Genomic DNA, 243793 nt, shown 5'->3' on the forward strand with positions numbered 1-243793 from the left:
TATGTGCTCTAAATTTTGAGTGAAGAGAATTGTGAAAGCAGCTAGAAATCCTGAGAAGCAGCTTTTCATGCTGAGGTGCTGGGATTGCACTGGTGAGATTTGTGGTCATGGCCAGAAGGAAGGATCTGGTTTATTGTAGACTGAGTTTGGGCTTCTGGTCTCTGACTTTTACATAGGTATAATCAGGAATGGTTCTGATGAAGCTTGTGGGTTGAGCTGCTGTGCAGTTGAGGTAAGGGAAGCTCTGAGCATCCATGCAGGTGAGAAAGGACTTGTAGCTTCATTCCCATCCTAGTTCTGAATTCTGCAAATCTTCTTATCCAGGAACCTGACCTGAAGCAAACCTTCTATTACAGCAGCATGGCTTGGACTAGGGTTTGGGAAGGTTAATCTAAGGTTGATTCACATGGGCTAGAAGGTTAGTGAAGGAACCTGCCTTCTTAGAAAATATCCTGTCTTGTTAATAGAAGACTTTGTGGCTGCAAACAGGGAGCTGAAGAAGAAGAACTGGTCAAGAACATGTGATCTTCTTGCCATATACGAGTTGGGGGCTTTTCAAACAGGTTGCAGACACAACTGAAAATATCTGGCTTGATCTGTAGGTATGAAGAAAGGAGATCCTGCCTTATGTGAGTGAAAGGGTACTCCTCAGTCCTCACCCTCTTTTTTTGCCTGAGGTTGAAAAACCTGATCCTGCAAAACTTTCTCAACAAACTTTCACTTTTCCACATCAGTAGCTTCTGAGCTGCTGCTTCTCAGGTACTAGTGCAGTTTTTGTCTTTACAGACAGAAGGAATTTGCTAGGAGGGAATTAAGGGAAACCTCAAACATTTCCCTCACCTTTCAGTGAGAAGATGAAGGAATTTGCAGTTTCTTTATGCAGAGCACCAAATAAACCATGTTCCAGATCTATGAAACAGGTTTTGGGGTGCCAAAATGTTGAAACCTGAAGAATCAGTCACCTTGGGGTTCTCCTGATTTTTTTCTGACTCACAATAGCTCTGGATTTTTATTCCTTTGAAAATTTCAAATTTCCACTCAACTCTAAAAATTATTAAATCCAGACACTGATGGAGTTACTGTCCTACTTGTTACTGCCTGTCCAAAAGCTCAGGAGAGCATGTGATGGTTGCCATTATTTTCATGTTATTTACATGACAGAGCCTCTCTAGCCTCTGACCTTGATGGGGATCTCATTCTTCATGCTATGTACATGAAGCAAATATTCCTCCTTGCCTACCAAAATTTCCAGTCAATGTAGGTGAAGCAAAGAGAGTCTTATATCACATCCTTGCTTAACAGCAAATTCAGACTATTCAATTTTAACACCACTTATCCTACAACTCAGTTCAGTGCTGTATCTACTGCTCTCCTTATTTTCAATTAATGTAGACCCATCTTTACTGAACAGAGGTTTTGTCAGAAATTTTGAAACTTAGAAAAATTCTTTAAATTTCCACCCTTGGGATTCCCATTTCTCCCTTGGTCATTGGTTAGCAGATCCTGTATAAGAAACTCTTTGCTTTCCTGTTTGTCATGAAGGGTTAAAAAATAAACAGCAGCATGTGTTCCAGGGTGCCAAACTTTTTCTTCTGCTCCATCTCCTTTTGATTTAAAAGCTTTGTTTATCTCTCTCTAAAGTCACTGGCAGGCCATTAAGAGATATATTGCCTTGGTGCAGACAGCACAGACTCTGCTCCTGGGAAAGCAATGGACTGTGAAGTTGAGTGTGTGCGTGTGTGGGCCTGCTCATAACTCAGGAAGGTTCTCTCTTTTGGGAAGCTCCCAATGGACACTGCCTGCAGTCACTTGTGGCTCCTTGTAGGAGCGTGCATGGATCTAGGAGGGCTGGTCAGGCTCAGTGCTTTTGATGTTCTCATAAAACCATCACTCCAAAGCTTGGAATGGCAAAGCTATTGAACTCAGTCATAACAGTGGATAAAGTACTCCCAATGGCTTTGTTTTGTTTTAGTTTTATTTTTTTGATAGAGAAATAATGTCATGTTAGAGCCCGGCTTGCTCGGGCACTCCCCGTCAGGCTCGCAGTGAGCAGCGAGGTTCAGCAGCAGGGCTGCTGCTTTGCTTGGCAGGCACTGCCATCAGCTGAGGCTGGGAGTGGCTGTTTCTTTCCAGGAGCTGTACTTGGTCATACCTTTGCAAATTGTTCCCCCTGCTCATCCCCAGCTGCTCCCATGGGTGTTGTGGGCTGGGATGAAAAGTAGGGCTTGGTATTAGGAGAGATGGAATAGGCGAATTATTTCTCTTTGTCATTTAGACTGCAGAAACCCCTTATTTAGCTGAGCAGAGAACACTGGGGCTTAATCTTCAATGGAATTGACTTGTAATCTTTTTGCTTATCACCAGAGGAAGGATCTACTGAAAAAGAAGGCAGCTGAACCACTGCCAGCAGAAAGGTTATTGATTCCCTGCTGGAGGAGGTGGGAAGCTGCCTCCTTTAACAGCAAGTCATGCTTTGTGGGAATCCCCCGTCTGGAATCACAGAATGCCAAAGATCTGAGTTTAACCCTTGAGAAAGGGAGTTGGGAAGAAGCAGACCCCTTTCTTGGAGAATTTTCTCCTCATGCAGGATTAGCATGAGAACCACAGATCATTTCAATCCCACTGCCTTTCTCAACACAGTAAGTGACACGTAGCCTAGAGGAGGCCCCTGAAGATTAATGTTCTCCATAGATTCAGTTTGTCTTTGAAAACTCTACCAAGACATACAGAACATGGGCCCTCAGCCTGCCACCTCCTTGTCCCCACAGGCCATACCCACCTAGATTTTCCTTGTGGATGACACAAAAAAGGTTTCCAAACCCACTGTGTCTTTTGCACCTCTGAGCTGCAGGACTTAATAGGCTGTTAATCGCAGTCTTCCTGTAAGCTTGTTTGCCTGAGGAGGAATCATTAGTACTTTTTTTACAGTGAGAATAAATCTGAGAATCGCCTGAAAATCTGGAGGAAAATTACTTTCCAAGTGACCAATGATATGACCTCTAATTTCCTAATGGTCTAGGAAAAGTTCAAGCCCAAGTGCTTGTATATGCAGAATGCCAAATTTATGTATACAAAACATCATAATTACTGTCATGGAGATTTATACTGCTTTGCAAATCATTAATAACAATAATAATATTTATTATAACTCTTTCTGGCAGATTAATTGCAATTCTCTTTGACCATCCTCGAACTACTTTTCTTACATCTTTCCTATTGACATGAAAACGAAATACAAAACCATAATTTATTGACATAAAGGGTGGCTTTATTTGCATGTGTTTATTTGAGACAAACCCAGATATTTGCTATTGAAGTGAAAGAAGAAGCATCAATGAATCAGCAAACCCTGAAGACAGTGCTGCACATAGTTACATTTCAGTATGGCATTAGCAGGTGATGTGCTCTGAAATATTTGTGACAAGCAAGTGTGATTCCTACTGCTCAGTTAAGGTACCATTTGCAGTAATAAGTGTCTATAAGACACAAAGACCTTTTAGGGTTTTCATACCTCTTTTGGAGTGGGATATCCACAGTTGATAAATGTCAACTTTAGGCTACACAGACTGACATGTGATTGATGGGCTGTGAGGATAGAAATTTCTTATTTTTCTAAATAACATCAAAATTATGAGATCTAGAGAAAGGAAAATTGCAGGAAAATGCTTTTCTATTTCCTCTGTTTTCGTCCTTGTCAGTATACAAAGTTTGTAAGCAATTTCAGATAGGATAGAAAATAAATGTTGGCACACAATGGCATTTTTTAGTTTGCAATTTTCTATGTTAGCATATTTTCTTTATTTCTTTATATTTTTGTAAGATGAAAGTCTTTAGAAGCTATTTTATTGTTGTGGCTTTATGAATTTTTGCTGCAGTTTTTTGCAACATGTACTATTCCTGCCAGTGTTGTGGGGTTTCTTACTCTTCTATAAATTATTCTATTGAGAACTGGTTTTATCTGTTACTAGAAGTCTGGTGTTAACAGAATTTTGTTCTACAGCTGATATATTAGACTTGAAAATGCAGTCAAAATGCAGGCAAATTATTGTTTGTGCTTTTTTTTTTTGCCTTTTTTTTCTTTTTTTTTTACATTATTCTGTTATCTATTTGTGCTTCTCTTTGTTTATTCATCCAAAGCACGTTGTGGGTATTAAATGATCATTCTACTTGCTGTGGTAGCACAGCTGTGGGGTAGAAAAAATCATCTGCTTAATGCTGCCATATATTATACAGTAATTTAATCGTTTGTCAGACCAACACAATTTTTAACTGCATCCAGTGTTGCAGCATCAGACTCCCCAGAGAGGTACAACAACCTGGATGTTAGGAAAACTTCCACAGGATGACAGACAGAAATCAAAGGTACCCCTAACCTGAGCTCTGTCTCATGAAACTTTCTTCTTTGTCAGCCAATTACAAAAGCTCATGTGTTATAGTGAAAAAATGTTGAACTATTAGTGCCAGCAGACATGGAGAAAAATGGCAGCAGTATTTCTCTTCCACCTGCCTGTCCTTCAAGATAATTTTCTAGTGAGTGTCTTGTAATTTTTTAACTTTCTAAAAAAAAAAAAAGAGAATATTTTCTAAAAGAAAGTGCCAAGCAAGTTGAATGTAGAGGTTGCTGCCAATTCTGCCTTTGATACTTTAAAAACAAATACAAATTTACAGGCACACACATACCAAAGCTGTGTGCCAAAGACCAGAAGAACTAAACCCGTGTTTTAGAGTACAGACGTATAAGGTGGGTCAGATGATTCACATAATTGATGCCTGGAGGCAGAACATATTTACATTATGTTCTTTAATCTATTTCTAATTTATATGATGTTCCTTGGTCTAATCTGCTGGTTCTCCATTTGTTGTATCCAGCAATAGCTGGGATGTGTTTGTGTGAGACACTATGGCTCGCCTAACCAGGACCATTCTATGTTTATTCATATATTCTCCATTCAGTGTAATTCCAGAGAGATAATTACCCATGAACTCCTCTCTCAAGTAAATTAAAGGGTTTCCATATGGTACATTCTCTTAAGACCACAAGGAGTTTTCTGAGAATCTGTGATGGTTCAGGTACAAGGAGACTGCCAGCTTAGCTGTAACCTTTGAGGTCCTTCCTATTTTCATACCGACACCTACGTCATCAATCCCATTACAGTAAAATTCCTCTAATTGGAAAACCCTGCTGGTGGAAAACCTGTCCTCATCCTACGAAAAGCAAGAGGTACCATGGGGATGTTTTTGTTGTTAGTGAATCATATCTGGTAGGAGTTGTGTCTTTTTCTTGTGCCCCACCTCCAGCCCCCTCCAACCCATCCAGCCAATAGCTTTGGCTGAAGCAGCCCGTGGAAGGGCAGTGTACAGTAATTGCTTCATTGTGTTGCTTTAAGAGGAAAGGAAAATAGCTATTACTGTGAGCAAGTGCTTCTGTTTTGGTTTTTTTCCCCATTGCTGTTGTGTGTTTTGGTTATGAAACATCTTATTCTGAAACTGTTTTTATGAGACTTTCTGTAGTTCAGGTGGGAGGCTGAGAATGGGCATCTGTTGGTAGCATGGCCATTGGTAAAGAGAGAAAACACTGGTTTAGAGAAGTGTTCTTCATTTATAAAAGGAGAGTGGAGCTATCACTGATTAATTTTTGTCCTAATCTCTTTATGGAACATAACAAAGCAGCAGTTTTATTCCTGGAAAGCATGCCGAGGCTAGGCTTGGTGCCTATGTACTTTCATCTCAGCTTCAGTTACATAAAAATTAATGGAGATTTGTCTTTTAAAATTACTGTACTTACTTGTTTACCCATTTGGCTCTAGATGTAAATATGGAATTTAATGGGTGGTCAGTGGCTGAGATAAAGCTCCATAAATTCGGGGTACTGCCTGTAAAGGAGCTGTTCTTCCATAAGGCTATTCTGAGAAAAACAACAACAAAAAAAAGCCCAGCTCCAGTAAACTGAGATCAGGCCTATTACTGGAGATATATGGAAATTTATGACTGGAAAAGGTATTAGGTTGTGACCTGATGGTCTCCTGCTGCTGAGGCTCCAGTGGTGATTAGGAAGTGATTTCATTGCCATATGAAAGCTACTGCCTTCATCCCTCGTTTGTTTTGTTGGTTGGGTTTTTTTTCCCCTTCATTGAGAAGCTGAACATGGTATTCAGGACTAAGAGGAAAAAATGCCTCCCCACACATACACACAAAGTGTTATCACTGCCAGCTCCTCATCTTCAAAGACCCCTGACTGAAACTCTGTGTGACTAAGTCCACTTAATTCCCCACCTAAGAGAAAAAAAGAAGAGTTCAGAAGTTCAAGGAAGTCCTTTGCTAACCACACGCTTGTGGTTGTCTGGGCTGCGGGGTGGCGGGTGAGGCTGAATCGCTCAGTGTTTCGTACTGGGTCACAGTCATGGAATGTCATCTTTGATGATGATGAGGCAATGAATGGCCGAAGAGGTGGAGGGCTTCAAAGGCTGCTGGTCAGACCTGAGAGCTCTTGGAAATGTTGCCTTAGATGTCACCTTGGGAGCTGTTTGACATGAAGTGTCTGGAAGTCTCATCCCCAGTTCTGGGAATGTTTAGCACAAGGTTGGGTATTCATGGCCTTGAGAGGTTCATACATTACCCTGGATTACATCCCCCATTCCTTCCAACTTGTATAACTGTTAATAGTAGTAGCCTCCTATGAAACTTGAAGTACATAGAACATTTGAAGCTTGTAACATTTATAGATTGCTACAGTAGAAGGAGAATCAAGCTAATGAAAGGATTGGGTGTGTGCCCTGAATTAATATGACCATAATCTAATACTTTAACTTGCTTTTTGCTGTGTATAAAACCTGCCTCTCTCCTCCAGCACTGCACTTAATGCCCAGTTCACAGGCTCAGAGTAGATAACGGGAAGGTTCCCGCACAGTGGGTCTGAGAGTCAGGTTTTGAACTGGAGGTCCTTGGCAAGGGCAGAGCAGTGATGGTAAGGATGGCTGAAGTCTTCTGTGCAGGGCAACAAGAGGTCTAGGAAAGGGAGATTCAGAGTCTGAGGTATGAATAGGAGAATCAGAGCCAGGAGGTGTAGATGAAGCAGCGGGTTTTGAAGCAGGCTCTCTGCTGTCATTTGAAATAGAGATACTTCTTTGTTCTTAAAAATTCAGGTAGTATAAAACCTGCTTGCACCCAGACATTGTCTTACAGGTTGCTGCTTTCCATTTATGACCATACAGCATTTTACCTTTCCTTCTTTGCCTTTTCCCTGGAGAGATTTTGTTTGGAGAATGCTTCTTATAACTCTAAGCTCAGTGAAACATATTTGATTGTCCTGTCTAGTTTTGTTCTTTGTTTCATCTCCATCTCCCGCCTGTTTTGTTTGTTTCAGCCAAAACCAACGGATTATTGAGTGCTCTGTAGATCATCCCTTGGAAGCTTGGAGGGTGGGAAGGGAACTTGGGACCTGCAGTCAGGTTGAGGAACCGGAGGGGAAAACAGGGATTTTGAGAGGGAGCAAAGCACTGTGGATTCTTCTGACAGGTTCTGTTGAACTGTGTTACTGGATCACTGTGTCCAAGAAAATATTACAACACAAGTTCGTGTAACAGCCAGCTTACACTTCTGACCTTTTCATATTCTTCTCAGAAACTGTGTGACACTGCTTTCCATGCAACAAGCTTTAACTGCCCTTTCTGTCTACTAGAGAGCTATGGAAAATAATGATACTATGATAGCATAAGAATGGACTATAACATTTTTTTAAAAAAAACTGAATGCATGTATATTGTGCAAAGGTTTCAGTAGCTTATGAATGCTCATAAGCTAAGGGATAGGCCTGTTCTAGGATGTGGAAAATTAAGTGAAAAACAAGGCCTTAAAGAAAGTAATAGCTGGACACGATTGAATGGGGAGCACTGTTCTTCATGGACGTGTCCTGAACTCGTGCCCCAGCACAGTCTGAGGACGGGTGTTGTGCTTGGAGTAAACCTGAAACCAAAGCTGAAGCCACTTGCACTAGTTAAAGAACCCATGGCAGCTTTTGCTGTGCTGGATGAGCAACACCTTGCCCTGGTCAGACACTTACTCGAGTGAGTCTCCTCTATGTGTTGCTTGCAGCTATTTATAACACCTTGTTTGGGAGACTCTCTTCCCTTTCTTTCTCCATTGAGTCAAAGAATGAAGAGTGTATCTAAACTTTCTTCTCTTACTTGCCTACTGGAAGTATGTTTCTTTTCCCCTCACAAAGTATATAAGATGTCTATAGAGAATAGTCTCAAAAAGTAGACTGAGATAAGTATCTAAAATAAGTGTTATTTACACCCTCATTCTCTAAGTGTGTCCTGCATCCTCATTCAGATAAGACATGCCTTGTCCCTCCCTCCTAAATTGCTATACCATGTTAAAGCATTTCCAAAGTGGCTGCACAACCATCATGATCCCACATGCTTCTGTCAATACCCAGATGTGGATGGGGTTGACAAAATCTCTTTTATCTGAAGGGACTTTCAGACAATAAAATATAAAGAGAGAAAAAAAAGAAATGTTTTTGAGGATTTGCACATACTAAGGGATGAAGAAATAACAGTTGAAGAAAATAATGGGGGGGGGTGTCCCCCAAAGACCATACAATTAGCAACCACTACCAGTAGGCTTTGGGCTGGGTTAAAGTTGAAGTAGGGGAAGGCAGAATTGTGCTGCCCAGAGCTCTTGCTCCTGAGAAGGTGAGGTCTGGATGATGGGCACTGCAGGGCTGGAGGTATTTCCCTGCAAGCAAGGACACTACAGGCATGCACTTCTCCACAGCTTCTCCATAGCCAGGTTCCATCTACTCTGTCCTGGCTCCTGCCATGAGGCACATGACAGAGAGCACTGGCGTTTCTCAGGGGACTCTGTGCTGCCTCGGGTGCTGGTTGTTCTGTCAGCCACCCTGCAGAGCTGTGATGCTCACACACACATCTTCACTCCAGCTGGTTGAAAGGCATGTGGTGCTGTTCTTTGAGTCTAGGATGCAAGCAGTGCATCCCAATGCTTGCTTTGTTAATCCCCTGTGTAATCCTGCAGATAATGCAGGAACCTGACTTGGTGTTTGCTGGGGAGAAGAAACCACAGCTCTCAAACAGGCAGTGTCAAGAGTCACGAGACAGTCACCAAAAAAACATAACATGGAATGGTGAGATATGCTCATACAAGGCTGAAACCTGCTCCTGTTCCTTCTGGGAGATCCATATCACAGAGTCTTCCCTTAAACAAAATATCTGCAAGCAAAGCCCGTGAGATTCTACTCCAGAGGAGCACCTGCAGGGCCAGGCTTGTATTCTCCAAGCCATATCAGGATGCATGGTGAAGCAAAGCTGGTCAACATCTGAATGCAATTGTTTGCTTGTTTGCACAAACCATGTTCCTTGCAAAGGCCTGAAGCCTCCCATCAGGGAGAGTGTGTACTGGTGTGGGGAAGAACCACGGCATGGGGGGCACCCGACCTGCTTGAAAGACAGCTCCTCTGACTCATCAGCTGAAAGCAAAATGAGCTGTATATATTTAAAGCAAAGCTCTATTTTAAAAATTAATGATCTGCAAGGGAGAGAGGAGAAACTGCTTCTCTATAATGCAGAAAAAGGCCCTGATGACCACAGCCTGGGTCCCTTTCCAGATGATGTCATCATCAGTCTAAATAATAAATTTTTAACGATGTGGAAAAAAAAAAAAAAGAGAGAAGGAAATAAAAAAGAGGGGGACTCTGTTTCAATGAGGAGTAAAAGTAGCTGGTGGCAACAGGGTCTAAGGAAAATATATGGTTGGGTGAGGTTTCTGCCCTGTGTAATTAGATTATCCCAAGTGTAGGAGTGTGCTGCAAAAGGCACATTGAAATGTCAGTAATTGACTGCTCTGTGTCTTCCCCTGCCACATACCCATGCAGAGTGGAAAACTGGGGTACTTGGGATATATAAGGCAGAGGGGCATTCTATAAATGGGGTTGCTAATAATAAGCATTTAAGATTAGAAGGGGGAAAGTACGGGCTCTCATCAGCCCAGAGACTAGGGGATATTTTCCCCTCATAAATAGCAGGCCACAAGAAATGTATTCAAACGGATTTGTGTTTGGTTGACAAATGTATGCAGTGTATTACCAACAGAGTACTCACACTGGCTCTTTAATGCAGCTTAAATTACTAGCAACACAGTCATTTTTAAAGGTGCCCAGTTTTGTTTCATGGTGCCCCCCTGGAAATGTGTTGCCCGTTGCTGTGAGCGTGTTGTGCAGGCCAGGAGGGAGATCCAGCTTTTGGGGACAGAGGACACACACCAGCAGTTTGGCTTTGAGGGTGGCTGTGGCCCCAGGGTGGACTAAATGATGTTGTTTTTTCACTTCATGCTGACTCTCCATCGTGGGGAGCCCTCAGGCATTTTCCATGGAATTCCAGCCAGAATTTTCACAAAAATACCTTAAATCAAACTTTAGCTAATGCTGGAATATTGTGGGATATCAGAATGAGTCTGACGTCATTTGAAGCTGGATTTTGAGTGATCTGACTTCCAGATCCTATCCAGGGCCTGAGCTCCAGTGTGCTGTGTATTCCTGTAGAGATGACCCCCTCCATGTAGAACTGAGAAGCTAAGGAGACAAGACGGCAGCTATTCCAGCCTGGCAGGCAAAGGGGCTCTGTTATCCAAGAGCAACAAAAAATTCATGTCAAAGCTATGGACCAAAACTACATTTCTTGAATCTCAGTCTTGTATCTTCCCAACTGAATGTATTAACCCCAGTCAAAGACTTCATGGATCTCAGCTATTGGAATGTCAGGCCCTGAAAGGAGCACGTGTATTTCATGAGGTCCAGGGGTTTGTAATGGGAAATTTCAATGGGTTTAATAGCCAAATCTACACCTTCTTCTCGAACTACAAGGGACAGATTTATGTCATGTTTTGTAGTGGGCTGATCTTAATGCTCTTGTCTTGAGACAGATTTACTGTAGTTGTCAAGACAGATTTGCTGTAGAAGTCAATACCTCAGCTCACCGGTGCCTGCAGGAAAAAGGGGCTTGGTGTTTAATGCTGTAAATATTTTATTCTTGCTCTGCCATACAAACCTGGCATGGCCTTTCAAAAACAACTTACTTTTATTATGCCCCAGTTTCTCATGAGTTAAATGAGGATAACAACATTTCTGAGAGTGGAATGAATAAGGCAGTTGAAACAAGGAAACTTCTCACCAGAAAGAGGAGGTGGGGGGGAAGTATTTGCTAGGTCCTATTATTTCTAGGCCTTATTATTTTGTTTAAATGATTTCTTCCCTGTTTGCTGTTTTCATTGCTCCTTAAATAGTCATTTTAATTTCCTTTCACTTTCATTCTGGTACTCAAAGGCACAACATTTAGTAGATGCCCTTCAGCTTCATGGGTGATTTGATGTCTCTCCCTGTTGCTGCTACTAATCCCTTAGTGAGGGAAAAAGACATCTTGGAAAGCAGGTTATGGGTTTGAGGGTGACACATGCAGAGCCCAACAGAGATGCTCAAGTCAGCAAATTTGACATGGGTCTTCCTGCAGTTAGCTGGTGGTAATGCAGAGCAACACAACCGGTGATCAAGCTTGACTGTCAAGTACTTTGCTCTGGGTCTCCCATGAGAAGTGGAGATGCTGCTGCCACCACAGCTGGGTTTTTCTTCTGTGCTGACCAGGCAGGAGGGGACCAAGCAGCACTTAAATGCTCAAGTCACTGATAGCTTCTTTGTTTTCCTATATTTCTTGCACAACTGTGAAGGGTACGTTGAGCTTTAGGCCAGCTTTATGCTGGCCTAAAGAATCTCCTCTCTCTGTGTCTGCTGCAACCTAAACCACAACTCAAGTTTCACTGGTCTAATGCAGACACTTACAGGCTCTTTTTTGTTATTAGCTTGCCCAGAGTTTGCCATGGATGGGTACCTTGTTACATGTTGGCTCAGCTTGCGTGTGCTGTGTCTTTCTTTTGTCTATTTGAATAGAGCTGGGTGCTCTCCCAGTGAGGACCACACAGTTTGAACATGTCTCTCTTTCTAAAGGGCAGCAGAGTCAGTTGGTGAAGAAGATGAGCCATTTGGCTAGCAAAAGGACACCGGGTTGGCAGTGAAAACTGACATTACAAGCTGACTCTGTTTGGTGGAAAGAAGTAATGCTGGTGGGAGGACTGGAGTCACCTTGCCGTTCCTTGTGTGCATTGCACTGGCTGCAGTGGAGTTTCTTTGCCAGCATGTTGGATGCAGAGCTGGGAGAAAAAGCAAAGGAGATGCCAGGGGCTGTCTGGATGGGATATGTGTGCAGAGGAAGCGTGAGCCATCACCCCAGCTATTTGGCAGTGGAGGAACCCTTCTGCAGAAACCAGGACTTCTCTGACATGTGAGTTATACCATTTCTCAAAACTGTATGTAGCAAGAAATGACTGGGAGGCCAGTGATTCATTCTGGGTTAATGTAAAGGTACCAGAGGGGATAGTATAAAGGAAGAAAACTGCTATGGCTTTGCAGTGCTTGTGGTGCAGAAATATGTACAAATGTTTTCCAGGGAAAGAGTGGAATCATCCAATGCAATACTTAAAAAATACCCACCCAACAACAACCAACCAACCAGCCATGGGGACATAGGGGCTGGTAACAGTGTTTGGATATCTGTAAATCAGGGCAGACTGCACAGGTATTTGTTTGCTGCTGTACATTTCATTGCAGCTGAAAGGAATGGGCTCTTGTGTGTTGGAGGAAACTTTGTTTGAACTGTAGCACTGTGATGATTATGTCAAATACACTTTGGTGTGTATCCATGGGAGTTGCATGAGGGACAGATTTGACCCTTTGGGATGAATACTCTGCGGAAATTAAAACTAGCCATAAAAGCTATACATAGTTGAAAAGGCTGTGGTAACATTTTGTATGGTATGAGCCATGTTCTATTCTTTACAGAAACCCATATCTGTAAAAAAGCAATTAGAAGTGCTTCCCTGAAAAAAAGGCAATTGAACACAGTGAATGAACTGCAGGATTTGTACAGTTTCCAGAAAATGGTGGTAGTGAAGCATTTGTGGGATCCATAAAGTCACCATAAATTCCTAACTGAATATGGATTCACTCTCCAGCTCTAAAACCACAAGATTTATTTCCTGCTGGCAGAGGAGGTGAAGTTTTCAGAGCTAGATATGTCTCAAGCATGCCAGCAGGTGGGGAAAGCACTGGTGTGTTCCCAAGTGTGTAATGTTCCCAACATCACCTTGATTGACCGCATCCTTTCAAGATGAGAAGACAGGACTGGTGGGTTTTTTGTTGTTGCAGCCTTGTCCGTGCTTTCAACACATGTAATTGTATATGGGCAGGAAGGTTTGCTAGTGTGCATCATGTCCTGGTTGGAAAAGAAGGATAAGGTAGTGAGTGCACTACTGGTTTCACTCAGGAAGATCTAGTTTTGGCTCAAGTGCTGACTTTGATATCCCACAGGCTCTGTCTGTGTGGTGGGGATGCTTGCTGGTAATTCACACTGTATGTGGTACAAACCTAAACAATGTGGTAAAGGTAGCTTTGTTTCCTTTCCATGAAATTCCCTTTCCCTGGGAATGTTTCCCAGACATACACTTGTTGGAGGAGGTATTGCTGTGAATGGTGGACTCTGTTGTTTGTTTTCTTGTTTGTTTTGTTTTCTCTGCTCATTCCCATTGGGCCATTCCTCTGGGTCCTGATTCCGGTGCCATTCACTTCAGACTCACATCTCTTAACCATGCTGTGTTTCTCCTGCTGCTGAACCACCTACAGCTCCACCACCCAAGTCTTATAGTCTCTGTCTGCCCGCAGTAGTGATGGATATATACATGATAACATGGATTTGGGGTGGGGAAACTGGAGGATAATTCACAGCTTCAGGAAGGGTGAAGTAAGACATGTAGGTACAGACTAAGAGAGGCTGCACTGAAATGGTGAAGTCTGTGGCTGCAGAGATCTGTAATTATTTGGGCCCTGTCAGAGATGAATGGCTATGTCTCTTTTCAAAGTCATCTGCATAGCTGAATAAATGTGATTGCATTGATTTAACGTGTCTTCAAGAGTCTTTTTACAACCACAGGAGCTAGAAATGTCTTCTGTTGTTGCCTTTTTTAATGAAAGCTGACATTCTGGAGCACAAGTCAGCAGGAAGTGGGGGTAAGTTTATTGGCTGTTTTGGTGGGGCCTAGAGAATAATTCTGCCTTTCTCCTGCCTTTTGTCTATTCAGACTGTAAATTCATTGAAGCAGAGACCACTTTCTACTGTGTGCCTTTATGGCACTTCATGCAATGGATCTGTGCTCTCAGCTAAATCCCCTAAGGCTTAACAAAATATAAATTAAGATAATAGTATAAGTAAAATGTGAAATGGTGGTGGGGGTTGGTTTATTTACATGAATTGTCACCTTAAAAAAAAAACCAATAAGAAATAAAACCCTAAAAAAGTCCTTCTGAAATTCTGGAGGGAGTTTTAGCTTTGTGGCAGAAACTGCATTAGTCAACAGCATTGAGAAGATAGGCAGTCATGTGGTGGTTGTGCCCCGTTTTCATGAAGAGCATGCAGGCTGGTTTCAGACTTCATGTACCCCAGAATTTCTCTAAGCTGAGTTTGCTGGTAGCAGTGGGAAATTATTCCCTGCAATTCCTCTCCACAGACTTTAGTGGTTGCTTTGTCTCGCACAGTACTTTGGGCAGAGCCTCAACACCCAGGAGTATATCTGAGAAAGATAAAATAATCTCTCCCTTCTTTAGCCTCTGTGCAAAGGGATCTTCGATGCGATTCCCTGTTTTCTTAAGACAGCAGGTCACACTGAGCTGGGCAGATGTGACACAGTGGAAGAACAGATAAGAGCTGCAGCAAGCCTGAAGTGTTCTCATGCAGGTGTAGGATTTGTACCTTTCCTTCATGTGACTGTAAATAAGGCAACAATTGGTAAGATCTTGGGACCCAGGTTGTTGTGCATGTGTAGGAGTTCAGAAAAGATGTGGAGTGGTGGGAGTCTTCAAAATTCAAGAGCAAATCTTCTTATCTGTGTTGTGCAAAAAAGGTTAATCTTAATCCTGCTGAGCAACCTGCCAGGTCCAAACCCCCCAGGCGGCTCCTTCTCTTGCCTGCAAACCCACAGCCTGGCATCTGTGCCCTTGGCTTAGAGCAGTGCTGCGACCTCTGGGCCCACCCATAGTTCAAGCTAGAGGAAAAACTGGTCTCTAGCTCTTTCCTTTAGTGTAGTTAAGATCATCAGCAGCAAGACTTTCAGATATTGGAACTCATGAAAGTTAGTGGCCAGTCTGTCTGTCTGCCAGTGTTTCATTGGCTCCTCTGAGGTGACCTGCCAGCTGGGTTGTCAGGTCAGCTGGAGACATCCTGTTCTAGGCTCTGCAGTGTGAAGCAGCCCTAAAGTTTGCAAACTTTATTACCACAAACCATCCCATTTGCAGGTTACTCAGTATTTATCACTCCTTGATAATTCCTGGAGGCCAGAATTGCCCGACTGCATGTTAGCACTGTACAGTTCCAATGGCTGGATACCTGTCTCTCTGAAGCACCCACTTCTGTGATAGCTCACTTTTGTTTTTCCCCTTCCAGAGCAGACAGCACAGCTCAGACACACCAAAGAGAGCCTCACTCCAAACACAGAGCAGGGTAAGAGAGCCAAATTGAGGCCAGTGGTCTGTCAGCAGATAGTCCAGCTTGGGAGGAGGCACAAACAGGATTTGCTGTCAGCTTCATTCCAGTGACAGCACAACGACGTTGTTTGCTGTAGATTAATGTGGGAGAAGGTCCTTGCCGACAACCCCTGCAAAACAGCTCAGCTTCATGTGGAATTACAGTGGTCCTTTTAGATAAGTATATTTTTGCCAACTGATCCCCAACAGCACTCCCAGCGGTGGGGAAAGCTGAAACTATTACTGTAAATACAAAAGGGAAGACATACTTGGCATCCCTTTACATTAGAGCTGGCTCAGAAGATCGTCTGCGTAGCTGTTCCACTGCCAAGATGGATTGTAGTCAGATAGTACACATTGCAAAGGAACCAGAGCACACACTGAGATCTGTTGGGGTTTTTTTAACAATAGTTTATTTGTGTTTCAAAGGGATAGTTACAGGAATCCAGATCAATATGCTTGTCCAGAACTATGCCTTCCTATTTTAGGGCCTGGATGAATAGGAGGTTACTTGAGTTCACATGCATATTGAGGGATTGGTGCCTCAGCTAATGCAGCCTCCCAGGCTTGTTACTTTTCCTTTTTGAAAGTGAACGTGAAAGAGCTGCAAGACTGAAGTTGCCATTGTTCTGGTTCCTGGAGTTTTATTTATTTATTTATTTATTTATTTCCCCAACAAAGTCCGTGTGGTATTGCACGTTGTGAAGCTCTTTATGAATGGTGAGGTCGTGTCTCAACAGGAGATGGCAGGAGCTGAACACTCCCCATCCAAGGTGTTTAAAGAGACTTTGGTTGAACCATTTTAGACGCGTGTCCTGAGAACATGTTGGGCGTTGGACTGAATTGAACACTTCTGAAAGGGAAGGATGATTGTTAAATGATCTGATTTTTTAAATAGAAAGTTGTAAAGGTATGACTTTGTTGTGATGAAAGCATGTTTGGTGTTTCCCAGTCCCAGGTTTTGAAACCATCTGTATCTCTTGATGGTTTTGGTACTTTATCCTATTTGTTGGGATGAGAAAAATGGTTGACTGTTCAACAGAGTTGGTTGCATGGGCTCCACAGAAAATTATGTCCAGATGGTTCTTTTTATGAGATCTTTAGCAATGCTAGTTCAGATGGTGAATTGTAAGTACTTGAGAATTAGACTTCAAATAGTTTTGAAAAACCTTTTTTTCTCTACTGATCTTGATATATTTTTAAGGGACTCAGCTAAAACAGGAGTTTGAACAGACACACAGGTACTTAGATCCTCAGGGTAAGAGTAAGATATTTTCCAGGATACAATTTCAAACCCAGGTTTATAACAAGGAATAGATTTCTGACAGTTTGAAGCAAGCATGAACCACTGCTGCACCTGGGTTTTGCAGGGCAAAATTGCATCCACTACTCCACAAATACAGCATCTAACTGATGATGAATTATGCTGCTCATTCTTTGAATGGTGCCACTGCATGTTTTGTGAAGTGTAGACTCAACAAAGTATATCAGCAGACGGAGCCAGTTTCTTCTGAATTTCAACCTATGACAACTCTCCCTGCACACTCTGGTCTACGTTGATCCAAGGGGCTATCTTGACAAGTGTGTTCCAGCACAGAAATGCTGCAGAGTTCAAATTCTGGTGTCATCTGGCACATTTCTGATGTCTCTGGCTTTAGTGATGACATCCTGTTACATGAAGAATTTTGGCTGGTGCATGATGTTCTCCTTTCAACTGTTTTGCATGGCTGAGCAAGGCACCATCCTGACTAAGTCATTGCAGTTTACAGCAGCATGTCAGGTCTTTGTTGTGAGAAGGGCTTCTTTAATCTTGGCAAATTTCCTCAGTTTTTCTTCTTCCCTCATGTCTTTCTGCATTGCCCAGAGTGGAAGGTGAGGCAGACACTGGTGGTGGCACTGCTGCAAGAGTGATAAGCACTGTGCCAGTCCCAGTGGAGAGCAAGAGAAGGGAGTTGTGGTTCATCAGGGATTCCACAGCCCTCACTCTTAATTGCACAAAAAGGTGAATGATTGGCAAGGTTATTAAAAGGATGTGGGTTGTCTTCTGTTTGCCACTGGGTTTGTTGGTTTGTTTTCACCTAAGTTGATGGGATGGGGAGGAGTGGGGAAAACTCTTCCGGACAACCCAGCACTGTGAGAGGAAGAAAGGCTTTAAAGAAGCAAAGCAAGATACCGGTACCGCTTGCGACATCAGGCATAACTGGGGGATATTTTGAAGAGCAGAGCTCTTCCTACATCCAAGTCCTTTTAAAAAGAAACCTTTAGCATGTTTCAGACCCCACAGAATTAGGGATCTGGTCCACCACTGCTGTGGTGAGAGGGACAATGAGAACATAGTCAAGAAGATTCTTGCACAATCCTTCCTGGCCCTGGCTAGGACCTGAAGTCCCTTGCTGTCCTGAGTACAGTATAAAACTCTGCACACTGACATTGGTTTGCAGGTAACTGTCTGGGAAAGGATTTCTTCAGGGCTTATACTCCACCTCTACCCACACATGCAGTCCAGAGTCACCAAAGAAATGTTAAAATATTCTGACAAATATTGGCTCAGTTAAAATGTTTAGATCTTTTTGTATTTGACTCATTTTGATTCAGGTTGCTGCTTGTTTGTTTGTTTGGTTTGGTTTTGTTTTGTTTGTCTTCCCTTAAACTTTCCCTTCTGGGAAATGATCCTTATGATTTGGATAAATGTATAGAAGACTCACAGAGAGACTGTCTTGGCAGTAGTCGCCTTACAAGTATTCCCATGCAATGCTTTTCTCTGTGCACATTTGTGATCTGGGAGTTTTATGTATCACTTTTTTGATGGGAATCAAATCAGGGTTGGATTTAAAGATCTCTTAAAGATAGAAAACACCCAACACATACTGCATTGCAGGGAAAAATAGCCGGTGTCATGTGCCTGCTCACTCCTTGGTCTTCACCTTCTTCTTACTGTTCCTCGACTTGAGGGACCAACCTCTATTTGCTCTTGTTCAGGATTAAAGTCACTAAATCAGAGAGGTGAATAAAAGAGAAGTTCTTGAGATAGTATTTGGTTTCTTCTTTATTGTAGCTTGCACAGGTTTTTGAAGAAACAGTAGGCTTCCCCTTTGTCTTCTCTTCAGCATGATGCCATGAGATCCCGGTGTTGGGTCTACCTGTGTTTCTGGTTAAACAAGAGTGACAAAAAGGACCAGGTGCAGCTTCAGGCTCAACCCAAGTCATTTAATCAACTCCTCACCTTCAAGGGCTAAGAAGAGTGCTTGGCGCATGATTTCAGTTGGCTCTTATATGCAGAGGATAATGGTCTATCCCAGCAATGGTTCCCACCACCACCAGAGCAGTAGAAGTACAATAACTTTGATGTACAGTCAGTAGTTCTTGCAGGAAATTTAAAAGCTGTTAATTTATGAATATTTTCAGTGTGTGCACGGCTGGAGAGGAATGAAAGCAGCAGATTTATTCCTTTAGGAGGTGGGTTAATCCTGTTTCAGCAGTTTCTAGGCAGGGTGGGTAGCAGGACAGGGAAAGCTGTTTCTGTGCATCCAAGGCAGCACGCTGTGACGTGCCTTCAGATGAGTTTCATGTCAGAACACACACTTGTCATCCTGGCTCCCTCAGCAGGTCTGCTCTTCAGTTTCCCCAAGAGAATGCCCGAACAGATTACCAATTACATTTTGTGCTTTAATTAAACAGAAAGGTGAGCATATGCTTAAGCTTCACAGTGAGCCACAGCATTAAATAAGCTCTTGAATGATTAGAAATCCAGCAGACTGGGGCACTACTTGCTGCCTTTCTTCACATATTGATTTACCTTGAAGGTTCCTCTGTTTGTGGGGAGTTTGGTGTCCTCCTAACCTTGTCCAGAGAGGTTTTGAGACTTGGGGATGGTATGAAGAACCTTAAGCATCTGTTAAAGTCAGAGGGAGCCCCATGTGGTTAAAGGCTGGAAGATGCTCAAGAGCCTACAGCGTGCAGGCCCTGTGGGTAAGACCTGATATTAAAGCAAGGAGAGTATCCAAAATTTGTGCCACTGAGGGAAGCATTGGCAACATGACAGGAGCCCAAAGGTTGTGCTTCATTTCCATGTGTATTTGCATAATTGCAAATGCATGAGATGCACATTAATAATCACTCTTGCATCTTTATCATTCTCAATGAGTGCAGAGAAAATTTCTCGCTCTTGGATTTCATCAGCAATAAAAACCTGCAGAGTCCTCATTCTGTTCTCACAGGGCATTAGGGGCACCTTGGTAGGGACACGTGTTATCATTCTGTTGGATGTGCCTGCCCTTGAATCTGGAGTCCATAATACTTAACTCTGGACTAATTCTGGGCAAAGAGAAGCTGTGAGTGGAAAAGGACTTTGGAAGTTTTATACTAGTGGGGATATTTTGAGGAGCCTAAAAAAGCTGGCATCTGGATCCTGTTGAATTTCAGTGCAAGTTCCACTGCCTCTTGCTCTGTTCAAAGCTCAGCAAAACCCTGTGGGCCATGACCATGGAGGCGTGGAATTAATTTTGGGTGTTCTGTGTAAGGACTTAGTGAGACGGACTTGGAGAAGCATGCTGGATGGAACTGGTTGCACTAGATGTACAGTCTCATACTTTCCTTGACACAATCAGGGGGGCAGCACACAAAAGGATTTGAAGAGGGAATGCAGAATCAGAGGGGTTTGCATATCAGAAAAGCTCTTATTTACCAGCTTGTCTTTAATCTCATCAACTAATTTATATTAATTCTCAAGCTTATTTTTACTTTGCAGATTTATTCCTTCTGATACCCCTCTTCTGCATTGTCCTGCAATGGCATTCCTGAATTGCTGAAAATCACAGTGGTTTTAGGATGGAGAGTGATAGATTTCTGCAAGTCATTAAATGTCAGTTGTTTGTTGCAGGAGGGATCAGACAGTGATGGCCTTGATTTGATGGACCAATTCTGTGTTCCAGCCTGGAAAGTCTGGGCTTTGCTCATGTACTTCTACAGTGTCTTTGTTACAGTTGGCCTGAGTCTGAGAACTCAATTTAACAGAAAATTTTTTTTTTTTTTTACTTTCTGATGTTTGTTTTCATTTTTTCTCAGATTTAAAACTTTTAACATTTTTTAGGATGGGGAGATGGAAGGATATGATTACATCCATCTGAAACCATCACTGTCCAGTGGCTTGGATTGAGATAACTCCAACTGAGTCCTTCTTTTCTTTATTTGGGCCTTGAGTCAAATCTAGGTGGGTACCTTAATCATGTTAGAGGGCATACTGGAATAGATTCCTGAATCCTATCTTGATTTTCTTTTAAAATAGAGTAACTGAAATTTATCACTTCAGTGTTTGGTTGAACAAATCAGTGTTTGCTCAAAAAAAAAAAAAAAAAAAAAATCAATAGGGATCATTGCTATTGTTCTTTTCTGTTCTCTGCTGTATGTGCTGTTATTATAGAACCTTACCTTAAAGACAGGATAGGTTATATATTTACTCTGTGGTATCTCAGTCTAGTGCCTCTCTTGGGATGTTGGCTCCAGAGTTTTCTCAGTGAAGAAAGAGGTCTTCATTACTTTTCCCATGGAAGCAACAGTTTCTGAAGGAGACAAGCTACTTAACAAGCCTTGTTCTGAGTGATGGGAGTCCCATGATTTTACAAGAAGCAATGCAGTGTTGCAGGCACCTGCTTGGCCTCAGCAGGATGAATTTGTTTCTGGTGATTGTTCCACTGCACAGCTTCTCAGGGGTCTGGGAAACCACTGGTTTTGCACGATTATCTTTACACTTCCATTTCAGATGTCTTCAAATGTTTCTAAATGTAACACACAGGAGACTGAGCAAGCATTGATTGGTTTCTCTAAAGCAGAGATCTCATGTTTTTCTTCAACAGGATTTCACTTTACCCTTCAAGTAATGTTTGTGCCCTCAGAGTCATTGTGGCTTCCACGCTTACTTTGAAACTGTATTGATCATGTAATTAAAGTGTCTTCTGACCACCTCAGGAATCCAGCAAGACTGACACTTAGGCTTTCTCAGCTGGTTTCAGAAACCTCAATCTGTCCTTCATTTTAATCTCATATTCCAACTTGACGTTTGCAGTTACTTTCAGATCTTGCAGCCTCAGAGTCCTCAGCTGTGCAGAATTCAGTCAACTAGAAGGTTTATATGGGTCTCTGTCTTGCACTGTGTTAATTCCAGCCTTGCACTGCAACTGTCTCATTTTAGTGGTAGTGTGCTCCTGTCTACAGGCTCCAAGGAAGACACAGGGAATCACTGTGCACACACACGGATGCACATTCCCTTGGCCTTTACCAACATTCAACAAAGCAATGGGAATTACTCTTGAGCTCTTTACTTAAAATTATCCATCTGATGGAAATAAGAATGCAATAATAATAATTTACTCTTAAAAGCCATCACTGATTGATTTCATGTTAGCTGTGTATAAAACTAAAGGTGCTTGCATAAAAACCCCTAAACAATCCACTTTGGAAAGATATCTGGCTGATTGACTAAGTTAATTAGTACTACAAAGTGAGCCAATAAAAAGATGCAAGACTGTCAATCATTCAATCCCTTTTCATCTCTGTAGTATCTTTCACAGCTGTTACTTTGAGGCCCTTCATAAAATCATTAAAAGTTGTTTGAGATACAATTCCAGATGCAGCTAAATTATTTTGGGAAAGAAAAGGTTTAAGAAAGTTGTTTTAAGGCACAAAATGCACACTGGTAACAAGAGGAGGCAAGTCAAGAGTGAATGTGAGTACACTCTGGCACAGAGCTGCTCAGCTGAGGAATATAATGCAAAAAGTTTATTGGCCAAGAGTTTTTGTCCAAGACTTCCAAAGTCCAGCATTACCTATAATCATGTCCAATCTCTTGCTGGTTCAAAAGCCAATTTTTCAACTCAATTCTGGCTGAAATTAGAAACCCATGTAGAGATTGCAGATTGGTGAAAAAGCCTGTTACCATGCATGCCATAGATCATCCCTGCTGCCACATTCTGGACAAAGTGCAATTTCTTCTAATAAAAACATTTCTGGCAAAGCTGTGCATTAAGAGTTAGTGTAATCGAATCTGGATGTGAGGAAAGCATGCAAGCTTGCTTCCAAGTCAGCAAGAGTTAGGCAGGATTTAATCCTCCATGTATTTTTATTATGATATAAAAAGCTGTTATATTGGTATTTTTAATACATTTATCAAAAGGAAACTGCAAATCCAAAGACACTTCCAAATTTCCCACTGATATAAGAATGAGTAGCTGAGACAATTCTGAAGTGAACTAAGGCAATGGGGTTTTGTAATATGGATTTAGCTGCCAGGAGACAAGTACTCGGGTTTGACTTTTAACCAGTTCACACTAGACCTATGCAAATTTTCTCCCTGAACATTTGCTGATTTTTATGTTTTTTTCCTTCCTGCTTGTGCACAATTTTCTCTTGGCTTTTCATGAACATTTTAGCAACCCGTAGGATCTCCTGGGATGACAAAGCCAGTCACCAGCCATGCAGAAGCAGCTCCCAGCACAGCCAGCACCACTTACTTAGGGGCCTAAGAATAGGAGGCGGCAGACATTGCTATTAAACCCTCTTTTTTAAGAAGAGCTTGGCTCTCAGTTACTCATCTAAATAAGGTCCAGATTTTCAGAAGAGCTCAGTAGATTACGTGCTGAACACTTGTGAAAATAGAGTCTACATTTCACGTCTACTCTGGGGCTCAAGGCTTTCAGAAAGCTGGCCTCAAATTTCTTGTTCTTGGACAACCAGCAAATGTTTGGGGATACCTTGGGGTTGATTCTGCCTTCCTTGCCCTGGGGTTTCCAATGGTGTGACGCCATCCAGTGTGAGTGGCCAGGCTGGCGTAACATCCTGTGGGATGCCCTGGGAGGAAGTGGTAAGGGGCCTCTGATGCAGGGGACAGACATTTCATTCCCTGCTCCACCACAGATAGCCTTCAGGGTCTTTGGCTGGGATTTTCTGGTTATTTAATGAATTTTTGAGGGTCAATAGGAGCGATTCAGCTTTTGAGTCCTAAAAAATAAGATACTTTGAAAGGACCCGATTTTGAGACCTACCTTTGCTCTTTAATATGCATCCTGAATTGGGCAGCAGGAGTGGAGGCACTCCCAGTCATTGCTCAGTTTTGTTCTCAGTTTTTATGCTTCGATTTCTTGGCTTGTTTGTTTGCTTTTTAAAATTCTTCCCTCTTAGGTATTTATGAGGACTAATGCATTAACACCATAAAAGGTATTTGGGAACTAAGCTAATAGACACAGTGGAAATTCCATGTACCAATTCTGAAACCCAGTTTAGAACAGCTTGGGGGCATCTCACCACTTTTTATTCCTTCTCAGTACCAATTACTTTTGGATGCTAGACAACCTGTCCTGAGACTTGACTGTACTACAGCACCTTTCATCCTGAAATCTCCTAAAACTGCACAACAAATATATTACATAAACCATACAGAGATAATTTTACCCATCTTTTGAAAGCAGCTTCTTGTGGGTTTGGAGAGTGTGAGAAGAGCAGTGTTATGCAGGAAGCATCATTTTTAATCAGGATGCTTTCATCTACACAGTGAAAGTCTGTTGCCAAAAGCTCTCTCATCTCTGCCCCCTTACAAAATGATATAATGTATTGCCTCCTGAGGCAGGAGAGAAGCTGAGGTCAGCCTTGCCATGTAGTCTGAATTACTGATATTAAAGAGGATAATTGGCATTTCTACCACCCAGTACAGTTAATAAGACAGCATCCAGATCAACTGTCTAGAGCCCCGTAAAATAATCATAAGGAGAATAGAGTTCTTTAATAGCAATAAAAGTATAATAAGGTTCTCTAAATAGAGTAACAAAAGTTGAACAAACCCAATATCAAAACACTATATATTATTGTTTTGGTTTGTTTTTTTTTCACCAGTCCATAACAAGGAGATCCTTTGGCACACAAGCACAAAATGAGATTTAACAAGCGAGTTCAATAAGCAATTAGGAGTGGGATTTTAAACTTCTTTCCAGTCTCAGCTGCTGAAATTTAGCACAAATGGAGATCTGCCTGTGTACTGCAAACCCTCCCTGGTGATGGCCATACCTGACGAGGAGCATTATCAGAGTGACTGGCATTTTTAGAAAAAGCTTGAAGCCCCGACTCTCAGGGTGGGTCAGATTGTCCAAAGTGACCCTGTCTTACATGACTACCTTATGTTTGAATTCTCACCCAGGAGGTTCAAGATCCAGATTTAGTTTTCTTTTCTGCCTGGGATCATTCAGACCAAAATCTCCTTTCCAGAAGGATCTCTTCCCAGGGTTCTGGGTGCTCTGCACTGGATATGTTTTCCAGCTAATTTTACTGGCCTCTTCTTATGAAGAATGCAGGAATCATTGGATTAGGGAGGTGGGGAAAAAAAAAATATCTGATGCTTTGTAAAAAGTGCCTTTGCCAGTGGTAGGAGGCCTGTGTTCCAGCCATAATTCCAAGGTTCTTTAAGGGTTTTTTGTGGAAGAGCTGAGCAAGCAAACAAGCAAAACCCAAGAAGCTTGTGGAGTTCAAAGGAAGTGACTGATGTACCCTTAGGGTTGACCATTTTGAGCATAAGAGTCTAAATTCAGAAACTGAATCTGAAGCTGCAAGTTCTGTTTTAGCCATGTCCTGATGCACTCTCCAAATAATTATCTTTGTCTTAAAAATATGCATCTGCACCAAGCAATAGGTATGCTTTCTGTTGGATGAACTCTCCCAGAAAACTATAGTATCTTTCTAGCTCAGTCACCAGGATTTTACTGGCAAACTGCATGTCAGTGTGTGAGGTCCATGGATGCTGTACATTGGAGGAGCTCCATGATTGATACTGCTGGTATTTGCATTTCCATCAGTGCCATTTGAAGAATTTGGTCATTTATAGCCAGAGAGAAGACAGGCATCCTGTCGTGCTTTTCTAATGGATGAGTCTGTTGTGGACGTCCTTAAAATAAGGTGTGATTTTTAAGCCGTTCTCTTTGAGTGTTATTACAAGAGGGATTTTAGAGGGTTTTTGCAAAGTTGGCCTGGTGTGTTGCCATCCCTGGCAATCCTTTGTTGATAATGGACTCCATCACCTTTAAAGACTCTGTTTCTGTAATTATTGAAAATGTCATGGATGGGAACTGATGGGCAAAGTAAAGACAACCAACTGTTTTGGAGGAGTGAAATGTTTCAGCCACATTTTGCTTTGCCATTTTCATATAGCATCTGTCTTTCTTAGGAGCATGTCCTGGTTTAACTCTCTGCTCAACAGCAGCAGAGCAGCAGCTGGCCCTGCAGTCAACACTGGACATGTCCCTTTGTGTTCTCCTTTGTATGACCAAATATTTCCCTTTATCTGTTTTATTTTTTTGGAAAAAAGCTTTTATCTGTAGCCATATGTGCAAAATTCTCAAATGGGCTGTTTCAAATCTAGTCAGGGTCACTGAATAAAGATATTTTTAAACTGTCTAGGGCTCTTTAAAGTCCTTTTGGATTCCCTATAAGCAAAAAACTAGCATAGCATTTGCCCTCTAAGCCTTACAGATCAAGGACTTGCGTATCTTTCAGCATCCTAAAGCCTGTGCAGATTTCAAACTGGTATTCCCAGCTCATTCACCAAAAGAAGAGGAGGAGAATGAAATGAACTGAAAGCTTTTGCCTTGAGGTCTGGTGCAATAGGCTTTCTTGAAGTCTGGAGTCAGAATTGTTTCAATCTATGTAAATATCGGGAAATTAAATTCCATATGTCCCATGCCAGATGCTCCCAGCTGCTGCTGCTGTGTGGGGAACGGTAAGCAGACAGTTCAGCCTTGTCAGGAGGAGGGAAAAAAAGCAAAACTAGGAAGGGTGGGAGAAGGGGTGGATTGTCATTCTGAGGTCAGGGGGTAATGTGCACAAGTGCCTATGCCAGTGAGCTGACAAGCCAAATCACTGGACAGTTGTAAATGCCGTGTGAGGCTTAAAACTGGAAGACCCCAGTGAGAGTGTTGCAGGATTTGGCATGAGAGCTTGACTCTAATGTATGTTGTTTACTTCAAAGTGTATAGAAATTGCCTGCATATGGGAAACAGCCAGGTTTGGACTGTGAGTGGCTTGAGTGGGTAAATCTGATTCTGTTGTACTGTGGGAAAAACAGCCCAGAGCAGGCAAAGGCCCATCACTCAGCCAGCCAGCCACAGCCAGTGACTCTGCAGGCTACTTGCACCTACTGCTAAGCTAGGCCATACCCCATCATTGTTCTTCTTCATCACCTTGAATTCAGCCTTTTGGGTCAGGCCTTATTTGTGTCTTATGGCAGGCTCACACATTGAATAGGTTTGTTATTTATATCACGAACCTCATGCTGTGGAAGGGAAAGTAGAGCGACACAACCACAATTTTAAATGACCTGTTCTTAAAAAAGCACACACGCCCTAATGAAACTAGAGATTTAGGAATCCTCGTGGAAACTCCAGCAGCCTAAAAATAGGCAGTGCCCCTCTTGTGTCTGCAGGGATCCTTCGTTCTGCTCCAGGCCATCGGCGCAGCCGTGCCCGGCCTGGCTGAAGGCGGGTGGAGGAGCCGCCAGCCCGGCCGGGAGCAGCCCTCTGCCTGGTCCAGCCCACGCTCCGGCGGCTGCTCCTGCCTCCCTCCCCCTTATTATTTTTGTTTTTTTTTTTTCTCTAATGCGGTGACAAGTGGAACGGTCTCTGAAAAAGAGCGGCCTTGTGGCTTCTCCCGCCATCGCTGCAGACGTTCAGTAAACACGAGGGAAGCCCGAACCCTGCGGCCAAGGCGCTGGAGGGAGCAGGCGAGGAGGGCCCAGTGGTTACTCAGCATTTGCTGTCTGAGAAGGTGAGAGTTACTGTGGAAAAACCCTGTAGCTTTATTGTTCTAACCTTTATTTAAATATAGAATCTATAACCCATTTTTCCAGAGAATTTAAAATAGCGGTTTTTCTCCTCGCAACCGCCCCGTCCAATTTCTGAGGTATCACATACTTATGTATTATTTTATGGAGCTGACAGAGGGGGAGTTTAGGGGGAAAAATAGCAGAAATAGCCAACAGCAGCAGCACGTGGAATAAACCCGTGTGTGTGTGCGCATCTCGGGAGGAAGGTCGGCTGCCCCAGCCTGCCAAAGCCTGCGCTTACTTTTTCGCCCGCCCGCCATCCCCACACAAGGGGCTCAGGCCTCAGGGCTGCCAACAAAAACCACCGTTTCCCCACACAGAGCCCACAAGAAGGGCTCGAGGCAGGCACTGTAGCCCCCACCGTCCTGCCTGAAAGGATTATTTGTACACTTCGCCAATGGAGGCATATCATTAGAAGTGATGTTTTCTAGCGGCACGCCTGAAAAATAAGCACGGGGGTGGAGAGGAGAGGGTATCAAATGAGCGTGGCAGTTTCCTTGGTGCTGCTGGAGCTGCTTGGTCTGGCACCGTCGTGTTGCTCTGCTGTGGGGCTTGCCCAGTCTCAGGCTGGGGGCCTCCCCTGCCTCTGTCCATCTAAGACAAACATAATTTTGGTTTCTTGTATGTCAGAGGGATCCCTTGCTACTCCTTCGTTTCTTTTTAGCGTGTTTTAAATACTTTGTTGAAGACCTTTGCTATAGAGAGAGAGGTGGAGGAACTGTGAGGAAAGACCTCAAAGGACAAGCACTACACACGTCTGTGAGGTTGCACTTAGTCCAGACTAAGGTTTTTTTGAGCTATGAATGCACACATTGTGGTATTGTCTTGAATTCCCTGTGGAAATCTGGGCCTTGGGTAGATGGTACTGTGCTGACATTCAGGTCTGTGCAGGCGGGACAGACAAAGTACATGCAGGGAGGTTGATGTGGTTGGCTGAGGGTCACACTGGAGTTTGGTGGCAAAGTTAAGTCTTCTCTGCTGCCAGCATGGTGCCTAGAGGCCGGTCAGTGATTTCATGTGTTGGCCATTTTCTATGTGGTTGTTTCTGCTCTGTTCTCACAGTGATGAGTGCTTTGTTCTGGTGTTTTTCTTCTTGAAAGTGCATATTTTAGGACCTTAAACCTTATCAGAGTAGTCAAGGTGTGCACATGAGTATGCCAGCAGAATCTCAATGGATGCACTTATCACTTTCGTATCTGTTCTCCTGGTGTTTCCCTCCTCTCTCTGTCAGCTGCTTCCCTGATCTCTTAGGATTTAATTCTTAATTTTCTGTGGTTTTGAAAGGTTGACATATTGATTTGTCTTATGGCTGACCAAAAGTTGCCTACCATTCTCCCAGTCTTGATAAATGGGGCTGCAGAACTCAAAAAAGTGGTTGAAAATCATGGCAGAAAGATACAGGGCAAGGATAATAAGATAAATGTAAGCTATCAAAGGGTATTAACCAAATCAAAATGCAAGGAAGACAGCAGGTGGATGTGTGTCCAGCTCCTCTGAATGGGATTCCAGAAGGTAAGGTGTGTTTGTGGGGAAAAGTTTCACTGTCTTTGAAAAAGGAAAAGGAAACATTTTACAGCAAGTTGGTTATTTCAGCATGAAACTGTAGGGAACACAGGACATAAGGAAAAGTTTTGTTTCTGGAGTTTGACAGGATTCCTCTGCTGATTCTTCCTAAGCAGGTTTTTGGTAGCCAGATAGATGACTATGGAAGTGATGATTCTCTATGTCCACCTTGTGTTTCACATGGTAGTAGCTGTCACGATGTAAAATAGCAAATAAATTTTATGGATTTTAGTTTTTCAATCAGGTGAGGTAAAATTATTGCACCTTTGACAGTCCTTTAGATCGAGCAAGTTGAGCTAGAAGATTGCTCTTTTTTCCTATTAATTCACAACTTGCATGACATGGTAAGACACTAAAATCTATTTGATGCTCTCAGAATAAACTTCCAAACTGTTTCACAGAAAGAGCATGGCAGCAAGTTAATGAGTGATTCAACCAATATATTCTGGTGCAAGTTCTTAGATCAATCATCATTTATTATGGAAATACACAGAAGTACTGAGAGTACTGTGTGTATTGTCATGGGCAACATGCAGACAGTTAATAAAAGGAGACTGCTAAGGATCTAAACCAAACAGAAAATGCAGAGGTAGGTTTGGGTTTGAAAGATTTTTTTAAGATCTCTACATCTGTGCTTCCCCTGCTGCAGTTCAATATAGCACCTAAGGTATTAATAGGAAAAAAATACCTTTTTTGGGACTCCTTGTGTGACCATACGTTGCTCATAATGTAATGTGTCTTTCTGACCAATGTCTCTAAACATGTGGAATGCTAATTGATCTGTTTTCAACTTCTGTAGTCACATGGGATTTGGGTTTCCTTTGAAGTCCTTAGAGAAAGTTCAAGTTGGTTTTTATTTACCTACTTTTAACTGTGAAAAAGGGCACTTCTACCATGATGTCAGGGGCCCAGCCTTCCTCCCTGCTCCCCTCCCACAGTGTAACCATTATATCAACATATGGCAAACATTTCTCTTATTCTGTGTTTACTCCCAGCAGTAAAAATTCAGTAAAAAGCCAAAGGCCTTCCATAGAGAGAGGAAAACTCAGCTACAACCTTCAGGACAGGAAAAGCAAATACACTTTTAACAAGAAAGTTATTGGGATATTGCTAAATATTTCCAAGAAATAAAATAACAAAGGCGTTTGTATCCAAGAGGAGTCACATATCTTCAGAAAATATAAGCATCATGGAAAAAAATCCTGAAGGATTATTATTGTAAGGTTAGCTGAAATTAAAAGCACATTTATGCAGCCAAAGGAGTTTTTGGGCTTTAATTCATTAGCTCAGGTTTCATCTACAAGGATTCCGCCCCCGGCACGTGTAATAAGATTAGTTCATTAATCGTTGAGTCCTTGGGAATTAACATACTGGAGGTGCTTTTCTCCCCCTCTGAAAAGTCCCCCTGGATATATAAACACAGCAGTGATTTTGTTGAACGTGGGATCAGAGGTATTTGTGCCAGGTTTGGCTTGATGAGAATGACTGAAGCCTATAAACAAGTGAACAGTGGGAGAAACGTATTAAGAAAAAAAGCCCTTGTTTTTTTCTTTTAGAGTTGTACTTCAATATTTGGCTGATTGCAGACGGAAATCCAGTGTGTTAACTCTTTGAAAGAAGAAAAAAGGGAGGAAAGGAAAAAGTGGAACTATAGACTGGTTTGTTTTACAGGATAATCACTCTTGAGAGCTCTGCTCACTGCCTGCCATCCCTTTAGAAGTGAGGATGAAAGGTCAGAAGGGGACCCAAGCAGCAGCTGGGCAAGTGTGGGGTATGGCTTTGTGCATGTTCTTGGGGCCAGACTGGGGCAGAGTGATGCAGAAACATTTCTGCCTCCCAGAGAGATGTGGTTTGTACATCCATGCAAGGGAGGGCAGCACTGTCCTGGGGCAACACTGGCCTTGCTGAAAAGGCAGGACAGACAGTTTAGTTGCTCCTATGGCAGGTGTTGGAAGGTAGGTGGAGGCAGTGTATGGTCAGCAATGTGGGAAAAGGATTTTAGGACAGATACTAAACAAGGTCAAGGCAAGATGTAGCCCAGTCTTTTTCACTGACTGAATGGGAAAGAACCACCTTTGTAACAAGGTCTTTTACAAATAACTTGGGTTGTGCACCCCTTTACATCGTGCCATGTTGTCATGCAATTTAAGCAGATTAAAAACACATTTAACAAAGTGCAAGGAAGGAAATGCCCTGATCCCAGGTGGCAAGGGTCACAAGTGACATGAATGATTAGGTGCGTTATTGGATATTTTGATACACCATTGCTAAGTTCTGAGGTTCTTTAAGGATTTTGAAGCAGGGAACATAAGGCATGAGGCTCTGTACTCATGAGAATTTTATCTGCCAGAGGATATTCAGCTTTCCTTTTCTTGTACTTTCTGAATTTATTTAATATTTTTTTTTTCTTCTCTCTGCAATCAGATACAAACTAGTTTGTAACAGAGGTATATTTCACTTTTGGAGCTGTCAGAAAACTTTCCTGATGTTGCAAAGGAGACCAGGGCAGGATGATTTATGAGTAGAAGATTAAAAAGAGCTAAATGTGGCTGCTTGGTTTAAAAGGAGTAAACAGGTATATGATAACTATCTTCAAACACAGAAATACTAGAAAGGAACAGAAATGTCTAGTTTGAGCCACAGAGGCAAACCTGTAGACACTGGAAGGAAAATAAGTAAAACTCAATGTGAGTATCAAAAGAAAATTCCTAGTAGTGAGACCTCTCTAAAAATCTCAAGGTATAACAATGCTCCAGTTGTAATAGTGTCGTAAAAGTGTCCCAGTGCTACAAATACTGTAAAAGAGTGCTGGGGATTTCCCATTTATTATGCCCAGGTGGGATTAAATAACCCAGGCAGAGGAAGGCTTGATTCAGTCATTAGTCCTTGTGAGGATCTGGAAGGAGTGCAGTAGCAAATCGGGTAAACCTCTCAGTGCCAATAAGTGCAGGGAGATGATGACCAAAAGGAAAGGTGCATGTGAAATTATCCTATTTGGCCTCAAAGTGCAATCTGAATGGTGAATGCTCTTAATGAAAGCATGGCTGCTTTAGTAACCCGATACTTCCATTACTATTTTAGGCTGTAATTGTAGCTAATAGAAGGAAATGGATTTATATTTTACTAGAATGCATTATTTATCAGTAAGAGTTTTAGGATTCATACAGCATTGTGGTGAGAACCTCTTGACAAAGAGAGCCTAAATGAACAGAGTCAGCTACACTATATGCAGTGGGTTTTGTTTGTGTTGTTTTGTTGTGTTTTGTTTTTTTTTTTACAATAAATTGTGAGTCCAGAACAAAAAAAAAAAAAAAAAAGGTAAGACTGGTTCTGTATTGACATAGCCAAAGGAGATTTTGTAGAGTAAAAGCAGCTAAGAATAAAAGGTGAAGTTATAAAGTCACTGTGGGATATACAGCTTGTAAATAAGGAAGGGAGGGAGCACAATCTCCCAAATACTCCTTAATCGAGGGAACAATATGTAGAGGACTGAAAAAAAAGCAAAAGGGGGACCTTTACCAGATCTGATGAGCTTATGGCCAAGCTCTCCTAAGATCACAAAGATCCAAGGGACATCCTGTTTCCTGGAGCAAAATGCTGGGCTTTTTCTTTGAAAGAGAAGGTTTGTCACCTCAGAATAAGCAGCTGCAATCCCAACAAGGTGCATGCATCTGAACTTGAATTCTATGCCATCCCCTTGCCAGAGAGGGAGCAGTGTGGGGCTACAAATGATGGAATAACATAGGAAAGAAACATAACAAACTAGGTTATCAGGAGATGTTTATAAGCAAAGGGCACTGGGCTATGAAATAGTCACTGAAACACCTTGGCGGAATCCCATTGTTTAGGGCTTTTTTCAAGAGATCTGGACAAAATCCTAGAAAGTGTCTTTGAAGACAAACCTGCACTGGCAGGGAAAGGAGCTGGATGATCTAACTGGACTTCTCCAGCTCCAGCTCTGATGATCTGAGAGGAGCTTCCCAGGAGGAAAGCAGAAGCTCTGCAGTCTGAATCACTGCAGCAGTTGGGTCAGACCCACAGCCCCTTCCGCTCCTGACGGGCGTATCCCAGCTCTGCCACCACCGATGGGACGACTGTGGTGGTAATTCTTCCCTGTGTAGGAACTTGTTGCACAACTTAGCCCTCCCATTAGGAAGTGAGCCATCTAATGAACAATTAACCATGCACATCCTACATGCAATTTCTACACAGTCATTGCTGGTTTATCACCCATGCTTACGTTTGCGTGGCTGCTGCTTTTTCCAAAAAACAAATGAAACAAAGTGAGCTATTTTGTACTTTGTTTTTCTTAGTAATTTATGATTAATGGGGTAAATCTGGGAATCCCTACTGGGTAACTTTGCGTTACCCAGGCCTTCTGTTTATTCATGTTTTGTAACAGAAGTAAGAAGTATTTCCTTTTAGCCCGAGGCACCTTATCAGGATTAGGCCCAGAGCAGAATATTTTGCATTCTTGCGATCCAGGAGTGCCTTGATGTGGAGTTATCTTTTGTCAGCTGTAGACTGAATATTCAATTACACCATTCTTTTTAAAAAAAGGTATTTTAGAGCCTATCTGATCAACTGGTACTGAATGCAGTTATTCTCTGTGCCACATTTCACAGTTGTGGGTCTTCTTACAAGTTGATCAGTTGATAGCTGATAGTCGAAGAAGAATTTGGTTTGTGAAGCTTCCTCTCTGCAGGGTTGAGGACACTGGGTGCCACTCATTGCTGTATAAACTCTTCAGCAATCTGCTTGTGGCTGGCACACAAGTTTTGGGCCCTGCACTGGGTTCAGACTAGTAACTCATACTGTTAGACTCTGGTTTATGCAGGGTGTGTGGCACAGGAGACGATGTATCTCCTCCTACCTGTTGGCACTTCCTCCTCCTCTGTAGACCAATAAGCACTATAATGTTTACAAGAAGCTGTGATTTATGTACAAAATCAAAGCTCTTTTGAAACAGCATCTAATTTGCAGCTGCTTGAAATAACAGTCTTATCCTTGTATCTCCAGTGGGAGAGGATGAGTGACTTGGAGGGAGATAGATGTCAAATCAAGGCTGAGTGTGTCTTAGATGCTTCTCAGTCAATGCCTCATTATCAAAGCCAAACTGAGTTGTAGAGCTTTTCTGCAATTACAATAATAAGCAGTTTTATTTAAATGTAATTGCTTTAACTGAAAATATCCTAATGCAGGTTTTTTTTGTTCTGTCTGGTGTTTGGAAAAGTCTCTGTAGCTTTGAGTCACCTATTTTGAATTTTAAAAGATACATGTCTAGTTACAATACAGACATACTATTACACATCAGGGTCTTAGTCATTTTGTTCTGTTTTTGTATCCTGGTGTGCTTATTCACTTTGGTTTATCTGAATAGGGAGAGAGAGAGCCTGGAGGAGAGTGGGAAGGGTACACAGATTGAAGGAAAAGTCCCAATTAGCTTTAGAAACAGTTGGTCTTTTTTTTTAATCTTTTTTTAAATTTTATTTCATTGACTTACTAATGATATAATTACGAAAGAATGAGCAGTCCAGAAAAAATACTCTTTTTCTAGGACAGCTTTCTGAGTTGTACACTGGATTGGAGAATCCCATTGAGTTGTAACATCAGATCTCACCTCTCTAAATAACTTTTATATTTGCAGTGTATTATTTGCTTTTATTTTTGTACAAAGGGATTACTTGTTCCTTTTTTATTATTATTATTTTTCCTTTTGAGCTACTGTGCTGTAAGGTACTCAGAAAGCTGGGTTGTTACAGTAGTACTTGGCAGACCTTACTGGGAACTGAGCACAAGTTCCAACCCCTTGACCTTTTGTTTTGCAAAAGTAAAATTTTCAGCAGAAGTGTGTACATTAGGCTTACGGACTAAATATCCAGACTGATGTTGTGGGGTTTGGGCTGCAAGGAACCTTGTTCTTCTCTGCTCCATTGCTTTTGCTCCCCACCCTTCCTGTTTGAGCTGTGGTCTCTTCAGCCACGCAAGAGATTTTGAATCAGAATTCCTGAACCTCCCCTTGACCCCATGCAGGACTCCCAGTATCATGTGCGTCACTTCACCAGTCAGCAAAGTTAGGTCTTGTTTTGCCTGAATATGGGGCAAATTACATCAGTGGGTTCTTGATGGGACACCTCTAGTCTCTGGGTCTTCCTGACCTGGTGGGAGAAGCAATGAGATGACTCAGAAGTGACTCTGCTCAGCAGAAACTGCCACAGCAGAGTCCCTGAGGCAGGCTGGCTACCCGTGTGGCTCCCTTTCCCTTTGTCTTCAGGCAGTGGCAAGATCAGTGTACAAAAAGAGGATTATTAAACAAAATTAATGTGGCAGGAGAACTATGAGCTGAAGTAAGGACATTATAAGGAAGAGAAGCATTCACCAGGTACAAGGAACAGAGCATAAGAAAGCGGGGAAGGATACATCTCTGAATTACTGTAGAGAAAGAAAGCAAATTTCCTTTCAGCCTGTCCTGAACACAGCTCTGTTTGCTGCTTGTTGCTTTTACCAACAGGGAAGTCGGCCTTTTAAATCTCTGGCTGTGCAGGTGGCAGTGTAAGTAGCATAAAACAGAACTTGTCAAATCCAGGAGTCTGGCTTGTGGAGAGCAAGTCCCAGAAAGATGAAAAAAAAAAAAAAAAAAGCCCTCAACCCCAAAAGAAAACAAAAACACCATACCTAAACCAGACTTCGACTTCTGGGATCAGATCAAAACAACAAAAAGCCCAGAAAGATTAAACTAAGCTCAACTCAAATTAGTTTATTGTGTTGCACGTTTCTCGAGGCAAAAGAGTTTACTTTGGAATTAAAGCACACACACAAAGCATGGCCCTCGCCTGGACATTCAGCGTGCTAATAGTTTGCAGAGGAGTTCAGGGAAGTTGACTCTAAAAAACAGATGGGTGTCGAGAGGCACTGTTGAGGTCTCTGCATTCCTCTCCACGTACCGACGTGGTGTTGTTGTGCTGCGATGGTCAGAAGTTACGCAGCTGTTTGATTCCTCTGCTTCGACAGCTCTGTGCTCCTGCAGCTCCCTAACACCCCTTCAGGCCCTATATTCCATATACCACTGGCTCTGTCAGGGCCCAGTTCTGCTTCAAACATGAGGAGGGGGTGGAGGAGAGGGAGGGCACTCCAGGGGGCTGGAGACCTGCTTCAGGAAGTGTTGATGAAGTGCTCCGGATGGCTCTTTTGGAGCATATCTGCCTCCATCGTTTCTTGTGGCTGTGGGACTGTTGTGTCAAAATTTCCCCCAAAGATTTTTCTTGTAGCACCAGTTGGTAGCATTTTGTAACTTTTGGCAGGCAGGACACTGGCCACAAACAATTAGTGCAGAAGTGGCATGAAATTGAAAAATGAATTATGAAAATATTTGCTTTTTAACTTTCAGGAAGAGCTTTGGTGTCGTATTTGGGAATAGCTCCTGCTGGATTCCAGTTGGGCTGAAGTTTTTGTGCTCTTCTGGTTCATTCATCTTTTCAGGTGAGAGAAAGGCATTTCTTTATGCTCAGGGTGTCCCTGTGAGTCCACCTGCACTTGTCCTTCATGAACAGGAACAACATGGGATGCTATGATAGGAAATGGTCACCATGAACCCCCTGTGCACAGGTCCCCCTAGGAGACTGCCATGTCCCCAGCAGGAGTCTGGCACAATGAGGCTCATGAGCCTGTAACAAGTTCAAGTTAAATGATGATTCCAGGTGGAAGTGAAGTCACTGGTCAAACATTTGGAGACTACTGCCCCAGTGACCCTCTTCTACAGTAGTAGAGGGCACAACCTTCCCTGTTATTCCTCAGGATTGGCATAGGAATGGAGATACCACCAGTCTTAGGTTCTTGTTTTATTTACTTCTGTTTGCGGCTGCAGTCTTGGCAATAGATAAATGCCAATGGCTATTTGTGCAAGAGCTGCTAAGCTCCCTTCCAGAGCATCGCTGGGCTGTCTGCCCTGAGAAGGGCACTTCCTTCAAGGTCATTTCTTGAAGACCAAGGATTGCTGTGTTCAGACAAGGGACAGAGTCTCTCTTCTCTCTTCTCTCCTCCAAGCTGGCTCAGCTGGAAGCAGTGAAATGACAGTTTCCCAGTCTGACTGACTGAGAGGATTGGGATTTGAGGAGTGTGAATGCAATGACACTTGTGGAGAGGAGGAAGAGTGGATAAGGTGGAGAACTGGCTGCTCTTTTATTCTACTTCTACTGGCCTAGGTTCAGGCTCCTCCTTTACCCCATACATCACCCAAGATACAACTCTGGTCCATTTGGAGAAGGCACAGGTAGGATTACAGGGCTCTCTGGGAGCAATTAAGAGGCCAGCCATGAGACCTCTGACACCACTTCCTAGTTGGCCTCAGCAGCAAACTTCCTGGCTGCTTGAGCTTCTCCAGGTCTGGGCAGTGCCTCGGCAGATGCCTGTGCTGGCTGGCAGCTAAAGGAAGGTAAGAAGCAGGGGGTGAAACCCTGGTTGCTTGAAGGTGAGTTTCTTAGAAAAAGAGCAGTCTAGAGTCCAAGGACAAGGTGTTGGAGCAGTGAGATACTTGCGGAAAGGACAGCATGGTTTTTCTTAGTTTATTTTCACATTTGACCTTTTGGTTAAGGAGTCCAGTCAGACTAGTTTCTTCCAGCATAAAGACAAGACACCGAGTTTAATTTGTGAGTGGCAGAAGAAGGTTGTATTTTTGGACTGGGTCTGTGTACTGAGGGAACCTATTCATTAGCTTTCCGAATATTCTGAATACTAACTGCTGCTACTGCTTGATGATTCTGGCTTTGTGTGAGCAGTGTTTGTGCTAGCCCTCTGCTTTGATGGCCTTGGATATATTCCCCAGCAGCAACTCCTAAGGTATGGTAAAACAAGGTGGAACTAACACACGATAAATAGAACCACCTGACTTTACTATGGCCTCATATGCCCTTGACTCTGTTTGCAACCAGCTGACATGTGATGTGGGGTTTCCCTAGCACTAAATCTTTGTCATTTCACACAGAGTTTGAGACAACAGAGGGAAACTACTTAGTTGGTTTTGTTTGTGTTTCTTGTGGTTTTGGTTTTTGTTTTGTGTTGTGGGTTTTGTTTTGTTTTTTCCCTGAAGGTCTAACTCTCATGAAATAATAAATAAGAGTCAATATGGATGTTAGTAGCTTCAGTGCAGATGATAAATTCCACTTTTGCAGAAAAATGGGTGCATGGTTAAATTCTCTGTAAGCCACAGCTGGAATATTATGAAAATTTAAGTTCTAACCAGTGGTTTACAGGTTTTGGTGTCCTCCTTATCAGGAACTTGTCCACAGAAAAGGCTTTGTTTATTGACTGCTTTGTCCAGTCCCAATGAAAACAGGAAATCCTTAAGAACCACAACACATCTATCCATATCTCATCAGTTAACTGAGAATCAAGATGGTGAGGAATCAAACTGCTGATTCTTCCTATTACGGGAGAGGTGGTCCCTGAAATCAGCCAGAAGTTGGTAGAAATGTGTGGACTTGAAGCTGCAAGCTGGCTTTAGTAGGAATAAAGGGAGTTGAGAACAAAATGTTTTTCTCCTTTACATGTCTGTTGGCTCTTTGGTTGAGCTATGTCCATGTGTCATATTGTGGCATCAGGAATTTTCATCCCTCATTGATTTGAGGGAGCATTTCTGTTTAAAAAGCAATGGCTTAGGGCGGCTGGTGAGGAACAGGGAAGGAAGGCCCATTTTGTGTTTGTGTAACATTTGCTAGAATTGGTTAAACAGGCACACATCAAAATAAATGCTGTAACCTTTCAATAATGTTTAGTCTCCCTGAGAATGAACATACTGTAAGTATGTGTGTTAAGTATACACCATTAATAGTCTCTGTGACATTTGGGCTGGCTCCACATGGGAGATGAAGGGCATGCACTGAAAATGGTATCAAAAAGGAAAAATAATCACCTCAAGTCACAAAAATAAAATTTACCGGAAGTTGCAGGAATAAAAACAGGTTGTTTGGGTCCCCTTGATTGAATTTGATCTCTCTGATGTTGCCAACAGAGGACACAACTTACGTCCTTTCATAGCTCAGGTTTCTTCTCTGAAGCTGTGACAGGAATGGTTCCAGAAATTCCTGGAGAAACATCACAGATAATGGATAAGTTTTGTGTAAGTTATTGCCATTACATAAAGGCAGTAATTTGTTCTTAAATTCTGGCTCTCTCTGTTGGTCTGTTCTGTTTCTAATGATCTAACAGTAACCACGAATACCTAAGGACAAATTCCCACTGTGATGGATTTTGTCCCCAGCTGGCCCGCCATGTCCCAGCAACCTGATGGATGCAATCTTCTGCTTGGGCAAGCATGTGAACAATTGCAGTCCTCTGCTCTGAAGTGAACGACAGCAGAGAGGTGAGGCTGGCTGAGATGTCAGTTAGGTAATTCCATGAAGGAAGAGCAATTTTGATGAAGATGATGATAAAGCCAGTGAAGAGTTCTGTTAACGTCAGTGGCCTTGAATACAGCCTTGGAAGAGTTTAAACAGGATTTTTTTTGTTGTGATTGTTTTTCTTTCTTTTAACAATCATGCTTTACCAGCTCACTGTTGTCTGCAAAACACCCTCTACCTATTCTTGGATTTTTTTATTAAGGCAGTGGCACCAGCTAACTCTGTGGGTTTATTTCAAATTTTGTCCAGGCTCCAGAAAATCTCATTCTTCTCTTTTTCTTAACTTTTTCTTGTCTCCCTTTATCTCTGAATGGTAAGAACGGTTATTATTTCTGGATCATTGAAATAAGATTATTTAAAATGTTTATTGGTGTATAAAGGCTGATGTGATTTTTGTGGTGGATCATATCATCCTACAGTAAACAGTTAGATAAAGTAAGAGGAGATGCCTCAATCTGGTGGATTAATGGTGAGTTTTAACAGAACAAGAGTTCCGTGTGCTGTTCTGAAGGCACCCGAGTTCCCCCAGACCTGGCCACAGCTGCCTTTTAAGGCTTTGGACAGTCTCTAGAGATAAGTCACTAAGGATGGCTGCAGAGCATGCAAGTCTTTGCAGTGGCCATATGTTCAGTCTCGAGAAAAACTGCTCTTCCTGTGGCACGTTGCCCAGCTCCAGGGTGTAGTTTAGGTGAACGTAGTCGTCGTGAGTATACATAACTGCCACATCATGGATGTACATCTTGCATTAGCCACAAGGTTTGATTTGATGCTTTTCTGGGACTCTGAACATAAACTAAACTGACAGAGTGGTGCTGCAGGTAAAACTGCTGGGCCTTTCTGGAATATCCCTGGGTAACAGGAGGACTGGGGAGTCAAATGCAGATCTATTAATTTTGTATCACTTTTGCATCAGCCGTGGCCTTGGGGAATGTTCCAGGGTGGACTGGAATAGGCTGAGATGGGAGCAAATCGGGGCATGGCTCAGACAGACCCACATTTGGCTGTGGTTCTGCCGACAGATTGAACTGGTTTTCCAAAAGATTTTATCATCAGTGTGACTCAGCATCATTAAACCTGCGAGCAATAGCCAAATTGGTGATCAGAAAGAGAACATGGGGACCATCACTCAAGGTTCGATGGCCTATAATAAGGCAGAGTGGCATCCAGATGACTCATGTTCTTGCAAGTCTTTAAGCTAATGTTTTTTAAACACCAAAAGGTTTGGATAAACTTCTGAACTGGACCCAAACTTCCAATGGTTTGAGGTTCACCTATTACTATTTTCTTTCTAACTTAGGCAAAGGCTTAATTTTAGAAAAAGAACTTAATGTGGAAACATTAAGCACTTTGTTTAAATATTAAGCATTAAAGTTGCAGGTTGTTTTTTTCACTTGAGCATGGAAATATGTAACTCAATTAGCAGAGGTGTGGAAGCCAAATCAGTTTTGAGACTGGAGTGAGCTCAACTCATTGCACATATACAATGTGTGTATTGCTTAGAGCTATAACTAAAATGTTTGCAGTTTTGCTCTGTGCCCTGACATAGTCAATATTTGGGATAAAAGAGACATTAGTTACAATTGTAATATTCCAGTGGCAAGAAATGAAATTGTTAATGTCTGCTTGCGTTTGAATAAACACATAAGAGGACAAAACCCCAATTCTGGAAAGGCTTTTGCATGTAAACAAAACTTTGCATCCTGGGAGTAGCTGCATGAAACAGCAATCATAATTATATATTAATAATGTATATACGTTTTTACAGGACTGGGGATGTAGACAGAATGAAATAAGAGTATAGAATTTGCCACTGTAATGTTTGTTTGCAGAAATTTTGGAAAACAAGGAACTATTGTGTAAAACCTTTCTCCTTGTTGAGGCTTGTGGTTTATCCTCCTCCCTCCTCTAACAATTGCAGTTTCTCAAGAGCAACCTAAGAATTGTTGAGCAAAGGTCATTTATCTAGAATGGTTTTCCCTAGAATTGCTTTTCACTCTGGCTGTCACACAGATTTGATGCCGGAAACAGCCCCAATTCATTATAGAAGCAATCTTGCTAAGACAGAGTTTGAATGTGGATGTTTGGAGGCAGCTGGCTGGAGATATGAAGGGCTTTGTCCCACGAGGAAGAACAACAGCCTGTTTCAGTTTGTTACCTCCTTGCTTGCTGTATTGGCACCCAAAGAGCAATAACATTTCTACAGATGAAAACAGGAGTGACAGTCAAATGAAAAATCCTTCTCATTTATATAAGATAAGATCCAGATCTACCCTCTTTGGTTAGATTTGTTGCTTTTTTACCTGTTTGCTCTGTGCACTGCATGGATTTAGTAGGATTTGACAAAAGAGACCTTTAAGTGCTGCCAGCAAGAAAGAATCTGACAGTGAAGTATGTGAAGCACTCGAGAACTTTTCTAGCTCAATGCATTTTCCAGAGGTGCCTTTTCTGTCTTGTATTCTCAGCAAAGTACTTTCCCACAAGCTGTCATGTCTCCTGCAGTATGATATTCTTAGTACAAATGCACACATCTTTCAGTATGTGGGAATGCTCAGTAATGAGAGCTGAATGGAGAGTAACGTTGTGAGTCAGGGACTTGGATAGCTTTAGTACCATGTATCATTAGCTTTCCTGTAACTAAGTTGTCATTCAAATGCATCTTGTGTTGTTGGTGTCTGAATGTTGCTGCCAGCTGATGAATTGTCCAGGCATCCAAGTAGTTTCAGCTCTGTACCTGTCAGAATCACACAAACAAATCCTCTGCTGTTGGACTGGCTTGAGTTGTTGCACTTTTAAGCAAAGACAGTTTTCCATGGCTTTGCCAGTTCTCAGCTGCAGGCATTTCTCAAGGCCTGGAATTCAAGAGTAGTTTGAGACTGTGGGTATTTGCTTGTGTGTAGTGAAAGGTACCTGAATGAAAGCTGTCACATCCTAGGAGATCAGTGTGAACCACAGTGTGAACCACATCAACTCCCTTTTCACTGCACCTTCGCAAGCCTGAAGTCACAAGGCTCCCTTAATAGCCATAGGGAGGTAGATAAGATGAATTTAGGCTCCTGCTTTTTTTTCTGGAGGGTGATTCATTGTAGCCTCCTCTCTGGCTATAAAGGGAATTCAAGAGGGATTAAAATGATGATCTTGAATATCCCTTTCAAACCAAACCACTGTATGAGTCTATGAGAATGGTTAACCTGGAAAACCATGGATCATCTCTGTGAATGCCCACCACCACCATGCATGCTGCAAAGCCTTGCAGCTCCTCTTTAGTGTTTGAAGGGACAGTGCAAGGTGCAGGAACCAGACTCGGTGGCTGGGAGGGAGTGCTACATGCACTGCAGCTGTCTGGACTCTACCTATTATGTGGATAAGCAATCAGCTCCTGTCTCCAGGGCTGTCAATCTGGAACCTTTCACCAGCACTAAATTCACTTTAGAAAAAATAAAATACAGAGACAGAGAGATTAGTCAGACTTCTAAAATGCTTCAAGAAACTTTAATGTTATTATCTAAGCAGAAAGATATCCAGCAATTCCTCAGCTATTTAACATAATAGGCAGTTGCTGACAAACGACGTTATCGGGCACACACTCTTGAGTGAGGAAGAATGATACAATCTTGCTTAAATTGTATTTTAACAAACATGCCTATCTTACAATTAAGCTGGAGCAATTTTACTCTAATAGATGCTTTTGCTGCTTAATATAGAAATTTACATGTTCATTTGTAGCCCCCAGAGATCACACAGCTGCCAGACTCCCAGCTGCCACCACCCCATTCCTCCCCCTATGACTTGCTCTCAGCTTTGGCTACGAGCACTTGATCTAATGAAGCACATTAAAATACAAATCCCACTGTTTCCTTGGCCGTGGAGCTGAGCTCACTGGACTGTATTTGTAGCAGGCTACCTGCCAGCCAGACACCCTTACTCACCTAAGCTAATTTTACTCCATCTGATGGCAAACTTAGTTGTTCCCTCTCCTCCCTTATCAGAATCCTGTTGCATTATATGCGATGATATACAAGACTGGAAAGGGTGATCTCCTTGGTGGGCTTGACCATTCACCCTGACCCTCCTCCTGCATCATGGTGTCAGTGCTGTCCTGCCTGGGATCAGCTCCAGGGCCACCATGGGATGTTTCAGGCAGGACGGACACCAGAGGAGGCGGCAGCTCTTTGGCTGAAACTCTGCCATCCAATTCATGAGGCATTTCCCAGATAAGGAGCTTACAGTGGGAGGTGGCACTGGCTGCATTTTTCCATTCTCCAGTTACTCTGTAGTTCAGCTTGGGACAGACACGAGCCTGATGTAATACGCTGTGTGCTATTTCAAGGAAACGGAGCCCATGTCCTTCAGGCCAGCCCTCGGAAAGTTTAGTAGATAAGAAATGCCACTCTGGACATTTCTTACAGTCCCAGATGAGGGAAGCAGGTATTGATTTATTTTAACTCTGCCAGGGAAATATAGTAGTTTCATCTAGAATCCCAAAAGCAGGGTGCCTCTAGTTCAGCATTTCGTGTGCATGCACGCTTTCAGCATAGATCTGGCAGAAGGTGGCCAGTAGAAGTGAGTATTTGGCCAGCAAACTGGGAGTTGTCAGGGAACTGTGAAATCAGTTATCTGTGGAACATGATACCAAAGCCACACGGTGGTGCAGGTACTTGGCTTTTTTTTTTCCTCTGGGATGAAGAAGCTTTGGTTTACCTTCAGGTCTCTTTCTGTTCTATGATTTGGATGAAGGATCCATATGGTCCAGTTGTAGCATTTAGCTCCTGGATACAGTTAAAGGCAGGATACTGAGACAGATGGGGACCAATAATGAAGTTATTCTTATGTAGGAACCAGCAAAACTGTATCCTGAAGTCCAGCAACAAGAAAAAAGCCCAAACTTCCCTATGAAGTGATTTGGCATGAATAAACCTGTAAGCTATAGACAAAGGGGCATATTTTCCAGTATGAATCGATTTATGTTTTCTAGGGATTTGGCCTGGAGTTTTTTTTCTCTGACTTGCATACCATTGTGACGGCTTTGTAAAACGTTGTCAAACATAATTCATTGGGGATTATCTTGTATTATGATCAGCTGCCCATACCATAACAAGGGGTGTCCAGAAAAGTTCTTTCCTCCCCCTCACCCTTGCTGACTGATAAACCTCATACCAAAGGTGACTGCGAGGGTTGGAAGGCCAGAGATTCTGTTCCATTTGTTTTTCCATTTAAAACAAAAACACTTTTACTTAACCATAATCAAGGAGGGAGGCAACACCACTCCACTTGGCAAACAAACTTACAGTAATACACTTGCTGGAAAAATGTATAGTTTGGTCCTGAAAAATAGACTGTGTACATTGATAGCACAGCACGATCTGACTTGTTCTTCCTGCGTGGCAACAGGAATAAGCATCCTCCCTAAGTCTAGAGCTGACCTCTCTTCTGCAAGGTGACAGATGCCTTCATTTATAAATAGGCCAAGTCAGAATCAGGATGATCGAGCTATACAATAAATTCCTTCCCTCCCAGAGGGAAGAAATATGTCTTTTGAAATAACCTGTGGAGGGAAATAAGTTACCCCTGGAAGAAGTGATTCCGTGGGCTGCTCCAAGGACATACGACATATCAAAATATTTTCAGTGAACACCTTTTCCTCAGTCTCCTGCAGGCTTTCCAGAGGTGAACCAAAACATCCTTGCAGAGGACCGTCCCAGCTAGTTGAGTGCTTCAAATGGAGGTCAGCATTGGACAACTCACCACCAGGAAGTGCCTTGAACCAATGATGTAGCCAAATATGGAGGCGTTAATGCAGTCAACAGTGACAGCGTGATTGAGGAGGATGTCTCTGGAAATCATCTTTCAAACCACACCCAGAGACCCAGAGTCTCGGATAACCAAAGTCCTGGAAATATTTTCCTCTGCCTAATGTGTCTCCAAAAACTCCTGGAAACAGATTCCTGCAGGTCTTGCATAGAAAATATGTCAGCCTGCAGAAAAGCTCTGCTGACATTTGTCGCATGGCTTCTTGTCACTACCACCTCGTGAAGTGCCTTCCCCTCAAGACATGGAGGGCATCAGATTAGACAACAACCTCTGTGTAGCTCAAAATAAAGCATTGGATGTAGGCATTTGGTGCTTTAAAATTAAATGGAGGTAAATTTGGTCTTAACACTTCAGAATGAAATGAAAAATTGAATCCCATCGTTTTGAGAAGTTGGAGCCAAAACATTTGGACTCTTTCAAAAGCTTTTATTTTCTGTTCTTTTTCATCTCTCTTGGCCAAAACTATTAGCTTAATTTTCATATAACTTCAAGAGAAATTGTGAATGGGCCAGAATTTCACTTACAGCTTAAAAAACCCCAACAAAACCAAACCAAAACATTAAACCTACCTTGAAACAACTGTCCTCAAGTGTAGCTGCTTCTGGGAACAGGCCATGTGAGAGACAACAGCCAGGGTTATGAGTTTCTACTGCTTTCAATAGAAAACTATGACCTTTTTTCCAGTTACTCATGCAAGCTGAAATTTTTGCTGCTGGTTCATCTCTTTAAACATATGAGCCAAAATAGTTTTCTCTTTCCAGGAACAAATTGGGAGGAAATTGTGTTGTATTACCCATTAAAAAAACCAAACAAACTCACAGCTGTTTCAATGTGAAACACTCAAACGTCCACACAAAAAGACTTGCTGTTTGTTGATGTCCATGGAGGCCTCAATTTGCTGATGTGCATTTCTCTGGACCTAAATTTGCAGTTAATTCAGTCTCCAACTGTGCATGTTTCTTAGGTTTGGAGCCCCTTCTTCTGAACTATTGGTGTGTGGAAGAGAAAGAGACTGTTGTCAATGCTCACGTACCAAAAATTGACCTTCATTTGCTCTCCACCCAGTTCATTCCTGGAGCAAGGATCCATGCCCTGAGTGAAGCAGCCTTAAGTAGCATGTGATAAAGGAGCATGTGAGCGTAGTGTTGGGGACATTGTTGTAGCTTGTGTGCACATGGGGAACAAATTTTGATTGCACAATCAAGAATAATTCAGGGATTTCCAAATCACTGAAATCTTGACTCTGAAGCCATACAAATTTTCTTCCATCTGTGGTGGTGTAATTCATTGCTATAATTGCAACAGATGGCTGGGGGGTTTAAAACCATAATACAACAAAAACCTGAAATAATGAAAAATTAAGAGTCTCAGGGTCTAGGATGTTAAACACTGTATGAAGTGTCAGGTTCTGACACAACAATGCATTTGGTATTACCTGCCTGTGAAATGCAATATGTAAATCCTAGGAAATGTTTCTTCCCCTCCTTTGGATTTTGGAGAGCCTAGAGGAGAGGCACCAAAACAGCTGAGTCTTTTGGAAGAGCTATTTGAACAAACTTCTTAACTTTTAGGGGGTCATAAGTGACCCAAGGAAAACATCCAAGTGTACTGAATTCGATATTGGGGTTGATATTGTGATTGATATTTACAGTCAACAAACTGCAGAAAATTAGACAATGAAGGTAGGGAGCAACACCTTACTCCCCAGTGATGGGAAGAAATGTTCCTGCTCCAGATGATGTCTGCCCATCATTTTAAAGATAATTATCTTCAAAATGTAGTTTGAAACTTCTACAGAAAGAGGCTGCAGTTTTCCTTTGCAGAGGGATTGCCTAGAAGTGAAGTATTGATGAAAAATTTTCCTTTTTGCTTACTGCTAATTAATATTGTCTTTGCCTCCCCTGTTATCCCAGAAGCTTCTAGGTAGACACTATATAATTCTCCCTACTGCTCACAGAGCATGCTACAGATGGAGAGAATAATATTCTAAAATTAACATTATTATTTTCAGGAGATTTTTTTCACTTAGTACAATGACTTGTATTTATAATTGAGGCTGCCTGTGACATCCTTTTAATCTAGTAATGGTACAACTCTAGAATACTTTATTTTGAAATGTCAGCATTGGGGAGGGGGAGTGAGCTTGATAGCTGGAAAATGTGCTCATCCCTAATGCAGTTATTAGTCCTTTGAAATAACTTGTTCAAAAAGAGGGAGAGTGAGTTGCTGACTGCCATTCAAAGTTTTTCCCCACCTTGGGATCCACTTTCATAGAATCATAGATTCACTCTATGAATTCACTTTCATCCTTAGTAAAAGTGTGGAAGAAGGGAAGCCAAGGTAATGACATAGCTTCTGCCTTTAGCCCTCGCTAGAAAAACATCCTGTCACACCTAATATCCTCCACAGCAACCACTTTGCTGGCCACAACCCAGAAGACCTTCCCACTAATGCCAGAGTCTTCTGCCTAACAATAACAGCCATTGGTGACAGCCACTTGAAAGGTGTGGTTCTGACTCATCCTTCATGTTTGTGCCAGTTCCTCCTTCACACCCACCCAAAACACATCCATGGACTGTGGCTCCATGTTGTCTTTGTCCACTTGGTCCTGCAGCCAAGCCCAGGGCCCATTCCAGCATTGCTGTCTGCTTTTGAGGCTACTTCTGCACTTTTTTTTTTCCTTTCTGGATTCTTTCACCCGTTCTGGAGGCTGTGATACACCCTCCATAATCTCTGGTTGAAGAACTAGACCAATGCCACTCAAAAATGTACCAATCAGCAGCAAGTGTGTGACTGTGCTTTGGCTTATGCTTTTCCACTAGACCTGCCGATATCTACCTGAACAAAAATGCCAAGAGCTTTCTGGAAGTTAAGGTAGACCAAAACACAGTACCACCCTGGGTAAAAAAAGCCTGCAGAGTAGCTGTACCCTTATGTAGCAAAAGTACTACAGAGAAGCCAAAGTGAGAGCACTTTCAAAGTTCCTCATATTTGTTCTTATGGCTTGAATGACCTTGGGATCCCTTTGAGAACATGCAGCACAATGTTACATAAGACACACAAACAACAAGGCCAGGTTGAATGGGGCTTGAAGCAACCTGGGCTAGTGAGAGGTGTCCTTGCCCATGGCAGGGGGATGGAACTAGTTGATCTTTAAGGTCCCTTCCAACTCAAACCATTTTATGAATCTGTGGATGCCTTTGCATGGCAGGGCAAGGCAGGTGGTTAGGATCCTACATCTGCTCTCTGTTTTGCATGAGAACAGACAACCAACATGGTGTATTCAGCAGGAGCTGCCCTGCACATGCTCCCTTCCCTTGTCTCCTTTGGGTGCTCCTCTGAAAACCTGGAGACACAGTACTTCTAATACGTTGATTTTTTAAAATTGGTTGAGAAGTCCAGGAGGAAATCAATAATGCTAGACTGCTTGGAATATTTTCAAACCATGTTTTATTCCCTTAGTCAACTATAATGGGACTGCAGGAGGCTTTATGATAAGCTGTAAAAAGTCACAGCAGCGCGTGGTGGTTTAATGATCAAGGGGACTTTCCAAAAAGAATATAGTTTATTTTTATGAAGCATCCTTTAAAAAAAAAAAAAAAGTAAAAAAAAGTCAAGAAATATTTTATAGGGAGTATAGGGAGGAGGTAAAATAGGCAGTGAGTGCTTCTGGATATGGATGCAGTTTTAGAAGGAGAAAGGGCAAAACTGTATAAAAAGAAGGACAGGTACCACTTACAAGTGGGAAGGATGAGGGGAGAGAATGGAAAGTGAGAGTAATGGGAGAAAGAGAATTAATGTGGAGGAGCTGGGTGAGAGGAGAAGGATGAAATTAGAGAAAGGCAAAGAAGGGTGGGGGTTAATGTTAGATCTGGGGTTAGAGGCAGAGAAACAATTTGCAACTGGAGAAGGGAAGCAATGGGTTTAGCAGGAGGTGGCTGCTGAGAGGGGCAGGAGGTGATGGTTGGGGAAGATGTTTGTCTGACCAAGTCAATGGGTTTCTGTGCTTCTTCTGGAGGTGGTGGTTGTGTCCTGGTATGTGATTTCTGGGAAATGAAGGAAACCCGATTCCAATATTAGATTCATTGGTCATGCCACTAGTTTCTGCACAGGAGCACTCTTTCCAAAGACTGTCTCTCTATGGGATTTGCATAGAAAGAAAGATTGATAAACAGAAACGCCCTCAGGTAGACCAAAGCATTCAAACTCCTCTCCCAGTGAAAAGAGTATCTGAAGTTAACACTGTCAAAGGCAGTCCTTTGTTGTTTTAATCATAAGTGATGATATGGCTTTTGCAACATGCCCTGTGATGGCAAACCTCAAAGACAGGCAAGAACCCATTTGTGCTAAGAGATTTTCTTGGCTTCAGGATAAACTGAGAAAGTAGTTCTCTTAGTCCCATCAAGCAGCTGGGGCATGAATTACCAGGGTACAAAGGGTTGGCATGTAGCAGGATTACAAGGACATAAAAAGACATGGCACCTCCTGCTCTTCCTATTGAGAAAGGACTCTCCCAACATAATTTTTAAGTCATCATCCAACAACCAATCTGAAATACATCACCAGAGCATTTCAGTTGCAACCACTCTAGTTAAAAGCTTGTAGTTAAGCCTTGATAATGCTTTTCTTGTCTCAAAGACCTCACAGGCCTTAGAGATGTAGAGATGGGAGGTCTGGAGTCACTGGAAAACTGAGAAAAGAAATCTATCCCCTTGCCCTGAAAAATGTAAATGAATAAATTTTATGCAGATGAAGTACTTGGTTTAAAAGAACAACACAAAAAAACCCAAGCCTACCAAATAAATCCCTCCCCCAAAAAAGCAAAAACAAACAAACAAACCTGATATCTGACGACTGGAGAAAGAAATGGTGAGAGAAAATACCAAAGAGCCTGGAGGCCAAAGAGTTTTTATTCCTCACTCTGAAGAAACGTAGCACAGATGGTCTCAGGAGGAGGGATAAGGAAGCTGCAAGCACAGCAATTATAGTAAATTGTGCAGAAAATGAGCCTTTCTGAATGGGGCTATATCTTGACCATTTGTCAGTGAACGATCTTAGCTTTTCCCTTACATCCTCCCTATCAGAGTTTACTACAGAGTAAAATCCTTGAAAGTCTGAAGCTTTCCTTAGGGTGCTGCAGGGTGTCCCCAGCTCCCTGCCTCTGGGGAGCCTCACGTGGGGACAACCGGCCAGATGGACACTGGCTGCTCTTCATGTGAGCCTTAGATGTCAAGCTGTGGTACAGCAATGGAAATGCTACAGTGGTTTTACATTTAGTGTCTTTTTGCCTGAGATGAACTGCTGAAACCCCCTAGCCCAGAAAATATCCAGGAGAGAAGTACTGTACTCCTCTGACCTGCTTCCTCCCCGGGACCGTGCGTGCTGCCTACTGTAGACATTAAAGCTGTAAAAGCTTATTGTCAAATCAATTCTGCTCTTACTGAGACCAGAGAGACCAGGCGTGCGTCTTGAAAGACTTTAAATCTTGCCCCTCCCTGGTGATTTGCAAAGTTTAATTTCTGTAATGGGCTCTGGTGACAGAGGCATTCACTGTTTTTCCAACAGGAATTGCTGAACATATGAATGACTCATTCTGTAGGCGGGAGATATAATGGCAGCCTTCGATATCCTGATCTAAGGGTGGGGAGATTGTGTGGGAGGGGAGGAATGGGGTACACTTGAAGTTAAATTATCCACCTTGCTTCCCCTTCATCAGACAGCCCCTCCTCTCAAAGCCCCTTCCTGGCCTGGTATCAGGATAATGCTGAAAGAGGGAAAGGGAAGGTTGAGGGTCCTCCTGTGGGAGATGAAGTTTATAATATATGCATTTGCCTGGAAATGCCATAAGAAATTAATATTTGTTACAGAAACAGTGGGACTGCATTAATATTTTAATATTAAATGAATATTTAATTTGAAAGCTTTGATTTGAAAGTGAATGAGACAGCCATGACATGAACAGTTGTGCTGTTCCTGTTAAGAAATGTTAATGATTTATTGACAATGTCGGTAGCAATAACTTTACACTCTTTCAGTTACATAAAGCCTTTGAAATATTGGTAAAATAATTACTGAGAACAAATAGCAGGCTGGCTTCAAGCAGCCCTTTTGGGAAGGACATATGTTGGAGAAAAATGTGTTTCTTCCAGAAAGAGGAGCCCACTCAGACCCTCAGAGCTGGGCTGGCTGGGGCATTGGGTGGCTGCTCCCTCCCCAACCAACATCAGCATCCTACACCAATTTTGGCCACCTCGTTTACCTGAGATGCCCTGAGACAACACATGGCTTTGGCAGTGGCTCTGGATGGGTAAGGCTGAACCTGAAGGGGCTGAGAACTTCCCAGAGCCAGGCTTCTCAGCAGCTTCCCACAGTGTGTCCTGCCACGGACTGTGGTGCCTTTTAAAGCTGAAAATGGCCTGCTCCAGGGTTTCTTATGGCTTTTCTGGCTGCAGATGACTCAAAGGTATCTGTTAATTTTCATGCAATTCAGTAATCTTAAACATCAAAAACATCTGAATTGCTCGAGCAGGTTTATTTTGTACATTTTATAGGGTTGTTGAAGCTGTACCTGTAGTTTCTGGGAACTTTCTTAGGGTTTTACTCTGGGGTGTGAAGGCAGCAAGGGAACAGAGGGAAGAAAACAGATCTGCTGCCTCATGATTATCCTGAGTTTAATCTTAAATTTCAGCTGAAACTGGAAGTTCTTGGCTGAAAGTGGCTCCAGTAAACCTGAACTGGATGCCTACAACCTGTAGGCAGTGGTTCTGAAGACTGACTGTCTGCCTATAGTTTTTAAAACCCTTGAAAACTCTTAGAAACAGTTCTCTCTCTTCTGCTGAATGAGTAGGGATGTGGAATATTTTTGTGACATGGTCTGTTACTCATTAACTCAGAACAAGGAAAATTCATCTAAAAAATAATTAAAGAGACACTTTGGCATGGTGTCTTGAAAGCTGTACCATGCTGTAGGTTCCCAATTCCAGAAATGTGTTTCTTCTTAAGGCCAATCTTTGCACAAAATTAAGAGAAAAATGAAACCTAAATTCACAATGTGACCCAATCTAAACAAACAAAGAGAGTTTCTCTTCCTTTTTGTTTTTTTGGGTGGGTTTTTTTTGCCTTTCCCCCTCTCTCTCAATTTCATGCTATTGTTATAATCAGCCTTAGTAAAAGTAAGTTAGTGGAATGAGGAAACAAAAACCCACTATAGGATGCGGTTTAAAGTCCTGTTTCTCGAGCCTGAGAATCGTTCTCATTTTTCAGTTGCATTTTTCTGATGGCAGTTTTGGTGAATTTAGCTTTGGCAAAGGACGGATGGAAGCTTGAACTTGTATAATAAATGTCAGCACAAATTTTTTTCTGCTGCAACTCTGCCCTGGACCCTCTGCTACCTCCTGGTACCTTCAGGTGGGTTCCTGATGCAGGGTTTTGAGGAGCGAAGGCTCGTTATTTTGCTCTCATGAAACCCTACCTAGAGTACTGTGTTCAGTTCTGGAGCCCCCTACAGAAGAAGGGCGTGGAGCTCCTGGAGGCAGTCCAGAGGATGGCTCTGAGTCTTCAGATTTGTGGTGAGGGCTGGAATACCTCTCCTACAAAGGCAGGTTGAGAGAGTTGGGGTTGTTCAGCCCAGAGAAGAGAAGGATCTGGGGAGACCTTAGAGCACCTTCCAGTGCCTGAGGAGGCTCCAGGAAAGGTGGAGAGGAACTTTTGACTAGAGCTTGTAGTGAGAGGACAAGGACTAATGGATTAAAACTGGAAGAGGGGAGATGTAGGTGAGACATTAGGATGAAATTCTTTAGTGTGAGGGTGGTGAGACACTGGAATGGGTTGCCCAGGGAAGTTGTCAAAGCCCCATCTCTAGAAATGTTCAAGGCCAGGTTGGATGGGGATCTGAGATATGGGAGACACCTCTAGTCAGAGGTGTCCCTGCCCATGCAAGGGGGATTGAATCTAGATGATCTTTAAGGTCCTTCCAGTCCAAACAATTACATGATTCTGTGATTATGTCTTCCAACAAAGTTCATTGCAGAAGGCAATAAAATAGGATCAGACCCCCTGGATGACTTTGGTCAAACTTGACATGGTTAGAAAAAGAAGGGCTATTGCTGAAACCTGGTAGGAACTTAGCAATTGAATATGTGAACATCAGTTCCTAGTTAAATCTTTCCCTTCCACTGACATAACTGCAAAGGTAGGCACCAACATATCTATCTAGCTCTTGATTTTGGTAGATTTGTCCCCACCTGTCCAACAGGGCTCATCACCCTGCTCACCTTCAGTGAGAAAGCTGTCTGCATTCCCCATGAACTAGTGCTGTGTACTTCACACAAGGCTTTTCCTATTAAAAGTTGGAAACACACTATTTGCCACAAAGCATGCACTGTTTTGGAGCACATGGTATTGTAGGGACTGAAATATTGTGAATACTCCTAACAAAGTTGATTTAATTTGTGACTAAAAAGCCTCCCTACTTTTTGTAGTAACTGTTCAGTAAATGATTCTGACAACAGCCCAAATCTGATCAAATTAAAATCAGTCCAACCCTTTTTTAGTGATGAGCTGAATTGAAAAGCTTTGGTATCTTAGAAAGAGTTGCTAACCTTTCTGGGCAGGTCCTATAACATTTAATAGCAAAGGATGCCTTCTTGTATCAATATTGTGAACTATGGAATTTAATGAGATGTGTATTGCACTATAGAAATGTACTTTACAGAATTAATTTTGAAGTCTGTCAGTTTAAATGTTTTCTAAAAATAGTATTGAATATATACTGGGCTTTGTGCTTCTATGCCTATTTAGTTTTGCAGAATGTTTTAATGTATTATTTGGGTTTTCATTTGATGCGCTTTTCTTTTTCCTCATTCTTTTTTAAAGCATTGGTGGCAAAGGAATGAAAGGAGGCTATTTTTTGCTACAGGATAAATTTTGATATTTCAATTCTAGTTTTTGCCTCCTGAGGAATTTTCTGTTTCCTTGAGATTCTTAACCAGGTCATTCACATACTCATGGGTTGAATTACCTGCCTTAGCAGTGTACCTGAGTTGCCATTTCAACACTACAGTCCATTCAGTGTGTCCAATTCTGTGCACAGATGCCCTTGAACAATGTCCTTTTAAAACCAGGATACATTAAATATCCCCCAATATCAACAAGGTTATAGTTTTTTCAGATCCAGTTCTCTGCAGCTTTTATTGCTATCCACACTGTTTTCTGGTTTTCTACACTAGTGGGTAAACAGGGTTTGACACTCCACAGGGAGCTGAGCTGCATCAGAGGGATCTGCTGAGTCTCACTGGAGAACTGGGTATCACCTCCAAGAGCAAAGGGAAATTTTGAAAATCCTGCTAAATGCATTAACAATGAGCTGGGGATCAAGTCAAAACCCTGCTTAGACACTTCGATTGAGAGTTGCCATACAACTGTAGCCAGTGGTGGGGCTTGGCTGAAAATGTATTTATACATTAAGACAGATAGAGATGGATTTCACTAGTTTAAATGCAGCTTTAGTGCAGACAGAAGCAAAAGGGGTGGCGGGGAAAGTCCAGGCTGCCACCACCCTCCCATATGGCAATTGTTTCCTGTAATGCATGCTATATTGTATTTATTTCACACAGTGACATATCACAGAAAGCCACCAATGCCAAAATCTTCACAAAAAATACCCAGACCTGCAGCTTTTAGTGAGGGCTGTCCTCCAATTTACTCATGTTTCCCTGTTGGTTTCCTTTTTTCTTCTGCTTTTTATCTGTCTGGTTTCTATTTCCAGTTTTCCTGATCTTTTCTTCTCTGTTTTGTTTTGTCTTGTTTTGTTGTTGATTGGTTGTTTTTTTTTTGCTATATTTGAAGAATCTCAGTTGCCCTGAGAAGCCTGGGAGGTATGAGTGGAATGTTTAGATATAATACACCCTTCCCTGGACTTTCTTTTGACAAATCAATATCTGTGGATCCTGGAGGCTGAGTGTTGAGGGTACAGGAAGATGAAGCAGCTGGGATGAGAATGGGGAAGCATGGGTGGGAGCAGGGAGGGAGGACTCTGCAGTGCTTGTTTCAAGTGCAAGGAGATGACTGATAGAGTTATGAGATTTTTCAAGTTCTGAAGCAAAGCACATGACTGAAAAGACTGGATGTATCTTCCAGGCAGGCAAATAATCACTTTGCTGTCTGCTGGCAGATCCTGCCTGCCTTGCTCTGGACTTTAGGTTGAAGTTACAATGTGTAGTTTGGCAGAGGTTGTCTTATATGCAGGGTGCCTTGTGTTTGGACTGACACAGCTTCTTGTATCAGTTCCAAGCAGAAGGTAGCCTTTAACTGCTGACTTCTGGGTGATCTCAAGGACCCAAGTCTGGGTGAGGATCATCTGATCCCATGCCTGTGAGGCCTGGGAGCATTTGAGTCCAGGGTTTGACTTGGGCCCCATATGCTGTGAAGACAGAACAAACTGCTGAAAGCAACTCTGCTGCTGAAGGCTGGGAGGACCTGGCTGGGAGGATTCCCTGCTTGGCTCCACACCTAGTGTGCATGGGACTCTGCAGCTGTGTTTTTCAAATGCCATTTAAATGAAAGCAGAAAGGGGAAACCCCATTTCACTGGGAATAGCTCTGAGATGCAGAAAGCAGCTTTTCCTCTGAATTCTGTCTTCTGGCTTTCTTGCTGCAGAATGACACACAGTGTCTTTCTCTTGATCAATTTGTTTATGATTTGCTTGATTATCTTCTTCAATAGCAAGACACAACAGGTTTCTCCTGTTAATCCTGTTAGTACTGGCATTGGAGCAGAAGTTTATTTTAGGAAAAACATTTGGGTATGTTAAATTTTCTTGTAGATGATGCCTGTGAATACCAGGACATGGCCTGATATGTCTGAATTTTCTAGATTATTCCTGAGCCACGTATTTCTGTCTGTCTGAGTCTTGTCTCTCCCCATGTATACTTATGTGCCAACAGCAGACTTCCCTTCTGGCTCTTGGAGTAGCTCGTGTGGCTCTTTTGATACAGTACCACAATGTGCTGACTACACTTTTGGGGAGCTGAGAGAGCAGCAATCAAAGCCTTCTTCTCCATCCCCTCCTCCAGGACACACTTCTCCAGCAGCTGATGCCACCCTGCTGGAGGGAGCCCACCCTGGTGCAGGAGGCTGGACAGCCACCCCACTGCTCCTGCTTTGCTCCTCCTCCAGGGCAGCTGATAATGACCTTTCTTTCTTTAATGTATTAAAAGTGATGTATGGCTAGGGAAAGATGTCAGAGCAGAGCACTGAAGACTGATGATCTCCCATGTATCTTCTGAACAGGTACCCAGCTAGCAGAGGCCCCACATGCCTTTGCAAGGCAGCCTCCTCCCCTCTTTTTACCCATGTACACTATTTATCTTGTGGGGAAAGCATTAGTAGGCCTAAGAGGATAGTTTAGGCTCCAGAACTCACCTAGTCCTTGACCTCTTGGCTGAGACTTGCCAATGGGTAGTGACTAATTAACAGCAACTGCAGTGGTGTGTTTTGTATTGAGGATGCATGTCTCTTTGGGTGGAATGTACCTGCTAATGTACTATATGCTTACAAAGGCAGGGGACTCATCTGTAATAGGCAAGTCCCTGCCTTTTCTGTCTTAGAGTTCTTTGACTCTGGTGCTGTCCAGTAAGTCTTTGGTTCAGTGAAATGGTCTTTTCTCCTTCCTCCATCACCCTCTTGGTTTGGTCTTGGCTGTTTTGGGAGCCTGAGTACTCCTGTGCATCATGGAGATGGATTTGAGGTGGCTCCAGTGGATGTCAGGGTGGGTTTGTGGGTGCTGTCATGAGTACAGCTCTCTTGAGTTACAGACTGCAGCAAGGCAGCCTGAACAAACTGAGAATTCTCAGAAGTGAATAAAGCAATGGACCTGTGCTATCCTCCTCCTGCAGGTCAAATACCAAGTATTTGCAAATCACTAGGAGATGCAATGCATGAGGAGTTTTTTTCCTTCCTGGTCAGTTGACCAGTCCCCCTTTCCTTCCCAGCCACATCCAGTTCTCTTCCCCTGGCATTTGACCAAACCCCAGAAATACTGGAGGGCATAAGAACCTTTGGGTGAGGTGGTTTGGGAACCCCGTAACACGTTCTGCATTCTGGAAAATTAGGGGATCTCCTCATGCACTATCCTGGGTTTTACCTGGTTTTTTCAGGAGCAAGATTTGATAGTTCCTCCTATTGGCCCCTCAGAAATTTCTCAAAGGGCAAGAAGTGCAGAAGCCATGAAAAGTGTTCTGCAGTTCTGGGTTTCAGCATCCTGATTTCATCTGATGATCTTAAATATATGGGTAAACAGACTCTTTTCAAAAAAGCATCATTTCAGTTTCCTTTAAGGAGAGGGGAAAGTGGGGCAAAGAGGTTTTGAGTTCTTGACTGAGTTTTAGACCTGCCCAAAAGGGGCAAGGGTTTCAAGCAAGGTGTTCAATAGAGGAGCAATGCCAGCAGGGGCTGGGAGTGTGCTGGGAGCTCAGTCCTGCCAAGGGTGTGCAGGGAAGCTCCTTGGCCACCCCGATGGTGCAGGGCTGGCTGGCTGCGGTGCTGTGGGCACTTGCTGAGACCCAGGAGGTCCTTCCTCCTCTCAGTATCTTTTGCTTTAGGCTGTGATTTTGCTGCCCCCATCAGTCTGCTGGGTTAGGAACTTGCCTCCATTGCCTGTGTGGTGTTCTCCTATCTTGGGATGTGGCCCTGTAGAAGGAAGAGGTAAAGAGCATGTCCCCAGAGTCACCCGGTGGGACCCACTGGGGCTGCTCCTGTAAGTCTTGGGCGTCCTCATGCGTGCATCTTGGATCACAGCACCATGGCCTTGGAGAGGTGACAGGGCAGCACAGAGATCAGGGCTGTGGTTGTTCTCCTCTTCATGCCCAAGCAAGGATTTCATCCAGGCAGTCTATTTATCCCAGTCACCAGAACGGCCATACACAGTCCAAATTAAAATAGACACACTGAATTAACAAGCATTTACATGGTTTAACTGGAGAGGAAGAATGTGCCCTGTTGCTTCCATCATCAAGAATGTCTTTTCACTTGCACCACAATGAGGAACAGAGACTATTGCCCCACCCCTAAGAATGTATTTCAAGAATGTGGTGAAAAAAAGTGCAAAGAATATGTAACTTTTATGGAAATATGATATTTCATGAGGGAAATTTCAAGGATATAATAACCAAATTCCAGGTGAACAGGCCTCAGTATTGTTAGGAAATACAACTCTCTGCAGGGCAAAAAAGAGTGGTATGCCAGATTTAAACAGGAATTTATAGCAAATTACCTTATAAAATTACTGATACCTTCACAAAGTCATCAATTATGTGGTTAGTCTTGATTGTCATTTATTGCACCTCTTAATTGTTCAGTAAACTTTTCTGGGTTGAAGAGCCTATCTCAAATTGTCATGAAGCTGTTTTATTGATGTAAGTTAGCACAGTGTGTATTTTACATGTGGGACAACTGGAGGAACAGCAGCAGAAGAGTTTTATCCACTAATCAAAGCAGTGTCGTGCTGGTGTTCTGATTTCTACTTAAGTTACCATGGTTGATTGGAATTATGAGTATGCAGGCAAGAGTTAGAGAGGACCTTTAGATCAGGTTTGTTGTTAGTATGGAGTGTGACAATAAAGGTAACACACAGGTGTTTAATTGTTTGCCCTTTTTAAAATAGGAGGAGGAAGGACAGCTAGAGAAAGCATTTTAAAATCTGGTAAATCTACAGAGTCAGAGTTGTTAACTCTTTTCTAACGCTGGACATGTTTGACATTTTTTTATTGTTGGTTTCTGCTTATTAGCATTTTCTGTGTTTTGCTGTGCTCACAAGGAGCCATAGACACATTCCACCTAACACAAGCCTGTCTCACCATCTTGACTCCAAATGAGTGGCTCTATCTCCTGAGAGGTGCTGGGCTTGGTGGGTTTCACAACACAGAATGCCCAGATCCCTTTGTCTTTGAAGCTATTCTCAGCTCTTTGGGTTTCATTCCCTGCTATTCCGTGGAGGCAGCTTGATTCCTATCATACCATTGTTGATTGCATAAAATATTCCCTGAATCCAACATGTTGCATTAAAATCTGGTGTCTAGGTCTTGTCTGATTCTCAGCAGTGTAGCAGTTGGTTTTCATTTCAGCCATCCTCAACCCAAGCCAAGTTCAGAGAGACTTGGTTGAGATGTCGGTGAGGGGTAAAAACCATCTGAACCTCTGCTATGATTGATGGACTTGTGCACAGTGAAGACAAATATGTACAAATACTTGCCCAAAATAGTGGGGCCTCAGTTCAGCTGTAACTGGCTGACTTTCCAGCTCGACTTTCAAGAAACATTGCTTTTAATTGACCTTCATGTGAGTAATTTGAAGAACCAGTGCTGCTTTTCACAACAAAAGTTTCAAGCAGTGGAATCTCCTATTATATATAAAATTAGTAATTTTACTGTATCATGAGTGATTAAACTTGACCCCCCAGGGAGCCAGAAATAATGCTGTGTGACTTCCTTGCCTAATTAACACAGAACAAATGTGAAAATGTGTACATTACAGTAAATTGTGTGCTAATTGGCCTCAGAGAAATACTATATGTGAAGAAGAAATGGGCATATAATTTCAAACATATTTGAGAGGTTTTGCAGGGGGAAAAAAAAAAAAAAAAGAAAGAAAAAAAAAGCCCAAACTCAAAATTTGACAAAACCTTTATTTGTCATGATTTATTCACTCAGCTCTAGTCTTGAACCTGGAAGTTATTGGCAGCTTCAGCTAAGATTCCTGCTGAGTATTTCTACTTATAATGACTGCATAAGGCATGTAGCTCAATGCTATTTTTTTGGCATAATATCATAGATATCTATTTTAATTCTTGTCTCTATATGTGTATCTAGAGTTTGGTGCTTTTTTTTTTTCTTTTTACTTCCCCTTTTCTTGTGAAAATACCTCTAGATGCAGGACAATATCCTGCTCCTTCCACTTGAGTTCAACAGGATTATTCTCCTTGGGTAGGAACCCCCCTTCTGTACATCAGCATCACTTAAGTACTGGCTTAAGCAGAGAGTAAATGTCCATCTGTGCAGGGTAGAATTTTGTCTGTTGTCAGGGAAGTTAAATCTGACCCAGAGACTCAAGGAATCACAGATTTACTCACTATTCCTAAAATTGCATCTCTTCCACTCTCTGTTATTCTCACTCAGGACTCAAGAGTTCATGTATCACATTTTCATTATGCTTTTATTATGTCTTAGAAATAAATTGGTTTAATGTGAAATTCAGGCTCTAGAGGTAAATTCCATCTTTTTGTACTTTCTTTTGTGAGTACAGAAAGCTGAATTTTAGGCCTTTCCTTAATAGCAAGAACACCCCAGAATTGGTTACTGGAGTTGCAGCCTAATGCATTGAAGAGTTGCATTTCGGTCACAGTGAAGACTTTTTTTTTTTGGTCAGTAATATTGTAACAGTGAGAAGGTCAAATTATGTTTGAAATGAAATAGTGCAGTGCCATCAAACTGAAAAGTTTCAATCATTCTCTTTGATGGTTTCAGCCAAATCATAATGTCCCCAAGGAACATTGGGATTTCACAGAATCAGCTTTATTTTTTTCCACTGGAAAAACTGGAACCTGCTTTATTTAAGTGAAAGAGGCTGCTTTTAGAGACTGTACATGGACAAAGTTCCCAGGGACTTCGGAGGAGTTGTTAAGTGGAGGAAGCAGTGACCCCTGCAGCAGGACTCTTCCTGGGTTAGCTCTTATTTGAACAGGTTCACTTCACATTTTTTAATTTCTTGTGTCGATTTGCACTGTCCTCTGTGTGTTAAATCAGAATAGTAAAGTGCAATACTTAAGCTCTGATCAAGTTTCTGCTGATGAGGCATGTACCTGTGAGTGTCATTTTTACATCCTTTTGAGTTCTTCAGGACATTTCTGGGAGTGTAGACTGTGGTACAGTTTGTTTCCTAGCTAACAAATTCCCCTTGGGTGTTGGGATGCTTAATTGCTGTGAGGTCTTGCATTAAAAACTTGGAAGTGTTGCCAGTATTTGGTGTCTGTCTTGCAAGTAGAGCTGCTGTGCAGGGAAGGTCTGCATGGGGCTGCTCAGTGCAGTTCTCATGGACTTCTGGGGGGACTTTGGGGATGTATCCAAGCTCTCTGAAAATGTCAATTGTTCATCCTTCAGCGTTTGCAAATTAGTAAGAAACTGGGAAAAAAAAAATAAAAATAGGAAAAAAAAATAATCACTTCTCAGAAGCCTTGCAAGGAGTCAATAACTATTTCTCATTGAAAAATTATGGAAGATCATATATATTATAAGTGTTAGTAGTCATAACAAACCCATCCTAGCAGGGTGATCTGCAAAAGCAGGAAGATGACAGTCCAAGGAAAACTCTCGTGTGATTGCTGTTCAAAGTTTCTAGGACAGTGAGGTGTGGAAATCGTTAATTTTGAGATGGAAGAGGAGGAAAATGGGGGCTACTGGGTTTGTGACTGAACTTGGTGCGACTTAACTTGGTTCTACTGGACCATTTCTGAGCTGAATAGTGGCCCGTAGATTCAGGGTGTGCTACTGCTAAGTCATTTCCACTTCTTAAGTACTTAGAAAAATCCTTTTTGTTGCCATCAGGGGGAGCTTTTGAGATCTTTCAAGAGTAAAAAAAAAAAAAAAAAAAAAAAAAAAAAGGAGGAGGGGAAAAAAAAAAAAAGGGAGGAAAAAAAAAAAAAAGAAACGTCCCAGCTCAGAAACAGAGATCTACAAACCAGCAAGCAGCCTGAATCTTACCTGTGGCTACAACTGAGCCAAGGAAACCATGGGAGCTGAATTCCTTAGACTGAAAAATTACCAATATTGAGAGAGGATTTTTTTTTTACTCAATCCACCCACCAATAAAATTAATATTTTTTTTTATTATTATTATTATTTAAAAAAAAAAAGTCTTTGGAGCATTCAAAAACCAAATCCTGCTCCGTTGCTACAGCTTCTGGAAGGCAAATGCTCTTCAAAAAGCTTCTCTCCTTTTAGCTCCTGATGATTCGATGGGGACCTTTGATGCAACATTTGGATTAGCTGCACACAACTGCACTGAGGGGGACCACAAAAGGGGGAGCCTGGCTGATTGCATAACTTTAAGAAAATAATAAGAGGAAAAGAAAGAATTAGAGAAAGAGAGAGAGAGTGAAAAAGAGAGAAAGAAAGAAAGCAAGCAATTAAAAAAAAAAAAAAAATATCTGAGACTCAAGTTTCAAGACTCTTTATGTGCTGCAGAGGAGCATAAGGTTTACCAGCAAAGTGCAACGGGGAGTCTGAGAGGAGAAATAGCTTTCTCTTTTGCCAAGAAAAAAAAAATAGGAATGTGTGTTTTGGACTGGACTGAGAAAGAAAGCTGGGGAGATTGCAAAAAGGGGGGCTGCAGGATTTTTGTTACATTGATCCATTCATCTTGATTGTCTTCTTTAAAAAATAAATAAGAGGGGGGAAAGTGATAGGGGGAAGGAGGTAGAGAGGAAAAGAAGGGGGGAAAAAGAAAACAGCCAAAGTGTTTGAACCTCTGGAGCTATCTGCTCCTTCAAGCTGATTGATTAGTCATGATCCCTGCAGTTTTAATGGGAATCATTCAATTGGGAAGGTGGAGCACCCTAGAGTAGATTAGCATATTCTTGTTTACTCATCTTCTGAGGGGCTTTTTCTCTTTTCTTTCATTTTGTGGAGAAGAAGGGAGGGGGGGAGGCTGGGGGGAAGGAGGGGGTTGTGGCTTATGTTATAAAGGAGGCCAAAAAAATAAATAGATTAGAGCATCTTTGGGGGGGAGGGAAATCAGTGGGTCTGAGTCTTGGAGAAAGCTGGGGGGGTTGTTTTGGTTTTTTTGTTTTGTGTGTGTGAGAGAGTGTGTGTGTGTTTTTTTTAAGAAGAAAAAAATAAAGGGAAGAAAATCCAGCAGAGAAAAGAAGAGAGAGAGGAATTCCAGCTGTGGAGGAATAGAGGAGAAGAAGACAGATAGAGGAGGAAGAACAGAGAAACACATTTCAACCAAGGAGGAGTTTTGATCTATTTTATTTTTATTTGTTTTAAGGGAAAAAAAAAAATATCTATAAGCAGGAAAAAGAAAGAAAGAAAAAGAAAAAAAAAAAGAAAAGAAAAAGCAACTGAGAAGGGTTATAAAAAGAGCAAATACCAAGAAGGGTGAACAAGAGAAGAAAGTCAAGGCAAGGAGGAGCCCAAAGCTGGCAGATCGGGAGGATTTGCAGGGGAGAAGGGGGGGGAAGATTGGAAATGCAGCTCTGGAGTTTGCTGCTGCCTCTTGCGCTTCTCTGTTCAGCCCTCGCCAGTGGACCCGAATGTGGGATGGACGAGCGCTCCCGCAGGGCGCGAAGGGACACCAGGCACAGCCGCCAGCTCCGCTACACCGCCCCGGGCACCTGTGCCACCAGGTTAGCCCGAGGAAGGCGCTCCACCGCTGGGCTGGAGCCTGGGCATGTCCCCCGCAGGAGGCAACAGCGGGAGGTAAAGGACGAAGAGGAGTCCCTTACCCCGAGCAGGGCGCTCTATTTCAGTGGCCAAGGTGATCAGCTGCGGCTGAAGGCAGATATTGAGCTGCCCCGAGACGCCTTCACTTTGCAAGTGTGGCTGAAAGCTGAAGGAGGACAGAGATCTCCGGCTGTCATTGCAGGTAGGTAGTTGGCGGTGCCTGTGGCTGCAGCATCCCTTGCACGTTTCGGGAGCCGGCAGAACAGCCAGCTGTAGGCGTGTGTGTGGATGGGATGTGTGTGTGCACACCTCCGCGTGTGTGTGCCTTGCAACACGCAGATGGGAGCGAGTGCGTGTGGGAACACGCTCGGGTGCGTTTATTAGGTAGATATTTGGTGAAATACCGGAGCTCAACAAACTGTCTGCAAGTGTACGCTGGCAGGAAAAGTTATGTAAACTTTTGCGTCGGGAAGCAGCAGTATCCTGGGGAGTTTCTTTATGTCTGTGTGTATGGATTGGGGTGCAGAGAGGAGAGAGTGCTCTTACAGTGGGTTTTTACCTAATCTCCAGGTAGGAAAACCGTAGATAGAGCATTTGAAAGTAGCTCCTAAGTAAGTATGAACATAAATGTGTGTCTAATGCGTGGCTGCAAAGAAATGCATCTCTGAGGTCCCTATATGATTTCCCTGGTTTTATTAGCTCTTTAGTGTACTTCGCTGTTACCTTTCAGATGCAATGTTAGCATGTGGTTTCCAACAAGCTATAAAGCAACTTTTGGCTATTGTGAAACCTCAAATGAATCAAATGAGTTTATAAAGTTCCCAACCCCTCGACACTCAGCTTGGGCTGGGACTAGCGCTGCAGCTAGAGGATGTGGTGAGTATTTTTGTCTCCCCTTAGCAATGGCAAGTGTAGCACAAATGTTTGTAAGGTCAAATAGCCTTATAAAACCATTTAGTACTCAAGGCAGCTACCAGTCTGAGCTGTCTGAGCTGAACAATAATGAGGAATATCGCACTTTTCTTATTTAAATTTTATGAGCCCATCATGAATTTGGGTCCTTTTCCCTGTGTTCTCTCCCTCTCCCCCTCCCTCCCGCCACCTCCCGCCCTCTCCCTGCTTTAGTGATAAAGTGCAGCAAAGTTGTCATGAAATCGGATACTTTTCAGAGGGTTACAAGCCCTTATAAATGTCGCCACATCCATCTTTGCTCCGAAGGAAGTCATAGAAAATGGAAATGCCCTTAAAAAAAAGGCAAAACTAGTCAGAAAGAGAAACGAGGCGGGGGGGGAAGGACTGACGGGGGAGGGGGGTAGGAAGACAAGTTTTACAGTTCTTTTGGCAAGGAGATTCCCGGAAAGTACAAACTTTCCATGTCCTAGGATGCCTTAAAGAGACAGGGAGGATTTCCCCTTTCCCTTTAACTGGAGTCACTTCCTACCAGAAGGCAGCGGCTGCTCCCGCCAGCCCGGCTCGCCTCTCCCCTGCCACCCTCCCTCCAGCCACCTTCTCCAGCTCCCCTGCCCCATCCCTGACCCGTGCCACTGCCCTCTTTCTATGAAGTTGCTTTGTCCTAAGGAAAACAACAACTAAGATGAACCTAGCACTGCATTTCCTTAACTTTCCCCAATCCTGGCTGCTCTGCTCGCTTTTAAGGAGGGGACACGGCGTGTGTGTGGCTGCCGGGGTGGGCAGGAGGGGCTGGGCATGGGCTGGGTCCTTCTGCCTGTAGGAGGACAGACAGATGGGTGATTTCAGAGGTGAAATAGATTATTACTTGCTTAATTTCCCCTGGCTTTCTCATACTCCATTCTTCTTGTTCCCAGCGTTAACTTGAACCCTGGGGCTCAAAATGCTTCCCTTTCAAGGTAGGAAAGGCAGAGCTTGGGTTTACACAAGTCTTCCAAGGGGAAAAATGTGGTCACTGTATTTTTTAGTGTGTTTAATCCAACACCTAAGATGCCGTGTCTGTCTTTAGTGCAAGGATCTCTAATACACACAATAGGGAACCTAGACAAACACACACAAAGATCATTTGTAGTAAAATACTTTAATTGGATGAGGGAGGTTGGGTTGTTGCCTGTATAAAACACTTGACCCATTTAATGGATGGAAATAACATTCCACTGTGAAAAATGAAAAGAAATGCCCCAGTTTAGCACTGTAGAGCTTGCAGCTCAGCTCGGGAGGACTTTGTGATTTTTTTAATTTTATTTTTAAGCTCTCCTGCCCCCTCGCACATACTCTTGAAGAGCAGCCAGGTTTGGCTCTGTGTGTAAACACCTGGAAGGGGTCCAAGAGGAACTCACTCGGAGTATCCTCCACACACCACAGCCTCCCAGACCTGCAGCAAGCTTAGGGAGAGATTACGCTTCCTTCAATGAGGAAATCAAGGGTTCTGGCTGCCAAAACTCTTGGCTTTCTCATTTTCACTGTTTTGGGATGTGACAGACTCAGGAGCCTTGTTCTGCTGTTGAAGTTGCATCTGTAGGACCCCACTGAAGTCAAAAGCCCTTCTGGGTGTTCAGGGTGGGGGGTGGGGGGTCTGGCTCAAATTTGCTGACAGTGCCAGAAGTGAGTTTCTCCCCAGTTTCCACCCTAGTTGCAAAGTGGAAAACTCTGTGAGTGTACAGATCTGAGGGAGAAGGCAGGATCGACTGGAAGACAGATCTTTTTCAGAGTCTTCCTTGTACCTTCATCTACTTTCTGCCCCCCACCCTCAGCCTGTGTTGCTTGCTCCCATTCCATCTCTCCTTGCTGGCACGTCAGTAGTCACTAGATGTTTTATAGCAGCCACATGTGTGCCCATAGGGGAAGCCTGTTGTGTCTGCTAAAAATCTCATGTAGGACCCAAGTTGTTATCAGCTTCTACGCCTGAGCCCTGATATAACAGAGCTCCTCTGCTAATCCAGGCTACAGGAGTTTCTGTTTCTGTCTGGAGCCAACTCTCCTTACGTCACCCTCTGCTGCAGTATTCAATTTGTTTTCATAAATGGCTAATTTTACAGCGCTGTTAAGTGGGTTCGTCATTGTGCCGGGCCATGCCCTGCCTCTGATGATAGGCAGTCCTTGGTGCCAGGCGCTGCCAATTTTCGCGCTGGTTGGCAGTGATGTTATTGCTGCCCTGTTTGACTCCACTGCTATCTCTTCTGGCATTTGTCAGGGAGAGCTGTAGGGAAACTAGAAGTCTGACCCATTGATTTGTCTTACGCAAAAGCTGAGCAGCATTTTCAGAGCTGGGGCTTTGCAGCTCCCCGGTGGAGGCAGCTCCCGGCTCGCGTGTAGTTGCCTCCCTCCCTGGGCCACATAGTTCTTGGACAAAGACTCCTTGGATGTGTGTACCTACCACACAGCACAGTACATCCCTCTTACAAACACACACATGTACACATGGTATTAATCATGCAAGTTTGTGCACTTTTCCCTGCAGAGTCTTTGAATGCATCTCTAGTAGTGAAGGAGGGAGTTAAGGTCCAGGCTGTGCTCAAGTTAGGAAGGACACATGCCATACAAAATAAGACACTTCAAAGCACCGTTGACCTTGCTTCTGTTGTAATCAAAGATATTTCAGTTCTACTGTGGAAATGCAACTCCATCCTAAGAAACAGTATCCTCCTGAGTCCCTGTCAGTGTGTTTTCTGGTATATGGCTCAGCTGCAGGATAGCTCATGTTTTCATAGGAAGGAGATGTTGACTCTTTACTGGCTGGGAGCTGAGAGGAGCTGGATGAATGATCAGCAGCAGGAGCTGGAGTAAGAAGGCGTGTCTGCTCTGACGAGTGAAAGTTATTTGTGTTTTGGTTTGCCTTTTTTTTTTTTTTTTTTTACCAGTTTCATTCTCCTCTGTCTCCCTGTTCCTCTGCCTGCCAACAGGGAGCATGATCCCAACTTAATAAGGCTTCATATGTAAGGGAGTGCCTGTGTTTTCCCAACTTCAGTCCTTGGTGAACATAAAACTGCAGCAGAATCCAAAGAGAAAGAAATGCCAAAACCAGCACAGTGGAGATCACTTAAAGCCACAGCTCTTGCATACAAGAGACTGAGAAACATCGGTGTCAGGGTCCAGTAATTAGGCACTTATAAAGACATGTAATTCACACTGTGTAAGTCTGCTCCCTCCACAGGGTTTAAGAGTATCTGTTTACTTTGGGGGGGTTAATTTGGCTCCTTTCTGAAGTTTTGGACTCTGATACTGAACTAATACACTTTGGGTAGAACTGGCGAGCTGGGTCCTGTTCTCAGAGCTGATCCTTGTAGAGGATGTGCTTGGAACTTGAGGACATCTTCAATAGACAGTTTACTCTGAGTTTCACTGGCATGAAAATAATTGGTAGATAGATACTGCAGAAATTTCTCATCTTCAGCAGCCTGTTGTCTTTTGATTGCATGCTTTTCTTGTTTTGATCTGCAATGAGGTACTAGAATGAAGGACTATAGGATAAGTCAAACATATACTTGTAGTTCTCTCATTTATTTGGCACTGGGCTAAGCCAGGTCCCAGGGTGATGGGCATGATGGGTGGAGTAGAGTTGGGCCAAAGTGACAGGAGCTAGAGCTGATGGAGCTGATGCTCCTTCAGGGTGACAAGCTTTGAACACACCATTGCTGAAGGCTCCAGGGAGCTGGGTGGTTTTGGCTTCCTTGTAGATGGTTTCAAATGATTTGCCACTTCATGAATATAGATCTGGATAAGTAACAGGCCACTGAAAAAATACAGCATAGCTTGGCATTTACTAAATATTTGCATTTAAACAGCACATTTCCTTCAGCCTCTAGAAATCAGGAAAAGAGTCAGAAACTGGGAAAGAAAAAAATATTCTTTCTATAAGACTTCCAATTTTAACTGGCCTTTTGATTAGCTACACACTAGAGTCTGAACAGCAGAGTTAGAAAAAAGTTGTTGTGTTTTGTTGTGTTGGTTTTTTTTCAAGTACTTACATGTAGGTTGCTCTAATTAATTAAACAGCAATAAAAGAAAGAGGGAAAATTGACTGTATGAGTGAAGGATGGTAAATTTACATTCCTAAATGATGCATGACTGTCTCCTGTAGGCACAGAGATGTGTCCCAGGCTGAGCTCGCCTCTCCAAGCTTCATTTCAACCTGATTTATTTCAAACCAGCCTTTTTCAGCTAGAAAAACTCATGTGAGGCAGAAAGCAAGCTGAGGGGATGCTGTTTGGAGAGAGAGCTGGAGCAGGGCCCTCCTCAGGGATTCATGGAGATGTCTGGAAAAGCACAGAGCAGAGCTGAGGTGGGAGGGCCTCAGTGGTGAGGGTGAGAGGCAGCCCTCAGAGAACCTTTGCATGCTAAGCCAGCACAGAAAGACAGTCCTGGCCATGGATTCAGCTGCCTGAAAATTATCACGTCAGGTAGAAGCTGCTCTCCAGGTCCCCGTGTCACCTCTCTCCACGGCACTGGAGGAGCTCTGCAGGTGGCTGAGAGGATCCCAAGGCCATGGCCATGTCAAACAAAGGGGCCCACCATCAGTCCCAGCCACACGCAGCATAGTGAGATTTGTGCTTAAATCCCAAACCCCAGAAGTCTCACTGATCACTGGAGCAGCTGAGGGGGGCAACACTGGCTCCCCAGGGACCGTAACCCCAAAGCCCCCCTTGAAGGTAGGTGTTTTTCCCTTTTCTCATGAAGAAAAAGATAGTTGTCTGCTTTCAAAGTGGGTCTGGGATTCTGGTGATGCTTCTGCAGGACCTTTATGTGTTCATTGGCCCTTGCAAAGGGCAGGAGGAACCCTTGGCTGGATGTGTGAACAACAAAGACCTGAGCCACCCATGAGAGCTACCCTGGTCAGTGAGGATGGCCCTGGCTAAGTGGGCAGGGAAATACTGGGGGGTGAAGCTGGAATTGCTGGTGGAGAAATGCCTTTGGAGCCCAGATCTGACTCAATCAGGACACAGGTGCCAGGTTCCTCAGAGTTGTTGCAAGGGAGGTGCAGCCACCACACCTGCCTGAGCAGCTTTAGGACAAAAATATTGCAAGGTTATAGGGGCTCTCCAGACCAGGGGATTAACTGAGTGCTTTCACCTTGGGTTTCCATTATTCATGCAAGCCTGAGCCAGAAAAAAAAAAGAACCAAAATATAGTGTTGTTTTTTTCAAAAAGACAAATTAAAAAAAACAAAAATAAACCCTCCCGTGACTGGGGTCAACTGCAATGTTCTCATATGACAGTTTTGCTTCCAATTTTAGTTATTGTTTTCTTCAGCTCCTCTTTTCTTCTCTCTGACAGAAATAATAGGAGCAGAAGCAGAGAAGGGACCACCTGGGTTGTCAAATTCAGTCCCCTGTAGTGTCAGGGATATAACAGCAGATAATTAGTCCAAACATTCACAGAAAATCCACTTTGTAGGTTCTGATATAGCACAGGCCACAGAAAATTTCCCAGCGCTATATTATAAACCCAAAATCTTTAGCTAAGACCAAGAGTCACCACTATAATGTAAGACAGGAAAAGAGAAGGACAGATTGACAACATCTTAAGTACCTAAAATCCAAAGCATTGGTTTAGAAAAGTGCTAACTATGACAAAGAAAAACATTTGCTGGTAAAATATATCAGCTTTCTTATTTTCAGAAAGTTAAAAACGAATCAGGTGTTTTGACAGTTACAAAACGTCTATTGAAATTTTAAGTTAGAATATTTGGCAAAACTGATCCTTTCCCACAGATAGTCTGTTTTGATTAATTTCCCTTTTTCCTGAGAAAAATATTTTATCAAATATTTCCCACCCTTCTCTGGTCTTAGTTTGTGTGGCAGCTCCTACATCCCCTCATAGTAAGAATGAAGGGCTTAACATATTTTACTTCTTCAAATCTTATATTTCAGATTATTTTGAAAATGGATCAAAAAAGTCTTGTTTGATCAAAACCTTTTACATTCTTCTCTCAACTGTATCAGCTTGTCTAATATAATCTTCTTCTTCATTTAATCTCCTCCCTATATACTACCAAATATTTTATCTAATAGTGTCTTTACATGAGCAATAGATATTAATGTTTCTATAAAAAATATGCAAAATATATTGGACTTCTCTGTTTCCTGGATTCTGTACGTTTGCTTCATGCATTGTTCTGAGCACAGAACAACTGACTGTACTGTCTTGGTTGCTTGGTTGTTTTTTTGCCCAAAATGAGATTTCTGAAAAAGAAGGTGTGCCTTTCTTCTGACCTTATACTTAACATTGCTCTATGGGCATTTCCCTTCTGTGGGGCAGCTGACACCTGGATATGATTCTTTGTTTTATTTCAGCTTTCTGCAGACGAGAGATGCTAGATTGTTCTTGTGCTAATTTCTACTTGTCCTTTTATTTCTCTTCATTTTCTCTGGTGTGAGCATGCATGCACATACACACACCATTTCTAAAGCACGTTTGATTTTTTTCCCAGATCAATAGAGCATTTAAACTCCAATGATCAAGGAAGAGCAGCTTGTTTATTTCCCCACATATTCTGACACAAATGGCAGCTCTTGTAAACTGCTTTGATTTGATGTTAGTGCCTATTATAAAGTTTCCTCTCCCCAAAGCCATCCAAGAAGTCAAAGTACTCAAAGCAGTCAAAAATGTGTTTGTAGTAGTCTGAACATGAGCAGACCAGTGCTCAAAAAGAGAAGTTAAAAAGAGAACCAGAGTGAATATCTTACCCCAGAATTTTGCTTTCCACTATCCTTTTCTACAGTGATCAGAATGATTTGCTTAGCTGAGGACTGTTCGAAATCCATAAGGTTGCCAGCACCAAGTGAGGGTACAGTATGGGTCACAGCTAAAACTGGGAACAGAGAAATATGAGCCGGGTTATTCCTTGGTGAGAGCGGGGCTGGCCTCATGGTGTTAGAGTTATGCAGGCAGAGTAGATTTGATCCTAAACCTGGTCAAGATCATGAGAAAATACCTTGACCTTGGCTGACTCTGATATGCACTCTGATTTCAGAGAGTCTTCTGCATCCTCTTCTACAGCCTGGACTCTTCCACGGTCCTTGCTTTAACATCCTTTATTTTGCTGTTCTTTCTTGCTTTGGATGCAGAAGAAAAATTGTGAAGCCCTAACGTCAGAGAAGTTGGCCAGGGGAAGGGGACATGTTTATTTTAGTTGTTTTTGCTATACTCCAGATCCCACTTTGGCCTCTGTCTCTTTCAACCTTTCTCGTAATTTTTTTCCCCCTGCCTTTTTTTCCTTTCAGTGTTAAAAAGAACACTTATTCAAAACACACCGTCCAGTTTTCTGTTTTGCTGGGTGATGTAAGTGTGTAACTTTCCCATCCAATCCCTCCACCCTCTCTTATCACCATCCTAGCCTTGGTTCTTCCTCTACTATCTGATGTCCTTGATTCCCCCGTCTTTCCCTTCTTCCTGCTCCACACACTTGTTGGTTTCCTTCTCCAACCCTGCACTCTCTGTATTTCTCATCTTATTTTGCCACAGAAGGGTGGTGTCCACTCCTTGCAGACCAAGGGTGTCTGCCAGGTCTGTGGCTTCAACCAACTCATATTGGCAGTGCTGTGGGACCAGCGGGTGAGCAGGCTGGGTGTGCTTAGTCCAGGCACATGCTCATGCATCTTTTCTGGGAATTATTGATATTGTTCTGTTTAATATCCATCCTAGCGGTGCATAAACAAGGAGCAAGCTGTTGTTCTCACCAAGAGGGAGTGAGGGCAAAGTGAAACTGAGATGCATCTGGAATTGGCCTGGTAAAGCAACATCTGAGAGATATAATACCAGCTCATGAAAGCAAAAGAATTGCTGTGTTGGAGAAGAAAACCACTCTGTTCTTTGCTGATTAACTCCTGGGGTCTGGTAGGCTTTCCTTGACTCTTCCTTTTGAGTGATACTTAAAGCTCTTTTATCTCTTCTCCTTCCTCCCCTCTGCAGTGTTTTTCCTCCTTCTCCTTATCTAATTTATTGTCTCTTTATTTGCTTTAAATCACTTTCCCATATGGATTTCTCTCCTCTGACCCATCTTCCCCTTCTTCATCTGATTCCCAGGAGTCTTCTGTCGTCATGGAACTGGGAGAGGAGCAGCCGTTTCTGACACTGAGCATCAGCTGCAGGCTCCTTTTCTCCTTCGTTTTCTTCCTTGCCTATGCACTGCTGTTAGTGTTGGAAGCATACTCACAGAGATCATCCATTGGATTGAGGAAAGAGATCTTATCACCATTATTTTGTTTGTTTTATTTAAAACTGGGAAAGAAATGGAAAGGATAGGACTTCACTCTGACCAGGGTTACTTAGTTTTGAATGTAGGTTTTTTTCTCCTGTGCTAATGCATCCTAGTACTGTTATTTTCCTTTGTCATTGCAGTAAGACTGTGGTTTGGTAGTCCTGATAACTGCCTCAACACATCCTGCTGATGGTGGTGTTAAGTTTGTCAGGCTTGAGAGGACATTGCCCTGAACTTCAGGGAAACTGAGGAACGGAGGGATGCTCTGATTTGTCCAAGATTTGGCAGTGAGTTGGCTACAGAGCTAGAAACAGATCCCAGCAGGCTTGGCCTTTGATTAACCTTTTTTTTAGGAGCAGTGATAGTTATTCCTCAGCCTGAGTTGTTCTCCCTGTGAAGTCAACACACCCTCATTCTTGAAGAATGTTTTGTTGTAGCTGCTGATGGGTTTTTTTTGTTGGGTAATTATTGTGCTGAGCTGATGGTGGCTATGAAGTCCTTCACCTGGTGTCACACTGTTGAAAGCAATGGCAACATGTGTGATGGTCGAAGAAAGCAGCTGGCATTTGTGACATGAGCTCTTTGGGGTTAGCAGAAAATCATATGGTCTTGAATTAATTTCTCAGCCCCAAACATGCTGGTGATGTTTAATCAGCCTAAATGAGTCTATTTCTCGAATGGTATGCAGCCCATAATGGGAGAGAAAAGCAAGTATTGCCAAAGCTCCTTGGTTCAGAGTACTCGTATTTAAATTGGAAATCTTCAATATCTTTTGATACATCTGCACATTGATTAAAGTATTGACTCACTGGAACAACTTGGAAAATACTTACATTGCAAGTGCAAAGCATCTTCCTAGGAAATGCTGAAAATCTGTTGCTGGATATTTCAGATTATTAATTAAGGGCAAAAGCAACTAATTTACCTCATAGTTAAATATAGCCCAGATGAGTGGTTGCAGAAGGGGCTTTCCATGCAGCATGTTAGTGCCCCAAGCTGTTTTGGGGAGGGGTCATTATTTAGTGTACATTCTCCTGGCTAAACAACTGGTGTTTCTGTCAGGACTGTGAACAGAGAGGCTGTACATACACAATCCACTTGGTTTTGTTCAGAATTCAGCAGCATCTGTGCTTGTAAAGGCTGAGGTGCTAAGGCTGAAATCTGGAGCTTGCATTACTACTGTCTTACATTGCATCTGTCTTGTGGACAAACAGAGCAGCCTCTCTGAGGTCAAAATAGCACCTTTCACCAGTGATAATTTAATGGGAATTATTTTCAGTGTAAACTAGACAAGAATTGGAAGCCTTCTGTGCTGTAGCTCATGAATGGAGATGTTCAGGGAGAAAAGGAATACTGGGAGAAAAAGCAAATATTAACAAAATGCATTACGCACACAATTTTGAAACATGTACTTGGCAGAGGGAAGAGTGAGCAGTACAAGCCAGATTCTGCTGTTGAACACACCAATGTAAACCTAGAGTAACTCCTTTGGAGAGAAAATCAGAGGGGCTGCTCCAGACTGATGAACGTGTAGAATGTGGGGCAGGGACAGAGCATGCAATGGGCAAAGTGAACAAGCTGAGGGATGTCATGGGGAGCGACCTCCAGCCACCCCCACCACTGTCAATGGTTTCATTTGGGTGTGTAATGGTTATGGTGATGCAGTGGGAAAAATTTGTACAATGAGGGGTTGTTTTTACTTTTTGGAGCATTTTCTGTATATACCTATCGTAATCCCTCCAGACTGTGAAATTAGGCCACATACTGGTTTTACAGTGAGCCCTTTGTGTTTCTGGCAACAAACCCTTCTGAACTCTGCTCTCCAGTCTTGTGGCTGCAAACTCCTTCACCCCCTCCCATGCTGTCCCATCTCCAGCAATAATATCCCCTCCTCTGTTTATAAACAAACACCCCCAGAGGAAGTTCACAGGAAGAAACGTTAGGTAATGAAAATCCACCATGAGCTCGGGTCCAGGCTGTGAGTTGGAGCCAGCAGGGTTGCTGGATGTTTCCTACTCTACATCTGCTTGGAGGAGTTTCTTTGATGAGATGTCTGTCTGTCAGTCTAACTATACGTTTTTCTTTTCCCTTCATCATGGAAAAGATGAAAAAAGAGGGAGTAAAATTATATTCTCATTTTGCTTTCAGATCACTGTGGACAGTATTTGGAAAGGCCAAGCAGGGATGCTAATTGCAGGGAACATGTAGTATTTCTTCTTGAAAAATCCACTGATTTCTGTCTCATTTATGTATTTATTTATTTTTAAGCACTGAAATGTAGATTGTGGCTTCTGGCAAAACTGTTGCTCTTGAGTTGCGCAAAGGCTGTAAAAGGACTAAAATAGCCCAAAGGATAATTTTCCTACTGTAGTCTGAGCACTAGGCTGATAGATCTGGTGTCACACGTCTCATGCAGAGCCACCAGCATAAGGAGGTAGGAGCTAGCAGGACATAAGGAAGCAGAAAATACAGAAGTGTGTAGTCACCATGAGCTCTGAGGCAAGGGACAGATAAACATGGTAATGGTGCTGTCAGCTGGAAAACAAAATACTTTAGCTTGCCCCAGAGGTGCCCCAAACCCAACAGAGACAACCCAAGAAAAATGTTCGTTTTCTTGTGACTGCTCCTGAGTTGTGCCTTTAGTACTGTACCCTTGTAGTCTCAGATAGAAGGTGAGGGAATTATGTGTTCATTTCATTTCAGGGGGCACTGGGATCCTCTGAAAAGCCTTTCTGGCTTCTCAAAATGTGTGGGTAAAATCATCAGATAAGAGAAAAAGTCTGGGAGCAAGTGAGGCTGCAAGGGTCAGGGCTGTGGTTCCCCACTCGTGCAGAGGTGTGCCATCAATGTTGTGCACATGTCACCATCCCAGGCTCCCCCTCTGCCATAAGGAGTGTCTTTGGCAGTTGGGAATAAAGGAGCTTTTACAGACATAATAGTGTGAAAGCTGTGGTCGAAATTTTCATTCTAAGAACCTTGAGAGATATTACAAAAGCTTTCCAGTGTGGGCAGAGTCTCCATACCTTAAAATGGGATGGTTTAAAATAGTCTTATCTGTTGTTTTCAGTTGAAAGAGCAGTTTCTCTTATTGTACAAATATTTTTTTTGGCATGTAATTAATAGCCTTACCTGTAAGACTATCCCAGTGTGGTCTCTCCACCTCCCACCCCAATGTGGGGAAAGACAATCAGAAATGAGAATTTCATATTGCAGCATGGACAAAGTTTCTCACTTGTTGCACAGTCCCTTTGCCTGTGAGCAGGTTAAATAAAGAAGGGAGGCAGGAAGATGGTGGAAATGGACCTGGTTTACACCAGTGAGCTTGCTCCAAGGATTCCAGGATAATTAGCAACACTTTCTCTTAGAAGGAAAGTTGAGCAATTCATTCTTACCCTTTGAAGAGCTCAGAATTAATAAAGAGCAGAGTATCTTCTGCTCTTCTTTGCGCTGGGAAAGACTGGAATTCCCCAAAGTCCTCTTGCTAGAGATGTTTTAATCAAACAGACTGTTTACATTCTGTGTCTCACCAGAGGCAATGCTCAAACAGGGGTGGTCTTCAGCTATATGCTGTAATACTAGGGGTTTATTTTATTTTAAACATCAGCATACCACCAGTTTTACTGGGAAATGGCTGTGTCCAAACACCTGCAGGCTCCATGGAAAAGGCCAGAGAGGGAAGCAAAGGCAGCTGCATCTCACGGAGGCAAAAATGATACTGTGAGGGGTCTGTGTTCCTTCTCTGAAGGTTTCTGCAAGGCTGGGATTTGACAGCAAAGGTGAGCCAGGACCACTTGTGGAGCAAGAGACCTTGCTGTGGTAGGATGCTGAGCACTGGACCAAACTCTTCCTTCTGCCTCAAGCACTGATGACAGAGAAGCAAGGGCCTTTTTACCCCAACCACATGTTTTGTCTCACACTGTGTTGGCCAAACTGTTTTGGTGAACAGTTGCCTCATTCTTATACTGAAGAAGGCACTAAATGTGGTGGGAACTATGTGCTTCATGAGAGAGAGGGAAAAAGAAGGTGAGATTAGGATGACTCTTCCTACCACTGCCCAGCTCTCACATCGCCTCCCTCAGGATGAATGTCTCTTGCAAGTCTATCGAGAAACTAAACCTTTATTGAACATCTGTATGTCTGAAGTTGGCCATAAACCTTGAGTCAGAATCTAAACTTGTGTGCAGTTACAGTTGTTTGGGTGTTGGTTTTTTTTAAATACTTTGATATCTTCTGGAAGTGATGTGTTTCCGCTCCCCATGAGCGGGATCTTCTGTGCATCATTGGGGAGGATGCACGTAAGTAGGCAATGTGGCCAACATTCTTCCAAACCCAAGCAATCCAACCAGCTGTTCAGCAGGGATGTTATTTATTGAGAGCTATCAATGTGTTCAACACATGGTGTCCTTTGCACCGAGGAGCTCACAGCCTGGCTTTTATGGGGTTTCTCTGACACTCATCAAACACTGGTGACAGGGCTAGCTTGATGAAGCACAGGTTTGTATCTGAAAATTGTTACAGAAGGGCATTGCAACAGGATGTTCTGTAAGGAAAGGAGAGAGACAGACTAGCTGGCAGAGTAGAGAACAGAGGTAATTGCAAAGGTTAGAGGTTTCTTTTTGGCTGGTGGTTTCAGGAAGAGAATAGAGAATATATTCAGTGATAAATTAGATGCTCTGGGAGAAAGACTCTGTTTGCTTCAGCAGCGACGAAACTGCTGCATGAGAGAGAAGGAAGCTCCCTCTTCTGATAATTCAAGCTGTTTATTTTGTGGCAGAATGGTTAGAGGTGCATAGGTTGCTCTGGGATTTTAGTTCCTGCTTTGCAATTGCTATGAGGTGCCTTCAGCTCTGTCCTGTCCATCTGTGAAGGTGGAATAATTGTTCTCAGCAGCCCTCAGAGAGATGCTGTTTGTATGGATGAGGTAATAGCATCAGTGCAGCATTTTGATCATATACAATGCTGTAAATTGCAAATGCCACTCTATTGTACCAAAAGGAAGAAATGCTCATCCAAGAAGTCCTGTTGACCAAGGTCATGCTGGGTCCCTGCAGTGCTGGACTGTTGTAAAGAGAAGACTGAAGTTGTGGAATGCCAAAGAGACAAAAAGACAGAGGTATATCTTGCCAATCTCATACTTATCTATTTGTCCCATCTTTTTTCTCTTGACTTGTGTAAGCTCGTATTCATGAGTGTCACAGGTATTTATTTTCCCTTACTGAAAAATAGAGCTGTTGCCTGAACAGTGGGACTCTGGCCACATTCCCTCCTATTCAGCACAAAGAAATCTTGGCTCTTCACTAGTTAATATTTTCTGTCAACAACCTGAAAGAAAACATAAAATCCATGCTGATAAAATTTGCAGATGTTGCAGAGTTCGGGGAGTGGTAAACAATGACCATAACAAGACTCTCATCTGGGGGTTTTCACAAAAAAAATTGAGAACATGCAAACAGTATGCATCCAAATACAGCCAAATGTGAAGTCATACATATAGAGAGACTGGCAGGTCCTACATAAGGGATGGGTGTCGGGAGAAGGGTCTTTCACCTGGAAGCTAAATGTGGAGGAGTAACTGCTCGTTGGAACAGATAAAGCACGTAAATGTGAACTGCCAATGTGATGTTCTGGCCAAAGGTTTAGAGTCATCACTAGCTGTGTAAACAAGAAAGCACTGGACAGGAGTGGGGAGGTTGTGTTATCCTTGCATTGACTCTGGAGTAGCTGCTGGTGAAGTGCCTTGTCCTGTTCTGATGTCCACAGTTTAAAGATATTGCATGAAAGAGGATTTAGAGAAAAAAAAAAAATAACCATGACAATAACGATAGGATTTGAAACAAGTCTCAAAGTATTTGACTCAAAGAGATTAAGAGGTGACTTGACCATCTTGATCTTTAAAGATAAGTTTGAGGAATATTAATCTGATAATTGGAGGTTGAAAATCTGATAGTGGAGGATATGGGTAAATTCAATGGATGCACATGGAGACTGAGCAACTTCTGAAAAGAGAGAAAATGTAGCATTTTAGCCTTGGGAATAGCCAATCACTGCAAAATCTGAGTAAAATGCTAGAATATCTGTTATCGTAACTTCCCAATTAAAATTCTGTGTTTTTCCAAATTACAGGTTCTTTAAAGATTTGGTCCTCACCCGTGTTGTTTGAGTGTTTCTAGCATTGGATTATTCTGGGGTTTTCAGCTATTTCTGCAAGAATTAAAGCCAGTAGCAAAGCAAACGTAGCACTAGGATGCTAATTTCAAATCCTTTAATTTCCCAGTATTCCTATGGATTCTCCTTGACACTGGGAGGATATTCCTAATCACTGTAATATTCCTTTGCATCACTATAGTTGAGTTGTCAGGCTCAGTTTCATGCGATGTTAATCTTGTTTGGATTTTGTCCCTTTCACCAGAATGCTGTGCTTAGTAATGACTTTTCTCCTTCAAAACAGTGCAGCATGCTAAGCTCAAGACAAGCTGGAAAACAAGACTGAAATATTTTCTTATTGAAGGTAGTAAGAGTTTTACCATTTACTTCAAAGAAGCCAAGGATTTACCTCCAGGATACAACCTTTGGGGAGCAAAGTCAAGGTTTCCCTCTGGAAACTGCAGCATTGACAATGTCAGGACTGTGAAGCCAGCATAGCAGACAACCCTTAAAAATAAAAAAGTGAATGAGACAGCAGAGAATAAGCTTGGGGTGACTTTTGCTTTTCATCTCCTTGCTGGGTGGTCTGTCTCAGTCTTGGGGCAGAACAGCATAGTATGTAGAAGAGTATGTAGGCATATGTTGAAGTTACCTATTCCTGTGACTTTGGCCAAGTTGCAAACAAAAAATAGAAACCAAAAACCTGTCCTAGGTAATTAGTGTTCTGAGGCTGTATTTCATTTCATTTGAGCCATCCCCAGCTGGAGACTGCTCCTCAGAATTCAAATTTAAGCTAACTCTCAAAATGCCCTGGTCTGCTCCCTCCAACCCGTGTGCACGTGTATATATAGGCCTCTGCACAGAGAAAGCAGTACATGTACATGCTATGTTATTAGTCTTCACTTCTTTGGTTCCAAATTTAACCAGAAGTGGAAGGGCTGAAATAACATAAGAAAGGTTGGACATACGATATTTCCTGCTGCTCAGCTAAACACAAGAATTGCCAAAAATCTTCCAAGGTAGCTTGTTTCTTTTACACTTCTCTCCTGGTTCTGCAGACTTGAGAAGGTCAATTACTTTTGAGAAGCATTTGACTTTGGCAACGCTTGTAGAAAGCAAAGTAGAATTAGAACCTTTTGGATGTTTGCCCATCGCTGTCCCATTGTGTCCTTTAAGAAGGAAAGACTGAATTTTCAGCTCCAGCCTTCAGTTTAATAGGTGTGAATTTGTTGCTGTACACTTCTAAGACTTTGTGAGTAACTGTGTGAGAATTTTCTTTTAGATCTCTATTTATTTGTGCTCACAGATCAAGTGATCACTGATATTTGTAGAGCAGAAATACAGGCTCAGGTATTTCCAGGAGGAAAAATCATACCAAAACAAATGAAATTGGATTCAAATTGAGCAGAAAAAGAGAGCTCTAAAATTATATACTTTGGTTAGTATGTGGTGACTACAGCCAATCTGGAATGCATACTATAATAGTTATATCATGTTAGAGAGGCAGGTTTTTCAGCAGGATGTTTCCTAGAAAGCAGAAATATCTCTGTGGTTTGTGTATGGGTTTGGAACTTGAATGCAAGTGTGGAGAGGGGAATCTGAGGCATGAAATAGTCATGATTGAAGAAGGCCCAGATCCTTTTTAACGTTGACAGCAGCAAACAGGCACAATCAGCTCCGTTCTGCCTGCTGTTTCTGCACGCTGCTCCCTGCGTTGCATCCCAGACCATGTTTTTAAGGTTGGTAAATTCCTCTGGTGTTTCTAATAGTGTGGGAAAGGTGCAGTCATATGGGAAAACTTGATGCAAGAAGGTATTTTAATCTGGCTAAGATCTGAGATATTTTACTATAAGATATTTAGTTTTCACAGAGACAAAGACCTTGCCATGTTACAAATCAGTGTAAATGCACTGGAACTACTCAGTTTTGCACTCAGAAACTATCTGCCCAAGAATGCTCTCAAAATCCAATTAAATAACTAGAACTGTTTCATGTGGAAATGCCCCTCAATTACAAAGACAAGTCTAAGCTATCATGATGTGATTTTTACAGTCTCTTTGCAGGGTGCCCTAGTTTGCATTCATGGAATTTTTTGTTTTGTTTTTGTAATAATGTGGATGTTGGCCATCTCTCTGATCCTGGAAAGGTTGTGAGGTTGTGCCCACTCCCCAGGTCCTCTTCCCACTCCCTCATTGATCATAATGTTTGATTTAGGTGCCACTAGATTTCCTTCTTTGTTCTCTAGCCCTAACCTCCTCCCCACAAACACACATGCATTGTGCAATGGTGTAAAAGCTCTTCTCCCTGCAGCTGGGAGTAGTAACTGCTCAGCTGGTTCCCGTGCTGCCCTAAAGCTGCTGTAAAGGTCAGAGACAAGGGAATTCTGAAAAGCAAAACAAGCTGTGTTGTTGTCCCTCCTTCAATCCTTGCTGTGTGTTTTGATCAGCACCACAAGCAATCTCATGCACAAACCTCCACTTCTCACTGCTGTATGTTTCTGGCCATCCCAGGGTTCCAGAGGGCAGCAGCCAGGTGGTTTTCCAGAGCCACTCTGGGCGTTGTGGCTGCTGCAGCTGATGGGCTTGCAGTGCCTGTCAGGCACAAAGCATGTTTGGAAAGGAAATGCCATATTGAGCTCCCAGTGAGCTGATGGGTATTGTGCACGGTCATCTGATGGCACAGATGTGCCCCTAATAATCCTTCCAGGAGAACATTTCCTCCTGGGATGCTCTGGCCATCTGATCTGCTCTGAGGTATGCTGACCTATCTTGACCCAGTTTATGATCAATTCTCACTGCTCTTTTCTAAAAGGAGCCCAGAAATGCCACTTTATCATTTAGTTTGCCTGGAAGTTATGGTACTTATGCATCTGTTCGTTCCATAGAAGATACTCTCATTGTTTGCTCTTAAGCATTAACTCCTACAAAAAGGAGAAAAGCCACTCCATGCTAGCATGCACAAGGCTAAATTTCTCTGGAGCTTTGATAGCTACTCAGTATTTGGCTAATAGCACAGGAAAGAGGCCAAGACGTCAAGACAGAGGCAACGTATGTTCCACCAAGCATGTTGCTGGGTTCATTCATCTGTGTGTGTAGAATGACCCTTCTGCTGGCATGCCATTGGTTTTATGTCTTTTTTTTTGCAGGTTTGTGTGTGCTTCCACTTCTGTGTGTATTGGGCACATGTCTGGGAAAAATTGATTACTTTCCTGTGTGGCCCTTGATATGTATCGGTGTGTTTTGCAACATCTGCTTTCTAAGTGTGAGTGGTGTTAATGCTGGATCTCTCTAAAGGGGGATACAGTGACTCAACTACAATAGGATGGTTAATTCCTAACCTGGTTCTGCTGATCAGTGAGCATAGATAAGCTTGGAAGTTGAGAAATGTGCTAAGGTCTCCTTAAGCCAAACCAACAAAGTTACTGAGGCTTTTCTGTTCCCTGTATTTGAGTTTTCATAAACACTGAACTCTGCTTTAGTATCACTGGGTCACTAGGGTGTCCAAAACTATCAGCTACCAACCTGAATTCTTGTCTGAATCAAGCCTGATGCAAAGCCTTCCATATTTATGACATGCACTGGTGATTCTCTGAAGGAACATGCTGATGGCTGCTGAGTTTATGACTTTAAACTAAGTAGTATCCAAACAAAGCCTGCCTGTATTATCTTAATACTGTTCCTGTGTCTGCATGTGTTATGATCTTCTCTAATTACATGGACACTTACTGGTTTTCCAAGCTTCAACCAAAAAAATTCAGTTGTTTCCATGAATTTGGCAGGAGAAATGAATTGTTTTGTAGATATTAGAAAACCCTTATCTTTGTTCTCTGGAATGTTCCTTTGAGTCCAGACTTTACAGCAGAGACTGAAGTTTGACCCACGTGAAGGATGTGCTTTTTGCTGTCCATCTAAAAGCCCACCTCAACCTGGTTATTAGATCATGAACAGCCACAGTTTGCTACCCAAGTACCAGTCTCCACTGGTTCTGCAGCTTTATTGTGAAATCCTCAGGGAGATCTAGATAAGAAGCCAACCTTCCCACTGATACTTGTTTACGCTGATCCTGTATGCAAAGGAGCCCTTACAAAAGCAATTCCAAGGATGACCCTGTTACAATACTGCAAGGCCTGAAGCTCGCTCCTCTGTGCATTCTAGTTATGCAGTTTGTGTGTTCACTTACACCTCAGAACCTTCACAATCTAATAATTTCTCACTCACCCCAGCCTACCAGATCTATTTGCAGTAAGCTTTTCTATACTGTGAGCGGGTATATTCTCACAATGGGCTCAGTGAAGTGTCACTAACATGATTGTCCATGCCAGTGGCTGCTCTGTTGCAGCCTACATTATTTTGCTATCGGAAGGGAAGGATTTATGTAATGTTCATAACTAGCCAGCCACTACAAATTCACATTTTATTGTTTTGGCCATTCTCACCTCCCTGTTTTCAAACTTCAAGGTATCTCATTGAGCCTATGAGTGACTGCATTTGAGAAACAGTACAGCATGTATGCTTAGTTTAATGCTAAATGGCAATGAAGCAAAGATTTTGATATTGCAAAGAGCCTTTGGTCAAACTCTGAACATTAGTTAGGCTTAGATCTATTAGACTGTATTTCTACTGGATGAAGATCTTGTCAAAACAAAAAGAACTCCATCCTTCCATCTCAGATCTGGACCTATTGCAAAGCTTGTAAATTATGATATCTGGTGTGAATTCTGCTAGATTGATGACAGTAGCAAACATCCCCTTTTTACTCTCTTAAGTGGTATGTTGCCACCTGAGCAAGTCCCAAGTGCTTTGTTTGAGCCACTCCTCATCTCTGGGGGTGACCTCAGGAGGCCTCTTAGCTGTGTTGGAAATGGTTTAGACAGAGATGTTTTCTTAAGTACTCTGGACTTTGAATTATTTAACTATTGTGGAAGGAAGTGGGGGCTGGGGGAAGCACAGCAAAGGAAAGGAGAGATTATAACTCCCCTTTTGTAAAACTCTATAGGGTTCAATGTCATGAAATAACCAGTGCAGAACTCAAGAACTGCTCCAGTGGATCTTCGCTGACTTATCCAATTGCATGGAACATGGGGATACTTAACCCAAATCTGTCGGGTTTAATTATTTTCCTCTGGACAGATAAAAGCTTTCTATAGGTTCCTGTAGAATATTTGTTCTTTCAAGCGTTCCTCTGTGCTTTGATACTAAACGATTAAAGCATGCTAAAGAAAAAAACAGCCCCAACCTTTAGCTCCCTGTTCTTGGGCCCCATGACTGCAGCTTTGATTGTTGACCTAAATTCCCCTTTCATAACTGAGTCCTGTCACCTCTGGTTGTAGTCTCCCAGCAAAACAGGCACGCCAACTTTCAGAAGTGCTGGGCACTGTTTTGTGTTCTGCCTTGCACGGCTGTGACGGGCTGTGCAGCACACCTGATGTGTTCAAAGTCAGACTGACCTCCTTCTTCCCCTTCCCCCAGCCTCACAGCTCCTGGAAAGGAAAGCATAACAAGTCTTTTTTTTTTTTTTTTTTTTTTTTTAAATTTTGTTTGGCTTCCCATTGCTCAGCAAAGTGAGGGAACTTTTTCTGCGTAAAGCATTACAACCTTACGTAATTCTATGGCTGGGCTGATTACCGGGAAGATCGCTGTTAGCAAGACACAAGAAGCTGCACTGAAGTGAGGGAGGGAGGCCTGGAGTCTGTTATTGATAATATTAAGTGGATTACAGCAGCTTGCATGGGCTACTTCTGAATCTCTTCTTTCAAAATCTGCCCACAGAAAGAGCTACTTAAGACTTCAGCAGCTACAGCCTCTAGCTGTGAGTTCCCGTTCCTCTGTGGCTGCTGTTGATAAACATCTCCTCCATTCTCAGCATTACCAGCTTGGTTGCAGCAATGCCTTGTGTCTTCACCCAGGACTTTCTCCCAGAAGTTCAGCAGCTGATGCTACATGCTGTGCTCCTGCTGCAGAACCCTGTCCAGCACACAGGTCCCATTAAAGGACGTGGCTCTGTTTAAGTCCCCAGCAAAGTCCTGAGAACAAACTGGGTTGCAAATCCAGTGCTGGTCTTGCTTAGGGCCTCCTGGAAGAGGTCAGATTCACAGTTGTATTCTGGAGCAGTTGTGGATCAGTAGACAGAGAACTGAAACTTCACTTTTAAGAAAAAGAGAGAGACTGTATTTCTGGTTTTCCATGTTTGGCTTTGGATCTTAGGAGTTTAATTTTCCACCTTTGCTCACTCTTTTGATGTCTAGGAACCTACTTTTCCTGTAAGGGACAAACATCACGGGACTGGGAGGAGCCTCAGGGGCCATCAAAGTCTCTCTCTGGCTAAGGAATGTGGCATCTTACTTTGTTCATGCTCTTCTCCAGAGTTGTCTGAAAAGCAACTCACTGCTTTGTGGGGAAGGAAGGTTACCAACGCCTCTTACTGGAAAGCTGAACTAGCACCTCTTCTGTTTTTTAATAGAAGATAAAATTCCATTTTAATCCCTTGGAGCTTTACAGGGTAAAAAACACTCAGACTAAGGAGTTAGAAGGACTGTCAGTGTTCTTCTCAGCTGTAGCTCTGTCCCTTTCTAGCAACTCAAGGCAAGCAGAAGTGAGGAAAACTGTTTGCTGCTGTATGAAACTTGTACATATTTTTTTAATCTAATTGCTGTGGGGAAAACAAACATCAGTTTTATTTCACACCATTTCTTGGCTCAGAAACTTTAGGCATATTCGCCAAATTGTGGTTTTTCAGTCACTGGCTTGAGTCTCATTTACCATGAGGCCTCTTTACACCACTTTTGGTTTGTAAAGGGATATTAAGTAGCAAAAAATTTCCTTTACCACATTATTGTAAAGAATTCTCAGTGTAAATGAGAATCTATGTTTTTCATGCAAATGTTGGTTGCGGTCACAGCTGAATTTTGAAATTCGGAGTGTCAACCATTGTGAGGGGTGATTTTGCTCAAAACCAGCCTTGTTTGGGGTAAAAGAGGCCTCTTCTTGTTTAAAATGTTCCTAATTATGTCTGAGAAATAACTCATGTCTATGGAACCTTTTACTAAATTGAAATAAATTGTGAAAACATCAAATTATTCAGTTTTCAGAAGTTCTGGCAATTATTTCACGTCCCTCTTCCAATGGCTTTGCCCTTATTAGTTGTCATAGAAGAAGTAATAAATTCTTTTATTATGACATCCAGAGTCCCAGCTGAAATTAGTTTCATTGTGCTGGGGACAAAACGGAAAAGTGACACTCCCTTAGCCGGAGGATTATTAGTCTAAAGCCAAAAGTAAGCGAAGGATTGGGAAAGTAGGTGCAGCACACAAGCAAAAGGAGGTCATGAAAAGACGTGGTACAACTTTGCAAGCTATAGGGAGTGTGGGTTCCTTATCCCTTTTCTTACCCTTTTTCCTTTCTCTTAAGAATAAAATAAGTCTGGCTGCTGAAGGGATTGGTTCAAGCCACCTTTTCATCAAGAGTTGGTTGTCTGTCATAGTAAAAGTTTGAGAAAAGAACACTGTACGTGGCATATGGATTCAGTCATGACCTTTGCCCTAAACTAGCAAACGTAAGGAACGGGAATAGTAGAATGTTTTAGTTCAGCAGCTTTCATACTGGCATGTTCCGTGGTGTCCCTATTGTCACTGCTTTTTCTTTTCTGCCCTCCTTTGGCTCCCTGTAAATCTTGAATTGATGGCAGCTGTTTGAGCCAAACTCAAGACACGTTGCATCACATCAGGGTTTAAATGCTCAAAGGCAAGGGAGGATTGCTACTATTCTGTAGTATTCCTCCAGCAGCTCCATCTGTTCAGCTGAGGTCAATCACTAGCATCATGCAGAACTTCAGAGAGAGAGGAAGATGTTCTTTAATGCTGGCTAGGAAACTGAATTTCCATTCCACAATAATTTATTAGTTCTTTGTGGGAAAATTTCCAGCCTGGGTCAGTACAAAAAGCCAAAAAACTTGACCCTTAAAGGCTGCATGGTGGACTTCCCCAGAGTTGGAGACCCCAGGAACCTGGTCCAGGACTTCCTGCTGTCAGTCCAACAGCAGGGATCTTGGATGCCTTAAGAAGCAGGTGGAGCAGCTGTGGAGGGTGCAGCTGCTTGTGGTCCCCAGGCCTGGAGAATTCAGTTGCCAGGCAGCAAAGGGGGCAGGAGATGGTGGAGAGCATGACTGAGATGGGTTAACCTTCTCTGCTTTCAGTCAAAACAACTGAGGGAGGCCCTGGAGTTCTCCTGGCCATCTTGAAGACCTGCAGCTTCTCAGATAAAATTGTTGTGACTAGCCCACTTCTGCATCATTTTTTTCTGCTCTCACCATGTTGGCATTTCTTGGTAGGCAGAAACTCTCTTACAAAATGTCTGACCAGCTCAAATGGTCTTATTGCAATAAGTAGAGATTTTTTTATAACTTCTTTTTTATCACTTAGTTGGAAGAGGGAGTTTTCTTGCCAGCTGTCTTCTTATTCATTGCAGTATTATCCACCCACTAGCTTTGGACAATCCCTTAATTTGAGATTCATAAAATGCAGGTGTTTATCAGCTTTCATACATCTGAAAATGAATGCTTTGTAAGAGTATTCCACACAGAAAAATTAAAAACCACTTAAAAACTAGACTCAAAAAGGTCATTGGTAACTTTGGCTTTAATGTAATGAGCTTCTCAGGTAAATATCCATCCTAGCAAATGTCATTTTTTTAGCATATTTGGTTTTTCCCTTCCTGGTTCTCCTCCTCTCTTTTCTCATGATCAGAAGTAGCAGTAGAAACTAGAAACTGGTCTTGAAAAGGTTTTGAACTGAGTGTGCCCTACAGATGAATAAACACATTACCTTCCGAACCCTGGGATCTCTCTTCCAAAGGAAACAGGAAAAGGGGGAGCTCAGAGTCCCTAGCAAAATACCAGTGTGCAGAAAAAAAGGCCCGTTCAATTTTATTTTTTTTTTTAACTTTCCCATCAGAAGACTTTTTTTTACAAGGGGAGGAGAGGGGAAGGGTGTGAGGAGAGAGGGGAACATGGGTGCTGGGAGAGGGGAGGAAAAATACATTGAATGCTCCTGTAACCTTTGCTCTGTTGATACTAGACAAGACTGCACTGTTAATGAGTGATTGTTAACAGATGGCTGTTGAGCAACTTAGAAGCAGAAGATGTTATTTGCTTGTAGTGCTGGGAGGGTTAGGGTGCAGGGGTGAGGTAAGGGGATATTTAGTCTTTTCATGTGGACTGAACTGTCAGAGATTTATGATATTCGTTTAGGCTTTTGGAAGTGGAGGCTTAGGGGAAGGATTGTTTTCTATGTACTGGTAGTAGAAGGGCCATTTGGTGCTGAAGGCTCTAACAATTCCTTCTTCAGTTGAGGTGTGTCCCTGCAGCTCTTGGTCTTTGAGGACTGAAAGTTGGAAGCTTATGTCTTCAGCTTGCTAAACCTTATGTCCCAAGCTGAGGAGGAGTGGGCTCTTCCCACCCCTTGAAGCTGTCTGTTGACTAGGTGACAGAGCTTTAGGTGTGGATCCACACTTTCTGAGAGAAATCATTACTGAATATACCCTGCAGTTCACCAAATTGTTAGGAAGTGTGTGTGTGTGAGGGAGCAGGGATCTTTCTGAACGTGTTGTCCACTCGTGTGTGTATTTTGCCCTTTCCTGGTGTGGTATATACCTTGTTCAGGACATCCAGCATACCAGTGTATGCTAGTTCCTTACTGGCTTTTATAGGGTATGAATGTGAAGGGAGCCTGAACACACCCCATCTGCTCTTTTTGGGATTTGGGTGCTCGAACCTGCCAAGATCATTGCAGGTGCTCACTGCTTTTCAATCTGTGTAGTATTTAGATTTTATATTTAATTCTCCTCTAGACTTTCCTAGATACAGGGTTCAGGGGTGTAAGGTATGAGTGAGATCAACAAGGACTGCTTCTCAAGACTGTTTTTACTTTCAACCAGCAATGTATGGCTTGAGTAAAGGTAAGAACCAAATGCACAGTACAACATTTTGCTGACAGGAATTTGTGAAAGAGTTTTGGTCATTGGTCAGGAAATGGAAATCCTGTTTGTACCCACCACTGGTAAATCTTAACACGACCTCCCACGATCATGCACTAGGTGATTTAATGTCTTTCTCGTACGCTGACTTTCTAATGTATGTAGGTGAGTGTGTATATATACATATAGAGAGATATATTTATACAGTTTAAAGACTAATTTCTTTCTTCTGTCATCCTTATTTATACATATTTCTTTTTTGGGGGCACATAGGACTGTATGACAAATGTTCTTACACCTCCCGTGACCGAGGATGGGTCCTGGGGATTAACACCGTCAGTGACCAGGGGAACAGAGACCCCCGCTATTTCTTCTCTCTGAAGACGGACCGTGCTCGCAAAGTGACCACCATTGCAGCACATCGCAGCTACCTCCCCAACCAGTGGGTGCATCTGGCTGCCACGTACGATGGGCACCTGATGAAACTCTATGTGAACGGTGCCCAGGTGGCCACAAGTGGAGAGCAAGTGGGCAGCATCTTCAGTCTTCTGACCTTGAAGTGCAAGGTGCTCATGGTTGGAGGAAATGCCCTGAACCAGAACTATCGGGGTTACGTAGAGCACTTAAGCCTCTGGAGGACAGCCCGGTCTCAGAAGGAGATCTTGTTGGACATGGGCCAGGCAATTCACAGACAAGACATGCCTCTACCTCAGCTAGTTCTTCAAGACAGTTTACTGAATGTGAAAAACACCTGGTCTCCCATGAAGGATGGCAGCAGTCCTCAGAGCAAGTTCAGCTATCACCATGGCTATTTGCTGGATACCAGCCTAGACCCTCCTCTCTGCGGACAGACAGTCTGTGACAACACGGACGTGATCTCCAGCTACAACAAGCTCCCCAGCTTCCGCCGCAACAAAATCGTTCGCTACCGTGTGGTCAATCTCTACGATGACAAGCACCAGAACCCCACCGTCAGCCGGCAGCAGATTGAGTTCCAGCATCAGCATTTAAATGAGGCTTTCAGCCGCTACAACATCACCTGGGAGCTGGAGGTGCTGGAGGTGAAGAACTCTTCCCTTCGCCACCGACTCATCCTGGCCAACTGTGATATTAGCAAGATCGGGGATGAGAACTGTGATCCTGAGTGCAACCACACCTTGACTGGGTATGACGGCGGGGACTGCCGGCACGTACGCCACACGCTCTTCAACAAGAAGAAGCAGAATGGTGTGTGTGACATGGATTGTAATTATGAGAGATACAACTTTGATGGTGGGGAATGCTGTAACCCAGAGATAACAGAAGTCACCAAGACGTGCTTTGACCCATACTCTCCTTACAGGTAGGCAAATTCGTAAACAAACAAGCCTTTGATGTTCATCTTAATGAGTATGTGTCTAGGTATTGATCAGCCTGCTGCTTTTGAACTCTTGTGTTATTGACATTGCGAGCTTTGGAGTTCTTGCTGCCTTTATTCTTTTGATAGTATTTAGTTCTCATTAATGAGATCTCCATAATGGTTGCAATAGCTCCCTAACGTTGAATTGGTATTCTCCTTCTTGGCTAAAGAAAAGTCAGTGCTAAAGACCAAAGCAGCCAGCCTTGGGAGACCTGTTAGTTGTTGGTTATGAGCAGCATATTATAACACTGCACAGTTGATTTAACCACAGACTCTTAGGAATGGGGATTGGATGTCATCGAATGCTCATATGTGTTTGGAGAGGGAAGAGCCCCTCAGGCATGGAACAGAGCATAAATAGTCTTAGGTAGACTTTATTCTGTAAGACTTCTTTGAAGGAAGGTAGGTTATTCTATATTCTTAAAGCTATGAGTGCAGCTTTCTGTAAGCACTGCTGGAGAGGGGCAGCTGAGTCTGAGAGTTATGAGAAGGGAGGTGGGTCCCAGGTTCCTGGCAGTGCTTTTACACACACTGGGTTGGTAATTGAGCTCTTCTGTGCCCCTTTTCATATCTATGAAAACAGGAGTAATGCCACTTCATTGCAAATGGCAGGGCAAATTTCTGTGGGTGGATGCGAGTTTCTAAGATCCTCAGCTAAAGGCTTCCTTGTGTTGTAGCTTGAAGAGGGGTATCCCTGAAGAACTCATATCAGTTAAGTACCACGTGCCTACAATTACCCCAACTTGCTTTTGCTCATCTTTAGAAAAGAGTTCATATTTAAGTAAAAGAGTGTTCCTTATGAATGGGTTAGAAATACAAAGACACAGAAGATGAAGACTAAAGCTGAAATTCTGTTTTCTCTACTCCACGTGAAAGGTTTTTTAAGGCAATTCATGGAATCAGGGGGGGAAACTTTTAGATGGTCAGAGCACCCTGTGTTGTCAACACTAAAGTTCACATTAAGAAGGAAAGTACAAGGTGTTCTGAAGTCCCTTCCATTATAGCAATTCAGGCTATATTTGTAACTTCCTTAGAGAGAAAAGTTTTAAAACCACATTATCAGCTCTACTGGAGCTTTAAATACACATAATTAAGCTGCAAAGAAATGCTTCCTTTCCAGTTTGTTTTTTAAACTCCAGTGAGTTTGTTTTTTAAAAAATCCTTATAGCTCAGCTTGATTTCAGGCTTTTACCAGTGAACAAATCTCAAATGAGGAAATACTTTAAATACTAATGATTGAAAATATTGAAAGGAAAAATACCAATCTTTCAATACTGTTCAACTGGAGAGGAACACAACTAAGCAAGTATTCTCAAAGGCATCATGCAAATTGGAATGTTTTAGCACTGTGGTTCTGAGAACTTGAGGTGTTAGTTATAACAGCTATGACAATTTTTAGAAAAATACATTATTTTTAATCTGATAGTATCCTTTTATCACTTTTTCTGTGACCAGCATGATATCCATACAAAATTAAATAACTAAAGCCAAGTAAATTTTAGTTGACAGATTAAAGACTGTCTCTTAATGTTATTCTGACATACCGAGACACTTCTACTTCAAATGAGGTCTTTTTGATGCACAGGTTCTACTTGCACAAGCCCGAGCAAGGAATTTAGTTTCAAAATCTGAAGTTACCTTAACAGAGCAGAGTTACTTTTCATACATGTTGTATGTTCCATTTTGAGATATCTACCTTGCTGAATTTGTTGGAGGTTTTGGCTTTCACGGCATTGAGCTCACAGACCTTTTTCACTCCCATTTTGGCTTGAGAAACCTCCTCTTGACTAAGACACTTCAGTCAGTTAGGGAGGCCTGAAGGTCCTCTTTCACAGTGTAGAGCCTGAGAAAGCCTATGGGTCCTCCACAGACTTTTTTTTCCAACAGTTCAGTTTCATTTGTTTGTCTTTTCACAGACATTTGGATGCAGCATTGGTGATTGGTAATGAAACCAAGAAGAGAAGTAGAGCCTTTATTTGTTGGATGACACACTTAGGCTGAGCTCATACCCACCACTAAGATGATTTTTGCACTCTGTGGCAACATACAGCAGTTAGGGCTGTGGATTTGGTCAATGAGGTTTCTAAGACTGAACACTGCTTTGAGTATTTAGGCTAACAAATACAGGTCTAGGGGAGTGGCTTTGGCAGTCAAGCCTTCATTGACTAAAAGGATGAAGATTCAAACCCTATGTTTGGCTTTGGTATTGCCTTCAGCATTATCCCCAGAGAGAGATTTCCATGCCAGTTAGTGACTCAGTCAAAATCTGTGACTCAGTTGGCACCATCTGGGCCCATTTTGCATCACCATCCACTCTTGTCATCACTTTCATTGGCAAGGAGTCTTCAGTCCCCTCTAGTGCAGGCCTTGCACCACATCAATGAAGACATCGCCACTGCCACTGAAAGCTCACATCTAATTCCAGGTATTTCCACTGCCAAAATTCAGTTTAACAATGGCAGAAGGGAAAAGAGCCCCCAGTCTGGTGAGGCATCAAATAAAAGTGGAAAAAAAGATGAAATGGTACCAAAAAAAGGTTTTTTGAGCTTTGGGCTCTAAAGATTCTTCACAGCCTTCCACGGTACTGGAAGGGCCCTCAGATGCTACTGGGTTTTGTTCCTCCTACATATTTATTGTCAGCACTTGTATTCAGCTGTTCACCATGTCAGTGTTTATTCCTTAAATACTTTTGTCCCTTGGAACCAAGCAAAAAGTGCTAATGCTTGATTAGTGCTGTTATAACAGGATCCTTCTTCAGTGTCTTTTCATCCCCAAAGGAAGATGTATCACTTTCCAGTCACTTTCCTTCTTCTGACTGTCTCATTCCCAGTCCATCAAGCCTCCATACTGGGACAAAGTTGCTCTGAGTCTTGTTACAAAAAGCTCTGTGGATATCTCTCTAGGAAAAAAACAAAACAACAACAAAAAAACAACAATAAAACAAAACACAAACAGACAAACAAACCTGGAAAAGTGAAAAGGGGAGTGTCCAGGCAAGTGGTGGAGTCACCATTCCTGGAGATGTTCAAAACATGGCACTTTGGGAAATGGTTTAGTGGCTATGGTAGTGATGGGTTGATGGTTGGACTTCATGATCTTAAAGCTCTTTTCCAACCTTAATGATTCTATGATTCTTGACTAAGTGCAACCACATGTGATATCACTGGAGTAAGTTCAAGACACGTCCCATTTGCATTATTAGCTTTTTGTGATCCTTTTGGCACCTTGTACAAAGTGCTCAGGTACTATAAAGGTGTCCTTCAGCCACTGTAGTGGTGCAAGCATGGTGACTTCAGAGCTGATCCCAGCAGCAAAGGGTTTGTTTGTTCCCCCCCCTTCTTTCTGGCATGTCTCCAAAAACGTTTTCCTCCAAAGAGTTGAGATTCTGTGCTACAGTCAGGTAGTGGGGATGTTGGCACACTGAGATTTAAGTACAATGGCTTATCCTTACAGAAGTTTGCCAGAGGAACAGTTCAGAGGGACAGCACTGATGGGTGGGGACTCTGCTCTCAGAGCTGCTCAGCAGAAATGCTGTAAACATTGTGGTACCAACTAGATCATCTCTTCTCTTTTTTAATACCCTACAGGGAAAAACCGAAGGACTGGTTATCATTAGCCACACAGCAGGCTTTATCCAAGAATATCTGCCTCACTCTTTTTTTTTTCTTTTTTTTTCTTAATTTAATGAGATTTGCAAATATTGTTCAGCTTTCCTTAATTTCTGCAGTTCTGGGAAATTAAAACATGTTAAGATCATACAGTCTGGCCCAATACAAAGGGAAGGAACAAGGACAAACACACTTGCCAGAAAGACACATTCTTTGTGTTATTTGGGATATTGCTGGTTACAAAATAGGGGAGACTTTGAGCTCATGACACCTACCATGGCTCCTGTTCAAAAAACTTGAAACAAACAGCAAGGGATCGTAGGAAATCATGCTCTGTAAGTGCCATTTGATGTGGCAAATTCTTGCACCATACTATGGTTAACTGCGCCGTTCCTTTTATGTAATATTGGGCTTGCACATCAGGCTTCACCACAGCATCACATGGACAGATAAGAAGCATTCCCCTTGATGCCTTCTTAGGAAAATGCTGATGGAATTCCTGAAACAGTAAAGTTTCCTGAAGTCTCTTCAACCTTCCTTAATTCATACAATCTACTGAATACTTGCTGGAAATCCCCCCCTGAATAACTGACCTTGGGGACAGGCTTTCTCAACATCCACACATGTGCCCTGGAGGCTCCTGCAAACCCCTGCTCTGCCTGAACAAGGGGCAGGGATGAACTGTACCCACTCACAAGTCTGTTTGCAGCACCTGCCTGCAGACTCAGGGTGACATCAAGCCAAAGACCTGGAGCCCAGTGACCTGCTGATACCACCCCTGGCCTTCTCCAACACTTGAGCATGTTCAGCAGGGCTCAGTGTGTCACAGCTCACCCAAGCTTAAGGGCATGGTCACATTCTAGTCGTAAGTAAACTAGATGCTGAATCCATGTATGAACAGTCTGTAGAAGATTCCATAGTGGTTTTGAAGAGCAGTGAGTATGGCAGAGCCTGTTTGAGGAGCACATCGTGCTGTGCCACATGGATGGCAGCAGTGGCATTAAAAGCAAGAGGTGGCTGGCTAATCTACAGCCTAGGTCAACATGGTGCAGAAAGATGAGCTGTGCCTGCACTTCAGGGCTCCTCAATGGAGTTCTGATCAAATCAACTTCAATTCTTTTTTCTTCTGTTCCACTGGAAATCTTTTCTTCAGGCTTCTTTGCAAAACGTGGTCAAATTACTCCAGAGGAGGCAGACATACTTAATGCCCCTTTCTAGGAGCTAGAAGAGTCGTAAGAAATACTCCTTGATTAATTTCCACCTAATCCTAAACACTAAAAAGAACAGAATAAATCCATCAAAGCCCTTCAATTCAGGAAGCTTGAGAACTTAATCCCTTGCCTGGAAGAGACCGTTGTGCTGCTCTTGACATCAAGGGTTCCTGCATTCACACAGGTATCAGGCAGACATATAGCAAATACCCGAGTTTTCATCTAGGGATTCAGTGTGAAATATCCAGTTCTTTAATTGCCCACCCCAGGGCTTTTTAGAAGGTGGACACTCTAGGACAGATTTGCTGTACCTTGATAGTTGTCACCCAAAAGCCAAGTCCCAACAGGAAATCCTCTGTTCTCTCTGTTTATTCTGTCCTCTAGTCCAGATGTCAGGGATGTTAATCAGCTGGGAGGAGTTGCATCTGTTCCATGCTAGTATCTGACATTTATAAGTCTAGTTTTGAATTCTGATATAGACAGGATTCAGTACTAAAGAAACTATTTCTACATCTACAGCTGCACACCCTAGGAACAGTAGGAGTTTGCTCAATTTAGCTTGACCCACAGTCATTTTTCCAACATTTTTCAGGAAACATTTTTTCCCCAAGACTCATAGGACTCATGGTTTCTTTCATGGATGTTATCCATTATGTGAAAAAATCACTGTCTGGTCAAACTGCAGGATGCTTGGAATGAAGACAGCCTATAAAATCTATGGAGTAAACTATCAGAGATCATTAAGAATCCTTGTGGGAGACAATAGATTAAAGTATTATTATACTCTTTGGTGCTAATGCAGACCCATTTGGCTCTGGAACCCCACATGGAAGATTTGCAAGTGCAGAGTCTGCAGATTTGGCAAGGGCTGAATTTACCCCTCACTGCCCTGCAGCACTGTGCCCTCAGGCTTGGCTGCTTTCCAGCCAGCCCTCACCAGCCCCTGGTGGAGCAAACAAGGTGGATCTCAACCACTCCCACGCTCTGAAGAGCAGCAGCGTCTTGAAACTGTTTTATTCTCGTTGCTGATCCATTGAAATTAGACAGCCTCACACACAGATCCAGTTTGATGATGTCCACTATGCCTCTTTCAAGTGCTGTGGGGCTTTGCATTGCTCTCATTTTTTCCCCCTTGCCCCTTTGTGTCCCCCCTCTCTCCAGCAAGGGGGTGAGGTGCCCTTGGCGTTTTTAATTAGTGGTGGCTGAAACCTTCTGTAAATTCAGGAGGTTACACCTTTCACACAGAGAAAGATGCAAAGCACAGGCTATTTCTGTAGCAAGCTTGACCAGGTACAATACTTACATTTGCAACTCCAGTTCTATCTTTCAGATTATTTTCTATTAAGAATTGAAGTCCAGTTTGCACAAGCAATAGCAGCCCCTTGGGGAACACAGAGCAGCCACTGCCACCATGCTCCATGTGCAGCATCCATGAACACAATGCATTGACTGCCTCTCACATGGATTGCTGGACTTGGGCAGATAGTGCTTCAGCTGGGTTGTTTTATTTCTCTAATCATCCCTTCACTATTGCTGCAGATAGAAATGTACTAAAATCTTTCAGCAGAGGTGATGCTGACTTGTGCTGTGTCTTGGGGTATCTGTGAACTTCATGTTGGGTGAGAAAGTCAACCCAAAAGTATGTTTATTAAGAAAATAGTATTTTCTGCAAGTAGACTATATTTCTGGATAGGAAAATACCTTTGTGTCTCAGAGGACTTCTCTGCTCCCTCAGTGGATCTGATGGAAAGTTTGGGAAAAGAGATGCAAGTTCTGAGGAGAAGAAACAGATAACACTGTGCCTGTGCTATGATTTTCAGAGCAATGATATTCATGATGTAGCTGGAAGAGCAGAAGCTTACAAGGAAGGCAGGTTTCAGCTGCAGAGAGGATGTCTTTTCTTAAGCCAAGTAATAGTGGTAGGGGAAAAAAAAAAAAAGAATAATCCAAAGAAGGGTTTATGAGCTTGAAAACTCATTCTTTTCTCCTGAAATTAATCAGATGATCAAGGGAAAAGAAAAAAAGAAAAATGTTTCTCCCAAGAAGTCAATGTTTGTGATTTTTTTTGTACTTTAATTTTTTTATGTTGTTGGCCTGTTGAGAGATTTCAGAGGTATGAGAAGGAGTGTATGTTTGGGGATTTGGGGATGTATCCATGTTTAAATTTGATAGCTGGAACAGAATGAGGAAGGGATTAACTAAATGGAAAGGTGAGGGAAAAGAGGAAGGTCTTGGAAAAGATTGACTGAGAAAGGATGCAGGGTCAGATGTCTAGGTAACAGCATGAAGCACAGGCTGTGTCTATTGGCCTGTGTTTGACCTTCTTTGGCAGCAGTTTCTGATGTTTTAAGTCCCTGTCTGCCTCCTCCCTGTTCTGTCTTCCTTCTTTCCCCACAGCAGGTCATCCCTTCATATAGGCTGTCTCCTCTGCCCAGGTTGGGGCTGAGGGACACCCAAGAAGTGGATGTCTTGGTTTATCTTCTCTTAATTGAATTGTCCCTCAAACAACCCAGGGTCAGGCTGGTGTAGAGCTGTCCCATCACTTCTGCACCTCTCCACCACTAAGATATGCTTGTGCAGAGTGACTGAAGAGGCCCATTTCAAAGTAGGTGTGATGTCTTCTCCGTTACCTATATGTTAAAACATCCATTGAAATTATCTTGCAGAGTCATAAAACTTTGCCTCTGCATATTTGAGAAGGGTGAAGAGTGTGGGTGATCAGAAGGGACTCCAGAGAATTGCTGGTAATAATGTCCTTAGAGCTATCAGGAAATGCAGTGATGCAGAGCCTCACAACAGATCTTTTAGGATTACTGAGATACACTGGAGCCACTTCAATATTTGTAACACGTGTTTATAAAAGCTTTGCTGTAAAAAAGCCTGATGCTGATAACCACAGTCATTTTTCATCCATTAGGGCCAGATTCATTGAGAAGTAGGATGGATATATCCCTGCCCTACAGCCTGGCAGAGTGATTAAACTAGGAACACAAAGTGTCAAAAGCAGTTCTGTGTTTGCTTGCAGCTCTGGCTGGAGCATTTACAGGACCCACATCCAGTGGAAGAAGATTAGGGGCACTTGCCCTGCTGGGGTCACTGAAATCCCATCCTTCAATTTTGTCCTGAGTAGATTTGCAGTGTCTCAGGGTAACTCAACTGAAACTACCTTGTTTGCACATAATTTCAGCACTCAAAATTAACATACATTTGCAAGAAAGTGTTTTCGGGTTCATTAGTAATGGATGGGTGGCTACACCATCAGAGTGCTTGTTCTCAGCTTTCAAAAGGACCAGGGTGAGCTGCACTGAGGAGACTTCTTAGACTACTTAAATGTTTGGGGTATGAAACTCTAATAAAGCTCCAAAAAGTCAGGAAATTTGGAGTGAAGGCTGAAACTCCATACCTAGTGCACCCTACTGGGTCTCTGTATTTCAGAACACGTTGTTTGTTCACTGAAATATCTCCAGTATGAAGCTCTTTAGGGTGGAGTTTCACCTTTAACTCTAAATTTCCTGGCATATGTGAGTTTGAAGTACATGCTCAACTTTTCCCTAGTGCTGTTTTTCATTTTTAATTTCCTTTTTCTTTTAAAGGAGGGACACTAGTAGAAGAACCCCTGCTAAAAAGGGATCCCGCTGAAACCAAGATTAGAGTTTTGGGCCTAATTTGATCTTTCTGAAATTCTTCAGAAGGATTAGGTTCAGCAAAATGTATTCTACCATTGTTTTAAAGACTCTTGTGGCTAGTCCCCCTCAGTGAAAAAGGTGGATAAAATCTGCATCCTGCAGACTAGTTATTTTAGAAGGTAGCCAGATGTTTGAGTAGTATAGAACAAGCCTTGGGAAAACAGAACAATTCATGTAAATTCTAGTTAAGGATCTGGTCATGGTCATTGAGATGTGTGAGATGTTTGTTGTGAAATGTGTAATTTCCATTCATTGAATAATTACAGAAGCAGCCCAAGTTTGATGCTGTCACTTGCTGAGTTACATCAGTGATGGTAAAATAGTGGAAACAGCAGTGGTTTGAAATGACAGCTGTGGCAGTTACCTGCAATGCCTTTAAAATAATTTTGGCCCTTGATGTTGAGAAGATGTGTCATCACCGATTCGTGTGAGGGCAGCTTCACCAGGGTTGAATTACAAGAGTTTGGTGAATAATTTTTTTTTCTGCTGCTTCAGAAAGCATCTTTTGAGCTATACTGCCAGTAGATAATATGGAATAAATTTGCTTCTCATGCTATATCCTTGTTGTGTCAATAAATCAAAGGTTTCAGTGGGAAGCTGTGGTAGTTGGATTCCCCAGAACAAGACTCAGATGTTTTTTCAAATCATTCCAATCAGCTTTGCAAGGAGAATTTATCTTAGTGAAATATCCTGAGGGAAATTTGAAAAAGAGCTGGAGTTATTTGGCATTGGTGGTGCAAGTGCCTGTGGCCTCAGCCCCCAGTGTGATGTAAGAGGGAAGGACCTGAGCCTGTTCTCCAGAGGACCTGAGGCTCTGGCACTGTTTCCCTGCCAAGCCTTGGGATGGCTGTGACATTGAACAGAGTTTGCATGGGAAGTCCCTGATACTCAGCAATTCTGGAGGATTTTTAAGAACTTTAGTTGATACCAAGAAAAGTGCAAAGTGTAATCCAGGTTGAGGGGATTCCTGCAGCCTGGAGCCGGGTACTTTGTCACCAGCCAGCCTGTTTATAATGGAGCTGGTATCCTTCAGTTCTGAAAGGATGGGGAACTCCCTGTGTCCTCTGCTAAGCTGAGCACTTCTCCTTCTGACACATAAAAGCGCTTTGAAGCTTTACTGGGAGACAATATTCCTCTCCTTTCACCCTTTCTAGTACGGCCCCACCAACACCCTTGTGTTGCATTTCCAGCCTTGATGTCATAATATGGATCACAGCTGGTTGGGTTGAATTTCCCCTGAGTTGCCCAGGATGCTGCTGAAAGCACAGGAAGAGCAAAAATGCTTTAATCAGTTAAATCCGTTGAACAAAAATAAAAAGTAGATGAGACCTTAAAATTTACCCTGTGACCTTTGACACTTGCTGTGATGACATCTTTGTGCTTTTTCTTTAAGTGCAAGAGTTTACTGGGGCTTGGCAGAAGGGTGGAGTGAGGAAGACACGGGAGAGGGGTTTTCTGAGTTTAAAAAGGAAAAAAGAAAGTGTCAGTGAGAAAATGGAAATACCCTGATGCTTCTGCAGCCCAGTGCTGGAGTTGGTCTGTCCCCTCTTGCACGGAAGGGGCTCATTTTCCCTGAGCTTGACTATGGCCTTATTTAATGGCTTTGCTCTGACATGGAGCCAAGAAAGAGCTTTGCTGTGTGATGCCGGGTCCTGAGTGTGTTCAGGCATCCACAGCTGCTACCTAGCAAGGGTTGGCTTTTGACTACTGAGGGTTGTTTTGGTTTTGTTTTTTTATAGCCACAGAGGGCAACTATTAATAGATGAGATTTACCAAAACACGAAGCTACACAGCATGACATGGAGGGGAAGAGGGAAACCTGTGTGATTTATGCCAGGAAAATTCCATGCCGAAATCACTGTGCTGAAAGACCCAGTAAAAATGAATATGCCAAGAAGGGGATTTAATCTGTTACTTGGGCTGTGCCAGCGTTTCTCCTCCATTAAGGCTTTGCCCCATCACATGAAGCTTGTTGCTGCATTATTTCTTCAGTGTTAAGCAGCACAAATTGTACAATGGATAAAGATAAGACACAGAAACATAAAATGCCAACTTTTCTGAGATGTGATTGGACTGTGAAAGAAATACCAAAAGGAAGCGGAGGCATTCCTGACCCTGAAGACATTTCAGTTTGATCAGACGTGGGATTAGGGGTAAAATGTGAGGAATTCCACATTGTAGTAGGAATGAGCTGATCAGGAGTTTGCCTCTTTGTTTATTGATTCATTTCTACTTTCTGTGATATGATGTAGTGAGACTTGTGCCCTTGTCAGACTTGCAAATTATATTCGTAAATTGAAGATGACAAGTTGAGCAGAAAATAGTGAGGGTGTCAATTCAAGCTTCTTTTGTAATTAGAGCTCAGATATAGATTAAATAACATAAAATCTGGATGATATCCATTAGTATACCCATCACTGTTAATCATCTGCATGTTTTCTGTGCACCTTTCGAAGACAAGACCCATTACCCATAGTGTTTGGGTATTAAACACCCCTTTACACTTGGAAAAGCTTTGTCTTAAGTTGTTTTGTGTTTCCTTGAGTCATTTATTCAGTTTGTTTAATTAAAAAGGAGTCAGAGAAAGATTAACTAGCGACAAATTCTAAGTAAATAAAGCAGTATGTTGCACTCATTAAGAGAATGTAGGTAAACCTTAAAAAGGCCAGAGCTTAGTTTACTTTACGTGAACATCAGAGAGTGTGGATATGTTTCTGAACTGTCTGAATTGCTTAGGTTGGCAGAACTGGCTGAAAACAATTGCAAACCAGCGTTTTTCTGTCTTGTTTCTATCTATCCTTATTTCCAGGAGCTTGATGGTGATCTCTTCCTGTCCTCAATCCCAGTGAGCACAAAGGCAGGCAAACATAGGCATGCCTGAGAAATATTATGAATTACAAACACTGATATTATGCAAAATAACTGAATATTTTTGGGCTTGGCATTTCTGGTTAAGGGGTTTTATTTTGGTTCCATGTTTGGTTTGCTTTCTGTTAAGGACTAGTTCTGTGAGCTACTGCTACCTCCCAAAATGAGTAGTCTCAGTGTTGTTGCTGGGGATAAGAATTGGCTATTTGTAGTTGTTGTTCTGTTGGTTCCTTAGGGGAACAGTCATGCCATCTGCTCACAGCAGGTACAGACACGCAGCACGGGAATGATTTAGGGAATTATATCTTTAAGTCTTTATAATTGCTGGAGAAAAGGTAGGCTCTTCCACTAGGATACAGAGCACTGAGGTTAGAGACTGAAAATAGGTATGTAAATGTCACACACGATTTCCATCAGGCTTCCCCATCACGCTGCCTTCCCTAACGGTCACTCAATCTTTTCTATTTTTCCATGTATAATGTTGTTCCAAGTGTATGTTATGCTTTCTGTCTGGACTAAGTTACATATCCCAAGCTCTTTGAAGTCCCTAGAAAGATTGAACTCTCCGAGACTTTGGTCTTTGGCTTGGATCTCTACATCCAGAGCACGAGTGAGTTTGAGAGCTTTCCTGAGATGAAGGGCTAAAAGGAAAGCTCCTACAGAACAGCACTGCACTAGAGTGAGCAGAAGAAATGTTTTGGGTAAGGATTGATGGCAACAGTTCATAGCATTATGAAAATTACTTCCCTTTTGCCTCCAGCCTTTTTACCACGGCTGTGTCAGTGCCAAAAACCAGAACTCACTCACTAATTCTTCCAGAATTGATCGGTCATGATAAACTTCCAAACACAGAGTAAAATGCTTCCGTCAGACACATCAGTGTTTGTCCAAGTTTGCCTGAAGAAATCTGTGCTGTTTGATCCCCCCCTGCACCCAGTTGGATTCTGAAAAGGGTGAGGAGTTCCTGGCTTCCTCCTTGTACACTGAGAATTCCTCTAATAATTTTGCTTCTGGGGATGGAATTATTAATGGGGTTTTAATTCAAAATGTCTTATTTTGTCTTAAAAATGCAGGCTCAAACCTTTTGCTGTCCTCATCTTAATGAGATGCAAAGTTCTTTCTTTATCCATCTGGGAATGCTACATGAAGCATTTCCAGTTTTTCATCTCCTCTAGTAGGAGGAGATAGTCCAAGAGGTGGTTCTGGGATGTCTTGGATTCCCCCCTGCAGAGTAAGGCAGGATGTCAGGTTTATAAAGCTCTTGAGATGTAATTGAGCTGGCAGCAGAGGAATTGTGGAAGTGAGGGAATTCATAACAGCTCCTCTCTCTTAGTCAGAGGGCTGCAAGACATTTCATGCTAACATACATTTTAGAACTGTGGGTTTGCATAATTCAGGATCTAGGTGTAGGAAATAATGGACAGAAATTACAACTTGCATTTTTTGCTGGGTCCTTTGCAAAGCTAGTTTAGAAGTCATTGAGATCTTAAGTCCTGCAGTAGTTGTCAGGGTCACGTTACCAAAAAATTACCACAGCAGACCAGAACAAAGTTGATGTGTGGTTGAGATATGTAAATGGAGTGACGGAGTGTGCAAATGTTATGGGGAAATTAAACTGCATGGGACTGTCTGTAGCAGTTGTACTTGTGGCAAAAGTTGGTCAAGAAATTTGCCATCAAGGAAGATTAGAGTTTTCCCCCTCTTGTGCTGGTATTTGACAATGGAGAACAGATCTTTGCATTCTTGTAGCCCCTTCCTAAAGGTCTGTGTTTGATTCAAGTGGATCCACAGGCTTGTGGTGCCAAAACAGGCAATTTCTGTGCTCATGTCTGAAGGCCAAATATATGGGTATGATTTCCTATAGTTTACTGTTACATGCTGGATCAGTATTATGCGTTTCATAAGCTGCCAGTCCAATTTTGTAGGGTCTTGGGAAATGTGTCCTCCAGGGAATGCTTACAATCAGCCTTATGTTTTGAACTGATAGTGCCTGGTTTCTGGTATATATTAGCAGATCCATATGTGAGGCAACCCAAATGTCCTTCTATCCCACTCATAACCTGGGCATTTGATGTGTCTGCTGCCCACTGTTTCCTTAAGTGGTAGACGACCTTTTCTACTTGATACAGCCTTCAGTTCAAGAAATGTCCACTCTCAGAAGCACACATGTTCAGTGGTACTTGCCATACCTTATATCTAGGCAGAAGTTGCACGTCCTGTGTAGGTTTAAAAAACAGAAGTCTGAATGTTCTTGAGTATTTGGAAAAGGCACATTTACATCTTTCTTCTTGCTACTTGTCTCTGGCTCAACAGAGAGAAATCAGGAGGAAGGTTTTGATGTCAGGGAGTTAGTTGTGTTGCAGTGTCTGTTACAGCCATTGCTGTCACGTTCCATCTCCCAGCAGCAGTTGCTTGACAAAGTTGTCTTATACTACATCCTTTCTCCCACTCTTCCTTTCTTTCTGTCTTCCTGGTGACCAGGAGTGGAAATGAAAAAAAAAATAATAATAATTGCAAAAAATCATTTGATTTAGAAAATACACTCTCCACAAGACTTTTTCTTTTCTGCAGCTCTGAACTATTTTCGTTGCAGGTGTGTTGGTGCTTCTGCCAGGTCACCTGGCAACTTACTGTGGATTCTGGGAACTTCAAAGCTGAATGTTCTTATGGGAAGTTTCTGTTTCAGCAACTGACATTTTCTGTTTCCTTGTAATCTCTTCTCTGCTGGGAAAGAACAAAAATAACCAGCTTTTGTAGCTGTCATAACATTTAATGGTTCTTTGACTATTAATTTAGATTTTTTTCTTAAAAATGTGTGCAAGAATTCACAGTTGAAGACAAAGACTTACTGGTATGATCCATGAATACAACCTTAAAAAAAAAAAAAAAAAAGACAGAAAACCAAAAGAGCTAAATATTAGTCCTTTATTGTAACAGGGAGAAAAAATTCTCATGAACGTAGAAAATGTGAAACTTTTAGTACCAGGGTAAAAGCTCTTCTTGGTTTCCTTGAATTGAAGTCTCCATCACAGGACTATGTTCTTTGTGATCTCACTTTGGTGTCTCCTGCCCTTTCCTGCGTAAGATGAAGTAAGAGGAAATTTCAACCAGCCTTATTTGAATCAGGCTTTCTTTTCTTTCTCAGAAAAGAGGAAATTGGGATTATCCTAACCATAAGCCACTGATGATCTGCCCACTGCAGCAGGACTGACTTTACACACAGCCCTGCCAGGAGTTTAAGAAATGAAATTTGGAAGTCCGTGAGTTATAAAAACAAAAACAGAAAGAAGCAGCATCTCCAAAGCAAAAGTGATGTTTTGCAAGATGCATATTTGGACTGGTTATTTTGGCCCATCAACTCCAGAAGCATTGTAATAAAAATACTAAGTACTTTGTGATTATATATGATTTTATTATTATTTTTTTTGCTGAGGTTGGCCTGAGTCCAAGTCTCTCTTCACTCCACTAGCAATGTATGTCTCAGTGCCATGGGGTTTATGTGTAGGGAGGATTAGCATCGAAAACCGAGATTAAAACACCAAATAATTTGATCTTGTTTTTTTCCATCTTGCTTTTTTTACTGCGTGTTAATTAGGGAAGATGCTAAAGTCCCAGCCACACACCCTGGCCGGGATGGTCCCACGTGTCATCCTCCTGCAGGAGCTGTGACTAATTGCTGTCTAACTGCGAATACCCCAAGGCCACAGTGCTCCGTACCCTGCCCTCTGTTTGGCTTCTTAAAAATCCCAACTATTCCCATGGTAGGTGACCCACTGGAGCCCACCCAGGCAGGGTCCTGACCCATCCTGCCTGCCTGCAGTTGCCTACTGCAAGGGCAGCTGGAGCCCAGGGCAGAGCAGTATCCATGCAGAAGGGCAACCCTCTGTCTTCTGTGGGCTCTAAAGAGGGGACACAAAGTGTTTCCCAGTGCTCCAGAAGTGCCACTCCAGCTATGACTCCCATGGGTCACACCAACAAGGCATTTCTTAGGACAGGCTGTGAATGTGACCTCAGACCTGACCCCACAATCACTGGGATGGAGAAGAGAAAGACAAGCCTGGAGTTAAACATCAGTAGTGGAAGTTGTGAGCCAACTTTAAATACAGTTGCCGTGAGTTACTTCTATAATTAAAGAAAATTCTGTGGCAAAGCCTCAAGTTTCCTCTTGATCTCCAATTTCCAGGCTGATTAACAGAGGCTCTACCTAACTCTTGACCTAACTCAAGGCAGTGAGGACAGGCTGCATTCCTGGGCTCTGGTGTTCTTCATAAAAAAATAGGTTTGCTCTGGTGACTGAAACCAAACTCCCCTTTACTTGCACTCTTGTGCACAGTGCTCTGTTCATAACCATTGGTTGTTCTGGAAGCTTTGGGATGAGAGGTGATGTGTGAATGCTAAATACAATTACAATGGTGGCTGCTTGCTCATTAAAAGCAGAGCTCTGGTTCCACAAGGAAATCTGCTCAAGAAAATGGTCCTATATTGTCTTAAGTAACTGTGAAGCCAAGGAAAGGACCAGCTCATGGTAGGGAGCTCTGACTTTCCTTCTGCTAAGCATCTTTAGGGCTTTTTGCAAGATTGGAAAATATGTGTATATATTGTAAAATACGAGTGAAGGCTTGTGAAATATGATCAGTGGCCAATAGCAGAAAACTTAGAGGATCAGCAAGACAAGCCATTGCTTATTTAAAAGAAAAATGACCCATATTATCAGAGCATGAAGGCTTAAAAAACAGAGCTTTTAATCCTCACTGTCACACCGAGTGATTTTGTTACTTTGAATAAATAGTTGTATTTCTGTTTTTCAGTTTTCCCATTCAGAAGACAAGGAACCTATTCCATGGTTTCTTCAGTCATGGTAAAATTTCCTGCAGGGAGGCCCAACACAAGGGTTCTTGTCCTGGGTTAGTAGTACTGAAGCCCTTGGCTGGGGTTGGAGCAGTGCAGAGGGCTTGTGTCAGGGCTTTGACCAGAGTGGAATTTCTCTCTTCATGTTTAGGAAGCGTTTGGAGGCCCAGAGGGGAAGCACTGTGGAAGTGCCAAGCAGTGTAACTGATGGTTAAAATAGCCTCAAATAAATGTACCCTCCTATACTGATTCAAAAGCTGGAGTGTATGTGAATGAGGTTTGCTGCAGCCAGAAGAGGTTTTCATAAAGCAGCAAAAGAAATCTATTAGAACAGCACAGGTTCCTGACAATATCCTTGCACCACGTCTTTCTTTATCATTTGACTTTTCTCCTTGTTACAATGGTTCAGCCTGTAGAGTCTGGAAAAACATCAGGGTAACAAGGGCAGAGGGAATATCAGATGGAGATGAGAGATGGATAAGAGACAAATTACAGTACATTTCTCATGGGTCATTTGGCTCTAGTCTTGAGAGAGAGAGAAAAAAAGAAATCCAAAGTAGTAAAAGAAAGAAAGAGAGACAATCAAAACAAATAAACCTGCCAGTGTTGCTGATTTCAAAGGTCTGTGAAATGTGCATATATGTTTCATAATGCTTTGCTATTTTAAAGAGATGCATCTTGAAATGTTCCATGCTTTAATCCTACTCACTGTCTTAGAAGTTAATTGTACAATAAGATCACAATTCTCTTTGCCAAGGCTTTCCCTTTGTTTTCTTTTTTCTTCCTGCAAGTTGGCCAGCCAGTTTATCTTTTCCTAGTTCTGTGTAGTTCGTTAACTTAATTATTTTTTATGGTTGTGTGAGGAAATGGGGCTTTTCAGTACTTGCTGCATGAGTGAACTCAAATGTTGCTCTGCTCTTGGACGTAGATCTTGCAAAGGAAGAAGGCTCAGTGATCACATATTTATGGTCTGCACTTTTTTTAGCAACTGCAACTCTTTTTAAACCCACATAAAGGTTATATAAAGTTGGGGTCTCCAGTATAAAAGTCAGCAGCAAAGCCTGGGAGGATAAACAGAGAGAGGGAACAAATAATTCTCTGTGCATTAACAGCCACCTCGAATTTTTGCCCAGAGCTCAGACAGAACATGTTTGACACTTGAAAATTTTTGCATCATCTTTTTCCCCATTCTTTTTCCATGAGCCTCTACTTGTTCTTATCCTGGCCAGAACCAGCAGCAAAAGCGTCGGGGAAAGAAAGAAAAAAAATCTGTTTTCACTGTATTTCTGAATCTCAGCCCAGGTTTGTGAAGGATTTGGCAAGGATTTACAAACCTTTGAGAGAATCCGTGTGGAGATCTGAGGAAACCCGCCTCCCTCCTTAAATAAACAAGTTTTGTTGGCCACAAATTGGGCAAAAATTGGTCGTTTCAACTGAGGTTTCCTTTGAGATTTTGGATTTGAACCTGAAGCTGCACTTCGAGAATCAAATTTTGCTCTGACTAACTCTGGATTTACACTGGAGCAAATACATCACAGTCACAGCTGATGCTTGTGTGCAGCCCAGTGAGAACAGAAGTTGGCTCAAAGTCTAAACTCACATGAACCCAACCAAAGGAGGACCCAGAGTTGGGTTTGGAGTAGTCCAACCATCAGGTTTATTCCAACCTGTTGCTGTTGTTCAGCCTATTAAGTCAATGTTCTATTTAAAACATCTAGGAGTTATCTACCAGTGATTGCATGAAGGAAGGCTGTCACCAGTTTTTAGAGGCATTTTGTTCAGACTTATGTGGGGAAGAAGAACTGTTTCCCATAGGCCTTTATGAGAAAGCCACACAGGACTGAGCAGGTTTGCACAGTTAGGGTTCTAGAGGTGATTATACCGTGTTTTAAATCTTGGTATCAAATAATTTCCTTAATGTACAGAGTAGGTTTTTTTCCCTTGCAGTCCTATAGATTTGTAGTGCAAAATGTTGCAGCAGACATGCACTTGTTTCTAGGACTGTCCTGCTGGAAAGACAGCATTTCAGAGAAAATGGAATGAAACTGCTGACAATTGTCACCATTGCTTACTTTAGACCAAGGAGCTGCCCTTAATCTCTGTGGCAGGGTAAAGAAATCCCAGACAGAAAGGACTCCCTTATTTTGCACAATAAAACTCATTTTCTGCCTGCACAGGGACTTTTTAAACTAGATCAGGTTGCTTAGAGCCTGGTCAAACCTGACCTTGAATGTTTCCAGGGTTGGGACCTCCACCACCACTCTGGGCAACCTGTTCCAGGGCTTCACCACCCTCATTGTAAAGAACTTTTTTTCAATGCTTAATCTAAATCTACCCTGCTCTAACTTAAGACCCTTGGCCCTCGTCCTATCACTACAAGCCCTTGTAAAAAACCCTCATCCACCTTTATCCAGCAAACCTGAGTGCATTAGTGGAGTCTCAGTAACCCAAAGCTCAGCACAGGCTACCAGACTGACCCAAGTAGCTGGGTTTACATTTGAACAATTATCCTAAGTGTCTTTTCTTGGATCCTTATCATGATGTTTTTTTTTTTTATTTTTTTTTTTGCCAAAACATTCTTCCTTTCTTGTAACAGGAGATCAGATTTGGGGGCTGTAAAGGACATTTTGCTGCAGAGGATAAACCAAACTGCTTTAGCAGCTGCCAAGCCTACATGTGCTGACAGTGCTTGCAATTTATGCTTGTGGACATGACCCAGTGACTGCCTGGTTTGGATGCGGTTGGAATTGCAGTTACACATTTGGATTTCAGTGTGAACACAGACAGTGATCTGGATCTAAATTGGGACCTGAAGCTTTTTACTTGTAATATCCTGGCTCCGCTCTATTTCAGGCTCTGCCCAAATCACTGAAAGATTTATACCTTTATCAATAAATTATCATGACTTTTACTACACTTACACCAGTGTCTTAAATTAACACTAACTAAATGTAGATGAGGCACGCTTCCTGCTTCAAATGATTTATGGCAATCTGTCTGAAATGAGCAGCAAAATTAAATTTGCCAGCAAAGGCAGATCTTTAATGTCAGGTCAGACAAAAATTTTATTACAAGCCCACTGCTAAAGAGGTTTGGGTTTGGATTTTTTTTTTCTGCTTCATGTTTTTTATAGACTTTAGGCAGGGAAAAAAAATTATAAATGTTAGTAGGTCTGAAATTTCCACTGCATACTTTATGTCAGGTTGGAGGTGATAGGCAGGAGGAATATAGCAGTTACATGGCTCTGATAAGCTCTGAGATTGAGGACTGTGTCCTCTTTGGGTGACCTGCCTTTGAGAAGGATGTGGAGAGTGCAGATGACAGCATTGGAAATTACCAGAGGCCTTAAAAATATAACCAGTGGAGAGAAGCTGAAGAAATCAGGTGGGTCTAGCCTAAAAATGAGATGGTTTACAGGGGATATCATAACCTTTCAAATAGGTTATAGGCTTGGCAGAGCAGAAGGGAATCATCTCATCTCCCTGTCTGTGGGGAATGGCACCATCAGGCATGTGCATTTTTTGCAGCAAAGGGGATTCAGGTGGATGGATCTTCAGAAGAACATTCTGACTGTAAAGGTGCTGAAACATGGGCTGCAGGTTGCTGGGGCAGTGACAGAGTCCCTGGCATGTGTGGTATTAAGTATGAGCTAGATAAAAACTTGCTCAGTGTGACATGCAAAGAAGTCCATGTGTCAGGGTGGAAGGCAAGCAGTGATGCTCTTTGGACATCCTTTCAAGACCCGTTTTTCTGTGACTTTGTGACAGAAGGCAAAAGGCAGCTTATGCACAGCCATCAACACTGTGCCTCCAAAAGTTCCATATCTAGCCACCCAAGACTGAGAAATAGCAAGGGAAAGAGCTTAATTGCAATTGTGCACATCTGCCAAATGGCCCCATTTCAAGGTCAGCTTTCAGTGCTTTTGAAGTCATGGATTTTGCCTTTAGCTCCAGGAAGAATATAATTTGTCTCAAAACCGTCCATTCACTGCAGACACTGAAAATCTCTAGGTGGACACTGCACCCTAAGACCTTGGAACCCTGCACTGCTTGAACAAAAGGGACGGTTGGTGAGTGCCTGGCCACACAGGAACTGTTGCAGTGTTTGCTGCTCTAATGAGTTAATGTCAGTCCTGGGGCCAGGATCAGGTGAGAACCCACCTGGAATACTGTGTACAGTTCTGGTGCCCTCAGCACAAGGAAGATTTAGACCCTGTTGGAAAGGGTCCAGAGAAGGGCTACCAAGATGATCAAAGGCCTGAAGCACTTCTGCTATGAAGACAGGCTGAGAGAGTTGGGGCTGTTCAGTCTAGAGAAGAAAAGGCTCCAGGGAGACCTTGTAACAGCTTTCTGGTACTTGAAAGGGGCTCCAGGAAAGCTGGGGAGGGACTTTTCATCTGAGAAGATAGTGATAGGACAATGGGTAATAGTTTTAAAGTGAGAGAGGAGAGATTTAGGTTAGATAGTAGGAAGAAATTCTTCACTCTAAGGGTGGTGAGGAAATGGAATGGGTTACCCATGGAGGTTGTTGATGCCCCATCCCTGGAGGTTTTTACGGCCAGGTTGGAGGAGGTTTTGTGCAACCTGATAGATTGGTAGAGTTCCCTGCTCATGGCAGAGGGGTTGGAACTTGATGATCTTTAAGGTCCCTTCCAGTCTTAATGATTCTATGGTTCTATGACTCTATCAGAGCTGGACGGACAAAGGAAACACCACTGAGATGTATCAGCCACACCAGGCTGTGAGCCATACCTGGATCTGTCACAGGTTGTGGACGAGTGTTGCCAGAGCTGCCCAGAAAAGCTTTCTTTTTATCAGCTACTCTGTATAACATGATTTCAGCAGGGCTGACAGTTCTGGTGAGAGCACCAAAAGCAGAAACAAGGAGTCTTGAGGAGGAGAGTGATGTATTGGGTTCCTGTGATTCCAGCAGATTCTGTCCTGCCCTATGTTGAACCCACTAGGTAAAGGCTGGGACATTTTATGTCAAGAAATAAAATGGAGACTTCTTGAGGCTGACTTCCCATTTCAGAAGATCCTTGCCTTTGGGATTTGGGGGTGTTTCTTTTAATGATGAAATACATTGCCTTTTATTCCTAACAAACTTATCAGGCAGTTGGAGACCATACTCCATAGAGAGCAGATAGCAAAGTTCCTGCTCAGTGTTTGGGTGGAGTCTTGCAAATAATCCCTTAAGTACCCTGTTTGTTTTCTTGCTGTAAAGTGACACTTGTCTTTGAAGAAAAAAAATAAAACAAAAATAACCAAAAAACAAAGTCAAATAGAGAATAACTCAGAGCAAACAGTAGAAAGCATTTCCTAACAAAAAGGGCTGAAAGGCTTCGTGTTGCTTGCAAAAACAACCATGAGTGGAAGAGGCTGCACCCAAACCATGTTAGGGAAGCACAGGAGAGCCACTCTCTGACCTGGAAAAAAACAGGGAAAGGTTTCCAACTCAACCCAGTTATAAAACTTCTTGACTCTAGTCACCAAAGCCAGATTTAATATGATTAGACCTGATGCTAACTGAGTTAAAAAACTATTGTCAAACACGTTTGTAGCTAAGCGGCAGAGATTTGTGGCTGGGTTTGGTTTTGGAGTTGAGGGTCAACAGAAGGGAGCTCCTGACTGTGTTCCCATTGGCTGACGGGTGGCTGCTTGGGATCTTCACCTCCCCACCCAGGGATGAGTCCTGCTGGGGTGAAGCCACAACCCATATAGACAGGAAAGGGGCTTGACTGATGAGATGGGCATGGAGATAAGAGCTCATGGAGATAAGAGCTGCACCACTGGTAAAGCTGTCATGGGATGCTGCTGGATAAGCTAAAAGCTCCACTAGAATGAAACTGGAGTCCTGGAAGGAATATGTGCTCCTGGTGGGACTTACTGGCTAAGGTTCAGCTGCTGTACGGTACAGTTTCAGAGGGCTATTTACACTGCAGTGGAAGAAAAACTATATTGAAGCTGTGCTTTGGGCAAATAAGTCAATGGAAAGCTCTGGGTGGGAATGTGCACATTGCCTGATATGATTTGGTGTCCCAAATGGCCTTAAACAGCCCATAGAATTTCTACGTCTAAAACAGATTCCAGCAAAGGAGACCTTTTATGATGCACTAATAGGCTCATTAGGCTTTCCTGAGCAAGGCACAGTCACAGCAGCGTATGTTTTTTCCATTACAGGAATTACACGTGTTTTGTTGTGCTTTGGGTTTTGTTTTGTTTTCCACATAGACTTGCCCTGACAGTTCCCCCATTCAGGTTTATATTGGAGGTACCATCTCGAGCCAATGAATTTTATGAAATATGTTGCTGGCACTGACAGGGAGATGCATAAAGGAAATATTCTAATGACAGCTGGAAAGGCTTTGATCCCTTTCCAAGACTGCACTCATGTCTTTGAAATGTGAGTTTGGCAGTGCTGGAAAGGCTGGGCTCTTTGGCTCTCTTTGGCACGAACCCATGTGACAGACATTATGTCCTCTATCAGGGGACCCACATAACCTTGAGAAGTGTAAGCAACGCTCGCAGATTGCGTTGGGTCAGATAGTCTGGGCTGATAACAAAGCAGCCGCCGCAGCAGGAGAGAGTCAGCCTAGTCCCAGCACAATAACTGAAAACTATTTTGACCTGGTAACTGTTGGGTCTGCTGCCTGCGGCTACGTAGTTGGACATGAACTGCAAAAGTAGTTAATTTATGCCTCCTTGAGTGTAGGAATGTGGTGATGATGGATAGGGACGGGAGGTTATTAGAAACATGGGGAGGAAGGAGAGGATGGAATTCCAGCTTGTGTTTTTATCTCTTACACACACACACACACTGGTTCCTTTGCATACAAGCTCTTGGCTGTCTTGCATGTGTACACAATCCAAGCCCTTGCTTACACACTCACACCTCTGCTCCTGCACACACACGCAGCCACATGTTCACACACTTATAGGGGATTTGCCTGGGCTAAGTGCTTGAGCATGTTTATGTGTCGGGGGTTGCTGCTTGCTTTTACAAAGGGGTTTGCATTTACACTCTCCCAAGCATGATCTGCTTACACCTCCTCCTGTGCAGGCCCTCTGCTAAAAATACTGCTAGCATTCTGTTTTTACACCATTTGAATTTATTCTGCTCATTCGCAGGCTTTTGCTGGCCAGCAGACAGTAAGTAGTCAGAGAAACGGTGTAAAGCCAAGTCCAATTGACTTAGTGCAACAAATTTATGTAAGACACGAGTTCAGGCTCAGGGATGCACTGACATCACTGGCCAATGAGTTAAATGCTGTCTGCTCTGGCTGTTGTCTGCAGTGATCATCTGTGTACACAACAGCCCTAGATGCTGGAGCACAGAGAGCCTGTGTGCAAGTGAGAGAGCGATTGTGGCCATGAGCTGAGGATATCAATGGGGATTGCTCTGTGTAAACAAGAAGCAAAGAGACATCTGAGAATGAAGAAATATTATTTTAGATTATTTTAAACCAAAAGAGTGAGGATAAAAATGGTAACCTCAGGAGGGGAGTCAATTATAGTTATTCCTACAAGGATTTGCATCGGCCGTAAAGCATCTGCATCCAGAGTCAACAATCAGAGGCTCAGTGCAGACACTGGGCCCTTCCTTCCCACTGCGATACAAAACACACAAACATTTTTCTACCCAGAGGTATACACTGCTTCTGTTTCTGTGCTTTTCTGTCTTGTATGAATTATCGTGTCGCATTCTTTCTTACACTTTTGCTCATTGTGTTTTACTGACGCTGCCACACGTGCAGATATGCACACCATGCCCTTGATGTGCACCGTGCTCTGTTGCATGTTCCCCCAATGTGCTTATACTTTCATTTGGAAATGCACATTAGCTCTCATAGGTAATACCAAATTTTTGCTGTGGAGATGAGCCCATATTTGGGCTCAAGAAATTCCTGGAAATAGCTCGTACATAGCCTCAGAACACTGTGCAGATGCATGCCGAACAAGGAGCTAAGGGAAAGATCTGTGGATTTTCCATAGATGTGTTGGGAACAGTGGAGAGATGAGAAATGTTTAAAGGGTCACAGTGCTGACCTGTCCTTCAAGATGTCATCCACATCCATCAGAAGATAAACACTGTATGGAATGGAACATACCCTTTCACTGGTGTCCCCAAAGAGCACATCTTCCTCCATGAGTCAGCGAGGGCCTGGGGACACCCAGCCATGAACTATTTTGGAGGCAATGACTTCAGCAAGTGGCAGAGGAAGCTATTGTGGAAATATGAATGTGTTTTCCATTGGGGAGTCCTCCAGGGAAGGACAGAAAGATCTTGGTGCCGAGCCAACTCCCCTATTTTTTCTTCACCCTTCTGGGAATGAAAGCCTTTCAAAGTATGCAGGGAACCCTACTTACTGCATCTGAGTACATCTGCTTTCTGAGAGCTACGTGAGCCCTGTGCACACTCATGGACATACAGACATGGGGACTTCAGGAAGCAGGAAGGAACCTGCTCAAGACCATCATGGTTTCCTTTTCTTACAAGCTAGTCAACCATGCTTGACTCGGTGTGATCTCTCCTTCCATTGTTTCCACCTCTCCAGTGCAGATGGGATGGCTCATCCTTATTTTAAGTTATGTGTTAGTGCTACACTTGAAATCACAAGGTCAGGTGAAAGGGAGACAGAGGAGCAATGGCTTTACTCTTATGTTTCCCATTCTTCAGCTTTATTCTAAGTTGGAGCCCCGTGGTGCCACTGGAAGCACTGTGGTATCATGGCACATGCTTCAGCAAGGAGCTCCTCCTGCATTCCAGTGTTGACAAAGTCTGCTCCTTCACAGGAGCGCTAACAGTGCTTCCCACAGCCAGCAAGCTGAAGGGACTGGTATTGCTTGCCTGTGAGCAGATTGCTCTGTGACCTCCAGACATCCCAAAAATTAAGAAGAAATGCTGTTCATCTTGGGGAAGCAACCTAAGGAGGCTTAGGAATTTATGTTGTGTTATGGTACCATTGCTGTGGAGATCTCCTGCAGGGAGATGTCTTGGCCCAACTTTGCTTGCTGAAAATAGCAATTCCTAAACATCCATCCTGTGTTGGGGATGGACCATGTGCAACTCAGCACAAGTCACCCACTGGAGCTAAAGGAACTTTGTGAGATGGTGTTAGTTGTTGAGCCAGCCTGAAGATGGGAAACTTGTTTTTGTGAAGGAAAATTAGAGTTAATAATGATAAAAAGCTTAGAGGAAATGTGCAAGGTAACTGTTGATGTGAAAAGATTTACTGACCATAATACATGGTTAATTACATTAATAATAGATAGATTCCTATACTTATCTTAGGAATGTGTACAGCTTTATGTTTTTACCTTGAATTTTGTGGCCTTAGTTAATCAAAGGCCTGAAGTACTCAGATGAGATTCACTATATAAATGCTAAGTAATTGAAGTTTGGGAGTGTGTTATTAAAATATTTCAGGTGATTGATACCCAGGATGTTATAAGATCTCTGCCTGGATTGCAGCACTGCCTCAATACTTTGCTACTTTTTGTGTCACCTTAAAACAAAATTAAAATTGCTCTTCTTTTCTACAGAGCATACTTAGATGTCAATGAACTAAAGAACATACTCAAACTGGATGGATCCACACACCTCAACATCTTCTTTGCCAATTCCTCCGAGGAAGAGCTGGCTGGAGTGGCAACTTGGCCCTGGGACAAGGAAGCCTTGATGCATCTAGGTGAGTGATAAAGATGTTTCTTTGTAAAACATTCTTTTGAGGTGCTAAGAAGGAAAAACAAATATGTGTTCAGCTCTGTTCTGATTTCTTATCATTCCTCTAATATATAGTCAGGGGAAAAAAAGTATTTCACGATTCCCAGATACTGGCTCACAACCAGGAAAATATTAGGTTATAAACCCAAAGCATATTATGGTATTTGTGGATGATGTCAAGCTGAAAGTATTTCACCTTTTAAGTGAAGCTACTTTACAGGGCATTCACTCCATGGGAGCACTTAGTTAAAAGACTGGGGGGAATAGGTGGGGGAATGCTAGACAGAGGTGGATTTTTAACCTTAGCCTGTTATGTACTGATCTTTAGCTCATTACTTAGTAAGTGTTCAATTAATTTTCTTCACAGACTATTGTTAAAATTTGGTGCTATTTTTCTCTACCAATTTGCTAAAGAGCAAACTGCTGAGAGGTTGTATTTCTAGTGTTTGTGTGAGTGGAACTGGAAAGAGTTCACCACCCTGCAGATTGCCCTGTGTGTTTCATAACTGGGTTGCAGAGCAGGGCTGCTGGAACCCAGGGATCCAGACAAAGCTGTGCAACCTCCCAAATGACTAATTGCCCTGACACCTGCAGTGCCACCAGACCTGTGCTCCTTGCAAAATGTCAGATGAACCTCCAAAGATTTGGAAGGCGTCAGCTTTGTTTATATGTACTTCTCTTAACTGCACAAAACTCTCTGAGGCTGCAAACCTGATCTGGTTATCTTATAAGAGCAGTTTTCCAGATATTTCTCCACCCTGTCCAGACCTTCCTAGGCTGGAAGTGAAGTCTAGTTTCAGCCAAGCTCATTATTTGTGAAAGGCTGTTTCAGACGGTTTTTGTATTACCCAACCCCACGTTGAGCAAAATGAAAAAGACGTGGCAAGTGTAAAGCCTGGACAGGGAGAGCAAATACAGTGTTTATTGTAAAGCATTCTGTAAGTCCTGAACTACAGCCTGAGCCACCAGTCAGGGAGGTTATTCCACATTCAAAAATACATGACTCCAAAACCTAGAAGTTAACAACTCTTTACAGTCACCTGTCTCCTTAGCTGAGGAAGGCTCCATGGTCAGAGCAAGCAGTTGGAACTGGCTGCCTTACTTCAGTCAGCAAATGTTTTATTACAACATCCAGCTCTGCAGCTGTGCTGGAAGAAGTGGGAGCAAACTTCCCTTCCCAAGGCCGGCACCAACACATCCAGTCTCCTGCCGAGCTAGGCTGGAAGTGAAGCCACTTCCAGCTTGACTTGCCTCCAGCTCTGTCTCCATGGGCTCCTGCTGGGAGCACCCAAAACAGAAGATGCTGAAAATGCCTGTCAGTGAGCATTCCCCATGGCAACATCTGGCAAAAACAGAGTGATATTAACTCTTGTCTCAACCAGCACCCACCCTGCTGTGGTTTCTATCACCTGGTGATACACCTGCACTAGCCCCTCAGCAGCTCTCTTTGCTTCTGATTGTGCAGCAGTTTGGGTTGCTGGAGGGAAATGTTAGTCCTAGCGTCACTGCTGGAGTGAAATCAAGCTGCAATGTAGCCAGTCCTTCCTGGAATGAATATTTTCACAGCTTCCCTTGGTGCTGTCATGGGAGGGAGCAGAGAACGAGGGGAGAGCTCCAGAGTGCAAAGAAGAACCTTCTGCAAGAGGGCTGGGGCTTGCCCAGAGTCCTGATGAGTTCTTCTGTCACTTTGTTAAGCTAATTGTCAACATCATGCCTGAGCAAAACAATTTAGACTCAGCTCCAACAGTGTATTGACAGAATTCATTGACCAAAAAAAGATCTCACAAGAGAAGAAAAAAAAAATAATAAAGGCATTAGGCAACAGTTTAAAGTTAACTTGCAATGGGGGAAAAAAAAAAAAAAAAGTAAAAATAAATAAATAATGATCATAATTTCCTGTCATAATAGCCCTCCCAGACCTGTGCTTGCTCTGTAAGAATTCATCTTTAATCTTTTTTACTCTCTTCTATAAATCCAATATGTACTTAATAAAAAAATATGAAATATGTCCTGTGGTGCAGATCTAAAGGCTGGGATAGAGATTGTCTGGGTGAGGGAGTTTATCTTTTCTGTAAAACTGCAATTGATTTAGATTCTTGACAGCTGTGAAAAATATAAATTTTCAACAAAGGCAGAAATAAAATCTCCCTCTCCAGCTGCCTGAGGGCTGTCCAATGCCAGAACCAGTTACCCAGACTTTATATTGAAGGCATGTCCTGCTGAGGAATTTCACCGATACCCCTGCCATTGGAAAACAAACTCTGGAAGTATCTTTTGGAAAGAGACCCCCACAAAACAATATACCAGGATACTCTCAGGGTGTTAGTGGCTCCATACGGGTAGAGACCAAGCACTGCAGGTTTCAGGGTGTTTGTTTAAAAGGGGAGAGAGGGATAGAAGGAACATGGGGATTGCAGTCAGTGCATACTGATAGGTTTGTAGACAATTAATTTGGCCTGTGGAGAACTGGTGTAAGGACCAGTCCAGTGCTGTGAAAGGGATGTGCAGATGGTACATGTGGCATAATAGGCAGGATGTTGCAGTGTGGTTGATTGTGTTCACTCTTTGCTGTGTGTATTTAAATTTTCAGTTAATTTAAAAAAAATCTATATTCTGTGTGTTTGTACATGCCCATGTGACTCCTCTCCACTGTGTTTTTGTGGCACATGTGCCCATGCACAAAAGAGAAGTCTTTTCTCTGTGTGCCCTTGAAAGATGTCTGAAGTGGTCCTTCCTCTCTCTTAAACACTAACAAAATTTCAGTTGTGACACTGTATCATAAATGGACACTGTACTTGAAGGAAAACAGGAGGCAACTGGGAAAAGCAACAGTCAGGGAGGTCTAGAAAAAGGAGAGGTGGAATGGATTACAGTTATGCAGGCTGAAAGAAAAGGGCCTGAATTGGAGATGATGACAATCTCATAAAAGCTGATGAAAGGGGAGGAGAATCTTCTGTCCTTCGTTTCTGTGTGAGGCAGGGCTTGTAGTCATGAACTTCAGTTGCCAAAAAATCAATGCAGATTAAATGTGAGTTAAATCCTGGCAGCCATGAGGATACTGAGTGCTGACATTGATTGCTGGGGCAGACATGTCATCAGGGGTTGTAAAGAGACATTAGACCAATATGTGGGAGGGATGATATAGACCTAATTGTTCCTGCCTTGTTGGAGAATGGAATTAGATGACTCCTTAGGATCTACTCAGTCTTATTTTCTTGTAATTCTGTGATTATTGCAACCAAGTCTCCAGGCAGATGAGAAGGAAGAGTCTACAGTGTGTCAGAACCTGGTGATCTCGTCTTCCCTGCTCTACAGTCTCTGATAAAGTTTCTCCTGCCAAAGCCTTTTTTCTCCTCATTGTCTCTAAATTATTAGTGTACCACATCCAAGATTTATTTTCCCACTAAAACTTTTACAAAGCAGTCTCCTGTTCTCATGGTAGGCAATATACACAAACAGTTTCAAATAAAAGGCTTGGAAAAGCTGAGGTCAACAAGCTAAATAAAGAATATATGAAGCATATCATAAATCCAAGGTACATCTAGCTGAGCTAAAAATATCATCCTTATGCTTAATTCAATATACTGTAAAGCCTCACTAATTCACTATTTGCTTATCTACATATCCCACAATGCAAACAACAACAACAAAAAAACCACCATTGGTTTTCTTTGTGCACATTTAACAACCATGCAGTTCTTTTAGAATCTTCACATTCCAGGATATATTTTTTTTACACATTAAGCTTATGCATATTCATTAGTGGATCAGTTGTGATCACACTAGGCTGGACTGAGTGCATGACCGGAATCTGTTTCTGACAGTTACATCCAAGCTGCCCGTATGGTCAGAACACATCCCACAAACCCTCTTCCAGCCTTGGATGTATTCTGTTGTCTTTGCCCAGCTCTTAGTTTGCAATTATTGGTGCAACTTACTGCAATTTTTAGGGCATTTCAGAAGTTAATGGGCTTCTATTCTACCTTTACTTTGTGGAACAACATAAAGAGTTCTCCAGGTGTGTTTTATCTGACTCTTGGTATCAAATGCATCACTCACACTTTTCCAGGCAGAATCATTCTATTGAAGCACACCAAGTGATTTGAAATGGGATTCTGTGAGGTAATTGCAGGTAGGATTTTTCTGTGAGTTAACAAACAAACCAAACTGACCCTGTTCAGTAGAAAGACCAATTGTCACTGTGGTTTTGATTTAGGATATTGGACTTTGTCCCATGATTCCTTATCCTTAGAGCCTCAGATTAAGGGTGACATTAAACCTTGCTGTGTAGTTTCTCTGAGCAGGAAATTGCCTGATTGTGCAAAAACCAGCCTGAGCTTTAGAGGACCCGAGGAACTGGCAGTGGATCTGCCCTTAGGATTGTCTTCCTTTCCCTTTTCTTGCTGTTCTGAGGAAGACAAGGCAAACAAAGCTCTTCTCTTTTCCACTTGCAGGTGGCATTGTGCTGAATCCTTCCTTCTATGGAATCCCTGGCCACACACACACCATGATCCATGAAATTGGACACAGCCTAGGACTCTATCACGTCTTCCGTGGAATCTCTGAGATCCTCTCCTGCAGTGACCCGTGCATGGAAACTGAGCCTTCCTTCGAGACCGGGGACCTCTGCAGTGACACCAACCCTGCTCCTAAGCACAAGCTGTGTGGGGATCCTGGACCTGGCAATGACACGTGTGGGTTTCATAGTTTCCTGAACACGCCGTTCAGTAACTTCATGAGCTACGCAGGTACTTCTGTTCCCCCTGTTTGCTCTTGGTGTCTGTGGCTGGGTGGGAAGAAGGAATAGCAGTATGTTACCTCTGGTTTCTACAGTCCATTTCATGTGGGGCTTTATGCTGGTGTCCATGCCCACTGGTCTAGGACCAGACTTAACGAGGGATCAAACCTGATGGCCCTTTCAGTACCTGAAGGGGACGTAGGAGAAAGCTGGGGAGGGACTTATTTTATAAGGGCATCTCATGTTAGGATGAAGGATAATGGCTTAAAACTGGAAGAAGGGAGATTGAGGTTAGACATTAGGAAGAAATTCTTCATTATGAGGGTGGTGAGACTGTGGCACAGGTTACCCAGGGAAGTTGTGGATGCCCCCTGCCTGGAAGCATTCAAGGTTAGATGGGGCTCTCAGCAACCTGTTCTAGTGAGAGGTATCCCTGCCCATGCAAAGGGGTTGGAACTAGATGATCTTTAAGTTCCCTTCCAGCCCAAACCGCTCTGTGATTCTCATTCTTTTTTTCTTAGTTTTTCTCAGCTTTACACAGCTTCATGTGATGACCAGACAGGTTTGGGGGAGGGAAGAAATGGGTTAAGCATTAAGTAAACAGCTTCTAAAGGCCCTACAGCAAAATTGACACTGTTTCCCTGGAATCTGGATGCCTGGTTTATGAGGTCTTCTTTGAAAAACCCAAATTCAGAGATTAATCTTCCCTGAGGACATATTGAATGTCAGATGAATGTTGATACCACCAAAAAACTTGTGATGTGCAGACAACTAATGAACCATTGCCCATGCCTCCCTGTGTCTGTTCAAATGCCAAATTTGGTGTTTGATTTGGAGTCACTGTCACTACAGTCCTTCACATCTGAGTTTCTTCATGAGAGTGTGAATACCAGGATAATACCTGGATCAAGATTGCTTTTCTGGTCAAAGACTCCCAGTGTGTTGTGCTGGTTTGTGCTGGTTTATGCTGGCAGTGCAACTACAAAGGCTCCATATCAGTGCCATAAAACTGCCTCTCCAAGAGGAACCAGCTGCTTATCCAGAAGCCTGTTTTTTGTAGTTACAACTCTGCATACTTCTGTAGGCACAGCTGTATTGCTCAGGGGTCCTGGCTCATGGCAGTCCTACCAACAGAGCACAATGCTAAGATGGCACGAGCTCCAGGGACCCTTGTCCATCTTTGAGGTCCTTGCTGCACTCCTGGAAGTTTAAGGGGAGTTGAAGGAGCCTCTATTGTTTCCCAGGAAGTAGAGGGGATACCTTGGCTTGTATTTCCCCTTATTTTGGGTCCCAGGGTCTAGCCATGGTGAAGGTCTGTGACATGGAGCTGACAGCATCAACATTTTAAAGGTGACCAATATACTTGTAGTCACTGAAGGGCACCTTTATACTCGAGGCAAAGCCACAGATCGGCTGCTCAGAAGGTCATGGCAGTGCTTATCCTGTAACAAAACTGTAGAGAAGCAAAGTGGTTTATGTCATCTGGGGCACAGATTGAAATGATTTATAACAGAAATGCTTTTATGCCCTTCATGGCACTAGTTAAAAGTGATGCTTAGTTTTCTCTTTATTTTTCTCTTTGTTTAGAGGATGTTTTCAGGGACAGGCGTGCACACAGCAGGTCAGCTCCTCAGCGTGCTGTGCAGTGTGTGCATGTGGTGGGGCAGAGGGTCCTGCTGCCTGATGCAGCCTTCTGGTAACATCACACACGTGGGTCAGTGCCACCTCAGGCGACAACATCCCTCCACCAAATCTGCTCGTGTGTATGTGATGGGGGGTGGAGTGTGTGTGGTGCAAAACACTGAGGTCTCTTGTTCCAAAGAGAACTTGCTGTGCAAATTCTCTCGAGAGCTGAGGCACAGAGGCTGACCACAGAGATACCTATCTGCTCTGAGGAGCTACCTATGTGCTGGTGTTCTGAGCAGAAACCCCTTCTTTGTTTTCTTGAAAAATGAAGTGAAGCAACATGATAGGCATCTCTAGAGCTCCTGCATGAATCTGTTTGCTTTTCTATTGTTGCCAGTGGAATAAAAATATATCAGCATATCAAATTGCTGTAGAAATACCTTTGAAACACCTAGGTTGAGGTCACACAGCTCCAAACATTGCCCTTCCTTTCTGTTTTGCTGCTTTTATACAGCTTGATCACATTGTGTTTGTCTGTCTCTGTCTTGCATCCATCTGTCCTGTTACCCCCAGCTATGTAGCAAAGCACTGACTTAAAGGGTAACTTTTCTTTCCCTGAAATAACAAGTTATGATATCCAGAAGATCTAAAAGTGTGACAAGTTGGACTTGTAAATTATTTTTACAAGTTCAAATAGCTGTGGTATCCACAAATCAACAGATAAGTTAGTCTTTTAGACAGGTCTTCATGAAATCAGCATGAAGCATTCTGCCTGTGAATTCTGTTGGAATAACCATCTCAACAAAGTCTCTTGAATTTCTCTATTTTTTTACTTCATCTGAGGACCTAGAGCCCTTCTTGAAATTGAGGGAGCAAGTGAAATACCTTTCTCTCTCACCTCTCCTCCCTTCCCCTCCCCCAGGACACAGCCTGTGCTGATGTTTAAACAGATTGAGAATGCAGGTCATCTTCCCCCATTGCCATTGTCTCACTCCTTTGTCCTATATATATTTTATTGTTCCTTTATGAGGGCTGTTAAGAGCCTTTGTCTCCTTCTGGGCTTCTGTGAAGAATATTTATGGGTTTTACAACATGCTTAGGGATAGACCATTGCTAATCGTTGAGGAAATCCAGAGATGTCATATTAAAGCAGATTTTTACAAATCCCTGTGGGTATGCAGATATTTTCAAGGTAGTGGTGTCTGTCTGTGATACGTGTTTGATGAGAGGAGGTTTGCTACTTGGTGGGATTAGGAGAGACACAGGAAAACGTGTGAACTGATGGGTTCCTACTGTGATAGGGTGCATTTGGGGCTGTAATTCGAGCAGGATCCCAGCCGAAGCTGCTTCCTTTTGCTTGCATCTCAGTGAAGATGTGGGAAGGTTTTAAATTAGCCAGCAAATTCACACTTCTCTTTAGAACAAATCAATTCTATTTTTTTTTCCTCCTCTTGAGTTCCACAGGGCATGGACTTGCAGACATCAGAACATCTAGTAATGCTATTACAATATTGAACTGCCAACTTGCACACACGCAAGCAGCTCTCTGAACAGCCTTTGGTGACCTGCATCTTCCCAGAAAAGGGTAGTACTTGACCTGTGCAAAACTGTCATTGTTGTTTGTATCGTGACAGCGTGCAGAGGTCCCATCTGGGACTGAGCTTTGCTGGGCTGGGAACTCTGCAGGCACATGTGAAGAAACACTTTGTGTTTTCAAGAGCTTTTCATCAGATGGGAAGAGTACCAGAAAAAAATGGTTAAAGTGGTAGCAAGAAGTTCTTCAGCGTAGCTTCTCTGGCTGGCTTTGCACAACATAGTTATTCTTTCAGTGATCTGCACAATAGAGAAATAGCAATTTTCTGCTTCTCTAGGACAGTGCAGTTGTGAAGTTGTTTGGTGTTTAGAGGGCACTAGCTGTGTTCTTCTTGCCAAATCATGTTTGGGATAAGCAGTTGAAATGAGAAATGGATATTTGTGGGAAATTATCCAGCAAAAGGATTTTGCCATGTTGAATGAAAAAGAAATTTCAAATATCAGAAATGTTTATGAGAGGTTCAGAACGGGGTAAGAATCATAATGGTAAAGGGGGAGATTTTTAATTTCACTGCAGTAAAAATTTACTCAGTTTTTTTATCAGTGTTTGTAATTAATTTTTAATTGATCATTCAGAATGTTTTTTACTCGTTCATTAGAAAATGTCCAAACTTTTTTTTAAATGGTGGGTTCTTTTAAAATGTTGTTTCCTTTTAAGCTAAGAAATCTGTCAAAATCTGTTGCACGCAGTTTGCATGAATCTCAGTCAATGCTGTATCCTAACACTAGCTGTCCTTGGCCGTTTTAACCCCTCTCAGAGATATTCTTTTAGACATGAAATTCTTTTAAGCCCAGAAGTCCACTGGTAGCCCCAATTCTGACCAGAAGGTGCTGCACTGAGGCTTCACCTCTACGTCTCTATCTCACCTAGGGACGATCTCTAGGTGCTTCATATATATCCTGGATTGGAGGGAGAGAACATTTACTAATTAATTTTACTTTTTTAACTTTTGTTTCCTTTCACCTGCCTCCACAGGTGAGGACTGCACTGATTTGTTCACAGCCTTTTAACGTTTGAGTTGTGCAAGAAGCCATCCTGGCCCTTGCAAGAAGCTGCCATTTTATAGGTTGTAATTCTCTACTCACTTCCACCTTATCTCCACATGGCTGATGTGGCTTCTGTTTTCATTTCAGATGATGATTGCACCAACTCCTTCACGCCCAACCAAGTGGCCAGGATGCACTGCTACTTGGACCTGGTCTATCAGAGTTGGCAGCCCGTGAAGAAACCAGCTCCGATTGCAATCGCCCCCCAGATTGTGGCTCGGACCTCCACCTCTGCCACCCTGGAGTGGTTTCCACCCATCGATGGCCACTTCTTTGAAAGGTGACCAGGCACTGCTCTGTACTTTGGCACGGAGTTGAAGGGAAAAGGGAAAAATAAGGGAAGGAACCAGGGCCCCGCTGCAGGAGAGCAGCTTCATCCTGTACTGTTCTCAGTCTGCATTAAGGCTCTTTCCTAAATTGGTTCATATCGAGGAGGTTATTGATCTGTTTTCTGCTCTTCCTTTCTCAGCCTGTAGCACTCGGTTGAGGGCCATTGATTTGCCAGGTAAAGGGCAAATCTTTTTGCATATGTTATGGGAGGAATTTTCAATCAACCGTTCTGGCCTTCTGATTCTTGCTCTTCCTGCTCCTCACAAGTACCTGTGAGCTTCAGCTCTGTCTGCATGTTCCCCCTCCTCCCCTCACACATTTCTTTATCAAGGACAAGGTGAATCTTGTTTCTACTCCCATGACAACACAGAGCTCCTGGGCAGTGGAGTCTCACAGGGCATGGAGGTGGCAGGGCCAGGGAGAGGGACAAAAGCTGTCTCCTTCCCTGTGCTGCAGGTCTGAGATGTGAGCTGAGCAAGGCAGACTCAAAGGCGTAGGACTCTGAGTGTCATGCAAGTGTCATCTTGATGCACCCTGTATTTCTGTCTGATAGGCATGCAGCTACGTGGTACCAGTAACAATTATGTGAATGCAAGGCTCTGGACAAGAGTTGCACCACTTTGCAGCTCATAGCCGAAGCAACTCTACCCCAGGATGACCTGAGCAACTGGATAGTTCATCCAGATAGTCTTACACAGAGCTTGAATGAGCTGCAGGAGCTTTGGGAGTCCTAGCAGAGAACTTCCTAAATGATTGACCTTCTCACATTGCCATTAACTCACCTTCCTTGGTTGTGTTTCTTCTCTGCTTTTTGCTTTGTTATTTTGTAGAGAACAAACTTTGAGTGTCCTTCAGGACTGTAGCAGAACATATCACAGGAGGCCGAATTTACAAGCATGTTAGCACCCAAAGAGCTGTCTCAGCACTGCTGCTTTGCTCACTGAGAGCACCTTGAAAGCCACTGCCTCCATCAGGGATGGAACTCCTTCCAGCACTGCGAGGACACCATGGCCATTTCAGTGGCCAGCTTACACTTTCTCTGAGGAGGCAGATAGCTGTTATTTTCTGCTCAGATGAGATTTTCTACCTTTATTGGAGATTAGTACAGGGAGGGCAATCAAATCATATTAGGAGTTGATAAAGACAGGCTTTGTGCTCTTAGGACTGTTTGCCTTAATTGCAGTTTTGCAACTGAATCCTTTTATCCCCTGCATGTGAAAAGGACTTATATGAAGACCTGGAAATTAATTCAGATTTTTTTTAGCCCATAATCATTTTTAGATAAATTAAGTTTCCCCAATGTAATTTAGATTTCAGAAGATACTTATTGTGTGTTAAATACATACCATCTGCCTCTTAAAACACATTTATGCAGAGTTAATTGATATGTAACCAAATATGTCTTTATTACATATTTCTTATAACTCAATCAATATGTTCTTAATAACCTCCAGTTAGTTGCTTCTTAAATAACATACAGTGGATAGCCTGCTAAATCTAAAATTTCATAACAGAGTTATCATATGTTAAATAAATAGCAATTTTCTAGGGGGAAAAGAAGTCCTATGGGTTTTCAGGTTTGTGTGCTCATTGTCACTGAAATGATTTAAAGAGACAGCCTCAAATACTTGGGAGTCCAATTCTTTGTTAAAATGAGATTCCCAATGCTAACAGAGAGCTGTTGCTGTGACTATTTAAAAATGTCACTGAAATACATAAATGATCCTGTCTAAAACGTGTCCAAATATCTGATGTATTAATCAAAACCAGGATGATAAAATCATGATAGTGACTAATACTGGAAAAGCTGAACTTCCAGCACCAATGTGTCCAGTTCTGCTGGGTTAGAGATACAGGCCTGTGCCAGTTTGTAAAACTGGGTCACTGTGCAAGACAAGTAGGAGGCAGAATTGGCCAAGTATAATCTTATCTGTGTGTGGGAATACTGTAAATCTTTGCAGATATTTTTACACAAAGTGCACATCATGGCCCAAATTTTACTTGCCTCCCTTGAATGAATAAACTCATTCACTTCAATGGGACTATTCATGTAAAAAACAGAAGACTGATACTCAACTGCTGAGTGCCTTGGGCCTGGTTTCGAATGCACAGAGGCCCCTTCCATGCTGTTTTGACAGTGTAAAAGGGCTTTAAAAGGATGAATGGCTCTTGGCTACATTAGCAAGTATTGTGGCCCAATATAAGCAGATCTCTAGCGCAAAACAGTCCTTAATGAAGACCTGACATCAACCCTGGAGGGCTTTGGGGGGACTTTTTCAGCCTAGCTCTAGCCTGGCCCCATGGCATCAGCAGTTGGAGCACATCAGGAGTGGTCCTGGATCTCATCTCCGCTCTGGTTCCAGGCAAAACTGGGTCCAGCTTCCATGCTCCAGGACTGCTCTGAGTGCTGGAAGATGAAGAGTTTTACTTCAAAAGCTTGCTCCTGATTCAAATTACAGTAGTACTGTAGGCAGTCTCAGTGTGATTCAAGTTCTTTTTATGTCCCTTTTATTCTCTAGGCTGTGCATAGGCAGTGGATTCCACTTAATGGAAGTCAGGAAGGGAAAACTGAGCCTTGTGTAACACTGGGCTGGCTGTATCCCTGGGTGAGGTCCTGACAGGTCTGCAGTAGAAGGGAAATGAAGCTTGAAAGTACAGCCCACATGTCTTTTCCTTGTTTAGATGCAACTTTGCCACAGTATTAGGTGTTTTTCTCTTAAGACCCCCGTTGTAGGAATTACATGATTATGGGGACAGAAAGTGATGCTAACTCATAGTTCTTGTAAATCTGGGGTTGGTTATCCTGTGTCCTCACACCTTAGGAAAAGTGGCTATGTGAGCTGTGCACAGAAATAACATCTTCTTCCTGACAGACCCTCCTTACCTGTTTAGTGTGTTCCATTGATGGCTTCTATATTGCTCTAGAGAGACATTTACCTGCACATAAATTTGACAAGTTGTGTTTGACCCTAAACTCCAGCAGCTGGTTGAGCTTCTAAACATCACCAATAATCACATATATCAAGAACCAGCATTTCTTCTTGTAGCTGCTACTTACAGGAATGGAATACTTAAAATTCTCCATCCTCTCACTTAAAAAAAAAAAAAAAAGCATGAAAAATGTAACATAATATGTAATAATAAAATAATAATAGAGGCAACAAAACAAGGGAAAACAAGGGACAAAGAGAAAACTATTCATTTCCTGGCTGCATCTATTAGATGTGTTCATCTGCTGTCTCTAAGCATCCATTCATGAGCCTCCTGTTTGATATGCTCAGGCAGGATGTAAACAGTTATTGTAATAGGGCTCTGCAGCAAATTCTGCTTGGACTGAAAACTTCGAATGCATCTGCTCTTCCAAGTTCTCATTGAGGTGACTGCATTAATTTCCATGAATCTGTTACTATCTCATTGATAGCTAGCAAATGTTTTGGTCAGTATGATGTCCCAGGTCTAGATGGCTGAACTTGATAATCACTTGTTTAAACCTTCCTGGAAAGTTTCAGTGTCTTGGAGGAGAAAGCACCAACTCTGGATTTTAAGTGAGGAGACACAATTTAGTCTGGAAACAGGCACTCTTTACTGAAAGGAATGACAGGCTTTTTGCTAATTTTGAGTTGCCCACTGAACTGATGTTGGGCCAGAAGAGATTTGTCTGTTTTTCAGTAGAAGCCTTTAGATTTTAAATCCAATTCTGAAGTATCATGCTGCAAGAATGAATTCCTTCTGCACTCTGAACTTCATAAGCTGGAATTTCCCCAGTACTTGGCTTATTAAAAAACAGAGAAGTCTAGATTTTCCATTACCCTGCACTTTGGGGAGTCATGTGCACCAGTGTATAAGGTGTCAGATATGCTATCGTTCTTAATTAATAGTGTTTTGAATCAATTCATGCTCATTTTGTCTTGATGTCAGTGGCTGCATAAGGTGTAAGGATCTGGCTCAGCTTTTCATAAGCCTGTACATGCAATTCCATCATTAGTTTTGACATTTATGGCTGTTTGTAGGATTTGTGTGCAAAAGTCTGCAGACCAAAAAACTTGACTCCAGGAGTCATCCCCTTCAGCCAGTGGAGTTACATCAGGGTTCAGTTTGGCTCCCAAATTGGAAAAGTAAAAAGAGAAAGTTTGCTCAGAGCCTTTCCCACATGATGCTCCTTGTGATTTCTCTTACCTCCAAGTCCTCCCTGGTAAAAGGAAATGTTTGTCCATAGGCCTACAGTTTTTTTCCACCATGGCAGCCTGTGTTGAAATTGTATAGCTGCTAATTTGAGTAAAAAGCAGGCCTAATTGTGGAAAGTTGGCTTTCAAAGTCCCGTCCTCTTCCAGGACAAAGCGCTAATGCAGGAGTCTCTTTGTAGGGAAACTGAAAGATTATTGTTACAGGGACTTCTATCCTGACTGTTGGTGGATGTGTCTGAAAAACAACTGCAAAATAATAATGCTACATTTAGATTTCTCAGTACCTCTTACTCTGCATTGTGGATTTTTTATTCCTCAGCTATTATTAGGCAAGGGGAGGTAGACACTTAACCTACTGATAAAGAGACAGTGGAGAAATTAAATAGGGAGGCAGTGTCCTACCAACAGTGCAGGTGGGTGAAATGAGACAGAGAGAGAAGTTCTTTGCAACATGCAGAATTTTGCTCATTACCAGCATTACAGATCATGCAAGGAAGACAAGGCCACCTTTGCCTCCTTCTTCTCTAGTCTACCCCATTGCCACATTTTACTCTTCAGACATTTTCAGCAGGTGCATCCCTTTCTGCACTGCCTGTGAGTTCAGTCATTCACCATCTCTGTGTCAGGGTGGCTGTGGGCTGTATTGAAATGGATACGAGTTTTACCACTGATTTAATTCCAAGTCCACCCTGTTGACAATCCCTTCTTCCGCCTAATTAAGCCACCAGAAAGTTAACTTTCAAATAGATACCTGTCAACAAATAGAAGATGCTAAGCTGGGGAGCAGCTGAGCGTGTGTTGTCCCTAACACCAAAGGGAAAGCAGGTCACACAGCCTGGGAGGGCTGTGAGAGTGAATTTACAGTCCTGGTGTCCTCACTGAGGAACCAAAATAACTCCTGCCCAAGGATCACAGTGCCCTTCGCAAAGCAGGGCTGAAATAAATCATGCAGTGGGAGATGGTTAAAATTTGCATGGCTGATTATAATAGTCGATGACTCAAGCCACACTTACTTGGGTAGTTTAGAGAGTGTACTCTGTGTTACACACAAATGGTTTGCCTAAAACTTGTGTCCTTTCCTAAGTGTCTTTGATCATTACAATCATTTTTTTTTCCCTTTCATTTTCAGTGGGCAGTGTTCCTTAAAACACTACAATGAATTCTGGATAATAAGCAACTTAGTGGGATGAATAACCACACATTGTGGGTCATACATGGTTCCAAATTGTGTGACCCCAAGGGACATAGGGCTGAATTGTGTGAGTTGCATCCTCAGCTGATATAAATCATCCTGATGTTGTTTGTTAGTTAATAGTTAAACCCTGATCTTGTGAATGTGTTGGCAAAAATATTTGTGAATCAGTGTTTAACTGGGTTTTCCTGTTCAACCACCTCTGCTGATAGTACTTTATTGACAGTAGTGGTATTAGATGCATTGTGTAGGTGAAGTAATGCTGGCAGTAGGCAGTGAAGTGCCTTTCTTAATGCCATATCATGGCACCTGATGGTATGGAGCCATGAGATGTTCCAGTTTAGAAAAAGCCATCTGCTGGTGCCAAAACTGCCAGGTATTGAATCCATTTTCTCCTACAAAAAGGATTAAGGGCATGTTCTTTCCTGTGTGTTCATAACCCACCTCTTTTCAGGGCTTGTAATGATCTGGGCTGTGATACACCTCCAAAAGCAGGTCTTTGCATATTTAGCAAAGCTGTACTGAGCAGACCAGCTCTGTCTGATGTTCTGGGACTCCACCCTCCCCTCTAATCACCAGTAAGCCCATGGCCTCCACAATCCTGAATCTACTACAAGTTCAATCAATAAATCAATGGTTGGAGCAGAAATAGATCTGAAATCTCCTGAGGCCAGTTCTTCTGCTCTAAGAAGCACATATTTTCTTTTGTCAAGGTAGAAACCTGTAGTTTGGGAGGGAGAAAAATATATATATCTAGCTTAGAGTAATTTCACAGGTTGCTGTCATGTTTTGTTGGGTGACAGACTCACAGCTGCCATCTACACAGGCCATTAACCCAAACCTACAGAGGGCCAGCATCAGAAAACACTCCAGTCAGTGCCTTGAGAAAAGAGGGTTAAGTGGAACTGAATTCAAAGTCTTACTGCTTTTAATATAGTTGGATAAGCAGCTCATTCAGCTGTTACTAAGTTGGTGTGTTTTCCTGTTTTCCTGGCCTCCTAGAGAAGTGGGATCAGCATGTGATCTGTGTGCGGAAGGAAGAGTCCTGGTGCAATACGCCTTCAGCGCCTCTTCCCCGATGCCCTGCGACCCCTCGGGGCACTGGAGCCCACGGGAAGCAGAAGGTGAGTCCCAGGGCTGGGGACAAAGATGTGGCTGGGGAGACGTCAGGCCCAAGGAAAAGACAAGCCACAAAGAAACTGGGAAAACTGGGGAAGAGAGTAATTGGTTACCTGTACGTAACTTAAACAAAAGTAGAGGACAGGTGAATACACTGTGTCCAAAGTAATACCACTGCCTGCAACACCTGTGTGCTGACCCCTGTGTGCTGAACCCTGTGCCCTGACCCTGTCCGTGAACTAAATGAGCTCTGGGAGCTGAACCTGAATTTCAGAAAGCAGCAGAGTGCCAAGAAATGCTGACCATTCACATCTGCCAGCTGAATTCCTCAGGGGAGCTGCTCACTCTTTCTACTCTAGCTCGGAAAGTGAAGAATTGCATGCTGTTTATTTGGGCCTTATTTCTGCTGCCCTTGCATCAAGCAGCAGTGGGCTGCACTGGCTGGCAGGCTGCAAGGAGTGGAGTTTGCCCTTTGGGCAAGTACTCTGCAGCATGAGCACAGGTGACTATGTCAAGTCCAGTCTAGTTCAGGGTGTTTTGTAAGTCATTCTTACTCCTTCTCTTGGAGCATGTTGGAGAGAGAACGGTCTGCAGAGCTGGTTGTACAATGCCATTAGATCTCCCATCATTAACTCTCCTCCACCCGTACCTTCCATCACGTAAGCAAGTGGATGTAGTAGAGCATTTTTAAGATATTACCAAGCAGATGTCAATAATCACAAGTTACAGTCTGGAAAGGGCAGAATATTACTTCAATCTGCCTGTCACAAGCTATTCCTTTGGGAGCAACACACTCTGGGCCTGGATTTCACTCTAAATGCACAAGTGGTCTCAGTGAACTCAAATGCCAATCCCTGGGTTTTGCAAACTCATTATACAAATACTTCCTTATGCTAAGGGCTTTTCTGTCCTGTAGCTACACTATGTGAGAGGTTTTCTCCCTGGAAAGAGGTTGTAGTGGGGTGGGGCCTGGTCTGTTCTCCCAAGTAGCAAGTGATAGGACAAGAGGAAATGGGCTCAAGTTGTGCCAGGGGAGGTTTAGATTGGATATTAGAAGAAACTTCTTCACAGAAAGGGTCATTAAACACTGGCACAGGCTGCCCAGGGCGGTGGTTGAATCACCACCTCTGGAGGTGTTTTAGAGATGTATAGATGTGGTGTTTCGGGACACAGTTTAAGCATTGGACTTGGAAGAGTTGAGTTAATGGTTGGTAGAGTTAGGTTATGGTTGAACATGATGATCTTGAAGGTCTTTTCCAACCAGAATGATTCTGTGATACAAAGTAGATTATTTGTAAGCTGATGTGGCAATACCTGCAGTGCTGGCACCCAGGAGCCCTCCCTACTTTGAAGACTGGCATATGAAGCAAGCTGAGTCCTCACTGTGTGGGGTCAAGACGTGTGGGCAAGTGTCCTCTGCTTCACACACCCTAGTGTGGAGGACCAAAAAAGGTTGTGGTTCTCTCCAACTGCCCCCCAGTTTGGACATCCAAAGGCTGAGGCTGCAGGGCACAGCACAGAGTGCACCTGCCCCTTGGGTGGATGATGTTCAAGAGCTCCATCCTGGGAAGCAGGGCTCTGGCTACGAATGTGACTGGATTAGCAAGTAAACAGGATTAGCAAAATTTGGATCACTTGCAGCAGTAGTGCAGGGTGGAAGGTGGAATTTCCACTTAGCCAAGGATTACAAGACTTTGAAACCTGGTTTCATTTGGAACAGAACCTGAGACTTTTTACATTCTCCACGAAGGAAAATTAAAAACAAGAAGTGTTTGAGGCTGGCCAAAATGTTTTGTTTAGCTCATATAATTCCTCTTTCAAGAACTTTGGTTATATTATGGCATTTGAAAATATCCCTTTTTAGTACATAATCTAGGGCAAAAGCAACTTTCAACATAAAAATGAAAAGTGTTTCAAAGTGCAAAAGTGAAATGATTTCTTCCAAAAATATCAAAACACAATGTTCCAATATTGTCAGAACTTTCTTCCCATTTTCTCTTCCAGAATAAAATTTTGGCCAAATAAACCCAATTTTGCAAATTGTTTTGATTTTGGAAGAACTGCATATTCTATCAAGATACATAGTTCTCTCAACATTTCTCTCTGATTTGAAAACTTCTAGATCTCACACGTCTTGCCAGGGGCATCATTCCTAGAGAAACTGAGCTACTCTAAGATTTATTACTCAGCTGCATTTTGCATTTAATTTCCTCTTCTTACAGTGTGTGCCTGTATGTTCTTAACTATGAAGGATGCAGTCTGATCCTTATCTGTATCATTCACCTGCTGTTGTGCCATTGCTCTGGAAGTAAAATTTGGGAATCCTATCCTCTTCCTATGTTTAATAAGTTGTCTCCACTTTAGGATAGAAAATATACCAAGTTTATGGTATTTGTTGCTTTGTAATTTTCTGTCATCATCATCACACTCCCTGATATTCAGGATCTCTGCCTATTTACATTTGGTCTGAGTTACAAATAGCACAGATAGATCATTGTCTGGCTTCTTTAATTGTCTATCTGTGAGTACTCAAGCATGCAAGCTTTAAATTCACTTTCTGCAAGCGTTCATGTGTACATCTCCACTGTTTGAATGTTCATGGAAAGTGAATACAAAAGAAGTGCCATGGCCAAAATGAACTCATGGTAAAGCTTGACACAACACTCACGGAAAAGGTTTTGTACTACTTATCCAGCTTCTTACCAGAAAACCACATTTCTCAGATGTCTCTGAAACAGCTCTGAACCTGGTTGGTTCTGATTTTGGTTTCCTGAGCTCTTGTAGCTTTGTTATGTGCACAGTTACCCCTGGTAGCTGATGTGAGCTGTGCTCTGCACTGTGTGTGAGTTGTGCACATCACAGAGCTCTGCAAAGGGGACTGTGTTCTTCCTCATGTCTTGTTCATGCCCCAGCCAGGGTCCAGCCTAACGGGCTGAGATATTTTTTTCCCAGGCAGTTGTGCCCCTTGAATGAGAGGCCATTTGCAGCCTCCTTGGCAGCAGATGTGGGAAGGCACAGGAGATCAGCAGTTCTGATTTGCTTTTTGAATTCACCATAGAGGAAGAAAGCTTTAACTTACCTGGATTCTCACCAGCAGCACCAGCTAGATAAACAAACCTTACAGCACCTCCCCAACTCGGTCAAAGGGGGTTTTATGTATGAAAGGTGATTTTGGCTCAAACCCAAGTAAGTACCTTTGCTTACTGTGCAATATGTGCATATACCAATGGCTTCCTACTGCCTGGCTCACTATTGACTGAAAGAAGTGTGAGAATATAATACAAAATCTTGCTGCCTTATGCTGCTCTAGGGCTCTGCCTTTCTTGGTGGCCAGTATTTCACTCAAGAATGATTACTTCTATATTTTTGAGTGGAATTGTCTCAGTTGGACATTACAGTCCCACTGGGTGGTCCCTTTGTCTTGACCACATAAGAAATGTGTCAGGTGAATTGTAGTTGTGACAGTGGCTGCATCCCAAGTGGCTGCTGATGCCAGCTGGCTTCCCCCTACAAGTGTGTCCAACCTCTGTCCGTGTGATGGGCTAAGGGAGGGACATTCATCCCAGCCACTTCACTTAACTGGGGAACACAGCAGGCTGTAGCTGTAGCTGATGTTTTGGGGGCAGGCTCCCTCCCAGCCTACCACCCTTGTTCTCTATCCAGAGATGGGATTTGGCTTCTCCTCACAAACCTCACATTGGCATTTTGTTTGTGCCAGGCAAGGCACGATGTTGTATGAGGTGCTGTTCTGTGACTGATGTCACTGATGATCTCCTAACTTTAAAGATTTCAGAACCTGAGTGCACAGGGGCAGGATGACTACTGCACCATTACTTTTTATATACAAATATTTGTAATTTGCATACTATTTACCCATCTCTAGAAATCTGGAGTGACACAGAATAAGGTTTGCATCATTTTCCACAATTAAACATTTCTTACCCAGGTCTAAGTGTCTGATGATATTTAAGAAAGGGACTGTCTATCTCAACTTCATTGAGGGTTAGTCGATGGATGACTACAGTCGAGCTCCCAATTTGGTCACGATCTACATTACACTCCCCAGAGGCTGAGTTCAATTCACCTAACTCTGGGCATCATGCCCTGCTCTACCAAAACATGTTGGTTTATTTGTTATTTCAATCTTACAGAGGCGTTCAACTGGCAGAGGTAAATTTGGAGGCACCTGAGTGGAGACTACTTTTGAAAACATACTAGGCTGTGAGCCCTTAATCAACTCTGTGTTCCCATCTGTGAAACAGCAGTGATAAGATTCACAAATCTTTCCAAAGCTCTCTGAGATAGTAGAGTTAAAATCCACCTTCTGAAGGCTGCAGCCAGGAGCTCGCTGTGAGTCTGTGAGGAAGTCACGGAAGGGCCCAGCTGAGCACACGCAGGTGGCAGCAAGTGATGGGAGATAACGTGAGTCCAATGGGGCACTGACTACTCCAGATGATTTTATACAGTCCTTGCAAGCTTGCCAGGGGAAAAAAAAAAAAAAACAAAAACAACTTGAGTGTGTTAAATGGAACTCTGGCTTGCTTCAAAACCTCTCACTGCTGTGGTCTCTGCAGATGCTGTGCTTCTGTGAGGAACAATAGCTCTGTGGCATGTGAGGAGGACAGGAGGGCTTGGGGCAAGTGCAGGTGATGGAGAAGCATTAGAAGTTGTGCATCTGCAGGACAACTGTGTTGGGTTTTGGGGAGGACTGCCTGAGATACCAGGAAATCTATTCTGAGTCTGGGCTCATTTGGTATGGACAGGAAAATTCCCTGTGCTGTTTATCCTTGACAAAAGAGGCACATTTCTAACACTTCATTGGATCACAGACAATAAGAATAACCTTCACACATTGCCCTTTTCTCTTTGAATTAGCAGTGATGTCCTGTTTGTTCGTGTTTGCCCAGTGCTTTATCTTGCTTTCTTCCTCGGTTGCAAACAGCTGTGGTCTCCTTTTTTTTTCCTCTGCCTTCTCCATTTCTTTCCTCTCAGTGCTTTTCTTTATCTTTACTTTTCCTTTTCTTCTTTTCTGTATTTCGCCTTCCCTCTGTCCTGTTTGCTCCTTTTTTGTGTGATTATTTGGGAAGGAAGAGGGAATTTATAGCTCTCACTGGATTCTGTTACCAACTGTTCCACCCATCTGACCTCTTTGGATCTTGCAGTTCATGTCTCTGTGCCAAATTGTAATGTTACCATAGTATTTGAGAACCCAGCAAGCATTGTGGCTTTCATTAGTTTTTAGTAATACCTCCCATGTAGTTGAACATGGCCAGTGGTGAGAAATGTACAAGTGCCTGTTGTTTCATCACAATGAGTGCAAAGAGACAGCTCAGACCTGTGCTCCATGTGACTCCAAAAAAAAGGAGTCTTACACAATGTGCTAGCTTAGCTTGTAAATGACTGAGGAGTTGTCCCTCAACTGCACAATGCAACAGCTTCTTGGAACCAACAAAGGCTCTTGTCTCTGTTAAAGATAAGAGAAAAAGGTCGTATTTTTGAGTGAACAAGCAAGGGAATAAGTAGGAGCACAGAGGTGAACTGAAGGTAAAGGGACTGATTATCTGGTAAAGTACCAAGTGGAAGAGGTAGAAAATATCATTGGCTCGGAGGGAGGCACTAGAAATAGGAAATCCTGGACCAGATGCACTGGCACAGTGTGTTGTGTGGTCTCAGTCCAACTGGACACTTAAATTGGGTTTGCATCTCCCGCCCGGCCAGGAGACGTTGATTTTATCTTCTTGCTCTCCATGCTGGCCGTGCCTTTTCTGCTCAAGGAAATAAATAGTTTCCTGGACAGATATGTTCTCCTGCCACCAGTTTGTCTTTCAGCACTGATTCCAATGATAACCCATGTTCTCTAACTTCTTTTGTGCCCTGTCTTTTCTTCCTTCATTCTTTCTAGGGCACCCTGATGTTGAGCAGCCTTGTAAATCCAGTGTCAGAACATGGAGCCCCAACTCAGCAGTCAACCAACACACGGTGCCCCCAGCCTGTCCTGAGCCTCAGGGCTGCTACCTGCAGCTGGAGTTCCGTTACCCCTTGACTCCAGAGTCCCTCACAGTCTGGGTAACATTTGTTTCCCCAGACTGGGACTCCAGTGGAGCTGTGAATGACATCAAATTGCTCACAGTCAGCGGGAAGAACATTTCTCTTGGGCCGCAGAACATCTTCTGTGACATCCCATTGACCATAAAGTTGGATGCAGGACAAGTAGGCGAGGAGGTGTATGGGATCCAGATCTACACTCTGGATGAGCACCTGGAAATCGATGCTGCCATGCTGAGCTCTGTTCCCCACAGCACACTGTGTGCAGACTGCAAACCCATCCAGTACAAAGTGGTTCGGGATCCTCCTTTCCAGTCTGGATCTCCAGTTGTCATCTCAAACCTCAGCAGGAGATTCGTTGATACGTAAGTACTGCTTTCCAGAGAGCTGAATAGACTCTTTAGGTGACAAAACAGTATCTTGTTCTTCTCATCCAGTTAATGTCCAGCATCACAGTTGTTTGTTCGTTTTTTGAGCCAGATAGAAGTACCAAGTATCACCAAGAGAGGATGTCCTTATAGTTTCTCTCTGTAAATATAAATGTCACACTCAGGTGAAAAAGCCTGAGATTTCATAGATAGTTTTTCAGACATTTCCAGGCTAGTTGAGCAGAGACATGAAATTCAGGCTTTCCTAACCAGAAAGGGTATTGCTAACTATCTGAGCTATGACAAGTTAAATGTTTAAAATAACCTAAATAAGGACCTTTGGAGTAACATGGTCATAAAAATCTTAGAAGTAGAAATCTTTTGAAAGCAGTATTTTTATGGAGAAGAGACAGATTGGCTTTCAGTGCTGAAGCAAAAAAAATACACTTGCATGCTCAGGTATTGTGTTTTAGCCACTTTCATTTTCTGCTTTCATGTGTCACCAGAGCAAACTGTCTTGGAGTGAGATTGTTCTGACACAGCAAACATGCCAGATGCATTAGTTTATGGTAAGGACTCGTTAATCCCAGATGCAGTTATGCTCTCCTAGTCATGGAACACACGATTATTGAGGAATGTCCAGCTTCAAAATATTTGATGGTTTCAAGGAGATCAGTGATGTACCCATAGACATTTTACAGCAGCAAGAACATTTTTGTATTACAAGATTCCCTGGAAATGATTCACTCATCTGTGAGCACAACATGAAGCTCTTTTGAAAAATGAACACCAGATAAAAGGAAACCTGCTAAGAAAACTGCACTCTAATTTAGAAAATATGATCTAATTAGTACAGCTAATATCAAGGAAGCATACATCATTATGGTCTTCTAAACCATATTTAAATATAATAAAAATGATTCATTAACAATTCAGTAATCACAATCTCCCATCCCTTTCATGGGCCAATTATGCAGCTCAGAAGATGCAAAATGTCCCTGTGGATTTAAAAATTCAAGGTAACTAACAATAGTGAATATAAAACAAAAACCTAGGACATCACTGAATTACTCATGTGCTAAAATAACTTTCAGCATGTGCTGAAGTGCTTTCTTGGGTTGTAGCCTTGTTCCAACAATTACTGGCACTTAACATGACATGAATATTGGCATATTGGAAACATGGAAAATGGTGAATTTTCCCAGGGTTTTGCTGTGAAAGCATCTTTGCCTGAAACCTGGCCCACTGTCACTGGAAAATGGGACTGGTTTGGTTTGAAATATTTGCATACCTTAGCACAAGTTCCCACAGAAACAGGTCCAGTTTTGAATTCTTACCAAAATATGAAAGAATAAGAGAAGAAAAGCCCCAAATGTAAATTGTATTCTGAATTCTATCTCTTGTCTTTTGCTGTGATTTTGTGGGTGACTTCTATCTTACAGCCAGCTGTGGAGAAAGGGTGCTCTAATACTTAAATCATTAGCCAGGGATTAATGACAATTTTCCTGTGCGTCATTGGATAAATCCCATGGGGTAACATTGCTGTACCTGTCTGTATATCTCACCTAGTTCCATAAAAAACAGACATAAAATTCATATTATTCTTTCTGGGCTCTACCTGTGATCAGTAGACAGAAACAGATGCTCCTGGAGGCCCAGCCAGCCTTCCAACCAAACCCAAACCAAACCCTCTAGTCTAGCTGGCCTCAGGTCATCTGTGTCTTTCCAGGGAGTACAGGGAAATCCTGCCAGTGAGCTTCCATGAGATGCCTGGAAAACTCAAATGAAGTTTTTAGTCACTGGGTGAGGAATCAAAAATGCAGACTCTTAAGCACTTGTAGTTGGTTTTGATTCAAGACTTCAGCATGTGTTTGAAATCTTGAAAAGTGGGATGATTTCTTTAATCCTGGATAGCCTGTGTTCCCAGCTCTGACCCCTGCCCTCTGCTGATGGGGGTCACACAGAGTTGTAGGCTGGTGCTCTATGTCCAGGCTGCTGCTGGGCCATAGCTTGAGATGCAGCCAACTCACTGAAACTCTTCATGGGGTTGTGGGTATCTGGTAGAGGCAAAAGCAAGATGAATTTTCCATTAACACCTTGTGCAAAGAGTAGCCACAGTCCTTACGCTGCTTAAGCAGGAAGGAAGGGAAGGTGCTTTAGGGGAGTCAGGGAGAGAGGCGTGGGGCTGTGTTCCTATATACATCCACATTTAAAGGTAAATGCAATCTCTCTCAGCCTGTTTGCATCAGCCTGTTTGTCTCCTTGTGTACAGCTGGAATCCAGCATATCTGTGCAACCAGACCTTGCAGCCCCTTTATCTCTCTGTAAGCCCCAAGCCAGTTACCTCTCCTTCATGCTTTTGCAGGTTTTCCATATTAAACAAACTGACCCCCCCACACGTTCTATGGAAGGTTAGTTTGAAGGTAGTCACATATCTTTACTCTTGCTTCCTCTGACCTTGATCTTCACTTTCACTTTTTCTCCCAAAGAAAATATTTGCTTGTGCTGTTATCTGTGAGCAAGATCCTTTCCCCAGGTGTGGCGATGCTGAAAGAAAATAATTTCTCCTACCTTCTTCCTGTCAAAGAGAGGGCCTTTAATGGATAACCCTTGCCTAGTCAGCACTGGGTGCTCCACAGAGGAGAGTAAATAACTGGAACAGTGAAAAGCTTCTATTAAGAAATGCAAAATAATGCCAGACCTTCTGTTCTCAGGCTAAATTTTAATCTCGACTCATGGCTGAAGCTGAGTCTAACAGTCATTTCTAAGGGACAGGGCCTTATCCTTGGACCTCACAGAAAACAAGAAACATACACTCAATTACATGGAGTATGATCAGCCAGAATTGCTGATATCTGTGATACAAAATGAGAATCAGAGCCTAGGAACAGAGCAGAAAGCTAAATAAATCGCTGTGTGTGTGGGAAGAGGTCAGGCCAGGTGCAGCACAGAACTGCTGAGTCTTCACACTGCAGCAAGTGATAAGGAAGGAGCCTCATCTGCAAGTCTCACAGTCTCAGCTCTCAACTTAATCCCAAGTTTGAGTTGTGCTCTTATGTAGAGGGTTTCACTCTGACTTTCACTCTGGCTGTTCACTAGAAATAACGTGCAAGAGAGTCACAAGGGTGAATGTGGCAACTGCTTTGCCCTTTACTGTGATGCTTTTATTCTCACATCGTTGCAGTCGGAAAGCAATTGTTGCTCTTGCACTTGTTTGTAGCAACCACTGGTGCTTGAGCTCAATGAGGAGTGAGTGCCCATAAGGAGGTGCTCAGTGGAGGATGTCACAGGTACAGTTAGGTGTCAGTATCACTGGGACAATCAGGGGTGAGCAGCCCTTGTTCCCCATTGCACTCTCTGAAGCTTGACTTGGGAGCAGTGAGCAGCTGGGTGTGCTGGCAGATCTGTGCTCTCCCTGCTGGCAGGCTGAGCCGACAGACACCAAGGTTAGTTTTGGAAAGTTGTCAAAATAACTGGAAAAGTTTCCAAGAATTGGAAACTTCCCCAACTTTTCTGCAACAGACTTTGTAGGAAACCTCAAAATGTGGTGGACGGCGATGGATTGGGCTGTCTTTGTGCTGTTAACCTGGAGGCTTTTATCAAGACAAAGGCATTGACTGAAATATCCTCAGAAAGAATCCCAGCATGAAGCCCTGGTGTGAGTTTTGGTTTTGCAGAGTTGAACATCAGTGAGAAGCAAGTATGTTTTCCTCTGATATATTCATCTGAGCCATTTCTACTCTGACTAGAGCTTTAGTACCTAAGTGACACCTACAGATACTGTGTTCATGCTTGAAAAAGAAAAAAAAAAGAGACTGAGAGAGAAACTTGCATTTTCTCATATAGGGAACGTGTTTTCCTTCCATTTTTGCCTATTTTAAACCTACATTCTATGGCTAAACCTCTCCTGTTCTTAGATAATAGTTGGAGGGTACTGGTTGTTATCTGTCTACAATTGTTTAAGTAAGTACAATGTTTTCCAATATTTTGTTAGAATCAGGAGTTCCATCCAGTGCTCAGCTTGAAAACTCTGTCATTTAGCAGGTTTCAGCTCTGTGTCTATGACCATGGAGTGCAGATCTCACTCGAACCTCTTGGAGTGATGGCAGAATGACTAAGAAATGGTCATCCTCGTGACTGCAGGTGGCTGGAGAGCTGCTGGGGCATTGTTCATGGCTCCTTCATGTTTCATGTATTTTAAACTTGTACTTTATCCAAAATGCTAGTTTCAAAATTGCTGGTATTGATGCACTTGCCACTTGTTACTGGCATCCAGTCTGAAGGGCACGTGACAACTGATTTGTCAGAAACCCCAGATTATTGTGTAGTTGAATGAGATGGAAAACAGGTCTTAGTCTGAAGGTTCCTACAAATATGATCAATCAAAGAGGCTGAAGAATCAGCAGTGGCTATTCATAATGACCAATAATTCATTACAGCAATTATTGATATGCCTTTTAGCCCCTAAACTCAACAGGGAGACAGACTTTACATGATACAGGCCCAGATGAATAGAGGAACTGGAAAAATATGAATATCACAGTGGTGATATGTAAACCTAGGTCCCTGCTGAATACAATAGTAAAATTTCATTACAACATCTGTCCTTATTATGGCATTCCTTCCTTCATCTTGAAGATCTGTTTCTCTGTTTTCTGAAGGTCTACCAGCCAGAGGAATGTATGATCTAAAGCAGCTGAAATGAATTGCCAAATCCATCTGTCATGAAGATAATTAACACCATATTTCCACCCAAACAAGATACAGATCTCTGGGTGGATGTTCTCCTGACACCAAAAGTTGAAGCCCACATTATCACCATCTTCTGCTTATCCCTCCTCCACAGTTACGATGTCAAATCTCTCTTGATATGCCAGGAAATACTCAGGAGTGTCTTAAGATAGGACTGAAATGTTAAGAAAGCACTTTGCACGCCCAGATTTATCTGCAAGAGCTGCTAGTTTGTCTGTGCCATATCAGCATGCTTCACAGCTGGATTCCCAGCTGTATATGGTATTCCAGATGTCCTTGTGCAGGAATACTTCCCCAGCTACCCTGGGAATGTCTTGCCTTGATGCATGCAAGGACCTACTATGCTTTTATTGTGGATGCATCCCACTGATGGTTCATAGATGTCTTGAAATTGGATAAATACAACCATCTGCTGCTTCCCCTCTCACTTGCAATGAAGAGCTCCCAGCTTATTCTGAATTCCTTGATTCTACATGCATAAGATTGTCTTATACAAACACATGCACCATTTTGAGATATCCAGCCATGTGAACTAGTTATTTCTACTTCATAACTCCATCCTTCTCTGCATTGACTGAGCCAATTCTTTGTTGTCTGCAGACACTTGGACTTCTAGGGTTCAGATCTTTATTTGCAGAAAATGTTTGTTACTTAACCTCAATGTGGTAACTGAAAAACAGATTTGCATTTCCACTCAAATATCTCTTTCAATCCAACTCACTACAGCTGTAAGAATTAAGTGCAAAGCAGTGCCATCTCTTTTGAGTCCCTCAGTATTTGATGCCTGCTCTCACACCCAGAAGTACCAGAGACCTGCCATTTCTGGAAGCATTTGTTCTCTACTCTGCATTGAGGAGGTTTCTTTCCCATAATTACACAATTCTCCATATTATTCATCTCTGGTAATATATTATAGATCTTTATCTGTATGCACATGAAAGTTCACAGCTCATTTCCAGTGAAAATATTTTTACCAAGCTATAACAAGAACAAATTTACTCTTATTCATGCTTTCTTGCTCATGCCTAAGAGCTTCCCTGATGTTACTTTGCAGTGCAGTATGGACAAAGCTGTTTTGAGTGTATCAGTGCTGCCTGTGGTCAGTTTTGACAATGTTGGGAATTTAAATCTTCAGCTGGTGCAGGACAGCAGAGCAGGTGCAGAGATCAGCAATGATCCTGCTAGCAAGCACTGCCCATCTTCCCAGCTCTTCGAAGCTCTCTCAAGACTTGGCTGCCTTGTCAGCTCCTTCCTGTGCAGCTGGCATTGATTGCCTTGTTTCTGCTTAATGAACCTGGAAATCTCTCTTGATGAAAGAACAGAAAAATATGGAATTATTGCTTTTCCAATGCCTTCCCTTCCAACAGTAGGAAACTGGTCATGGGCTCATCTGACACTAACAGAGGTGAAGTGCTGGTGGGAAGAAGATTCCTTCACCCAGCAGCATTTTCACTGCCAACATCTTCTGGGGAAATCCTTTCCTTTCCCAAACAGTGTAGCCTCACCTCTGGCTCTCATGGCAGCAGTGAGCTGGGTGAGGGCAGGGAGGTAGCAGGGACGCCTGACTCTGTTCCTTGAGCCAGACATGAGTGTGTATCCCTGCTCTACATCCATGTCTTGAGAAGCAAAGAAGAGAAAAACTACTTATTTTCCATCAACTGTTCCTGCATCTTTCCTTCACGTGTCTTGTGCTGTTAAATACTGAGGTAGTGGTTGTTATTATTTATAGCTGCCAGCAGTATGCCAGGAGTTTTACAGAAGGAGTATGCCAGGTGCCTTCTTTCCAGGAGCTCACAACTAAATATTAGAGGCTACCAGTGTTGGTGTTCTAGGGGATGATCCTTCTCTACTGATGTGATTTGAGAGCTGGAAGCCACACTCTGGTGTCTTTCCTTCTTTCTTGCTTTCTTCATTAAAGATCTCAGGTTATCTTTTTGGAAGAATAAAACCTGCTTCCTGACGCCCCACACTGAACAGATAGAGCAATTTTTTTTTCCCTTGCCAACCCTCTGCCAAATTGTTTTAACCCTGCCCTGGAGAAGAGAAAGAACAAAGTGACTGTGCCCATTCAGGAGGCAGCTTTTCTGCTAAGCCTGTGCCAAGATGCCATTTGGTGTCAGCTGTAGTGATAGATTTGTGATTCTTTGCTGTTGCGGTTTCTTATGTAACTCTGTAACTGGCACTTGACAAAATCTGTAGCTCCTGTTCTGGCTCAGCTGCACATGATGCAAGAATGAGGTAGTAAGGGCGGGTTTATATCCTTGTGGGTTTGTGAGCCTGAGACAGGGCAACCCAGAGGAATTTTTCAGCCTGGTTCTATCTTTGGAGGGTAGCATTGCCCTGAACCACCTGCCTCTCTCTAACAAATGACTCGAGAGCACGAGAAGAGCCAGGAAAGAGGGACTACCCCATCTGGGGAATGACACTTTGCTTTGAGATTAGCTCAGGCAGCTCTGCTTCAGTCAGGATTCCCCAAGGACTGCTGCTGCATTGGATTTACATCTCCAATCACTTGGGTGATCCACCGAGACTTTAGACAGATCAGACCTGTAGATTACAGCTTAGCCATATGCAAGTGTCCCTGAAAAAGTGAACCTTAGTGGCTGTCCTATTATTAACCAAATAGATACTATTAGAAATTGATGTATTTAATAACTCCCAGTCAGAGTAGAATTTGAACTCTCAACCTAGAAGTAGCAGCAGATTTTTCAGCTGCAGTAAAAAAAAAATAAAAAATAAAAAAAATGAAGGTCAAACAGGACTTTTTCTGCTGGGCAAAATAATTTATTGCAGGTGAAACAGTCTCAGATATGTGGTAAATTAGGCTGTGCATTATCTCATTGATAATATTTTCTCTCTGATGTTTGCCTTCTTGTGTGCATCTTTATTTTGGGCTCTAAATAAGATAAGAAGCACCAGAAATCTCCCAGGAATAACAAATGCATTTTCTTTGCTTGATTGAAGAAAGAAATATTGGACAGACATGTGTTATGCAACAATTTAAAAATAACTCGCTTGTAAAACTTGGAGTGAGCCTCAAATACCACAGAAGAAGGAGAAAATGTGTTACCTACATTTTTATCAGCAGTGTCAGCCAGTACAGCTTTTTTTCAGCTACTTTTACAGAACTATTGGCCTGATAATTTCCTGGGAATTTTATTTTAATATATTTTTCTAGGAAATAAATTTGAAGTCTCTGCTATATTTGGAGCTACACTCCAACAAGCAAGGATTCAAAAACACTGCTACAATAAGACTTAAACACTTGTGTTCTTAATACCTTCATGGACACAGTGACAGACAAGGTAGGAGCCTTTGAGGTGTATCACATTGCCTGGCACGCAAGGCACTGAGCATGCTGTGGGCCCAGTGTGCCCATCGTGTGGTTGCTTCACCCAGACTTCACCTTAGTCTTTCTGGCCAAGATCTTCTTAAATGCATGGTGACATTGGGCACCTCCCCACCGATGCTCAAGTGTTAAAATTTTCCTGGAGCTTTTTTTGCTAAGAGAGGCAAGATGGAAATAAAACTCATTTTTCCTCTGCAAAAGGCAGAGAGGGTGTCTGGAATTGGACACCCCAAATTACCAGTCACTACTAAAAATACTGGCCCTGAGACCTCAGCTCAGTAAACCAGATCATTTATTCACAGCAATACATTTTTTTTTTTTTTTTAAATGTAAGACCAGTTGCAGATGTAATGACAACAGAGGAAATTAGCTCATGATGGGATTTTAGAAAGAGGCTAGTGGAAATATGTTCAGTAATGTTCACTTATTAAACCATTAAAGGTCCCACTGGAGACCAGCTAGTAGGATTTCTCATAATCTGAAGTGGCTTAAAGCAAAACACAGAGCCCCTAAGGAGGGAAATGACAAAATGTTCCTTTGGAATAGTCACCTCATCTCCTCGCCCATCTCTGTGCTCTGCTCTGCAGTGTGCATGACAGCACGAATGTCTGACGTGCACACGTACATACAGGCTCCCTCCCTCCTCCTGAGGAGCAGCACCCCAGGAGGGCCACGGCTCCCTCCTTACCCTTCAAACCGGAGTTTCGGTGATGAGGGATGGTAGAGGTGAAACCAGAGAAAACTGCAAACATCTGTGTTAGCTTGGGGCCCAATCTAAGCCCTATTGAAAATGCACATAATAACTTCCACTGGCTTCAGGAGTCTTTGGATCAGGCGCTGTGAGGGTCTGCTCCCATGGCTCTGTTTACCATTTTGGTGGGATTACATGGAAACAGGAGGGTATTACTTTCTGAAAATCAGGTCTTGGCTCATGAGTGTTGAAAGGAAATCCTAGAGGTTGGGTCTGGATTCAAAGAAGCTGAAGAACATTACTCTGCCAAACTGATGACCCTAAATTGGAAGAGTCCATGGGGAGAGCTGAGCCTGACAAAGGGAGAAGCAACCAAAATGCTCCCAGCTGCAGCAGTGAGTAACTGACAAACAGAAATTGAGGGGTAGTTGTTGGGTTCCCAGACCATGTGCAGGGTTTGTGCCAGGATCTTCTCCTTCAGCGTGGGCTGAACCAGCACTGGAGCCTGTGCAGATCCTGCCCTTGGCAGCCCTGTATGGAGAAGATGCAGCACAACTGGCATGTCCTTAGTGGGGTGAGTAATCAGGCAGTGCTCAGCAAGAGGCACGATGCAACAGGCAAAGACTGGCCGGTGATGATGATGATGATGGCCTTTAAAGCAATCAAGCTGTCCCAACCTGCCTGCCTGTCATGTTACTGTTTCCTCCCTGCTGTGCCCTACACCAGAGCACTGTCCTCAGGTGGTGGATACTGGCACCGTTCCCTTGAAATCAATAGGGAAGCGCTGGCTTGGAAACAGGCCTTGCTGCCTTTCATGTCCCAGATCTCTCCTTCCTCAGCCAAACCACAACAGCCTTCCCTCCTGCAGCAGCCGCGTCGGAGCGTGGTGTGGAGGAGCTCGCATCTCAGCTTAGGGGCTAGTTGCAGCAGTGAAGAAACAAACACTACAAATGTTCCCCTCCTTTCCTGCTTCTAATAGCAACCAGGTGCTCCAACACTTAACCTGTGTGCTGCCTTGAAATTGCCCGGCTCGTGCAAACACCCACATGAGGCCCTGGGCCTCAGGGGTTTACTTCATCCTAGGGTTTGTAAACCAGTCTCATTAGGTCCTAAATTTTAATCAGCCACTTCTAAAAATTCATATTTGTTATTGTTGTTTAAACATGAAAGTAGAAAATTGTCATCTGACATGTGATTTATTTATTTTTTTTCTTTTGAGAAAGAAAACCAAGAAATATCTTTAAGGCCTTAGCTGCAAACTTTGTTTCTTATTAAATGTGCTACTGTGTTTTAAATTGGTACCAGGTCAAATACTTGGAGGGTTATGTTGAAGTCTGCTGGAGTTAATCAGTTGCATATATATCTATACGTTTGCTACTTAAAAAGTTTCCGGTTGTTGTATGAAGGACAGAAGAGAGCTGTCTGTGTAGACAACAACTGTTCAAACCAAATGTGATCGAGTCCTAAACAGGACTTGGATTTCAGAGCAAAGGTGCTAGTCTAGTTTTGTTTTTATGGTGATTATGAGTGTTGATCGTGACTTTGTCCCACAGAAGCATGTCATGAAGTCAGGGATATTTTCTTTTTCGTAATAGATTGGATCTCTCAGCCTTTGACTTCCATCTCAAATACATGGGGTCTCCATGGTGTTGCCAAAATGGAGGCAGCTGATTTAGGTGTTAGTAGAAATATGTTCCTGATGCAGTCAAAAACAACTGTTGAGTTTGGGCATTGGCTGGATGTCACTGCTTTGAATGGTGAGACTCTGGGCTTCAGAAAGTAGGGACACCTCATGGTACAAAGCTGAACCCCACCAAGTATCCAGCTGAGATTTTCAGTTCAGGTTATTGGCTGGTCTGACGTTCTTCCTTGGGAATATGTGGTTCAGGTCTAAGCTGGTTTTGGGAGCCAAAATCCACTATAAATTGGCCACTCTTCCATCTAGCCCATGCATGTTCCTTTACTTCAACTACCCTGTTTGGATTTGCTTGTAAATAAATACATCATAAAAAAGCTTGGAGGGTGCAGAGCAAACCCACCACTCCTGTTGGGACCTATCTCATCAAGGATAGAGAGGAAAGCTCATCCAAGGCTGTTTCCTCAGCATTTATGTCTTCTGAGTCAGCTTGGTGTCTGATAGAGAGGCAGAAGTCTTGTTTTGAGCCCTTTGCACCTGCCATGTCGCTGGGCTTATCCAAACAGTGAGAGATCGGATCGCAGCTGAAAAAACAGCCCAGCAGAAGAGCTCGGGATTTTTGACGTCCTTTTTCTGTTTACAGCATCTCACCACTCCTCTCTCCCAACTGCAGAGCCAGGCAGGAATTCTCTTCATTATCTTCTGCCGTGCTTCTCATGCCATTTTTATTAAAAGAAGGCCAGGCAAGGCAAGGGGAAGTGTGTGTGAGAGAAGAGGTAAAAGAAGAAAACAGTCGTAGTCGATAGCAATACAGGAAAAAGGATGGGAGCTGGGGAGCAGATCTGCTTGGGTTGGCCTAAAGCAACCTCATCCCCTGGGTTACTCTTTATCAGTTGCTTTTGGAGCACCTGAGGTTGGGGAACTTTCAGACACTGTGGTGACATTGCCAAGAGGTAAAGCCCAGCATGGTTTAATGACCCACTCCCAAGTAGCACTGAAAGACTGGTGTTGGCTCTTCCCCTCTAGAAATAATTCAGTGCCCGGGACTGGGAGGCTCTAAACATGTCTAAGCAGTCCAGTGTTTCTTTGTTGAGTTAGTGAATGTTTGGGGGATTTCAGGACCTCTGAAAATGAGGCTGTGTGTTTCAGTGGCTGTGAGCAGTAGGGGGGAATGGACTTGACAGCTCCAGACTAAAGAGGATAGGACAGGAGATGGTGTGGACCTTCATCTGCTCCATGTGCAGTTGTATTCAGACCAGCTGATCCAAAGCATTGCAACAAGTGAAGATGTGAGGTCACTACTGTTTGCTGACAGCAGATCCCCTGTTTTGCTTGGCCAGGCTGCCTTACTAGAGAAGAAAATCAAAGGTGACAGTGTTAGAGGGAAATGGGGACACTGCTGGAAGACCAGGGCTCATTCTGGAATGCTTAAAGCTGTCCAGGGAACCTGTTTGAGCTAAGGAATTTGGTGACTGTTTAAGGTCAAAGAAAGATGGGTCCTTCACAAGGATTCCTGAGGTGCAGAATTTTCCTGTTGCACGTGACACTGTCTGTGATAGCCATAATTTAACTGGGGATGTTAGAGACGTTGTCATCTTGTCCTTAAATAATAGGAACGTTGTCTCTTTTCATTGCTTCCAGACAGGGAAATTTTCATAGGAAAGAAGCTTAAGGATATATATAGTTTCATTGGAAATAAGTCTTTATTGTACTGAAAAAACCCTCTCTGCTATTATTTGTAGTAGGAAAAACATGTATGCCATTGCAATAGGGAGAGAGATATAGGATGTTTGCTTTCCTCTGGTGCTTTATCTGCATCTCAGGTGTGGTGTCCTCAGATTCTGCTGCCCAACAGTGGGAACAGAGCAGGTGTGACTGGGGCATCGTCAGCCCTTGTAGGTCTGTTGGCAATCGAGGGCATCCATGTTGATTCTTTAAATTAAATGTTCCTTTAAATTCAATGATCCTTTAAACCCACATTGGTCTGAGTATCAAACATCTTCCTAGAGATACAATTTTTCCTGTCAGTTTTACAGGAACACCCAAACTGAAAGCAGAAGTCCCTTGCCTGGCGGACAGAAAGATTAGCTTCCCTGCCCAGCCTCCCCAGTAAAAACAGGAAAAGAATTAGAGGGTTTTACATTTCTGACCCTGCATCTGTCACTCGCCACAGCAGACAGAAAGGTTGCCCTCATGGTATTTCCCATGGCACGTCCTAATTCCCCCTCTAAGCAGAGGGCTTGAGTCATTGCTTTTTAATAAGACTGCCTCCCCACAGGCGGAAGCTGCAGCGATCAATGCGGCTTACTCAGTTCTCAAAAAGGTCATTAAAAGACCATAGATATAAATTTAAAAGTGTTTGTTCACCTCCTTCTCTCTCACTTCTTTAAGTGGCGTCAGACAAAGGGGTGTGCGCCCGCCCTGCCCGCCAGGGGAGCAGCACCAGCATGTCACCCCTCTGGCTGTGGCACCAGCTCCCAGGGAAGGTGGGAGGGAAATGAAATGGTCAAAAATCACACTTTCCTCACCACTTGGAGCAGAGCTTGACTTGCTGACATCTCCAGATCCAGTCTGTAACATTGACCTTGGTGCCCTATTAATTATATAGGAGAGAATAATGTGTTGGCGTTTTTTTCATTTGTTTTGGTTTTTCCCCCCTTCCTTCCTGCATTTCTTCCTCCCTCCTTCACTATGGCTCTGGATTACTGCCCACAGCACTGCACGTATCATCTCTTTACCAGCTGTATTTTTCCAAAATGTGGGTACTGACCAGGAATGCTAAACCTCTCACTTGCTGTTGATAGGATCTATTTAACAGTCCAGGAGGAATTAAGCATCTCATGTCACAGTTGTTGAGATGTGAAATGCCACATTGAGCACAGTCAGGATTTTGCCACTACTTGAATGAGCCCAGGCTGAGCTCAAAGTGCTGTGGCTTGAGTTTTACGTTTCTAAGGAGGCTTTCTGGTGCTCCAGTCCAGGCATATCTTCAGCTCTGATTTCAGGATGCTGGAGGACACCTCTGGAGCACCCATCCTCCCATTTTTTATCTCCTCTAGGCATGGTTGGTTTGTTGGTGTTGGCCCAGGAGTGACAGCTTGGGGTTGCTCTGCTTTCCTCCACATGAAGGTTGGGAAGCTCCAAGTTGCTGTCAACTGAGCTCTCTGAAAGGGAATGGGGATGAGGAGGGGGAGAATTGACCCCATAGCTCCTGCATGGGCCTGGAGAGCTGACTCTCAGTCCTGCAGTTGCTTTACAGGGATCTTTCTTCCCTGTATCTGTATTTGAACCTAAGAAAAGGATATTACATTCATAGCTCATGGGATACCAAGAGCAAAAATAAATTAATATCTAATTTGTACCCAAAATGTATAGAAATTAGGGAAGCCAGGCTGTGCAAATACAGAAATGTCTGCATAAGGAGTCAGGTACTTCGTTCACCTTCTTTTTTTTCTTTTTTTCTTTTTTTTTTTTTGAGAAGAAATGGCCTTTTTTGTGTGTGTCAGTACATTATAAGGATCATTTGCTTGTCAAGACATAAAACTCCTCCAAGAGCTTTCCACTTTTGAGCAGCAGGCTGCAGTTGGACATCTCCCCAGCATGTAGCAGGTGACAGGATCAGACCAAAGCCAGCAGTCACTCTTCTCCAGTGTCCACAGGGTCCTCTTCTCATACAAAATGTTACATTCCTAATCCACACAACTAAATATGCCAGAGTTCTCCTCACCTAATAACCTTCATTTCCAGTTTTCTGTCTTATTCACCCACATAACCATTTATCTTCAGTCACTTAATAATTCCTAAACAACATATGCTCTCCCGTGCTTTGTTTAGTACTATGTCTTCTTCCATTATGTTCTGCCAACTTCCCTGTCCATAAACAGATCTGAACTTGTCCTGTTTTCCCTTGCTTACATGTACACACCAGCACACACAAACACTCCCACTGACAAAGGCACACTCTCAGGGGCACATTGCTGCTCTCAGCCACAAGCCTGCTCTGCCCCTGTGGCTATCACTGGAAGTCATACCCAAAATCAGAAACTGAAAACTCCTGTTTTCACTCACATGTGTCATCTTGGTGCACCAGAAAGCAGCACAGTTTTATTTATTTATATTTACTTTGTAGCTGTTACAGCTACCCAAATTGCTCCTTTGCTAACAGTCTTTTCTAAGAATTGAACTTTTCATTTTGGTTAGCAGATCCCCAGTGACAAACCCCACACTTTTCTGCAAGTATATTTGTTAATCTTAAATATTTTATGAATGGTTTTGAGTAAGAACTTGAGAAATAACTGCTCTTTAATAATCAAAGCTTGCCTTTGCTTTGATTTCATCAGTATATATCAGAAACTTCCTGTCTTAGTAAGTGGATTTATCTGGGAGTGAAATCTAGAGGAAACCTTCAACATTATACATCAATGTGTGATTGGCCACTTCAGTTACTTCCTATAATCTTTTTATCTATCTATCTATCTATCTATCTATCTATCTATCTATCTATCTATCTATCTATCTATTCTTTTTTTCTCTAAACTGTTATTTTCAACAGGTCTCAAAATCAGAAATTTGACATTTTTCACTTTGAATAAACACTCTTACTAACATCTGGGTCGATGTCTTCCCAATCTGTAGATGAATTAACATCCTGTTTGTGCATGAACTCTCAGATTTAGCTGATAGGAACAACAGATAATTCCCAAGAGGAATCAGGTGAAGAAGTAAGGAGAAAGGCCATTGTGTTGTGCTTTTGTTTCACTTCTCATTCCAAGTGTGGTAACACAGACTCAACCCCCCGTGCTGTTCATGGGCAATTCATTCAGTGACAGTTGCTTTGCATACACAGCGTCCTTGAGGAGCAGCTTTATACTGAAATATAATGTGTATTATTGCAGTTTGAGTCATGCTTCTTAATTTAATGAATGTTGGAAGGAGATAACTTCACAAACTTGAAGATTTCAGTAACTACAGTCCATGGGTACCTCGTTCAGTGGGTTTGCTGCTCTGTGTAGTAGATGGATCTCTTCATCATGCACACTTCATTAATACACTCTTTTTGACCACGTTCCTCTGATAAAAAGACATGTATATTATTGTCAGTAATTAGGGCAATATGAGCAAGTAAGTAGAGGATTGGCATGGGTTAGGAGAGAGCTGGGTTGCCTTATGGGCTCTGCAATTAGCTTGATTGATGACTTTGAGCAAATCATTTTGTCTTTGCCACTCTGTGGCTTTACAAATCTGCACAATGAGGATAACATTAATGAGCTTCTTGGTAGAACATTTTAAGTTCTGATAATGTAAAAGACGTTGTAAAAGGGCTAAACATTTAGATTGCATATAAAAAAAATAAATAATGAAATTACACCTCATTTACAGATGCATAGGATTTAGGTAATTATGGCTTTACATAAATACATAAGAGTTTGCTAATTCTTCCTGTGACTATTTTGATGCAAATACTGTGATCCAATGCTGTGGCGTGGATCCTATTTTTTTGTGCTCTCCTGGAGAGTAAGAAACCTTTTTAAGTCTACTCTTTTAATACCCATATTAAGTGGATAATTTCTTTATCTATCACCGAAGCATCCCCAGTCCAATTCTGTCTTAAATCAATAGGCAAATTCCCACTGTCTCCAGCTGCAGTTGGATTGAGCTCAAGGCTGTGAAGGAAATAATCAGTCTTTTCAGGGTATTTTAAGTTCCTTAAATGAACTATGGCACAGACTGGCAGGTAATGCTGTCCCTGCCATGGAGAGAAAGGAGCAGTAGTGGCCAAGTCAAATTACAGGGCTGGTTCCTCAAATGCTGCAGGACTGTCAGTGGTGGACTTGGCAGTGCTGGGCTAACAGCTGGACTTGATGACCATAAAGCCCTTTTCCCACCAAAATGACTCCATGATTCTGTGATTCTAATGTTGTTCCTGTGTCCTATTGCACGTGGGACTGACTCACTGCCATGATGGCACTGCAGTGTCCTCTCCACAGTGGGTAGAGATGTAAGCAGCAGCACTCTAAACTGTGTGATTTACATGAGCAAATGGTTTAGTTGTTAAACAGTCAGAAGGTGCACCTATTTCAGAGCTATGCATGAACCAAGCATGGACTGTAGCACTGATTTGGCTCCCTAAAAAAAGACATCCAACCAAAAATTAGTCCCATCAAAACAAGGTAGGAATATTTTGAAGACCTGATTGAACTAAAACTTCATTTTTTGGCAGCCAACGCCCATCATAGAATGTGTGGGGTTAGAAGGGGCCTTTAAAGGTCATCTAGTTCAGCCATCCTGCAGTGCACAGGGATCTTTTTAACTAGCTCAGGTTTCTCAGAACCTCGTCAAGCCTGACCTTGAATGTCTCCAGGGATGGGACCTCCATCACCTCTCTGGGCACCCTGTTCCAATGCTTCACCACCCTCATTGTAAATCACGGAATCACAGATTCTTAGGGGTTGGAAGGGACCTCATAAGATTATCTCGTCCAACCCCCCTGCCAGAGCAGGATCACCTGGAGTACATCACACAGGAAAGCATCCAGGTCTTCTTCCAAATCTAAATCTACCCTGCTTTAGTTTAAGTCCATTTCCCCTCATCCTATTGCTACACACTTTTTTAAACAGTCCCTCCCCAGCTTTCCTGTGGCCCCTTCAGGCACTGGAAGGCTTCTACAAGGTCTCCTTGGAGCCTTATCCTCTCCAGACTGAACAACCCCAACTGTCCCAGCCTGTCTTTGTATGAGAGCTGCTCCAGTCCTCTGATCATCTTTGTGGCCCTTCTCTGACTCGTTCCAACAGGTCCATGTCCCTGTTGTGTTGAGGGCTCCAGAACTGGACACAGAACTCCAGGTGGGATCTTATGAGAGTGGAATAGAGCCCTTTGCTGTTGCCTTTGTGTTACTGATCCCTTGCTATTTCCTTTTGTCTTGCAGGGAGCTGAGTGACAGGACCACATACACATACCAGGTCATCACTGTTTCCGGGGCGGAGGAGAGTGAACCTTCCCCTGCACTGGTGTACATCTCTGGGAGTGGATATTGTGGAGATGGGATTATCCAAATGTAAGTCTGGAGTGAGCAAACAGATAAATCTGGGCACATCTCCTCAGACAGAATCCGAGACTAGAAAGGAATTGATGAGCTCTGATGTCTCCTTAGTTTAAACTGGCTCTCATCTGTGGATAATGACTCATGTGCTTGATGATTACCAGGATGATGACATTTAATTGGAACTTAGGCCCTGCTATCCTGGCACCAGTAGATACAGACAGAGATACAGATAATGGAGTCCAGACAGCAGGATCAATATGAAAGTATGCTGTATGCTCTTCATGCTGATTGTTCCTGGATCCGTATCTTTATACATGTATATGACATTTCCTATATGGAGCTGAAGTAAGTGCTAGAAAAATTCACACAGCCTTTGATGCTGTCCTTACACATCAAGTCCCATGTCCCTGGCAGCTGGTGGACAAGATTAAACCTCTGTATATTGTGGGCCAGGTTCCTGGTGCAACCTTTTTTTGCCTGACCACCAGAGCTGGAATGCATTTGGAGGTGACAGATTTGGCCTCTGAAGGAAGGTGCTGAGAATTTCATGTTCTCAATCAGTTCCTCCCTCTCCTGTTGCCAATCCCCAGACCACTGACAACGTAAAACAATCATTCACAACTGTGTTTATTCTTTTACTGTTTTGACCCTTAAGGCCACCTGTTCCAAAGCTTCTTGGCATTAGATAATTATTCAAATGATGGAAATAATAATGAGCAAATGCTTAATCCAGCCAGTATTATTTGCTTGAAATAAAGCTGATCAGTAGTCACATAGTACAGCTCTGTCAGATTATATATGGCAGCACGTATTCCGAGGATGAGGCTCAACAGGCAGGTAAATCAAAGAGAACAACCAAATGACATGAATCCAAGGCAGTATGGAGAGAGAGGTGGAGAAAGATTAATTTTGCTTTCCATTACTTTCCTCTTACTGTTATGTTTGCACATTCCTCAAACATCACTTGTGGCTTTGCAGCAAGCATCGAACAATAGCTGAGCTGCCTCAGGAGTGAGCAGGAACCAGATTCTGTCACAGCTTGGTTGGTTATGGCCCCACATGCAGCTGTAGCAACCCCTTTCTCCTCTAGTTCCTACTCTTCTCCCCACACCACTGCAAGTATGTATGCTGGAATAAGGCAGGACCCTGTCCCTGATGCCACCTGCTCCCTGTTGGCTCTTCTCTGAGTGCTGTTACCTGGAATAGCCCAGCAGCAGCTTTATGCTGTGATATTACCATGCTGAGGTCACAGTTTGGCCCTTCCAGATTTAACACAAAGAGTTTCAGAGATGCTTGTTCTCTTTTTCCACACCTGATGAGTTGCAGCCACACCAGCTATGAAGGAAGTTGCTCACATCCTTATCAGGGAACAGTAAGTGGTGACCACATGTGCAGGAGAGAAGTGGCCAGGCAAGCTTATAAACCAGGAATGATGAAAGTCAGGACTGGAGGAGAAATGGAGAGGTGTTTTAAGGCTTGGCTCTCAAAGCTACTGTACTGGCTTTCAGGGTTTTGGGGTTTGCAGAGGGTTGCAGTGATTGTTGGGATGCTGCCACTAACCATCTCACTTCTTTTTGCATCTGTGTGCCCTGCCTACAGAGACCTGGGGGAAGAATGTGATGATATGAATAAGATCAATGGTGATGGCTGCTCCCTGTTCTGCCTGCAGGAGTTATCCTTTAACTGCATTGGTAAGTCTGGCTCAGAACCCTTCCACTCACAGTGGGCAACAACTTTTTGGAGAGTGCAGGGGAAAAATCAATAGTATTTTCGGCATTTCCAGCTGAAGAGTAGTCATGGAAGAGAGAAAAAAGGGTGGAATTTGTAGGTTTGAAAGGCGAACATATCTTCCCAGCTTCTGGCCATTTTGGTGGGAAATTGGTTCTGCTGGCTTTGAAACAGCCTGGGACTTAAGGCTAAGTCAGCCATTGTGGGACTGATCCAAAGCCCATTGAAGTCAGTGGGTGGTTTTCCACTGCCTTCAATAGGCTTTAGATCTGGCTACGTGAGAAGACATGAACTGATTTTTTTCCTGGTAAACAGGAGGAGGAGTGAAAGGGGAAGGGACTGAGACCAGAAGCAAGTCCAGCTGAGGTCACACCTCCTTTGAGTTGCAAATCAATACCTGAAGATCAAAGGTCTAGCTAATCTCCTTTTTCAGAGTTGAAAACTACTTAATCAGATTTCATTTGCAAGCCTGATTAGCAAAACCTGTAAGCACAATGGCCGGAAGATGCTCGAGCTATCGGGAATAGCAGGGCTGCAGTTGTGAGCTTTACATATTTATTAAACTCTCTAGGAATGCTGAGGCAGTGGAGGGAAATGGAGACTGAGTTAGGCTGCACCTTCTGGGGTGTAGCCTTGAGCTGTGAGATTGCATTTCCCGAGCAGGACTCAGTGTGGTCTGGGGAAGGATGAAACATGCAGAGCCCCTCAAACCGAAGTTAATGTTTATAAAGGGTCAGCTTTATCTCAAGAGACTTTATGAGATTCCCTATCTGGATTAACCAAGCAAATACTGTGTCCAACCTAGTGATCCCATGCCTTCAGGTCAGGGCATCAGTCCTAAGCAGATAATATAATGTTGGCAAGACTGGAATTTGTTCTTTTTGGCAAACGGACCTTTATCTCTTGTGTCTGGAGCAACCCATAAAGGACCTCACAGACACCCCATTTCCTTCAGCATCCCACGCTGTGGGGCTTGAGGCCTGATTTGGTGTTGTAGCTATTTACATATTCACATGTGTAAATTGATCTATTGAAATCTGATAGTACGTATGCTGCAGCTAATTGTGACTATTGGTGGTCTTGAAGTTACGTTTGTGTTTAAAGTAACTTGCTGCATCAGAACCTCAAGCACTGAAAGATTAGTCATATTTTGAAAGTGAGAGAAACACTTATGCAAATATTTTGGGTTCTCCAAAAGTCAGGCGTAATGCAAGGCTGGTTCCAGCAAGGCTTTGGGTTGGAGCTGTATGGTTGCATCTGTATCACCCTCCTCAGCAGTAGGTCTGAGCTCCTTGGTCCAGGTCTGTGCTCTGACCACTCCCCAATGTTATGTTAAACCATGACCCAGGTCCCCTCTGGTGTACACTGTTTCTCAAGGAAACTGGTTTGTGTGGGCTGGGGCAGCAGCTTCATCAAGCTTCAAATAAGTCCATGGACAGGAGTAAGAGGGGATATCCCAAGCCTTGGCCCACACACGGGTGTCCTGCCTGCTTTATGCCCACAATCAGCAAGGAGGGTGATTCAGAGTAGAAAAAGCCTGTCAGACATCAACAGGGTTAGAAACTGAAGCAACTAAAACATGCAGACAGATATTTCTATGCCATTCCAGAGGAAGTGATTTTTCAGATTTGCTTTTGTTGCAAAGGAAAGGGGAATTCCAGAGGTAACAAGTTGTTTTTTTGGCAAGGAGCTTTGGAAGTTCATGGTTTCGCACAGCTCCTGGATTACAAACATGAATAAAATCGAAGTGTTTGTGAAATACTCAGGTGAAGCAGATTAACCAAATCCATGGCAAGGTGAATCGATGCAGACCTTGAAAATGTTTTCTTGTGTGACTTCACAAGTGTGATGCCATGATTGCTGTGGCAGGGATGGCCACGGTGTGCACAGAGGGTCTGCAGGGGTAGATCAGCTGCTGCTGTTCTGGGGCAATCTCTGCCTTCTTCAAGTCCTTAGAAAGTTTCAGGGAAGGTAATACCTGGGAAACAAGCCCTTTGGCTTTTATGAGTGCTGGATGACCAAGAGTTAGGGCACTAGGAGCTAGAAAGGAACTGCTGGCCAATCTTCCAGAAAAATGAACAGTGCTGACTCTGTTTTAACATATCAAGCATTAAAATCTCACCAGAAAACAAAGATGTTGGGGAAAAAACAAGTTTCCACAAGTGGCTGTACATATTACATAATAAATAATTTTAAAGAGCAGGAATTCAGCATTCTCCATAGTCTAATAATCAGACTGAATCCTCTGCCTTTAGCAAAACAAAAGTCTTCTTTGAGGCTGGTGGAGTGTTTTCTTGGAAACCACAGAATGCCTGGGCCCCTGTATGAGTAGCACAGAAAAATAAGTGTAATTTATTTCCATGTTTACAAGACTAACACATGTTATAATCCTGTAGGACAACAAGTAATTATCTCAGACAGTGTTATTTTTGCAGTGATGTTCTCGCTGTATTATGTAGCTTTTTAGAGCCCCGGGAATCACTCCTCTTCACCAAAGAATTCAGTGAGCCTCAAACACATGTTTGGAGGCTTTGCTGAATTGGGGGCCTCAGGGTTTGATCTTGTAAATGCTTCCTTCCAGGCATGTTTCTGAACTACCCCACGGCATTCTTTAGACTTCAGCAGATCTAACCACAACAGTGAATGCCTTGCTTGTGACAAATTTTCTGCAGGATTTTGGGTCCCACATGGCTAAAAAGAATCACTAAATGTTTTGTTTGCAAAGGCAGGGCTGAAGAAGCATTCTTGGGGGGTTCCATTGCAGGAGGTTCCATTGCAGGAGGTTTGATAGCAAAGCCCAAGCAGGCTTCTTCCTTCCAAAGCAGAGACTATGCAAGGCTCCTCACTTGGTAGAAGATGAATACAACAGAGCCTGCAAGCACCATAAAGCTTTAGATTTAGAGATATGAATCACAGCAAAAATGAGGTTTGAAGGAGTTTCTGAAGATTTCTGGTTCAAGGAGGGCTATCTTCCAAGTTACATCCAGCTTCAGAGTTAGAGGATGTTGCTCAGGGTCATGTCCAGCTGAATTCTGGGCATCTCCAAGGATGCAGCCAGGTGTTTGTAGGTATCGCTCTGCCTCTCTTGCTCCCTTTGCCTTTTAGGAACATGAGGTTTATGGAGATTTTTAATTGGTCCAACTTTCCTTTGAATAAATGGCACAAGGCTCTCGAGACACTTTGTGCTAGTGCCTGTAATAAAATTGGACATTTTTTTCCCCCTCAGTGTTGTTTTCCCTCCTCCTTCCCTCTCTAATCAGATAACAGTGGATCAATCTGCTCTGCCATGGGAGGAGGGGTGTGGGGGAAGGAGGGAGGCAGGGACAAAAACTGTGTGGTCTTACTGTCAGGCTGTCCTGTCCTTCTCTGAACACAGCCAAGTAACAGAAAACAGATAAGATTAATAGTGTTTTCTTCCTGCAACATGCTGAAGAGTGACAGTGAGATTAATTAATTAATTAATGAAAGCATCTGGCAGTGCTCCTTTTTTAAGTTCTGCAGTACACTCACCCTTCCCCATCCTGAATTTTTTCCTTTCCCCCCCCCCCTCACTTTGCATAGCAGGTTCTGCATATTTTTCCTCTCCCCCCACCCAGAATTTGGTCCCACAGGGGAAGTTTCTCTTTGCCTTTTGATTTGCAGGAGACAAGTTTATTGAAGCAGTGTCTGCTGTGACTGATGCACTCCTCTCCTACCTCTTGACTGCTTTTCTTTCCCCTTGCTCTCAATTATTCCTGGGATCACTGATTTTTTTGTGATAACCGCAGATATCAGACAAGTTCCAGCCAGTGTGCCCTGTATAAAACAGGCCCCAGTTATAAGAGTCATGATTTGCAGCTGTGGGAACCCAGAGCTTTTTAGCACTTGATCCATTCCCCCCACACTGTTGAGAAATGGGTGTCTAACAAGCCTCTGAGCACCTTGTCCTTGGTAGGCACTCTCCTCCACACCAGCCTTGTACACATGCACCTGGATATATGTGTGGACAGTGAAAAAGAGCTGCTACTTTAATTTGCATTCCTTTTGTTGAGTGTGCTGTGCATTATGCATTGATTTAGCTCACCAATGCTGAAGAAAGAGAAGGATATAATAAAAAAGATGCAGAGATCAATAAAAAAGAAGGGAGGGGGAGAGAAATTAATATGAAAAGAGATGAGTAAAGACTGATAGATGTATTGAGACACAGCTGGGAAGTCGCTTCAGAACTTCTATCTACCTTTAAGTTTGCCTAGTAATTTATGGGGTTTTCAGTCACATCTTATTGGTGTTATTATTGCTACACTTTATCTCCTTTGCTTATAAGGGACTCTTCATAAAAGCCTTTTCACAGCAAAGCAGGGCAGCACTTTGGCTAACTTCCACATATGAGTGGTCCTACTGAAGAACAGGAATGTTTCAGGTTAGACACACGTCTCTGTGGTTTGTTGTTTGGGCCTCAGGGATATAAAATACAAAGAAAAAGCACAGAGTAGAGGAAAAGACAAAATAAATAAATTTAGCTCTTGAATTTACCACCAATTGCTGGCATGCTTGAAGCACTAGTCGCCAGTGGTTGCTCAGGGAGAAATATGATTTTAATTTGACAATGATCTTTAAACACCTTTTCTTTCACTGCTGCTTGGCCTCAAATATTTTTTTGCTACCTTACAAATCTGGATCTGTCCTTCTCCTCCTCCTCCAAGGCCTCTCCCTCCAGCTGTGAGCCTTACCTTTGTGGGAGCTCTGTCCTTTACCTCTCCCATTATCCATAAATTAGGCATAGCACTTTCCCTTAATCTTATTGTTTGGTGGGCTGCATTGCATTCAGGGAAATTATTAATATTCATGAGCTTGCTATCTCTGTTTGGTGCATAATCCTCTAGGGAAATTGCAGTGTTAAATGAGTGACACAAACCTAATTTTATATGTCTTTTCTTTCCTTTCTTTCTTTTTCCTTTTTTTCCCTTTCTGACAGAGAAGTAATGTGCTTAAAATAAATTGATGGATGACCATCCATATGCATTGTGAGCATGGTTTGAGAGCATGCCTGGCTCCCATCCTCTCCCCCTCCCTTCCTTGTACCCCTGCACAGGAACACAGCTTTGACTGCTGAAACCACAGCCCCACACAGCAGCTAATGGTGATTTCTTCTTTCACCGACATTAAATAGGCCTCGGCTGACCCTGCCCAGGCCTTTCAGTAGAACAACAGCACGGGAGAAACTGAGCCACCTTGCAAGAGCAACTCAGCATCTCACATCAATAACACTAAAGCATTGACCAAGGAGCTTGGGAAAGAGGGTTGCTGTCAATAAAGAAGCTGTGGTTCTATAGCAGAATGTCACAGCAAACAGCAATGGATTTCCTGAGCGGGGCTATTCAGATGATATTTGTGTGAATCCTTCAGCTCAAGGCAAATACTTTGAAGCTGACTGTTTCCTGCAGCTCATGGGAGTGTGGCTACATGTTCTAAGATGTCTAAACACTCATTTGGCAAGTTAGTAATCACAGCATTGTCATAAAGTCTCTTAAAGTGATTTTCATACTGTCATCATTAATAGTGCAATCTTAGCAGGGCCAGCTGAGCCACAGAGCAGCGAGGGCAGGCATCTCAGGCAGCAAAACACAAAGGACAGATGCTTTTTTGTGGGGGAGAATGTGGGCTGGAGTGGTATTTGTCTGCATTTTTCCCTAGGCCAGTGACTCCAGCCCAGCTCAATCCAGCTTTGGTTTTTAGGACACAGCTAAAATGAAAGCTCAACAGAAGAATGACTCCTTTGCTTGCTGCATCCCTCACGCAGTACTCTGTGGATCAGAGAGGCTTCCATGGCTGCTCATACTTCCCTCCTTGACGAATGGCATCTCTAGATGTTTTTTCTCTTGGTCTTCTTCCCAGCATCCCAAGCAAGTGGACCAGGTGTGGAGCAGGGCCAGGCTGGCCAGCCTTCTTGTGGCCATCGCAGTTGCTGCCTTATGTCATGGAAGTCTTGAGACTATTAATCAAACAGTCTCCAAGTTTAGCTACTAAATCTACGTAAGTCTGAGGAAACACTGAAATATTCTTGGCTCTACTTTTCTGATTTATCCAACCACCCAAGGAGGGAAACGAGATTAGGTAGGAAGAGGACAGACATAGTGCTTTTATAACATGCGTGGCTGCCCAGGTTTGAGGGAAGGCCACATTGGCTGCCGTTGGCTGGCCACAGAGCAGATAAGGTCTTACTACCACTGCCAGCAATGGAAAATATCCTTTCACTTAAGTGACAAGGGCTCGTGTTCTTGGAGGTGAAATATCAAGTTTCAGTGCCGGGCTCTGTGAGGGAATTGTAATTGTATCTGTCTGCAGCAAGCAGATCAATTGCATAATTATTGTGCTCCAACCGCTATATCATAGCGAGGAGCCGAGTCACGCCAGACAAAGAACAAGCCCAGGAATGTGTTTCCACGAAGCAGCTGAATTACCAGGGAGCCACGCTCTGCAAATGCATTATGCCCAGGAGATGCTCCGACACGACCGTCAGATTGCACAGAAAAAAGCCTCCTGAGAGGCCCCTGGATGTTCTGCAGCAGATTGCAACACCCACTCTTGCCTTCATTTCCAAGGTGTCTGGTTTATTTCATTGAAGGGAAATGTCACGATTTATTGATATGCAACTTTATTCAGAAAGGTCTGCCCAAGCTCCGTGTAATGGTTTTCCTCTTTTCAAATCAGAATATCCAGGAAGGGAAATAACTTGAATATGTTACTGTAGCAGGAAATCTCTCTGTCTCTGGCTTCCTCAGTATTAAAGAAGAGATTAGCAGATAACCTGGAAGCAGGCCATGTTATTCACTCTCTTCCCACCAGAGCCAAAGGTGACACCCCCATAGAAATAAATGGAGCAGGTTCTGCGATCGCTCAGCTGCCGGGTTCATGTGATCTGCACTGAAATTATTTCTCCTTTTGTGACAGAAACCTTTGGATACATTTTTTCTCATCTGTGAACAGAAACACTAGTGCTAGACATGCCAGCTAAGTGACGTGGTGGTAAAATCATGCTTCTGCAGAAGTTGCTGACTTTGATGAGCCTGTGATTTGGCCCTTCCTGTGTCCGAAAATGTCTGCATGCTTTTAACCTTTCAGGGGTTAAAATGCAAAGTTCACTCTGTTCCAGTAATTTGTTACTCTGAGACAATGCTTCTGTATTTTTCTGTCCCCTCTCCTCCCTTTTCTTTTTCATCTTTTATTTTTTTCTTTTTTTCTCGTACAAATAGTTACGTGGCACGAGGCTTGTTATAGTTGGAAACATCCCTATGTAAATAGCTGAGCTTAAAAATACTCCTTCTTTATTTTTTATATTTTTTTTTGTCTGGCCTTCTAAAAAAATAGTACTTATTGCACAAAAGAAGACTATGCTGATGCCAGTCACTGCATTCTAGCTGAAAACAGGAAGCCACCCCAAGTGTCTGTCCCCAGCACTTTGACCATGCGACTCAGACATGAAAAGCCTTGTCAGAGGATGTTCCCTGTGCTAGGAATTGGATCTCTTCATCTCTTTTTATATTTTTCTTTAATGAGGTGGAAGGCTGCCTATCACAGATAAGTGTATATCCTGCTTGTCTGCTTCCTGATCTGCTCCAGGCTTCATTCATGTCGCTGGTGATTTTCTTGCCTTGCTTTGAACAGGTGACTGACCTGGTCTGGCAGGTGCTTCCCTGTCTAAATCCTCTGCCTTACCTTGTGCATCCTTTCATTTCTGAGACCCAGAGGGGTTTGTATTTAAATACAAAAAGGCTGCCTTTTGCAACTTGGACAGCTTAAGAAGCAAGGAGAAATGGAGTTTGCATAATTTTCTCGTGCAAGACATGAGCACCAAGATCGTCCTGGATCTTGAAGCCCAACTGCAATAGTAAGCAGACCAGGTCTTGCCAATCCGTTTGACCAACAAATCCCTTTTCTCCAGGCTGCCAAATGAAGCCTTCCATGGACTATTCAGGGATTCCCAGATGTCACAGAAGTCTTTGCTGAACCAGAGACTAGCTTTTCCCAAAGTAAGGGCAAGTGAGAGACCTATGTTTGGCCCCCACAGTTTTGTGCCTTCAGTAAGAACTTTGTCACAGAGAAGGAACTTGGGCTGCCTGAATGAATACATGTTACATGAGTTCAGCTCAGGATCCTTCATCATCTAATGTCAGTGTTCCAGAGATGCTGTCTCCTCCTGCCAGGTGCTATGCCTGCAGACATTTTATTGTTCTAGATTTAAGCTGGATTTCTAGGCATCTGCTATTTCAATTTTTTTAAGTCATTTTTCCTTGAGGACAAATGAGATTTCCTTCATATTCCCTTCCTTCATATCTCCTTCAGATTAAACTTCAAAGTGAGAAGTCCACAGTGTTGATGAAATCACCCATTATGTAGGCCATACATGACCAATATGTCACTATGACCTTAACCAGGTCTTGTGAGCCTATAGACTTTCATGGAGACAAAATTAGCTCATATTACCAAGGCCCTGGATGCATTTCATGTCATAATAGTTGAGAATGGGTAAGACATTTTGCACCATTATGGAAATAAAGATGTAAGCTATTTCTTCCTAGAAAAACACTCCCGACACTGCCCTCCCTGGATTTCAGCCTGTAGGACTCTATGGATTCAACTGAGCTGAGTTCACACCACTGTGGAAAGGGAAGGAGCCTGTTTGTTTTTCTTTTGTAAGGGCAATCATAAGAAGAAATAATCTGGTCTTTCATCACTTTGCTCAGGAAAATGTAAAACCTGGTGTGTATCCTAGGGAACATCCAAGACTGCAGCAAGAGTTCGGACTCAGAGCTGGTGTTCAGCACCTGAGGAAGGCAGAGTCTCTGCTCCCTTTTGGCCTCCCACCCAGTGCTGTGCCACATTTGGCTGTCATAGGAGCATGCCCTTGTCAGTCCCCTCATCAGTATCTGGGAAGGATTAAAAGAAGTCTTCCTTTTTTCTATCACTCAAAGGTAGGAAGGTCATAAGCAGGAAAAGTCTTCCCCTCATCCCACCAATGCTTCCCTCAAAGCATGGCATTGCACACTTTGGGATGGCGTGTCAGTAGTAGGTCTTGCAGATCTTCCTTAAAAGGAAGATAGGGTTGTAATGCCACTTTTCCCCATCATTTTTCAAAGCAGATCAAAGCAAGGGGGTCCCTAATCTCTCAGCCTTTGTGCAAGGTGTCACCCAGCCACCCCCTATGGAGGGCAGGGTACCGTGGCTCAGTAGGCCTAATGCAGCATCTGGGCTCGTGACAGTGCTGTTCAGTAGGACTTTGTTAATCATTTAGGCAGTTTCCATTTAATTCAGACATCTCAGTCTCTCCATTCGGTTCCTCCCTCGGGTTTTGCAGACTCTGAGCAGACAGATTTATTGGGGTCTTAAGCATAATCAGGAACAAATTAGCCTCTGTTAGGATCACACACTGGCCTGGATCACAGCTATTCAAAGGCTGCCATCCCAATCCATGTGAATTAAGTCACTGGATTGGAGTAGGGCTTGAGTATTCTGTTATCCCAAACACATGATCTTATCAGAAGCCCATTATGTTTATCATCACATTAGGAAGGAACATTTGGAGCCAGTGCAGGAGTATGTTGCTGTATAAATGTTGTGCTTACTTCAGTGCCTGTCGTGAACATCAGTTGGAGCTTCAGGAAGGCCAGGGAAACACTGCCTGAATGCAGACACCTAAAATTAGGCTGTGATTTCCTGGGTGTGTGTGTGCACCAGTGAGGTGGCATTGCTGAGGTGTGTAAAGAGAGTGTACAAATGTCAGTGTGTCAGGGTTTCTGTCAGCGTGGGAGTGTAGCAGGATGCATTTGGGGACCAGCGTTTCACTGTGTGTATCTGACTGTGCCTGAGTTTATAAGCTGAAGGTTGGGCCTTTTTGGTATGATAGGTCGTTTCCCGTTTTCCCTTTTTGTCTTTTTACAGAAATAAGCTTCTTTTCATAAAATGACAGACTGTTTTTCCAAAAACACATTGATTGCTGACCACAGTCTTTCCAGAGCAGAACATTCCTCAGAGATTTCTGTTGAGACTCTCACTCAAACTGGGACATAGTGCTGTGAGGCGGGTGAGATGCTTTGCTTTATCCCCCTGTTCTTGGGCACAGCAGAGAGCTGGCCCAAGTCTTGGTACATCTCTGCAGAGAGAGGAGCAGAATGAGAGATGCTGAGGATAGATAAGATGAGGGAACCAAGAGCTTGTCTCCACAGTCATCATAGTTACACGCTCAGTCTGCTCCTTCCCTGCGCTGGCCAGGCACAGAGTGTGGATGAGCCACCCTGGTGAGCACTGTGCCACCATTAATCATCCCTGCAGAGAAACAAGTTGTGTTACAGAGATGTCCAGACTGGAGCATTCAAGGGCACACATGGTTCGTGGGCAGTTCAAGCATACATTCCCAGCGGGGTCAGTGTCAGATGAGGAGTAGCAGGGCCCTGCTGGCATCAGGGCTGTTGGGCAATCTGGCTGTGGGAGGAGGCAAGGCAGCTGGGCTGCTGGGGCCAGCACTGCTGGGTTGCCTTAGGGCCCATCTGCACATCCACCCTAGCTCCATCCACTGTGGAGTAATGTGACACCCTGGGGAGCCATTGTCATCCTTTGCCTGTGAAGCACTCTCCCAAGTGCTCCTCCTCCCATCTCTTCGAGGTGTGTGGTATATGTTTAGTGGCTCCCAGCCATATGAAGATTTTAAGATGTGACCCGTTGGGTCAGGAATATTCACTCAGACTCAGGGCTGCACTCTGGAAGCTGAATGGCTTCCAGGTTCATGCTGGCTTCTTTTCATCAGCTCTGAGTACTGGCCCAACAAATACACAGTTCCCCATGTTCATCCATGTACACAGGCTGGTCACAGAGGTCGTGATGAAACGAAGCCATAATGGCATTCTACCCTGATAGACTTCTCCATTCTTTCAAACTCACATTTTCTTAAGGACCTGGAAATTTGTACAGGGACGAAGGGAAGGGAAAAGGAGTGAAAGTCATTAAATAATTGAATTGCAATAAACTGATTTTTTTTCTGGCTCCTGATGGTATTTCACTGTGTAAACTAGGAGGAAAAATAAACAAGGGATTTAGTAGTTTGGAAATAGCTCAAAATTGAGCAGCCGTTGGATTTTCTGACACCTAACTTGAGATAGTCCAATGCTACCGACAGGACTCTCCTTAGGGATCATTTCCATCAGTCCAGCAAGGAGCTCTGGCTAATTTCCTACCGTTTTTTCAGCAGGCTTATTTGCCAGACAAAAATACAACAGGCTGTCAGAACTGGATACCTCTGGGGACTGGCAATGATAATACAATACAAAATAGGATACCAACAGGTCAAAGGTTTCCATTTCACAGAGTACTCTAATGACTGAAAGTCATTATTGCTATGCAGTCTGTTTGAAAAGAGTAGATGGATCTCGGTTCAGTTTTTAATGGGCCAGTGTTACAGAAACAACCTCAAAAATTTGGCATCTTTGTTGGCAGTCTCATTAGAGAAGCCACAGGATAAATGGACAAGGATAATAAAGTCTCCTGCTGCTTTTGATCCTTTCAGGTCATATTTGAGTCATGTTGGTTGAAGCTGTGTATGTCTGTGGCAAGCTTACCCTCCACTATGTATAATGTATCTGCTCTTTTGATAAACAGATCTGTTTGGCCCTTTGCTCACTATGACTGTGAACTTGGCAGTTTTCACCAGCCCTAAATTCACAGTTGTTGTTGTTGTTTTGCAGATATCAGTTAAAAACAAAAAGGGAAACATTGTAGACCAGACCCTCTTGTGGCATTTTCCATCCAAGCTGGTGGAATCATGCCAACACCCACATTGTCTCTCTGTGCGTTTTCTGTATCTGCTTTCTTCAGTTTCCATACTTTTAAATGGAGATAAAATAAAATAAGCAGAAATCCCTTGCATTACGAAATATCCTGAGGGAGATGTCCTAGAAAAGCTGACTATTGTTTCTTGGTTTTCTTAAAATCACCTTGCTGTTGTCTGGAAGTGACCAATGCTTTTACTTCCCAGTGACCTGGTCCAAAACCAGTGATGTTATCAGGTCCTAACAACTGGATTGCAGATGTGTAGCCAGTCCTTTGTGATTTCTCTTCTCTGCTTCCTCCTGGCAGATGAACCCAGCAGATGCTATTTCCACGATGGCGATGGAGTATGTGAGGAATTTGAGCAAATGACCAGCATCAAAGACTGTGGCATTTACACTCCCAAAGGCTTCCTTGATCAGTGGGCTTCCAATGTCTCTGTCTCACACCACAGTGACCAGCAGTGTCCAGGATGGGTGGTCATTGGTCAGCCAGCAGCAACCCAGGTAAGGGAAGCATACTCCCTTTCCTCTCCTGGCAAGCAAAGTCCAGCAAGGAGAAACATTCATGAGCAGAGTTAGATGGTCAGTGTTCAGGTGTGATCTTCTACCTGTAAACTCACTGCTTCACCAAAGAAGCTTCCTGATGGCAGTTTCTCTCTTTCTGAGCCTGGTTAGCAGTGTTGAGTTGAAATTCAGTTCCAGTCATCCAACTGAAAACTGGCTGAAGTGGTGGCCTGCTTGACTTCATATGCTGAGTAAGAATCATCTCAACTATCATCACCTAGAAGACTAGCCCAGCTCTCTGCAGCTAGCACAGAGTTCTGTCTTGTGGTGATGAGTTCTGAAGGCTAATGCTGAATAATACAAAAGAGTGTTCTTTCTTTTTTAACAGTTTTGTGTTTTCTGTCTCCCAGTTTCATAAAAGCACCCTATTGTTCTGTTCTGAGAAAGGTCCCATCCATTCCCAAAGCCATTCATTAGCTTTAACTCCCTTCTTACATGTCTCCTTTGTAACATAAATAGCTCCAGTTATCATAACTTTACCTTTTATTTCCCTGAGAGAACCAGATCCAAATTAGTTCAAAAAGGCATTAGATAAATGCCTGGAAAATAGCTGATGTATGCCTGGAAAATGCATGATGTAGATGTAAGAGTCCAGATGCAACCCCCTGACTCAGGAAAGCACACGTTGCTTGTTCATGGATTTTTAGAGGATACAGTTGTGAATGGGTAATGATCTAGAAGGGCTACTTCATAGATTTCTCCTTCAGCACCCACTGTCCTTTGCTACAGTAGAGCACTGGATTAGGTGGACTTTTTGTTTGATGCAGCAAAGTTGTTCTTACAGTCTATCTGGGAGATGTCTTGAGTGGGCAGTGCCGAGAGGAGCGCCGTGTCACGGACATGGCAAGCAGATTTCTCAGGGAGTAGTAAAGGTGAAGCATTTACAGTTGGCTTGCAAGAGAAAACCTCTTTTCCCAAGAGTCTTGGCCTTGTTCACATTGCACAAGTCTGTAACAAATTAATGACCAGGTCAGTTTTAAATGCACAAAGCATGGTCAGCTGGCATAGTACCAAGGCAGAATCCCAAGCTCCTTATTGCCTTTTTGTCGTGGTCTCATTTATTATTTCACACTGTAAAAGGAACTTTCCTCTGGACCCCTACCGGTGCCTTCAGAACTTCTTTCTCATTCAAGCTCCCTGTGTTACAGCACAGTCCAAAGCCTGTGGTCTCCAGTTCAGGTGCTGCTTTATGTGCATGTCCCCAAGCACTCTGTTCCTGAGCTGCCCTGATTTCCTCCTGATGCGCTGGTAGGAGCACAGCCACTCCATGCAGGAGGTAACATATGGTCCTGTGGTGGCAGAAACACCACCACGTGCACACACAGCAGAAAGCCCTGCTGTGTTGCCACAATCCAAGCGTGTTTGTTGTACCCAGATGAGATGAAGCTGTCACAGCCTTGTTACAAAAAAAAAAAAAAAAAAAAAGGAGGAAAAAAAAAAAAAAGCTGTTGTATTTATAGGCAAAGCACTAGCATATCACACACTGGCAGAGTGAATGGGAACATGCCTCCTGTTATTGCCTGGCCCCTGGGGAGATAACAGTGTGCTATTTACTTCCAGCAAAAGGAGTTTTTGCTTTAGCTCAGCTGGTCCTATTACAACAGTTTGAGTGCATGAGGTTCATTGACCTTTTTAATCATATATGTTGAGAAAGTCTTTGTTTTCCCCCAGAACAAGACAGGCTCGTTGGCTTGTGAAAGCACCTGACTTGTCACTCCAGAGAGGTTAGGTGGGGCAGCAGGTCATCAGCCTGTTAGTTAGCAGAGATGAAAATTAACCTAAGAGCTCCTCTAATCACTGCATGTAATGATCACTAGTGTGTAAACATGTTTGGCTTCATTATCTGCACAAGCATTGAGCCTTAGAGGTTTTTTGTATTGATCAAAGGGGTACCTTTCTTCACCCAGCTATCTTGCAGAGAAAGTTGTGTGCTTGCTGGTGTTGTGCAAACTTTTCGTGTTGTTGCTGGGTAGTTTCCTGATTAATCAGAGTGGCATTTGTGTTGGCTTCTCATCAAGAATGCCATGAAAGATATGCTTGAGTGCAGTGCACATCAATATACAGAATACATAAGGTGCCTGTTTGTTAGCCATCCCTGTTTCTTATGACTGCCCCAGCACTCTCAAGGTGTTTTAAAGCATTTGAAACATGTCCTTCATGATTTAAAATGTTTCTCAACCTCAGATATCTTAACATCCATTTCTCTGTGTGACTGTCACAGTTTACCTAAGCTGCTCCTGAGGAGTAGGCATCACAGGTTGGTTCCTTATTGTGTCTCTCTGCAGTGTTTGTCTGCATGCACTTGTTTAATGATGGAGAGTTGTTTATGAGCACAAGCTGGAGAACACTTCCTTATTGTTGTAGGGTTGCTTCTGTGGGCTGACCACCCCATGCCTGTTTGTTCAGTTCACCTAGGACTTTGCCTGTTCCTGCAGAGTTGGATGTTCCTTAGGAGTAGGGTGCCTGCCCTTGCTTATTCTTTTGAGACGGCTCTTACACGCTGGTGCCATACTTGTTAGTGTGAGGCTACTGAGTGGCAACATAGTAAGGGAGGGGAAAAGCCCCAACAACTTCACAGCATAAGATTTGTTTTCAATAACAAAATGCTTACAAAGGATGACATGGTCTTGGCGAAGAGATACACATTTGAAAAATGGAAAGGTCAAAGAGTCCCCCCCCTTGAACAATCGCACTTCGAGCAGAAGCGGGACTGACAGACAGCCACTTCTACTTTCCTGGCAGCCACCCTTCTGTGCTGATTAAGAAATATTCTCAGTACTGACAGCATCATATTTAGAGCCAGAGAAGACCAGTCAGCAGTGTTGCGCCAGCACTGAAATGCACGCACCGATGCAGGGCATTTTTACAGTTTGATTTCTTACCTGGCATCCTCCACAGATCTTGAAGCAGAGGCTGCTCGGTACCTGTTGTCAACCACAGAAGGAATTCAGCAAAAAGGGATTTGCACACCCTTGGGCTGCTCTTTTCCCTACTGCTCTCGCTGGGAGTTTGTAAACAGCCTCTCCTTGCCATCCGCCGTGTGTGAAATATTGTCAGTGTTGATGTACTGGTTGCGTGGGGTTTTCTACAGCACTGTTTATTTCTTGGGGCCTTTCTTGTGCTGAAGATTATTGATGCTAGCATTAAGTCATCAGCTGGTGTGTGCTGGCAGAGACTACAAAAAGGCAGTAGCACTGGGCAGATTTATACTAGCTGAAGGACAGATCCAGTCAGCATAAACAGACAGACAAAGGGTGCTTGAGCTGGTCTGTTTTGTGAATAACTGCAATTTCTTTTCTGTAGTGGAAGTCCCCAGGGACTTATTTCCCTGACTGGTTTGTAACCAGCTAGGGTCAACCTCCTCATTACTAGCAGGAGAGGAGAGGACATGGCCTCCTGACACCAAGTTAAGCACCCTTGGGCTTGAGAAGACATGAGTTTGAAAAGCTGACGCCTGGCCTTCCCAGACAATCCCTGTTGGATCGTCACTGGTGAAGCTGCACCAGGAAGAGTAGAGTAGGAACATGCAGCATGATTTAGGTTACTGTCAAAGGCTGGCTGTCCTGGAAGGTTCAAGAAACCAGAGTTTTGCAGTTGCCTTTTTGTTTTTCCACAGTTTACACTGTGTGAGTGTCAGTCTTTTTAGAGTAGGTTGTACTGAGCAGGAAGGATTGGGGTATTTTGCTACGTTGCCTTCTCTCTAAGGATGTGTCTTTGGAAGAAGCCTCTGACAGGCTTGTTCCAGGATGGTTGCTCCATGGCTTGCACAAGAGGAGCAGTGGCAGGATGGGTGCAGAACAACCCTGGGAGGCTGGAGATGCTATTTCTCCTTTCCTCTTGCTGGTGGCACTCCTGCATTTGAAGAACTGGTTCACCTGCAGTTTCCCTTTGGGTCTTATAGTAGAGAACTATAAGAGAGTAATAGGTCTTCAGGGGGCTTGTTGCTGACCTTGTTACTCCTATCGCAGCAATGTGTGCTCAAGACTTGGCAGTTTGTGTATGCATTGGTGATTTGGAGGGCCAGTCCTCCAGTAGCTATGTTTTTCATTGCTTTCCTTCCAGTTGTGCAGAAGTTGTTTAGACCAAGTAACCATGTATCATTTTATTTTTTTTTTCTCCCTATGCCATTTTTTGAGCTTGGTTTTCCCCTAAACAGAAAAAGCTGCACAGTTAACCAAAAGGGGACTCTCTCCTAGGGCTGCTGAGCACAGACAGATCCTGGGATTTGTTTTCATTCCCAGATAGATGAGCACACCCTGCTCTCCTCTGGGTACCCCACACGGGCTGCTATGGAGTAAAAAGTTGTGGAAGAGGATTCTTATTACATCTTTCCCACAAACAGAGGCCCCCTCCTGCCCCTGTTACAGTTCCCACAGTTGCACTCATCCAGACTCACTGCAACAAACCTATTCTTCCCCTGGTAGCAGAAAGATGTCTAGAACTGCAGTATGTCTGAAATAGTCCACAAAAGGAGAAGATGAGCACAGAAATACTCTGAGTACTAGAAGAAAGACCCTGGTAGATCAAGGGCTCCAAGAGTGGTAAGAAAATACAAGAAGAAAATTGAAGGGAGATATGATTAAGTTCTCTGCCACACAGTTTTATTCTGTCTAATAAATATAACGCTGAAGATAATTCCCCAAAGACCCAGCAAAGCCAACAAATAGAGTAATCTTGAACAGGAGTGGGAGGAGAGGAAACCTGCTACTTTTAATGGAGAAGCCATTCCTTTCCTTTGGGGTGATCCTGCTGAGAAGAGGGACGGTGTCTGTCTGTCGGCTCTGCAAGTGGCCCTTTTTGAACTTCCCAATTCACAGCCAAGTCCTGTTGTTCCTCAGTGGTAAGAGTTTTGTTGTGGTTGGAGGGATAAAAAAATCCCAATTTTTAATAAGATGATTTGCTTTGCAAATGTCTTTGTTATTTATAGCCGAGCCAGGCTTTCAACCACTAAGCTCTGGAGGATGAGGGCAGAATCCCACTAAGAAAAACCATTAATGGAGGAACCATGAGTGATCAGAGACCAGTTCTGGAAAAAATATGAGCTGGACACTGTGCACAGGCTGTTGCAAGAGGAACGTAGGTTTACTGTACATATCTGAGCTTATTTCCAGTACTGGCAGATCCACCAAAAGGCTTCAGTTTATGTTAAAGAGTCTCCAAGTCTAAAGTTAGTTCAAGGGGGCCCAAACCTTAGTCTTTAGTTCAGCCTTTCCCTGGATACTACAGACCAGCCAAATTGGTCATTTGCCTGAAAGCTGGGGAGTTGCATCATGAGCCTGGCCCTGACCATCAGGCACATTCAGGCTGAAATGCTCCTTCCTTGGCTTAAGTTATTTTATGTTTCATATTTTTTCCATGTACTGGGATTAATTAAGCCTTATCAAGTCAAGCCACACTGCTTGACTTCTGTTCCAGGTAATATAGGTGGAAACTGGAGCACAGAAAGGTAAAGCTGCTGTTGAGGATTAAACCTCAGTACCCTTCAGAGGTGTTACAGGCTCTGGGCTTTATTGAGCTTGGACCTCCCCAGGACTAGGAAGTTCAGGACATCTTGAAGGGGAAACATTCATGTCTTGGATAGAAAGAAAGCTGTTTAGGGCCTGCTGGGAGTCACTGTCTGGGAGCAGAAATCTGGAAGGGGTTTGGGGTCATTAAATCTGCATTTTAGCTCTGTCAACCACCTCACATCCTCCCGTTCGTGAATTAATCAGTCTTTACCCCAGCATTCCTAGTACAAAAGGACTGGAAAACTGTCCCACCAACTCTTTGTTTTAATAGCTGGAAACCTTGTTTCCCACCTGTCTTGCTGGGAAAGCTGGAGTTTGTAGACTTTCTGCCAAAGGAACTTCACTGGTCCTTATTTGCTCATTTGTATTGCTACTTTCCTCATTGGAGGAGGTGGTCCCTGTGATGGGTCCACACCAAGGTGAGGAATGCTCCAAAGATTTGTGCTAACATCAGTGCCATGGTTCCTGCTCAGGAATGGTCTCTGTGCTTGGGGGACGTCTCTGAAGCAAAATAAAATGAGAAATGGGATTTCTAGGTAGGGTGGCTTAAAAAAGACTCAGTTGCAGACAGATGTCTGAGAAAGTGTGTTACTCTTGACAGTCAATCCAGAGCTGGCTGGAGAAAAAGGGATGTTCCCCATCACCTGGCTGCCTGCTCCCTGCTAGGACAGACAGTGATTTCCTCCTTCCCACATCTTCCAGTGCTCCTGTGCTCTTGGCAGTAGCAGAGCAGCAGACCCCATGGCTGATGTAGCCTGTAGTTGATTTCTGTAAGGGGAGCACAGAGAGAACACAATGAGATGTCAGAGGAGATTCCAAGCAATTTTGCCAAACACTCAGGGGATGTGTTTTTTTTTTTTTCTTTCCACTCCCCTCCCCCCTTAGTTTTAAGAATAATTTTTCAAGAACACATATGCAAGTCATCTAAGGGAAACAGAACAGTGAGTACCAGGGGCTGGTACACTGTGTTCCTTTTGTGTACTGTAGAGAAAATAGATAAAAGAAACAAAGGATGATGCAGAGAGCAAAGGAGCCATCAGTACTCTCAGAGAGGTTCAGTCTGACCTTTTCAGAGATGAAGGTCAAACCAAAAATCCTCAGGTGCCGGAAATTGGTCCCATCTTCCTAGGACCAGGAGACATTTACCACTAATGAAACGAGAGCAGAATTCTGTGCCATTTGTTGTTGCTAGAGGCAAGAAGAAAGGCAAGAAAGGAATATTGTCTTGGATAATAATAAGGATTGTGTACTTCTTTAGGAAGTAACTTACCATTTTATAATCATATCTGCTGTATACCCAGCCACCCACCCAGATAACACACAGTAACAGAAAACAGCTTGGACCCCCCCTCAACATCAGTGAGCTGGAAAACTGGACCCCACGACAGCAGCGGTGCTCGTTAGCATGCGCTCGTCTGAAAGGAGACCCCCCTCCTCGGCCCTTGCCCCTCAACCTGCCAGTCTCTCTGTCTGCTGTTGCTGCTCACAAGCCTTTAGATGCAGAGCATGTCCAGCCGTGAGCGTGGGATAGCTCTCCTGCATCCCATCTGGGTTGTTTGTCTTGGGTCCCTCTCCATTCAGAGCAGAATGATTTTGCATAAATGCATCGACACGTCTGCTTTGTTCATGCATGAAGGGTTCTCAGAATTTCTCATCCCACCCCTGCCCTGGCCCTCTTCTCCCTACCCCCCTGGCATGGTAGCTTCACCAGCTTTTGCATGATTTTCCTGTGCAACAGCAAATCAACCTGCCTGAAACATTGCTGGTCATTCAGGTGCAGTTAAAAATACCTGGTCAATTATTTGGGATAGAATTAAAACAAGTGATTGGAAGAACGGGATGGAAAAGGGTGCAAGAGCAAAGCCCTAATGGCCTTTACTATGTAATTTGGTTTCATGTTCTGCACAAGAAAACATGTAAAATATGTAAACAGAGCTCTCCAGGATTGTAATGTAGCTGCAAAGCCACAGATATACAGGCAGGCAGGGTGCTATTCTCCAGCAGAACGGAATGCCATCCCCAAAACCACACTATCATTTCTTTAAGCCTGAAAGTAAACTTTCTCATGCCAGGGGTAGAGAATTTATTTTTTCTTTTAAATGAAGGATTGTCTGCACTACTTGTTTGGAGTTCAGAGGCATTTTAGCCCACATTGTCATAAGAGACCTCGTATTTTGAATGCCAGTGAACATGAGCATGTTCATCTTGAGATGTCTCTAAAAGGCATGTTTTTTGGAGGATGGTGCTTATCCAGCACTACCCTGAGGATCTCTGAAGTCAATCCCTCTGTCCCCACCTGGAAAAAAGTATCTGCTTTAAAAAGAAAAAAAAAACAAAACTAAACAAAAACCCAGAACTGGGGACCTTTTGGATAAACCCGTGAGCTGCTCTGAATCTCTCCTGAACTGTACTGTCTTAGCTGGAGCCATAACTGTTGAGGAACCTCAAATCCCTGCTCACTGTGGAAATCCTGCCTGTAAAGCTGGAGGATGAGTGTTTCCCTCTGAGGTCATTTCAGTGGTGAATCTGATAAGAAGTCATGATTCACCCGTCTGGTAAGTGAGCCCAGCTCCTCTGCTATCAGCAGGAGCCTGCCCAGGGCCTGGGTTTCCACCATAGCCTCAGGGTCTGGTTGCAAATTGAAATGGGTGCCAGGAAATGGTGATTTGCATGCTCAGAGCTATTATCTGTCTGTGCATGTAGCTACTCACTGGGAGAAGCCCTCATTTAGGAGAACATCAAGTTCCGCTTAGTCCTGCTGTCACTGGGCCAAAATCCTTACACTTGGCACTTTGGGCAGTGGCTATTGTTTCCTGTTTTTTGGTAACTAACCACCACAGCTGTCAGAGAAGACAAGTCTCTTTTCAGAGAGGAGAAGCTGAAGCATAGGGTGAAGATGACCTTTTTTCTACCTTTCTCCATCCAAATAGCTTTGAAAAAAACTGCCTTTCTAGCAGAGCAAATCTGTTCCTGGTGCACTGCTCTGTGTTCACACTGTGACCCTTACCTGCAGGAAAAGGAGAGCCTTACTGTATGAAAATATAACTGTTTTCCAGTGCCAGTGGTTGTTTCTGGTGGGAAAGGCTGAGCTTGGGCAGCTGTGAGTTCCTCCACCTGCTGTGCCCACAGTCTCACCTCCCAGAGCCTGCTCCTGGGAGGCAGTGAGGCTGAAGGAGCCATGAGCTTTCTCTCGCACATGATGCTTGCACTTTAATCCCCCTAGTAACTTCTTTCGGGAGCAGGTGGAAGTTTCTGGGAACTCCCATGCTAGCCTGGGACATCAAGGATGACATGGTCCAAGTGGTCTTTTGGCTTAATTTGTTGGAGCTTGAGGTTTGTGAGAGCATCCAGGCCTGTGCGGAGGTTAGAGGCTTCTCCAGCCACCTGCAACTAAACCTTTGCTTGGGTGGAGATGTGCACAGGCAGGAGGAAGCAATTGGCTGCTGCTCTATGGACCCTCTCTGGATGGTCCAACTCATTCAGAGGAATTTCAGAAGAATTTGTTTGTGTGGTGGTGGTTTATTTCCTACACAGTTTCAGTGGAAAAGCCCTGTGAAGGGGGAATCTTCTGATTTACATACCACCAGCTGTGCCTTCAGGTATTAACAACAAGCCATGGGGTTTATCTTAATTAATGCATCCTGAGTAGGGCTGAATAGTTGGATGGGAATCCGAAGGGCTTTGCCTGCTGAGGTGCAGCTGTAGGCAGCTCCCCAGCATGGTCTGTGGCAGCTCCCCTCCATGCCCCCCTGGGAGCCCCACTGCAGCCTTTCCTCTGTTAAATTTAAATCCAGGGCCTCTTCCCAATGTATCATCTCACTGGATGTATCCAATTAAAGCCTGTTGACAGCCCAGAGCAAACTTACGCCCTTAGGATTAGAGGCATGTGTATGTCTTCATATAGGGAAGGACAACAACAGGGTGTCTGGCTGGCTCACTGAGAGTGTGGGGTGGAAAACTGAGCAGCTTGGAGAGGGAAGAGGAGCCAGGGAGAGGGAGGTTTGCACCCCCAGTTATCCTTGCATGTGGAAACACTGCCTGATGAGGGTTGCGTGTGGTTTACACAGTGTGTTTACACAGCCCATAACCCTAAACAAAGCTGAAAAACATGACTTTAACTCTGGAAAGAAAAGCACTGGAAACCCCTGGTTTTCTGCACATGAGAAAGTTTTGTTCTTTAAACACACAGATGTTTTTAAATGAAAAATCACTCTTTTGACCTTTCCTGAATGTGATCATGTGGTCAGAGCTGACATTAACCACTGCACGGCTGTTGGCTTCAGCTGCAGGCGAAGCTCAGTGAGCAACCTTCAGAGCTGGTGGTGGCACCTGTCTTGTGTCCCATCTCTTGGAAGCTGTTCCTCTGTACCCTGTGCACTTGGGGCCGTTCAGGGGATGCGGGGTTATGTAGGGGGGAATTTTTAGGGTCTACTCCTACCATGCTGGAAATGAAAGCATTGTGGGTTTTTTTCTCCTTGATAGCTGAAAATAGATGTGACTTTTTTTTTTTCCCCTATTTGTCTCTCTTCCTATAAAAAAAATTGCCCAAGTGCTTCTATGCATCTTTGTCCACCTCAGCCAGTGTCTTATTTTGATGGAGAACTCCTCATCCAGCTGCAGTTCTTTAGGGGTTTGTTGTTGCTTGGGGGCTTGCTTTAACTAGCTGTGTGCTTTCTTCATCCAAGCAAATTTATAGGACCAGCTTTAGGGAGGAAGGAGGGGATGTTACCAAGGGGATTTTAACAAGCCCAATCCTGCTTTGCCTCACAGGAGTGCCAAAGCAGCAAAACTGCAATTAATCCAGTTAGTTGGATCCACTAATATATTAATAAAAATATATATTTAAGATCCTCCCAATGAGGGGTGCACATTCTGCCTTTGACGGTTCGATTCTCTGATGCCAGCTGCTCCCAAATAAAGCACTTCTGTTAAAGGAAAGGGGTGGGGGAACCCAGACAAACAGCTTTTACTCTACTCATCAGTGGTAAAAACTTACGGGATGGGACTGTTTTCCTTTGCTGCAGCACCCCCATGGCCAGCCTTGGCCCATGGTTATATGTGAGCTTTGCTGTAGTGGACTTCGCTGGTTCAAGTTAGAGACAGGCAGTTTGGGAACCCGCATGTGCAGCCAACAATAATGTTCTGGCTACTGTATTTGTTTAACCTCGCTCTCCAGTGGATGGATATACAGTCTGTTAAAGCACTTACCAGTCTATAATACCTTCACACTTTTGTGAGCAGCAATGTGGAAGCTGGAGAAGGGCTTTCGTTGCGGCTTGGAAATGTCTTTTAGTTTTAATGACGATCATGTTTGAAAACTGAAGGTATAAGGTGTTGTTTGGTGCTGTTTCTTTATGCCATCTGTCTAGCAGGTTGTGTTTGGCTGCTCTTTCTTCTGGAAGAAGATGTATTTGTGAATTTGGATATAATAGCAGAATGCAATTCAGGGCTAATTCTAAGAATTATGCCTCCTATGAAAGATCCTGGCAGTGCTGGGGGGGAAGATGCTGTTGTTTGAGAGCAGCATTTTTGTGTCCTGCTCTTGTGCTGAAGAAATAGCACATGTCTGATGTGAATAAACAGGAGCACATGGCAAATGGCTCAGTTACTCCTTCATGTGCTCCATATGAGACTGGACCCTGCTTTGCTGTGCACTCAGAGCCGTCGTCTGCTCTTCTCTCCTTTCATTGGCAGTTGTGGAATGGCAGAAGGAGCAGAGACACGTACAAATTGTAATCATGAGCTCCAAATGCTTGTGTTTACTTGTGGACTTGTGCAACTTTGAGCTGTTTATTAAATCCCATTAGTGCAATTGTTTCTTCTTTTTTTCACTCTTTTTCTGTAGCTCCTGGCCCTGGTTCAGCCAATGTCTTTGGGTTAATCCTTCGAACCGTGCAGAAATCATCTGGTTGGGGTTTTGTTGTAAAATCAAAACTCCATATTGTGTTTTCCACAGGTCCAGCTAGCATCCTAGATATTTTGATTGCACCTGGCTGGATGTCAAAGCCGTTGTGGGTTTGGGATAGGGCCAGTCAGAATTGACTTACAGTTTTTTCAGGTATACTATGTGAAGTTGATGGTTTTATGTGATTCTGATTTGACCTCAGTGGTTTTGAATGAAGTTTGCTTTGAATCTGGAGATAACAAAAATTCAAAGGAAAGCTCAAAGAATGCAAGTCTGCATGATTTAAAAATTGAAATATATTGTTCATTCAGACTCCTTGGAAGTGAAATAACTGCATTTTTTGAGAAACCTGAAATTAATAACACACATTGAATACACATGCAATCTGGGTCATCATCTAATGGAAATCCCTGTAGCTCCTATTCACTTTCCTGAAACTAAACCAACTTATAAGACAAAACAAAATAGCCTTTGCATCTCCCACTCATTTCTGAATCACAGCCCTGTGGTATATCCAAAACTCTACGCAAGGGAATTTTCCTTTGAAAATGAACTATCATTTTTATTATAAAGCAGAGGAATTTGTCATCATGTCATACTGCAAACAAACTATTGACACCTCATCGTGTCAGCTGTGGTGTTTTCATGTGCATAAAGGTCATTTTCCAATTACTAAAAAATCCAGCTAGACATTCAGCTGGAATTGGGGCCCTGTGCTAGGCAGTCTGTCACAACATGCTAATTGAATACTAAGTCTGGAAGGTCCAGACACCATCCACTGCTCCAGATTCAAAGGGGAAGTGGCTGTGCTGAGACTGGACATAGCAACTGGCAATGGAGCTTTATTTCATCCCACAGGAGATGGAATCTGCTTCCCAATCCCACAGCCAAATCCTGGTCTTCATTACACAGGGAAAAATGACAGATGAGATTTCCTCTTACTTCTGAGCCAACTGAATCTGGGATTAATATAGCATCAGTGTGTTACCCCAGAAGTTGTATCAGCTTCCAGTTGATAAAGCTTTTCTGTTGCTCACCTGCCTGCATGCCTTTGGCCTGGAGAGGGATACGCTGCAGTTTTTCATCTTTTGCCATCAGATCTTTAACTATCCCAGTGAAAACAAGCAAAAGCAGACAAGAAGCATGAAGCTCAGTAAAACAGTGTTATCAGACACAGAGGACAAGGAGAGGTTTGGAGTAGAAACTGCAGTTCATGACCATGAGAGGCAGGGGAAAGTTACTGCTGAGGAAGAGGCAGCTGATGTGAAGGTAAGAAGGCTAGTGAAAGAGGGAGGAGACAACTTCCTTTCATCATCTGATGCTTATAAACTATGCTGCTGAATCTTGGGGTTTGTTCTGGTTTTTCATTTTATTTTTAAAACAACAGAATATTTTAAGCTCATTGTTTTAGTGTTCATAAAATTGTAATATATGCACCAGTTAGGAAAAAAAAAAAAAGTAACTTTCCTTAAGTTTTAGAAGCCAACCTGAAATGACCCAATGCTGAGTTTCATTGTTGGGCAGACAGCTGTTGACTCAAATTTTCTGACAGGACAAATCCAGAACACTAGTAAAGAGCTAAAGCATTTCTGACCAGAAACTAGAAGAAAACCCAGAGCAAAATTTCTGATGTCCCTTGAGCTAGCTCTGTGGGCTCCTGAAGTTTGAAATGGTAGTAGAAATGAGATGATTTCTGAGGTGTTTGTTGGGACCCAAATTGTGCCCTTTTTAATGGTTCAGTACACACTAATATGGGCAATTTTTTTTTATTATTTTTTTTTTTCTGTAACTCCAACCCAATTCCCAGCCTAAATGGGAAGAACAGTGCAACAGCTTTCAGAACAGATTGAAGGTCTGGGCTGCAGTCGGCAAACTGGGTGGTGTCCATGTGGCAGTCAAGCTGCCTTATAATGTTGGGCAATAAGCAAGCAGGAAACTTTCTGCTATTTAGCAACTGCACTATAGTTTCTCATCCTTGGGTAAGATTAACCTTAGTTCTGCAAGAACAAGAACAATAACATATTTAAGAATAAAAAGTCTGGGTGGCTGCCAGCCCCCACGTCTGGCGTTGGAGAAAGTTATCATTTGTAAGGGATGTGTTAAAATGCTGCTCATGTCATGGTTGGGATTCTCTGGCATGTGTTGAGTTAAATATAAATAACATTCTGCAGAGCAGTTGGCTAAAAATTGTAGATTAATTAGGTTTCAGCATTATGGCTGAAATCTGTTCTTTAGCTGGATCTTCAAACAACAGAACATGCCCTGTTGGTGCCTCCACAGGTTTCGTATCAGTCCGTGAGTATTTCCGTGCCCTTTTACAGCCTTTCTCAGGATGTTGTGTGCTCCACAAATAGATGGGCTGTGGGTTTTATCCATAGATCCTGTTCCTGCTGGTTCTGTGGTTGCTGTTTTGCGGATGGGACAGGGTATAGCCTGTTTTGTCCCAGAAACCTGCAGCATTGTCTGCCTTGGTGCAGAAGCGGCAGCAGCACAGTCGTTGGTAGAAACGTGGGAGAGGCAGGTGAACCAATTCCACCTTTCTCCCCCAGAAGGAGGTTGCTCCCTCCTGCCTGATAACCAGGTGCTTGTGGGGGCCCTTCACAGCCATACTTAGCCTGGGGACATGGTCTGGAGGGAAAGCCTCATCATGGGACAACAGATGGGAGCTCTGCTTACAGCCACCCGTGGGCACGCAACCAGGCTCAGCCGTATGGCAGGGCTGAGCAGAGCAGCATCCCAGCTTAAATAGCAGCTCTGCCTGCATTTAGAAGTATTTTGATGTTACGAGGAGAGAGAGGGGAACCACCAGTGTCTGCAAAGCCTGTGGTGTCTGGCTGTACTTGCTAGATGGGAAGGACAGAGCAGGATGAAATCTGTTTGCATTTAACCCACTCCTGTGGGGAGGTATCTCCTTCACACCTGAATATGCTTGTTTGCCCCTTCTCTTTGTAGCAGCTGAGAACCTCTTTGTGTCTAATGGCTTTTACCTTCAAGGTACCTGTGTGACCTGGTGGGATGTAATCCTTGTCTTACAGATGGGGGCCTTGGGCCTTGAGAACCCAAGTGCTGCCCAGAAGGTTGTGATGCACCCATGCACTGGGCACAGCCAGGTTGACACCCAGTCCAGTGCCAGTCCACAGATCAGTGATCCTTAAGCTGTAGCTTGCCTGCAACAGGAGCCCCTCCACACAACTTTACATTGCCTGAAATCACGGGGTGGCTGGAAGTCATTCACAAGGGTGCCTTCCAAAATTTGCTCTTCAGCAAATTTTCCCATATTACTCTGGAAGCAAACATGATGAGGAAATGGAGTCGATTGCAATAGTAAATGTGTTTTAGATGTGGCAAGGAACTAAACACTACCAATATATCACTTTTCCCTTTCTGCTGACACATTCCTCGGTCCCCTTGAGTAAGGGAAGGAAAAGAGGAGAGGCGGTTTGAAGAACATGTTGTCCCTGTGATTGACAAGAGATTGTATAAATCAGTCAAAGGGAATCCTCCAGGCATTCCCTCTTGTGGGAAGATCCCACAGCGCTCTCTGGCCTTGCTCATTCTGTCTCTCTATGTTTGTGTACAAAATGTGTGGGTGGGAGACAAGCTGGATTAGAACCTCTGAGAGGAACAGACAGCAGCTCTTTTAATTGAAAGCAGCTTCCCAGGGAAGGGTACGACACAGGCTTCCAGTAAGTAGTCACAAATAGTCCCCAAATAATTTGGAGCAGATACTAAGCTCCTGTGGATCCCTGTTACTCTGGGAGTCCGAGAACCTGGATAGGCCCCAGTGAGTGAAGTTTTGAGACTTTCATGCTGCTGTCATTCTTCAAAGCAAATACTTTAGTGTTTGGTAACACCCTGAAATTAAAAGTACATTTATTCCTTTTTTTCCCTTCACAGCTGTCAGGTGCTTTGTAGCAAACTGTAGGATGATGGGAAATAATTTATTCTTCATAAATGTCAATTGTTATGAATTTATAGCCATGAAGAGAGATCATATAATCATAGAATTCCAGGTTGGAAGGGACCTCAAGGACCATCTGGTCAAACCATTCTGGGTAGGAACAGTTTGGATAAGACGATCAACAGAGTTTAGGTGACATTCTGTCTTCCAGGTCATTGGAACTTGTAGCCTAAAAGTGGTGATACTGCAGTAATGAGTGTCTTCACACTGCTGCATTTTCTAGGGATGGCTTAAAGGCAGAGCTGTGGAAGACTGTCCCAGCAAGTAGTTCTCAGACCTTGCAGTCATGGTGTGACACTCAGTAACTGGGTAGAGTTGAAAAAGGGGATGTATTTCTCAGCTTTCTTGGAGACCATGGAGATGGTGGAGTTTATAGGTGATAGGGACTGTTTGTCCCATCAATTTGGCATTACAAAATCTTTAAGAACTTTTTTCCATTATCAAAGTTTGCTAGATAGCAACTAGTGTAGAAGTAGTTCTGGTAGCCACTCCTCACGTTGTGTCTATCAGACTTCTCCCACACTTTTCAATTATATTCTTCTCCTAAAAGATCTTTTTACCCCAGTACCACTTTGAAGCACTTCTCTGAGTAGCCTCAGCAGGAGGAAGCTTATCTAACCAGTTCAAACCAGACCCAGATCCTGAGCCTGCAGACCTCCTCTGCACATGTCTCGGACACAGGCTCTTTATGCAACGTTCAGATTTTTGCTAATATTCTCAGGCAGAAGCAGAAAGTGTTAGAGTTCACACACACTCACAAATCAAACAAGGTATTTAAAAGTTTTCAGAGATTTCTAACCCACCTCAGCAGGGTTTTATTTTGGGTTTGATTTTAACTTTAAGTGAAGGTCTGGGTGATTTCTTAATGAAGGTTTTCACTCACCCATGGAGTGGCACTTAAACTGCACCAAAGGTCACTGCTTTTGTTTCTTTCAACCACCTTTTTTTGGACCAAAAGAGCAGGAGATACAAGAATAAGAACAAAATCATATAAAAGTAATGAGACCTTTGTTCATGTCAAAGAGCTCTCTGACCATATAAATTGCAGATGTGGGTAAGATAAATTCCCTAACTGGAGAGGTATTAAAATAAAAACCATGCTCCCAACAAGAGACAGGCTGCTGAAAATGCAAGAAGGGAGAATTGCGAAATGGTACATGTCGAATTGCTGGCCTGGATTTCAAATGCCAAAGATAGTTTATGTAAAGCCTTGCTCTGCTGTAAAATGTAACACAATCCACTGGCTAGCCTCAATGAAGCTTGGTCCCAGTTGTTTTAAAAAATAAATAAACTAAAAATCTTCTTCCAGCCCATTAAAGCTGATTTATGTTTTGCCCATAGATTCCTCTGTGCTGCATCTTGAGGGACTCAGATTATAGAGGTGATTACATCACTTGTAGCCAATCTGGTTTCTCATTCCCAGGCATCCCGGGCTCTCTTTGCATTGCCCAGACTTTGTCTGCCGAGACCAAGAGGGCACAGCATTTTGAATGGTTAAAAACATCTCTGTTAATTCTCTTCTTTCACTTCAGGGTTTTCTTTTTTGTTTTAATAATCAGTGAAATTGCTTATGGGAACAGCTCTCCTGACAGCACGTCACCACCTGATTGCTCACTTCAAGCTCTGGTGTCCAAAGAAATCAAATACTGTCCCCAAGAGTACATGGCTGCACTTAGAACCTAGCACAGGTGGTCTGTGGTATCAGTCCTGGGCTCTCCTGTGCCTACTACAACTGCTGGAGATGGTTTGGCCTCCTGGATTGTGTTTGTAGCTCTGTTGCCACCATACAGTGTGACCACAAAGAATTCCCTCTATCTCCATATGTCTGGGAATGACAGTCACTGAGTTCACCAAAGTCTTGTGAATCAAACTAGGACAATCTTAACAGGTACCTTCCAGCTGCTCTGAGAGCCTCAGCTGGAAGCATCCTTCTGGGGTAGCTGCAGCCTTTTCCGTGGTGGACTTTTCTTTCTTCATTCTTATTTGGGGAATGAAGGGTGTGGTCACACAGCTTCCTTTTCTGAAGGAGCTTCCCTGTGCAGTGTGGTTCCAAGGTGAATCCTACCATTGCTTGGAGCTTCCTTTTAACATCTTTACATACTGACAGCACTTCAAGGCTCTCTGGTGCTTGAATTCAGACATTTTCTTCCTTGAGCTTTTTGTCCATACCAGTCTTTGGGGTTCATCTTCTTGTTCTTACTGAAAAGAGCAGTCTGCTTTTCATCCCACTGCTGCCTGCCACGGGAAGGGCTGTAGGTGTTGGAAGAAGGTGATTCCACTTGCAGAACCTAGCTAACAGAACAAGAAGCTAGTTTGCTTAAATTGGGTTGTAAAGACAGGACTTCCCTGGCCACACTTGCTTCCAAATTTATGTGGCCATCTGTGGCTTCCCTCGGGTGACGGTAACATGCAGGTTTAAATAGGACGTGGCTTGAGTGCTGGGGAGAGCATCTGCAGGCTGCTGTGCTGGGAGTTGGTATGCTCGGAAGTGATCCTCACTTGGACTCCAGTGGGAAGAGTCATGGGCCATTTGGGTGGGGCAGAGTTGTTCTGCATGTTGTCAGAGACCTCGTACCAAATTAAGAAGAAACTGTTGGCTGCCATCCAGCTGCTGTCAGTCTTCAGCTCCTTTTCATGTTCTAATTTTTCTTAGGGAGGTGGAAGACCTAGAAACTTAACTGTAGAATAATCTCGTGGTATTTAGAAACATTGTCATTGTGTATTATTTCATTCTAGCAGTGCACCTGGACTATTTTCCCCACTTTATACAGTCATATTCCTTCTGTGTTCTACATCTGTTTTGGTGTTTCTTTTTTGTCCTGCAGATGTGTCGAACTAAGGTGATTGACTTGAACGATGGTGTCTCTCAGTATGCCTGGTATCCCTGCACGGCCAACTTCCAGTACTCCCACATAACACAGACCATTTTCTGGCTGAAGGTAGGAAGTGTACATGTCATTCAGAAGTCTCCTCTTTGCCTGCCTGGACAGAGTTTCTCCAAGAGGCAAAATATCCTGGGACAGCCTTCCCAGGGCCAAGCTGCTCCTTTCTTTGAAGTATGTTTAGTGCAAAATAACAAAACAAAGTCTCTGAGCACTGTCTAGAGAGTCAGTGGTGAAGTCCCCTCCTGTGCCAAGGCTATTGAACTTCTGAGAGGTTACAGCCTCCAGCTGCAGGGCTGTTTGACTCGAGTTTATCTATTTTGTGTAGGAGAGATTGGAAGGGAAGACTTCTGTGTGACCTGGGATGGGAATTGTTATTTTAAAAGTCCTGCACTGACTCTTGGGGGTTTTTTAAGCCCACTGCAGTTCTCCACCTCAGCCTTTGTGGGGCTTTTGTTTCCCCAGGCTTATTTTTCCCAGCCTATGGTAGCTGCAGCAGTCCTAGTTCACTTGGTTACTGATGGGACCTATTACCTGGATCAGAAGCAGGAGACCATCGGTGTGCAGCTGTTTGACACCAAAGAGCAAAGCCATGATCTTGGTAAGACAGTATTTTATTGACCTTCCCCTTTATTACTTGCTTATTTTGTTGGTAACCCCATTCACAAACTATCCAACAGTGATGCTGAGTTTTTCACAGATCAGACAAAAAAAAAAAAAGTGTTTGCTTAATGCTGCAAGACCTGAGTTTCACAAGAGTTTGTTAAAAATAATGCATCATTTTGTTCAGATGCTTCTCCATACCCATTCACAACATGTTCAGAAGTTATTAGTCCCTCTTTAGTCATTAAAATAAACACTGATTCAATGCTTCATGCACAGCATCTCCCTGGAGAGACACTGATAGTGATACAGATGAACTGCTGGTAGCAGAGTGAAGAACCTGCACCAGCTGGTGCAGCAAATGCTTCTGCTTCACAAGGTGTAGTTGGTTTCATCTCTAGTCCTGCTTTCAGGGAGGTTTCCACAACTATTTGATAGCCAACATTTGTTAAGCAAAGTATTTTAGGTTCTATGGAGGTCCTTCTAATGCCAGGGCCCTTGCAGGCTGCCTGCATGGCCTGAAGCAAATGTTCCTAGCAGGGCCTGTGGACTTGTTAGTTGTGCTGAAGTACTGGTATAGACCATTTTTGTGTCTACCTTGGGCACACATCCCTGAACCTGGTAAAGCTGTGTCTGGTGAATTGCTTCTGGCTGCATTTAAGCTCCAGGGCTAAGGAGCTCACCCCAGCTCCCAACTCCATGTCAGAGTAGGACTTGCATAATCCCTTTCCAGCTGTCCCCTGCCCTTTTTTCCACTGGGAAGAAAGCTGGCCGTGCCATCCTGAGAGCAGTTTTGAAGGAAACAACCCCCTTCTCCCAGCCTTCTCTTTTACCATGACTTTGCAATTTTGACAAGCTGAAACTCCAATGAACTTCCTACCAGTGATGAGAAGGAGAAGGGACACATGCAAGTGGCAGGTGTTGGATGACTATCCAGGGTAATATGTAATTTGCTGGGGTGTGGAGGAAAATAAAGAAGGAATGTGTGGTGTCTGCTGTCCAAGAACAAGCAAAAATTCATAGCAAGTTGTGCAGGTTGAGTCAGGATAGCTCCCACTGTGCCAGAGCCCCTGGATTAGTCTTATCCTCCTCCTTTTGCAAAACAGTGGCACATAGCTCTTTCCCTCTGAGAAATAAATGCTGGAGACACAAGCATGCCAATAAATACTTAATGTGACATTTTATGGAGACAGACAGACAGATTATGAGAGAAAGAGAACAAGAAAGAGGAGCAAAGAGGAAACTGAGGGCGAGGTTTTGAAATCCTTGATGAAGTTGCAACATGAGTTTGGCATGGCTCAGACTGACGCCGGGACATCTTCATAGCTGAAATGCTGCCTTCATGGAAAAGCCCCTCTGACCTTTTCTGAAGAGGCTGGCTTGGATCAGAGACATGTAGGTAGTCTACCCAGTAGTTCCTACTCAGGCAGAGCTCCCAATCCCTGTTTTGTCTGAATTCTAGTTGTGACATTAAGTCCTTTTCCTGGACATTTTTATTTGATGTGTTTGAATTAGCACCATGGCAAGCTAGAAGCTGCAGCTGAGATGCAGACTTGGGCATGCACTGGGTGCAGGCTGCAGAGGGTCAGCCAGCCTCAGGCAGAAGCTGGTGGTAAACTAAAAGTACATCCAGAAGGAAGCAGCAAGAATTTACAGCTTGATCAGTCCTCACTTTGCTAAAGAAACTCCCAGGAGCAAAATGCAGTCTGTCCAGAAGTGCAGTTTCTCACCTCGATCAGAGCAAGTTTTTGCAGTGTAGACTCCCAGAAAATAATGAGAAGCTTCTTCTGAGTAGGAGATGGAGAGGTTGGGATGCCAAACACCTCAGCAATGTTATTTCAAAGCCATTGAGGACATTGGGGTTCAGCTATTGGGTAATTTTGCAAGAGTTGTTGAGCATTGAATTGGTAGATCCAGAGCTACAGAAACAAGGGCAAGCACGGAGACAGCTCTAACTCCCCTGCCATGGGCACCTGCGCTATCTGGAGTGGGTTTTTTTTGCTAATGAAGGCAGGTTAGTTAAATGAACCTGACCTGTTCAGCCCCCATTTACCTTGTTGGGGTCAGAAAACACCAGCAACTGCAGCACAGCTCTGAGGGTCTGTTTTGTTGTGGACACCACCTGAGTGCAAGGAATGAAATTGAAGTGAATAAACAGCCTCATACCATAAGGTCTTTCTTGGCTTTCCATCAGAGAAGGCAGAAACTTCCAAGGAATTTGGGAACCCGGGATTTTGAGTATTAACTGCACCTGTTTGTAAGTGAGAAACGTGCACCATTCCACAAGGAGCTGATATCAAAAGACCTGTGGGAGGCAAGTAGACAAGGAGGTTATTTCAGGGTCAGGTAAAGACCAAAACAAAAATAAGTGTGCTATTTTAATTTTTATTTTATTTTTATTACAGGAGGATTTTTTTAAAGTAGAGGGTGGGAGATAGATGTTTAAAGAGAGTGGTCAGAAGTCTAATTCCCAGGAAATCACTTTCTAAGCAAAAATGAAAACTTTCTGTATTCCTTTCCTTTTGAATCAAGAAACCTGAACTGGGAAAAAACCCTAAAAATAAAAGAACCCCCTGAGCCAGTTAAACATGGAAATACAATGTATTTCAATTTTAAATTCATATGTGTATCAGGGTAGCCAAAGGGCTTGGGCCAAAGCCGTGTCTGGGGGAGCTCCAGCGAAAGGAATGGAGCTGGAGCCAAGCTGATCCTCGGAGCGATGCCACGGAGCCACAGAGGCAGGGCTTTGCAGTCAGCCATCAGGCTGTGAATCTCTCTTAATGAATGTTGAGGCCAGCCAACAGCTATCTATTCTTCGAGTTACTCCTGAGGTGGATTTGGCCTGTTTGAATTCAGGTTGCCTCTACTTGAAGGTGGGAATTTCCTACCATCACTAAGTCTCCTTGTGACCTCTCTGGTGCTTCTGGGCACCTTGACATCTTGAGACACTTTTATTTTCCCAATACAAAATTGTTTTCTTCTCAAAGTAGATTACCTGTAAAATCCCCGGTAAGTCCATCATTCTTCTTTTTCTGCCCTGGACCATCTTTGCCTTTTTTAGCCAAGAGCAAGAGATCCCAAAGCTGGGTGTACTGAATGTAGAGCTCCTGCAGAAAAAGAAAAAAAAAAAAAAGAGAGAAGTTTTATGCTGAGTGCTAGAGTGCTAATGACATGCACAGCTACAAACAAGCCACTGGGGCACTGCCCATGGTGCACAAAGCCACCCAGCCTGCCGGCACTGTTTGATGCGTGGCATAAAGGCTCCAACTGTCATCCCAGGCCGGTTTTACAATAGTGCGACTCCGCTTCCTCCGTGATGGTTGCTCCTGATTTAACAGAGCACAATAGGAATGTAGCTGTGGTCTAAAGAAACTGCTCTGAGAGCCTGCCGCGCTTGCAGACAGAATGGCAGCCTTTCTTCAGCTGTCTGGAGGGATATACTTCTCTTCTAAGCTCTCCGAAGCCATTTGGGAAGCCCCTCCAGGCAGCTTACCATAACTTTTCAGCTCTATAGGGCCCTTCCTATGGGTGAAATGCTTCTGAAGTGCCCAGGGCTTTGGGAAGCGATTGTGTTAAGTCTGACCCTTCCTCTGATCTTGTCTCTCCTCTGGCAGGTGTCCACGTCCTGAGCTGCAGGAACAATCCCCTGATTATCCCCGTCATCCATGACCTCAGTCACCCTTTTTATCACACCCAGGCTGTCCTCATTAGCTTCAGCTCCCAGTTTGTGGCCATCTCCGGGGTGGCCCTGCGTTCCTTCCACAACTTCGACCCCATCACCATCAGCAGCTGCCAGCGAGGACAGACCTACAGCCCGGCGGAGCAGAGGTGAGCCTGGCAGCTTGCTGCCTTCAGCCTGGCTGGCCCCAGGCCCCCCCCTGTGCTGGGGCTTGGGGGGGGCGGGCAGGAGGGGCACAGCAGCTGAACCCTGCTGACCCCTTTGTGTCGCTGGTAAAAAACCGGCAGTGTTCTCATTGATCAGGATGGATGGGACATTTAACCCACATGGGATACCGTTAGTGAATTATTTCCTCTTCCTTTCTCCTCCCTCCATTTATCCCAAGCTTGGAATTGGGGCCAGTTAACTCTCCAGACATTCCCCAGCACAGCACCGGTTTTGCCACTCGCACACCGGCTTCAATCTAAACCGCTTTGTGCTGCTGAAGGGCTGCAGGGACCTCCCACGGAAGCGGTCGTGCAGAGACAAAGTGATACTTGTTGCCCCAGTGGGGCTGGATCCTGCAAGGTGCTCAGCCCCATGCACTGGGTGCTTGGCCACCAGCATTCATGGTGCTTTTACAGCTGGGTAAGGGCCCTCAGCACCTCTCCGGATCCTGTCCACCTTCTGAAAAGCTCTGTGGGACCCCCCAGGATGAAAGGTTTATGGCTACCGTTTTATTCTTGTTGTTATTACAGACACATCAATAGATCACCACCAACCCCTCTCAGCCTCTGCTTTACAGCATCCCACAGAGATTGTGACCTTTCATGGCCTCTGCTGCGGCAGCTTCATGGATCCTTTCAGCAAGGCAGTGAAAAGAAGAGGGGAGAATTTAGCAAAACCCCTGAAAGAATAATTTTTTTCCCTTCCTTTGTGAATTCAAAGTCGTGAGCAGTCGTCATACCATAGCAGCAGCAATAGTAAAACAAGTTGCATATCCCAGCAAACCTCTGCTCAGCTTCCTAAACAAGCTGTCAGTTGTGTTTTTTTTTTATATAATGTTCTGGCTTGTTTTTAGGACCTGCTTTTATTCCAGGAAAGGCGGGAGGATGAGAAGGGAGAGAGGGAAGGAAAAAAAGAGTAAAAAATAAGAGCATATCTATAGCTAAATCAATCCAGTCAGTGTGTTCTGACCTAGATTCGAGGAGTCTGATCATTCTGTGCAATAGGTTGTATAAATTCAGAGGTCCAAAGACAGCAGGATCGAGTTTCAGATGAGAAGTCTCGTTGGGGAAGTTTGGCCAAATCCCAGTGCAGGAACGGGACAGAAAAAGAGCAAGAAAGACCCACTGGAAGGAGATGGTGAGAAGCAACAGGGAGCTGGAGAGGGCTGGGATGCAGGACCGCATTCCTCCCTCTCAAGTTTTCAGTAGGAATTGAACCATTTGTTCACTTATGAAATTAGAAGTGCTCTGTGTTTAGAAAGTTATTTCCTTAATAAAAAATGCATTCCCCTTAGGCAAAGCGTCAGTGAGCCTCTGCAGCCCAGCAAGCTAACCTTTAGAAATCTCTTCAAGAAGAATCACCCACCAGTTGCCTCTGCCTCTTTTTTTTTCCTTGATTTTTTTTTTTCCCTTTTTGCATTGTTTTGTTTCTATGATGCACTGAACCATCTCAGCCTCTTGCTCTCAAAAACTTGTCTCAGAGCCTCACTCATTCAAAGGAACGTTTCAGGTCTTGCAGGTTACAACACTGGATTGATCATAAAGTTTCCCATGTCAGTCAAAGAACTGGAAACTCTCTGAAATAAAGGCCTGATCCAAAGGCAATTGAAATCAGTGGCACTTTTTCCATTGATGGAGGAAAATTTCCAATTTGCCTTGTGGTGGGGTCGTTTTGGGTGACCATATATGCTTTCTTTTTTTTTCTATACAAGAAACTCCAGGCAGTTCAGGTACCCAAGATGTAGGGGAAGCTGTGCATTAAGTTGTGCAGCCAGGAAATAATAGGTGATGTCTTTGCAGTCACCTGCCCTTTTTTTTTTTTTTTTTTCCACTGTTATGTTTCCCAATCCAGAAAGAACACAGAAAGAAGGATTTAAAAAATGCATTCTTAACCAGTTCAGAAGCTAGATGTGGGTTTTCCTGTGCTCACCATCTCCCCATCAGACCCCATTTGAGCACCAGTCTCACAGTGCCCATCCTTTACTTCTCCCCTTCCCACACAAGTTACATTTGCATAATATGCTTTTAAAAAAATTTATTTTTTTTTTAAAGGAACTTTCCTTACTATATGTAAGCATCAATTTCACTGCTTTCATTTTCCTTAGGTAAACATGGATATTTTTGCCTGCTTTTTGGCTTTTCTTTATAAGAGGTATTATTTCTCTTTCTTCAAGGAGAATTATTTTGGTTGGATAGGATTTACAGCCAGATACAGACACTTCTAGGCAGGGGTGCAGATTTTAAATATGTTAGGGAAAAGAAATATATTGGCCCTTAAAATTTAACACAGCTTTTCTTTTGAGGACAAATGGATCATTTCCATGGGTATAGTGAGAACTTAATAACTGAAAATAAAATATGCACTCCCTAATCTTTCTTAAAATATGTATTACAGTTAGTATTTTAAAAGAGAAAAAGGAGCTTGAGTGCAAAAGTCCCATTGAACTTTATAGGTAGTTGTTCTTGGTCATTGTTGCTCTTTTGAAAATCCATTCCATCCTTCTCGAGACATTTATAGAGGTCTTGAAAAAAAACAAAACAAAACACAACAAAAAACCCCCCAAAAAACCAACCAAACCCAACAACAAAAGCAAACAAGAAAAAACCAACCAAAAAAAACCCAACAACAAAATACAAAACAAACAAATTCTGCAAAACTCTCTGTACTTTCCAGTTGTATTTTTCCCATTGATGATTTTTCTGCTGACCACAGGCTCCTTTTGTTTTCAGCACAAGTTTACCTCACTTCTGGGGATGTGCTGTAAAGATGACACTATATTTTCACACTGCATCCTTAGACCAGATGTAATGGCCCAGTTCTTCTCTCATGCTCTGTAGCTCAAATTATGATACTTCCAGTATCTCCTATTTAACCTCATGGAGTGGATGGTGAAATTAGGTGTGCAAAAGCAGAGGTGTGACCCCACGGTCACTTGAGCAGCAAGAAAGCCTGGTGCCTTGGGGCTGCCATTGATAGCAGGTCCTCAGTAATCAGGTTTTTGTCCTTTTCACCATGTGGGAACCATCGGATGGGGCTCTCCATCCCTAGCAAGGCACTTGTGAAGTGCTGCTTTCCCTAGGTGGTATTTCCCTGCCTTGTTCACAAGACCTGTCCCCTCCTCATTCCACTGATGCCATTTGCTCCTCTTACGGAAACTGCAGGCAGGAGGTGTGGAATCTCAGGTATATATCCCCAACTCAGCTGTCAGAATCGTGGATTTCAGGAGTTTCCAGCTTTCTAATCTTCTGTTAACCTCATGTTCATAACAAAGATAAGCCTCCCCACTTCTGGAGCAGGCTCTGACTGCTTGAGGCCCTCCAGTGCTTGTTCCTCAAGTTGTGCAGCTCCCTGTGCTTTTTAGTTAGTGTAGTAAAAAGGTTTTTCTTTCTTTTGTTTGGTTAAATCTTGGAACAAACACATTCTGACTGCAAAATTGGTTCTGCGGGGAAGATCTGATATTTACCTTCCTCCATAAGTGTGCACATCTGGGTGCTGGACAGCTGGGGGGGACCAGCCCTGTGGACCAAGCCCCACTTCTGGCCAACACACCATTGCTTGCCCTCTCCTCAGCCTCCGTGGAGGGCTTTCCTCTGAACATCACCCTTTCCTGCCCCAAATGAGCCTCAGGGAGATGCAGCCCACTCCAGCTCTTCTCTTTGTCTTGTTCTTTCCTGCTGTCAGCTTCCCCAAAAAGAAATGATGAAGATAAATCTTCAGCTGTGGAACAAATGCAACCGCCCTTTATAACTCTTATTTTTCTTCCTTTTTATAAGGAAGGGAGTAAAAAAGGTTTCCTTGTCTCTTTTTTTTGTGTGTGTGATTTAATGCAGCTTTCTCTTTCCCGATCCGGCTGCCTTCCCCCTGCCCTGCCTTCTGTCATTAAGCACAATCTCTGTCAGCTCACTTCTGGTGAAATTAATGAATTTCTCACAGAACTGTTAATCATAGAAGCTTTGGTCCGTGACATGTGTTATAATTCAATGGGTTTTTAACCTTCGCCCCATTTTGGTAATTGGCAAACGGCATCATTTGGCTTTTATTAAAGCGGGAGGCGATGCGGGTTCTTTGTTTGCTGGGACAGACTGGGGCAGGGAGACCTGGAGGGCTGCTGCTGCCCAGGCCCATGACCAGCTTCCAGGCTGGCAGGGTACTGGGGCTTTGGGGGCTCTATCTGTTCAATATGGACCCGCCTCCCCCAGGGCAGGAACTTCTTAAACAATGGGTTGCAGGGAGGCTGAAGGCAGAGCCAGTCCCAGGGAGAGTGTTACCCTGCTGGCAGTAGGGACAGTGGTGGGGATGTGCTGTTCCAGTCCTTACCCCACAGCTTGCCTGGATCAAGTGTTTTGTGCAACTCTCTGGGTTTATCCTCGTTCCTGACTCTATCGATTTTATTTATGGCTTTGTTGTTATTGTTATCAGGGCCAGGCCCAACCATATGGCACTGAGACCACTGAAAGGACCATAGGTGATGCTACTCTTTTGGTCACTCTCCTGGACCAGATTTGAAGGCAAAGATCTGAAAGGAAAGGGCTTGATCATTCTTCCAGGGGCACAGTCAGCACATGTTCACTAGTCCCCATCAAGCCCCAAGGATTTGAGTAGATATTCTTAGAGATTTTGTGTTAGTTCATGGAGACCAATGTGTTTCAGCTGAAGATAAATTCATTGCCATCTTTGCAGTTCATACCTTTTCATTTCTAAGACAAGAGCTGTGGCTAGCAGCCTTTGCTTTTCAATATGGTTCATATATGCTTGGATTAGAGAGACAGAACCTGTTGCCTTTTGGCAACAATCTCTACAACGGAGATGAACGTACCATAGAGATAAATCTGTTAGAAACACCCTCAGAACGTTCCCTCTGTGTGAGCTGTGTGTCTGGTGGCATAGAAGAAAACCAAAGCATGCTTCAGATCTGCAGGTCAGGCTGGTCTGAGCTGTGGAAAAAGAAGTTTTTCCAGTGTGCAATAGATAATGTTATGGTTCTTCTCATAATGAGAGCATACTGTGACCTTTGATGCCCACCTATGTATATATGTGTGTGTGTGTATATTTGTCAGAGCTACCACAAAGGCAACACATAATTAGGGCACTATGTTGAGTTCTTGGAAAAGTGCTTGACCCCAGGGTGAGGAAAAAAAGTTTGGCTGCTGTAAGCTTTTCGAAAGAGGAAGTCCTGGATTGTTTTTGTGTGAGGAAGGAAGATTTCCACTTAATTGTTGTAATTCTCTATAAACATATTAAAATACAAATGTTTCTAGGATTGTGTCACTAAGACCTCAATTTAGCAAAGCCTTTAGCTATTTGCTTATATCCCCCTGTAGTCAAATCTATCAGTGGGACTTAACCGTGCTTTTGAAGTTAAGCACACATTTAAGTGCCTTGCTGAATTAGGGCCAATATTGGCACAGAGAAATAAAGATTTAGAGGCTAATGACTGAGCTCATTTAGATTAGGGATGGGCAGAATGGATTTGAATAAAGAGCTGGCTCAGGACTTCAGCCTACATGTGAAGCTAACTAAGTTCAGGGCTTTTTACACCATTGAAGCAGGCTGCCTTGGTCTACATTTTTAACATGCTGCAGACAGTGGAAAGAGTGCAAGAAATCCACTTCTCCCTGCACTTAGCTTGGTGTGAAAATGCTGCTGCAGGAAATCATCCACCACCAGAACAAGAACAGGAACAGGTGATTCCTGAGGTGGACTTAGTAAAATAAACACTGTCAGGGAATATCCCAGACACTGACACTTGTTCAATACATATATGCTAGTAAATAATTAGAATTGTCCTTGAGTCCCTTCCAAAGTCTTCATCCAGGCCAGCTCATACTCTGGCAAGCAATTCCCAGGTGCATTTGGAAAGCTAGGGTAGAACAGGGATGATTCTAATGGGTTTTGATTAAGCCGCCCAGTTTTGATTGCAAGAAAATGGGATAAGCTGTCCTGTGCCAGGATTTGTTTCTTGGATACTCTATATTGTTTCTTTTCCCAAGGAATGCACAGTTTCTGGAGCATGTGATGATTAACCACTGTTAAGTGGCAGTACCCATGCAAGAGCTTCTGTAATCCACAATTCTGTAATATGGATGCGATGGGCTCTTTGTCTAAACTTCCTACTTGGAGATATTAATTTCTTCTTTTTAATTCTGCATTTGCAGAACCCAATTCAGGATCGTGACTTCAAAATTCATTGGGATTTACAGCTGACAGTAGCTGATACCAAATTGGAACCAGTAGCTAGAGAACCAGAAATATTTAAATTGGAAACATTTGGTGGCAGTGGTTGTTTTTTTACAAAAAGTGAATGGTTGTATTGTTTGTCACTGAAGTCATTCATATAGAGTTACAGACAGAGAGAGCTGCCCAGATGATCTGCTAACCAAGGCATAATCTGGAGCCTGGAGGGGGTGGCTAAAAATGTTCCCTGGCCATTTCAGAAGACCACAAGGGGACTTGTAAACAGAGAGAAGAACATCACAATAAGTGTTTCTTAATGCCTTTGTCTGTGGAGTTTCAGTTCTGTAGGACTTTTAAGCCCGTTCTTGCTCATCTGGTGTCCTGATATGAACTCAAGAAACCAGATTTTTCTTTTTTTCCTTTACATTGATGGAAATGAAAAGTGATGTCACTCACTGAAGCAACGTTCCTCCACATTTCCCTTGTGCAAATTGTTTGTAAAGGTTTTCTTAGGCTCATCCTTCCCTCTGAAGCCATTCAAGGCTGAATTCAGTGCTACATCAATGTGTAGCACTGATTCATGTAAGATACTAAATGGAATAGGTCTGCTATAGTTTTATTTTCCCAACTTAAGTGCAAAAAGGTTTTCAGATTTTGCAGTTTTGCAATGGGCAAGCAAGGCTTTCACTCTGGACTTCTGAGAATAGCTTGGCAGTAGTGCTGCCTTTTTTTCCTCAGTGAGCCAGCTTCCTCATCTCTGGAGTCCTTGCATGGGAGGAACTCAGATTGCAGCCCCTGGAGAATGGAGGGGAGCCAGGTGGTGGTCAGCCTTCATGGGGAGGTGTAACTGGGACATGTAGGGAGGGTTTGACATGATGTCATTCATCATTTACATTCTCACTTGCCATCCATGTTCAGGTATTCTTGCTAATGTTAATTGGTGACTTACTCAGCCAGCAGTGCTGTGAGGTCAGCGCTGAGGCCAGCAGTGAGGTCAGCAGTGAGGTGTTGCTGCACTTGGGGAGCCACAGTGTGTGGGGATGCCCAGGAGCTGCTGCTGGAACAGAGCAAGGTCTTTGGTTCACTCTCCTGGTGGATTTGTGTTGGACGTTTACAGGACAATTGCTCAAGGCTTTTTTCCTCGCCTCCTTTCTCAGCAGGAGAACACCACCTGGGCACTAGGATGTACTGTCTGCTTGTTCTTCCACCACCTCATCCACAGTCTTATTGATCCGTGCAAAGTGAAATCAATGGCAGTTTAAATTTGTATGTCGGGCTGTGAGTCACAGTGACTGGAAAACATGCATGAAACCTTTAATATGGGAGGGGGTTGATCCTGCTGAAGGCTGGACCACTTGGTGTAGGTCAGCTCTGGCAGAGGATCATCTGTTCTGCAGACGTAATGAGCATCACAGCCATAGTGCTGATAGACAGGGTGCTGTTTGTTGCATCCAAGGGTATTGAGTTGGCCATCAGAGGTGGAATTCTCCTTCCTCAGTCGTGTCAGCTGCAATACCTTGAACGCGATGAGGAAATAAGATCTTTCTGAATGTAGAAACTGTTGATGGCTCATTGCACCCCAGGGAAGGGCTGCCACTGAACAAGCAACCTTAAATTACAAGCAGTGGGCATTTCCCATATAGCACTAGTCTGGGACAGAGAAATGAGTTGTGGAGGGACATAATACTGTTGTTTAATCTGATCTAGAGCTCAGTAGAGACACGTGCAGATGTGCTCCTCGATCAGTAACACGGGGATAACAATACCAGCCCAAGTGTCTCACAGGGGTGTAATGAAAATTAATTAGATAATGTCTGCACAGTGCTTTAAACACAGCAAAACACCATGTACATGCTAAGTCCTGTGCTCACCTAGGTGGATGGGGTTTTGGTGGCTGTTAATCCATTTTCTAGGAGATATGAGTATCTTGCTTGTCATCCATTTGAAAATGCAGGTATTGATGCATTGCTTTCCCTTCTTTCAATAACATTCTGTGTTTCAGGTTCTTCCCTACCCACACAGATGGTGAAATAAGTCAGTTTTCCCTCCTCAGAATTCATTTAACTGTATTTAACTTAAATTCAGCTTAATTCAGGAGAGGTGCATCACCTTGTAGGAATCCTTAACCCCAGAATTTTTGTCTCTAATCCACAAAACATCTTTGGAAATGCTTTAAGATCCTCAGCATTTTCATTATCCTTTAGCTGAGGGACTGCCCCATCGTCACATTTGAACGTGTCCTGTAATGTTTGACTCTGGTCATCAGAGATGGTGAAAGATTCTGTGTCAACCAGGCATCTTTATGTATACAAAAATTAAACAAACCCCTCTCTTTACAAGTTGTGCTAAATGTTACAAGAACTCACTGAAGGGAGAGCAGAGTGTTACCATCCAGGGGGAAACATTTTATGGATGGCAGGACAGCAACTGGCGATATCTGAAATGACAGCAGGCTGCTGAGGTTGATAAGAGCTTATCAACACAGCTACACAGCTGACGTTCGATGTTCCTCGTGAAGTGGAGTAAAATTAATGTGTTGATTTCAATCGAGTTTCTCCCAGATAAGAATGTCTATCACAGCAACCCCTCCTCACACATACACACTTATCACCAGCAATATCGGGAACTCCCAAATTCAGCAGAGATTTAAAATTGGATGGGGATGAGGACTGCTCTCGGAGGGAGAGCGCTCTCGTGGGATGGATGGATGCATGTTCATGCAGGAGTAGGAAGGGCCACAGAGCAGTTTCTTGTGTTGTTCCTCCTCTGTGAATATTGCAGAACAGCAAGTCATTTTGCAGATTTGGCAGACTCTTCCCTTTTGCCACAAGACCTGTAATTTGCTCTCATTGCTATCACTGTTGCCACTGGCCTTCAGAAGACAAACTAGATGTGTGCTCACTGGGGGGAAGCCCTTTGTTGAGTCGGGTTTGCTGTGCAGTCTGTGTGCCTGCCAAGTGACGAGCTTGTCAGTCAGACACGCTTGCTCTTGTGGAATGAATCGAACTGAATAAAAAGACCACTTCTTGTCTCCCACCCAGCTGTGTCCACTACTCCTGCGAAGCCACCGACTGCCAAAGGCTGGAGATCGAGAACGCTCAGCTGGCCTGCACCGCTGGCGGCTGGTTCAACGGTGCCCAGTGCAACGTGAGCTGCAGGACGGGCTACGTCCTGCAAGTCCAGCGGGACGATGACCTCAGCAAGAGCCAGGTTTGTTCTGCTGCTTTTGTGTGACCCACAAGAGAGGGACAAGCAAAGATGCGGAGAAATTGCAAAATAGCCCAGTCTGAAAGCCAAAATCTCCGCTCAGCCTTAGGACAAATTCAAATGATTCTCACCAGAACAGGAGCCATCTGGAGCTGCAGGAAGAGGTACCGACAGTAAGCAAAGTTCAGATGTTTGCCAAATTTAGAAATATTCAACCAAATGATTGAAGTAGGTGTTCAGAGCTTCTCTGTTCTCACTAGTTTTGCTCAGCCCGATAGTGTTTCTTGGTTAGATTTTTTTGGTGGTAGAGTGTTTGGTTTTTTGCACAACCAGTTTCTGGGCAAAAAAATTACATTTTTATTCCCTGAGTTGAGGCTAACAATGGCTTAACTCCTTTGGAGTTTTTCAGTCCATCTGCTCCCAACCACACCCTGACACTTCCAAACAAAGCACCCAAAACATACCCCAGTGGGCCAGGGAGTCCTCTCCATCTCTAAGCCATACATTAATAATCCAGCCCTGCAAAAGCAGCTTGTCTTGATGCAGTGTGTGGGGTATTGAGGAAAACTGTCAATTTCATAGAATTGTAGAATGGTTTGGGTTGGAAGGAATCTTAAAGATCATCTAGATCCAACCCCCCTGCATGGGCAAGGATACCTCCCACCAGCCCAGGTTGCTCCAAGCGCCATCCAACCTGCCCTTCAACACTGCCAGGGATGGGGCAGCCACAGCTTCCCTGGGCAACCTGGGCCAGGGTCTCACCACCCTTACAGTGAAGAATTTCTTCTTAATGTCTAACCTAAATCTACTCTCTTCCAGTTTAAAGCATCCTGTCTCTACCTGTCCTTGCAAAAATTCCCTCAGCTTTCCTGTAGCCCCTTCAGGCACTGGGAGATGCTCTAACATCTCTTTGGAGCGTTCTGTTTTCCAGGATGAACAACCCCTACTCTCTCATCCTGTCTCCATAGAAGAGGTGCTCCAGCCTGTGGCCTCCTCTGGACTCACTCTAAGAGCTCCATGTTTCTTTAAACTTTAAAATAATGCACGTCCTTTGTGCTGGGGCAGTTGGACATGGCCCAGTCTCACCATGCCCAGGGTGCATGAGATACATGGGTGCAGGGCAGGCACCCCAGTTTGTGTTCTCATCTCTAAATTTGCTGTATCACTTGACTGTGACATGGGGTTGGTTTCCCCCATACCTTTCTCCTGTGTTGTGGGGGCAACACATGCATGTGGGGTCAGGGAGGGCTGGGGGCAGGAGACTGCCCTCACAGCCTGTCTGTATTTGTGCAATACTGTGTTCTTCAGCAGCTCACAGAGTGAGGAGATGGAGTGGAGGGGAATGAGTCAGCCCTTTCAACTCAATTACAAAACAAATACAGGACCCCGCGAGCTGGGCCTCTTCCATCCTAATTGGCATCAGCACCAGAACCCCAGCTCCAGCTGAGCATTTTTACAGAGCAGAAAACAAGTTCGCAAACGAGCCTGAATGGCTGAACCAGGAAATAGTTGGAAGGGATCTGTACATTGAGAACACAGGAATCCCAAACCAAATAAAACAGCCTAAACATGTTTCACCAGCGCTGTGTTATTTAAACTCAAGAAATACCTTTTTGGGAGGCTCAGCCAGCTGTATATGGTTTTGCTCTGAGAAGTTTGGTTTCAGAGCCTTGATCAGACTCATATGACAGGAGTGGAGGATTTTAACACCCCTTGCTAACGTGATTCACTGCCTATTACAACACACTTCCTCTCACCCTGGTCTACTATTGCACTTCATCCTCTTTTTTCCACTGATAAAAGCCCTGAGGCCAATGGTTTTGTTTTGCTCAGTGCTGTGCAGTCACTGTTCAAATCAGGGAAGGAGTGGAGCATCTTAAAGATATCCATGTTCAGCTAGGCACATTAAACACGTGCTTTAAAGTTAATTCATGTGCTTTGGGGATCTGTTGAAAGGGGACAGAAAGTTTCTTTCACTGTTGCCTTGTTTTATTTCTTTGTGTCAAAAGCTTCAAGCCAGAACTTGTGGAACATGTAGGCAAGAGATGAATTATCCGAGAAAGTCCGGAATCTGTGGTTTGGATTCCTCATATTGTGTCGTATTAAATTGCATTGTGCTCCTTCCATAATTGCTTCCCAACTTCAGCTCCTCTTCTGATCACAAGCATTTGGAGATGAGATAGGGCATGTGGGTTGTTATCTATGGTCAGAGATGATTTCTGCCATGACTGAGGAACCTTGCTCAAAGCTGTCGGTTGTTTCACTGTTCTCACTAAGCTGGGTTTCTTTTTTGCTTGTTTAACCAATTTGAGGGTCTAGAATTACTTTTTTTCTCATTTAACTTTCAGTGTGGGGAACTGCATGAGGAAGAGGAGAATGGAAAGTAGCTTTGCACATGTTGTTGTTTCACACTTTTGGGTAGGAAGGAGCCCAGGGTGAGGTGCCTCATCTTAAAGAGCAGACTGAACATCGGTGGCCCATGACTACTGCATCCTGATTGACAGAGCCAAGAAAGCACCCTGATTTAGCATCTGAACCACATTTGTCTTCCTTATTTCACTGAAAGGCAGGAAAAACAGGGGTGAACAGAGAACTAAAAGCAAAATTTTCAAAAGCACCTTAGAGATGTAGGGGCACAAGTCACATTTCAAATCAACCTTTTGCATCTAAGGGGTCTTTGAAAATCATCATAACAGTTTCTGCACTTTCTGGCCTCTGTATTTTCTGAAGCCACCATTTTAATCAGTCATAAGGAAAAAAAAAAAATCATTCAACTTTGCTGTCTGAGAAGCTCCCAGTCCCAAATTCGGTTAAAACTCCATAAAATCACCAAACCCTAAAAACAATCATCACTGTGTGCAGTAGAAACTGTTTACTGTTTGAAAATAAAAACAAAAACAAAACAGCTGAGCTGTTTACAGAAGCTTGGGCTACCTCTCATGCTCATTTAGGGACTTCAGCAACTACAACAAGAAAGACTTTGCATTGTGATGGAGCAAAATACTTCATGTATCTTTCTCACAAACAAGATCTCGGGATGTTTTCATTTTCCTTCAATTTCTTCCCACCCCCCTGACAACTGCATTGCTCTTTCTTCTCCTCTCTCCCTTTCCTCCCTTTGTTTTTCCCTGCTTTCCTCCCCCTTGTCCTTCGCTGAAGCCCTGCTCATTCAGTTGCTTGTTGTCATCTCTCCTTGAAGCTACCACCACTGCTGCTCTGGTCAAGAGGTGTTATTTAAAACCCAGCAGCTCCCTAACGTTGTGCAAAGGCATCATCAATCATGCCAGGAAAAGAAAGCGCAGCTCATGTGGGTTCAATTAGAGGCACAGTAGTGGGCAGAAGTGGAAGAATACTTAGAGGGGAGGGCACAGCTGTTCATTTTTAAGGAGAGGAAACTTCACACGTGAAGCATCGCTTGAAGAAGGAGCCGACTGGGATCTTGGGCGGCAGGAAGGAGACATGAATTCTCCCAGGCTGTTAAAAGTCCCAAGAAACAAATCTTTCTGGCACCAGATTTGTTTAACTTTGCATCCTCTTCTCTGTACTGTGCGCTGTATCTTTGGAGGCTCTTTTCCCCCCCCCCTCTTTTCTCCTCCTTGCCAGCCCTCCCTCCTTGCATAAGCTTCTCTTGGAAGGCAGGACATGAAGGGAAGTGGTCACTGTGATGCCAGTCAAAGCAGCACAAAGTGCCCAAAGTGACAGCTAATAAACCAGACGAGAAAGCCAAGTGCTTCCTATGTGCTGCTGTGAGCTGGGTGACCTTGTCAGCTCAGGCAGGCGAAACAGGCAGATGCTTGCTCAGGCTTCAGGTGGGAGATGCAAATGCTGCCACAAAGACCCAGCACCAAATCCCAAGGCCCAGGCTATTGACTGGAAACACCCCCAAGGTGTACCGTGGTGCTAAGGAGAGCCAGGCTTCTGCTCAGCAGCCCAGGGTCCTGCCCTGCAAATGATCCTACCTTCAAGTGGGACATTGCAAGAGAGAGAAGTCGAAAGCTGGTGGGTGCCATCTGCAATCATTTCCATGTTAGGGTTGTCCTCTGTGCTTTCAATCAAAGCCACTAGTCTTTGTCTCCATTGCGGGAAATGTTCTCTGTTATGTTCTGCTGCAGAAATGCATGTGCTCCTATTGCCCAAAGTGATGACATGATAGACATTCTCTAAAATGTGCCATTATTATGTCTGACCTTGAAAACCTCAGCTTCCATCATACAGAGTGTGGAACAAATTACTGGAAAAAGCTGAGAAGCCAGGCTCTTACCCACATGGGCACAGCTTCTCTGTGTGGGAATGGCCTTGCCAGTGTAGAGTCTGGAAGAAGGTGACTCTTCCAGATTTGGTTAGTGTTTTGTTGGGAAATTACCATGGGGAAAATCCCAGAGATGAAAATGTGAAGAGACTTGGGTGTTCTTTTTTTCACTTTAAAGTTTAGAACAGAGGCAGAAATAAAGTGCAGTGGGACCAGAGCTCTGGTAAGGGATTTCTTCCAGGAAGGAGAGACCCCAGCTCATTGTGTTTCCAGCAGGCTGTAGTGCCCTGCAGCTTTCTGCTAACAAAGACCATGACTGCAGCTGAAGTGCTCTCAAGTGTTAGCTTGGGCAAAATGTCCTGGCCCATTTTCTGTTAAGATGACTGTCATGCATAGATATTGCTTCTGTTTAAACTTTTGTGTTATATTCCAGACTCTGAATTTGCATTGACTATGTGCTGTGCCCTGTAGGGGTACATCCAATGTGCAACCCTGTCATTAGAAAAAATCCCTTGTCCACCACATTTTGTCTCAGCAGCTAGTAGGAGCAACTGTTAATTCATAAAGTGTTGATCCCTAAACTGTTTATTCCTGAATTCTTGGAGTTGAATCTCCTATCACTGTTAGAGCTTCCCTGTGCTCAACATGAATTCAGCATCCAGGAAGATAAGGTACAAGTTTCATGTCTTTTCCATGACGTGTGGGTAGCCCCTGACAGCAGCAGCTTGGTTTTAACCTTCTGCAGTCGAGGTGCCCAGCAGCCACCATGCTGGGATGTTATTTGATGCTAGCATGTGCTGAGGGAAATGGAGGCTTTGCTGAATGCTGGGACAGTCCAGCCTGGGCTGGAAATGTGGTGGTGCTGCTGCTGTGTGTGTGCATGATGAAGACATGGAAGTATTCAGGATCATCCCTTCTCCCATGGCCATCACACTGCAGCTTCCTGGAAGTACAAGCATCTTCAAGTCATCAGCTTTCTATTGAGTATATTTACCTTTTAATGGTGCAGATATTCTGATAAGCAGCAAAGGCAGAATGAATAACCACTGGGGAGCAAAATGGTTAGGAGTGAGAACAGAATGTCACTTCACCTGAGCACTCCAAGAATCCCAGAACGTGCTACTCTAAATGTGTAGAAGAGGCATTTTTTTCCATCAGCAGTGCTCCCTGTTTAAATAAACTCCACAGTCTAGAAAAGGGGTTTTGTGCCCACTTGGGAAGTGTCCAGTTTCTCAGCTCTGGGACTGCTTTTTCCATTCTGAATGCGACCATATATCAAAGGGAGACAGGTCTGAACTTCTGTTGAAACCATTAGGGTGTTTTTGCAAAAAGGGAATCCAGGTCCCTTTGATGTGTGCTAGAAAAATTCCCCTTCTTTTTATAAAGCCAGATCAATGGTGGGCAGTGCAGATCTCCTGTGAGCGTACCAGCCCTGAATAAAATATTCCCTGGAGGCAGAGGAGTGTTGCTGTACAGCTTGGTCAGATTCCTCACTGGTAGCTTCCCCTTCTTGTGTTTGGATTTCTCACATTTCTTTTACTTCTGTCCCTCTTTTTTATTCTGGTATGGAGGGAAGAGTCCTGCTTCTAGATTCTTCACTTCTAGTTTTTAATAATTATCCCTTTTTAATTAGAAAGCAGATATGTTGTTTATTCTGCTCTCTTTGCCAACATCTGATTGTCTCCCAGAGCATTCTTCATCCTAGCTTTGGACTGGTGGCTCCTTTGCCTCTCCCCCCTACTTTTCTCTCTCCATAGCACTTCAGGATTTCAATCTGCTGTATTGTTTGGATTATTCCTCAAACCCATGGAAGTGTAGCTTCTGTGTAGCTATGACAGAGGAGTGACATTAGGGAACCAGAGCACAGGCACTGATTGTATTTGACCTCTCAAGTGCCAGGTGAACGTATGGGCAGGATTCTCTTGGCTCTGTCCATTGCAGACTCCTCTAGGAAAAATTCTATCCTCAGTGCCAGAGCAGCAGGATCCTGATACCATTTGGAGCCTTGGGACAATCTGACAGTAGAAACCTCCACAGCAGCTGTCAGTATGTGAACATGATGTTGACATGTCCCAGGCCACCTCCCTTGGTACCTCAGTCCAAGGGTGACTGACACCTCATGGGAGAGCCTTGGATGAAAGTCCCATATGGGTTCATATTAGGTTGTCTTTTGCTTCAAACCCAAGAGTGATTTTGACTATTCAGAAGTACCCAGTGATCCCATCAAAGTGGCTGTGTCACTGTAAAGGTGACAGGGATCTGGGATAGCTGTCAGCTCCAAATAGTTCCTTTCTGATCCCAGGACAGAGCAGCAGGTTTCCAGCTTGTCTCAGGGGGTGACAGAGACAAGAGTTCAGATTATTTGTTGTGCTTCATTCTTTATACTGAAGCACTTTGATGCCTCATCCAGAGGTGACAGAAATACGTCCTGGCTCTCTGACACTCTTTCTTCTGGAACCTTGGTGATTTTAGTAGCTGCTGACCAAATGATAGTGGTAGTGGCTGGGCCTGGTGCTGCTTAACTTGTGAGCCTAAATAATGGTTGTTATTAGGCTTGAAATGGTTTTGATCTCTCCCTTGCTGGCTGTGGTGGCTGTAGGCATGTGTCTTTTTCCAGATGGAGTCCAGCATCACCATGACCTGCACAGATGGGAAGTGGAACAAGCAGGTGACCTGCGAGCCTGTGGACTGTGGTGTCCCAGACCAGTACCATGTCTACCCAGCCACCTTCAACTGCAGCGAGGGGACCACCTTTGGCAAGAAGTGCTCCTTCACCTGCCGACCTCCTGCTCTTCTGAAAGGTATGGGAGGGGGGCTGTGCAGTGACCTGGGGATAGCTGCACAGCTTACAGGCTGCTCCTGGTCGTGTGTGCTACTGTTGCTGTTGTTTTAGAATTATTCATGATATTTTAAGTATGAAGAATTATGAGACTTTATGGGAAGGTTTATTTCTATTAGAAGTTAAGTTCCTTTGCATCTCTCTGTTACCTTCCTTTGACCTTTCCTTGATCACGGCTGGCCAGGCAGTAATGACAGTGAATATTGCTTCCATACAACCAAAACATGGAAAAAGTCATGGGGATAAATCAAATTAAACTCTCTCATCTTCTTTCCCAGACCTTCTGTTTTCTGTGTCTCTCTCCCTTCTATGCCTCCTCTATGTATTTGGAAAGGCAGAAGAAAACTGAGAAGTCCCATGTCCCAGTGGCACAGTTCCCCACAGCCATTTTTCTTAATCTACCCATCATGTCTCTCCTTTTCCATACTCATCTTGCTCTACTTCTGACTTTTCTCTCCTCTTCCTGTTTGGGACTCCCTACAATTTTTTGTTCTCAAAAGTAACACACTCTCCACCATCCTCTTCCCTGCTGCTTTTCTGTTCACATTCTCATCATCATCTCAGCACCATTAACTCTTCTTCTCACTGGCACATTACCCTTTTTGATCTGGTCCTCAGAAAGCAAGAAAAGAGATCATTGTTAATTTGAAGGAACATTATAGCCAAATTAACTTGTCATGTTGCAGTGGACTGGTCTTCACTGCTGTTGTGAACTCAGGTACAAATAGTCTATAAGCTTTAATGTACATATGGTATCACCTTTTCTGCTAGGATTCCTTGCAAATCCCAGAAGAGACATGGAAAGTATTCTTCATTTCAGTGAGATGATATGTTGATTTCTTTATATGTAACTAAATGACTTCATTCTTTTAACTCTGACTGAAGAGGATAACCCCAAGCATCAAACACACAGTGACAGTTAAGACTACTCAAAGGGGATATTTATTTCAAAGGTTTTCCTTCCTCTGTTCATACACTCAGAGGATCATCTTAAACAAGATGTGGTTTTTTCATTAAAAATGCCTGGAATTTTTTTGAGGGGGCAGTGAAAATAATGATATTTATCATGACCAACAATAAGCTTTGGCTGATGAGTGCAGTGGGAGCAGCTGGAGGGATGATACCCAACCCCCAGGTCAGGGGGTGCAGCTGTATTGTGTAGCATCACTTCACTTCTGTGCAGAAACCCTGAGCTGTGAGGGAAAGGCACAGTTTGGTGTACAGCCATCAGTGATGACTAATAGATGTTGCCACGAAGCTTCTGGAGAATGGTGTTGGAATGACTCATGCCTAATTCAATCACTGACGTCATGACAGCCACTGTTGGTAATGTCACAGCTTATCACTTTGCAGTGGCAAGTATGATATCACCAGGGCTGCTCTGCAGAGCTGCTGCATGAGTCAGAGCAGAGGAGCATGCGGGTGCTCTAGAAAAGAGCTCCCTTCTGCACAAAATACCTCTGCAATCATCTGCAGTCGAGGAGGGGAGAGACAAAGCCAGGGCTGATTTAATGCGGCTTCTCTTATCTTTGTGGATAGGGCAGGAGGGCTCCTCCACATACCTTCCTGAGCCCTCCAGAGCCTTTTGTTTTCTTCTTCTTTGAATTCCAGCCTCATGCCGCGGATCTCTTCCTTCCCTCTCAGAGAGATGGCAGTGCTCTGGGGTTAGCAGCTTGTCAGTGTTATTTTGGATAACTCCGAGGTTGGCTTACTGTTGAAAATATGCCTTGTGGCTTGAGAAGAGTTCCTGCAGCAATGCTTGGGGATTTCAATAGAGTATTAGGGATTTTTGAAGGGTTAGTGGCTCATAGCTGTGCTTTGTTTCTTAGGAAAAGCTTATTCCTTTTCAACATACAGTATAAAATAACAAAGAATGTAAAATACACTGAGACTAGGCTACTTTTAGCTTAACATTCTGAAGTCAAGTAGGTCATAGCAGAGGCAAATAGATCTATTGTACCTTTTACCTTTGAGGTTCTGGCCAAGAAAGCTTCCTAAGGAAAATGAGTCTCTAATGAGTATTATGAATCGCATTTATCATAGTAGTCCCCAAGGACCAAGAGTCCCCAGCTGAGGATGGCTCCTCATTGTGTTGGAGTAGTGACTCTGATACTAACAGATGCTGCTCCAAAAGGCTCAAAATTGAAATAAAAAGGGAAGATTCAGGAAAGAGATAAAACACAGAAGAAGAATGAAGAATGGAATGGCACCAAATGCTCTGTTAATGCCATGCCTTTGGAGAGGAGGGGTTGATGTATGAAGCAAGCTGCCTTTCAGAGAAGAACAAAATAAGGAAGAGAAATACAAAAGATTACACAGCCCCGGCAGTTTCTCCTATGTGATAGCATTTCCTGAAATAAGCATTGTCTGCCTGTCATCTGAAAACAGAGTCCTTAATGATTTAATAATACCATCATCTAGAAAGAGAAAATGCATAGGACATACACAGCTGAATTTGTCAAACCAGCGGAGGTGCCTTTTGATGTATTATGGCTGTAATGACATTAAAAAAAAAATAAAATTCCTGCTGAACATTGTTAACTTTGCTCACTGTTGTTCTCAGGAAACAACAGCAACTTGACCTGCATGGAGGATGGGCTGTGGTCCTTTCCAGAGGCCCTGTGTGAGCTGATGTGTCGAGCACCTTCCATCGTCCCTAACGCAGAGCTCCAGACCACTCGTTGCCGAGAAGATAAGCACAAAGTGGGCTCGTTTTGCAAGTACAAATGCAAACCAGGTTACCATGTCCCTGGATCCTCCAGAAAAGCAAGAAAGTACGTGAAAGAATAACACCATGCAGCCAGCATGATTCAGAAAGCCATGAGTTAAAATGGTTTGGGGAAAAGATGGGCTATTTATAACAGACTCTGTTTGTGCTGTGGGGAATATCACTGAGCAAGTCCTTCATGCAGATATCTGTGCATGAGGAATTACATCAAGGGGATTTAGGCACCTAGCTCACTTAGGCTTCTTTGAAAACCCTAAACCAGTGCTCAAAAAAACAGACTTTACCTTAGAAATACCCCTTTGATATGCAGCCTGGGGAGTCCCCTTTGAAACTCTGCAGGAAAGGGTTAGTGCTATCATATACTTCTGACTCTGCACAAACCCACTTCAAACCAACCACAGCCCACAAGCCTGGGAAGCAGAGTTTTTGGGAGATGTGTCCAAGGCCAAAAGAGAAGTTTAGGCTGGGCAGCTCAGTGTTGGCTTTACAAATAATCGGTATTTTTGCTCGGAGACCTCATGACGCAGATTCACAACTTGATCCCCAAGTGTGAAAAGCTCAAGCACACCCGTCCCCTGCAACCTGCTAGCAGAGCTCACAGGCTTCAGAGGCTCTTAGCTGACTCAGCCACTCATTAAATAGTCTTTTTTTTTTCCCAAAAAGGCGAGCCTTTAAGATCCAGTGCACGCAAGACGGCACGTGGCTGCCGGGCGCCTGTGTACCCGTTACCTGTGACCCTCCACCTTCCAAGTTTCATGGGCTCTACCAGTGCTCCAATGGCTTCCAGTTCAACAGCGAGTGCCAAATCAAGTGTGAAGATGATGACAATCAGTCGGTGAGTCTCTCTTATCCAAATTTTCTCAACCTGTACAGGTGGGGTTTTATCATATGTTCCTTATGGACCCTGATCTTGGAGATGCCCTCAGGTGCCGTTGAGGAGTTCTGAGACCAGAGACACAGAATACATAAGAGAAGGGGAATACACAACTGAAGTAGAGAGAGAAAGCTGTGGTGAAGAGCCTGGAAATATTATTTTTATGATAATAGTAATGGTATTACCTGTAGAGGACTAGCAGTGAGTGACCTACTGTTTCCAGACAGTAAATGGCTGAAAAATTTGCCTCAGCAGCTCTATGATCTAGCTAGAAATTCAGGAATAAAGAATAAAAGTAAGTAGGATAAGAGTTACCCACAGTGTACCTGTTTGTTCATTCCATTTTACCTTGCATTTCTCTCCAATTCTTTACATTCTCATGATATCTATGCATGCTATATGATAATTTAACTTCATAGGGCTTACAACTATGCAGGTGAACTGTTTCTGAACTTCCATGTTTTTCTGGCTGTGAAGGTGTTATTTGGCATCAGGGGTCAGATGCTCATCTGGTATAAATCAGCATGTTGCTTTTGACTTCCTAGGGGCTGTGTTCACTGATATGAGAAGGTCTGGTCTCTGGTATCTTGTTTGAAATGCTTAGTTTTCCACACCAGAGATAATTATAGTTTCTGAGATAAGTAACTTCTCCCAGAAGTGCTGCTGCTGCTTAATATGCTTGGGAAGAAAAAGTGGGGATGCTGCTGCTACTACACAAATTGTAGAGAGCAGGGTCTGCTCTGTCAAAGGCCTTTTAATATCATTCCAGATTCTGAGGACAAACTAAGAAGGGGCCAACCCTGTCCTAGGGCCATTGTTCTAAAAAACCTGCTCCAAACATTAAAAACCAGTTGTTGCCCCCATTTCCTGCCAGGCTGGCCTGCCCACTTCATTGGGACAACTGGCACAGTCCTGGGGTTTGATATCAGGGCACCTGGAAAAGGTTTCCCTGCATAAGACTTAAGGGATCCAGGAGAAAAGAAGGCTGAGGGGGGATCTTATTGCTCTTTACAACTATCTGAAAGGAGGTTGTAGCCAGGTGGGGGCTGGTTTACTTTCCTGAGTAACAAGTGATAGGACAAGAGGAAATGGCCCCAAGTTGTGCCAGGAAAGTTTCAGATTGGACATTAGGAACAATTTCTTCCCCAAAAAGGGGTGTCAGGCCCTGGCCCAGGCTGCCCAGGGCACTGGTGGAGTCCCCATCCCTGGAGGGGTTTCAAAGCTGTGTGGATGTGGTGCTGAGGGACATGGTTAATGGTGGCCTTGGCAGTGTTCTAGAGTAACAATTGGACTTGATGAACTTAAAGGTCTTTTCCAAAAAAAGTGATTCTGTGATTCCATGAGCCTTGTGAAATGAGAAGTTGCACACATAAGTGCTGTTTGGGTGACAGCTCTGGGATATGGTGTATGTGGCTTTGTGCATCTCCTGCTTGCTCAGACTGGTCCGGGTGGCTGAAGACAGGTATCATGGTCACCGTACAGGGAAACTGGGGCCACCAGGGTAAAGACAACTGCTACAAGGGGTTTGTCTTTGCTTTCAAATGAGCTGGACACAAAGGGGAGCAAGCAGTGGAGTCAGGGTTACAGCAATAATGAAGTGAGCTCTGGAAAGTGCTACATCTCTATTCACTGTAAGGAAGAGTGCAGTGACTGTTCAGCTGTGAAAGCACCTTCAGCAAAGGAGCAGATAACATCTTGAGAAAGGGATTTGCAGAAAAAAGAAAGATATTTCAAGATATCCCAGAAAATAGACTACAGGAAAAAAAAAGGAGGACTCCTGGCACAAGACAGAACCACTTGAGAGGTGTTAATTATTTAAGGATTAAACCTCACTAAGTCTCTCTCAGCTATATAAGGTGATAATGCACGTTGCATCCAAGCAAGAAACCCAGCAGGGATTTTCACAAGAGATTTTGCAGGTCAGGGAATGATGGACAGTATGTTACTATAGCAATGGATATCCTGGGATCTCTGAGTATGTTGCAGAAACTATACAATAGTATTCTCAAGCACAGCCAGCTCCAGGAACATAAATCAAATTTCATGGGTCACCTTTAAAAATCATGCTTGAACCCTGGCATGCAAATTGCAATGGAAGTGCACCATACTTGCTAAAACAGCAAATTGTGCTCAATTATCACTTAGCCAGCTCTTCCTGAATTTGTCACCATGCTGAAAGGTCATCTCAGCTGTACATATGGCATCTCTTAATCACCAGGAACGTAATGGTCATTTAAGCAGGTACCTCCCCTGGCACCCCGAGCAAGGGTCATTCATTGCTGAGTATCGTGCACAAATCATATGAACAGTCAGGTCTAAATTAATCAGTCTCTGCCAAGCTGGCCCTTAGGTGAGAGTCACCAAGATGGATCACACCCTGAGTCCATCTGGTCCATTATCCTTTCATATGATTTTCTTATTACTTCTGGCAATGGCCAGATGTCTGGAGAAGGGGAAGCAGGTCCCACGCAGTCGTTTACCAATAAGACCACTTTGCATCTCACTAAACATTGTGTTCATCGACAAAGCAGAACAAAAAAAGCAGTAGGATGTTAAGGACTAAACTAAAAGTGAAGGCTGCACAATCCTACACACTGGGACCACGGGCTTGTGCAGATCCCTGTGCATCATGGGGAAGAGCTCCTAAGAAAAGTTCAGCAGCCCTGCTGGGATCCCAGCATAGACCGCACACTAAGGGATCCCCAAAGATATCCAAGACAATCTCCAAGAGCTGGGTGGGTAGATTGCAGGCAACATGCCTGACATGTAAAATGGGTGAGGAGAAGCAGAGATCCTGCATGCTTCTCCCACCCACCAAGGACCTTGCAGGAGGCTTGGACACCAGCCACACCAGCCCTCCTCCAGTTGGATGTCCCGCATTACCCCATGGCAGTTCAGCTCACAGATCCTGCAGAACAGCTTGTGTAGAAATCCCCAATGCCATGAGGATAGAGCTGACAAAAGATTGCCTGTGCACTCCTTTGTTGTTTCTAAAGGGCATGATATTTCCCCTCAGACTTTTGTATTCATTCTTCAGTATCATACAGAGAATCTTTTCTCTAAGAGAAATGTCATATTCACTTCCTTGATCATTCCCACACCAGAGGATTTTTTCGTCCTTTCCACCTGCCTTGGTGCATGCCTGTCTCAGCCTCTTTGTGTGCTGTCACTCAAGGCAGCCAAGCTCTAAAGATCATGTTCTGCCCTGCTAAGCATCCCTGCTCATGTCCTTCTTTCCTTCCACCTTTGGATGGCCATTGGGGATTCTTTCTGTTTTGAGACAAAGGTGATGCAACTGGTTAAAAATGGGAAGAGGGAAAAGGTTGTCTTCCTTCAATATAAACCTCCCTACAACAAGAAAGAAGGCAAATGGGGTGGCTGCACCTTTGTTGGAACTGGAATGGGTCTATTTGCAAGGGTCTTGCACAGAAGTGTGTGTGTGTTTGGATGCAGCACAGGTTTTCTGCTTTTAATTCCTTGGAGGAAAACTCATCCTTGTCCCCCAGGGCTGGCAGTCCAAATCAAGGGCTCTTCTAGCTCCAGCAGAACTTTGCTCCCAGCTTAGCTCTGCCCATTTCTCCCTTCTCAGCCTGTCCTTGCTGTTGTTTTTGTGACCATCTTCATTATCTCCTTCTCTCATTTCCAGGGCCGTGGAAGCAATGTGATTCACTGCCGGAAGGACGGCACCTGGAGTGGCTCCTTTCATCTCTGCAGGGAAATGCAGGGGCAGTGCACGCTGCCCACACAGCTCAACAGCAACCTGAAGCTGCAGTGTGCCAGTGGCTATGGCATAGGTCTGTGAGCACCAGCCCGGCTGTCTGCTGGGGGGAGGCAGCTCAGAGGGTACTGGGAGCAGTGGGACCCGAGATGCGGAAGAAAGTGGGGATGGGAGGGAGGAAAGATGGAGCCTGCAGTCCTTGAAGTCACCTTCTCCTGTGGCCCCGTGTGCCTGAGTGAGAGGATGCTACGGGATGCTCTTCAGGGAACTGCTTTTAGGAAATATGAAGCTTTGAGAGGCCAGGCATCGTGTAACACTGATTGCCTGCTCCTTGCAGTGCTTCCAGTTTCATTGTGTCCTTTCTTGGCCAGCTGGTTTTAATGGACAAGCAGCACACCAGCCGAGGCCAAGGACACATTCAGTCCTTAAAACACAGGGAGAGATTGCACCTGTATTTGCTGTTACACTTTTGTCATGTCCCTTTCTTCAACCACACACACACACACCCCAGAGGCTGAAAGGCAGGACGTTGGCAGGGAAGCACAGAACGAGGGTAATTCAGGTCTCACCAGAAAGAATATGAGGTCAGCTGAGCATTCCCTTTGAGATGCTCGTTGTTGAGGAGCTGTGGTAAGGGTATGCTTTCCACTTTCCTTTTGGGGTGCCTGGTCACTCTGCAAGGGGTGATGACTCCCCATGCTCAGCTTTATGTTACTCAGTCAGAGGAAGGGATAGGCTACACACTGAATTAAACACACTGTATGCTATTTTCAGCCCCTGTCTTTAAGGTCTCCCTGCGGTAAGGGCTGCAAAGGGAGCTCCTCTGGCTGCAGCCTGCACAGACCCACGAGGCCCCTTCCTGCAGCCCCTTCCCACCCCCTGCCAGCCCCCTCCTCCCTCCGCCTGCCCCTTTGAACTTGGAGAAATTTCCTCCTTGTGCGGCTCCCTCATTATATTGCAGCCATGAGAGGGACCATGAGCCTCCTTGTGTTCCCTCCCCGGGGAGGAGAACACGACCTGGATGAGATCACCGCTCTGTAATGATGCCAATTACAGATCATATATCAAAACAATTCCAACCCGCTCCTTTCCGTAAGCGTAAATAGTGCGGCAGAGCGCGGGAAGGCGAGGGCTGAGCAGGCTGCAGCCACACTTTCTGGGGTGTTTTACCCTTGAGATGAGGTTATACACCAGGTTTTTGCAAGGAGAGAAATCCTGATTCCTGGTTTGAAGGGGAGCATCTCAGTGGTGGAAGCAGGAGAGAGTGCACTTGCCCACACAGTGGGCACCTGCCAGCCCTCCATGCGCTCCCAACCCTGCCAGGGTGGCTGTCAGCAGGTGCAGATCCCAGATGCAAGGTCCAATAGGCCTGATCCTGGGATGGGACCACACAGCCATCATGGAGGCAAGGGACTCATGGGCTAGGTCATCCATGAGAGTGTGGCTCTCGCTGGAAAAAGAGGAAGAGCTTGGCAGGGGCACAGAGGCCGTTGTCTCTTATCCTCAGCAGATGGAGACATACCACACACTTTGTTAGGCTCACCCAGCACCACCTTTTGGGATCAGGTTGTTGGGGTTTTCTTCTCTTCTTTGTGTTTTTGGAAGCTTGGTCGATGTCCTTCCAAGAAGGTGCTCTCCTGCTACTCACTCACAATGAGGGTGGTGTCAATGGGCCTCCTCCAGCTGGTTTGTGAAACCACGACCACATGTGCTGGGAAAGCAAAACAAACCCCAAGTGCTCCTGGTCTTTCTGGCTCAACAGCCCAAGCTCAGACCCACTCTGCTCCTGCTGATTCTTCCATGTGGGAGCACATGAGAAGGCACGAGCAGGTGGGGAAAATAATAGCATCCAGTCATGGTCACTATGAATCCCACACACCTTTGGTAATTCCTCAGACACCTAATCTGCCCTTCCAGACTGAGGTGTGTGTTGAGCCAAAGGTTCGGCTCTCCAAACCAGCTTGGAGATTAATTCCTCCCCCAGCGCTGACTGGAGTGCAGAAATCCTAATGACACGTTTGCAGCAGCTGTGCCATTCCAGAGTGATTTTCCAGGGGGGAAATGGTAATGGTCCAACACACCAGGGCTTATGGTTGTGTCACCACAGGGCTCTGGGATATTGCTGCAGAGAATAGCAGCGTGTTTTAATAAAGAAAGGACAGGATTCCCACTGGGCATGACAGTTAATCAGAGAAAAAGCAGGTTTATGTGTGAACAAAGCCATCATTACCTCTCTGCGTACTTATCAACTGTGGGACTTAGGTGATAGCTCGTCTGCAATATCATTAGGCTTGGTCACCCTCCAAAAGACTGTTATTGAAGATCTGTAAATCTGACAGATTGAACCGCAAGTTTTTGTTATGTCATAAGTGAGATGAGTTTGACGGCCTCTGCTCAATCAGTCCCATTGCTTGAAAGAGCAGTTGAAATCAGAAAACCTTCATGTTCTCTTGATGATCTGAAAGCACAAAACCTGACCCTCATCTTGGGGTTAACAGCCAGAGAAATACCTAGATATGCAGCTCATACAAAAAGGCCCTGAAATATCCGCCACCCCCACGATCTCCTGCTGAGATGCAGGGCTGTACTCAGCATTTCATGTGTGGCTAGAAGATATGTGATAGTTATGGTTGACTGCTAATTGCAATTTAGGAAAAACGAGCCCTAATCTTGCCCTTCAGCTGGAAGGATGCTGAAAGGATCAGAAGCTGTTTGCTTTGTCGTCCTTTAGCTTTCTCCTCTCCATTTTTTTGTGCAGGTGCAGAGTGTACCACCTCATGTCCAGATCACAGCCACGAGCCCATCCTCCTACGCGTGAACGAGACTGTGCAAGACATCCAGCACTGGATGAACCCTCAAAGAGTGAAGGTTAGTGCCTGAGGAATTCACTAACTGTATCCCTCATTGCATGTTTATGTGCAGGCAGCAAACAGCTTTATCTGTGGTTCATTCAACGAGGGGAAAATATGGGGAATTCTGTCCTTCAGAGAAGAATTCTTAAATTTTTGTTTTCTTTACATGTTGTTCTGGTAGTGTGGTGGCTGTGTCTCCAAGTTTCTTTCTGTGATTTCCCAGTGAAAGTCAGGTCAAGGTAAAGGCTCCAAACCAGTGTGCTCAAATCCACCCGGCACCTACAGTGTGTCTGAACTGGAAACATATTTCATTGCAGAGGAAGGTGTGATGTACAGTGAGAGGAAGGCCACTGGCCAGGTTTAATTTTGCATTCTTTGGGTGGCAGGGCTGGATTATTCTGCACTGTTTTTGGATGTCAGAAGAAACTGATACAGAGGGTATTTCATTTCTTGAACGAGCAGAGCTGGCTGAGTCCTCCTCCCTCCCCTTTGCCCGCATGCAAGAGCTGCCTGCTCAGCACAGCACCTTCCAGAGGTCACCACTTCTTCCCTCTGACTGCTGCAAACACACAGGCAGAAATAACCACTCACTGCTCTGTCCTGTGTGTCCTCCAGTACACACCAGCATTGCTCTGCCCTGGTGGGGACAGACACGCCCACGTACAGCACCTTGCACACCCATGCTGCTTGTAGCCAATAGTTGCTTGTTGTCATTCCTACACTCATGTACCAGTGGGCAACAACACTTACAGACCTCTTCCTGAAAACCCTCATGCCATCTACAGCAACGTGCCCTCATGTCTGAAAACGCCCAAACCCAGGCACTTATGCCCGCACAAAATTTCTGCAGGTGCAGACATTTCTTTGGACATGCTTAAGTGAGTGTTGGAAGACCCTGGTACATCCCGTGTCACCAGGGTGGAGGTTGCTGGTCATGCCTGAACAAACACTTGGCTTTTACGTACTTGGCCCTGGCTTTGCAGGAGGCTGTTCTACACACTTGAACTCCATTTAAGAGGAGAACAAGCAGCCAGCACAGCCCCAGCATGTTCTGAGCAGCTTTGACAGTCTATTTGCTTCTCTACATGCCTAAATATGTACCTGAGGTGTGGGATTTGTGAAATCTGGCTTTGGCTGTGGATAGCAAGCAGCTCCAAAAGTCTCCACCACTTTGTACTTCCCTTCTTCACATGGAGCAAGAGAATAAATCCTGGAAAGGGGTGGGGAACCTCAGTCCAGAGAGTACAATAAGCTCGCAGTGTCCTTCCCAGCTTCCCATTCAGTCCAGACGCCGATATTTTATTACTGCCTAAGCCTGGGCTTTGCCAAGTTTCTGGCATGAAACATAAAGAAACCCTCTATCTCTGTATTAGGGGCAATTTCTCACCGGCCCTTTCCCGAGTGCTAGACTTTAAAGTGGTTTTGTAATTCATGGTGAAATAAAGTGACAGCTTCCCTCCCATTCTCCCCTCTGCTCCTTTGGTTATTGATGCGGGGATGCAGAGGGAGCTGGAACAACTTTTAGGCCTGCAGGTCTCTAGAGGGCTCATTAGGCAGCAGGGAAAACATATAATAGTAAAGGGGGAGATGAGGGGAGTGAGGGATGGAGGCGAAATCACGGTTTCCAAGAGTACAGTGGTAAATAAGACCTTTTTTGCCCTGATGGTGAACTCTTGCAAGAGCTTTAGGCTGTGAGCAGATACAAGTTTGACCCTACATTTTGTAACTAGAGGGTGAGATTTGGTCTTGAAAACTTGTGTTGGGAGATGGAGGAGCTTTTAGGAGATGAGCTGGATGATGCTGAGACATGCTGAAGGGGTTCTTTTGGTAGCTGTAAACCATCCATCTTATTCAGCTCTCCTGTCAGCCTCAGGGAGGAGCGGTGCCTCGTGGGGTGTCACTGGGGGAAACGCTGCTGCTGGTGGGACTGGGGAGACCCTGGAGAGACAGGCCTGGGATGCCTTAGGGGCAGGTCCCCATGGCAATGTGTTATATATCATTAATAATATGTGTCTCTATTTATGGTCAGTGACAGCTTGCTGTTGTGCCATACGAGTAAAGCGAGCAGCTGGTTGCATTTACACGGCAAGTCTTTGTGGATCTCAGAGTACTTGAATGACGCAAAGGAAACACTTTTAGTTACTTAATTTCAGGCACAAATAATGTACAAATGAGTGCAGCATGAGAAGCAGATCAAGGCAGGAACAATCTCTGGAGCTTACCTTTGAGAAGACAGGCACAGATAAAATATAGGGAGAGCCAGCAAGAAATAAATATTTGTGTGTAGCAGCTCAAGCAGCAGCTGTTATGGAAGCAAAGGGGGAAGAGGGAACCATCCCTCCCTGGGGGGTTGTTTAGAGCAGAGCTGTGCAAATCACTTGATTTTTCAGTTTGCTAAAAGTTCCTTCAGATTAAAAAAAAAAAAAAAATAAAAAATTCTCCTAACCAAAATGACTTTTTTGTTGCTGTGATTTTTGCTGAACCTAAACATTGGAGAAAAAAATCCCCGTGCTGGCTTGTACATAATTTAGCATTTCATTTCCAGAGATTTTTTTTAAAACCTTTGGTTTAATGAAAAAAAAAAAAAAAAATAAAAAAGAAAAAAGTAGAAATTAAGTGTCCTCTCAAAGGAACAACAGCAACAGATACTTCATTTTGAAAAATGTCTAAATATTATGGAGTTGCTTTGTTGAGTCTGAAAGAGTTTGTTGAAATCAGTGCAAGTTGGCAGGGACTTCCAGATCAGTATTTTCAGCAGGGAAAAAAAATAATGCACCTGAAATCTTTTGTGTGTCTGTTGTTCTGCAGCAGACCATGTTCAAAAAAACCACTGCTCTTCCCATGATTTCCCCTTTCCTCTGCACAAGCAAGGGGCAGCGAGCTGCTGAAGACACCTAGAGATAGAGCTGCCGAGGCTGGATGTGCAGGCAGTGCAGAGAAAAAAGTGAAATGTCACAGAAAGGCAGAGTGACAGCTCTTCCCCACTGACTACAGAGAAACTGTGCAGACACCTAATTTCTTAGGTTGTCTGAATTTGGGTGCTTGCTTTTGTACTGAGCAGGAACAGGCCAAATGCTGTGCAAGCAAGTGCGTGCATGGGATAGCCTGGAAAGGGTTGGCAAGACTTGACTCTTCCTTCAGATGAGGCTGAGCATGGTCACAGCCCCTCAGCATGCCTAGGAAACGTCCCAGCTGCTGGTGACACTGCAAGCCTTGGGATGTTGGATGTCCAGAAGCCATTAAGGGGAATCCTCCTTCAATACTCCCCTATTCACGTAAGGTTTGCAGTTTTCCTCCTTCCTTCCACTCTCCTCTTTTTGTAAGTGTTGGGCTCATTTTGCAGGCAAGGAAACTGAGCCACAGAGTGATGCAATGACTTATTGCCCTGTAGCAGCTCAGGATTCCCACTCCGTCTGTGGCTACAGGAGGAAACAGCCCCAAAGTGCCGTGTCTCCTGTCCCTTGGCAGCAGCAGCCGATCCCCTCACCACCGCAGCATTAAGCCCACAGTTAATTGTCATGTTCCTTTAGTGCCTGAGGAGAGAGTTAGCTCAGACCAGTAGATGCCAGTCCCTAGGCTTCAGCCCTTGGGGACACTTGTCCCATCTAAGGTGGTGGAGAGCTCTCCACCCACCTCTCCTGGGGAAACTTAATCCCCTCTGCAGCCCACAAATAGTTGACATCATTGTGTTAGTCCCACCATAGGAGGGAAGAGCTGTGACTGGAGGCACTGGGTCCTCCCTCACAAGGAGAAAATGACAGCTTGATTTGCTTTCTTGGCTTTGTTACCTACTGTAGCTCATCCCGGCTTCCTCTCCCTCTGCAGCAGATGGAGGCCCAGCCACCAAACCGCAGCTGTAGCTGGATGGCATTTCTGGGACGGGACAGGAGCAATGTCAGTATCCCAGCTGCACAGGAGGGCAGCTGTGCTGCAGAAGCTGATGCAAAAGGGGAGCCATGGCCATGAGGCTGGCATATATCACTGCAGCAGCTTGGAGCACATGGTGGCACAGGGAAGGGGTGGGGCTCACAGAGACAGCAGCCAGATGGGCTTTATCTCCCATGTACCACTTGGCACATGTTGGGTATTGTCCTTCCATCCACCTCTTATCACATCCTTTGCTGGCTGTGTAAGTCCACCTTCTTTTCTGCACACACCGGTGCCATCATACCCTACCTACATCCCATGATCCTGCTGCCTGTGCCTTTCCTTGCTTGCTTTTGATTTGTTTGTTTATCACGGTTGCCCCACACAACTCCCTGTGGCACCTTTGTGCCTGGCAGCACTAAACCATTAGCAGGTACCAAGCAGTCAGGGTCCCATTGACCCAATGATTAACCATCACAAGTCCACGGGCTTTCCTATGCCGGTGGCTGCAGTCCCTTTCCCTGGAGGATGCCCAGCCAAAAGCTGTGCATTCCTTGGGACAGAGATGACCTTGAGGGAAAGCCCCATTCTAGCAGAGGCTTCACCTTCCATCCATTTCTCTAAAGGAGGGTACTGGGCTTTTATACTGGGAGAGTCAGGAAAGGACTCAGTGAGTTACCTTCAAGGAATTGCTCTCACTTGGAAACCCCCTTTCTTCAGAGCCTGTTTCAGGGCTGTTTGGTCCCTTTTCTTAGTTCCAAATGCTCACACACATTCACATGTACCAGGAGGTTTTGTAAATATTGATGCTTCTTACCAGGGGAATGTGAGATGCTCTTTAGAAGTGCATGTCTACTTATTGTCTAGGTGGCCTTGGATATGGGAGGCAAATGCCTGAGTTTTTCTACTTTGGTTTAAATCTTGGGTTCAACTGCTCCTGAACTGCTTCCTTTACACTCCCCCTCCCAGTCTGTTGACTGGTCTTGTTTATTTTGAAACCTAGAAAAGTTTCCTTTCTTTTCCCTCTTGAAGTGCTGCAAACAGAAGGGTGGGGGGATAAAAAAAACCCCACAACAAACCCTCACCATTTGTGGCAGGCAACAGCCTGGAAACCTCCAGCTGTCTGTCAAGAGGTGCTGGGAGAATGTCTGACACCGCAGGGCCCCCGCACCTTGCAGCTCCTTCCCAAGGGAAAAACAAGGTCCTCCCTCCTCGTCCGGCCACTTCTCCTCTCACACAGACAGGCCCTGTTGTGAGGCAGGTGGGGCAAGCTGGGCTTGACTAATAGTGGAAAATCTGAGAGCATCGGAAAGATAAACAGCCCAAGTCAGATAGTATAAAAGTCCTTTTTCTAGCACACGCCAGGTAAGCCTCAAATGACAGAAACTGTAAAAACATGCTGAGTCTCCCCTGCAGATGGATTAAATTAGCCCTCAAATAAACAGGGGAAGGGATGGCTTGTGCGTCAGGTATTCCCAAATGTTAATCCCTTCCTTCCCCAGGCCTCCATCCAACCCTGACCCCTGCTCTTGGGCAAGTGTCTATGGCTTCATCTTGCCCAACTGGTCATTGTAGTATTTTGTCCATAGGTGGTAACGTTGTGCCTAATGTCCTGGTGAATGATTGGGAGTCCTATGTCCTAGACCTCCATGGTATTGAACCACCCTCTCCACTGACTGGCCAAACTTTTAAGCCACTCTTTAAAATGAAGTTTTCTACGTCTACAGGCAAAAAAAAAAAAAAAAAAAAAAAAAGGCTACACTGGATCTGTCATCATTTTTACCCCAAATGACACCCCAGAAGTTATCATAAAGCCCAGAGAGATTGTGGAATCTCCTTCTCTGGAGACATTCAAAGCCCGCCTGGACAAGTTCCTGTGTGATGTGCTCTGGGTGATCCTGCTCTGGCAGGGGGGTTGGACTCAATGATCTTTCAAGGTCCCTTCCAACCCCTAGGAGTCTGTGGTTCTGTGATTCTGTAATATAGCAGTCCTTTCTGGGGGTTATTCTGAAGGCATGTAGTGGGAGATGCTTCCATTTAAATCTAAAGGATGGTGTGAAAATGTATCTGAGAGTCCACCTTTAGCATCTTCAAGAAGCAGAGATAGGATGTCTAGCAAAATAAAACCAAAAAATCCCTCGGTTCATTCCTAAAATGTCTCACCCCCTACCCAAGAGCAAGACAGTGGACCTGTGCCGTTGCCTTTCCCTGCCACATTCCCCCACCATGAGTGAAATATTGGATATGACATTTTAGGAGAACCTTAAATATTATTTTAATCTCAAATGTTCTGTTATTGCAAGTGTCAAGTCCAACACTTCTTGTAAATACCTGGAGAACAGCCAGGTCCTGAGAACACAAGAGGTGTTAGGAACTGAACTTCATTGGTTAAGTACAGGAGAGCCATAGGAGCCAGCATGCTGACTTTCTGTACACTGATTTCTTTGTCTTAACCTGTTTTGTTTTGGTTTTTTCTTCTCCCCTCCAGAGCGTTGTCTGCACGGCAGGACTCAAGTGGTACCCTCACCCTTCCCTGATTCATTGTGTCAAAGGCTGCGAGGTGAGCTTTTGTGTTAGCTCAGGTGGTCCATGCTCTCTCTCCTCAGTGTGATGGTGACAGTCACTTGCAGTCACCTGGGGTGTAAATGCTGTTTTTTCAATGGGGGCAAAAAGGCTTTTCCCCTGACTTATCCTGTCAAACAGACTGTGACCTCCTGCATCAGTTCTGACTCCCCGTGGTGAAACTGGTGTTTTTTCTAGAGCCGATGGTTATGTGACTGTCACAGGAGTTAAATATCAAGTGGTTCAACAGCATTGGTAGATTGTCAGAATTTCCTGGGATCTGGGAATTTCTGGGAAGTTTAGAAAACCTTCAGTTGTTTTTTCTTTATTTTGATATCTTACCAGAAGGCTGGTTCTTTCCAAGGCTTTGGTGTGTGCAGAAGCTTTAGGAAAGGGGGAACTTTCCCCTAAAGGGGACCTACAAGAAAGCTGGGGAAGGACTTTATACAAGGGCATGGAGTGAGAGGATGAGGGGTAAAGAATTTAAACTGGAAGAGAGCTGATTTGGGTTAGACATTAGGAAGAAATTCTTCACTGTGAAGGTAGTGGCCCAGGCTGCCCAGGGAAGTTGTGGCTGCCCTATTCCTGGAAGTGTTCAAGGCTGGGTTGGATGGAACTTGGAGCAACCTGGTCTAGTGGGAGGTGTCCCTGCCCATGCAGGGGGCTTGGAACTGGATGGTCTTTAATGTCCCCTGCAGCCCAAACCATTCTGTGATTCTATGAAAGCCAGAGGCAGAAATTATACCGCTGGGTGGAGGGCACAGCTGGACAGTGAGCAAGTCACACTTCCCTTCACTATGCAACTCAGTCTGAACCAGAAAAAAATAAAAAATCAGAAAAGTGCAGTTACAATTCAGCTGTGATATATTATTACTGTCTGATGTGTTATTTGAAAAAAAAAAAAAAAAAAGCAATTACTTTGTTTCTGCTGGCAACAGTCCTTAAAATCTGAGAAGTCTTCAGATGCTTGCAAGGCTGGAGCATCTCTTTCTGGGTCATGGGGCTCATGCAGTTTCCATCATACCAGCCCTTCAGAATCTCACTCGTGTCAAGAAGTCAATCCTTGTGGCACGTCTGTAAGGCTGGGAAGCTTCATGCCCATCTTAGAAGTGGGGTGGCTCACAGGGAGAGGGATAGATGTCTACTTTGGTTAGATGGACAGGCAGTGGAAGAGCTGTGCCATGACCCCAAGTCTCCTGACTTTCTGCAGCACTGACTGTGCTCTCAGCACCCAGTAACCCAGTTTTACAAGCTCATTGAAGTTATTTTCCTGGAGTGGCAGAACATGGCACAGAGCTCCTAAATCTGACACAAAACTCTAGACTACATTGCTGTGCGACGTGATTTGTCTTGAAGTGAAAGACAGGTTTCCTTTGCATACAAATGTTGAGCCCATGAGGATAATAACTCTGCAACAATGTAATAGTTTCTGTCTAGTTGTTCCCTAAATGAAAAGCATTCTGCTGTCAGGACTCTGAATGTCATAAGCCATCTCACACAATTACACTCAAGCAGGCTGGCTGGGCGCCCCTATTCTCCAAAGAGAGCTAAAATAACATCCAGTGACCATTAAGAAATGCCATTCAGGTGCTGATGCACCATTGGGTATCCATTCTCCTGCTGTTTAAGGATAGTTACTGAGGCAAACTTTGCAATGATGTAATAATTTACCAGAAGCCATTACTACTGACATGCTTTTTCTCAGCATTTTCTTCCCTTCCATCATTGTTAATTGCCAGACCCCTCTGCACCAATAAGAACTATCTTTTCATCAGTCATTCAGCAGTGTCACTGCATCCCAATCCATCATCTCGGAAGGCTTTGCCAGACAATTTATGATGGCCACTAGCATCATTTTTAGAGCCTGATGCTTCTAGGATCCACGAATGGGCCAGTGTTTGTTGTCTGGCACTAAGATTTCAGAAGAAATGGCATCGTCACCAAGTTGGTTTTTTTCACAATTGTGGAAACAGGGACTAATAAGCCAGTAGGTCAATAATACTGGGCCATTAAGCTGATACAATCCCTAATGTATTAACATCCTTAGCATTAGGAGGGGGCTCTGAGTAGAAGACTGTAAGAGGTGCATTATTTTGCTCATGGTGATCACAGTGGTAATCCAGGCTCTGCTGCAATGTGATTTTTTGTCGCTCCCTAGTGGCAGGAGCTGAGCTTTAAGAGCCAGCCCCGTTATTTCTTGACCTCTAACTTACCTGTTCAGTAGGAAACTAGTCCCTCTTGACAACTTGTGTAGTCCTTAAAAAAATATAGTAGCACTAAGATATGCTTGAAGACCTACAGAGACCTCACTCTCAAGAGGCAGGCCTCCAGGGTGTCCAAAATGAGGATTTTGGTACCAAGCCAGAATAGATGCTGTTTGTCCCATTCTTCTCTTCCAAAAGACTGACTTGCCTACTCCGTGCCAGTGGCAGGGAAAGCCAAAGTCTTCCACAAGTTTATTTTACTGACTTTCCAGCTTTCATAGGTGTAGAGTACAGACACAGGTATGGGGAAATTAAAGGCAAGCCTTACTTGACAAGTAGGTGTAGCCAAGCAGTACAAGAGAAACATGGAGAAGGCCACAAAATGTCTTGGGAGGTTGGGCAAAGTTCACATTTTTGAATATGACATGGTTGGCATAAAATGATATTTCTCCAACTACTATAAATCATTCCCTTTAACTCTCAGCATATTAATTAAATTGGAAGGGCGTTTGCAAGTTGAAGTCTTTGCCTGTATAAATAAGTTAATCTCTGTGGAAGTCACTGGAGTGAAGCCAGTTTACAGGGACAGGAGCTTCACGTTGTAACTCTGATTTCCTTGTCAGCTTTTGTAGTATTTGCGTAAACAAGTGACACGTAGTGAGAGAGTTACCTCCTGGTAGTCCTGCTCTGGTCTGATATTGTCATCATTGCCTGCATTTCCTACACCTTCATAGAAATATTTAGATGTATAAAACATCAGCAGTAAAAGCCTGCATCTCCAGCACTCCATGGTGTCCCTCTCAATACTGCTGAGCGTGGCCAGGGCTCTGTCTGGGGAGAGCGCAGCGAGCTCTTCTTGCTGGTGCTTCAGGTATCTATCATCAGGGAGACTCTGGTACTGCAATTGCTACAAAATCCTCCCAGGAAACCTCCCCAGCCCTCCCCACCCACTCTGCAATGACGCCTTCTTGTAGGAAAGTCCCTGGTGTGTGTTTCAGCGTGCAGAATAAATGAATTTTCCAAAGAGCAGATAAAACGGGAATGGCCCCATGAGCCTGTGGGTGTAAGAAGCATTACAGAGATATGACTGTGCTTTCTGCTGAGCATCATTTTTTTCTGAGCTTTCAGAGCTGCCTGGGTTTCATAGTCCCTACATGGGCCTTTTTTAGCATCAGGCAGTTTTGACTTCCAGGAAAGTCTTTTGTACTTGCTGACCAAGAGTGTTCCAACATGTAATGGAGAATTGGATTTCAAGCATGTTCTCCAGAATCGTGATTATTATTCAGGTCCTGTACAGCACATAGACTAGTGATCACGTTGCACAGGCTAGTGACCACATTTTCAAGGTGATTTATGAATTTTACTTAATAGCTCTTCACAAAATCCCTCTGAATAATTGCCATTATCCCAGCTCTGAGCTGTGGAATAGAAGGAGATTATGTGACATGGCCAAGGTCACGTACAGTCACTGCTGGTCAGAGAAGGAGACCATGTGACCCCTGTGCTGAGCTCAAATCACTTCCATTTCTCTTTGTGATAAGTTTTGTGACCTCATTGCTGACACCTGTTGCACAGTTAGAACTGTGGTGGAGAGTACAGGTATTAAAAGCAAGGCAGTTTTGCTGTTATACATAACTGTATTCTTAACCCACATAGTTTTGGAAGGTTAACTTAATATTATCAAAGAGTGCTGCAATCTTAAATGTCTCGATGCTGTCTCTGGGTCTAGTCCAATTAATATTCCTGAAGCATCATCTCATGTGGGATGTGAAAAGCCAAGGAAGGATCATTTCCCTTCCACCTAGTGTATTTTTTTCCCCATCTTCTTTGAAGAGAGAAGAGAACAATTCTCTCTCGCTTTTCAGGGTAGATGATCATGTTACAAACTACAGGGCTCCTTCAAGGCTTCATCTCTTCCTTCTGATACATTGTTTACAGGTTTTATCCATGTCCATGTTCTCAGTCTTTTTCGTCTTTTTCGTTTTTCAGCCTTTCATGGGGGACAACTACTGTGACTCCATCAACAACCGAGCCTTCTGCAACTATGATGGTGGGGACTGCTGTGCCTCAACAGTCAAGACCAAAAAGGTAGGGATGCCTCTTCCTCTTTTCACTGGGAATTCCTAGATGAGTGCTCTTTTGCACCTGGAAATAAATTTATTTTTGCTAGAATGAGGAAGGTCTAAGGTCTCAGAAGGACCTTCATTCCAGGTGTCAGCTCACCAGAGGCAGTGAATTCTTGTTGGTTCATTTTGAAGTTCTCTCTTGATCTGCACCTGCATTTCACATCACAACCAGGGAGGTTCTTAAAGAAAGTAGTCAGAGGTGTTTGTTCATTCTTACTGTAAATAAACCCTGGCTTCTCTACAGAAAAAGGCTGGCTCCCTCCAAAATCCTGGGACATGTTCTTCAGAAGAGCTGCACCTACTGCTCAGGAGACCTTCACACAGAAACATTGAGAAAGGGTATATTTGCCCATCCTGGTATCCACCCTCCTTGCTCAGAGAGGAAATTAAAGGTTAGGAATTATTAGGAAAAGAACAGAGAGCAAAACAAAAACATGATTGTAGGGGGCAGCTGGGCTGAGCAAAAATGGGAAATATCTTCTTCACAAACCAACTACATAGACCAGGACCTGCAAATCTTGCAAAAGAAACAGTGGGCATTGTTAGTGGCAGAGATTTATAAAAACATTTGATGCAGAGGTTGCTTAGGAAAATAAAATCTGCTGGTTTGTATCACACAGCAATGAGATAGTAAAATGGTAAAAATGCAGAAGCAGGATCCAAACAAGTGAGAGAAAATGTCTTCTTCCCACATGTATTTGAATGTTGGGATGCACTGCCATACAGGTTTTGCTGGATGTTTCTTTTCCTTGGTTCAGCCAAAGATCCCTCACTGGTACAGCACTGTAGGCTGTCTCTAGCCCATGTGGGAACACTGGGGAAGGGAAGTGGACGTGTCTTGGCAAGTGGAAGGAGTTAATTTCTCCACTGGGGAAGAGGTAGTTTTCCTAACAGTGCTTTTGAGGACACTTTTGCCCTGTATTGCCGTGTTTCTTTTGCAAGAGTCTCTGTGAGCCACGTGCTGGGAGGGAAGCACGGGCAGGCGTGCTTTCCTGTTACCTGAGGCTGGAGTAGGGCATGGACAACCTGGACAGGGCTCCCTGCTGAAACAACCACTATAGAGACAAACTGGGTGACAAGCAGCAGCTCATCTTCAGAGCTGTCTTCAAGATGCCTGTCTCTGCCTGTTTTCCACCTCTTTGGAGGAGCAGCCCAAGGGCAGGCATAGCTTGCTTGCCGGCTTCGCAAGCCCACCAGCTGGGAGGACAGAGCTGGAAGTGCCCACTAGCTCAGCATGGCCGTAGGTCTTCTCCTACAACAGCATGTCTGGGAAATTTTATCTCTCTGTTTCCAGCCTTGAGAGCATGGAATGAAAACTCCCAAGAGGTGCCAGAGGAATGGAAGTGAGGTGGCTGGGAGGGGAATGACCCAAACCAGCCCTGTCAAGACAGGAGCTGAGGGCACATCATACTGCTGGGGTGGGTTTGGGACTGAAACACAAGGGATGTGGGTGCCCATTTGAGGGGGAAAGGAAAAGGATTAAGGCTAGGGAGCAGAATTTATTGCTGGGCAGAGAGTTGAGACAAAGTGGGATCTGCACAGAATCTTGAACACTTACCAGTCAGGCAAGTCACAATCAAAATATCTGCTGCTTCACTGCCTGCCATAAATGAAGTGACCACCCAAGAGGGGGAAAGTGCCTTGTAATCCAGTTGGTTACTGGGTTTTGTGCTAAAACTGCCAGATTCAAAGGGCAAGTAGTTCAGAGATGGGCAGATAGTCACACATCAGATGCATTTTCCCTGTGGAGAGGGAGGTTTTGAAGCATTTTGGAGAGAAGTCTGCTTCCACTGACTTCACTGGGAGCTGTATCTTTGTGACCAGGGGAATTAGACTTGCCCTAGTTCATGCTTTAGAAACCCCCATCCTAGAGATCACACAGTTTGAGGGCCAAACCACAGAGCCCATTTCTTCCACAGTACACAATCAGCTTCCAAAAGATCTCTCTCAAAACACCACCAACATCCCAATGATTGAATAAGGCTCTCGGGAGGACTGAGAAAAACTACCTTCTCCCTGGACCTTCCATGCCAAAAGCAAGAGGCTAAGTCCCAGTTTATTACATTTATAGGGTAAAAGGGGGAATAATAACCCAGCCTGTGGAGCCACAGCATCAAAGCTGAGGAGGGGGCAGGCAGCACCTCCCTGCCTGCAAAGCGGCCGCTGACACCTGCGGCAGCAGCCGTGGGGCTGCAGGTCTTGGCTCTGTGAGTGATTTTCCCATCTGAGGCCTTTGACTGGGACCAGATTTCAGGCAAAACTGTTTAAATACAGCCCTCTCTTTGAAGACGTTTATGAGTGGAGCGTTACAGGAGATATTCCAAAGGGGAAAACAATGAAAGGTGAGAGAAAAGGGAGCTGAATAAAAATACTCCGCATACCAAATCCTTCCAGCACAGTTTGCCACCTACTTAAAAAGGCACATTTTTAAAATACACATTGGGTGTAAAAGCCAAAAACCTGGAGGAGACATAGGGAGGGGTGAGTCCATCATTCTTAATTCCAATTCCAGATGAGGATATATTATCGTACGGTTGTAGAAGAGAACAAGGCACATGAAAGAGGCTGCTTTGCTCCTTTTCTTTTGGGGTTACATACTATGGGGCATATGTGTCAGTCTTTTAAAGCCCCTGCAAGTTTACCCATAAATGTCTAACATTTATGCAACACCTGTTTTTCTCCCAAAATGTCACAGGACATTTTACAAGCTTTAGATTTATCATCTTCTCACCGTTGCAGCCATTGCTGAGGTGACACATGGTTCACATTTAACAGAACATAGCAACTCCACACATTATTTTAGGAAAGGGTTGAAGATTAACATTGCATCATGTGAAGATTCAGGAGTTAACAGTCAAGCAAGAGCTGGCTTCAGATCTTTAATGTCCACAAACTGTCAAGACTTAAGTTTCACTGCAATCCCACTACCCTCTCAAAAGCACTTTGAGCTCACACAGTGCTGTGAACCAAGCTGCATGAAAGAAAAATGACTCAACCCGTATTCTCTCTAATTCTGGGCCCTCTTACTTAACGTGGGATTTTGCAGACTTCTGTTTTCTTGTCCTGAAAATGCACAGGAGACTTCCATGCTGCTTTTGCTTAGGCATTTGCTTTTGCATTTGAACAACAGCAACAAATGACCTTGTGCATTTCTGCAGTGAGAGGGGAACAGAGCAGTGTGACTTATCTGACCAACCACCGACTCATCAGCATTGCTGCTTAGATAGGAAATAATGAGTATTTGCCCTGTACTAGTCACAATCAGGCTTAAAGAGCTTAAAAGAAATCATTAAATACCTCTTTTGAATGCTACAAACGATGATGAATAAATTGAGTTGTATTCTGAGCATAAATTCAAGGCAACTGCAGTCAGCAAGAGGGAAAAAGAGACATTAATCAGCTTAATTTCTTGTTGTGCGCTAATTGATCAGCATCCCCCCCACAGCGGGCAAGAAGCCAGGGCTGGCACAGGGATGAGTACCACCCAAAGGAGCAAAGAGACGTGTCCTGCAGTGGCTGACAAGGCAGGTGGGCTGTGGGGGAGAGGGAGTGAGCAGCAGGATTTGGGTTTGGGGCAGAGGATGGGGCTGTGCTCCTCACAGCTTGCCCTGTGCATGACCCAGGAGCAGCTTTGAGGGACAGGAAGACCATTGCCAGCCAACCTCCAAGGGAGAGAAAGCTTCTGTTGTGTATCTGGAGGGGATAAAGTCTTCTGTGAAGGACAAAGCAAAATCCCATCTCCTTTTAATCTTCCTACCCTCCTGACCCAGCACAGGTTGCCAGCTCCCTTCTGCCTGGCTGCTCTAGGAAGCTGCTTCTTGCTTTGTATCCTGACACAGATGAGAGAAGGTACTCTTTTATAAAAACATGAATTATGTGACACTGTTAAAGTAAGAAAAGTAAATAACCTGGGCATAACTGGCTGTCTCTGGGCTGGCAGCTGCCTGCATGGAACTCCCGGGGTGTGTAACATTGCAGGGAACAAGGCAGTGGTTATTTCTTTCTGATTAATTTCAGCAAATGTTCTCTCCAGTTGTTGTTCTCCTTCACTTCTTTTTTCTTTGCTTTCCTTTTAATGCATTTTCCCTGGACAAGGCTGCCTAGAAAGGCCTCACAGAAATCAGAAAAGTCTCTCTTTAGGCTCTGCTTCTATACTTTCAGACTCAGATCACAGATTTGCTCAGTTGAAGACCCTGCAGTCTGGTCCCTGTAGATTGAAATACACAAAATTTGAGGTTTTAAAATCCCCCCATTTGAAAGGGCAAAATTTCATTGGTCTTTCCTCTCTGCCTTTCATTTCTAATGCATAAGGGGTAAACCTGCAGCTCCCATGAGAAAAAACCTGTCTCACTCAGTTATCACTCAGGTTTTCCCTCGGCTGCTTTGCCCCGTAGCGCTTAGAAAAGAAAAAGAAAAATTGTCCTGCCCCTTCAGCCTCTTGACATTCCTGTCCAACACCTTGGAGAGGAAAACCAGCAAGTGCTTCGGTGGAAAACAAATGAGGACTTGCGGTAGATAGAGGACTGTGTGGGATTCATCCAAAGCTTTGTTTATCTAAAAGATAGGCAAGTTATCAAAACCTCTTCAGAGACTTTATGGCCGAGAATTCAAGGCCTAAAGAAAGGAGCTTTGAACTGAGGGGCTGCTGCTGGCTCCAGGAGGGATTTCCAAAGACTGTCCCTGTCTACCCTGAAAGGGGGGGGGGGGTCTACTGCACTCCTACCCCTAAGACAACAGAAGTAACCACTTTTTAGTGCTTTTGAGAAATAAGCACCTTTTCCCAGCTCTCTAACTGTGAAACAGACCTGACTTAGGCAATCTCAGGTCTTGCTCCATTGACAGAACATGGTTTTGAGGCAGTGTACACAATTAGCAGCCTAAGTGACCACCCCAGCTGAGGAAATTCTGCTTATCCAGAAGAACTGATGTTACAGCCACAATGCTGCTCCCAACAACTTGAATGTCCCCAGCTGGGTGTGTTTGTCAGCTCTATAATTAGCTGGTGAGATACAATGAATGGCGGCTGAGCACAGAGGAAGGAAGGATACAATGTGGAGTGTTGCTTCATGCCTCTGGAAGCGGCTGAGTGCTGCTGCTTGCTCCAAGTGCTCTGGTTCACCCAGGCATGTGGATGAACTCACTCATGAGCTGTTGGTCATGGCCTCAGTGCCTGTTTGCCATGTGAGGAGCATTTGCAGTCATGGTTGGTTGGGATGGGAGCTTATTTGGGGGCTTAGAGCTTGGTTTCATAATCATTCAGAGAGGCTTTCCAGGCGGTGATAAATTAAAAACAGTGATGGTAGTAGCACATGTTGCCTATCCTGAGAGAACATTCTTGGCTTCAAGGGACATGGGGCTTCCCACAACATACAGCATTCCCAGAGGACGTGCTAGTAGAGGGTGTTTGCTTTGCTATCCGACCTCTCTTCATTAGCAAGTGTTACAAAAACCAGCAAACAAACCTTCCCTGCTACACCACCAGCTATTTGGCCTCTGGGTGGTCTGGCTCCTATTAAATCTTTGGTGATTATTTAAACTAATTACATTCATGTTTGCACAATCAGTAGCACGAGGGTAGGAAGTGCAGCTGATAGCTGAGCAACTGAGCTCCATGTGGTTTGGCAAACGGGCTCCCTTGCTCTGCTCAGTGGGGATGTGGGGATCTGTACAGGCAGGGCTTTCCCGGGGATCCCTGCTGGCTTTGGGCCATCCTGCTTCCACCGGTCCTGGTGAGGCTGCTCCCAGCTTATAATCAATGGAGAGAGAGGAGCATCTGTTGGGTTCAGCTGAGCTGCGGCTTGTTACATACACCATGTTTGCTGGCTTCAATGGGGGAAAGCTTGGTTTATGGTGAGGAAGTTAAAAAAACAGTCAAGCCTTTAAAGCTCTATGTGCTGCAGGGAGAGAAGGTTTCCTGTGAGCTTCATCTTCTCCTTTCCCAGGCCCTCTGGAGCAGTGCCCTAGGTGTGAACCTGCATACCAGCCCCATGAGTTAAAAGGGAGCTCACTCTTCTTCCGTTATCTCAAAACCACCCTGGTGACCTAAATGCCAAAAACCACTGAGAAGACCCTTACAAGATGCATTTTTGTCTCACAAGGGCCTTGTCAGGGAATAAAATACTCCCCAGTGTTTGAGCTGGGAGGGTCTGGAGAGGTGTGGGGCTGTGACAGTCAGCATGGCCCGCCACACTTATCTCGACAGGCTGCCTTCGGTCCAGAGCCTCTGTCTGCAGCAGGGCCTCCATATTTCCAGTTAGGCTTGTCTGGGAGATTTCGCAGACACTTCAGGGCTGAAATCTAACAACAGGCTGTTTCCCAACACTTTGCAGCCCTCCTCCCCTCCTTCCCCCCTGCCTCCAACCCGTTCCCTTCCCCAGGCCAGATTCTGCCTGCCTGGGTGCTGCTGTGAACCAGCCTCAAGTGCGCTGGGTGGGAGGCACAGGTCAACCTGATACCAGCCTGTGTGAGGGATGAGCTCCAACCCTGTGCAGAGCTGTTTCCCATCCTTCCCTGTACCTGTCTGGGATTTCTCCTGTCAACATTCCCACCGGTTCCTTACAGGCTGGCTTTTCTCAGCAGGGATCTGTCTTGGTATGTCACCAGCCTCTTTAGATAGATGCCGTGTAGCAAGGATTTGTGGTCTGTCACTCATGTCAGGACCTGGTTCCCAGTTCTGCTGTGGTCTGCTGTATTGTTGTCTTTGTTCCCACAGTCAGGAGCATGGCATCAAAGACAAATGCCATCCTGTTTCCAACAGGGACCTTGGGTTTTATTGAAGGTGTCACCTCCTAGCATGGGAGAGGATGCTTAGGGCTCCCATTCCTTTGTGGAGAATGGAAGTATGGGTTTGTGTGCTGGGCAGTGTGGGTTGTGAATTGGTCACAGCAGAGGTAGCTCAGATCTCCCATGCATAACACCCCAGATGTCCACGCCAGCCTCCTGCCTAGCCCATAAGCCCACACCTGCTGCAATTTCTCCTTTACGTTCAGGGTATGGTGTGCCAGGCAGTGCTCACTGCTGGGGTGATGGACATGAATTAGGTTGTGTCTGTTTTCTCATGAAGACAGTCTGTGGCCCAGTGCTGTTCAGGTGTGACCCACATTCCCCAGATCCACACCGTGGCTCTGCCCCAAATAATCTCCAGAAGATGTGTCTGTATGTAGGGGTTGTGTGTAGGCATGCAAAGCTGTGCCTTTTTCAACCTATTTTAGTTAATCTGAGGAGACAACACCCTGCAATACTTCAAATGACCAAGCCAGGCCTAAACTTAATTTTTAGCTTTTTTCTCCTTGCCCTCCTAGATATTAGTCAGGATTTCTGCAAGGGGAGATAGGTGCAGGGTGAACACAGAACTTGGCAGGTGGAAGGAAGCAGAGCTGATTCTTTAATACTGGCTTTGCAATGGGTTATCTGGAAATTTCAGTGCAGATCATATATTCTGTTAATGAGTTGGGCTTTCACAGTCCTATTTAAAAAGAAAAGCCTGGTCATCTTGGAGTACGTATATCTGGGGTCCACATTCAGGAAAAGGTTCAGCATTTATTATTTCTAGCACAACCATCAGCTTTACTCGTGGCTCTGTACCCCCAGAGGTGGTTTGAGCCCACAGCAAAAGACACTCCTTCTACTAAGGAGCTGTATGGTGTCTCTGAGCTTGTGACAGTCCTAGTAGACGCTGTGTGTGGGTTTGATTCAAGTACCTGTGGAAATCAGGTCCCTGGAGAACTCAAATGTGTGTTTGTTGGAAATGCTGTTTTAAGTGGAAACCCTGTATTGCTGCTGTTTGGCAAATTTTGTCTCATCTAATATGACTGTGGATGTGTGTGTTACCCATTGAAATCTCTGCCTTTTCGCATAACAGAAAACTGATCTCTGGAGCTTACTGCCATGAAACAAAACAATGCATTTATCTGGACAATAGCACTGTAAAAATCAAATTGCATTAAAAAAAAACAACAGCTCTGTAAGGGACATAAAGTGAATAAGGCTAATCTGGTCAGGGAGAAACTCTCCTACACTCAGGCTACCCACTGCTGGGATTGCTGCTGAGCCATGCAACTCTCTGCTCTTGGGGTCACAGCTCTGCCTCAGGGAGACAGCTTCTGCTCTTCTGTCTGTGACCACTGTTAGGAGACCAAAAGGTTTCTAGAGGACAGCACACAGCAAAACAGTTCTTTTGTACTGGCTCACTCTCCCCAGAAATTGGCTGCAATGTAGCAGCCATCTAATCTCTCCTGTGCTCCTTTTGTTCAGGTTGCTCCAGTGCACACATTTACTGTGACCTCTAAGAAAGCAAAGGGGAAACTGAGGGACTCATGAGGAGAAATGGGAGAAGAGGGAATGAAGAAAGTAGGTCACTTCAAGGCAGCATCAAGCTCATGCCAGTTTTGGTTTCTAATGCCACTAATTCAGCACAGCCCACAGGGTAGACTAGGGGAATGTGAGCTGGCATTTTGAAGGCACAGTGATGCAGGATTTTAACTCTTGGCTCTAATGTTACCACAAGTGAAATGGCAGCATTGATGGGATCTTTGTGCCTGCAACACCTTTCACTGTCCCACTCATGCATGGCCAGCAGCAGAGGCAAGATTAGAATGTCACAGCTAATTTCAGCTGCTTTACCAAAATGCCCAAGTGTGGTTGTCCTGTGTTCAGTGCAAGATGTGCATCCACACCTTCTGTGAGCCTGTCTCTCCTTTGAATGCAGGGGCCACTGAATCACCTTTGTTAGACTGTTGCAGATAAACACAGGGAATCCAGGCCAGGGAGAGGAAAAAGCTTGATCAAGACAAATGAAAGAATCAGGTTCCCAGGTCTTGCCTCCAACCAGTAGCTTCACTGTACATCAGGGAGGATTTTTTCAAGTCAAAATCATTGCCAAACCCAGATTGAGCTGAATGATTCAGGATAAAAAATAAGGGGAAAATGCCAGACATATTTAAAAGTTTTGTTTGAGCATTTTCTGAGTGAAATCAGGTTTTATTTCAAGACAAAACGTTTGCTCTGAAATAGTCTTTTTTATTTGTGTGGCTTGGAGGGAAAGGTCAAACATGAACTGTAGCAGATAATCTAAATCAAAATGTTTCCTTCTACATTGAACAAAAAAGTTTGTTGTTTTTTTTCATGTATCTTTTCTTTTTGCCTTTCCAGTATTTTAATTTGATCATTAAACAATCCCTCCTCAGCCTCCTTCCCAAACCTCATTGTTTGCAGACATCTCTGCTTTCCTATCTAAGAACATTCACAACACTCTGATATGAGACATCCCTGCTCTGGCTGCTTCTGTTGGACCAAGTGAGCCTTAAGTTTCTATTGTTTCCTGCAGTTTATAAAAATCTTCAGTTTCCAATCACTTTGCTTTAAACTTTTTTGGATTATCTCTTCTCTTTGCAACCTCTACATTTGCACATTTGTAGATACTGATTATTCACTGATTGAGCTTCTAAGTCACCAAGGCCATGGCTTGATGATGTCATCACCTTATTCTACCCGGAGGGTCAGGTCTTCTGGGAATGAAGTCAAAAGCAAGGGGAGGAGGCTCTCTAAATCCTGATTTGGTGCTGAGTGTTGGCTATTTGTCTCTGTCAGCATCTTCCTGCCTCAGGCTCCCAAGTTGCAAAATGAAGATCCACACCTCCTCATCCCATTCTGCTGTGCATCAGGAGAGAGGCATGCTAGAGATGGACGTGCAGGGACACGTGTGGGAGATCTAGGTGGAAATGACAGCTGTGTTCATGCAAAGTGCATGGTCCACATTCCTAGATGGACTATTGATGATACATATGGAACAGGCAGACCAAAGATTCATAGCCTGGAGACAAGTGCTTATGAAAGAGAGAGCAAACATGTGGCAGCAAAGCCAAGGGCAGCAGACGGGGCGCGCGTGCAGCCTTCACCGGGAACGTCTGAGCAGGTTGTGACACTGTCTTGGAAGGAGCATCGAGGGGAATGAGGTCATTTGCTCAGGCTGTGCAGATGGGAGAAATTCTTAGGAATTCACTTCAGGGCAAGCAAGGCACTGTTCCACCCCCTCCCCCTTTTCTTTATATAAGTACCATGATGCAATAAGCCAAAATCAACTTCCACTAGCCAGGCACTGCAGGCTATTGTTTCAGCTGCTTCCCACGCTTCTCCAGAGAGATCATGGACAGAAGACAGATCATGCATATAGCAGCCTCTTACTTGCATTCCTTTGCTGTTCCTCAGTGCCCGTTAGCTGTACCCCTTGACCTTAAACACAAGAGGTATTTAGAGAAGTCTCTCTCTTGCCAGTCTTCTTACTGCTTCACTGCTCTGCTTGGTAGGGTTTGGTGCATTTCCTGCCCTGAGGAATTGAAACCAAGAATATTCATAGTTAAGTGCACTAATGGACCCCAGCCATAAGGCCCTGCTGCAAAATGGTACTCTAGAGTAGTGAGATGATGGTAGGGTTCATCAAAATCCCCAAGCTGGAGGTGGATAGGAGTGCCACGAGAAGACTGGAGTTGGGACCTTCTGGACTCAGTCCTTTTGGTGATTGAGTTGGTCATGTGAGATGAGAGGCTTGTAACTTTGCTGTCATTTAGTGTTTGTTGCCTTTGGGGTAAGGACAGCTTTTCAGAAGAGGTCAACAGTCTAATGTAATCAAAGGGTAAGGTAGGTAGCCCAGAAAAGCCTGAGAAGTATTTGTCTCCACAGTCATCCATGTTCATGTGTCTGATTTGAACTGTTAAGGGAGTATCTGCTGATTGGTAACTGCATGAGTTGAACAGGTTCTTCTGTACACTTTTCACAGCCTCTCTCAGGGGCAGGTAGCTCACCTGAGGCCTCAGTGCTCCACCAGCTCAGCACTAAAATGCATCACTGTAAAAAAAAAAAATAGTCACAGCTGAAGGCTGCAGCTGATCTCTGAAGATATCCCTCCAGCAGTCTTGTTTCTTCTCCAGGATGCTGTAGGTGTGTACTTCATGTCTTTGTGTCTTTGGTTTCCTTCCCCAGGTTACTCCCTTCCCTATGTCCTGTGACCTACAAGGAGAATGTGCTTGCCGGGACCCCAACGCCCAGGAGCACACCCAGAAAGACCTCCGGGGCTTCAGTCTTGGGTAATGCCAAGTGTCATGGAATGGAGGACCACACTGCTCAAGGCAGGCTAGGAGAGACACCACATCCCTTTTGGTATCGTTTTTAACATTTAGCTGCTCAACTGGATGGCATTTCTGCACCAGGGACCCTTAGAATTCAACCAGTCTGCCTTTAATTTTTGTCCAAGGAGAACTCAAAGTAGGGGTTTATGTATTAACTATATCTTAAATAATGATGACAAGAATCAAACAACCAAGAATCAAGTCGAGAAGACTTTCATGTATCAAAACAGCATGTTATGCCCACCTAATTTGACCAGTTTATATCTATATTCAAGGCGAGAAACAAGCTATTTATGTACACATATTTATAGAAAGAAGTAGAAAAAGAGAGAAAGATGAGAGATTATGATCAACACAAAAACACTTTCCCCTCTCCAGCACTCACAACTCAGACCGTTCATGGAAGAGGCTGTGCTCTTGGCGGACTCCAAGCAGAGCCTTTTCTGATGCTGAATGCCAAGGTATCACATGCTCGGGGCACTGAGATTGGGGTGGGATCTCCACAGGGCTGTGCCTCTGGGCAAGTGACTTGCCAGATGCCCAGCCACTGAGATGTGGGATGGATCTGCTCCTCACAGGAATGCTAATTCCAGCCAGGGAGCTCAGCAGACTGCAGTAGCCTTTCTGTTACAGCTCCTCCTTCTCCCCCTGCCCTCAAAAAGCCAACAAAAAGCCCCCTTGTAGCCTGTCTGGAAGCTGCACAGCTGCTGGGATGTTTCTGTGTGGAGCTGGGCAGGTGGTCCCATGGTGGAACAAGGGAGTGGGGATTGTAAGGACTGGCATTGAGGAATGTGGATGATTGCTTCTGAGGAGCAGAGAGGGCAACTCGCCCCCGCACTTGTCATTTGAGCATGTCTGCTGCTGCTACTCCTGCTGCTATGTCCCATACAACTCGTTTCCTTACTGTCAGGACAGGGTGAAAACAACCCCATGCAACCAAACAGTCTGCCTTAAAGCTTACCTTCAACCTGCCTTTCAAACCCTCTGGTCTCTTCCTCAGCATTGGGGCAAGAAAACAGGACACCAGCCAGCCAAAGGAATCTGCTTTCTGGCCTCCACCCAGCCAAGTGGTTCTCTAGAACTCTTCCACCCACCTCTTTTGGTGGCATATATCTAACAGCCACTTCAAGCTCCTGTTTTCTCAGGAGAAGGGAAAAGGAAGAGGAAGAGGCACACGTTATGGGGAAGGGACCGCAGGAGACAGTATTAGAATTTTGGACATATTTGTCAGTATTAAGCTGCCAGGCCAGTGGGTTGGACACCTTTATTAGACCAGGAGCTTAGCTGCTTGTAACCTCCCAGAAGCAAGGGCATTAGCTGCAGCAGACCTCACACTGCCCTGCTGTATAGCTCCATCCTCCTATTTCAGCCCAGGGAGACACATGTTGTGTGTCCCCCCTTGGGGACTAAATTTCATCATAGAGTTCATCACACTGAGTCACTGAGGTGCCCAGTGCATCTAGTGCTGCTGCTACAACCCATTCCATGTAAATCCCAGTGTGGCTTGGGCTCATCTCCTGCTGCTTCAGGCTCCTGCTAGGAAAAACACACATCCAGAAGAGCATCATTCCACATGTTGAGTCTGTGTGTTCCTTGGGACTCTCCTGGATAGTACAATCTACTGGGTAAGGACAGGTTGGAAAGATCTATTTCCTACTCCTTCTTGATTGAACATTTAGGCACTGGAGCAAGGCAGAAGGGTAAGGGGAAGTCCTTTAGCTCATGGAGAGGGATGTAAAAATGGGTAGGAGATCTAGAAATGGAATACTGACAGAGTTGTAGGCACAAGGAGCCAGGCTCTTGTCACCTGCTGTTGGGGTTGTTTCTGTTGGAATAAAACAGAGATTAATCTCAAGACCTAACATTCAGAGGCCTGGAGAGATGATTGCTGTAAGAAGGTGAGGACTTCTCTGTTGTGGAGCTCCCAGTTACCCCAGAGAAGGTCTGGCCATGGGAGGAGTGCAGGTGGCTCTGCCTTCACTGTGTGGGGGAGCACAGGAAAGGGAGGTGCAGTGGGATTAAGGCTCCTTTCAAGGAGTTAGGCTGAACATCCTCTGGTGTAGAGAACATTGGCAAAAACTGGGCCTTGGCAAAACTTCCACTTTTGCCCCTTGCCACCTAATTAACGATGGAAGTAAATAATTGTGAAAAGCTTTTCCCTTTGTCCTCTTTTGTGTTGGCAGTTTGTGTATGTTCCATCCAGCCCACCAGAAAGAGGTCACAACCTCAAAAGCCTTTCAGACTGCCAACGCATCATGTCCTCCATGCCTGAGGCATCTTGGCATGATCACCTTGCTCCACCCCGTTAGGGTTTTGTCCCAGCAGGGTGCCCCAGGTCAGGTCTGATGACAGCTCAGTTTGTTAAATCCACTTCTCAGTTATGCAGGTCAGCACAGAGGAGATTTTCCAT

The 243793-nt window shown here is 43.8% G+C and overlaps 1 protein-coding gene across 1 annotated transcript; it reads left to right on the plus strand.

Moving 5' to 3' along the window:
• The first annotated feature begins 63495 nt into the window (after positions 1 to 63495).
• On the plus strand, positions 63496 to 243076 carry PAPPA (pappalysin 1). The gene is made up of 22 exons (XM_051636912.1): positions 63496 to 63892; positions 89245 to 90313; positions 116134 to 116279; positions 120769 to 121062; positions 125406 to 125598; positions 132027 to 132148; positions 138046 to 138553; positions 155910 to 156038; positions 157626 to 157717; positions 169860 to 170056; positions 188315 to 188428; positions 188837 to 188972; positions 192589 to 192802; positions 202076 to 202244; positions 209108 to 209291; positions 211893 to 212103; positions 212721 to 212892; positions 216578 to 216725; positions 219408 to 219517; positions 225857 to 225928; positions 230124 to 230222; positions 241238 to 243076. The coding sequence occupies exons 1-22, from the start codon at positions 63496 to 63498 to the stop codon at positions 241343 to 241345; spliced, it is 4884 nt and encodes a 1627-aa protein (XP_051492872.1). The 3' UTR covers positions 241346 to 243076.
• The last annotated feature ends 717 nt before the right edge of the window (positions 243077 to 243793 follow it).

This window comes from Apus apus, chromosome 19, assembly GCF_020740795.1.
Source record: "Apus apus isolate bApuApu2 chromosome 19, bApuApu2.pri.cur, whole genome shotgun sequence".
Lineage (NCBI taxonomy): Eukaryota > Metazoa > Chordata > Aves > Apodiformes > Apodidae > Apus > Apus apus.

Coding starts and splice junctions, on each gene's coding strand:
- PAPPA (XM_051636912.1), top strand. CDS start 63,496: ATGCAGCTCTGGAGTTTGCTGCTGCCTCTTGCGCTTCTCTGTTCAGCC. Junction 157,718..169,859: donor GTTATCCTTTAACTGCATTG/GTAAGTCTGGCT, acceptor TCCTCCTGGCAG/ATGAACCCAGCAGATGCTAT. Junction 192,803..202,075: donor TACAGCCCGGCGGAGCAGAG/GTGAGCCTGGCA, acceptor TCTCCCACCCAG/CTGTGTCCACTACTCCTGCG.